The sequence below is a fragment of the Pongo pygmaeus genome, chromosome 9 (assembly GCF_028885625.2).
Source record: "Pongo pygmaeus isolate AG05252 chromosome 9, NHGRI_mPonPyg2-v2.0_pri, whole genome shotgun sequence".
NCBI lineage: Eukaryota > Metazoa > Chordata > Mammalia > Primates > Hominidae > Pongo > Pongo pygmaeus.
In genome coordinates this window covers 58,077,960-58,312,625 of record NC_072382.2, presented here as the reverse complement: position 1 = coordinate 58,312,625, position 234,666 = coordinate 58,077,960, and the positions used below count along the sequence as shown (strand labels likewise).

Sequence of the window (234,666 nt, the reverse complement as noted above, 5' to 3'; positions counted from 1 at the left end):
TGAATGATGTTGTCATAAATTGACTGTCAAATGGTTATGATATTTGTAAAAGGGCTAAAAGTAAAGGATGAATAGTGACGAGGGGATCAGAGAGCCCACTCATTTAACCTCCCCCCTACGGTGGGGGGGGTGTACTGATGAATTAATTCATGGGCATTTATTGGGCACTTCCTCCATTCCAGGACCCCTCCTTGGCAAAGGGCTTCCAAAATTGACCAAGACCTGGTCTCTTGCTCTCAAAGAGCTCACAGGCTATTAGGAATGAGGGGCTTGGACATCTACAAAGTCTGAGAATAACCAACAGCAATCAAAGGGTGCAGAAAAAAAATCTGGGAGACATTGTCAACATCTCCTCACTCTATCTGATGAATGCTTTCAGACACTCATCAGATTCAGCCAGTGAAAGAGCATGGAGAGCGCCCATCTGCCCAACACTGCTGTCGGGAAAGGCAAAAATGGAGGAACTCAAGGTGACGGGATGGTCTGTGATGTCTTCTAGTGCCAACAGCCATTCATTCTTCCACATGTGGATTATCTGCACCTGTCTGCTTCTAAGAAGGGTTTGACTCAGTTCTGAGAGTCCGAGATTCTGCATCAAAGGGCTCAGGGGCTAATGCACCACCTGATCCTGTTTCAGGCTGGGAAGGAACTCTGAGACACTTCTTTTTGGTGCTCACAAGGAGGTCGTGGGAGAGGCATTAGGACTCAGCAGCAAAGGCCTTGGGATTTTGGTTTCTTCCAGCAGGTGCTGAAAGAGGTAGGAGGGAGCTCTGAACTGGAACCTTGTGAGAGAGAGTGCATTGGTTCTTTGTGAGTGGTAACTGTCTAGGCAGTATGGGCCTGAGTGCTATCTGGTGTGGGATTGCTTTCTGGCCTGTGTGTCTGATACAGGCCTTTAGGACAGTGGGTGGTGGGCCAGTGTCCTTGGGCTTGCTCCAATATGGGTCAGCTCTGGGCCATCTGACTGCTCTATCTCTGTGGTTTGTTTGGTCACCTTGGCAAGTCAAGCTCCGAGTGCATGCAGATATCCTTCTTCCCATTCCTCAAGTTCTTGGAGACTGTACTGGCCTCTATTGGTCCTGAGAGGTGGGGAACCAAGAGATTTGCTGGCCAGGGCAGCCATGTTTCTAGGGTGCAATATTGAGAGGACTCCATGCACGATGTTCAAGGTCAGCCTATGGCTGTCAGTGGTCTCTATGTTCAGGCCTGGGAAGCTCAAGATTCTCCTCATCCTCCTCTCCTGAGCTGAACTCACTCCTGGTCCCAGGGCTACTCTCCATCGCACCCTTGTCTCACTCAAGGACTTAGCTGGGTCACTTCCCAATCAGGACCCTGGCCTGGTAGTGAGGTTTATGACCTGGAGATGGTCCCTTCCCCTCTTTTGGCCTCCATTTTCCCACATGAACAAACGAAAATGTTGAATAAAATCAGTGGTTTTTAAACTTTCTCGAGGACCTCTTGTCAAACGAAATGTTATGCGAAGCCCAATATAGAGAAACACTAAAGCTGCTTGGAATAAGATGTGTGTGGGGGCGGGGGGGGCGGGGGAACCTGGACCTCTATCTACCTGGCCTCCTTGACCCACAAGGTGGCCACTGAGTTCTCAGGAGACTCCCAGGGCTCTAAAGGATGCAGCGTGATGGCCACTAGGCTGGATGGTCTTTCAAGGGCCTCTAACTTTGGGATCCTGGGATTTTGTAACTTGAAGCCACTGCAGCCCAGCCCTCACAGACTCATTCTGAGTCACAAGGAGGCAGCGTGGGATGGGTCACAGACCTGGGCTGCCTAGCTGGTGACACTGCCACATGGCTCTCCAGAGAAAGTCCATTCTCTGAGGTCCTCTGGCAAAAGGCTTGTTGCCAGTCACAGCAGAGAGAAAGGTCCTATGTCCCCCAGAGCCACAGGGAAGTCAGAGAATGGGGATCTGGCCTGGTCTCCATTTTACCTGAGGGCCCTCTTCCTGCACAGGCTAAGGCTTGCGGGGCAGAAGGTCAGGGGTCAGAGTCTTTGACATTGCTATCCCTACAGACTCCCCTTCACATGCTGTGGCCTGTCCCTCATCTGAAACAATATACTTTAGCAATTATAGTCACACAAACAAGCTCCAGCGCCTTGGCTGACTCAGATGAAGACAAATCTTCTGAGAGTTTCGTCGGTTCTAGCCTCTCTTGCTGTCCTAGGGTTTTCCTCTACTGGGTCTTCCCAGAAATCTTGACTCTTCCTCCACATACTCCTCTCTATTCCCCTCCACCCCTACTCCAGAACCTTCTCCCTCACCCCCAGTCACCAAGATAAGAGCTCTTTCCTGTTTAAGTATCCAGTCATCTTATCAGGGTACCTCAATATCCTTGAACTAGAAAACCATGTGCTCTGGGCCTTAAAAATAAAACCCCAGGAGGGGCTGCTCTAGGCATGGCCCAGGAACCCTTTGTTTTGCTGAATTGAAGGCTGCTGGGCCAAAATAATGAAGGACATAGAACTGGGTTTTCTATCTCCACCAGGCAGGGACAGGCTGGAGCCTTCCTACTGGTGTGTTAGTTTTCCATATCTTTAGTGAAGACCTAACCCCTCATTCTCCTCTGCTGAGTAGGAACCATGTCTGTCTCCTTGAGCCCCAGGCACTAGGCAAGCAGCCTGCCATCATTCTGGTTTGTGGTCAGCCCAGCCGTCACTGCCTCCTGAGCCCTTCTTCGGCCAACCCCACAGCCCAACAAAGCAATTCTCTGGGAAGGCTTTTGGTGAGAAAAGCCACTTTATTAAAGATTCTCTATCACAGTCCCCCATTTCTGGACCAGTCAGATTGGCTTTGGGTTGAAGTTTCTGATTGTCTTTCCTTCCAGTTTCTCTCTTTGTCCATGGCTTCCTGAGATTCAGTGTCCTTGGTGGCATCTGGGGAAAGGTAGGTGACCTTGGGGTCCTGGACCAATGCAGGGTGAGCTGGCAGCTGGCAGAGGGCCAAGGAGTGGCCAGCCCCACAGCCCACAAGGAGTCCTGACAATGACAGCAGAGCCTGCACTGGCTTCGGGGCCCAGACGTTGGCTTCAGTGCCATCTCCGCACATGCCATGCTCATTCCAGCCCCAAGAGTAACACACTCCACCTGTGAAGGAGAGGGAAGACTGCTGTAGAACAGGTTTTGGATAATAGGGCTGAAACATTCACCCTGAGGGTACAGGTATCATCATAAACCCCAGTTCACACAGGAAGATGCCAAAGCTTAAGGACGCATGGCGGAATCCTCCCCATCCCTACTTCCTTCCCTTCCCCGGAGGGCAGCTGCCCTCCTGCCCCTGAGGCATGCTTCCCATTCCCACAAAACTCATGACTGCTCATGTTCCAAGCGTGGCTTTCCTCCTCGGCCCTTCCCTACTGTTACCACCACATATAATCCATCACCAGACCTACTGACTCTGCCTCCAAAAACATCTCAAATCTTTCCCCACATTTTTCCATCTCCTCAGCCAGCTCCAGCCTGATCCAGGCCACCATTTCTCTTACCTGGGCCATGCCAATAGCTAACTAACTAACCCAGTTGCTCACTCCATCCACCCGGATCTTCAAAGAGCATCAAGGCAATCTTCGACAACTGCAAATCTAATCACGTGTCACTCTGCTGCTTAAAACCCTTCAGTGACTTTCCACGGTCCTTGAGGAGGCCGTCCTTGGCCTGTGAGGCCTGAGTGATCTGGCTCCTGACTATCTTGGTGTCCTCACCCTGCACAACTCTTCCCCTCCCTCTTTGCATTCAGAACCCTGGCTTTCTTTCTGTTTCTTAAATATGTCCAGTAGGGCCTTTCTATCTCTCAAAGCCCCAGTTTACTGGGCTTCCAGACCTCTTCATGTTTTCCATTCCAGTTGTCGCTCAGAGGCCAGGGTCCCTGGCCACCCAACCCAAATCAGATTCTCGTGACTGCCCTTGTATTCTTCCCTCATGAGGACCTGGCACTCTGTAGTGAGGGATGATTTGTGTGGTGATGTGTTTACTGTCCCCTCTTCACTAGACTGCACTCTGTGGTGAGGGAAGAAGTGTGTATACTTTCTTCACTGCTGTATCTCTAGGACAGTGCTTAGTACACAGTTGGTCCTCAACAGATGTTTACTGAATAGATACAAAAATGAACAAATTCATACAGCCAGAAAGTGGCCAAGCCAACATTCATGCCAGGTAACTCCAACAGCCCACCCATCATAACACGTCTTCCTAGGTTTTAGACACTGTCCTAGGTCTAAACTCACTCATGTTTTTCTGTGGTTGTTTAAAAAAAATCTTCTGGACATAAAAATAATACATCTTCATGACAAAAGAAAAGAAAAGAAAAGAAACAATGGACAATATGGATGTGTAAGGAAAAGCAAACTTGCAGAATCTTGCCCTTGCCACTACTAGGAATATTTTGGGTATCTCTTTCAACCCTTTAATTCGTGAAATTTATAAATATTTGTATATATGTTTGTCCTGCTTTTTAACATTGTAGCACAACTATTTCTCCATGGATTGCAAACTATTCAAAAAGTAAATTAAAATTAGCCAGACATGGTGGTGCATGCCTGTAACCCCAGCTACTCAGGAGGCTGAGATAGGAGAATCACTTGAACCTAGGAGGCAGAGGTTGCAGTGAGCTGAGATTGTGCCATTTGCACTCTACCTGGGGTGACAGAGCGAGACTTTGTCTCAAAAACAAACAAACAAAAAAGTAAATTAAAAATAATTTTCTTCTCAATATGCATTAAAGAACAGAAAATAATTTAATAGAAAGACGCAGATCTCCACCCAGATTAAGAACATTAGCTAACATTTTGCCATATTTGCTTCAACCCGTCTCTTAAAAAAAATCATAGATACAGTTTATACCCCACCTCCCATTCTTGTCCCTCTATCCAACCCTCCTTCCCAGAAGTAACCACTATTTTGAAGTTAGTATACATCATTTGCATGGTTTTATATTTTTCTACATAGATGTGTCCTTAAATATTGTGATCTTTTTAGTTTGTTTTAAAGACTTACACAAATAGAATCATTCACATTTTTTTTTTTTTTTTTTTGCAAGTTGCTCTTTACACTCATCATTGTTTTTGAAATTTATCTGAGCTGGTAGTTATAGATCTAGTTCAGTTATTTTAACTGTGCATAGTATCCCATTATGTATAAATCATATTTCACTTACCCATGTCCCTTCTGATGGATAGTTATTTAATAATATCATTGTTGCTGTTTTATAATATAACAATTGAAAATATATAGTATTATGCAACGACAATACTAATATGGTTGCTATTATAGACAGTATTGCAATGAAAGTCTCTGAACATGTCTCCTTGTACAAGCTGGTATTGGGTGATCCCTGGGAATATATGAGTCATGCATGTATATGCAAGCATGTTTATGTTTAGTAAGTATGGCCAAATATCTCTCCAATGACTAGACATTTATATTCTTATCAACAATAGATACGAATTTGTTTCCTTATATCTTACCTTTAGACTCTTGCCATTCCCATGAGTACATTCAATTAGTTTGCATTTCCCTGACTACTAGTGAGATGGAGCAGTAGCGCTTTCTGTTGATTACCCGTTTAAGTTGCCTCTTCTGTGAATTGTCTATATACATTCTTTGTTTTGTTCTTTGGTTGTTTGCCTTTTCCTTATTGATTTGCAAGTATTCTTTGTGTATTATTTTGTTTCTATGATTCTTTGTTGTTATGTGCATTTGGAAGTATCTTCTTCCAGAAGTCTGTGGTGTGTCTCTTCACTTGGTTTATGGTGTCTTTTATTATACACATTTATTTATAATGGCTGCCTAATTACCTATTATGAAGATTAAACAATTTACTTAACCTGCATTCTATTATCAGATCCATAGGTTGTTTCCAATTTGTCATTATTTTATATAGCATTGCTATGAACATCTTTATGCATGAGTGTTTGTCTCTCTAATTATTTTCTCAAATTAGATTCTTAGAATGGGAATTCCTGGTCAAAGAGTATAGGCATTTTTGAGATGCCTGAGTACTGTTTTGAGTACTGCCAGAATACTTTTCAGAAAGGCTACTTGCATATACTTCAGCAATCTGTGAGAATCTCTGTCTTACTCTAGGACTGCAAGTATTTAATAGTATTATAATGTTGAAAGATCTTCCTAATTTGAAGACAAAAATGGTATCTCTTGTTTTAATATGTACTTTTTGGACTACCATTGAAACAGAAAAATAATTCTAATGTTTATCAGATATTTATATTTCCTCCTTTGTGTACTATCTGCTTCATATCTTTTTCCTGGTTAGTACAGAAGAGTTTAAGTATTCAGGCCCAAGAGCCAGATGAACTGGGTTCAAATCCCAGCTTCGCCACTTATTAGTTGTGCTTCTTCAAGCAAGTTACTTAGCTTTTCTATATCTCAGTTCTCTCATCTGTTAAATGGGGACAGTAATACCTTATTAGAGTTGTTTACAAGGGTTAAATGAGTAAGTATAGTATATGCAAAAGACTCAGAATGGTGCCTGGCACATAGTACTACATAAATGTTTGTTATTGTTGTTGTTACCTATTAAGAGCTTTGTTGTTTGAAAGACTTTGATTTTAAGAATATTCGTTATTTCTCTGCTATATTTAGCATTACTATTTTTTTCTCAGTTTGACTTAAAATTTTGTTTTCAGTCTTTTGATAAGTGTATGGTTCTACGCAGTAAAAACTTCTTTTTGATAGTTCCATGATTTGAATTTTTAAATCTTCTTTACATTTAACTCATTATCCACTGAAAACTTGTTTTGCAGACCACTCTATCAAGAGGGTGGCTGGCTGGGCCCTGGGATTACCCTTCCCTTCCCTTTCCCTTAGTAGGAAGGCAATCACTGGCCAAAAGCTTGGGTTTAGGGAAACACAGATGTCTGCCTGTTTGGCCCACAAATGCGGAAGCGCGTACAGAGAGGATGAACCCCAGGCCACATCTCCTACAGTTAAGCAGGAGTTCCAGCCAGGTTGAGCTGAGGCAAGAGGTAGGGAGAGTGGAAGAGGCTTGGTACCTTTGCGCCTAGTTCGGCACCTGGTATGGGCTTTGTGCCCGGCCCTGGTGAGTGGCACCAGCTGACCGTCAGCAGGGATGGGGGTGGGAGGAAGGCAGAGCTGACCTACCAGCAGGACACAGCACAGTGGGAAGCTGGCAGGTCCTTCTCCTCCAGCCAAAGGGAACACACTCTGAGGAAGCTACGCCTGGGACCAGGGTAGCCAAAGGCCTAGAGCCAGGATTTTCATGCCCACTGGGTCGAGAAGCCTGGTAAAGGCCCAGTAGTATCCCCCCGCAGTACTTCCAAAGAAAGCTGGACTTTGGGTTAGGTGCTCTGTGTACTTTATCTCATTTAATTCTAAGAACCATGTGAGGCAGCCACAATTTACAGATTATTCTCATTTTAGAGAGAATAAAACAGAGGCTCTAGAATCCAGGCAGGATGGCTCCAGAATCTGTGCTAAAGTCTGCATGTTATATCTCAGGGCTTGCCAAGCTTATTCTATAAAGGGCAGATAGGAAATATTTTAGGTTTGAGGGCCATGTTAGGTCTCTGTCATGTATTCTTTTTGATAACCCTTTAAAAACCATTCTTAGCTTGCAGCATCACACAAAAAGAGGCTACAAATCAAATTTGGTCACAGTTTCCCATCCCCTGCTCCACACATATTATAGACTATGGCCTATGGACTACGCTATGCTGTCCTGGGTCCCACCTTACCACACAACTGTGTGATAATGGTACGTAGGTTCCCACCGACTTCATAGGGTTGCCAGGAGGAGGAGCAATGCCCCAGCACCATGCCTGACACAGTGACAGCTCAAACCCATGTGGAAAGCAGATCATGGGAAGAGGAGGAAAAGGCAAGGAAAGCCACACCAGTGGCAGACAGCAAAGAGGAGATGGGGGGGGGGGCAGCAGCAGATGAGAAGGTCTAGAGTATAATGATAGGAAGTTTGGGGCTTCCAAACACTTTAAACAAGCCTATAGAAAAAAAAAAGCCAGGATGCTGAACTCAGAAAGCAAAGGATTGGTTATCCCCTTAACAGAAGGACTTGCAGCAGGACATCTTTCAGTAATAAGCTCCTCCAGCATTTTAGAATAGGTTTCATTCACCCCCTAACCTCACTTAGGGCCACCTTTTCAGGGGCACAATGAAGCTGGCAAGGCCCTCCAGACTCAGCAAGATGGTACTATGCAGGCTGTTCTCACACAGAAGTAAGAGGAAGGAGAGTGGCCTACAGAAAGCCTCTCCCTAAGCGACATGGAACATGGAACATCCAGTTTTCAAAACAGGTAAGTTAGAGGATGATCCCTGGCTTTACAGAGGGCTCTCTGCAGTGTGCTTGGCACTTGTCAGGTCCTCGAAGACACCAGAATCCCACCTGGTTGATGGAGATCTGCTTTACTGGTCCCGGGGCACATGGCTGAGCCTTGGGTGGAGAGCCCCATATTTACAGAGGGATTCCCTAGGCCCTTGGAGTTCAGGCCTCCTGCTCACAGGGCTCAATCTAGGCTGTGACGAGTGATGGAGCTCACAGCCCACCACACTTGCGTCAGCCTAAGAGCCCTGCAGGCAACGGAACCTCAGGACTGGCAGGGTCCCTGGCACAAGCTGGACACAATACCCAAATCTGTTCAGGTCTGTGACACCTGCCCGAGCTTCTTGGCAACTAAGTCCTCATAGGGCCTTATGGTGCTGGGACTGCAGCCCAGTGCTAGGGAGGGGGCAGCATTTCTGCTGGAGGACGTTGCCAAGGAGGAATAAACACCTGAGCATGTGTGCAGAGCCTCCTGGTTGTCTCTTGAACCACAGAATAAAGACATTTCCCAACCTTTCTTGCAGCTAGGTGTGATCAGTGAGGGTCAAGCTGAAATGTTCTGTAATTGCTTATGGGACTTTTCCTTAAAAGACAGATGGCATACACTCTTTGCTCCTTCTTCTTTGTCCCTCCTCCATCCTGTCACTGGGAATGTGGATGCAATAGCTGGAGTTGTAGCCACTACCTCTGACCATGAGCAAGAGGGCTGCGACCTAGAGATGGTGCTTCTCAGTTTCATAAAAATGTCACCTTAATTTCCACAGCAATCCTCGGAGGTATTACTACTTCCATTTTACAGATGAAGAACCAGGCTCAGAGAGGTAAAGTCATTTGTCTATAGCCACACAGCTATTCTAGTCAGGACTAGAATCCAGGACTCCCAAATCTCAGGCACCTTCACTAGTTCCAAACCATGTGAAAATGGTAACAGAATCATTGAATACTTGGTATATGCCAGGCCCTGTGATAAGCACTTTGCAAATATTCATTCACTGAATCCTCACAACAAACTTGTGAAGTGCAATCTAATATTATCCCCATTTTGCAGAGAGATGACGTGAACTGTGCAAGGAAACAAGAGGCAGAGCTGGATTCGAACCCAGACAGTCTGGCTCCAGGCCCTCTTCTATTTAATATTATACTGTTCTCTCTAGCAAAAACACTGCTTCCCAGGTAATTAAGAAAAGGTACAGAGTAACAGGCCACCTATGGGAACACAGGAAGTAATGGAAGGCAAGAACTCCAGCTGGCGAGAGAAAGACACTATGCAGAGGAGCAGAAATCTCCCTGAGGCCTGTGAGCGCTGGGGCTGAGGCCCTGCCCCCTTCTGCATCTGCTGGGCAGTGGGAAGAGGAGGGAGAGATAGGCACAAGAAATTAGGTAGCAAATGGTCCATGTTGTCTCCTCCTGTCCAAGAGCATGCATAGCCCTAGACCAACAGTCAGGACTGCTCTTCTGCACTACCAGGCTGACGGAGAGGAGGGGTGAGGTTTGAGCGCCCTCATAGAGAGGAGGGCTCTGGATTCTGGTACATGTCAGGAAGGATGGGGCGGGCTGTGGAGCAGGGTAAGTTTGGGAGACACTTCTGAGTGTTTAGCCACCCAAGCTCATACGGATCCCATCCTTTTGGCAGCAACTGGTAGAATCGTCCCTAGGGTCCTGCTGCAAGCAAGGAATGGGGAGTGAGGAATCCCAGAAGTGGGCGTCCTAAAGTGCTTTGGGTCTAGATGGCAACATCAGGATGGAAAAAGGGGATCAGGTCCTCACGTCCCTTGCCCTATCCTTTATGCTGAGGCTGCTGGCCTGGGTGGGAGAAATCAGGCAGAAACACAGCCTGGTCTAGGTCCTCCCATGGAAAATTTCCTGTCTCCACAGCACCTATGAGACCAAGTCCAGGCCCCTTAGCTGGCTCCCAAGGCCCTCAGTAGTCTGTCTCTCATCACCCTTGTTCCCCAACTCAGTGTTCCAGCCCCAGAGGCTTGCTGTCGGCTCCCTGAATTCACCCAGGCTGTTCACATTGCCATGCTCTTGCCCAACCTGAGTCCATTTATTTCATCATGTGGGTGCCTTTTCTGGTTTAGGACTTGTGCTGCACACAAGACCCAGAGAAGAGGAAAATTCAGTTTGTGCCCTCAGGGTCCCCATCCACTGAGGAAGACAGCCATGGGAAAAGACAATTATGGGAAATGATGGCATGTGTACACAAGGGGCATGGACAGTGGTGTTTATTGTAGCACTGTTTGCAACTGCAAAAGACTGGGGGGCCTCAAGAACATTCATCAATAGAAGATGATTTCAAAAAGCCAGGGCCCCCTTCAGACTAGGATCCTTACATAGTAAAACTTTTTTTAACATAAAGTTATGCAAAGCCCCTATATATTTTTATATGTACAAATTGAAAAGAATACATCCCAAATTGAGAACAGTCTCTGACAAAGAGAGGGAGAAATGAGGGAAGGGTGACCCTCATTTTCGTTTTGTTCAAATATTTTAAAAAGCAGTAACACAGAGATGATTTTAAAAATAATAGTATTTCTAAGGGATGGAGGTAGCATAGAGGAGAGGATGACCTAGGAGACACTGATCCAGGAGGCCATGCAGAGAATGGCCATGAGAATGGCTATGAGGTTGATGGTCCTATTGGTCCTGGCAAAGGACACAGGCACTGTCAGTGTTGGGCCCTGCTATGGTTTGAATGTGTTCCCAAAAGAACAGGTGTTGGAAACTTAATCCCCAATGCAACAGTGTTGAGAAGTGGGACCTTTAAGAGGCAATTAGGTCATGAGGGCTCTGCCCTCATGAATGGATGAATGCTGTCACTGTGGGAATGGGTTAATTATCGTGGGGGTTTGGTCTCTTTTTCTGTCTCCTGAATGTTTGCTTGCCCTTTTGCCATGTTATGATGCAGCAAGAAGGTCTTCCCCAGGTGCGGCCCTGTGATCTTGGACTTCCCAGTCTCCAGAACCATTTATTGAGCTAAATAAATCTCTTTTCTTTATAAATTACCCAGTCTGTGGTATTCTGTTATAGCAGCAAAACACGGACTAAAATAGGCCCTTTCAGGAATTAGTCCATCCGTCACTCTCCAGGGCCAAGGATACCCTCAAGGCAGGAGCTGAGGCAGCAGGAAGAAGCTATTCCAGAATCACGAAGTGGGGCTGTTCACCCACAGGATTACTCTGGGGATGTTTTGGGTTTGTGGCCCACATTGCTTCAGAGAAGGCTGTATGTGGGAAAACAGACAGGCCTAGGGTCCCCTTCACACCAAGATCCATAGCAGCTCTGAGAATGAGGTGAGAGGAGTAGATGGGGGGTGAGGGTTGGAGGTAAGGAGGCCAGCAAGGAGGCTATGGCTGTCCACCAGGTAAGAAAAGGGGAGGGCCTGTGGAAAAAGGGTTTTGGGAAGGTAATGTGCAAAATACAGCCAGGATCTGGCCACTTCTCACCAGCCCCATCACCCCTCAAGGGCTGCCCAACTGGTCTCTCTGCTGCCTCTGTTTCCCTGTATGTTCTATTCTCCACACAGCAACTTGAGCGATTGTGTTAAAACCTATGTCAGACAAGGCACTGCACTGTTTAGAATCCTTCAGTGGCTTCTCCTGTTACTTAGAATAAACAACAGCGGGTCTCCAGCTCCTTCTCTGACATCATGTTCTATCATGATCCACTCTGCTAACATCACCATAGTGACACTGACTTTCTTACTGTTCCTCAAACAATACTTGCCTCGGGACCTTTGCACTTCTTGTTCCTGATATCTGGAATGCTCTTGGCCCTGACAGCCACAGGTTCATTCCTTCATGTTGTTCAGGTATTTGTGAGAGTCCCACCTTATTTGAGAGGCCTTCCCTGACAACTCTATATGAAATAGCGGTCTACCCCCACTCCCGTCTTATCTCTTCACCTGCTTTATTTTTCTTCGTTTTTTTTTTTTTTACAGTTTATTTATTTTATGATCTCTCTCTCCTAACCAAACACAAGTTCTTTGGGAGTTAGGTACTCTGTTTTGTTTGCTGCTATATCCCAGTGCTTGGCATAGGTTAGCGCTCAATGCTGTTGTGTGAATGAAAGGACAAATGAATGAATGGCTAGTGAGAGAATGGAGCTGCTTGTTCTCTCTTAGAGGGCCGAAAGGGAACCCATGGATGTGGAAAGCAGCAGCCATGGGCATGGCAATTGTAGCTCGCTATCAGGAAGAATGCTGCAATGACTGGAAGACTGCTCTGGAACATAGCTGGTGCTCTGCCACAGGTCCTGAGCCCCCAGGGCAGTCCCACAGTGGGCAGAGGCTGGGCTGAGACAAACCAAAAGTCATTCCAATCCTGGAGAACTTGTGTGGTGGTGTGAGTGGATATGGAAGTGTTTAAGAAAGAGAAGGAAGGTGGACACAGAAGAGCAGAGTGGGCAGATACACGCTCTTCAGGCTGGCTCCTTCAAACCAGACAAAGAAAGGCCTTGGCTCAAGTGATAAATAAGTGTGTTGAATTGATGGGTTCTAAGCTGCAAGGCTAGGACTGCTCTGGAACCTCTTCTAGAACTCCATTGCTCAAAAGGTTGCCCAGTTCTCTCTGTCAATCACTTTCCCTTTACATAGGAGGAAACTGAGGCCCACAGTGGGGCAATGCTATGCCAAAGGTCCCCACTGGCCTACCTCCCCACTCCTCTCAACCACCCCCTGGCATCACTGCAGGCACCTCATCTGACAGCAGCCCAGTGAGGCACGTATTGGATCAACACTGCATGGAAGAGAAAACTGCATTTGGGTGCAGTTCAGAAACAGCCAAGCTGGGACAGGCAGAGGCCAGCCCTCCCCACCCCCAGCCCCAGGAGTAGGAGGCTGCTGTGGACACATTTCCTCAGTCACCTGCAGTGAGAGCGTGCTGTGGCACGTTGGCTCCAGTGGGTGACTATTCTTAGATCTAGGGAGCTATGATGACGGATTTAGAACTTACAAGGTGGAAACATGTTGGCCTGTTTTATAAACAACTGAAATCCTCCCTACAGACTGTCTTTCTGAATTTTGTGTTCTCTCAGAACTGCTAGCTTTCTGGGCTTATTGGCTGCCTTGAGAGAGGGGGCAGAAAGAGAAACTAACCCTCTTGAGGGCCTACTATGATCACATATGGTGTTATGGGCTTTTGTATCACCCATCTCATTTAACAGCTCTGGGAAGAAGATATTTTGGTCACACTCTGTGGATGAGGAAACAGGCTGGGAGAGGTCCAGAAGCAAGCACACCCTGTGATGTGGTACAAGACTGAGGCTGTGGACCAGCAGGTCTGCTGTGGAGCCTGGTGCTGCCAAAAGAAAGGTGGCCCTGGCAGATGGAGCAGTAAGGGCATGCACACAGCACCTTCGGATCTGAATCCCTTCAGGTGTTGCTCTCCTGTCCTCCAAGATTTCTTCACTCTTGGTGATACCTCCTTCCTCTGTATGACCTGGTAGCTTGTCCCCATTGCCTACCAGGGCCCCCTCAGCAGATTCTCAGTCGTCATCATCCCTCTAGAAGTATGGTACGCAGAGCTGGCTGAGGTCCAGAGATGAAGAGCCCACCAAGATGCACACATAGTCCCCAAGGCTCCACCTCTGTTAGCTTAGCCTGAGGCCACATTCGCTGCTTTGGAGCCCAAGTCACTTCCCCTTGCTGAACCTGCGGCCCGCATAAACTCCTAAACAGTTTCTGGAGGACCTGTTCTCCTATCTCTTACCTGGCCTGGCCCGTACGCTGGTGTTTTAGACCTGGCTGGAACTTTCAGGTTGTTTCCATTAAAAGTCATCTTATTAAATGAACATGCCAATCTCCGAGGGGCACTAGCAGAGGGGTGGAGGAATGGATGCCATTCTGGGCCCAGGAGCAGCTGCACTGTTGCCATTCCTGAAGCCTGGTCACTACCAGAGCCTCCTTACATTGCTCTCCTCAAGCCTGTTTGGGAATCACCAGTGTGCAGAAGAGGAAGCTAGGGAATTAGGGCAATAGTGGAGGTGGTAGTAAGAAGGTCTGCTCTGGAATCCAGTGGCAGGTCCAGAAGAATCCACATGCAGGAAGATTACGGTACTAGAGTTCACATGGGGACGGATGACACAAATCTGAGATATAATTCTCCCTAGAAGTTCCAATCACTTAATAAATATTATACCTACTTAGTATCTGGTCCGTGTCTGGTGCTATGCCCAATTCAGTTCAATTCATTTTGTACACATCAACTAGGCTCCCACAAAGCCCAAGTGCTGGGTTAGAGAGCTGAGCGTCCATCCCACAGTGACAGCACAGGGAGATGAGGTCCTGGAAAGATTTGCTCAGGAAGACCAGGCAGTGGCTAATTCCTGAGATGGATCAAACCCCCAAGGGAAGAGAGTCTTTCTCTTATTTATCTTTTTTTTTCTAAACAGTAAAATTTTATTAAACTTCATGTCAATAAAAATTATTACAGTACAAAATAGGAAAAAACTAATGGGTTAATACTTTTAATATATATTAATGCATTTTTTTCCTTTTAAATAGACTATTTTTTAGGATAAAATGTAGGTTCATAGTAAAATTAAGCAGAAAGTATGGACAGTTCCCATAATACTTCCTGCCTCTACTTACTTCATAGCCTTCCCCACCAACATCCCGCACCATTGACACACCATTAGCACTCAAAGTGGGTGGTTTACATTATGGATGATCTTGGTGTTGTACATTATACAGGTTTTGACGAATGTATAATGACATGGATCCACCTAATTATAATGTCATACTGAATAGTTTTGCTGCCCTAAAAATCCTCTGTGTTTTGCGTACTTATTTATCTTTTCATCTGCCAGAGTTGCAGAATAAATGAGTAGATGAATAGTTATAGAGTGTCGATAATATTCAAGCAGTTGCAGAGAATATAGCACCAAACAACACACAAGGTCCCTGTCCTCAAGGGGCTTATACTCTAATGGGAGAAACAACAAGCAAGTAGGCATACAATTCAACAGAATGCAGCTAGTAATATGTGTTATAAAAAAAACAGTATATGATTTAGAAGGGCAGGTAGTCGGGAAGTCCTCCCCAATAAGGTGGCCCCTGAGTTGTGACCTGAAGGACAAGAAGGAGCCAGCCATACCTGTGGGAAGAACTTGGCAGGCAGAAGAAATGACAATACAAAGGCTGGAAGGAGGAAGGCGTTTTGCCAGTTCCAGATAACAGCAAAGAGGGTGACCATGTGTGTCTGGGGCCTTAAAATTGAAGGGGAAGGCCAGGTGCGGTGGCTCACACCTGTAATCCCAGCACTTTGGGAGGCCGAGGCGGGCAGATCACGAGGTCAGGAGATCAAGACCATCCTGGCTAACATGGTGAAACCCTGTCTCTACTAAAAATACAAAAAATTAGCCAGGCGCGGTGGTGGGCGCCTGTAGTCCCAGCTACTCGGGAGGCTGAGGCAGGAGAATGGCGTGAACCTGGGAGGTGGAGCTTGCAGTAAGCCGAGATAGCACCACTGCACTCCGGCCTGGGTGAAAGAGCGAGACTCCGTCTCAAAAAAAAAAAAAAAAAGAAAAAAAATTGAAGGGGAAGCAGGGCCTTGGGATGCCAGGTGAGCAGTTAGAAGTTTGAGAATGCTGAGAAGCTAGAGAGGGTTTTAAGCAGGGAATGACAAATTCTGATTTACATTTGAAAAGGCTGCTCTCTGAAGGCTGGATTACAAAGGCAAAATGCAGGGAGCAGATTTAGGAGGCTACTGCATTGCAGAGAACCAGGCAGTGCATGAAGGTGGCTCAAAGTAGGCTGGTAGCAGTGGGGACGGAGATAAATGGATTTATAAACTGTTTTGGAGATAGGATTTCTAGGACCTGCTGATATATTATATATACAGAGAGACAGGAATTAAAACTGATTCCTTTAGCAATGAGTGGATGGTAGTGCTATTTATGAAGTTGAGGAGGCCTGGAGGAGAGATAGGCTTGGGGGAGAAAATCAAGAGTTCTGTTTTGGACATTTTAAGATGTAAGTGCCTATTAGACATGAATGAATGAATGTGTTCCCCAAATACAGACCTCTGGTGAGCCTAAGAGATGATCAACCTGAGACCCGGGAAACCGTGTGAATGACAAATGGTAGGAGCTACCAGGTGAGCAGAGGGCAGCTCAAGAGATAACACTGTGCTTATGGTTCGATAGGGCCTCATTTGGTGCCTTTATCACTCTAAATTATAGCTCCTGTTTTTGTTTTTTCTTGAATGAAGTGCTTGACTGGGATGCATACATACTACATGGGCTAATAAATATAAATTGCCTTTGTGAATGTCCCTACTTCATAAAAAACACATAATATTTGAAAAGAAAATTACCATTTCAGATCATTATAACCACCGGCCCAAGTTCTCCTACTGGTCCCACTGGAAGTAGCTAGCATTCTTCTCTAACCCTGGTGAGCTGCCTGGACTGCTGCGCTGGGAAACCCAGGCACAGAGCTCCTCTCCTGAAGCAGGGTGTCAGCAGGAGCAGTGGCATTCCCAGAGGATGCAGTGTTTGCATGAGACCCTGCAGCCAGACTCTCTTTGGGACATCTAATTCCCGGGTAGTATGAGGCCACCCAAAAATGAGGCAGCCCTGAAAGACCCTTAAACATTGGTTCTAAGAATAAATACACAAATGAAGATAAGGAAGCCCAGTGAGTTCCACTGGCTCCCTCCCTACATGGCTACACATGTCTCCACCTGGGACTACTCAGCCTCCTGTGGGCTCAGCCCCAAGTGGCAGATTCCCCTCCCAGACAAGGGGGCTAGAGACTTTGAGGCTGAGGCGAGGCACATTTGTCTCAGAGTGTGAATCTTTCAAATGGCATTCTAGCTCAGGAGAAAATACCAAGTCTGGACCTTAGCCTATAAGGTCCTATACCATCTGGTCCTAGCTACCTCTCTGATACCCATTGCTGCCACTCTCATCCTCACCTCTTCTAATCCACTCCTCTTCAGCCACACTGGTCTCCTTGCTCTTCCTCCAACTGGCCAGTCATGCTTCCAGCTTTAGCCTTTGTACCAGCTGTTCCCTCTGCCTGGAACCTTCCTCCCCAGATAACCATATGGCTCCCTCCCTCCCTCCCTTCAATCAGGGCATCATTCAAATGGCACTTTCTTAGAGGGCCTTCCCTGATCACCCAATTTCATCCTTTCATTCTCTTTATACTGCTTAATTTTCCTTCCCAGCACATAATACCCTATCATATACTTTTGTTTGTCTGTTTCCCCACCAGAATGAATAGCTCTATGAGAGCAAACATTTCATTTTATTCAACTGCTGTATCTCCAGCACTTAGAAAAGGTATGGGTACATAAAAGGTGCTCAATAAATATTTGTTTTAGCAATGAAGAGTTGTCACTTGCCCCAGGAGGGGCTCATTCCCTTGAGGGGAACCCAAATCAAAGTGCTGGGCAGACCATCCACTGGGATCACCAATCTGAAGCAACTGCTATATTGTGTGTGCACACCGACACATGTGGCAGGGCAGTCAGGGTAGCCCATGCTGAAGGCATTTTGTAGGGTGGCTGCAGCCTCAGTTATGGAGGAAGGGAGTTATTAGAGCTAGGTGTTGAACAGACCACCTCCAACTCTAGGATCAACCCTCTCCTGGCAGGCCTAGCCTAGCCTAGTCCATGCCAGCCCTTCAAATGAGCACCCATCCATCTGCATGTAGGCTGACCCTCTGCTTCCTCAGATGAAGGAAAGCCAGGTGGGCAGTATATATCTCAAGTCCTCACCCAGTGGCTCAGAGAACTGGGAGAGAGTTGTTGCTGCTCAGTAGTTTTGGAGCCAGACAGGCTTGGATGTGATCTTGCCTCTGTCACCTACTGTATATACCTAATTCTTGGTTTCTTCATCTGTAAATAAGGACAATCGTCTTTTCCTTGCCTTTTTCTAAACGAATATGTAAAGTGCCCAGCACAGACTCCATCACGTGACACATGCTCACTGGACACTTGCTCCCTTCCCCATCTTCCCCTCTGCTGTTGGGATTGCCCACATCTCCTGCCCAGGATCTACTTCTCAGCCTTCCTCGATCTGGTCTATCTTGAGGCCAGCTATTAGTAAATCTGGGAAAATCGTCCAATACAGGGGCACATGGCAAAATTGTGTCATCCCTTCTCCTTCTTCCCATCTCCATGGACCCCTTGCATGGAACAAGTAGGTAACATTTGACATAAGTTCTAGCCGAGGGTTCAGATTAGTGTTTGTCTGAGGCATCCTGACAGGCACAAGCCACTAAGCATTGCTATGGAAACCACTTTGTTCTTCTCTGCTGTGTCATTTGTTTTCTGGCACGGTTGCAGTTGTGGTACCGGGGGAAGGGCAGTGGAAGAGGTACCCAAGGATCAGACACCTAGTGGGGCCTATGTTCCTACAGGATTGTATGACCAAGGCTAATTCCTGCTTCTCCCTGGGTCTTGGAATCTCCAACTCTCAGAAGTAGGACACTATTTTTCAAACAGTGGCCCGATGACCATCTGTGCTGGTAAACAATCAGAGTCCTGATGCCCATCCTATACCAACTGTCAGAATCTCCCTCAGAGCTGTGACGCACAACAGAGTTTGAGAACCACTGCTGTAGGAGTTAGACTCGCGAAATTGTTTTCAATCTCCCAGTGCACAAAACAGGCAGCACTGAAGTTATTCTGAGTGGAGCAGGGATGAAAGGCTCAGAGCCGCATCCACTCAGCCTCCCGCTACTCCCAACTGGTTCCATGGAATCCTACAGCTTCCCAGAGCATAGTTTGGGAATCACTGGATAAAAGGATTTCTGGAGGCTTCCCTAGAAGAGAAGTCAGCATTCGTTCCATCATTCGTTTATTCACAGATATTTGTTAGGTGCCTTCCTTCTTTACGCCAAGTATTTGTTTGAAGTCAGTAGCTCCACTATTACTTAATCTCTCTTGGGCTCAGATTTCTCCTTTGTAAAATGGAAACATAGTATTTGTTTTCCCTACTTTACTGGATTCTTCTAACAATCAAATAATCATGAGACCACCTATGGAAAAGTTGTTTGTTACCTGGAAGAGACTCTGCAAATAAATGCCAACAACTATTATTATTACTACCATTAGTGGTATATCTAACTATCTCAAGTCTATAGAACTAAGTTAAGTCCTCAGAGGCCTCAATGGACTGTTACTTTCCTACTCTCTGTAACTAAACGTCCAGAAGGTGTTGCAGGGTTTGGAGAACCATTGGTCTAAAAGCCTCCATCTAAAAAATATCTTTTCTGAGGGCTAAGAATATCCCTCAATTTGATGTCTTCTAAATAGAACATTTCTCTATTATCCCAATTTACTTCCATGATCATATATTACTTTCATAACAAAAAAAGTTCAGAAAACAAAGTCTGTTGAAAATACTGTCTGATGCACACAGTTATCTGAGAAACTCTTTATCTAGTGGTTTAAAATGAATTCAAATGAGATACTCAGGCAAGAGAAAACGCAAAATTTTCCCTTCCTAACAGCCACATGGCTCCATGGCAGTGCGGGGCTGAGTGTCAGACCTGGGCTCTAAGTCTCGGCTCTGCCATTAACTCAACACGTGGTCTTGGGTGAGTCACTACCTCCCACAGGGTCTCAAGTTTCTGCACCTATAAACTGAAAGCACCAGCTATGGTGATCTGCAAGGGCCCTCCTGGATCTGATGGTTGATGTTCCAGACAATGAAGTGTAACTTTCCCAATATACCCAGGCTGTAATTCTACAGCCTATATGGCTGCGCTGGGCGTACAGCCTTGCTGAGCTCACGGTGGCTCATGGATACAGTGCTCTTCTCCTCAGTCACTCATGCGGAGTTTTAGACCTTCCAAAGCTCCATCAGCCCCACTATAACCCTGAAGCAAGAAGGTCAGGGAATAAGCAGCTTGGGAAGAGAGGTGGCTCATTTCAGAGCTGCAAACTTGCAAGTGACAGGGTCATGACCAAAATCAAGGTATTTTAACTCCAAGCCTAGTATTCTTTACCTCATTGGGATCATATCCTAAAATACCCTAAAAGCTTCATGCAGTGGAAAGACCACCAGTGTTAGAGTCAGAAGATGGGTGCGATCCCCTCTTCCTGCTCTCCTGTGTGTGCTTCTGGACGAGCCACTCCCTATTACTGAGCCTCAGTGTCTTTATCCATAACATGGGGCTATTGTTCTGACAATTCCAGTGCTGTGGTGAGGCTCATGGAAGAGTGAATGGAAACCTTTTGTATGTTATAAAGTTAGATGTCAGTTACCATGAATACCATTTATTGGGCCCAAACGTAGGGAGGAATCCATCCCATTTGTCCTTCAAGAAACCCAAAGCCCTGGGAAGTTTAAGTCCTGGGCCACAGGGCAGCTGGGTATGAAACCTGAATGAGCAAGTCACTTGACTTGCAAGCTGAGCTACACAGGACAGACTTTAAGCTTGGCCTTGCTCCCACCCTATGGAGACTAAACTGCACCAAAGCTGAAAACACTGGACAGAGTGTAGAGCCTAGCAATATGGATGGTTCCTTGTTCCCATCATTCGCACATTCAACTAGTCAACAAACATTCCTCTAATATCAATTCTAGATAAAGTGATATTTGGGTACCTTATGTATGCAAGGAAAGAGAAGAAGGAAGGAGCAAAGATGAATACGATGGTCCATTTATATGGAAAATAACTAACATTTAATAATGAACATTTCCTGAGCTCTTACCATATATCAAGAACTATGCTGTACTATTTCTGTTATCTCATTTCACACCCACAATAAGCCAAGAGGGCAGGAATGTTCTGGATCACTATTTTACCCTTGAAGAAGCTGAGGCTTAGCTGAGGCTCTGGCTCAGCTGAAAACTAAGTGGTGGAGCCAGGACTCAAACCAATGTCAGCCTGTCCAGATCCTAAATTCATAACTCCTAGTTCCACAGCCTCTGTATTGCTGGGTGACCTTAGGCAAGCATCTTCCCATCTGAAATGTAGAGATTCAATTATTCTAATGGGCACGAGAAATATCACAAACAACTGTGACCCAAAAGAGAAAGGGAGAAGCGCCCACTTGAAGTGAGGTGAGGCCGTCACTTCCCATTCCTCAGGAGAGGAAAGCATCAGGTAGAATCTGGGTGGCGTGATGACAGAGTCAGGCTTTTGCCAGACAGGGCTCAAACCAGCAGGGTTCAGAGAGGTATGGCTAACATCTGCCTACCTCCAACAAGGTCTGTCTCCCACCAAACTCAATTGTGCACCCCATCTACACACTCCATTTACCACCCCACCCCTGAGCCAGGACTTTGTTCACGCTGCCCCCACCTCCCCTTACTTCTCTCCTCCAGGAGGTCTCTTCTGATGCCGCATCTCTCCCCCAACAGAAAAGCTTTAACAACCACTCAAATACTATTTCATCAGGAAGCCCCCAACTCAATGGAATAGCATTTTCTTTAAGACCCTGGTCCTTGGTGAATGGCTCCCCTGTCTCTACAACTTGCTCTGTTTATAATGGAGAAGAGCAGTGTTCCTTCTCCATCTGAATCTGTCACAGTAGCAGATGCCAGTAAGGGTTGCCTGGAATGTCCAGACATGTGATGCTGCCATGGTAACAGCAGACCAAAGTTCGGAATGCTTTAACCCTGATGAGCTGCCCAGGCAGTGCCATGCCAGGCTGCTCATGGAATCTTCCTCAAAGAACCAAAAAAAAAAAACAACTTCACCAAAACTCATGCAACAACAACACAACCCATTAATGGACAAGAAACTGCTGAGCACTGGTGCCAAGGTTCAGCTCCTATAAACATACTTTGGGCCACTCACCTGGTCCCTTTACTGATAAGGAAGCCAGGCCCTGGCTGTCTGCACTGTGGCTCACCCAGGGGGTAATGCGGTTTTTAGCTGGCTCAGCCAACGAAGCAGGCTGCCCCCAACTCCAGCCCCCAAATTACCACTTCTCTTGTTTGATGCTGCCAACCAGGGATCTGCGGCGTGGACCCTGGCAATTAGCACAGCACTTGCATTTGTTGGGGAATTAGGAGCCACTGATTACCCTAATTCCACGTCATTTACAGGCAATGAGTGTCAGCCTGGGATTGGCCTTTCCAAATGGTGGCCTACAGGGTGGCATGATCATGACTTGACTTTGAAATGGAAGCAAGGGCCTGGTAAGTCAGGCTGTGAACCAGGAGGGGAGGCAGGACTCACATCTGAGCCTAGCTATATGGCAGCCATTGCCTCCCCCAGTCCTGCCCACTTAAGGGAAATGAAGACCAGAAGAAGGTGTTTCCAAATTGAGAACATGCCAATTTCTAAGTCAATCCTGACCTAGGAAGAGAGCCCATTTCCCTTTGATAGCCCTGCTGACCCCCTAGAATGTGCAGCCACAAGATTAGTGCCCACTAATCTGAGAGTTTCTGGGGGCTAAAGGCCTGAGTCAAACTCTTACTGGCTGAGCAGGACCCTCACACTCTGCCTAAGCTCTCCTGACATCCCACTACCAAGGGCCTGAACTTCTTATCTGTCCTCCAAGTTGCTGCCTGGCTTCGGCCCCTTGGAATGTGAATGTGCAATGTATTAGTCCGTGCTTGTGTCACTACAAAGAAATGCCTGAGGCTGGATAATTTATAAAGAAAAGAGGTCTAATTGGCTCACAGTTCTGCAGGCTCTACAGGAAGCGTGGTGCCAGCATCTGTTTCTGGTGAGGGCCTCAGAAAGCTTCCAGTCATGGTGGAAGGCAAACGGGGAGCAGGCACATTGCATGGTGAAAGCAGGAGCAAAAGAGGAAGTGGGGGGAAGTGCCATGCTCTTTTAAACAACCAAATCACACATGAACTCAGAAAGAGAACTCACTTATAACCAAGGAGATGATACAAAACCACTCAAGAGGGATCTGCCCTCATGATCCAATCACTTGCCAACAGGCCCCACCTCCAACACTGGAAATCACATTTCAACATGAGATTTGGAGGGGACAAACATCCAAGCCATCTCACCCAATGATAATTACCTTAAGACTCTTGCTGTCAGACCCCTACTCACAAATGGGCCCTCCAGGATAGTGACATTTCCAGGATAATATAGGCCCCTACACCTTGTATGACTGATCCCTATCCCTATCTCAACCCAGCAGGGGCCAACTTCGTAGCTAGTATTCCCCGCATTTCTACCCTTTCCTGCCAGTTTGCTCTAAGAGGAGCCAGTTGGCTTGTATACACTTTATAGGGTCATGACCATGTGGAGCCAGCTAACTGAATACTTGTCCATTAGAGAACTTCCGGATCTCTCCAAAGGAATATATAGGTATTGGGGTTTGGCTGGACAAGTCCTGACAATTCCCTAATTCAAACTCTAGCTTGCTTGAAAATAGGGGGCTAAACCAGGTCTTTCCAGTCATTCATAAAGTGTTTATTTTGTCTTACTTGGTAGATACCATAAGGGATGTAAAATGAACCATTCATGGAACCTGCTAGCAAGGAATAAATAACTGAGGGATCAGAAGAGACTTCCTGGAGGAAGAAGAAAAGTTAGGGGAGAGGGAAGAAAGAGCATTCTAAGTAGATAGAACAGTGGGAACAAAGACCTAGCTAGGGGAAGGAGGGGATTGCAAAGATAATGGTGGTAGTTCCACTTGGTATAAGAAGAAGTGGTGCAAAACATAGCAGAAGGAAATAAATTTGGGATGATACGTACGGGGCATATGGCAGATAGCTCAAGAAATATAATCCTCAAAAAGCCTGACTAAAGATTTTGGACTTTACTTCATAGCCAATTGGAAGCCACTAAGGCTTTTGGACAACAGAGTAGCAGAATCAGATCTGTGCCTCAGAAGCAAAATCTGGCATAATAACAATCATCATTATTGTTCTTGTCATCATGACAGATCACATTTAGGATGCACTCACACGATGCCAGGCACTTTTCTAAACACGTAGACTGAGTGGGAAGGAGGGTCTAAGGGAGATCATTTGGAGGTGGAGGCAAAGTCTAAGAGGAGGAAGATGAACAAAGCCTGAGCTGTCTCAGCGGCAGTGGGACGCAGAAGAGGGCAGGATGGAGAGAAAGCAAGGAGGTGGGACCAAGAGGACTTGGCATCTGTGAAGCTGTGGGTACAGAGCGGTGAGAGGAGTCAGATAGCCTTAGCCAGGAGACTAGGAGGATGGAAGTCACAACCAGGTCTAGGATATGTGATTCCTTGATTCATAGTCCTGGTAGATGAATCTAGAATCCAACCCCAAGGATATAGCCAAAATATCTCTTGTCACCCTGAGTTCAGGAAAACATTTGGGGAGGAACAGACCATGAAACAAGGGCAGCTGTCCCAGGAAGATTTATTCTCCCACACTGTGCCCTGCTCCTACCAACCTAGCACGTGCTGGTTGGAGTGAGAAGGAAAGGACCTGGAGAGAAGTGGCCTCTCTTTGCTTTGACCCTAGTGTATTCTTGGTGGAGATCTTCTGTCATGATATGCATCAGACTAGGGTCCCCATTTAGGGAGAATGCCCTGGTTCTAACCTGCCTTATTTCTCTGTCCTTAGGTATCACTGGGGTGGCCCCGAGCCCCTGAGGATTAGGGCCCTCAGATGGAAGGCAAGAGCTGCCTGCTGTGATATTTCTCTCACTTCTTGTATCCCACACAAACCCTGTGCTCTGGTCAGAAGGGCTTCCCACACTCTGCCCTCAGCCTGGGATCTGTCTATGCTCACACCTCCCCGTCCCACAATCAGGAATGCCCTTATCCTGGGCTAATCCAAATCCTAGCCTAGCGTTCAAGGCTCAGCTCAAGTCCTCCTTCCTCTAAAATGTCTACAACAATCATGCCTACACGGAGCTATAGTTAAATTTCAGAGCAGCAAGGGAATCTACAGATCATTGGCCCAACCCTCAAAATTCTACCAAAGAGAAAACTGGGGCCTGGAGAAGACAGACTAAGGGCTATGCCTAGAACCCAAGTCCATAGCATTCCCTTGATGAGCTTCCCATGAACTTTGTAGTTCTTTATTTCACCTGTCCATGTCACAGATTGTGAGACTGTCTGTGAGGACAATGACTTCTGTATCTCTTTATCCTTCACCGTGCTTAGCACAGAGCCCTGGGTCACAGATGGCTCAGGAAATAGAATCCTTAATAGCCAAAGACTCAGGAAGGTAACAGGTCCTGAGGAAAAGCAGGATACAGGTGAAGAAAAAAAAAAAAAAAACAACCACCAAAAACCTCCTTCCAGCAATTCTCCTCTGTTCTGGGATGCAAGCCAAGCCTAGCCATCGGACTGGGGGTGAGAACAGAGATGATGCATTCAAAGGAGACTTTTACATCCGAAAGAGATTTCTGCATCCAATATCAGTGTTCTAGCCCAGAGCCTCTTGGGAGAGCAGCTTCCAGAGGCTGGCAGAACGGGTCATGCTGAGGTCAGCCTCCAGCCTAGGGACACTGGTAATGGTGGTGGAAGCAGCTGAGAGAAGATTTTTCTTTTAAAGCTGAATCTTCAGATTTGGAGAACTAAAAGAACCCTCCAAGATCACCTAACCCAATTCCTAAATGTTTCAGATAGGGAACCTGAGGTCTTGGTAAGGAAAGAGACTTGATCAAAGTCACACAATACATTAGGGTTACAGCCAGGACACAGTTCCATGTCTCTTGATCCCAACCCAGGGTTCTCTGCAGGACAACTTTTCTCATCTGGGTCCCACATGGACGTAGCCAGGAGAGCAGCTGGTAGGATTAAATGGCCACCAATAATTTCTACACTGCTTTTTAAATTGTCAAAACTCAATTGCTGATAGACTTGTGATGCAGGTTTAGAGAAAATAATGGGTTTGACTAAGGCTCCAAGCTAAGAAGCCACTTGCTTCAGATCATATCAGGCACAGATTTATCTAGTTCAAAAACCCGTCGTTTCCCATTAGCTCATGCTGCCAGACATGCTGTGTCTAGGCTCAGCATGGAGGAAGAAAGACAGGACAGAGAGACATTCTGAGAGGTTTGACAAAGAATTCCATCAGATATACACTTCCTGGTCAAGTCCCTCCTTTGCCCCAGGCACTGTGCTGGGCACTCTGGACGCAAAGAAGAAATGCGATCCAGGAGTGGAGAGACTAAGTAGGTAACTTCCAGGGAGCTCCTAAATGAGCAGTTATAAAGATTGGAAGAGAAACAAATTCAGTCCTTCAAATTCTGAAAAGAATGAGGTTGAGGAACAGTAACAGACAGGGATGTTGTAACAAAACAGGCTGGTAGAGTCCACCACAGATGTATGTGCCACCAGCCAAAGTCATTTCTGTACTTGCAGAGCACAGCACAATGCCTGGCACATAAAAGACACTCGATGTAGAGTTGCTGAGTCAATGCATGGATAAATGAAACTAGCATCCCAAAGGGAACTGAGGTGCAGTTCCAGTGCTTGCAGAGAAAGGGTCTGCCCACCAAATGTGGTCCTGCCCCCCCTCCATCTGTAGAAGGGGCAGGAGGCAGCTGGTGGGTCCAGAAATGCTGACAGAGAAGGACAGAGCTTCCAGCCCCAACCCACTTCTCCATGGCAACGAGCTGACAGAAAACTGCACAGGAGACTGAGAAACCAGTTTTAAAATAAAGACACAAAACACTCTCAGTCTAAAATCACACATGCAAAGCAACAGCTCCTGCCTCTCAGCCCCTTAGGAGGGGTAGGCACAATCACTAAGAAAAGTACCTCCTTCCAACCTGCCCATTTCTCTGCCAAGGGCCCATGGGCCTCCCCTCCTGCTGTATACTCTTCTAAGAGCTGCCAGCCAGAATTCCTCTTGCTTTGCAGTATATGCTTCAGGGCATTGCATCAAATCTGACAAGCAATGGTAAAGCTCCACCAGGGTTAGATCTGGCAGGTTCTGCAGCAAACAGGCTGTCTGCTGCTGGCTTCATGTAGAATGGCAGTTCATAGCAGGGGTGGCTGTGGCACAGGGGCCAAGCAGGAAGAGTAGGGCAGAGATCACTTTTCTCCATTCTCCTCATGTTCAATCCTGCTTCATCCTTCAGGGCTCAGCTGTATTTGCCTTCATCTCTCCAGGATGACTTAATTGTACCTTTGACTGTAAACCCAAAGCCCTCTGTTTACATTTCAAATACAAAACTTACCAGTCTACTTTTCATTATACTGCTTACTTATTCTGCCCCCAGTAGAGAGCCTGGCATATGACAAAGCCTCAATAAATGTTTTCTGAATTGAATCAACAGCATGAGAAAACATGTTAATCTGAGTAGCTGGAGACCAACCTCCTTCTGGTTTATGGGAGTCCACTCAGACTATCATTTCCCTCCAAAGCCTTGAGTGCTTGGAGAGCGTGAAGGCAATGTCACCTCCTCTCCAACATTGGAACTGCTCACTACTTTTCTGCCAACACCACTTTGTGCTCTTCCCTACAGTTCCATGGACATCACCGTATTCAGAAGGGTACCCTAAAACAAGCTAGACTAAGGATCCTGGATTCAGTCCCAGCCTTATCACTTCCCATCTGTGTGAATTTAGGCAAGTCATTTAATCTCTTTGAACCTTAGTGGCCTTGCTTGAAAAACAGAAGTACCAATTTCCATACCAGTATCCTCTCTACCTCACGAAGTTGGTGTGAGGAGCAGAGATGATGAATGGTGAAAGGGCTCTGAAAGCAGTCAAGTGGTGTCTGTGCAAAGATGAGGTGGAATTTTGTTTCCAGAATCTTATAAAAAGGTAGCTGAGGCCTAAGCTCATGAGGTGACTTGCTCATGATCATATGGGGAGACAGTGGCAAAGCAGGGTTCCAGTCTTCTAATTCTTGGTCCAGAGCTCTTTTCACAACCTTTTGCTGCCTTAGAGATCCCATCTAAACATTCTTCAACTTTGGCAAAAGCAATTCTACATTCCATTAAAATGAGAAGCATTTTGGATCACCTGCAGAGTATAAATCTCTGCCATGGAATGGAGTCCAGCTCTCTACTTCCAGGCAGAATGCCACCTGAAACATTCTAGGCAGGGAGTTAACTCTTTCTCCCCCACAAAAATCTTTCCTTACAGTCTGTCAGTCACTGCTAACTAATCTGTGCCAGAAAGGTCATCCTAGTAGCTAAAATATTCTCGCTGTGGCAGAGCCCACATCTTCTGATCAAACCTCAGAAACAAAAATAATGCAACACTGCAAATATTAGAGAAGCAGATTGAAAACAATTTGTACAGGATATAGAGGAAAACTCTTTATCTGTGTATCTGTGCCTGGAGCACGGGCTTCAATGGAAAACCACTAAAGCTATCCTAGGGCTTGACTCAGGAAGTAGGGACACTGCTTCCCTGAGATGTAAAGTCAGCAGAAACAGATCTGAGAGAGATAGAAGGGACACACAGACCCCACTGCTTAGGTTCTAACAGCTTGCAGGCCTACATGTCAGAGAGAGCATTAAGTGAAACCTCTTCAAACCTCAGCAATGACTTTAAAAAGGAGGGAGGAAGGGAAGTTGGAGGGAAATGTCTTTGTTGAGAACTCGAACCCTTACATGGTATGATGGTTAATTTTGTGTCAATTATGGAAACCAGTTGTTTGATCAAACACTAGTGTTAGATGTTTCTGTAAAGGTATTTTTTAGATGTGACTAACATATTACAGTGAATTGATTTTAAGTAAAGCAGATTACCTTCCATAATGTGGGTGGGCCTCATCCAGTTAAAGGCTCTAAAAGCAAAGACTGAGGTTTATTGGAGAAGTAATTCTATCTCCAGACTGCAACAGACAAATTTTGCCTGAGTTTCCAGCCTTTGGACTCAATTCTTACCTGAATCTCTATTCTGCAGCTTGCTCTATGGATTTTAGACTTGCTAGCCCCCACTACTGTGTGAGCCAGTTCCTTGAAATCAATGGCATTCTCTCTTTTTCTTTCTCCCTCTCTTTCTCTGAGATGGAGGTAGAGGTAGAGATTTAACTTATTGGGTCTGCTTCTCTGGGGAACCCTGATGAATACACATGGGATGGGATGCTTTCATCTAATTTAACTAATTTCATCCTCCAAATGACCCTTGGAGGTAGGTTTTGCTATTTTGATGCTTGTTTGCACATGAGGAAACCGAAGCTTGCTAACTATGATTCCAAAGCCCATGTATCACCGTAGGTCTGTGAGGAAGTGGAATTTCTCTGAAGAACTCTGGGACAGAATTCCTGGCTAAAGCAAATCATGTTGCTGATTCCTCTGAGTTCCCTTTTTCCTTGGGGATGCAGTTAACACCAAAGGGAATTAGGAGTATGAATAATTTTGCTCATTCAAGCAGGATGACCTGCTTTTACAAAGCATAGTCTTCAGGATGGCTAGGTGCGCTCAGGCCTATAATCCCAGTGCTTTGGGAGGCTGAGGTGTGAGGATTGCTTGAGCCCAGGAGTTTGAGACCAGCCTGGACTACACAGCGAGACCTTGTCTCTACAAAAATAAAAAATAAAAAATAAAAAAATTAGCCAAGTGTGGTGGCATGAGCCTGTAGTTGTAGCTACTTAGGAAGCTGAGGAGTAGGATCCCTTGAGCCCAAGAGTGCAAGGCTGCAGTGAGCTACCATCGGGCCACCACAGTCCAGCCTGGGTGACAGAATGAGATCCATCTCTTAAGAAAACAAAAAACAAAAATTACAGTCTTTAGGTTATGATCTACATTCTTACCTGGGATCTGTTTCTGGATTTAGGGTTTTGATCTATATAAATACTTCGGGGTTTCATCACTTTTAAAAACTGACCCAGCTGGGCATGGTGGCTCACGCCTGTAATCCTAGCGCTTTGGGAGGCTGAGGCAGGCGGATCAGCTGAGGTCAGGAGTTCCAGACCAGCCTGGTAAACATGGTGAAACCCCGTCTCTACTAAAAAAAAAAAAAAAAAAAAAAAAAGTACAAAAATTAGCTGGGCATGGTGGCACACACCTGTAGTCCCAGCTATTCCAGAAGCTGAGGCAGAAGAATCGCTTGAACTCAGGAGGCGGAGGTTGTAGTGAGCCAAGATTGCGCCACTGCACTCCAGCCTGGGTGACAGAGCCAGACTCCATCTCAAAACAAAACAAAACAAAACAAAAACCGGCCGGGCTTGGCAGCTCACACTTGTAATCCCAGCACTTTGGGAGGCCGAGGTGGGCAGATCATGAGGTTAACGAGATCAAGACCATCCTGGTCAACATGGTGAAACCCTGTCTCTACTAAAAATACAAAAATTAGCTGGGCGTGGTGGCAGGTGCCTGTAGTCCCAGCTACTCGGGAGGCTGAGGCAGGAGAATCGCTTGAACCCAGGAGGTGGAGGTTGCAGTGATCCGAGATCGCGCCACTGCACTCCAGCCTGGTGACAGAATGAGACTCCATCTCAGACAACAACAAACAAACAAACAAACAAAAAACACGGACCCTAAAATACTAAGGGGAAGATAATGTTTTTGCTAGTTAATGAGTGGTCTTCCTCCTGAAGGCAAATCCAGGCTACAGATTGTTTCCATTGGGCTACTGTTGGAAAGTGGGAAGACCGCACTCTGCTCAAATAATGAGCCCTAAAAGGGGCTGCGCTCAGGTAGGGCAAATGAGCAAGCAGCCCTCATTCTGCCTCTTCCAGCTCCCCTTTCCTGATCCGGAAGTCTCTCAGCACCATGGTGTCTCCTGAGAAAGGGGGAGTATTGTTTTCCTGAATAATAACTCTAGTCTAAGGATGGATGAAACCCTCTTTCCTCAGTTCCCATTAGTGCAGCTGAGACAGGGCGGTATTTGCAGGAAGAAGTTTACTAAATGCTAGGGGGAATGAAAAGGAAATAATCACAGGAATCCAAACATATCTATAAGCAAGCAGGGCTGCCAAGATGAGGTTTGTGACTCTTTAATAACTCTTCTCTCTCCAAAGGGCTGGAACATAACATCTGCAGCAGCTTTTGCTAAGCTTCCTGCCATTTGAACTTTCAGCAGTTTCCGCTTGGTCACTATCTTGCTTATTGCCTCAAAGGCATGGCCTCCCAGAACAGTACTCCCCAACGTGTTAAAGCTCACATAAAAAATACTGAAGTTTGGCACATAGGTAAATGGAAAGGTAAGCGTGCAGCCTGACACCACTCGCTCCTACTAGCTCCTACTAGCTCAGTCCTGGCCAGCCACCCCAAAGTGCTGAGGGGATCCTTGTCTTGGTATCCTGGTTGGGAAATCTGTCCTGCAGAGTCTTGTCTCTTGTGGCCTGAGACAAGATCCAGAATCAGCTCTGGCTCTGGCCTGAGCCAACCCCCTTCATTTCTGGGTTCTGGTCTGAGAGTGCTGCTTCCTCTTCAGGTAATGGGCTGGAATGTGGTGACAGACAAATGACTTCACCTTCAGATGAGATCTCAACCCTCTCCATAGGGAAGCAGCCGTACATGTGATATACCAAAGGGTCCCTCAAGGACATGGAAGAGTGCTACTTGCCCTAGAAGCCTGTCCAGACAGGCACGTTGTCTCTGTATCTGCCTAAAGACCAGGGATCTCTCCTCTCCTCTGCTGCTGGTGTTGCTCTGTCAAAAAGAGTTGCCTGCATGTTTACACAGCTGCTAGGGTCTATGAGAGGAAAAAGCTCATGATAATAATAACAATAACTAACATTTACTGAGAACTTACAATGTATTAGATACTATTACTCTAAGCACTTTCCATGTATTTTTTTTTTTTTTTTTTTTGAGATGGAGTCTCGCTCTGTCGCCCAGGCTGGAGAGTGCAGTGGCGTGATCTTGGCTCACTGCAAGTTCCGCCTCCTGGGTTCATGCCATTCTCCTGCCTCAGCCTCCCAAATAGCTGAGATTACAGGTGCCCGCCACCATGCCTGGCTAATTTTTTTTGTATTTTTAGTAGAGACGGGGTTTCACCATGTTAGCCAGGATGGTATCGATCTCCTGACCTCGTGATCCGCCTGCCTCGGCCTCCGAAAGTGCTGGGATTACAGGCATAAGCCACTGCGCCGGGCCTCCATGTATTAACTCATTAATATTCACCACAACTCTTTGAATTAGGATCTATCATTACACCCATTTTACAGACAAGAATGCCAAGACACACAAAGATTAAATTATTTGATCAACATAACAAAGCTAGTAAGTGGTAGAGCTGGGATTCAAACCCAGACAGTTTGGCTCTGTATCATTTAATCCAAATAACAACTCTGCAAGGTTAGTATTATTAATGCTGGTTTGGTTGAGGAGACTGAGGTTTGAGCACTCTGCTAAGATCACACAGCTAATAAGGGGCAATTTAAGTATTCAACCCAAAGGCTGCACCCTTTCTCAAGCTCTCCTTGGTAAGGATGATGTTATAACCACTCCAACCTAAACTCAGGGAGGCCAGTTGACTTCATTTGTCCTCTGAGTTGAAAGGCCACAGAACCAGAAATGGATGCCCTCAGCCATCAGGAAGGCTCTTCCAGCAGGTGACTTTGGATGAGCGAGGTTTCCAAACCACTCTATGTATATCCCATCTTTCCCTAAGATGGACAGACTCGAGGATTGGGAGAGCCAGCCTGCTGTGACCATGTGTACACTTCTTTGTTAGAGTGCATGGACACTATACATTTATGGTTTTCTGGGTGTCCGCTCTGCCCCAGGAATAAGTGAACTTACTTGTAATCAGGATTGAGTTAGACACAGGAAACAGCATCTCCCAGTGGAAAGGGCAAAGGCTCAGAGGAACTCAGACCTCTGAGCCACACTACCTGGGGGGATTTAGGCAAGTTTCTTAATCTCTAAGAGTTTCAATTTGCTTGTCTGTAAAACAAGAAAACAAGCAAATATATCTTCCTTTTTAGGGTGGTTATAAGAAAAAAATGAAGTATGAAATTTTACAGAAAATATCTACTAAGTACCTATAGTGTGCCAGGCTCCATACATATGCATCTTATTTATATTCCACAAAAATCCCATGAGATAGATACATTATTATATCCATTATACAGATAAGAAAATTGAGGAACTGAGAGACTGAGTAATTGGATCACTCAGCTGGTAAGGAGTAGAGCTAGGATTTAGGCCCAGGGTATATACTGCCTGAGACTTTGTGCTTTAGTGCTCTGCTGTGAGTCCCACTCTGCTCCTCCACAACTGCCTCATTTTCACAGGTCTCTCCAGCTCTACTCTCCACGCTACAAAGGCAATGATCTTTCTAAAAGGTCAAACACTACTACTCCTCTATCTAAACTCTGCCCCTAATTTCCCCTGCCTAAGGTGATCTTAAACTCTATAGCATGGCATTCAAGGCCTGGTCCTGACCCTGCTCCTAGCTCCTTTTCTGGCCTGTCTCCCACTCCAACTCCCACCAAAACTGAAGTCCTTGCCACCTAGACTTTGAACATGCTGTTCCCTATACTTGCAAGGCCCTCTCTCCAAAGGAGGGAAACTCCTACTCATCTTTGAAAGCCTAGCCTAAGTATCACCTCCTCCTTCCCAGATTTCTTCAGGCAGCTGTCTAGCTTTCCTCTATGCTTCTGCAATAGCTCTGTAATAACACTATTCATCCATAATCTTATTTGTCAGTTTATATCTCTATCTTCCATGCTACGCCAGTGGTTGCCAACATATTTGAGTCTGAGGACTCCTTTTTAATATCAGAGAATTTCAGGATCTTCATATACACCAATCAAAGCAATACTTAATGACCAAGAGTCACCATTAATTCAGTAAAGCTTATAAATGCAACTGTATTTTAGTCAACATCATGCCATCTACAATATTTGAAAACAATGGTGAATGTAGGTGTATGTGTTATAGACTCTGAGGACTCCAAGGCTGCAAAGCCTCCAGTTTGGAAACAATTGCTCTGCTCAGCAAGTGAGTTTTTTGATTAAATGAAAGTAACATTCATTGACCCTATTATATTCCAGGGGTGTGCCACTCACTTTTCATTTTTATCTCCTTCAAAGCTCAAAAAAATCTGTATTCTTCAGATAACAAAACAGAGGCTTGGAAAGCTAAAGTGCCTTGTCTGAGGTCACACAGTGAATGAGAGGCAGAGCAGGGATTTGGTTCTTGATCTTTTTCTACTCTGCCACTCTGCCTCCGGTGCAGGACCAAAACATGTTCATCTCTGAATTTCCAGTGCTCACTCATGGCAATGCTCAGGAGGAATGAATAATACAAACCCAGAGAGCCCTTCTCTACACAGTCTCAGGCCCTCCAGCTTATATCCACCCCAGCCAGAGACCTTCCCAGTTGTAGGCAAGCATAGGAGCCCCTCACACATCAAAGAACCAGAGGTGCTGGGCAAAACTCTACGATGGCAAAGCATGGCCCACTTTTGCTTTGTTGTTGTTGTTGTTGTTGTTGTTGTTGTTGAGATAGGGTCTCACTCTATTGCCCAGGCTGGAGTGCAGTGGCACTATCAAAGCTCACTGCAGCCTCAACCTCCCAGGCTCAAGCGATCCTCCCCGACAGCCTCCAGGGGAGCTGGGTCTAAAAGTGCACACCACCACACCTGGCTAATTAAAAAAAAAATTTTTTTGTAGTGGCGGGGTTTCACTATGTTGTCCTGGCTGCTCTCGAGCTCCTGGGCCCAAGTGATCCTCCTGCTTCAGCCTCCCAAAGTGCTGGGATTATAGGCGTGAGCCACTGCACCTGGCCCTACTTTTCCTTTAAGTGCTATTTCCCTCATTTGGTGGGTATTCCTGCCCTTGTCCTGAACTCCAAGCCCCTTCTCTTCATTGTCACCCCCATCCCCACTGCCCTCCCTCCCCCAAACTTCCTGCCCATATCCACTGCAGCCTGCTCTTTATCCTCTAACAGTTCTCTCAAACTAGCTCCCACTAAGGTCATACTGCCTGGTAATAGCTAGGTGTGGCTCCCTGCAACCCCCTCAACCGGACACTTGTGTATTAAGCCAAAGGACAGACTTCTAAACAATTCTGGTCAGTATGCCATGGGAGGAAGAGAATGGGCTTCAAAGTCGGACAAAGCCAGGTTTCAATCACTGGTTCTGCTACTTCCTTTTTGAATTACCTTGGGCAAATCACTTAATTTCTCTGAGCCTCAGTGTCTTCATCTGAAAAATGAGGAAAATAAAACCTACCTCATAAGGTGAATATACAAAGACCTTACAAACTTGGACTGTATAGTGGGTTGAACAGTGGCCCTCCAAAAGATGTCAGTCAATGCCTTAACCTCCAGAACTTGTGAATGTGACCTTTTGTGGAAAAAGGGTCTTTGCACATATAATTAAGTTAAGGATTTTGAGATAAGAAGCTTATCTGAAATAATCCTAGATTATCTGAGTGAGCCTAAATGCCATCACAAGAGAAAAACAGAGGGAAATCTGACACACAGACAAAAGAGGAGGCGGCAATGTGACCATGGAGGCAGGGACTGGAGTGATGTGGCCACAAGTCAAGGAATGGCAGCAGCCGCCAGAAGCTGGAAGAGGCAAAGAACAGATTCTCCCCTAGAGCCCACAGAGTCTCTGCAGATGTAACCAAGTTAAAGACCTTGGAATGAGTGCAATCTCTCTTCTTTATAAGAGAAAGAAGAAAAGATGCAGTCACACAGAGAAGGCCACACGCAGACAGAGGCAGGGTTAGGGTTTTTGCAGCCACAAGCCAAGGAATGCCTGGAAACACCAGAAGATGGAAGAGGCAAGACAACAGTCTCTCCTAGAGCCTCCAGAGGGAGCATGGCCCTGCTGACACCTTGATTTTGGACATCTGGCCTCCAGAAGTGAGAGCATAAATATGAGAGAATAAATTCCTATCATAAACCACACAGATTGTGGTACTTTATTATGGGAGACTAATAATTTTTAGGTTACTAATACTAATAATTATTCATATTATGATACTAATACACACTGCCTATCTCCTTAACTTATCATGTATCACCCCTCATCTCTCTCATACAAACTACGTTACAAGAATGCAAGCTTTGGGAGAATGGAACCTTATCTGACTTGGTCATTATCAAAACCCTAATGATTAGCATGGCACCAGGTGCTCCATACATTTTTTTAAATAAATGAATTAATTGCAGTTCCTCAAACATAATATGCTATGTCATGCCTCCATGTCTTTGCATATGCTGTTCCCTCTGCCTAGAATGCCCTCCTCATTCCCTTACAAACACCTATAAAATTATCCTTCAAAACTCTACCGAGATATCACCTCTTCTCTGTATGCCTTTCCTTACCACATAGATTAATCTCTCTACATTAATTCCGTGCCAAGTACATTGCTCTAATACAGCAGTTCTTACATTGCACTCTAATCATGTGTATATGTGTCCATCTCACTCAAAAGAGAAGAGCTTCTCAGAGGGCAAGAGAGTAATGTGGTTTACTGCTTCTAAGTCCTCAGCATTCACAACATAGGGCACAGCTACATATACGTAGAGCTTCCCCCTCCTTCCATATATTCCAGCACTGAAGGGGCAATTCTCCCCAAAAAAGGGGTAACTCTTACCAGCCTGAGGCCCAGAAATAAGCCTACAGGATCCAAAGAGTCCATGAGCCCCTTCTAGACCTATTTCCAAACTCCCTCTAAACAGAAGCCATAGAGAGAACCTTATGACTGCAGAATCCTGGGAATGGTATTGTTTAATTAAACAGAGACTCAAGTCACCAGCATCTGGCTCAGGCTGGGCCTCTGGGACTTGAGCAAGCAACATTTCATCATTAGGAGGAAAGGAGATGACAAACTCTTTCCTGAAAGAACCCAGCAGGCAGGCAGCAGAATTACTGGATGTGGATAAATAAAACCATTATTTCCAAATACATATCCCAGGCAGCACTAAATGCATTCTCCGTATCACAGGCGATACTAAATTTAGAACTGGCAGTTTGAGTCATATGCTGATTCCTAAAGAGAAAAACTAAATTCAAGGGGGAAAAATGAAGTGAAATATGAAAATAAAAATGCAATCTTAGTCTATAAGAGCAAGCTATCAAGAGAGGTGAAGGGGAAGTTACCCACACAGAAATTCTGGCTGAAAAAGAACTCCAAATGGGGACAGGGCAGGGTTTTGCTAGGTACCAGCAACAGCAGCCTTTGGGGAAACCTCTGGAGCGGCTCCCTGTGTAGAGTTTCAGAGAGGCAGGAGTGGAATCTGCATTCGAACAATAACGTGTGACGCACCCAAAGCCATCCCAAGGGCCGAGGCTTGCTGATTCCGAAGTGCCATCATGCACACTGTCTCACTGAAGTGTTTTCCTATCGTGCAGTGAAGGTGCGTCACCCCCGTTTTACATCGAAGAACCAAGCCTAGAGGGGTCAAGTGACTTGCCCAAGTCATACCATCAGTGAGGAGGAGCACAGAGATTTCATTTAATAAACTCTTAATTTTAGAATAGCTTTAGATTTACAGAAAAGTTTTAAAGATAGTACTAAGTTCCCAAATATCCCTCTCCCAGTTTCCCCCATTGTCAACATCTTATATTACTGTGGTACATCTGTTACAACTAAGGGACCAGCAATGGTACATTACTATTAGCCAAACGTCATACTGTATTTAGATTTTGCTAGTTTCTCCCTAATGTCCTTTCTCTGCTCTAGGATACCATATTACATTTAGCCACCATGTCTCCTTAGTCTCCTCTGGTCTGCTACAGTTTCTCCAACTTTGTTTTTGATGACCTTGACAGTTTTGAGTACTAGCAGGTATTTTGTAGGATGTCCCTCAATTGAGTTTTTCTGATGTTTTACTCATTTAGATTGGGATTATGGGCTTGGAGGAGGAAGACCACAGAGGTGAAGTGTCCTTATCATCACACTATATAAAAGTTATATACTATCAACATGATTTATCACTGATGATGTTAACCTTGGTCACCTGGGCAAGGTAGTGTTTGCCAGGTTTCTCCACTGTAAGGCTATTCCTCACTCATCCCCCTCCCTCAGCCCCTTTCCATGCTCTACTCTTTGAAAGCAAGTTAGGTGCTCCCAGGAGGAACAGTTTGGATGGAGCCTGAAAGAATGGATAAGACATTAAAGTGTCAAAGGACATCCCAAGTAGAGGGAACTGCAATGCAGGTAAGTGCAGGCATATCTGGGGAACAGGGCTGGGGGCAAGGTATTGGCAAACAGGGGAAGAGAAGGCGGGGAGGGTGGCTAGGCCCAAACTGAGTAGTGCCCTACAGCCAAGCACGGGGCTTGGACTAATCTGTAGGCGAGAGCCATCTCCTCTCATCACCTTGCTTAGGGAACTCAGGTGCTGAGAAGTGGGACTATTTTGTGAGTGAGATGCTGACTGCCAGCTTCCTTTTTTCCCCAAAATTCTCCTGCTCTTTGAGGCATAGATTGCTGGTTACCTACTTATGACCCATTCTCCTCTTCTTTCCTGGTAAGAGACTTCAAATTTTATTCAGGATAGATATATGCCCAGCTAAAAGTCTTCACTTCCCAGCCTTGGCTATGTAACTAGGCTCTGGCCAGTTTTTAGTTGACACTGCTGGGTACCACTTCAGGGAAAGTGCCTTAAAAGGGCCTCTTTTTGGCCGGGCGCGGTGGCTCATGCCTGTAATCCCAGCACTTTGGGAGGCTGGGGTGGGCGGATCACAACATCAGGAGATCGAGACTATCCTGGCTAACACGGTGAAACGCTGTCTCTACTAAAAATACAAAAAAATTAGCTGGGCGTGGTGGCAGGCGCCTGTAGTCCCAGCTACTCAGGAGGCTGAGGCAGGAGAATGGCGTGAACCCAGGAGGCGGAGCTTGCAGTGAGCCAAGACCGCACCACTGCACACCAGCCTGGATGACTGAGCAAGACTCTGTCTCAAAAAACAAAAAAAGCCTCTTTTTATCCTTTCTCCCTTCTATCTGGCTGAATATTATTGCTAGCAGCCATCTTGGACCCTGAGAAAATCTTGAAGACAAAGGCCTATGTTAAGGATAGTGAAACAGAGAAATAGAAATAATTAGGGCCCTTGATATCTGTAGAACTATTATACCAATCTTGGGGGGGATATCATCAGACCTGTCATGCGTGAATGTATTAGTCTGCTTGGGCTGCCATAACAAAAAATACCACAGACTGGGTAGCTGAAACAACAGAAATTAATTTTCTCACAGTTCTAGAAGCTAGATGTCTACAATCAAGGTGCCATCAGAGTTGGTTTCTAGCGAGTCTCTCTCTGGCCTGCAGATGGCTGCCTTCTTGCTGTGTCCTCACATGGCCTTTCCTCTGTACGTAAAAGGAGAGCAATTCCTAGTGTCTCTTCTGCTTCTCATAATGATATGTCATATCAGATTAGGGCTCCATCCTTAAGACCTCACTTAACCTTCATTACCTCCTTAAATACCTTATCTCCAAATACAGTCACATTGGGGGCTAGGGATTTAATCTACGATTTTGGGGAGAAACGATTCAGTCCATAACAGTGAGAGAAAACACTTCTGTCTTGTTTAAGCCATTATTATTTCCGATGGTTAGCATGTGCATGCACTTTCTTAGTGATAGACCTCCAAAATCCAAGGAACACCTTCTAAAGCTTCCACCTTGATGGACTTCTTATCTGAAAGTCCAAAGGAAGGTACCAGAGATGGCACTCTTAAGTCATTTTGAATGCTGATTCATTAATTGCTTTCATCCATTCAATTGACAAACATTTACTGAGCATCTACTATATGCCAGATACTGAGTTATGTGCTGGGGACACTGAAGTAAATGAAAGTGGTCCTTGACCTCTAGGGGCTTATAGTCTTTATTGATTTACTTACTCTAAGCTCATCTCCTTTGAAAGGGTATTCCTATAATATAGTAAATAAAATAGAAGCGGAAATTCAAAACCATGGAAAGGAGGCGTATCCAAATGCCAGCCCTGGGAGCTTATATACATGCCGAAATTGAGCATCCAGGTTGGCTTTAGCTTCCTAGAAACCATGAAAGAGCAAGAGAGCGTGACTTGGTTCTTGTTTTCTGAAAGGAAAATGAATCCCAATCACTCACAGAAGTCAAATGTAAGCATTTTCTTCTGTGAACAAACTCTACCTAGTGTTTGTGGGTGCCTTGAATGTCCTGGAAAGTACCATTTTCTGATCAAATCCCAGTCAACGTTCCTCTAAATTCTATGTGCAGTTCATTAGCTCTTAGATACTCATCGAATAAAGCCAGAAAGTTCCATGGTTTGCACACGTGCTTTTGGTTTCCTACTTTAGAGCTTATGGAAGACTGTGAGTGATCACTTCACTCACAGAGAGAATGAGGACTGGTAAATACAGAAAGCTCTGAAGCTTGGACATTAGGTGTATGATTTTAAGAAGAAGAAACAGCAAGATGATATGACCCTAGAAAAGGGCCAGGTTATACAGAAAGATGAAACACCAAGATGAAGTCATTACACCTCACCCACAGGGTTCCTTTCTTGGTGTATCACAACAGGCAGCATCTTATAAGAGAAAGAGTATGGGTTTGAATCCCAGCTCTGCTACTCTATAACTTACTAGCTCTGTAATTTTGGGGGTTTTAGCAGCCCAGAGACTCAGTTTCCTCAGATAAGATGAAAATGGTATCTGCCTATCATGGGAATTAACTACCAAAACATATATGTTATCTCTGCCATAGTGCAATTATGGTAACAAAAGCCTACATATAAGGGCCTGATCTGTGCCAAGCACTGTATTATACACTTGACATGAATTATATCATTTAATCTTCACCATAAGGTAGATGCTATTCAAGAATTCGAAAACTGTTGGTTTCTCCCCAAAGCTATGCCAAGCCGTATCCTTTGATATTTCTGAAAGGAATGTATCAGTGCTTAGAAGCCTCTTTGCCAGATCCACTCCATGCAAAGCAGCTATATTGACACTAATTTTGTAACCATCTGCAATCCCAAAAGTTTGCTGCAACTGGTATAGACTTTTAATTCTCGGGCTCCCCAGTGGGAGTTTGAAGAACTCAAACCCTTCCAAAAGGCTCTTTTTAACCTCCATTTGCAATGGGAAGAAAGACACTGAGGATTTTGGAGCATGCTATTCTTAAAATAGAGTGCCCAGGCTGCAAGGATGGGGAGTGGGAGTTACTGTTTAATAGGTACAACATTTCAGTATGGGAAAATAAAAATGTTCTGGAGATGGATGGTAATAATGGTTTCACAACAATGTGAATGTATTTAATGCCACTGGACTGCATGCTTAAAATGGTTAAAATAGTAAATTTATGTCATATATATTTTACCACAATAAAAATAACAATAGTAATAATAATAACAAATAAAGTAACCAGGGCTGCGAGGAATCTAAACATCATATATGATAGAGAATATGTGAAAGAATTCAAGTGTTCTGAAGGAAAAAATTTGAAAGCTCTGGTTTACAGGATAATGGTACTTACTACTTATGAAGCATATCATATATGTCAGGAATTTACCTAGATTATCTTTATTCTCCAGCATGGCCCTGCAAGGCATTCCTTGCTTATAAGGATCAGGTGACCAGCCCAGGATCACACAGCTAGAAAGTGGTGAAGATGGGATTTGAATTCAGCCAGTGTTCTTTCTTCTATACCATGCCGCCTCTCATTCAAATATTAAATAGATGCCTGGATTTTAAAATGCCAAAAATTTATCTCAAGCCTGAGATTTTATTATTCTGAATTGGGATGTAGGGGGTAGAAAGGTTAGATATCCATCTTCTTGAAGGCTCCCTGTACTGCTAGGGCATGTAGGTAAACCTCTCAGCCTATTGAATCCTGCCCTCTAGGGGCAACCATTATGATAAGAGGAAACTGGAGGGGCCTTGAGATCAGAACCAGAGGCAAAACCAGGTTGATGCTGCCAGGGGACTGCATCAGGGCCGCTGGATCACAACCAGCTCCTATGGCTGGGGAGGAAGTCATCAGCCAAGAGAGAACACAAAGTAAGCTCCAAATACAGAAAGAGCTACTAAAAGCATTTCTCCCCACAGTGTAGTCACCATATCCCAGAAGAGAAATTTTGAAGAGGAAGAGAAAGACAATGAAACAGGAAGAATTAGAGTTCGGTGAGAAGGCTCTGAAATCTGCAGTGTGTGTTCAAATCCTAGCCTATTGTTATGTTGGTAAGACTTGTAACAGTTCTGGAGCTGGAGTGCAATCTCCTACTTGCCTTGGGTGCCCTCAGAAATCCCTCGGCATCACCTCCTACTCTTCAGTTACCTCTCACTGCATCACTGAATCTTGCCCTCCAGAAAAACAGATTTGGGAAATGATCCTCAGGTCTAACTCAGTATCACAAACTTCCAGATAACAAAGGTATTAGGCCAGAGTCAAAGGATGAGTGGCAAGGAAATGGGTTTTCTGTAATGCTGGCTATTGATCAGAGACTCCTAGACACCGAATCTGTATTTTTCCCCACTGGATAAAGATGTAGACTTGCTGACCATTAGTTTGCTTCAAAAAGTGGAAGAGCTTTTTGTATAAGAAATGTTTGTGAACATTCTCTTAAGGGAAAACATAGCAGCACTAAGTTCTTCAAGAATGATGAGACAAGCCTTGAGTGAAAAAGGCCTGTGATGCAGCAAGAAGGGGCTGATTGCTGGATGCAACAGAACTCTATTCTGCATGGATGGTGTTACCTGCAGCTGCAAGTTCCGCTAGGGAGCTAGGGGCTAGTGAAGGCGGAGTTGAGATACCCCGTTATCTACTGTGTGCTGCCTGGACTCTCAAAACGTGTCTGTATCCTTGAGTGAGTAAGTCGGGAAGTTGACGTAATCTTGTGTGTGTGTGTTATAGGTATGAGTGTGTGTTTGTGGCCTCTTTCTACCAATCCACAGATTCTCACTGCATTTCCTCCAGCTTCCTTCAAGAATTTTCTCTTTAAGCTTGTAAGCTGGGACGCATTCATATGAGCTCCACAGATGGCCTGCACCGGCAGCAGGAGTCTTTCTGAGAAGAGCCTTGGAATAGTGAGCAGAGCCGTGGCTGACCAGCCCTGCCGTGTGGATCCAGCTGGAGTCAGCTGGGCTCTACTCCACACAGCGCACGGCTGTCGCCTGCTCACTTCAAGTGGAGGATCTGGCACTTATTTTAGGTCCTTATAAATAATACATTTTGTCATCTTGATTCTTCAAGGCCTTCTTTTAAGCTATTTTTTCCTCTTTGGGAAAACCGCTTTTACTCTACAAGACAGAGTTGTTCATAAATCAAGAGGAGTTCCTAGTGGCCAAAGCCTAAGTTCCTGACTCCAGAAGAAGTGGGCAGCCACCCAACCTGATTAGTCAAAGCCTCATACCAGAAGAGAATCTTATTTTAAGGATGAAAAGAAATGTCCAACATCTGATTCCTTCACCTCCGACCCAGAAAGTCCTAGTGCCTGAGCTTTAAACACCACATTCAACCCCTGCTTCCCTGAGAGTCCCTACAGGCTCCTCAAGGTCAGTAAAATACTGAGGGTTCTTACCATCTGTAAAATGGGAACAAGGCTTCCTGTGTATAATTGTCCAAGTGTCTGGCATAAAGTCAGGGTTCAGCCTGTGAGCTCCCCGTTAACTCTTCTAGTCCCTTGCAACTCCCAAGAATATACATTTATACTTTGAAAAATTGTTACTTTCTTCCTTCTTCACAACCATGAATCAATCACAGAGGAAGTGTTTTCCAGTTAATATGGCACAAAGAAACCTAGCAGGACAGTGATAAAGTGCTGAACTGGAATCAGATAGACCAGGGCTTGAAGCCTGGCTCTGCTACTTGTTACGTGACCTTGGGTAAATTCCCTAATATCTCCAGACTTCAATGTCCTAATCAATAAATGGGACAAACCACTAACTTTATAGTCTCTTGCAAACTTTATTGTGCATAAAAATTACCAGGGAATACTGCTAAAGTGCAGATGCTGATTCAGCAGGTCTTAGGTAGTACCTGAGGTTCTCCATTTCTAATTAGCGCCTCCCTCCCTTCCTCTGGTTTGTGGACCACCTTTTGACCAGAAAAGAAGAACATCAACAGTTAAGACATGTTGTAAAGTTGTAAAGGGCTATGCCACTTTAAAGTCTGATTCATTAACCATTATCGTTTTACCTTAAAACACAAAGACCATGAATTAACCCTTGATTCTTTATGGGTAAGCAAAATAGTGATTATTTATCTAGTAAAATAACAGGAGCTGGGGTAAACCAGTTGTCACCAATCCTCTCCCCACACCACCCAAAAAAAAATCCAACAACTACTAACCAACAAACTGCAACACTCCTGCTATCAGCTGTGAAAAAGTAAACCTACAAACAAAATCCCTAATAGAGCTTAAAACTATTTCAGATGAAAACTTTTGGGGTAACAATGTAAACTACCCTGATCCTCAAAAAAGCATTGTTTTAAGACCAAGTGTTTATGACTAAACCTAAGTGTTGGTTTTGAGTGTAAAAGCAGATTTGGGTAGGTTGAAAAAGAAAAAAACAAAAACAAAAAAAAAAAACACATAGAGTTCCTGAGATTAGTTTGATGGAGGAGGAGAGGAAATTGATGACAGAATTTAATGGAATGGAAGAAGGAAGCCAGTGACAAGGACTGTGAAAAGGGCTTTCCTCTTTCTTGGAACAATCCTATACTCCAAGGCCAACTCCTTGGTGACACCTTTCCTGACAGGCCCAGATAGAGGTGATTTCTGCTCTGGTTGCCAAAGCACTAATACCCACCTCTCTACCCATCCTGGGGCGAGTGCTTATCACACTGTACTGAACACTCACATTGATCTCCAATCCTTTAAGGTCAAGGACCACATCCTATTTATATTCTCAGCCTGGCATAGTGCCCCGGCACATATTAGGCACTCAGTGAATAATGCTGATTGAATGGATGAAGTAGGGGATGTTGAAGAAAAAGTTAATGACCTTTCTTCAGGGTTTGCCTTTCCTGGAGCTATTCATTCATATATTCACTCACTTGGTGTCTTAGTACATTTTGTGCTGCTATAACAGAATAGCACAGACTGGATAATTTATAAATAATAGACATTTATTGGTTTATAGTTCTGGAGGCTGAGATGTCTAATATCAAAGTGCCAGCATCTGGTGAGGGCCTTCCTGATGCATCGTAACATGGTAGATGGCAAGAGAGTGAGAGAGAGGAAGAGAAAGGAAGAGAGAGGGAGAGAGAGGGGGAGAGAGGGAGAGAGATGGGGGGGAGAGAGAGAGAGAGAGAGAGAGAGCACATGTACATGCGAGAGTAAGTCAGGGTGAACCCACTCCCTCCATAACAGCATTAGTCCATTCATAAGGGCAGACCTAAACACCTCTTACAGGTCCCACCTCTTAATGCTGTTATAATGACTAAGTTTTAACATGAATTTTGGAGGGGACAAACATTCAAACCATATCACTTAGTAAGCATACATTTTCTAAGTGTGAGTACTCAGACCATTTACCGGTTTTCAGTGTATTTCAGTCTAAGAAATATTTCAAATTTTCTTTATCTCAAGACTGTAAACTTAACAATATGTGATAAGTAAATATGTATAAACTTTTAGCATCTTCCCAAAGTACTTTTCTATTTTCACGGTAAATTGAATACATAATTTTCCTATTTTAAAACAAGGAAACCGAGGTCCAGGAAAAAAAACTAAGGCAGAATCTTAAACTTTAGGTAAATAAAAATCACTTGGTGCACTTGTCGAAAATACAAGTTCCTCTCACCTACCTCCAGAGATTCTGATTCAGCAGGATGAGATGGATCCCAGAAATCCATATTTTAATATTCCCCAGGTGATTCTGACGCAAGTGGTCTACAGACCTGGGGCAAGACCCCTACACGATTAAAGTCCAGTCCAGCGCTCTCCTTCAGGCTGGGTGCCTGGCCTATTCTGGAGGTCAGCATGGGTTGCAGGTTGTCTCAGGGCTTTGGTTTCAAACCTAGCGTCACAGGATGGGAGGCAAGTCACATGTATGGCACTTTCATGGGGCCCAGTGGCAAAGCCAAAACCAGGGACACACTCAGACAATGATGGCAGTTCCAAGAGCCCATGAGTAAAATCATGAAGCCAGAATAGTAGCTGGCAAATGAATCCCATTTCTGAGGACTTAAGAGCTGGAAGGCCAGGTTCTGGAAAAGAATTAGGCCTTCTAGGGAAGAGGAACAACAACAACAATTGCAAAGAGGCTCATTTGGGGAAATACTGGAGGTGTCTGATGTATTTATCTTGGCTCTATACCCTTTCTTTTCCACTTTGAGATAGCCTACCAAATGGACAATTCAGTAAAGAACAGTAACTGAAGACAGGATAAGTTTCCCTCTTGTCTGTCTTCCATATCCAAGTCCTGCTGACTGGACCTCTATGTTCTCTCCCATCAGCCCCTTCTTCATCAGCCCACTTCCAAAGCCCTAATTAAAGACCTTGTGCATTACCTTTCATCTGAACTGTAAAAACATCTCAAGGCTCTCCCTGACTCTTGCCTCTCCTTCAAACTACCTCCCCTAGAAAGCCTCATTAATCTTCCCAGAGCATAGATTTCATCATAGAGTGTAAAAAGTCCACTATATTTGAAGCTAGAAGATCTGGTTCTGACCCCAGCTCCAGCACCGTTAACTAGTTGTCTGACCTTGGGTTAGTAACTTCCCCTTTTGGGATTCTGTCATTATGTGTGAGATGGTGATATGGTTTGGCTGTGTCCCCAGCCAACTCTCATCTTGAATTCCCATATGTTGTGGGAGGGACCCGGTGGGAGGTAACTGAATCATGGGGGCAAATCATTCTCGTGCTGTTGTCATGATAGTGAATAAGTCTCATGAGATCTGATGGTTTTAAAAAGAGGCATTCCCCTGCACAAGCTCTCTCATTTTTTGCCTGCTACCATGCACATGACATGTGAGTTGCTCATCCTTGCCTTCCGCCATGATTGTGAGGCCTCCCCAGCCACATGGAACTGTAAGTCCAATTTAACCTCTTTCTTTGGTAAATTGCTCAGTTTCAGGTATGTGTTTATTAGCAGTGTGAAAACGGACTAATACAGTAAATTGGTACCAGTAGAGTGGGGTGCTGCTGAAGATACCCGAAAAAGTGGAAGTGACTTTGGAACTGGGTATCAGGCAGAGGTTGGAACAGTTTGGAGGGCTCAGAAGAAGACAGGAAAATGTGGGGAAAGTTTGGAACTCCCTAGAGACTTCTTGGAGACTTGTTGGATGGCTATGATCAAAATGCTGATAATGATATGGACATGAAATCCAGGCTGAGGTGGTCTCAGATGGAGATGAAGAATTTATTGGGAACTGGAGCAAAAGTGACTCTTGTTATGTTTTAACAAAGAGATTGGCGGCATTTTGCCCCTGCCCTAGAGATTTGTGAAACTTTGGAAAGAGATGATTTAGAGTATCTGGCGGAAGAAATTTCTAAGCAGCAAACATTCAAGAGGTGACTTGGGTGTTGTTAAAAGCATTCAGCTTTATAAGGGAAGCAGAGGATAAAAGTTTGGAAAATACCTGACATTTTCCAGGCTGACAATGCACTACAAAAGAAAATCCCATTTTCTGAGGAGAAATTCAAGCCAGCTGCAGAAATTTGCATAAGTAACGAGGAGCCAAATGTTAATCCCCAAGACAAGGGGGAAAAATGTCTCCAGGGCATGTCAGAGCAGCCCCTTCCATCATAGGCCAGGAGGTCTAGGAGGAAAATATTATTTTGTGGGCTGGGAGCAGGGTGCCTGTGCTGTGTGCAGCCTAGGGACTTGGTGCTCCATGTCAGCACTGGCTGGAAGGGGCCAACGTAGAGCTTGGGCCGTGGCTTCAGAGGGTGCGAATCTCAAACCTTGGCAGCTTCCACATGGTGTTGAGCCTGCGAGTGCACAGAAGTCAAGAACTGGGGTTTGGGAACCTTCGTCTAGATTTCAGAAGTGTATAGAAAAGCCTGGATGCCCAGGCAGAAGTTTGCTGTAGGGGTGGGGTCCTCATAGAGAACCTCTGCTAGGGCAGTGCAGAAGGAAAATATGCGGTGGGATTCCCCCACACAGAGTCCCTACTGGGGCACTGCCTAGTGGAGCTGTGAGAAGGTGGCCACCATCCTCCAGACCCCAGAATGATGGATCCAATGACAGCTTGCACTGTGTGCTTGGAAAAGCTGCAGACACTCAACCCCAGCCCGTGAAAATAACCAAGAGGGAGGTGGTACCCTGCAAAGCCACAGGGGTGGAGCTGCTTAGGACTATGGGAACCTACCTCTTGCATCAAGTAACCTGGATGTGAGACACAGAGTCAAAGGAGATCATTTTGGAGCTTTAAGATTTGACTGCCCCGCTGGATTTTGGACTTGCATGGGGCCTGTAGCCCTTTGTTTTGGCCAATTTCTCCCATTTGGAATGACTGTATTTACCCAATGCCTGTAACCCCATGGTATCCAGGAAGTAACTAATTTGCTTTAGATTTTACAGACTCATAGGCAGAAGGGACTTGCCTGGTCTTGGATGAGACTTTGGACTGTGGACTTCTGAGTTAATGCTAAAATGAGTTAAGACTTTGGGGGACTGTTGGGAAGGCATGATTGGTTTTGAAATGTGAGGACACATGAGATTTGGGAGGGGCCGGGGTGAAATGATATGGTTTAGCTCCGTGTCCCCATCCAAACCTCATCTTGAATTCCCACATGTTGTGACAAGGACCTGGTGGGAGGTAACTGAATCATGGGGGCAAGTCTTTCCCATGCTGTTCTCATGATAGTGAATAAGTCCCATAAGATCTGATGGTTTTAAAAAGAGGTGTTCCCCTGCACAAGCTCTCTCATTTTTTTTGCCTATCTACCACCCACGTAAGATATGAGGTGTTCCTCCTTGCCTTCCGTCATGATTGTGAGGCTTCCTCAGTCACAAGAAACTGTTAAGTCCAACTAAACCTTCTTGTGTAAGTCCAACTAAACCTCCTTCTTGTGTAAACTGCTCAGTCTTGAGTATATCTTTATCAGCAGCATGAAAACAAACTAATACAGATGGAGGCTGAACTAGGTTATATCCAAAATCCTTTCCAACTCTAGGATTTTTCCAACTCACACCTGCTTAAAAACTTATTAAACTTAGTAAGTTTTTAAGCAGGCATCTTATTGCCCATACAATTAAATATATAAATGCTTTACCCCAGAACATCTGAGGAGGAGGCCCTCTGTGATGATCTGATCCTAACCTTTTCTAAGCCTGTTCCCCTTAGCCAAACTGAAGTATTCCTACTTTCCTAAACAAGCCTGAAGTTTTTTGCTTCCTCAATACTTTGGTCATTATTTTATTTTAGAAATCCTACTACACCTATTTCAATGTGTATGATTCCTACCTTTTTGAGGTCCAAATCACATGGATCTCCTTTACGTTTTTCTCTTTGTGCCCATAGGCTAAAATCAAACTTTTTCTGCTCTGATCCCTCTAGTAGTTCTCTCAGCTGGTATTTCAGTTCCCCTCGGCCTGGTTCACACATCTTTTGTCAGCTCCTTGAGAGCACAGCCTGTGTGTGTCTCCTACCCACTTAGCACAGGGCCTTGCACAGAGAATCACTTGACAAATAATTGTTGGATAAATGTTGGAAAGTGGATGATCCCATTTTAGTTAGGTCCTGAATTTCAGTGGCAGCCAAGGCAGAGAAGAGCACACATTGGACAAATATTATTAACAGTTTCCAGTCTTATAAAACAAGAAATACAAATTCCTGTTACAGCGAACAACTTTTTCTGGAAATCAACCCCAAGCATACAAGCCATAAAAAGATGCTACCAAGCTTGGCAGTGCAGTATGTGCACACTGTTCATTAAGGCCCTAGATGATTTTCGTTGCCAATACCAGTTTGGGCTGAGGTGCTCAACTTGATGGCTGAGGATGACTATAAGCTCCAGGCAGTTGCATGGCAGAGAGCACAATCCACAGAGCACATCCTCATAGCCACAATAGCTCAGTCTAAATTCTGAGCCCTAGGGTTGTGGTAAGAGGCAGACTTCCTACATATATGGTGTACTTGGAAGGGATTTCCTCCTCTGACACTCCTACTCCTGGATCTGGACTGTCTCTGCTTATTCTCTGTCCATCTGGGTCAGAGTCAAGCATGTACAAGTTTTATCTCCCTAACTACACCATCAATTCCTGTCTGGAAGGACCTGTATCTTATTCATTTTCCTATCTCCCTCATGCCTAGCACAAAACCTTGCTCATAGCAGATGTCAATAAATGTTCTCTGGATGGATGCTCAAATTTGGATCAAATTGACTCAAATCCCAATTAAAATCCCCAGTCAGGAAGACAAGATTTAATTTATTTTTTTCCTACAAAAAGGACAATCTTGCTGTTTAATATAACCTAATACATTTTCTTCACAACTCTGAGACAGACGCAGGTTCTGTTTTTAGACGGCATATCTGAAATGTTGTAAAGTAGTGCTGGTTTTGATATTTTATTCTGATTAAATTTGAGGCATATTAGAATTATAAATGATAACTGGGCTTGCTCTGAACTATTTATCATCCTACAATCCTAGGGTGTGAAAGGCCTTAGAGAACAACCAGGTGGTTGTATAGCTGAGAGAATGAAAATTCAAGAGCTGGAATTAGAACCCAGGTTGGATGGTTGACTGGTTAGGTAGAGAGTTGATTAGTTTCTTTTCCTTGTTCATTTATTCAGCAAACATCACTGAGCACATACCATGTGCCAAGTTTTGTGCTGGATTCTAGGGATACGGAGCTGGCAAAGACAATCACAGCCACCAGTGAGGTTACAGACTAATGGCTACTTCCTGATTCCTTAGCCCAGCACATTTTATCCTCTTCAAAAGAGCTAGACTTTCTGTTCAGAAGAGCTTCCTGGAGAAAAGGACCAATGTCCACTGGGCAAGAAGGCCTTGCATTTACTGGATCACTACAGGTATATGGGCCAAGGGCATCCACTCAAGGTCTACTGGACTGGGCTTACTTGAAAGCCTCATACTTTCATGCCTCTTTCATGAGAATATTTCTGAGGCTGCATCCAGACTCAGTAGAAAATGGGGATTTGATTGATTAGTATTCAATAGAACAGCTATTTTCTTTCCATCAACTAGACTATAGTTTTAAGACCTCTATTGGTTCCTGATGCCTAAAGGATTAAGTCCAGTACCCTCAACATGCCACACAAAGACCTTCATGGTACAATCAATAATGTAACACATCAGTGCATATCTCCTAAACACACTGTCTTTTCTATTTCTTGAATATACTCCTTTCCTTAAGGATTCTGGGCCTTTTCAAGTGTTATTCCCTTTTCTGGAATGCTCTCTTGCCTAATCCCCTTCTGAGGTGCAGTTTCTCTACGAAACTTTCCCTTACTTCCCCTGTGAAAAGTTAAGTCCCCTCCTTTGAAGTTCCCACCTTCCCTGGACTCTCCTTTGCCATTATACCACTCACTGAGATTCACCTATCTACAGGTTTACCTCCCCAGAGAGAAGGGGAGTCCAAAAGAACAGAGCCCTATCTTATTCACCACCAGCAGAACACCAGCCACAGATAAGGTACTTGCTAAAAGACTGCTGAATGAATGAATCATTTAGAAATAGCTCCCCTTTTCACTTCTCCAAGCTATCTTTTAGAGGTATAAGAACTAACCTCTATCTATAGTCCCTCAAATTTATGGAGGTACATCCTGGCAGTCAGGTCTGTTACTTCTGAAGTCTACCCACTGCCAGGTAATACCCTTCTTTTCTTCCTTACCATACCCCATGCCCCAATCCCCAAGTTCAGGAGCTGAAACTAGGTATTAATTTGATCTATACTAATTGAGTACTACAGCACTTACTATTTTGTCTAATACAGGGTCTGGCTGAGTAAGTGATAAATAAATGAATATTTATTGAAAGCCAAATGAATGAGTTCCCCCAAACCTCATGTTGAAATTTGATCCCAATATTGGAGGTACAGGCCTGAAGCGCAATGTTTGGATAAAGGGGGGCAGATCCCTAACGAATAGTTGGATGCCCTCTGTGGGGAGTGAGTTGTCACTCTATTAGTTCCTGGGAGAGCTGCTTGTTAAAAAGAGCCTGGCACCTCCCCTCTCTCTTGCTTCCTGTCTCACCATGTGATCTCTGCACATATTGGCTCCCCTTTGTCTTCTGTCATGAGTGGAAGCAGCCTGAGGCCCTCACCATAAACCAAGCAGAGGCCGGCGCCATGCTTCTTATACAGCCTGCAGAACCATAAGCCAAGTAAACCTCTTTCTGTTTTTTTTTGAGACGGAGTCTTGCTCTGTCGCCCAAGCTGGAGTACAGTGGCACTGTCTTGGCTCACAGCAACCTCTGCTTCCCGGCTTCAAGTGGTTCTCCTGCCTCAGCTTCCTGAGTAGCTGGGATCACAGGTGTGTGCTGCCACCACGCCCGGCTAATTTTTGTATTTTTAATAGAGACGGGGGGGGGGGTTTCACTATGTTGGTCAGGCTGGTCTTGAACTCGTGACCTTGTGATTCACCCGCCTCAGCCTCCCAAAGTGCTGGGATTACAGGCGTGAGCCACCACGCCTGGCCAATAAACCTCTTTTCTTTATAAATTACCCAGTCTTAGGTATTCCTTCATAGAAACACCAAATAGACGAAGATAGTAAACTTCAGGGCATGCACAACACTAGAAGTCAGAAGACCTGGGTGCCATATGTGGCCTCTCATGAAGCACAACATAACAACACGAAAGAGTCCAGGTAAAATGTCAAAGTAAGGGAAGCAACCTGTATTTGCCTTAGAGAAAGCTAGGAAAGAAGAAAGCCCTGTGGCTAGAGAGGCCAGGGTAGGCTTTAGCAGTCCAGAACACAGCCCTGGGGCAAATGTCAGGGATGTGGTGCAGCATGCCAGGGAAGGAAGATGTTTCCTGAACTGGCATAAAACTAAACAGGCGGTATCTGACAGAGAGACTTGAAGTGGCCTCTGGGCAGTAGGGAAGAGTGTGATAGAGAGAGCTATGGAGAGGACTTAAGCATGACCTTAGCTTCCAAATGTATTTAGTGGGCTGCAGTAGAAAGACCACTAGATTAGAAGTCAGAGGAGGAACTAGGGAAAGGAAACAAGTATTGACTGAGCACCTCCTCTATTCCAGGCTCTGTGCTGGGCAGTTTACACACATTATCTCATTCAGCCCTTATCATCACCCTCCCAGGGAGATATTAATATTCGTATTTTATAGAGAAACCGGGGCTCAGACAGGGAAAGCTACTTTAGCACTCTGAATTTCAGGATGCTTATCTGTAAAACGGATAATAATAAAACCCCTCTCACAGGTCTAGTGTGAGAATGAAAATGAGATACAGTGTAGAGCACCTACTACCATGCCAGGTGCTTTGTAAATTCTACTCTAATTATTAATATCAATAACTACTTACAATAACTAGCTTGCACAAGGTCATACAGCTCATGAGTGCCATTGGTGGGATGTAAATGCTGGATGGTGTTTACATTATGTCAGGCTGCCCCTTAGAAGACCAGGATTTGAAAAACAGCTCTGCCAATAATTAGTTGGGTGACCTCAGACAAACTATTGCACCTTGCAGAGCCATGTTCTCTTAATCTGAATAAAAGGGCCAAGAACCCTGCCCTACAGAGCCCACAGGGAGGCTAGGCAGATAAAATAACTGGTAAATACAGAGCTTCACTGTGTACACAGATGGAACTGTGACGACTATGATGGATACCCTGAACAGGGACAAATGTCTTCAAGTTGGAGTGATTCAGGTATGCTAGATGGTGACATATGAAGCCAGAATTTTGCCTGGGGTGTCAAGGATTTTGCAGGCAGCAAGCAGCCTCTAGTTTACAATGACTACGCTTGCCCCAACGAAAGCCTAGTCTGTATCCTCTTAATGCTCCCCATGAAAATAAAAACATTGTGAACCTCCTAAGACACCATCAGAGACACGCTTTAGGATTTTATCCAACACATTAGAAAAATAATTCCTCATTAAATCGGCTTTAGTAAAGAGTTGGCATGGGAAAGGGACACAGTCAGAATTCTTCCAGGGGTCAGATTGCAAGAAACATGCCACTCTCGGCACCTGAAAGGATTTCTCTGTAACGAAGACTGAGTTCTTTGGGGAAACTTAAGCTGGGTGGGCTGTTTGCTGAGTCGGTGTCAGTCCTCAGGCAGAAACAGGACAGCGTGTCCCAGCCTACCCCAGGCTGCCAGTGAGCTGACACATGCCCTGAATTTGTGTTCTATGGAGCAATGAATGTTCTCCCTGTGCAGAGCATGCAAACTCAAGCCATGTGCACACCATCCACGCGCACATGCCACAGGGCTGCCAGCTGATCAGAGGCTCCAAAGCCTTCTCCCCACCTCACATCCTGAGGTGTTGGCTCCAAGACTTAATTCATTTGACCCTCACACACAAAACTCTGCAAGGTATTATAAACCTAATTTTATAGACTGGAAGAAGGAGGTTCAGAGAGCCACCTTCCTAATTTACAAAGCTAGAAGAGGTGGAGCTGAGATTTAGTCTAGGTCCTTCTGACTTCAAGGACACATCTGTCCTTGGCAGATTTGCCTAAGGCAGACTTACTTTTCAAGACAGAAAGCAAAGCCAAGAATCAGAGAATCTTAGAGCTGTGATTCTCAGTCCACCATGGGAAGCAGTCCCTCTGTCCCACCTGACATGTGGTCGTCTGGCCTCTGCAGGAACACCTGCCCTGACAGGGGGTCACCATCTGCTCCAGTTATAAGAAGTTCTTTGTTCCACTGACATAGAGACTGCCAGCTTCCCCTGAGTGCCTAAACTGGCATAAATATTTCATCTCTCACTGCATTGTGTCTTAGATACACTACAGGATATTTTAAAGGATATCAGCTCCCTTTTGTGATGGTAATCGCGGTTCCAAATTCATGTGGCTTGTGAGTTTAGATTTTCACAAGGCAAATGTTCTTAAAGCATGTATCTATTTCACATGGGTATTCACAGATCCTATCACATGGTGCCAGGGCTGGATGAGTCACACCTCTGCCCACCACCCCCCTTCCTGCCCGCCAGTCCAGCTCTCCTCTGCTGTTCTACAGAAGGACATGAAACCTCCTCCGACACTTCTATCACCCTCACCTGCTAACCTGGACACAAAGAGTTGCTTTCAGGCAACAAACCAGAACACGTAGCAGTGGTAAGGTGGGGTGGCTCAGAGTGCCCAGCTGAGCTCTGTTCAAAGCGGAGAACTGATGTAGTTACTGTCTAGGGAGACTGCAGAAGAGAGGCCCCCAAAGACAGACTGAAGAGTTTCAGCTGCAGAAGAAGCCCCTGACAAGCCAATCCCCTGAACTCAAGGACAGGTTCCCTTGATGAAAAGTCAGCAGCTCAGCATCCTAGAGATTTAGTATTCTCTAAAATCATAAGAACAGCAAAGCCAGATGGGTTCTGGGGCTGTCGCTTCTGAAGTACCACGGGTCCTTTCTGACTTGACATTGTGTCTACCATATAGTAGATATATATTAATAGCAAATATTTTAATAAATAAAAGCACACATGTCAAACACAAATATCTCAATCAAAGATTTGGAAAAACATCTCAAACAACATGCATCAATATCTAAATTGTTTCCCCTAAAGCAGCAGAGTCTCTCCCCAGACTGTTCCTATTCCTTCTTAGGCTGAATTCTCCCTTTTCAGGATACTCTGGTAAGGAAATAGAACCGCAAGGGTGGGAAGCAAACCATGAGTCCTCAGGCCAGCTGCCAAACAAGGCTGACCCCCAGAGAGGCTGGATCTGGGTCAGATTTCTCGGGGCATCCTAAGGCCATTGTGGCCTACCCTTGGTGGCCATGGGCATAGAATATCCATACCCAGATGTCTAAAAGGCACCTCTAGTGCAGTGTGTTCAAATTCAGATCAGATCTTCCTATCCAAACCTGTTCACCTTCTACTTTTTATTTTTAGCTTAGCGAATGGCAGGGCCATTCCCACTTATGCACCCAGAAACCTGGGGCTTGTGCTTCATATCTTTCTTTTCCTCACAGCTACATTCAATCCATTATCAAGTCCTGCTAATTTTACCTGCTAAATATCTCAAACCATGTTGTCCTTCTTATCTCCACTGTTACTTCTCTCACTCTATCCAGCATGATTTCTTACTGGGACCATTGCAAAAGCTCCTTAACTGGTTTTGCCACATCCACTTTTGCACCCTCCATCCATTCTCAAGGTCATTGTTGGAAAGATCTCTTATAAATGTCAAATTGAGCATAGTGCCCTCCCCATGAGTAACACACACATAACCACCTCTGCTTCAAATCCTTCTATGATTACTATTAGCTTAGAATAAAAAGAAAAGAAACTCTTCACATGGCCTGCAAGGCCCTAATCTCCCCCTCCAGCCTTTTCTCTGTACTCAAATCATATTGACCTTCTCACTTCTTTGAAAGCGCTAAGCTGCCTCTCACCATGGGGGCCATATTTGTCCATATGCCTAGAAAGCTTTCTCTCCACCCTACCCACTCCTTTCATCTAATTATAACTCCTAGTGATCCTTCAGATCTCAGCTCAGATGTCAATTCCTCAGCAAAGCTATCCTTGATCATGTGAAGTAGGTGAGGACCCCTATCATACATTCTTATAGTACCTTGTCCCTTTCTTTCATAGCATTTATCCTAGTCTGTAATTTTACACGACTGGTGCAATTTTTTTTTAACAGTGTCTGAGTCCTTCCATAAGACTTAAGCTCCTTGAGGGCAAGGGATCATGTCTGTTTTATCATCATAGTATCTCCAGCTTTTAGCACAAGGCCTGAAACATAGTAGATAGTCAATAAAAATCTGCTGAATGAATAATACACTGCAGCTATTCACTGAGTTTATTCCAAGCAATCATATCAGGTCCCTTTCTAATAGTATTTCTGAGGTTCTCTTGAGTCTGGCTTAGACTAACAGAAACTGTTGATATTTTTGCCACCTCTCCTCATCTCTCTGGTATCCACTACAGTGAACCACCTTCTATAGATGAAGACACCACAGCATTGCCATCATTACCACAGTTACATTTATTGAGGATTTACTTACCATGCATTAGGCGTGGTACCAAGACCATGCATGTGGTATTCAGTTAATCCTTTCAGTACTATGAGGTATACATTACTAGCCCTTTTTTGCTAATAAGAAACAGAAACTCACAGAGGATTTGCTAAAATATGGTGGGGCCAGGATTTGAACCTTGGTCAAACTTGAAAGTCTACAGTCTTAATCATAACCTACTGCCCTATAAAATGAGCTAATAATAACCACTCATAGTGATGTCAAAGGACTCAAGCACAGTAGGCACTCAGTAAAGGGTGGCTGTTATTTCTGTGGTGCTGGAGGCATTGTGGGGAGTGATAAGCATTTACCATTTTGCCCAGAAGAGAACTAATCTGGCTGCCTTCTAGGACTGAAACAGCTGGACTTGGTTTGAAAGAGAGACTTTTATGAAAAGCAGCATGCTGTGGCAGTTCCAACACAGAGTGTGTGAAGAGAGGAGTTGATATGCTAACGAAACCAATGCACAGATTTTTAGCCCTGAGAACCAACCATTTGAAATGAACTTGAGTTTCTCACAGCAAGCCCAGACATCAAGCCTGCATAAGGATCCCCAACCTATAATAGTTCCTTGAATTTCTTTTGTTACTTCTCTGTCTCCTGTAGCTCACAGAAACAGAGAGAACATGCCACACTTAAAGTCAGGAGATTCTAAGTCTGAATTCTGATATGCCCAGGGTTGAGCAAGTGGGGATCCACCAAGATGCCTGGGCCTCAGTGAGAACCTCAGTGTCGCAGGAAGCCAGGAGATGACAATGAACCATATTGTCACCCTCTGCGGCCTGGCTTGGGGTTGATCTATTCTTCTGAGTCTTCCTCCCTCCTTTTACTGTTACTCACCACAGGGCATGTAAAGGAAGAAAAGAAGCTGAGATACTTGAGTTCCTACTATATGTCAAGCACTCTGCATCCATATTTTCATGTAGTAAGTCAATCCTAACAACAATCTCAAGCAACAGGTGCCATTCTCCTTATTTTACAATCAAGGAAACTGTAGTTTAAAGAGATTAAATGACTTGGGAGAAATCACTACACAGTAAGAGAAAGAGTTGAGATTCAAATCCAGTTTTCTTAGATTCCAAAGTCTGTGGTCTTTCCACTTACCATTCTGAAGAAATCTATAATGACTGAGGATGCAGGAAAAATTAAGGACATTACTTGGATGTGTATAGGTGGTATAAAGCCATGAGAGCCCATTCATTCCCTCCTTCCCTTCATTGCACCCACTGTTCACTGAGCATTACCAGTGTGCCAGACATTGCGCTGGAGGACGGGGAAAAAGAGGTGGGTAAGATACAGCCCCTCCTCCTCAGAGGTTCACAGTCTAGTGAGAGGAGCACTCTAGGGAAAAAAGGAAAAGAGAACAATGGGAAACTGAGCAAGAGTGAAAGAAGGCAAAGGATCCGAAAACATCAGAACCAGAGGGGTTCAAGGAAGACAACCACTCAAAATCTGGCTACATCACCTGGAATTAATTACCTGGAGGACTATCAGAACTAAAAATTTCTAAGCACCCAATTCCCAAATCTATTGATCTGGAAGTGGGCCCAGGAATGTATATGTTTAACAATTATCCCAAGTGATTTGATAGAATAGGCCAGGTGACTAAAACCACTGATCCAGACCTTTCACTTCATAGGTATGAGAACAGAGGGGCAGAAAGGGGAAGTGACTAGCTCAAGGACACACAGGAATCAATACTTCAGACTCAGGCATCCAATTCACAGTCAAATGACCTTTAGTCATTTTTTAAAAATTAGAATAATTTTATTTTTATACATTATATATATATTTATACATTCACATGACATTTTATGTACATGGATTAGGTAGTTCTTGACAATGTTATATGTTTACTGAAAAATGACTTTTTATAAAAATAAAGCATGGAAAATAACAGATCAATTTAGAAGACTAAAATTATCCATGGATACACAGAACAGATATAGGTTTTCATAATCAAGAACGGTATTTTCACCCTCTCATACCTCTGACCACCTCTTTCCTAGGCAGTCAGTATAGGGCAGAAAATTATAAATTAATCAAGGATAGTGCTTCAAGGTACTGGTTCCCAGATGTGATGGACATAAAGAAAGAGCAATAGACAAACAAGCATTTTAGCATTTGCCAAAGCCTTGCGTCTTCCTCCACCCAGAATGGAGATGTCCTGGCCACTGAAAAAATGATGGGCCTCCTGTTGCCAACTTCTCTGCAGTGATCTCAATCCCTTTGCCTCACAAGAGCATCAGAAAGGTCCCCTGCCCTTCCAGCTTTAGATTCTTTTCATTGGCTACATGTAGAAGACAGACATGGGCCAGAGGTATAGAGAGGCTCTAAGCCAGAGGTGTCCAATCTTTTGGCATTCCTGGGCCACACTGGAAGAAGAATTGGGCCACGCAAAAAGTACCACTTACAACGGCTAATGAGCTAAAAAAAAACCCAAAAAAACAAAAAAAACCCTGTTTTAAGAAAGTTTACAAATTTGTGTTGGGCTGCATTTAAAGCTGTCCTGGGCCACATGCAGCTCGCTGCCCGTGGGTTAGCAAGGCTGCTCTAAGACAATGAGTGTAGGCAGGCCCTTCTACAGGTCCTCTGAGTTCATGGAGCAACTTCTCAGCAGCCATCTCCACCAGGTTCCCTTCTTCTGTTGTTTCACTGTGGTTTGCCTCTGTGACTGCTTGTTCGAGAACTCTGTCAGCAAACTCTACATGCTCTGCTTCAACTTCTTCATGTCCATTTTTTTTTATAGCCTTAGCATAACAAAGGTAAATTTGATTTACCTTTGGGGGGCTCAGCTATCAAAGCCTACTCCTTCTTCTACTCTCAGGCCATTGGCCCTGGGGCTGATAAGGAAACACAGAAGCAGTGGTTAGAGGTATAAGTAGAAGACTCAGTAGAGCTCACTGTTACAAAAGCCAAGTGCAGAAAGGGTTCCAAAGAGGGGCACAGCAGCAGTGCTGAGTGAAGAGGCAGCCTCAGTAGGAATGGGGTATCTCAAGACTTGGGCTCAGCTGACAGGCCTCTCCATCCTGGCTCTGTTCACTGATATACTAGGCAAGACACACCCTTCTTTTAGCCTCATTTTTCCCATTTGTAAGTGAAGAAATTGAATTAGCTTGTGTCCATGTTTCCCATCCAGATTCTGAAATTTGAGATTTTCATTTTTTTTCCTTTGGCATTGGATACAAATGACTAAGATTGATACTGTGACTCATGTTTATAATCCATAACCACAGAGTCTGAAATCTTAGAGCTAAAAGAGATTGACCAATACAATTCTCTCTTTTTTACTCATTTGATGATAAAGAAACTAAGGTCCAGAGAGGGCCCACTTCCAGGTCTATAGAACTGGGAATTGGGTGCTTTTGTAGTTCTGGGAAATTTGTAGTTCTGATAGTCACCAGGTGATTAAGTTCTGGAAGGGGAGGAACTATCTGTCTTGTTCTCCACTGCATGCCTGGCCAGATTTTTTTAAATGCTTGTTGAGTGAATGAATGAACAAATAATCTCCCTCCAACGTCATGCAGCCTGGGACCAGGGAAGTATCCTTACTCCTTGCCTGGAGGTAGGGGCAGATAAGACTGAAGCCACAGACTGCTTCTGGACCCTAAAAGGATGGCGCTCTCCAGCTGGAGAGCCAGAACAGAGCCAGAAACAAATTCTCAAGGTTGGTGGTGCCAGCAGCGCTTGGCCACAAAGTGGGCTTCTACTAGAGTCCTTCGTGCTGTGCATAATGAATCACGATATGTCAATTACTGCATTCTGTTAACAAGCTCATGTCCACCTGTGTATCGCCAATGAGTGCCCTGCAATTTGCCACAGCTCTGCAGTTAATACACGGCAGAACAAGTGGGGCAGAGGATTCTGAAACACTCCAGGCCCAGGGAAATCAGGTGGTTGGTTTGTTTTTGGCAACTACTGGGCTTGATGATTGGGCAGCAGTATGTAGAAATGTATTCTCTCCTCTCTGGGGAAAGGGTCTGTGTCCTGGGTATTCTTTCCTGTCCTGATTCAGATAAGTTCAGATGGAGAAAGCCATCTTTGTATTTTTTTTCTCTGAAGTATTGAAAATGGGGTAGAGGCAGAATGGTAATTAAAAAATCACCTCCAGCATGGTTTGATGGTCTGGTCATCTGATCATCAGCACTGAAGTCTCTCACAGGATTCAAAATATGGCTCCACAACACATGAACAGTGTGATCTTGGGTATATCTCTTAATTTCTCTGCAACTCCATTTCCACAGCAGCAAAACTGGGATAATAATACTTACCTTGCAGAGATACCACAAAGATTAAATGAGAGAATGCATATCAAACCCAGAATGGTGGCTGACATGTAGCAGGTATACAATAGATGAGCCTCCTACCATGTTAGAGGTGTTTCCTGAAGGGATTCTAATCTCCTGAGGAAGATTAGGGCCAAGACCTTAAGCAAACCCAGACAAGAGCCTCTGTATCTTAGATGTGTGTGTGTGTATTACCCCCTAGTGGCTCCACAGTAATGATTACAACTGCAGTCATGTGAGGATGTCAGATCTGTGCCTCACCTCCACACTGGCTGTGTGAGAAGTGAGCAAGCCTCCCGGTGACAGGGGAGGCTGTTCCTTTCTCAGGCAGCACCGCTGCAGCCCCTGACCTACTTTCTTACTAAAAATAGCTCTTCTTAGGTCACTGCTGCAAATTGAATTCCACTGCTTCACTGCACCCTGTAAGCAGGTGGGTGGGCGCCAGAGCACATTTGGTGAGCTGCAAGCCTCTGCTTATGTGGTGCACTGCTGCCCAAGGATGCTAATTCCACATGCCTGAGCAGACGGCAGAGCGTGTCTGCACTCAGCAGGGCTGTATGTGACCCTGCTGGGGTTCCTTTATTTGGGGGGAAGGGGGACAGGGAGGGGCAGTGAGGGAAATTCTAGATCCAGTTTTGAAGTCTGACAGAACTGAATTGAAACACAGGATCCAATGCTTTCTTATTTGACCTTGGGAAAGTCACAACTTCTCTTTGCCTCAGTTTTCTCATCTGTAAAATGGAGAAAATAAAACTGACCTTAAAGTATGATTGTATAGATATTTTAAAATGCTATTTACAAAGCAGTCTTTGGCACAGAAGAGGAGCCCAATAATGAAGCTAGTACAGGTATTCTCCATTGTATGGCCTGTTGCTCCACATGCCCTCCAGCTAAAGCCTCTCATAGCAGGGGTAGCAAGGGACAGGAGGTCAATCCAAGAACTAGGAAGATTTTAAGCTGAAAGGGCTTTAGCAGTACTGAGGTCAAAGGTTCTCAGGTATGGCTGAGCATCCCAATAACTGGTAGCCTGTTAATAATACTGATTCCAGGTCCTTACCCGGGAGACTGGGACTCAAGAAGTCTGTCTAGGGGCCAGGGTATCTGCAATTTAATAAGCTCTCCAGGTGATTCTGATGAACTTCCAAGTTTGAGAACCTCTGAACTAGGCCAGTCACCTTGTTAAAGTAAATGAGTAAATGAATTACTATTATTTTTCTTCCATTATAAGCACAATGCATAGTCATTATAAAATATGCAGAAAACATGGAAAAGCAAAAAATCAAAATAAAAAAAGTAAAAATTCAATCATATATTGAGTGATTATTAAATGCCAGGCCCTTTGCTGAGTCCTAGGGATTTGTACAATTCTGACCCTAAGGAAGGCCCAGTCTATGTGCAGAGACAGAAACAGACAAGAAGACTGTAACACAGGACATATGTGTTAGAGCCAAGTTACAAATTTTATAGAAAGAAGGATGAAGGAGCAACTGATTCCACTTAGGAAGTCAAGGAAATCTGCAGAGCTGGACTGGAAGAAGAGCAGATATTCATGGCTAGACAAGGGAGTGAAGGGCATTTCAGGAGGAATGAACCAGACATACAAAAGCATACAGGGATGAAAGGTATTTGTTAGGAAAATGTCCTAAGATCACCATAGTGAGGTCACCATATACAGCAAATAGTGGTGGCACAAAGACAGCTGGTGTGAACATCTGGGTCTGGATCATGAAGGGTGTGGATAACATCAACAATGCTTCCTACACTGGGAAGTATATTTCCCAGTATATTCTTCATATGTGCCTTTTTGTTTTCATTTTTCCATGACCAATGCTGCAATTCTTACTTACTAAACACTACAAATTAGTGAAGCAGATAGGTCATCTTTTATCCAGTCCCAAATGTTAGTAAAATTAGGTAGCTCATAATTTTACTAAATTATAAAAAGACTATGATGAACATCTTTAACCATAAAGTTTTTTTCCATATTTAAGATCTTTCCTTAGAGGAGAATGCTAGGATATGAATTAATAAATGAAAGTGAATGGACATCTTCAAGGCTCTTGATAATAGCTCCAAAGGATTTTCCAAAAGTGGCCCAGATGTTTTTATAAATGAGGAGATAAGGCCCAAAGAGGTTCCATGTCTTGTCCAGATTATACAGTCGAATGGGGTGGTACCAAGAGCAACATCTGGGTCTCCCATCTCCCACTCTATTTCTCTTTCTTCTGACCACATTGCTTTTCTACAAATCATAGAGAGATAAAATAATATCTATTCACCCAATGCTTCTAATCAATTCTAAGTATTTTAGGTAAGCAATGTACATGCATAGGAGATGTGAGTAATGTGTGTGTTTATATGCACACGTGAAGCTCTATATACGAGTTTATTTTTCCATCCTTATCATGTATGCTCCCCTACCAATGACAATTTTTGTTCTAGCCAAGCTGATCAAATCTTACATTGTCTTACCTCCACACTTTGATCCTGCATGAAGTATCTCTTGTTCTCCTAGTCAAATTCTATGCATATTTTTAAAATCCAAAAAGCATTTCCTGACTCTGGGCACTTATTATCAACAACAGTCATATGTGATACTTACTTTATTGCTTTGCAGCAACTCTGGTATTGATATAAAATTATTTAAGTTTTACCTACAGAATGAAAGCTGCCTCCAGCTTCTGTTATTAGAAAGGGATAAAACAACCCCCCCCAACCCCACCCTTGAGGCTAATGAAAAGACTTCTAGCGTTTGATGGGCTGAAGATAGGTCAGGCCAATCCCTTGTACCTTCTATATCTACAGTAGCAGACATCTTGGTAGACTGGAAAGAGCACAGGATCAGGAGACAGAATAATAATAGCTTCCATGTGCTGAGGACCTACTCCGACCAGGCACAATGCTGGTTGCTTTATATACATTATTTAGAATCCTTAAAATTACCCCCAGCAAGGGAAATACTATTTGACCCATTTTACAGATGAGGAATCTTAGGACCTGAGAGATTAATTTATTCACGGTCAATACCATCAGTAAGTGGCAAAATCAGGATTTAAACTCAAGTATGTCTGACTCAAAAATCTATGTTTTTTTCTGCTTTACTATATTATGTCTCAGCAAATGTCATTTCAGTTCTAGCTCTGTTACTTTCAAGATATATGATCTTCTCCTGGTCTTTTTTTCTGTTGCTATAACCGAATACCACAGGCTGGATAATTTATAAAGAAGTTGATTTGGCTCACAGTTCTGGAGGCTGGAAAGTCCAAGAGCATGGTGCTGGTATCTAGTGAGGGTCATGCTAGGGTGGACAGGTGGAAGGAGAAGAGAACACATGCGAGAGAGAGCTTATATTTTTAACAAAGCCGCTCCAGCAATAACTAACCTACTCCCACAATAATGACATAAATCCATTCATAAGGGTGGATCCCCCATGACCCAATCACCTTCCAAAGGCCCTACCTCCCAGCACTGTTACACTGGGGACCAAGTTTCTAACACAGGAACTTTTGAGGAGCATATTCAAACCATAGCAGATGCCCAACAGGACATTCATGCTCTCCAAATCCTAGCCTCCTCACTAACAACATGGGGATAATCATCTTCCCATCCTGCCCTTTACTCCCAACACACACATACACATACAGGGCTGTTGCAATGACTCAATGTTATAATGGTTGTAAAAGACCCAGACAGACATATGGGTTGTTATTAGAGTCCTGAACAGCACAACTGATCATTCTGGTGATAAATGGACATCCTGCCAAGATCCTCTGTCACTTAAAGAGAATTTAATTATGCTCACTAGACAGCTCCTTCTAGCATCAGAGAGTGAATGTTTGCAATGCATTTCATAATGACTTTCAGCAAGGCCTGAAACCAAGAGGTTAATACTCTGAGAAAAATCCATTAACCAAAATACTGCATTCTTGGAGTACTCTGGTAATCATGGCTCCCTGGGATATTTTCCCACTCTATCACACATATGTATGCATTTCTATATACACTTGCACACATCTTTCACTGGCAGCCTATTTCTTTTTTTTTTTTCCTTTATTATTATTATTATTATACTTTAGACTCTATGGTACATGTGCGCAACGTGCAGGTAAGTTACATATGTATACATGTGCCATGCTGGTGCGCTGCACCCACCAACTCGTCATCTAGCATTAGGTATATCTCCCAATGCTATTCCTCCCCCCTCCCCCCACCCCACAACAGTCCCTGAAGTGTGATGTTCCCCTTCCTGTGTCCATGTGTTCTCATTGTTCAATTCCCACCTATGAGTGAGAATATGCGGTGTTTGGTTTTCTGTTCTTGCGATAGTTTACTGAGAATGATGATTTCCAATTTCATCCATGTCCCTACAAAGGACATGAACTCATCATTTTTTAGGGCTGCATAGTATTCCATGGTGTATATGTGCCACATTTTCTTAATCCAGTCTATCATTGTTGGACATTTGGGTTGGTTCCAAGTCTTTGCTATTGTGAATAATGCTGCAATAAACATACGTGTGCATGTGTCTTTATAGCAGCATGATTTATAGTCCTTTGGGTATATACCCAGTAATGGGATGGCTGGGTCAAATGGAATTTCTAGTTCTAGATCCCTGAGGAATCGCCACACTGACTTCCACAAGGGTTGAACTAGTTTACAGCCCCACCAACAGTGTAAAAGTGTTCCTATTTCTCCACATCCTCTCCAGCACCTGTTGTTTCCTGACTTTTTAATGACTGCCATTCTAACTGGTGTGAGATGGTATCTCATTGTGGTTTTGATTTGCATTTCTCTGATGGCCAGTGATGGTGAGCATTTTTTCATGTGTTTTTTGGCTGCATAAATGTCTTCTTTTGAGAAGTGTCTGTTCATAGAGACACAAAAAACCCTTCAAAAAATAAATGAATCCAGGAGCTGGTTTTTTGAAAGTATCAACAAAATTGATAGACTGCTAGCAAGATTAATAAAGAAAAAAAGAGAGAAGAATCAAATAGATGCAATAAAAAATGATAAAGGGGATATCACCACCGATCCCACAGAAATACAAACTACCATCAGAGAATATTACAAACACCTCTAGGCAAATAAACTAGAAAATCTAGAAGAAATGGATAAATTCCTCAACACATACACCCTCCCAAGACTAAACCAGGAAGAAGTTGAATCTCTGAATAGACCAATAACAGGAGCTGAAATTGTGGCAATAATCAATAGCTTACCAACCAAAAAAAGTCCAGGACCAGATGGGTTCACAGCCGAATTCTACCAGAGGTACAAGGAAGAGCTGGTACCATTCCTTCTGAAACTATTCCAATCAATAGAAAAAGAGGGAATCCTCCCTAACTCATTTTATGAGGCCAGCATCATCCTGATACCAAAGCCTGGCAGAGACACAACAAAAAAAGAGAATTTTAGACCAATATCCTTGATGAACATTGATGCAAAAATCCTCAATAAAATACTGGCAAACAGAATCCAGCAGCACATCAAAAAGCTTATCCACCATGATCAAGTGGGCTTCATCCCTGGGATGCAAGGCTGGTTCAATATACGCAAATCAATAAATGTAATCCAGCATATAAACAGAACCAAAGACAAAAACCACATGATTATCTCAATAGATGCAGAAAAGGCCTTTGACAAAATTCAACAACCCTTCATGCTAAAAACTCTCAATAAATTAGGTATTGATGGGACGTATCTCAAAATAATAAGAGCTATTTATGACAAACCCACAGCCAATATCATACTGAATGGGCAAAAACTGGAAGCATTCCCTTTGAAAACTGGCACAAGACAGGGATGCCCTCTCTCACCACTTCTATTCAACATAGTGTTGGAAGTTCTGGCCAGGGCAATTAGGCAGGAGAAGGAAATCAAGGGTATTCAATTAGGAAAAGAGGAAGTCAAATTGTCCCTGTTTGCCGATGACATGATAGTATATCTAGAAAACCCCATTGTCTCAGCCCAAAATCTCCTTAAGCTGATAAGCGACTTCAGCAAAGTCTCAGGATACAAAATCAATGTACAAAAATCACAAGCATTCTTATACATCAATAACACTGGCAGCCTATTTCTAGAAAGCAGGATTCAGCAAAAGGGAAGCTGGGCTTGGATTCCACCACCAGGGGGGCAATTGTAAATGGGCTGGGGGGCATTTATTCCAGTTTTCCAGAGGCTTCTGGTGAAATGTTAGGAGACCTGGCTGAGGTGTCAGGAGACCTGGGTTGTAGTTCACATTCTGCTGCTTACTCACTGTATAACATTGGACAACATGCTTGACTCAGCCTCGATGTCCTTTTACATAAAATAGGGATGATACCTACCTTAGATAAATTAGCTAACCTCCCTGGGGCAGTATTTCCTCTGCTGTGAAACTGTCACAATTACTATGTATATATCTGTACTGTGTGCTGGCCCTGTGCTGACGGCTTTGCATGCATTCTTTCACTCCTCCTTACAGTCCTGTGAGAGGGGTACTATTATCTCCAGTTGACAGAAGAGGAAACCTACGCTCAGAGGAGTTCAATAATTTGTGCCAGGTCATATAACTGTTAAGTTACAGAGTTAGGATTCAAACCTTGGTCTCCTTGATTTGAAATGCAGTGCCCTTAACCATGAAACCATATTCATACTTACCAGAGAGCTGTTGCAAGGAAGAAATGAACAAACATTAATTATTATGTGTCTCCTGTGTATCTAGTAGTTTGCATCCCTCTTCTGTAAGACACATGAGTACAAGGATGCTCTATAGAGCCCCGGCACATGAGGCTGCTCTGTGACTGTGGGGCCCTGTGTGGGAGATATATGCATTTTGAGAAGGGAAGGGAGAGACAGGACCTGGTAGAAAAGTATTTACTGCTGCGCTCCCCAAAGTCAGGAAGTCAGCCATACTAGAAACATGGATGAGGGTTATGGATGAAATTTCCCCAAAGTTTTAAAAGTTGGAGAGTTGAAGGCTGGTGTAGCAGTGACAGAATCTTGCTGAAGACTAGAGTAAAACACTTACATTCATGCATTATTGCAGATTTTTAAGCTTATGGTATCCAAGGTGACTGGGCTGGACACTAATGAGGAAAAAGATATGACTGAAATGGCAGGAGTACGTGCCTTCAGAGAAGCTGGACAACCCCGTCCCCACTGCTTACACAGACAGGATGAAGGGACACAAGGAAAAACCCACATTTTGAAACCTTAGGCTGGATTGAACTAAAAATAGACCTGTGATTCAAATGTCTATTACTGAGTTCTCTGCTTTTGCACTCTGGAAACCAAGTTGTTTCACTCCCCATCAAATCTACCTCCCTAAGGTGTTCATTCCCACAGCTTGGAGACACAGCAAAGTAAAAACTGCTGAGAGTCTAATGAGTGTGTGGTACCATCCTGGGCCCTTTATACCCATGATCTCATCTGTGCTGCACAATAACCTTGGGATGCATGTACAGAGGAGGAAACTGAGGCCTAATTAGGTAAGATGACTTGCCCAAGGTCATTCAGCTACTAAATGGCAATACTGGGAATTGAATGAACTCAGGTCAGTCTGACTCCAGAACCCATGCTCTTTCAAACAGAAATCCTTGCTACATTTCAAAGAGGCAGAGCTTCATTTTAAGCTTAGTGAGTGATGAAAGCAACATTGCTCCCTAATTTACCTTCTGGCTCTGGGAAGGACCCAGCAAGGCAGCCATTTGAATGATTCATTCCTGTGACTGACAAGGAGACTTCTCTTGGTTATAGCTTCAGCAGCTGCTAAATCTGCTACACACCACCCCACCTCACCCCCTCCATTTGGCTCAGGTAGGTGGAATTATTTATGTAAGAATTTCAGTGGCCTCCTGCCTTAAGCATGATTATCACAGACTTTTAAGTGATAAAAATGTCATAAATCATAATAAAGGACAAAAGGAGTCAGGGTCAGGGAAGGTAACAGGAAAGAAGGTATTCTGAAAAGCAAAGAAGTAGGTACAGATGCAACAAGGTAACTCTCAGCATTTACATAAACACTTTGCTAGCAATTTATTCATCTGATCCTCATAATACCCTGGTAGATGTTAGTATCTCCATTTTACAGATGAAGAATGTGAGGGTTAGACCTGAGGTCCAAGGTCAGACCGAGGGTAGGATAAGAACCTAGGTCTCCTAATTCTCGCTCAGTGCTTCCCATAACCCATTCACCCAATAAAGTGAAGACAGAAATCTATGAGAACTGTCAGAGAAAGAACTCTGTAGTCTTGCTCCTCTGCATGACAGGACCAGGGAGGGGAAAGTGGCTGTGACAGTATCAGAGAGTAGTAGCACGGAGTCTGGAACTGTGGGCTTAGGAACACTTTTCAAGTCCCACCTTAGATATATACTACTACATAATTGTGTGACCCTAGGCAAATCATTTAATCTCTCTGCCCTGATTTCCTCACTTGTAAAACATAGCAAACAATAGTACCCACTTCATATGGTTGTTGTGATGATTAAATAGAAAAAAATTTATCATAAATGAACAGTGCTTGGCACCAAGGGAAACAATCAGTAAGTGTTAGCTGTCACTGTTTTCATTATTATCATCATGAACGTGCCCAACACACTGCTTGGCACATGAGAAATGTTAAGTGAATGTTCATTTCTTCTCCTTCCCCTTGCTCCTGTATTTCCCAAGGCACCACACCCCCATCTGTTATCTGTAGACCTGTTAAGAGGAGGTCTAGGGTTGAGGAAGAGCACACAGTGCTTCTTCCCAGGCAATGTGACTGGGCTGGCCTTGTTTACTGGGGCAGTGAGCTGCTACACAAAGTCATTAATCATACGTGGTGCTATGTGCCTTCAGGTCACTCCGCAGAAATGAACAACTCCATCTGGTTTTTCCTCAGGAGATAGAGCCTTCCCATGTATCCACGTATGGCGTTCCTATTGAGGACTCAATCTTCGCAATAGCTTCTTGGAATCTGGAAAGTCTACTAAGATGAGTTTGTCCCTATTAAAAAAGGGACCAGGAGGCTGGGCACGGTGGCTCACGCCTGTAATTCCAGCACTTTGTGAGGCCGAGGCAGGTGGATCACCTGAGGTCAGGAGTTTGAGAAGCCTGGCCAACATGGCAAAACATGTCCCTACTAAAACAAACAAACAACAACAACAACAACAACAAAATACACACACACACACACAAAATTTAGCCGGGCACAGTGGCGCACACCTGTAGTCACAGCTACTCGGGAGGCTGAAGCTGAGGCAGGAGAATCGCTTGAAACCGGGAGGCAGAGGTTGCAGTGAGCCAAGATCACACCGCTGCACTCCAGCCTGGAGGACAGCCCAAGATACGTCTCAAAAAAAAAAAAAAAAAAAAAAAAAGGGACCAGGAAAGCAGTCTTTGCCCTGGGCCAAATTATTGCAGCAGCAAAAATAATCACAGAACAGTGACACTTACATAACATTATTAAAGCTATCACAACACCATACCCTATAGCAGGGCCACTTAGCAGAAACGCTATGTACATATACATAAAGAAAAAACTGTAATTAAGTAGCTCTGCTTCATTAAGCTTTCTCTACAGAACCAACTCCCTGACTTCTCTACAGAGCTGAAAGTTTTCATTCCAACCTTCCATCAGATAGTCCTATTTGGGTAAGATGGCTATTGTTCCACAGGCATCTTACACTCAGCTATGCTAAAAAATAAATTCATTACCTTGCCCAAAGCCTATTCTTTCCCCTCTCCAGGCATTTCTCTTCTCAATGATGACATATCTACCCAGTCTACCAAGGAGAAAAGGGTACCACAACCTCGATCCTGCCCATTCTTCCCCTTCCCTTCTCAATCCTTTTCATATTAGGCCATTTAATTACTGACAAGCACTGGCTTTCAAATCTCTTCCCTACTTCCTATTTCGCTGCCACTGCCTGTCCTTCCTGACAGTTTGCCCTGTGGATTTCAAGCTTGCTAGCCAGTCTCCATAGTTGTACAAGCCAATTCCTCACCTAAAATATCTTAATTTGCATCTCCTTCTGGGTCTGTTTCTCTAGTTGAACCTGGACTGACACACTCTGTCTTTGAAACTAAATTCTTATTTTGGTAGAGTAACATTTTGTTTCTCACCTTTGACAGGTAAAATTTGATAACTGGATCATGCTAAGTTCTGGCAAGGATGTGGAGCTATAGAAATCTGCATTTACTGCTTCTGTCAAGCATCAGGCACTAAGCTCAGTCCTTTACATATATTATCCCGTCTAACTGTCATAGTTGCTCTGAGCATTTTCATTCTTTATCTACATAGGGAAACTGAGGCTCAAGGAGGTTATCATTCACTCAAAGTTGCATGGCTAGGAAGGAGCAGAGCTGAGTTTCTTTCATGGACTTACTGTCCCTCTCAAAATCACATCAACTTCATTTGAAAATTATAATGAAACGATTTATTAAAACTATAATATTCTTACTTTTTATACAAAATTATTATCTTTCTTTTCCAACCATACTTATACTTGTTCCAACCTCAGAAAGTCTATATAAAGTAAAGCGGGGGAGTAGGAGAGCCAGAGTATTATCTTTATTTTATAGATGTGCAATTGGAGCCCTTGGAGGGCAAGTAAATTACTTAAGGTAATTTAAATTTCATTTTAAAAGTGAAGATTAACAAAGGTACCTGGACAGTTTAAGGAGCCAGATTAAAAAGACATCTTCACTAGGGGATAGTCACTACTGGATTTGGAAACTGTCACAGTTTTAAATACAGTAGTGCCCCCTTATCTTCAGGGGACATGTTCCAAGACCCCCAAGGGATGCCTGAAATCTCAGATAGTATCAAACTATATACGTTTGCTGTTTTTTCCTATACAGTAACGGGCGGATAGTATATACATCATGGACACACTGGACAAAGAGATGATTCATGTTCTGGGTGGGATGGAGTGACATGGCATGAGATTTCATCACGCTACTCAGAATGTGAAACTTTTGCATTGTTTATTTCTGGAATTTTCCATTGAGTATTTTCGGACTGTGGCTGACTGCAGGTAACAGAAACTGTAGAAAGTGAAACTGCAGATAAGGGGAACTACTGTTCTCCCTCTGCGACATGATTTGAAGCAAAGGGGCCTGGGCTGAGTGGTGGGAGATCTGCTTTCTTAGTCTGCCTGGGCATGTCCTCTGGCTGGCTCACAACTGAAACATATCACTGCCCCTTCTAAGACTTGAATATTTCACTTATAGGTGAAGACTGGGAACAGTTGGCTTCTGAGATCCTTTTCAGCACCAACCCACTTTAATTCTATAAACCCAACATTCCCAAGTATACCATGGCCATCTATACTTTGCAGGCTCTCTCTAGAATGGACAAAGGTTATTCTGCAATGTGGGCACAGATGTGGTCCTGTAATGCAAGATACTGAAAACCACATCCCCAACCCTAACCCACAAATTTCCTCTCTAGGCCTCTTTTATAGGAATGTCTTCAGACTACCCCACTGCCTATCCCACTGACAATTTAAAGGCAATATAACTAACAAGCTCATCCTTTACCCTCTGTCAATATCTCTGCTGCCATGGCTGGCTCCCCTGTGCTCTGGCCTCCCTAGTGCAAGCTGACTCAGTCAATACCCAAGACTTACCATTTCTACCACTAGGCCCTCTCTTATATTGATTCCCAATTACACATTACTTTGTTGACTTCTGTTCATATTTCCACGCTTTAGATCCTGAATTCATCATCCTTTGTGTATATAAATTCCCAGTTTTCAGAAAAAGTGAAATGTTCCCCTTTTATGCCTTCATGGAGACAGACTGCAGCTGGAGCCTTCTGGGAGCCAAAAGTGACCCCTTTGCAGCTCTTAACAATCTGTTACTGAATAATTTGAGAGAATATTGCTAATTATGAACCTGTGTCTTTAGATACCCAACTCCTTAAGCTGCAGAGTACCCAGGACAAGGTTCTCCTCCTTGAGCAAGTTACTTACCCTCTCTGCCTTAGTTTCCCCATCTGTGAAACAGGTATAATAATAGTACCTACCTTACTGTTGATGTAAAGAATCAATTAACAATGTATGTAAAATGTGTAAAACCACACATAGATCAATAATGTCAACTATTACTGTTATTATGGTTCAATAAATATTTGAGAGTTGATCATACAGTGTGTTGGCTTCCTGGACTCTTCTCCCCCCTTAACTTTCCTAAAAAGCCAAGCTATTGAAGTCATTATCTTTTTTTGTTTCTTAAACCACATTTGAGTTCATATGGTGAGCCTTGGCAGAGCCCCCAAAAATAATGAAACGAAAGGAAACATGTCTAAACAGGTCTACAATTTGGCATAGTACTGGTTTGGTACAAATCTATGCAGCATAGGGAAATGGAGAATGTAACATCTCCAGTGTGGGTGAGTGGCAGAAACTACCCAGAAACAAGCCAAGTCAAGGGCTCCTAAGGCCATGGACTGTGAGGTCACAGCGACAAGGGTGGGGTCTTTGGAGCTCACCTCTAAAGTTGCTGACATTCTATCTCCAGAGGGGTGTAATGTGCCAGCTGAAGTTAGGACTTGTAGGTGACAATTCTGAGCATAGCCTGTAACTTGCTGTGTGACTTAGGGCAAATCATTTCCAAACTTAGGCCTTAATTTCCTCTTCTGTAAAGATTAGGCTGTTTTTGAAGTCCCCTCCACCATGAAAGTCTGTGGTTCTATGACCCCAGGGCTCTTCTTACATTAGATCAGCTAAGATTTTGCTTCTCCCTGCTCCGAAAAGCAGTCCCTCCCACAGTAGAAGCATATAAATCTTCTTTGGCTACCCTCTCCGTTTGGCAAAATTAAAATTTTAAAAAGGATCTGTCCAAGAGCTCCCCATATTTTCCCCCTTCTTGCTATGTAATGCCATTTGGTGAAAACTTCTTCAAGTAGGTTCCCAACTGATCTTAGTAAATTCCCTTCACAAGAAGTATTCATCTCAGAGGTGCTGCCCGAATAAAATGAACAGACTCACAAAACTCGCAAATACAAAGGCCATGGTGCCAAGGCTTCAGCTTTGAGTGGCTTCCCTTCTGTCATACTGTGCAGTCACACAACTTCCAGCCTGCCTCGCATTCTCTGGGCCACTGTGGGACCACTTCCTCTATCCTTTTCAGCTGTGGCCTACAAAGAGTAGTAGGAACTTCCATTAATTGGGGTAGATTGAGCCCATACCTTTATCTCTATTTCCTTCCAAAACCCTCTTAAACCAACTGTAAAGGAACAAAGAAAGTATGAATCCACCAAGAAAAGACGAAGAGAAGGAGAAACAAGATAGTTCAACACATTTCAGATGAATACCACAGATGAAGGAGGTAACTGACTATGCAGAGTGGAGGAGGCTGAAACCTTGTGCCTGCTGAAGGGAACAGTGAGAAGGAAACAAATTTTGTCTTGCAAGACACTGAAAAGCCTCAGGACTGAGAAGCACCAAGTGTCTTTGAAAGTCGGGTAAGGATAGGGCTGAAATCAGAGGGGTTGCCTGAAAGTATATTTATGGGGGGTAGTTAGATGCCCAGATTCTCCCCAAAAACACATAACTAGGCAACTTATCTGTTGCTATACCTAACGAACACCACACATTATCTGGCGAAACTGACCCAGGACAGCCCTGGATCCGGAAAAAGAGTCGTCGGAGGGTGGCAGTGAGGATCAGAATGAAACAAAAGGGTTAAGTGAGTAAGTGACAGTCTATGTAAAGGATGATGGGACTCCCCCCAGCCCCCTTCCAGCATCCTGCTCCAGAAAGTCAACAACTAAGCATATACACCCCAAGACAGAAGATTAGGGGAAAAGTTCATAAATATTGATCTCTGGAAGTTTACCAATGGGGAAAAGCTTCCCCAACTCCTCAGTCCAAACATCTTACAAGGAAGTCAGCAGCCAATGCACCCTCCCCATGCACACAGAGTCTCATGTAGTATCTCTTTTCAATATAAACAGCCAGCTAAAGATCATCAGATCTTTAGAGAGGAAAACCTCTGTATCAGTTAGAATCTCAGCAGAGGACCACATCAAACTGGATAGCAGGAGTTTAATAAAGGAACCATTTACAGAAGTATGGACAATGTTTATATTCCAGGACTACTAGATAAAACTAGAGCTCTACCACCTCTAAGCCTGAAGAAGTAAGGGAAAGGAGTGGTTACCCTTGGAGAGGGTGAATTGGAGAGGGTGAAGTTAAGGAGAGGGACACCAGACTGGAATCCCTGATAGAGGGATGCAGCTACAGCAGGTAAGCAGGGAGAAGCTCTCATTGTTTTTCAGTCCTGAGATCTGCCATTCGTCTCATTAGCTGAACCCAACCAGAAGCCAGAGGGCCAGTTGATGCAGGCCATAGAGAGGCCATCCTCCCTAGGGGTATATGGAGTGTGAAAAAAGGTGGATAGTGCATCTACAGGGCAAACAAAAAACATCCAGCACAGTCTCCAGTGTGAAAGACAGAACCCAAAACAAAGAAATAGAAAATTAAAAATTGGAAAAAAACAGAGTCAAGGCAGAGAACAAAAGAAAACATTTTTTTAAACTCTATAATTAATATCCATAGAAAAATGATAGATGATATGGCAATATAAACAAGAACAGAAAACTATTTTAAAGGATTAAAAATAAGAAAGAGCCTTAGAAATTAAAAATAATAGCTAAATAAAAGTTTCATTAGAAAAGTTGGAAGATCAAGTCAAAAAATTTTCTCACAAAGTGGTAAGAAAAGTAAAAACATGCCCAAGAGGAAAGAAAAGATAAGAAAATTAGGAGTCAGGAAATTCAATATACATTCAATAGAAGTCCCTGAAAGATAGAACAAAGAAAAATAAGGAAAAATATTATAAAACAATTTCAAGAAAGATTTCCCAGAACTGGCAAGCCTAAGCCTCTGGACTGAGAAGGCTCAATAAACACCAGAGCAATGAATAAAGAAGATACATACCAAGGCATGTCATCACAAAATTTCGAAACACTGAAGTAAAGAGAAGTTCCTAGGAATTTCAAGGAAAAAAAATGGCAATGTACAAAGAAACAGGAATTAGAAAAAGCAGCAGACTTCTCAATAGTAACACTAGATGCTAGAGGACAATGGGAAATGCATGCAAAAGTCAGAATGAAAAAAATTGCCAACCTAGATTTCTACAAACAGCAAAAGTGTCAATCAAGTGCGAAAATAGAGTAAGCATATTTTCAGAATTTCAAAGAATCAAAAAATTTATCTTCAACTCCTCTTTTCCAGGAAAGGTAGGAGTCCTGTGCCCCACCAAAATGAGACTAATCTAAAGAAGAAGGAAGATAGGCAACAGGGATTTAACACAGGAAAATGGTATACAGAAGTCATCAGGTAACCACTGTGCAGGCCTAGAGTAACCATTTCAGAGTGGAACAGAAAGGCAGAACCCCAGAGTGGCATGTGGTGAAAGTGGGGGTGGGGAGACTGCTGAAAGAGTTGACGTCTTTGACCATGTTGCAAAGCGTGTAAGAGGTGTTTTATAGATGTTTTGGAGGCATTTGGGAACAATTAGTGATTGGTATATAGAAAGTCAGTTAAAGGAAGGGGAAAATAAACAGGCAAGTTTAACTCCAGGAAAAGAAAAGTATAAAATAGCAACCATATCATGATATATTACTTGGCTTAGCAGTGAGAACAGTATCTACACTACTCATAATAATAGACTAATGACTTAATTACAGGTGAGGATGGAGGGAAGGGAAATGAAGGTGGTGGTATAAGATAATTAAATTTTTATTTATAAGAATGCAACAGATAAAATTTATTTTAAAATTGATACCTTAAATAGACATTTAATTTAGAAATATAGAGATAGACACCCCAAAATAATTCAAAATGGTTGGCTCCGGAAATCGGACAACAGAGTGGGAAAAGATGAGGCAGAAATTGCCATTATTAAGCCTTTTAGTATTTAAAAAATTTTAAACTATGTACATACACTATTTTGTAATAAACAAAAGGTAATCTAATTTAAGAGTGCATGCTCCAGAATCAGATAACGTGGCTCAAATCCTGGTTTCATCAAATATGAGTTTGAGATCTTAATATGTTTAGCTTTTCTGAGCCTCATTTTCCTCATCTGTAGAACAGGGTTACATGTTAAGAGAACATGTAAACAGGGTTACATGTTAAGTGAACATGTAAACAGGGTTACATGTTAAGTGAACATGTAAACAGGGTTACATGTTAAGTGAACATGTAAACAGGGTTACATGTTAAGTGAACATGTAAACAGGGTTACATGTTAAGTGAACATGTAAACAGGGTTACATGTTAAGTGAACATGTAAACAGGGTTACATGTTAAGTGTATGTAAGATACACACACAGTGGATGTTAACAGTGTGAGTAAGAGCTTAGTGAGACAGTGTAAGAGTTGAGCCTGGCACTTGGCATACAGTAAGTTCCCTGAGGAGGAAGAAGGGATCATCATGAGATGGTCAGATCACCTCAGCTTTGTTTCAAGAGTGAAGGCTAAACTCTCTCCACCCTAACACCCACAACAATCAGGTAGCAAGCAGTGAGGGAAAGGGCCATTTCCTATGTCCTCTCACTTCATCCACAAGGCTTAGCTTCATATTGTGTACCCAGGAAGAACATTTCCAGTAATGCATGTCTGTGGCATTGACTTAAGAATAGAGGAGCAAGAGAGATGACAAAGAGGGCCATATGGGAAGCAAGGCGAAACACCAGAAAGAGCACTGAAGTGAGTCAGAGGAAACAGAAACAGACATTCTGAGCACCTACTCTGTGCCAAGAGCTTTTCCATAAACCACATAATTCGCTCCAGCGATACACACATACAGAAGCTATTATTATCTCAGTCTTTAAGGATGAGAAACCCACAGTTTAGAGAGGGTGGCAATCTTGCCCGTGGTCAGATATTAAGATATTAAGCAGCAGAGCTGGAAATGGAACCCATGACTTAACAACTCCAAGGCCTCTTGCCCCTTACACTACATTACGCTGCTTGGGGCAAATCATGCAACCCTTCTGACATTCCATTTCCCCACTGTACAGTAGGGATTGTACTTTCTCTGAGAACTTCAGAGTTACTGTAAGAATGAAAGGAGTTGGTGAGTCAAAGAGCCTGATACAGTATGAAACAGTAAGCACACATGAGGACCTAATGACACATGCATGGGTGCCACAAGGGCTACACTGTGGAGCTTCCTAAGTCAGCTGTTTGGCTTGGTTGTCATGGGAAGAGAAAAGGGCTGGCTTTGGCCTAGGCCTGGAGTTGCAACTAGAATGGGGCAGAATCTGGGCCAAGGAGTCTGATGGGGATTCTAGAGCCACAGTCAGACTGTAAATCATGACATCCCCCATCCAACAGGTCGGTAGCATCTTGTATCGGCTAAACAGCAAAAACTTACCAAATTAATATCTTATAAAGCCACAAGATTAAAACCACTGCCATTCCTCCCAGGTTTCTCTGTTGAACAGTACTAGCTTCTAAAAATAGATCAAATCAAGTCATTTCTCTGCTTTAAAATCTTTCCTGCACCTTTACCCCACAGGATGAAGTTCTAGTTCCTTAGCCTGACATTAAAGCTTTTATGACCTGGCCGTAGCCATCACTGTAGCCTTGTCTTCCACTGCTCTGCTCCCCTCCAGATGCCCTCATTTCCCCCAGTTTGCCATGCCTTCTCCATACTTTTGTTCATGTTGATCATATTCCCTGGAATACCTTTCTCTTCTTCATACTCATCCTTTAAGACCCACTTCAAGGATCATCTCTTCTAAGAAGCATTACCTAACCCCATGTTAGGATGAAGGTGTGAATTTACAGCTAAACAAAACAGCCTCAAAGTGAGAGAGCTAGCAGAGACCTCAAAGATTATCTTACTCAATTCTCCTATTTTATCCATAAAGAAAAGGAGGCCTGTAGAAGGAAAGTGGCCTGCCCAAGGTGTCAGCAGCTTGTCTAGTACTCAGGTATTCTGTCCCAGTACTCTTCCTATTGCATGGTACAGCTTCTGAATGAATGAATTCATGAATGGACAAATAGGCAAACCAAATGTTGCTAAAGCACTGCCCAGGGACAGCACGGTGAATGAATAGTCATAGTTGTTCTACATTTAAGGGCTTTAGGTGCACCCAGGAGGAACAGAGGATTCCAGAGGCAAGAGGCAGCAGGGACAGCAGTCAAAGGACAGGTGATACAGAGGTGCACCAGCATAAGCTGAGGCCTGTGGATGCCGAGAGGCAATACTGTGAGTCTGGGTTTTGCAGATACAATGGTGCTGCCCAGGCTCAGGAAGCTAGTGCCTGTCTAAGGAAGGACAGAGCAGGCTCATGGGCTGGACTGCTTGGCCACTGTCAAAGCTGCCCAATGTCACATGTGGTTGTCCCCTAGTTGCTATGCTCTGGTAGATAGACAAAAGGATGGGGGCTGGCCTCTGCCCCTACAAACAAGTACCATCAGTAATGCTAGCTCTGCTGTTGCTTTTTCCTGTCTTCCAAAGCCACATGCATATTAAAAGTTCAGTTTATGCTGCTTGATATGCTAATTAACCTAAGTCAAACCTCTGCAGGGAGCAGCAGAAGAAGCAGCAAGCGCAGACCTTGCAGTCAGCAGACCTTGGTTTGAATTCTGGGCTCTACTTCTTGGAGTTCTCATCTGAAAAACGGGGACAATTTCTATCTACTTTCTACCCTGCATGGTGATAACTAAATGAGATGATATATGCAAAATGCTCAGAATAGTGTCAGCACTTTGTACTTAACTACGTCACTTCAGTTTTACTCTGTAAAAAGGTATTATCCTTTAAAGAAAAAAAGTTTTATCTGCTATAATTGTCAACTTCTGAAGAATCTTCCTAAATAACCTATGATAGTTCTACACCGTCTAAACAATAAAGTCAATGCCCTTCAGCATGCTGTTGGAGACCTGGTCCTAAGCTGTTTTGCTGGCTGACCACTTGTCCCTCAACCATTCACACTTTAGAGCCTTCTTTCCCTTTGCTCATGCTTATCCCTCAGCACAGAATGCTGCTCTTTACCCTTCCTCCACTCAGGAGCCACTTCTTCCACAAGGATTTCCAAAAGTAATCATTCTTACCTCTTCATTCTTTCTCCTAGTTCTTATCATGGTCTGCTTTGTATTCATTCATTCAATCATTCATTCATTCAGTATTTAAGTGCAAAGTATGTGCCAAATTTAATTCCCATAGCTCTCTTTCCCACTAAATGTGAGTTCCATGAATGTGAATTCCATGAATGTTGTATTCCTCCACAGCATCCATAACACTACATGGCACATCATCAGCCACTAGTAAGCTGAAGGGAGAGAATGAGAAAATATTGCATATAATGTTCATTCAGTATTGAACAAACATGTGAAGCACCTATTGCATGCAAGGCAAGTATAGATGGTCTGAGTCTATGAAGATGTTCAACACAGTTTGTGGACATGAAGACAGACTTTGAGAGTTGCAGAAGACTTTAGAAATTGTCTAGTCCAGCTCCCACATTTCCCAGATGGGGATTCTAAAGGTCCAGAGAAGGAGAGTAACTGCCTAGGATAACACAGTTATCACCATAACTCTAGTTATGGTGCACAGTGGAAGGCTGTCTCTAACTTGCTCTAATTCTTTGTATTTTCCTCTTTGAGTTCACATTAGATTTACTTTTGCAAGGCCTCAAGCCTCTTGAGTAACTGTAAACAAGTGCAGTGGGTCACAAATGCAGTTTCTACTACTGTAAGCAACCCTAAAAAGGACCAGAGCATTGTGCTAAACAGGTGGTCAACCTTGTGCCTGAGATGACCAGCATGAAAGAGTAATTTAGCAACTATGGGAGCCTCCTCAACAGCCTGGCACCCTCACCTGTGGTGTCATATAGAATGACTCCTGTGGAGTGATATAAATGTTGCTTCTCTAGGAACAGTGAAAAATCCACCTTGATTGAGAGGTAAAAAGTTACATCTTGGGATTTGAAGCTATGCTTTGAAAACATATGACTTAACAGAAATGTGACTTGAGCAATAAGCAAGATTCTGTAAAAAATCTCTGTATTTATTGTGAAACATCTTTCTTAAATGTAAAAGGTTTATCACGTTTCTGGCCTGTTGGAGAGGAAAATATGGTGCCCCAAGTGGCCAGGTGTGGTAGTGGCAACGAATATATCAGTTCCAGAGCTGAGAAAGGCAAGACCTGGGACAGAGCACTGGTAACCAAGAGAACTAAAAAACTGTTGCTTTGCCTTTAGCTGCTGTCTCCCTGTCTGGCAAACAGCTCAGGCAACCACTTCAGAAAGCCCCTTGAGAACCAGGCACCATCTCCTTCTGAATAGCACAAGCTAGACTTGAGTGCTAGTCCCAGCTCTGCTATTGACCAGCTGTGCAATTTTGGGTAATGCCTTAGGGCTGCTCTGGTAGCAACAGGACCCAGGAAGGCAGCCAAAGAATTCAATAAATAGTTTTGAGATAACTGATCAGCCATTGTGTTACAATTGCCTACAGTATTCAGTACAGTAACATGCTGTCCAGGTTTATAGCCTAGGAGCAACAGGCTAAACCACATAGCCTAGGTGTGTACTAGGCTATACCATCTAGGTTTGTTAAGTACACTTTATAATGCTTGTGACAAAATCATCTAATGACACATTTCTCAGAACATATCCCCCCTTTTTGAGAGAGAGAGAGTCTTGCTCTGCCACCCAGGCTGGAGTCCAGTGGCAGGATCTTGGCTCACTACAACCTCCGCCTCCCTGGTTCAAACAATTCTTATGCCTCAGCCTCCTGAGTAACTGGGATTACAGGCATGTGCCCCTAAGCCCAGCTAATTTTTTTGTATTTTTAGTAGAGACAGGGTTTCACCATTGTATTAGTCTGTTTTAACACTGTTAATAAAGACAACCCAAGACTGGGTAATTTATAAAAGAAAGAGATGTAATGGACTTACAGTTCCATGTGGTTGGGGAGGCCTCACAATCGTGGCAGAAGACAAGGAGAAGCAAGTCACATCTTACACTGATGGTGGCAGGCAAAGAGAGAGCTTGTGCAGAGAAACTCCCCTTTTTAAAACCATCAGATTTCGTAAGACTTATTCACTATCACAAGAGCAGCACAGGAAAGACCTGCCCCCATGATTCCATTACCTCCCACTGTGTCTCTCCTACAACACGTGGGAATTCAAGATGAGATTTGGGACACAGCCAAACCATATCATTCCGTCCCTGGCCCCTCCTAAATCTCATGTCCTCACATTTCAAAACCAATCATGTTTTCTTAACAGTGTCCTAAAGTCTTAACTCATTTCAGCATTAACTCAAAAGTCCACAGTCCAAAGTCTCAGACAAGGCAAGTCCCTTCTGCCTATGAGCCTGTAAAATCAAAAGTAAGTTAGTTGCTTCTTAGATACAATGGGGGTACAGGCTTTGGGTAAATATAGTCCATTCGAAATGGGAGAAATTGGCCAAAACAAAGGGGCCACAGGCCCCATGCAAGTCCAAAATCTAGTAGAGTAGTCAAATCTTAAAGTTCCAAAATGATCTCCTTTGCCTCCATGTCTCACAGCCAGGTCATGCTGATATAAGAGGTGGGTTCCCATGGTCTTGGGCAGCTCTGCCCCTGTGGTTTTGCAGGGTACAGCCTCCTTCCCAGCTGCTTTCATGGGTTGGCACTGAGTGTCTGTGGCTTTTCCAGGTGCACAGCTGTCAGTGGATCTACCATTCTGGGGCCTGGAGGATAGTGGCCCTCTTCTCACTTCTCCACTAGGCAGTGCCCCAGTAGGGAGTCTGTGTCGGGGCTCTGACCCCACATTTCCCTTCCACACTGCTCTAGCAGAAGTTCTCCATGAGGGCCCCACCACTGTAGCAAAATTTTGTCTGGGCATCCAGGAACTTCCATACATCTTCTGAAATCTAGGCAGAGGTTCTCAAACCCCAATTCTTGACTTCTGTGCACTCGCAGGCTCGACACCATGTGGAAGCTGCCAAGGCTTGAGGCTTGTACCCACTGAAGCCACGGCCAGGGCTCTACACTGGCCCCTTTCAGCCACAACTGGAGTGGCTGGGACACAGGGCACCAAGTCCCTAGGCTGCACACAGTAGGGGCACCCTGGACCCAGCCCAGAAAACCATCTTTTTCTTCTAGGCCTCTGGGTCTGTGATAAGAGGGGCTGCCATCAAGACCCCTGACATGCCCTGGAGACATTTTCCCTATTGTCTTGGGGATTAACATTTGGCTCCTCGTTACTTATGCAAATTTCTGCAGCTGGCTTGAATTTCTCTTTAGAAAAATGGGATTTTCTTTTCTATCACATCATCAGGCTGTAAATTTTCTGAAACTTTATGCTCTGTTTCCCTTTTAAAACTGAATGCCTTTAACAGTGCCCAAGTCACCTCTTGAATGCTTTGCTGCTTAGAAATTTCTTCTACCAGATACCCTAAATCATTTCTCTCAAGTTCAAAGTTCCACAAATCTCTAGGGCAGAGGCAAAATGCCACCAGTCTCTTTATTAAAACACAACAAGGATCACCTTTACTCCAGTTCCCAACAAGTTCCTCATCTCCATCTTAGACCACCTCAGTCTGGATTTCATTGTCCATATCATTATCAGTATTTTGGTCAAAGTCACTCAACAAGTCTCTAGGGGGTTCCAAACTTTCCCACATTTTCCTGTCTTCTTCTGATCCCTTCAGACTGTTCCAACCTCTGTCTGTTACCCAGTTCCAAAGTCACATCCACATTTTCGGGTATCTTTTCAGCAGCACCCCACTCCTGGTATCAATTTACCATATTAGTCCATTTTCATGCTGCTAATAAAGACATACCTGAGACTGCGCAATTTACAAAATAAAGAGATTTAATGGACTTACAGTTCCACATGGCTGGGGAGGCCTCACAATCACGGCAGAAAGCAAGGAGGAGAAAGTCACATCTTACATGGATAGTGGCAGGCAAAGAGAGAGCTTGTGCAGGGAAACTCCCCTTTTTAAAACCATCAGATCTCATGAAACTTATTCACTATCATGAGAACAGCATGGGAAAGACCTGCTCCCATGATTCAATTACCTCCCACAAGGTCACTCCCCACAACACATAGGAATTCACTATGAGATTTGGGTAGGGACACAGCCAAACCATATCAGCCATGTTGACCAGGCTGGTCTCAAACTCCTGGCCTTAAGTGATCAGCCTGCCTTGGCTTCCCAAAGTGCTGGGATTACAGGTGTGAGCCACTGACCCTGGCCACGTATCCCGATTTTTAGGCAATGCATGACCATACTAGAATAAAATATAAAGAAAGACCATTATACTCTGGAGTAGAGAAGGATTCCCTGACTCAAAATCCAAAAGCCATACAGGAAAAGACTGATACATTTAATCTATAGTAAAAGAAAAGGTTGTATGACAAGATATTACAGACAAAATAAACAAAAACATCAAAAACAAAAGATAAAAAGCTGGGAAAATACATTTGCAATTCAAATCACAGAACAATGCCTAATCTCCCTAATATGTAAAGAACACCTAGACATTTATTAGGAAAAGACTGACAATCCAATTGTTTTAAAAAAATAAAATAAAAGGCTGTCTTAGTCCTTCTGGGCTGCTATAACAAAATACCTTAGACTGGAAAATGAATAAACAATACAAGTTCTGGAGGCTGGGAAGTCCAAGATCAAGGTACCAGCTGATCTGATGGTATATAGTGAGGGCCTGTTCCTTTTAGATGGCACCTTTTAAATGTCCTCACATGACAAAAGGGGTAAACAAGTTCCCTTGGACCTCTTTTATAAGGGTACTAACCCCATTCTTGAGGGTAGAGCCCTCATGACATAATCACCTCCCAAACACCCCACCTCTTAATGCTATCACATTAGGGAATAAATCTCAACATAAAATTTTTTGAAAGACACAAACATTCAGACTCTATAGCAAGGCAAAGGATACTGAGGCAGAAAAAATAATGGCCTCCTAAAGATGTCCATGTCCTAATTCCTAGAACCTACGAATATGTTTTGTTACATGGCAAAGGGGAACTGAGTTATCAGATGAAATTAAGGTTGCTAATTAGCTGATATTAAGACAGGGAGTGATACGGTTTGGCTGTGTCCCCACCTAAAATCTCATCTTGAATTGTAATCCCCATAATCCCCACGTGTCAAGGGAGAGACCAGGTGGAGGTAATTGAATCAGGGGGGCAGTTTCCCCCATGCTGTTCTTGTGATAGTGGGTAGATTCTCAAGAGATCTGGTGGTTTTATAAGGGGCTCTTCCCCACTTCATTTGGCACTTCTCCTTCCTGCCACCTTGTGAAGAAGGTGCCTTGCTTCCCCTTCACCTTCCATCATGGTTGTAAGTTTCCTGAGGCCTCCCCAGCCACGCTGAACTGTGAGTCACTTAAACCTCTTTCCTTTATAAATTATCCAGTCTTGGGCAGTTATTTACAGCAGTATGAAAATGTACTAATATAGGGAGATTATACTGGATTATCCAGGCAGGGATGATGTAATCAGAAGGGTCCTTAAATGTAGAAAAGGGAGGCAGAAGAGTCAGTGTCAGAGTGATGCAGTAGGAGAAAGATTTGAAAAGCTATGGCTGGCTCTGAAGATGGAAGAGGTCATAAGTCAAGGAATACAGGTAGCCTTTAGTAGCTAGAAAGGGCAAGAAAATGAATTCTCTCTGGAAGGTATGAAGGCTGCCAACAGCTTGATTTTAGCCAAGTGAGACCCATCTTAGATCTCTGACCTCAAACTTGAAGATAATACATTTGTCTTGTTTTAAGCCATTAATTTTATGGTAATTTGTTATAGCAACAATGAACAAAACTAATATGGGTGTGAAAAACTCCTCATAAAAGAGAAAACACAAATAGTTCTGGAACATATAAAAAGATGCTCAACCTTCATTTATAATAACTAAAATTAGATAGATTAAAAAGGCCACAATAATCTTAAAAAAGAACAAAGTAGGAGGGCTTATAATGCTAGATATCAAGATTTATTATAAAGCTACAATAATCAAGCTGGTGTGGTACTAGCATACAAATTGAAAAACAAACTAATAAAAAAGAACGTAAAAGCACATTCACACATACCTGCAGTCTCTTGATTTATAACAAAGGTACCTCCACAATTCAATGGTAAAAAATGAACTTTTCAATAAATGGTTCTAAATGTTTAAAAAAAACTAATTTGAGATGGATTTTAGGCCTAAATATAAAAGGCAAAATAATAAAGCTTCACAAAGAAAATATAAGAATACTTTCATGATCTTGGAACGGGTAAAAATGTCTTAAGTAGGGCACAAATACCTCAAACCATTAAAGGAATGGTCAATAAACTGGACTTCATTAAAATAAATAACTATTCATCAAAAGACACGATTAAGAGAGTAAAAGAGTAAGCCACACGAGGTCAGGAGATAGAGACCATCCTGGCTAACATGGTGAAATCCCATCTCTACTAAAAAATACAAAAAATTAGCCAGGCGTGGTGGCAGGCGCCTGTAGTCCCAGCTACTCGGGAGGCTGAGGCAGGAGAATGGCGTGAACCCAGGAGGCAGAGCTTGCAGTGAGCCAAGATTGCGCCACTGCATTCCAGCCTGGGTGACGGAGCAAGACTCCATCTCAAAAAAAAAAAAAAAAAAAAAAAGAGTAAGCCACTGGCTGGGAGAAGATGGTTGCAATATACATATTCAACAAAGGACTGGAATCTACCAGATATAAAGGATGCCTTCAAATCACTAAGAAAAACATAGACAAAACCCATCTTAAAACAATGGGCAAAGACTTAAAGTCTTAGGACTTAAGTCTTTGGATTTGACAAAAGAAGCCACCCAAATGGCCTATAAGCATGTAAAAAGGTACTCCACATCATTAGTTATGAGAGAAATGCAAATTAAAATCAGTGAGATTCCATACTGCACACTCAACAGAATTGCCTAAATCTGTAAGATTGAAAATATCTGGCGAGAGTATAGCACAAATGGAACTCTCATATTGCTGGTGGGGGTGTAAATTGGTGCAACTACTTTAAACACTGTTGTGCAATATTTACTAATATTAAACATGAACTAGAATTCCTAGTCTTAATCATGCACCCAAGAGAAATAAATGCACATCTATCAAAAGGCATGTATAAGGATGTACATAGCATCCTCAAACTGGAAACAACCCAAATGTTCAACAGTTAAATGGTTAAATAAGTTGTGGCATATTTATACAGTAGAATATTACCGAACATTACAAAATTACTGCTACACACAACATGAATGACTCTTATAGACACAATGTGTTGAACAAAAGAAGCCAAACACCTTTCACATGAAGTTCAAACAAAGGCATCTTTGGAGACAGAAGTCAGAAAAACGGTTACCTCTGGGGGTGGGTTATAGACAGAGACGGAGCATGAACTAGTCTTCCAGGGTGCAGGAAATGTTCTATATCTTGCTCTGGATGGTGTTTTCTTAAGTATACACAGATGTAAAAATTCATCAATCTGAACCCTTAAGATTTGTGCACTTTACTATACTATATATGCTATACTTCAACTTAAAGATAAACAAAAACTACCCTGAGTAGTTGCTTACCTATCGGACTGGCAAAAATCCAAGACATATCCTATTAGGGAGGCTGCAATAAACAAGCACCCTTATACCTTGCTAGTGGGAGTGAAAAATGGCATAGGCCCTATGGAGGCCAATTTTGAAGTACATTGCAAAATTACAAATACATCTATACTTTGACACAGTAATTTCACTTCTAGGAACTTATAACTATACTCTCCTACACATGAAATAACATATATAGAAGGTCATTCACTATAGCGTTGCTTATAATAACAAAAGACTAGAAATTACATAAATGTCCATGAACAGGTCACTAGTTAAATAAATCAAGATATATAGGAACTTTGGAATATTATGTAACTGTAAAAAAAGAACTAGGACAACTTTTATACTGACATGGAAAGATCTCCCAGAAAAATTGTTGAGAAAAATCAGGCACTGAGAAATGAGTATAGTATGCTACCATTTATGTAAAAGGAAGGATAAAAACATATCTTAGTATTCACTTACATATGTAAAAGGACACTAGACGGATACAGAAGAAACTAGTAACAGGCATCACCTGGACGTGTGGTAGAAGGGTTTTGGGGAGCTAGAGAGAGGGGGATAGCATGGAAGGGAGTTTTTCATTTTAAATACTGAAACAAAAAGATGAAATACTCCTATGTGGTGGCTTTAAAAACAGGCCAGACTGTCACCAGTCTGCAGGAAGGCAGCATCGGGTACTAGTCCACAGGCTCTGAAATTAGAGGTGTGGGTAAAAGACCTAACACACAAATTCTTCCTACTTGTGTGACCTGGGCAGGGTAAACTGCTCACCTTCAGCTTCATTTTCCCTTACTTAGAAGATGGGATTAACCAGAGTACCAGCTCATCAATTTGCTGTGAGGATTAAATGGGATGAGAGAGGTAAAGCATTTACATTCTGCCTATCTCATTGTGCATAGAAACATACAAGTTTGTAAATTTTACAATAGTATTTTTAAAATTTATTATTTTAAAATTTATAAAATAGCTAATGCACAATAGCTTTACAGATGAATTTACAGATTCTACCAACATTTGCCCGAACAACTTTTCCACCAAAATGTGAAACCTCAAATTATACCCTTGCATAATACTCTATATTTGCCTATACATTATTTTACTAAGCAGAGATTATTCACTGGCAGATACTGTTATAACTATGCAAAATGAAAAGTTACTTATGAAGAGTAACTAATAGGTTATGTTACTTCATTAACTATCCTTGTGCTGTAAAGTTGTAAATATATGTCATTTGATTTAAATATTCAGAAGAAAATCTTTTAGCTTTAATGATTTTCTTTCCTGATTGTTAAAATAATATGTGCTCATTTTAGAAAATATACAAAGGTAAAAATGACCATAAAAAAAAAAAAAAAAAAAAAAAGAAACATACAAGTTTGTATCTGCCTCTAAGCTCTCTACAAGGCCCTAGGGTTTGGAGATATCACTGCTCAGAGTAATATCCAGTGCCAAAAAAAGAGTTATTTCTCTATTTTCCTATTAAATTCTTACATGAAATTGCTTGATGGTTTCATGCCAAGGTTAGATGCTCCTCCATACATATTATAAAGGTACAATGGTTCAACAGTTGAAAATCATCTGTGAAATGAAAAAAAAATCCATGCATATATTATAGCTCCAATTTAGTAAAAGAACTGGCTCTGCTTGGAGGAGGAGGAGGAGGCATCACACTTTCCTGCCAATAACCAACCCTTTAACAATGCCTGTCTGGCAAGCCTGAGTGCTCCAGGAAAGGGCCACCAATAAAATCCTTCCAAGGGTCTGTGTGGAACAGGGAGAGACGAAACGCAGTCAGCTCTTTTTTCTCCACAGGAAGGGAAGACAAAACAACTGCACATCAGGGAGAAGGCAAACAAATTGCCAATTCAAGCCAAAATAAGCTGCTCCTGGTGGAAGCACAACAGCTGGAGCCAATTCATCCAGACACAGAGGTGAGGGGCCTGAAAACAGAGCTGGATCTGGGGACCCTGCCTCTGAAAGGCAGGGGTCTTCTCAGCAAGTGATGGCCACATGCCCTCAGTTCACCTCAGTCTATGCCCACAAATGGGAGTTAGCCAGTGAGCTTTGTCAGATGTGGAAAGAAATCCTACGTGGAAAAGAAGAAAGCGAATTACTGAAGCAGACAAGTGGACAACACCTGCGGAGCACCTATGATGTGGCAGTTACTGAGCATGCACTTGACATACCTATGCCATGGGAAGAACAACTTCTGGGAGTGGGTATCACGATGTCGATTTTACAAATGAGGAATCAGGCTCAGTGAGGCAGAGTGATTGTACAAGGCATATAGGTAGAGAATGCCCAAGCCAGCCATGGTCAATGGCCTCAGCTCTCTCTTTTCTGATTGTCACCTGAGTCTCTCTATGCTCAGCTCCAACAGTTCTTCCTTAGTCTAAAGCGGGAACTCATACCACTTCACCATTCTGTCTAGTCATGGGGGCACCTGGTGGCAAAGACAAAACATGTCAAGAGAAACTTTATTGGAAAACTAAGGAAGTAACTAAACCAAGTTTCAAAAGAAGGGGAACAAAGAAACCCAGAAGCACATAAAGCAGCAGAGTAAAATTACCATCTTCGCAAGAAACTGAAATGTGGCTTCCATGGGGCTTGCTTCAGGCTGGAACATGCAGGGCCTGAGTCCCTGTCTGGGACAATGAATAGCAGAATCCTGTCCTTGAACAAATCTGGGCTAGCACTGTTTCCAGGGCTGCTTGGATGTGCAGATTTCCCAGTGGGAACCCCAGGCTCCAGTTTACAAATCCATCCTGCGGCTATGCTGAGATCTTGCCGCGGACCCTGATATCCAGGCTGGGAAAGACACTTCCTTCTCTAGATCCTGAGATTCCTACCCTGGCCTCAGGCTTATAATTACTTCCTTCCTTGAGGTCTTAATATAGAATAATAATAATAATAATAGCAGCTAACATTTATTGAGTCTTTACTTTTGTGTTAGGCATTGTTCTTAGCACTTTACCTAACAACCCTATGAAGTCAATAATATTATATCCCAGATGAGGTGAACAAGACACAGAGAAGGTAAGCCACTTATACAGGTTACACAGCTTGTAAGTGGAGAAGACAGAATCTGGATCCAGGCAATCTGTCCCCAATGCCTGAGCTCTTCTTAACTACTACCCATACTACTTCAGGCCACTGGAAATGATGGAGTAGAGGAGCAGTTTTGGAAGTCAGGCAGACAGCTCTACTATTTACTGCTGTAACTGTGGGACCAATTCAAACCAAGTAATCACTGCTTAAGCTACAGGTAATGCAAAGCCAAAGTTACCTGGCATGCTCAGGAGAAAAGCTTTAGCAGCCTAATTGTTACCATCACCAGCCTGGCTGACCAGCTGCACTGGCATCACCTGGGATTAGTTTAAAATGCCATGAAAGCTTGACCTACTCCCAGATCAGGGAGATGGATTTGAGCGTTGTCTCCCTGTCTCCTTGTCAATTGACTCACAATAAAGCTTTTTCTTTTCTCAAAGCCAGTGTCACAGTACTCACTTCTATGTGCGCTGGGCAGTGAGCCCATTGCTCAGGTAACACTGCTACTTATCTCTACAACCTGTTTAACCCATTTAACCTCTGAGTCTGTTTTGTCTCTACAAAGCAGATACAACAAATATACCTTGAGGAGTTGTATCCATTAACCTAAGACAGACTAGGTTCTCAATCATGTCCTTTCACCACTCTCTGTTTCACCTCCCTTTCCAAGTTGATTCATCTGTCACACATTCATTAGACATTAAGGTTGCTTCTACCCTTGGGCAAAGTTTGGCTGCTTTATGTTCTCTTCTAGTCTATTCTATAACTATTTTGTGCCTTTTACATGTGGGACACAGACCAGGCACTGAAGGGCTAGAGTTCAGGGAATGAAACTGAAGGCAGGGAAATCCCTCTAAAGCAGGCAAAGGCAGTAGGGTTGAGGGGAGGAGCTCAACCCCATGAGAAACATGGCTTTAAGCTGGCAGGAACTCTTCTTTACCTGCAACTTGTCTCCCTCTTGCTAGCCTCCTGCTAGGACTAACAGGCAGCTTCTTGTAGCTTCCTGTTTCAAAGCCTGCACCCTGCAGGGCACCCACTGAGGGCCTCATTCCTCCAGTGATGGAGAGCCTCTTGCTCCTGGCCGCCAGGCAGGTACATATGTGCAGAGCCCTGTGCCTGCCACTCACTTTTCCTGACTCTGAAACCATTCATTCAGCAGTCTGTGAGCCAGGTCCCAGGCACTGATGATAAAATGGAAAATAACAGGTCTGTCCTCAAGTGCTCGCCAGCATGCCCTATTCTCCCACTGCCTCTGATGGCCTCCACACAGGTAACACTGGACACATCTTTCCAGAATGTCATTGTTTCTCTCCCAACAAAGAAATATTTCACTAGAACAGTTACACTAACAAGTATTTCTCCCCTCCCGCTACCCAACCAAGAGAAAAGAGAAGCAAAGGAATTTATATCTGCCAGGTGTTTCACATAAATTATCTCACCTAATCACAATAATCCTGAAAGGTGGAATGATTACCCCCGTTATAAAGATGAGAAGAATATGGACGCTCACACAGAGATGGAGCCGGTTTGAACCAAGGCCATCTGCCTGCAGAGTCTTTGCTCCTACAGCCCCAGGCTGCCTACGTCAGCTCAGCCTGCTGCTTTGCTAGCTCTGACCCATTCCTTCATCTGGATTTTGTGCTTTCACAAATTTAGATTCCCTGCAATCTTCTTGTTTGTGTTGGTCCCAGGGGAAGCCAACCTCTCCCAGTCCAGTGATAGCGGTAGCAGCAATGTCCTAGGCACCGCCTTTGACTCTTTTGATTAGCTTGTCTTAATTACACCCAGGCTGAAGCAGTTCCGGTATAAAGTATCTGGTCCTGCTGCAAAGCATGCAGGTTTGCTGTTACATTTTCTAGCTCCTTCTCTAACTCCAGCCCCTGTTACTCCCTATATCCTCTGCTGTCCTTGGTTCTGCCTCTTTGTACATCATGTTTGGGCCTGCAAAGTAGTGCTTCAAATGACTGCCACCCCAGGCAGCTGAGCCAGTCTAGCTCAATTCAGAAAAGAATGTGTGAGTCTCTGCTAAGAGCCACACACTGCTTTAGGTGCTGTGAACAGGCAAGAAACGAGGAAAACACAAGGGCCTGGCCTGGTAGAAGTTCAAAGTTAGAAGCTAGGAGACAGGAGTGGCCAGGAACAGAAATTATTGACACAAATCAGTCAGTGGTGGGGTTGTAACAAGAGTCCTAAAATATCAGAGCTGGAGGGAAACTTGGTTTTCTGTTTTAACTTCTCCATTTTACAGATGAGGAAACTAAAGCCCAGTGGAGGGCAATTACTTTAACATATAATATCAGGTAATAACAACGAACATTCCCAAAGCCCCTACTAGGAGTTAAGCGTCATTCTATGTGCTTTACATATCTCAACTTATCCTTCCAACAACACTATGAGGTAGGCACTATTGCCCTCCCCATTTTAAAGATGAGCATAGAGAAGTCAATACCTTGTCCAAGTTCACATGGCTAGTAAGTAGAAGTCTGTACTGAACTCAGGCAGTCTGGCCCTACATGGAAGTCTCTTTAATGTACTGTGAGATGGAAACTGAGTCTACCTGTGGAAGTAATGAGAAGGCTTCTTGAATAAATTACTCATAGATCTAATTATGAAAACACTAAACTGTGATTATCCAGGGCCAACTAAGAGGAAGCCTCTATTAACCAGAGGTTTGAGTCCAACTGGGAGTTCCTGAGTGCCACTAAATACAAGGCAGCAAGGGCAGTGAGCAGAGCTGCATATTTCCAAAGAAAGAGCCAAACCAATAGGAAAGAACTTAGAATGGGGATTTATTCAAAAAACCAGAAGCAGTCCAATCATTCTTCCTTTTTATGTCTGGCTTTCTACACATGATGCCCCTCAGCCTGTGAGTTCTTTAATATGCTCAAATGCCACTTCCTGGGCAGGGAGGCCAGCTCAGGTACCTTAAAAAGATGCTCAATGATATGGATTGAAATATTCAGAAAAGGAGCTTCTAGTAAACCCTTGGCCAACCAAAGACTTCCATTTCCCCCAATCTCCCCTAACATACATGTATGACCGCACGCACCACGGCTTTTGGTTAACCAAAAGTCTTCTCCAATTCTGCCACATGATTTTCAGAAGAAGCAGTTATCAGTATAAAAATTACTTACCAATTACTGCCAAATTATGCTCTGAGCCACAAGAGACCTGTAAAAAAAAAAAAAAAAAGACAAAGAAAATGGATAGATATTTCAGCCAGTATATTTTATAATCATAGTTCTTTTCTAATGACACTGACATCCATTTTTGGCAAAATTTAGAAAGGAAATAGAAAGGAGCATCACATACAAAAGTTAAGATTATAATAACAACACATTCACAGCTATGTAAAAAGAGAAAATAAAAAAAATTGAATGGAAATTCATCAGATATTAAAGTTGTCTTTAGCTAGTGAGACCATGAGTAATTTTTAAAATCCTTTCTTCCTTTTACTTTTTGTATTTTTCAAACTTTCTATAATGAGCATATGTTACTGTAAAAATGGAAAGATAAGGCAATAAAGATAACAGTTTTTGAAAACTGAACTAAAAAGACCATCCCTCTCATATGGACTGATAAAATGAGCAAAGAATTCAGTGGAAACAGACTGGTCTGTGGAGAAATGTTTGACTTTTTCTCATCTGTCCACTTTCCCTTTCACCTACCAGCCACACAAACTATATGCAGTTCTTCCAACATGTCATGTTCTCTCACACCTCTAGCCCCTTGCACATGTTTGTTCCTCTACCCAGAATGTCCTCTCCTCTACTGCATACCTAAAAAATTTCTACTTATCCTTTAAAATCTCAAAGTATCTACTAAGACTTCTTTGCTGTTGCTTCTAGGCAGACCCAGGTGCACCTGTCCTTATGCCCTTAAATGTACCCCCACCGTAGCAACCATCTTGTTGCCTTTTATCATTGTTTCCTGTCCTCTTATGAGACTACATCTATTTTGAGAACATGGTTGAGTCTCATTCACCTCTGTATTGCACAGATGGATTGGACAAGTCCTGGGATTCAGTTAACATCTGCTAAATGAGGGAATGAATGAAAGAACAAAGTACATAAAAGAACAAATACCTAATATATAAAGGACAATTTTTGGCTTTCTGAATCCAGGGTTTCCAACCAGTGAGAGATACTTCTTGCCCTTCAGTCTCCATATGTCCCAACTGCTAGCAGGAGGAAGTGACTGGGAATACAAAGGCATAAATGGTTCCCCAGGACGAATTAAGAGGAGCTCTAGACTTTAGAGAATTATCCTGTGACCTTTATCAGGATACTCACTTTAGCTCCTGGCAAGAGGAATGTTTCAAGTACTCTGGAATGTTAATGCTGGAAGGGCCCTGGAGATCACCTACGTTATGAGGAGAAGATGGAGGCTTGGGAGGGAGAAATAACTTACCTCAGGTCCCAGGGAAAGTCTGTGACAAAACTAAGACCAGAGCCACCATTCTATCCTCTACTTCTATGAAATCAACCTTTTAAATTCACGTATGAGTGATTCCTTATTGAATGAGATCATGTGGTATTTGTCTGTCTGTGCTTGACTTATTTTACTTAAAATAATGTCTTCCAGGTTCATCCATGTTATTATATACGACTACAGTTAATCTATTATATTCTTGAAAAATTCTGAAAGTAGATTTTGTTTTCTCACCACAAAAATGACAACTATGTGAAGTAATATATGTTAATTAGCCAGTTTAGCCATTCCACAATGCGTATATATTTCAAAACATCATATTGTATACAGTAAACATATACAATTTTATCTCTCAATTAAAAAAAAATGAAATAAAAAACTAAGACTAGAGCCACTCTGATTCTCTTAATTCTCCCACAAGTTCCTTTGGTAGTGTTTCTCATTCTTTCCCAGTGAAAACCACTTGGAAGTAATATTCAATGGTTCTTAGCTCAGGCCCCTGACAGTGTAGCTCAAAAGGCATTTGAGCCTTAGAAGCCAATCCGCATATTCATAGGTGAGAAGGTGCAGGAAGGCTTCCTAGGCTTTTTCCTGTGTAGAAGCTGTGCTTCCCAGATCCCAGCTTCCACAGGGAAAAGGGTTACCTACACTTAAGTGGACTCCCTGACAGTGCTTAATTGCTAGTAAGTATTTCCAGGTTGTTTAGTCTCTGAGCTCCTTTAAGGCTGGCTCTGTGTCTGATTGACCTGAGGGCTCCCACTATGCCTCACTCAGGACCATATACGCAGCACAAGTTCATTATATGCTTCCTGGCTGTAATGAGGCTGCTTCCCTAGGTCTGTTACAGGAAGCATTTAGATTGAAGAACTGGAGAAAACTCAGATGTCGAACAATTGGGAAATGCTTATGTAAATTATGGTAGAGCCATCTGATGGACTAATATGCAGCCTTGGAAAATGATTCTTATAATAATAGGAAAATATTCATGATATGAAAAATTACATAAAAATTGTATATGTAATATGATCTGAACTCTATAATAAAGCATGAATAAGAATGGAAGGAGAGACATCAAAATGTTAACAATGAGTATGATTTTTCTTTTTCTTTTTTTCTATACTCTGAATTTTATACACAATTTTTATAATTAGGAAAAAATCTATTAAAAACTAGAAAAAATAAGTGTAATGCAGTTACCACCACAGAGAAAAAAACCCACCTGGGTGTAAAATATACATGCTATAAAATCAGGAATGTTTAGAAGTAGTGGGGGAAAAGGATTTGAAGGAAATTTAAATTATAAGGGTAGCTGCATCATGGTGGTAAGATTGTAAGATATTTTTTCTACTATTCTCTATGTTCCAAATATTATTTAACTGTGGTGGCAGTAGTAGTGGTGGCTAGGGCAACAGTAACTGTAGGAACTAAGCCAGCATATATTGAGGATTCATACGTGCCAGGTGTCATGCCAAGGTACTTTATAAACATTATCACATTTTAGTCATCATAACAATCTTTTCAGGTAAGTTCCACTTTGCTTATTTGAGACATAAGGAGACTGAGGCTCATACATATTAAACAACCTTCACAGCTAGACAAGTGGCAGCAGCAGAACTAAAACCCAGGTCTGCCTGATCTCCAAGCTAGTGTTCTTTACTGCTACATCGTTACCTTTGTTATTGTTTTAAAGTTATTTTCTTTTACAAAATGCAGAGAGAGAAAAGCCCTGCTTCTGACTGCTGGGGTTCACCCTGGGGCTGTGACTGTAGAGCTGACCAGCCTTGAGGACCAGGGGCTTCCAGAAACAAGCCATTGACAAATGTCAGTATCAGACAGCACATTAATGAATAAGACAGTGATGAATGGATTTTGTCAAACCAATGTAGAGCTTGAAGCTCAAAGTTCCCCACTGCTTCTTGCTGTCTGTGTGCTGGCATAGAGGTCAGGAGACTGAACACCACAGGCTGCAAAATCCCAGTGTTATACTCCCTCAGTGAAACTGTATCAATGACCATTTGCTTCATAATGCTCCTGTCAGCATCTACCCACTCCTCAGCTGCAGGCAGCTTTCTAGAAGACACTGTTAACAATGGCAATGCGCCCAAGAGAAAGAGATTCAGGACCAGGAAGCTAGATGAGTCCCAGGTCCTCCTCTTTCTGGCTCTGAGACCTAAAGGGCAAGGTATTTGATTTGACCTCTTGGGCCTCAGTGTTCTGAGGTGTAAAAAGTAGATAACAGTGTCTTCCCTGCCTGCCTTACAGAATTGCTAGAGGACAAATGAGACAATTTATCCCCTTACAGTCATGCATCCCACATTCCTCATGCACAAATCTGACCATGTCATGCCCATGTATAAAACCTTCACAGGATCCCAGTGTTGGTAGGGTAAAGCCTAAAACATCTTACAAGGCCCTCATGAGTAGGTCCCTGTTTACCTCTCTGGCCTCATTTCCTCCCTCTGCTACTCATGAACCCTCAAACCAAACGATATAATCCTTTTGTTCTATTCACATCACATTACTTTTCTCTAAGAACATCATGCAATTTCAGGCCTTTATGCATGCTATGCTCCTTGCCTGAAATTTGCTTTCTCCCACTGTCTACCAAGGTAAATCTTTTAAGACTGCTCAGCTGGGTGTGGTGGCTCACGCGTGTAATCCCAGCACTTTGGGAGGCCGAGGTGGGGGGATCGCTTGAGGCCAGGAGTTTGAGACCAGCCTAGCCAACATGGTGAAACCCCGTCTCTACTAAAAATACAAAAATAATTGGTGGGGCGTGGTGGCGGGTACCTATGATCCCATCTGCTCAGGAGGCTGAGGCAGAAGAATCGCTTGAACCTGGGACGTGGAAGTTGCAGTGAGCTGAGATCACGCCACTGCACTTGAGCCTGGGCAACAGAGCAAGAGTCAGTCTCAAAAAACAAAACAAAACAAAAAAAAAACAAAACATCACTTCCTGGTAAAGCCTTCCCTGACTTCTTCAGGCAGAGCCAGCTGCCCCATCCTGGCTATTCCCACAGCACTGTGTATCATGGCCCTTATCACACTATGATGTCTGATCAGACTGTGCATGTGTTAGGTCCTCTGTCTCTCAGACATCTAGAAGACTGCCTGCTCAGTAGTCTTTCTGCCACACGATCTAAGTGCATGGCATGGGGGTGAGGAGATGGCAGTACAAAGAGAAGGGACTCAGGGAAGGTATATGATCCCAAAGCAAGTATAAGCAGCAGTGTGGCCAATCCAGTCCAATTGGAGACAGACCCTGACATGCACAATGCGGGCAAGGAGACAGCATTAGAAGGATACAGCATGAAGATGCTGGGGACACTGAAAGCAGAGTAGGGTTCTTCTGGCAACTCCAGCACAGCAAAGCACAGAAGACTATAACAGAAGTCAGTTATAGGAAAAGGACCCTACTATAGAAAAAGCAGGTTCCAGCTTGCTGATTGGGACCTTCTGGAGGAGGGGGACACAACTCCCCAAGGGTAAGGGGTGAGAAGCAAAGGTGGCTGTGGAAAGCTGCTCTGTTTCAGTGCTTCCCAGACATGAGAGAGGTCTGCTCTGTTCAGGGACCTCAGCCTGCGAAGTCAGAGCTGCAAAAAACAAATTCCGAAACCCCAGTGCCAGAGGGATAAGATCTCCCTCCCACCCACCAGGCTAGACTTCATCAGTTCTTGCAAGGCCAGTTAAAACTCTCCTAGGGGTGGGGTCTTAGAAAATACAGCTGGACCAGGGCAAGAGCTGACTGATAATATGCTCAGTAAATACATGCTGAATGCATTAATGAGTTAAACAAACCAATAATTTAAGCAAAAATTGGATGAATGTGAAAATGTTTGCCAACTGTTGGATGTGAGTACTTTGGTTCTCAGCAGTATAGTTTTACCGGTTTGTAAAAACAGCTGACTGGCTCTTATAGAATACTTATAGGTCAGGCACTTGGCTAACTGCTTTACCTATATTATCTCATATAGACTTACACAAAACCTAAGAGATTCCTTCGTTACAACCATTTTACAAATGAAGCTGCTGGGGTTCAGAGAAGCAAGGTAACTTGCCCAGTGTTTCACAGCTAGCGGAGGTGCAGGATTCTGTGATCCTTCAGTTTCAAGTTTTCTTCCTCAAAACAGTATGTACCCTTCCTTTTCTCATATAAGATGGAAATAAACCACCCATCCAGTTCCCTTACATCTGGCAAGCCCAGTGCCAGGGACGTAAGGCTGGGAGAGCCCTAGATTTATAGGACCCAAACAACATCCTGCCTGGGGCTAGGAGTGCCCACCTCTGGAATGATCAAGGAGTTGTTTCCAGGGATATTTCTTAGGGGAACGGCTGCAAAGTGGCAACAAAGTTCTGTCGCCTGCCCTCCTCATGGACACCCTTGGCGAGAGAGCGCCGCCAGATTGTTCAAATCTGAACATTCTAAACCGGGAAATCTGGGCGCGGAAGAGTGGGGTGGGAAACGAACACCGGGTTGAGGACCAGAACTCAGGGTCAGGTACGCCAAGGAGAGGAAGTGGGGCGAGGCCAGCCCCACGCCACCAGCCAGGGGCCGCTTTCCTCTACCAGAGAGGGGTAGCCAGCCGCAGCCCAAAGGCCACCCAGGGTGCCAGATGGACAGCGAGGCCTGCTGATTGGTTCTCGCCCGGCGCCAATGAGCCCGGGCGCCTTCAGGTGCTATGGCAACGGGGCGTACGTGCGGAGACACGTGACGGCCAGGGTGGAAGGGGAGTAACGGCGTTTAGGTTGGTACGGTACTGGGTTATGCTCTGTGCCGCACTGCGAGCCCTTGGCAGGCACAGCCGCCAGGGTGGGAGAAGCGTGCCAGAAGCAGCTCCAGAATGGCAGCCCCAGCTGGCTGGGCAGCCTGCGCCGCCTGGGTTAACAGGGCGAGGGAATGGGCGTCTCGGTGACGCCTTTGCTAGAGCTCTGCCCAAACCCGGTTTCCATCTGTGTATCTCTGGGGTGACAACCAGAATTTCCAAACTATTAGAAACGCAGTGCTTGGAAGCTTGGCATGTTTTACAGGCACACTGCAATCCAGTCAGCCACCAGAGTTCCACCCCTAAGCTCAGAAATGGTCCCAACTGGGGAAGGCCATGGTGACACCAGAGAGGCAGCACGGTTGTTTGCTTCTGGAAGCACCTAGCCTTACTAAGATATCTTTAACTCTCTCTGTGGGCTTGAATTTGTATTTTATTTCGTATATATGTGTATGTATTATATATACATTAAAAAAAAAAAGCACATTGTATGTATGCCTGTGGAAAAAAATGAGGCTTGAACTAGGTTCTGCTATCTTCCAGAGAAGTTGGGGTGAGAAGAAGAGAGCTAAAGTTTGGTTAAGTGCCTGAATGTCAAGCATGTGACATAGAATTTCACTTTACCTGCAATACCTCTCATCTTCACAGCCACTCTGAGAAGTGGGAATCTGTCTCCCTACATAGCAGGCCAGCAAACCCGCTCAGAGCAGTTAAGTCACTGGTCCCAGGTCTGCTTTGGCCCAAAGCCTGTAAGCTAACTCACTACACATACTGCCTCCTCCTCCTCTGATACTCTCCTCTTTTGATACAGAGTGTCCCTGTCACAAAGGCGCAAACTCTCAAGTGACAGTTCTAACTGTTTTCCTTATCTCTCTCCTACCCTTATATTTAGGCTGTCTCCAGATCCTGTTAATCCTGCCTTCTCAATGGTTCTCAAATCTGACTTATTTCCAGCTGCTATCATCTTAGTTTAGTCCTTTTCGCCTCAGCCTAGAGTGTTAACAACCAATGACTTTTAGCTCTCGTCTCACCATAATATCATGATCTGATCTGTTTTTGTTTTTAGAGACAAGGTCTTGCTCTATCGCCCAGGCTGGAGTGCAGTGGTGTGAACCTAGCTCACTATAACCTCGAATTCCTGGGCTCAAGCGACCCTTCTGCCTTAGCTTCCTGAGTAGCTAGGATACAGGTACACACTATTATGCCTGGCCAATTTTTTTTACTTCTTGTAGAAACAGGATCTCATCATGTTGTCCAGACTGCTTGAACTCCTGGCTTCAAGCGACCCTCCTCCCTTGGCCTCTCAAAGTTCTGGGATAACAGGCATGACCCACCATACGTGCATGGGCATGATCTGATTTTTTTTTTAATTAAAGTTGTCACAGTTATCAAAGTCTCATTACTGTTTAACACACATTTTACCACTCCTTTCCTAAATAAACCCTCTAACCCAGCAACATGAGTCTCTTTTCCGTCTCTGGAAAAATCTCATTTCCCCCACTTTTGTATCTTCATTTGTACCATTCTCCCTTCTCCATACCATTCTAAATCCAACCAACTCTACAAGGCCTAGTTCAAAACCTTGAGGCAGTCCCCCAGATCACCTCAGCCTTTAGGAGATCTGCCTCCTCTCAATTCTCACCACTTGCCTTGGCTATAGTTTGCTTTTATCAAATCTCCTTTGTGCTTTTAATAGGTTGGACATGAGTATGGGGCATGTCAGTGTGAGGTAATGGAGAGAGTTCTGGATATGGAACCAGAAAACCTGGATTTAAGTCCTGACGCCCCCCGCCCCCACTTCCTAGCCATGTGACTTTGGGTAAATCTCTTTGCCTCCCTCTGGCCCTCAGTTCCCTCATCTGTAAAATGGAATTCAAACAACCAGGTATACCTCACGCACCCTAACCTCTGCTATCTACAGAATAAAATTCACTTTGGGCTTGACCCTGTTCTACAGATACATTTTAGGACTTATATATTATTTGAGAACATATAAAAGCAGACTATAAGCATTAGGAACTGGCATAGGTTCACTATGAAGAGTTCTTCAAGCTGGGCACGGTGGCACACACCTGTAATCCCAGCACTTTAGGAGGCTGAGGCAAGCGGATAGCTTGAGCTCATGAGTTCAAGACCAGCCTGGGCAACATGGCGAAACCCTGTCTCTACAGAAAATACAAAAAAATTAGCCTGGCGTGGTGAAGTGTGCCTGTAGTCCCAGCTAGTTGGGAGACTGAGGTGGTGTGGTAGGATCACTTAACCTGGGAGGCGGAGGTTGCAGTGAACCGAGATCATACCACTGTACTCCAGCCTGGGCGACAAAGCGAGACTAAAAACAAAACAAAACAAACAAACAAACACCACCTTCAGTATAAACAGTTCATTTCCTTTTCCAGTAGTTTATTGACAGATAAGGAGAGGGCTTGAGAAATGTCTACTGAATTAGAATATAATATACACAGTAATTAGGCTATAATATATACAATTAAACTAACCAGGCAGTCAGAATGCTTGCTTTTCCCATAGTGCCCTTCTAAGGGAATGTCTTCATCATAAATGGCCATGTTGATACCATGCGGTCCTGCTTCCTGGGGCCAAACCTAATTGGACTATGGATGGACACCTGTCTCAATGTGGATTAATGCATAGATTGACCACAGCCTGTGAAATGGCTTAGTGAAAATTCTGCCTTGAAACAGTTCTAGGGAGTGAGTCCTCCAGTTGGTAGCTGGAGCAGTAGCTGGAAGAAATAGACACAAGGAAGGTTAAGATGAGGAGGAGGTACAAGCAGAGGAGTCAGAAGCAGCAGGAACAGTAAAGTGAAGCTAAGTCACCAGGATGTGAGTTCTAAAGGAAGAATCAATAGATCCTACTGCTGAGTGCTCAAGAAGGTTTAGGCTTTTGAGTTGCCTTGGGTTCTAAATGACTTTCCCATTGTTCTTTTATAAGGCATTTGCTTCACCTGTTTTCCTTACTTATGCTAAAGTACAATACAGTCTTCACAATAATAATCTGCTAATATCTCTGGTCCTTGCCAACTAAAAAAGCCTAACACAACAATACATCTGGATTTCAGTAAAGGCATGCCACCAAGTTACTTAAGTTACTCAGTACTTGTACTGAGAACAAAATGGAACCATGTGAGTTGGACAATCAAACTAAAAGACAGGCAATCAATAGATTCAGGCCAGGTAAACATCCTATGGCAGACTTCGCAAAAACAATTTAACTCTTTCCCTAGTAGCCATGATAGGTTAAAATTAAAAGACTGCCAACACCAAGTACTAACGAGGATGTGAAATAACTGGAACTCTTACACTGCTGACAGGAGTGTAAACTCAACAACTGCTTGGAAAAACTGTCTGGCAGTATCTACTAAAGCTAAACACATATATGGACACTCAAGTACCCAAAATAAATTATTGCTTACTTCTACCAAAAGGCATGTACAAGAATGTTCATAGCAGTTTTATTCATAATAAAAATATGAAATAACACAAATATTCATCATCAGTATAATGGATACAGTGTAGTTCATTCAGAATACTTTATAGCAGGGGTCCCCAACCCCTAGGCTGCAGACTGGTAACATTCCATGGCCTGTTAGGAACCAGGCCACACAGCAGGAGGTAAGCAGCAGGCAAGGGAGCGAAGCTTCATCTGTATTTACAGCTGCTTCCCATCGCTCACATTACCATCTGAGCTCCGCCTCCTGTCAGATCAGCGGTGGCATTAGATTCTCATATGAGCGTGAACCCTACTGTGAACTCCGCGTGGGAGGGATCTAGGCTGTGCTATACTTATGAGACTCTAACTAATACATGATGATCTGAGGTGGAACAGTTTCATCCCGAAACCATCCTATCCCCACCTCTTCCAGGAAACTGGCCCCTGGTGCCAAAAAGGTTGGGGACTGCTACTTTACAGCAATGGGGGAAAATATTGATATTCACAACATAAATAAATCTTTAAGAATAATAATATGAAACTCACAAGTAGGCAAAACTGATTTCAAATAAATAATATAACTGCTCTGAAGGGGGTCAGACTAACTCTTGAACACAGTACTTTGACTAAATAACTTCTGTTTACAAACAAACAGAATGCAAAAAAAAATTTAACTACTTTGTAGGTTATTTTCTTTCATTGCATGCGTGTATCAATTCTGAAAGTATTTTGTATATATTGTGGGACCATGCAAATGAGGAAATATATGAATGTTGCTGGGAGCCAGAATGCTCACTGTAGTTGAAGGAAACACAAATATAGAATGAGAGAAGGCAAAGAGAAAACCCTGTGGATATCAAGTTAGAATTAGAGTTATCAGTATGAACTCCCAGTTTTATACACACACACACACACACACGCGCGCGCGCGCGCGTTGAGTTAAACCAACATGAAATTGCCTAGCAGCACTGACACCCCAGCAGCAATGAGTTTACTTGGTGCACAGACCCTGGCTTTTAAATACCATTCAACTAAGAAGGATCAGAGCTCCTTGGAGAAAAGGCTGATTCTAGGGTTGGGATGAGGAAAGAACAGTTTGAGCCTGGAACATGTATTTGTACCACGAAGTAAAAAAGTGATAAAAGAGTAATGGAGACATGTCAAAAGGAAACTAGCCAGCCTGAAACAGCTCCCACTAGCTAAATCAGGGAGAACTTGAGCTCCAAAATGAATAATGACAGTAGATTATAGCCCATTGAATAAAATAAAAATCCACTGTATATACTGAGCAATAAATAGATAGGCAAGCAGAGAAAGCTCTTTCTTATAGTAGGATGCCAAAAATAATAAATGTAAAAGAATAATTGGGCTAGAAAATAATTCTGCAATCATTAGTTAATTCAGACAAGAATCATCAATGCATGTTAAAACTACTGGGCAAAAAAAAGTCTGAAGAGGAAAAGGATATTCACATAGTCCTAAAGTATCTCTTCACAGATTACTTCTTAATTACAAAGGATAAATGGTAGCCTTATAGCAGAGAAAGGAGGCAAGCACCACCTTACACAAGAAATGTAGGTTAGCATCACTAATAATGTGCCAAACTGACATCAGGTGCTTCCTCATATGATGCATTAAAGACAGACACAACATCACTTATTTAGTATTCCGGCCAAAAGTGCATAAGTGAAATCCAATCATGAGGAAAAATCAGATAAAACCAATTGAGGGACATTATATACAAAACAACTGTCCTGTACTCTTAAAAAATGTCAATGTCATAAGAGATAAAGAAAAGCTATTCCAGAATAAAGGAGGCAAGGAGACATGACAACTAAATGCAATATATGATTCTGAACTGGATCCTAGATCAAAGTGAAAAATTGTCATAAAAGACATCATTGAGACAACTGGAAAAATATACAGAAGCTCTGTAGATTAGAGTATTCTATCAACGTTAAATTATTTTAAAAAGAGACAGGACACAAATGTGGCAAAATGTTAATACATTCTGTGTCTGGGTGAAGGGATTTGTGGAATTCTTTATATTATTCTTGCAACTCTTCCGTGAGTTTGAAATCATTTCAAAATAAAAAGTTAAGCAAAATGAATCTGTGGTGAAAGTTTAGAATAATGGTTATTTTGGGATGGGTATATCCAGGAAGCTTACTGAAGTGCCTAATTTGGGTGATTACATGGGTGCATACAAATATAAAAGGTCACTGAGTTGAATATTTAAGATCTGTGCATTTTACTGTAGGTAAGTTATACTTCAACCAAAAAAAAAAAAAAAAAATACCAGGATAGCTTCCTTTCCTACATGAGAAAAGTAGCTAAGAAGGGGCAGCAGGGTCCCAGTGGAGGTTCAGAGCCTGGCTGGACAGCTGTGTGGCCTGGTGGGGAATCAACCTGTGCAAGGAAGGTAGTCAGCAGGGCTGTGATGCAATGGATCAGTTTCATACAGGAGAACTGAGCAAGTAAGTAAATGTATTGAAGATAATGGGAGCCAGGTTTCTCATAGTCAGGGAAGTGAATTACAACTGAAAGAGTGAGATATAGAAGGAACTCTATAGTGTTGCATTATAACTAAAGACACTGGTGTGAACTCATTGTTTTCAAGGCAGACAGAGAAACAGAAATAAATATATATAGAAAAGTAGGGCTGTGTGTGTGTGTCTGTGTATGCACAAACTCATGTTTTTCTCACGTTTTCTCTCACATGTTTTCTCAGCTTTGTCCACTGAGGGAGCCTGTGAGCAGCAATCTCCAATGATAAAAGCACACCCAGACCTGAGATTGATGGACTGATTGATTTTTTGTAGAGACGGGATCTTATGATGTGGCCCAGACTGGTCTCAAACCCCTGGGCTCAAGCGATACTCCCACCTCCCAGGCTCCCAAAGTGTTGGGATTACAGGCATGAGCCACTGCGCCTAGCTGCTTTTTATTTCTAAAAATCATTCTCCACTAAAAAATTATTGTTGGAGAAATGGCTGATTCTAGGACTGAGGCAGGGAAAGTATAAGATGAACCTGTAACATCTTGTGTCAGAGAGCAAAAAAAAAGTGCTCAAAAAAATGATGGGGGCATGTCAAATGACACAGAAGCAAATTTGAAGGGGTTCCCACTGGCTAAATATAAGACAATTTGAGCATCAAAATAAATAATGATACTCATTGGAATATAAGCCAGAGACTAAAACAGAAATCTTCCTATGTGAAGCTCTTACCTAGAGGCATCTTGTGGTTTACCAAGGAATATGGCCCTCAATTTGGCCTATCTAAACTTCAGATCAACAAACTGGATAAAGACTGAAGGTTTGCTTACTAAACACACAGAATTTATAATGCTGGGAGAGACAGCCAGTACCTTGGATGAGATGCTCTGGACTGAACGAGATGAACAAGTAGAAACACATAGGTTATAATTTAAAATGTGAATTCCTACACTCAGTTTCAAAAAAAAAGTTGTAGAGATGCAGAATCGGCAAGACATGACTAAAAAGCATTTCTTGTGAAAAAAGATCCATACTTGCAATTTGAGTCAGCAATGTGACATAGCCTCTCAAAAAATAGGATCCTGGGCTGCATTACATTTTTGCCCACAAAAATGAACTGGTCCTAGTGTCCTCTGTGCTGGTCACATCATATTTCGAGAACTGTGGTCAGTTCGGGACTCTCTCTCACATTTTAAGATACTGAATTTAAGGAATAATAAGATCAAAGTAACCAGAATATTAAAACATGTAGAAATTGTCATATAATGAGCTGCTGAAGAAACAATACGTGTTAAGCCTAGAAAAAAAGATTTGTAGGGACATGGTAGGTGGAGGTGCATATGACTCTTCAAATAACTGAAAGACAGTCACATAGAAAACTTGTTCTGCAGGGTTCCAGATGGCAAAACAGTGTTATTAACAGAGTGTGGTCTAATATGCAGAAGAACCTTTTTAACACAGAGCTATTCTAAAACAGAGTGGTATATCTTGTAAGGTAGTGAGCTACTACCCACTATGGGAAGCATTTAAGTACAGACGGGGTGACTGCCTCTCAAAGCTAATTACTAAAATCCTTTCAAGTTCTGAGTTTCTGTATCTGGCCTACTACTGGCTAGACATTTTTCCTAAGCCACCATCTTCTTTGGTCTCCTTGTCTATCTTTTAGGATCTTTTTTCCAAGTGGGCAAAAATTCTGAAAGTAAGTATTTGCATATAGATAAATTCTGGAGTAGGACTATGCCTAAAATGGGGGTGAAAAAGGGGAGGGGAAGCTTCCAGCTTTTTCCAGAAAAACACTACAGAGTTAGGAAAAATGTGAGGAGCACTTGGGGATATAAAGGAAGCATGCCTAGAAGATAGTAAAACATAAAAACACTATCATAGACTGATTGGATGAATGTCCCCAATTCTTACTCCTCCTCATATCCACATCCTTTGCCATGAATTGCCTTCCCATTCAGAGACAGTTTACCAGCCCGTCATCCTTTGACTTTGGACTCAGCCATGTGACTTGCTTGGGTAACCAGATGTTAGCAAATGTGACACAAGCAGAGATTTGAAAAATCATTTGTATATTTATGCTCATTTTTGCCTTCTGCCCTCTGCCACTGCCATGAGAACTCGCCCAGGCTACCATGTTCAATGATGAGATATGTAGAACAGTACTGAGCCACTCCCAGTTGTCCTAATCAAAGATCAGCCAAGACCTAGGCATGTAAGCAAGCCCCGCCAAGACCAGAAGAACCACTCAGCTGAGCCACAGACACATGAACAAATAACTGTTTCTCGTAGTAGAACCTAGAAGTTTTTAAACTACTAGGTTATGAGTGATTTATTACGTAACATTACTGTGGCGATAGATAACTGATTTAAAACATCCACTAACATTTGTCTAGCACTGAACAGTTTCCAAGTGTATTCACTGTTAATGCCCTGCAGCCCAAGACTACCAGGAACATGTGTGTAGTTGAACAGACGGGTTTACTACTTATTGCTGTGAAGGAGAACATACACAACAGGAAACCATGGAACATCTCTGGGAGGCGGAGGTTGCCATGAGTCGAGATCATACCACTGCCCTCCAGCCTGGAACATATTAGAAAGGACTCTATTAGACAGAAGAGTGGGATGTTTGGTGTTTTATGGCTTGGACAATGTTCATGTTTTGTCTGTGTTCAGACATGATTACAAAGTGGTCTTATTTTTGTCTTGATCCATCATGGTCACAGAGTGGCCTTGTCTGATGTTGATGTTTTGTGAAGTATTATATGTTCAACAGGAGAACATCAACACCTACCTGAGTGCCAGGCCAGCTCACAGCAACACCAAGGCCCAGTGACTGATAGTACCAGGCCAGTTCCTGGATGCCAGGGAATGGTTTTCTCTTTATTACCTATGCAGAACCTTATTTAATCCACAAAATAGCCCTAAAAGTAGGTTTTATTATGACTTTTTTAAATAGATGAGAAAATTGAGGCTCATGGACATTAAGAGCCTGGTCCAAGGTCTGACATATGTAAGCTGTCTGACCTTGGGCGTGAAGCCTGTACTTTTTGAACCTTTGCTTCTTCATTGTAAAATGGGTGTGCTAATATTTGCCTCACATGATAGTGAAGATTAAATGAGATCAAATATGCTAAAGAACCCAACCCACCTCCTAGTATCTAGAAGTGGTTCAACCAATATTACTACTTCCATCTCCCTTGATATCCCCACTCTTTTCATATCATGGGGCCTCTGGAAAACATCTTTATATGGAATCTATATCAAGGTAATTTTCATTGTTGTGAATAAATACTGGGCCTCTCTTCAGAGAGGCTCCCCTACATGAGGCTATTTCATAGTTCAGCTGGTTCCACAGTGGCTCAGCTCTATACAAGCCACTAGTGTCCACGTGCAGAAAGATCTTGTGTATATGCTCAACTCTCATATGATGTGATGAGTACAGCCAAATGGGCAGGGATGCATGGGTAGATCAGCCTTGAGATCAGAAGGCTGAACATAACTTCAGAATATTAAAAGTTATGGGCTACATGGAATAAACTATCACTCAAACCAGTGTTCCTCCAGCAAGAAAACCACAGGCACATAGAAAGGGTGGAATTAAATATCTTGCTCAGCCTCCATGACACTGAGGGTGTCAGAGAAATGGTCTGAGTCTTAATTCTGGCCTTAGCTCTTGCCTGGGATTCTGCAGCAGCTTCCTTGTGCTCCTCTCCCCTCTGACCTCTCCCCCACTCTGTCAAAATGGTCTTCCTAAAGTACAAGTGAATTATTTTGCTCCACATTGCCAAAGTCCAAATTCCTTTGTCTAGTATTTAAGATCTTCCATGGTCTAGACCCAATGCAGTTCTCTAGCCTCTTTCCCCAGTAAAATTACCCACAAGTACTTGCACTCATACCTCATCAAACCCCTCCACACAGCATCCCACCACCCCACTCCTCATCATGCCCAACTTATGCTGTGCTCTCACTTCAGTGTACCTTTACCACTCATCCTTGAGAAGGAAGGAGAGAGGAGAAGAAGAAAAGGAAAAGAATTACATTTATTGATTACTAAACCTATTCTAGGTACTTTTTGTGGATTAACACATTATATCTACATTTTATAGATTAACTGAGAAATAGGATGATTAAATACCTTGACTAAAAGCACATAGCTAGTAAGTGGATGGGCCACTTCATAAGTAATTGCTTCCTCCTCTGGGTCCTGCTATAGAAATAGTACTTTTTCTACTTATTATTAAGTGGTTTTCAAATCTGTCTCTTCCCAAATTATATTGATTATAACTTTCTTAATCATGAGGGCTATATTTCATTCATTTCTATCCCCAGTGGCTTGCACAGTGCTGTGTACATAGTAGGTCTTAGTGAGATGTTTGTTGAATTGAATCCACTTATCTGGGTACCCCTCACTGCTCCTGGCTCAGAGGCTGACACATTAGTACTCAGGAAATGCTAAATGAATGACACTGAATTTATCTCTGAACTTCCTCAGCTCCTCATCAGGGTCTTGTAAATGCATTGAACTCTGTAAGTAATGGCTGAATTCAGAGACTGATGATCCTTCAGACATTAAGAATTTGAGTCAGTGGCTAAACAGAATGGCCTCCCAAAACATCACAGGCAGATCCCACAAGGCCTAGGGAAAAGTTCCCTGGGTGATACCACAGGGCAGAGACAGTTAAAAAGTGGGCCTGTAGTGTATGGGGAAAGGCAGCACAGCCCCTTCCCGTCTCCATTCTATCCCCAACAACAACAACTAGATGACAGGCTGACTCTGAGCCATTTGTGCACAGAGCCCAAGAATCTTTGCCTTTGCTACAGCTGCACAGCAGAGCTTGGCTGGGCCATTGCCAGGCATGAGGCACAAACACGTGAACATGGCCCCTGATCAAGAGGCCCTGTGGTACCCCAGAGCCCCTCACTGTAAGGATCACTTTTGATTTTTTGATTAAAACAAAACAAAACGTATTGAGGCCAGGTCCTAAAGCTTTACTCTTTCTGGGATTAAAAAGTCAATAATGAAGATAAGATGTGACAGAGAGATCAAAGCTTATCATAGCAAGTGTATACAATATAACATTGAACACAAAGCAAGAATGATGAATATATCTTTTGCAGCTAACTGGTGCCACGTAACCCAGCCTGACAGACTCTCTTCCTAGGCACAGCCTGACAAGTCAGCAGACTTAGGAGTGCTGCTGTCCTGTTCCCAGGGGCAGCTTGCTAGAATCCCACTGCCAGAAGTCCAGTTCCTAGCTGAGTGATCATCACAGTGACCTTCTTGATCTACTGACATGATTGCAACTTTTCTGGTACAAAACAAAGTTGTAGATTATCACGTTCTATTCTGGGTGACATACATATACATATACATAATAATTTTTAAATAAAGTTTATTTATTTTTTTAGGTTATAAAAGTAACATACACTTATTGCAAAGAATATAATAAGGAAAACAAAAACACCCATAATCCCACTGTCCACTTAACACGTGGTATATTCCATTTAGTCCTTTCCTATCAATATTTGTCTGCATGTGAATAAAATATATATAATTTCAGAAACACAGCTTATAGTCATACTATATATTCAGTTTTATATCATGACCTTTGCCTTTAACATGTTACCCATATCATTGTTTCATTGAAAATGTGATTTTCCAGACTTTATAGCATCATAGGAATACATCTTATTTCACTATTTCTCTTCTATGGGGTACCTACATTACTTTCAATATCTTGTCATTATAAAGTGTGTGGTGAACAAAAAATCTTAACTTATATCTCTGATTATTTCCTTGGGATAAGTTTTCTAAAATAGAATTATTGAAAAGAGGGCTATGAATCCCTTTAAGACAACTATACAATTTGGGGAGTATATTTTATTAGGATAATTGACAAAATGAACCACATTCAGAAGAAAAAGAACAAAATGGGGAAAAGGTAGCAATATTGAAATAATAATATTGGCTAACATATATGGGGTGTATATAATGTCACAGGAAAAGTGCTTAGGAATTTTGTTTGCATGCATTAGCTCATTTAATCTGTGATTTAATTTTATAAAGTATACATACATAAAGAAACTATAGTTCAGAGAAGTTAACTTTTTCAATATTACAGTTCATAGGTGGCATAGCTGCAATTTAAATCAAATTATGGTATAATTCCAGAGAGTACACTTAATGCTATGCTACAACATATCACATAAAAAACAAAGGGAAAAAAATGAGTGTTTTCAGTCTGGAAAACAGAAGACTTGGATAGTACAGGTACTGGGATAGCATAGAATAGGACAAGGGGAATCAGACAGCAGAATGAGATGGTAGAGTGATACAGTGAGGATCAATGGACAGAAATAGTGGGCGGATCACTTGAGGTCAGGAGTTTGAGACAAGCCTGGTCAACATGGTGAAACCCTGTCTCTACTGAAAATACCAAAAAAATCAGCTGGGCATGGTGGCGTGTGCCTGTAGTCTCAGCTACTAGAGAGGCTGAGGCACAAGAATCATCTGAACCCACGAGGAAGAGGTTGCAGTGAGCCAAGATCACACCACTGCACTCCAGCCTGGGCGACAGAGGAAGATTCTGTTTAAAAAAAAAAAAAAAAAAAAAAGGAAAGAAAGAAAGAGAGAGAGACAAGGGAGGGGAAGGGGAAGGGGAAGGGGAAGGGGAAGGGAAGGGAAGGGAAGGCTTAAAAAGTCAAAGTACACCTTAATATTAGAAAGGCCATTCTAAAAATAAAGCTCTACCAAAAATCAAAGGACTGTCTCCAGGTGGGCCTAATCTAATCACACATGCCCTTTAAAAGCTGAGAGTTTTCTCTGACTGATGGCAGAAGGAGAAATCAGAAAGACTAGGAGCACAAGAAGGATGTAAGGGACCATTGCTGGGTTTGAAGATGCGGTGCTACATAAAAGAACTGGAGAGCAGCATCTATTGCTGACAACTCAAGGCTGACAACCAGCAAGGATACAGGGACCTCAGTCCTATAATCTCAAAGAACTGACATCTCCCAACAATCTGAACAAGCTTAGAAGCCGATTCTTCCCTAGAGTCTCCAGATAAGAATCCAGTCCAGCTGACACCTTGATTTAGGCTCTGTGAAATCTTAAACAGAAAGACCAGCCAATCCCACCCAGACTTTTGGCTTACAGTACTATGAACTATTAATTACGTGCTGTTTTAAGCCACTAAGTTTGTGGTAATTTGTTATGCAGCAAGACAGAACTAATACAATGGATAAGTGAATAAACAAAGCATAGTACAACCATATAATGGAATACCACTAATCAATACAAAAGCAACAATCTACTGAAACACATAACTACATGGATGAATCTCAAAAACCACTGTGCCGAGTGAAAGAAGCCTGGCACAAAAAAGTAAATAGTGCATGATTTCATTAATATGAAACTCTAGGAAAGTCAAATCTGATTTATAGTGATAGAAAGCAGGCAGAAAAACAAATCTAATGTATAGCAATAGAAAGGCTGTGGTTGGGGTGGATTGGTTGACTGATCCTAACCCCTTCCTGTCTGACTTTTCTGCCTCCACTTGCACCTTCAGCCTAGCATGGAGAATGGGGAGGCCCACTCACAACTATATATTCAAAACACACCACTATATATTCATTTCTTTATCTGCCACTCTAAGAAGACTAAGGACCCCATTAACCCCTAATGTGGGTAAACAGTCTATCAAAAGCACAATTTGAAACCTTAAAATACATTCCAGAAGGGAATAACCAAGTTTTCAAAAAGCTATGCTACATAGATTTCTCTTGTCAAGTTCCTTTTAACAATATGTCCCGTTTATAGAGGGGCCACACTGGCAGGGCTGAGCATTCATGATAATTTAACACTATTAAAAAATATATTTTAAACAAGTAGGCAGCAATGGTGACTGAGAAACTCAGGAATCTGGCCCTGTCTTGCCTTCAAGCAATATACAGGTCAAATATTTTTGAATGAATTCCTTGTTCTAGCAGCTCTAAAGTGAAGCTGTGAACATAAGCTGTCACCCTCTGCCACACACAGCAGGAAGGGTGCACGGCAGGGAGAAAGGAACATGAGCTCTGCAATCACAGACTGTCAGGAAGCTACTGCAGTAGTCCAGGTGAGAGTAGGTTGAACTTCAGGTTCTATCACAATCTTCTGTGAACTTGGCCAAGTTACTAAGACTTTCTGGGCCTCAGTTTTCTCACCTGCACAATAGGAATTATAGTACTAACCTCACAGGACTATCATAAGGGTTGAATTCAGTTAGCTATTATTTAGCATCTTGGACAAAGTAGATGCTTACATGATGGTTCACTTGCCCCTTTGTCCACTGAATATCTAATGGCCCAGAGAAACAAAAGGGGAAGTGTGAAATTGTTTGAGGGGTAGGAAAACATTTTTCCCCCAGACCTCCTTTATATTTCATTAAGAAACATTAGATGGAAAAGAAAACTGGTCTGAAAGCCTCAGAGGATTCCTCCAACCAAGTTTCTGTGAGTCTACTTAAGAGAAATAAAGATTTGCCCACTCTCTTAAAAAAAAAAAAAAAAAAAAAAAAAAAAAAAAAAAAAAGAAAAACAACTCTTCCAAAACTTTGAGTTTAATTCTCTCTAAATGTGTCAGCTATAATTTTATGAGCAAACAAAACATTTTTGTACCCATCAACAATTATTTTAGATCTCTAAAGGCCTGATATGGTTTGGTTCTGTGTCCCCACCAAATCTCATGTCAAATTGTAATCCCCAGTGTTGGAGGTGGGGCCTGGTAGGAGGTGACTGGATCATGGGCGTGGCCCTTCATGAATGATTTAACACCACCCTCTCGGTGCTATTCTCATGATAGTGAGTGAGTGATCGTGAGAGCTGGTTGTTTAAAAGTATGTAGCACCTCCTCCTTCTCTCTCCTGCTCCTGCTCCAGCTATGTAAGACATGTCTGCTTCTTCTTTCCCTTCCACTATGATTGTAAGTTTCCTCAGGCCTTCCCAGAAGCAGAAACCACTATGCTCCCTGTACAGCCTGCAGAACCGAGAGCCAGTGAAACCTCTTTTCTTTATAAATTACCAAGTCTCAGATATTTCTTTATAGCAGTGTGAGAACAGACGAATACCAGGGCACTTTAAAATCACTGTATATTTCCATTTTAATTAATAATTTGGTCCTACTCTAAAAAATGACTTTTTTTCCCTTCTACGGTTTCAAAATTTCCATCAGTAATAATAAAATCCAAAATTTACTGAGTTCTATGTGCCAAGTACAATGCTAAGGGTTTTACAAGAATTATTTCATTTAATCCTTACTAAAGCCCTACATTGCAGGTTCTATCATTGTTTCTGTTTTACAGATAATAAAACTAAGGCTTAGAGAGTCTCAGTGATTTGTCCAAATCTACACCAAAGGTGTACGTGTTAATATATCACCATACCATACCTCTTCTGTGAAACACAGCATCTCTAGCAGCAACAACAGGAATATGTAAGAAACTTCTTTGACCACCTTCACTTCATATCAAATTAGGAAAGTAACTTAGAAAGATATTCATTCATCAAACATTTAATGAGGCCAGGTATGGTGGCTCACACCTGTAATCCCAGCACTTTGGGAGGCTGAGGCAGGAGGATCACTTGAAGCCAGCAGTTCAAGACCAGCCAGGACAACATACTGAGACCTCCCATCTCTAAAAAAAAATCAAAAAATTAGCCAGGCATGGTAGCGCACACCCGTAGTCCTACCTACTCAGGAGACTGAGGTGGGAGGATGGCTTGAGTCCAGGAGTTCAAGGCTGCAGTGAGCTCTGATGGCACGACTACACTCCAGCCTGAATTTTGAGACTCTTGTCTCCAAAAAAAAAAAAAAAAAAAAATTAATGAACATGTACTATATGCCAGGCAATGTGCTGGCACTAGGGATACAGAGAATGAAGACAATATCCCTACCTTATAGGAGTTAAGAGTAGTGGGCTAGAGTTTGCTTTAAACAATATTTCAAAGCTGACTGAAATATCACCAAGGGGCAGTACACATAGTGGCTAATAGTGCAGGGTCTAGAAACAGACAGCCTGAGTTTGAATCCTGGCTCTGCCTTATTTGAGCTATGTGACCTTGGGCAAATTGCTTAACTCTAAGCGTCTCAGTTTCCCCACCTAAAAAACAGGAATAACATAGTTGCCATTTTGCTAGGTTACCATGAGATTTGAATTATGATATGCAAAATGCTTAGAGCAGTATCTGTACAAAGTACCCTATACATGACAGCTATTCTTAATACCCACAAAACATCAATCTCGGCATTGTTATCATCCTGAATATATTTTAAAATTTGATCATCTCTTCCAACAAAATCTATGTACTTATAGCAGCTAAAAGTCATCTAACTTTCCTATTTGATATATGCTAATGGCTCCAACTGCATTTATTATTAAACTAAAATCTACTGTTTATTCTCCAATAACCTTTTTAGCTTATAGAGTCAATGGTTCAGTGACCCTACCTAGGAGATTAGCGGAGAAGTACAACATACTTCTGACAATTCTAAGTGCTTTGTCAACCATAAACGTTCATATAAACATGAACCACTGGTGTTACTATGCCAGTTATAACCACCAGGTGCTCATACCTGTAGGTATATTTATGTGTGTGGAAGCATACAATGGGGAGACTGGCCTTAGGAAATACCAAGTGACATGGATGGTACATCAGAAATTCAAAGATAAACAAAGTCCACTTGAGAGTTTCACTCAGCTACATTGTAAAAGGAGCCAAAAGTTTGCTTAATAAAGAGGGAGGAGAGAAGGGGACCAGGAATGGTGGCAGTCGTGGTGAAGAACACTGAGCACAGATGTAAAATAGGCAATTCACCTGCACCTAAAATTCAAGCTGCACAAAACAGAACACACCGTCTACCACCACCTCATCCCTTCCCACCCCCAAATCTGTTTCCCTTACTGATCCTCCTATTTCTGTTAGGTGCTGCCATCACCATCCTTGTAGTCACCTCAGAATCACCTCCTCCTCCCACTCCCCAAGTGTGGCCAACCACCAAATCCTGTAATTCTGCCTTCCCAGTTCTGCTCTCATGTTGCCCCTCTTTTCCATCTCTACTGCCACTGTACTAGTTCAGGCCCTCAAAACACCTGTACTGGACAATGGCAATAGTTTCTTAAGTGTTTCCTCTCTCTGCTGTTTCTCCTTCTCTCCAATTCATTGGGTGCCCAAAGTAACCTTTCTAAACCTCAGCTCAGACTAGCAACTCCTCTGCTCAAAACCTGCTAATGGCTCCCCTGAGCCTATAGAAAAAACCATGAATCCTTTAGCTAGACGTTTAAGAGATCATCAATGAACAGGTTACAGCTCACTTTTACAGCCTACATCCCACCACATCTTCCACCACAAGAAGTCTATGCTCCAACCAAAGTGGACTGTAAACTAATGATTTCTAATGGCACTACCAGCATTTCCTCTCTGTACCTCTGCCTATGCTAGTCCCTCCCTTCCTGATCTCTGCCTCTCAGCTCCTTCTGTCAAAACACTGCCCATCCTTCACACTCAGTGGAATCCAACTTCTCCATGAAGTCTTTCCTAATCTTCCAGCTAGAAGAAATTTCATTATCCTCAGAATTTTGACAGCATCATAACTACAGTTCTCATGACAATGAGCATTTTCTTCCATGACAGATGTTTTATGTGTGTGCTTTATCCCTCCTGCCTTCTTAAAGACTTTAGTTCCCACCCACCACTCTGCATCTAGCACCAGGATGGCAGCAGAGCAGGAGAACATGTTACTTTTTTCTTAGAGCTTCAGTTTCCATATCTGTAATGTAAACATAACTCAATCTAACTCACAGGAATAACAAGAAAATTAAATAAGATACTAAATAAAAATTATCAGCACACAGTAGGTAGTTACCAAATCCAAAACTCCATTCTTCCCTTTCACATAGCAGAGTACTTTGTTGGACAGATAAAAGGTTGCATGCTTTATAGTTTGCAAAGAAACATTACTGTATAGTTTGCAAAGAAACATTACTGTATTTTTTCACTGAAGAAGGCAGAGAGGGATGGAGGGAATAAATGAGTAAACATGCAGCAGACAGGAGTAGTCCACTTTGACTGGTATGAAAAACCTATATGGGAATTGAAGGTTTGATTGATGAAAGGGCTATAACATTTGGCCTGATTGCTTTACCAAGTTTTAAATTCAAAAGCTGGTAGTCTATCAGTCTGCATGATGGATGAAAGGACAAAGGACCAGAAGATCACTAAGAGGCTGCTACAGTGGTCCAGGAAAGAGAGCACAGACACCCGGCTATGGCTAGTGGAAGCCACAAGGGAGCAAACAGGAATGGATGAATTTGCAAAGCATGTTCAAGAGAAAAAATGGCAGAGTTGGTGAGTGCAGATGAACTAACTGACTGGAGCACTCTTATCAAGCTGAATCACAGAGAACCCCAAGCCTGGGTAACTAGAAGAACAGAAGAACACCCAGAAGAATAGAGGGATTTGGGGAAGGTAGGAGGTGTCAGGGGAGCGGCACATGTAGAAAGAACATAAGTTTACTTTTTTAGTTAGGTGGAACATGGGCAGAAACGAGGAATTAGTGCCTGGTGGCCCTCAAGGACTGAGAAGCCACTTCAGAGACAAACAAACAAAAAATCATTTTGTACATGAGTGCCTACAAGGATTTGCTGAACAAGAAGCACGCAGGACTAGAGTTTCCAACATGCTGAGCTCATGAGCTTTCTAGAAGACAAGGGACAAGGGATATCTGCCTATCTACCAGACATCACCTGCCCAAAGGAAATGACTTCTTCTAAGCTGTCTTTCCTTCCTTACACTAACAAGGCATGGTATTACAAAAGGAGGTCCTAAATTGTTTTATCTGCAAAGAGAATCCAGAGAGTTGATGCCTTTTCCAAATTGTTTCCTCAGAAGGATAAAATCTGGCATTAGGACTCATAATTTATTAGCTGGGCAGCTTTAGGTTGGTCATTTAAACTCTCTAGGTCTCAGGTATTTCACTTGTTAAGTACAATAACAGTATCTCATGTGCCAGAAAGGACCAGAAGATTTCAGGAGGTCTCTCAGCTCTAAGATAGACAATTCAAAATTTATTCTAAACCCTGCAGGTCACACTCTAGTCTCTCTGAACCCCTGGACTGTGACTCACTGCGGAAGCCTACATGATATGACGATGAAGAAAAACCTGGCAAAAACACAGAGTTGAGAGTGGGGGCAGAAACTCCAACTGGCAGGTCTCAGTCACAAGAAGATACACCTAGAATATTAAAGCTGGCCTGGGACAGAAGATAATTCATCTTCAAGGCAATAAAAATATTTAATTCATTCATCTGAGAGAAATGACAAGAAAGAAGATAGATATTTCCTTTTTCCCTCCCTGTTCTGACAAGGTTACCCTGGATAGATCGTAGAATGTTTAATGAACATTTAGTATAAAAGCCTGAGATGTAAACAAGTAAATGAGGAGAGGCCTGGGCAGCAAGCAATGGAAGCTGACATTGTAGAGGCTGCAACTAGGACAGACATTTCCAGAGCAGAGCTTTGGGAAGAGAAGCTTATTTGCAATTGTTCAGGTGGCAGCAAAAGTTAAAACATGGGGAGAGATATAAAAGAAATTCCAAAGGTAAAAATCACAGGATTTGATCATTGAACAGATAAATATGGAAGGAAGGAAGAGGCACACTGAAGCTGCCTGAGCTTTCTAACCATGATCAGAACTGAGGAGTCATTAATGTAGGGAAGAGGACAGCCGTGGAGAAAAAGGGAAAGGGGAGTCTCCACTTCCGTAGGTCATCTTAAGTGACAAGGTAACAGCCATCAACTGTGAACACTATAATCCCTCCTTCACCTCGGCCGTGTAGGCCTTGCAGGCATCACCACAAGTGCCAGATCAGTTAGCCCACATCTGCTCTGTGTGCCTAGAACAGGAGTAGGTATCTAGGGCCAGGAGAGTATATGCAGGGAAGTGTTCAGGGATTGGGATAGTAGCAAAGCCAAGGGAAGAGGAGAAAATGCAGCCCACGGCTTTAGACCCTGTGTTGATTTTGTATCAGAGGGCTAATGAGGGCTCCAAGAAAGAGAAAAGCATTTCCAAGGCTGGATGTAGGAACACTGGCCACAGCCTGAACCAGTGAAGCAGAAGTGAAGTCCTCAAGGAAAAGAGTGGGGGTTCTCCAAGGTATCCTTGGCAGCAGCTAAAAGTGAATGGTTGAGGACTAAAGTCGACTCTTAAGATAAATGTCCATGACCAAAGACGCTGGGATCCTGGAAACACTACCCAGCCAGCTTCCACCATGCCAGACTGAGCCCCACTGGGGCATTCGACTATAACCACAGGCCCTGCCTTTCAATTCCTTTAATGTAACCATTCTAGGAAGAGAGGTGACTCTTGATAAACTTCAAATTACAATCTCTCTCCAGCTTTACTCTGTCTATTCAAACCATTTCTATGAACTATTAGGTGACTCTAGTGACAAGTCCTAGTTTAAGAATAAATGGAAATTTATATGACTATGTCAGTCTCTGAGCAGAAACCTCCCTAGGTATCAAGAAGCATTTCTTCTTTCCTTCTCCCTCTTTATTTTAGTAAATACCAACTAGATGCAAGGCCTACCAGTCTGCAAACAGATATAACCTTCCAAGACCAAGGAAATTATTTAGAGGCATTTAAAACCACCTTCTCTGACCCAAAACACAATGCAATGCAGTGCAAGACAGAAACTTCTGCTTGAGAACTGGATCAGTTCTGGATGCCTGATTCCCTGGGTCATCAAAGCCTAATTCTCACAGTCAGAAAGTTTCACCTATCCTAATGGGTTCGTCTGTTTTTTCAACTTCGCTCAACCCAGAGACTACTTGACATCTGAATTATCAACTGTCTTCCAAAACATGTTGGCCTTGAAATTGGCCCTGAAAGATCCTACACAAATAGTTCATTTGATTAGCAAACTTTAGTACATCTATAAGAATATGGGTACACATTTCTGCATTTCAGTTGTAACATCAATACTTGGTCCAAAGACAACATTCCTCATATTGGAGACTATCCAAAATATCCAGGAAAAATTATTAGGGAGATTGCTTTTATTCCACCCTCTGTTTCTCTTCAAAAGCAAAAGAAATGCTGTACAGAATTTAAATGTTCTAACAAACATTGTCTTTAAAGCAAATTTCAATAAATTGAAGTGTAATTTATTGAAAACAATTTTTAGTCACAGTGAGCCCAGTTTTCTCACAGAATAGCATAAAAGTGCAATGGCCTGGGTTCTTGCCACACTCAGCTTTTCTGACTGTGAGAATCTGAGCCCTTGCTCTGAGGCAAGACCCATTCCTACCAAGCATTCTTGGGGAGGCACCAGCCTTGCTGAACAACCAGCACTGGCTGAACCAGGCTTAGTCTGAGGAGGAAGGATGCAGTTATCTGGCAGAGACTCGAGTGACCTTGGAATCCAAAGTCAGCAGGACCCCGGGCTCCTTCTCTAATGGGTGGGTAATTTATAAGTGGAGACCACTGGGTCTCTCAGAGCTCACATGACAGGAGTCAGAGGTGACAGGAGTGAAACCCAGAAAGAAGAAGTGAATGTTTTCAGAGACCCATTAGAAATGAGGACAAGTGCACAAATGGGAACTGTGTGGTTGTAACAGCACTAGACTGGCCTATGCTCTGGTCCTTTCCTCTCTATCCCTTAGTCTGCCCATCTCTAAAATAAGGAGCTTGAAAAAAAAAATAAAATAATAATAATAAAATAAAATAAGGAGCTTGGATGAGCAGATCCTTAGGGTCTCAGTCAGCCTCGAAATTCTGAAATAGATTCCAACCCCAGATTGCTGAGGAGGTCTCCAGCCTTAACAAGGCAGTCCTGAGACCAGCATGGGAGGCCACCAGCATCTTCCCTTCATTTCTTCCTGTCTTGACCCAATTCATCACTCAAAACCTAGTTTGAATGCCACTGCCTTCAAGAAGCTTCCCCTGACCCTTCTGGCATAACCACTCATTCCTTCTCTAGGGGCTCCTAATTTGTGTTGGTGCTCAGCACTGACACTGTCAGAGGTGGATGCTACATAGTTGGAGTAGGGCAGGGGGAGGGGTGGGCTGATAAGGAAGGGAAAACAGGAGACAGGCAAACTGAAACATTACCAACCCTTTCCTCATTACTGTGGAGAACTCTCAAACCCAGTTTCAGCCTCCTGACAAAACCAGCTCTGCAAAGCCAAAAGACTTGATCCATGGTTTAGAATACCAGTGGCTAACAAAGTTTCGGTCTAAACCAGTCTCTGTCTTTTTTATTGAGAAAAAGCCATTGTTGAGCTGAGAGATATAAAAGCTTTGTGGTCTTTAGAGAAACAGAAGGCAAAATGGCCACAGGAACATTCACCTGCAAAGGGGGTTGTGGGGGTGGGGGTTGCAGCACACAGCTAAGTGGGGGTGGGGCGCTTGGTGGCTCAGGCTCTAGGAGACAGTGCCATGCTGTGGCCACCTGCCGCCTCTGCGCCGCCTTCTGCAGCCTCTGCAGGTACAGGAGGCCTGTTTCCTGACCCAGTTTTCTCCCCAATCTCTATTTAGCTGTTCGCTAGTGATGCTCCTGGCATGCCAATCAGATACTGCAGCCGGCAGTGCAGTTTGTTACAACAAATTCACAGTTCCTAGTAAATTCAGTGGAAAAGTACTGTGTCAAGCAGCCTAATTAAACTGACGTAATTTCCACAGCCATACACTTCTATCAAATAAGAAAAGAAAAAAAAAAAAAACTTCAGGGTAAAAAGAAAGAAATCATGTCTTTCGATCTTATGAAACTGACTGTGGTTGTAATATATTTAAAGAATGATTCTGCTCAGTGTCCTTGGAGCCACAGTTGTCCAAGCCTTGGGCCCTAGATGAGACTTTGGACCGGCTGGGAAGAGCACTAGGCTATAAGTCTGCAGGCCCTTCTTCTCCTCGCCCAGTCCGTGACCCTGGGAAAGCTATTTCCAGTGTCTTGGGGAAAGAGGAAAATATCAAACTGGATTGTCATTAAAACATCCTGTGAGTCTCTTATTCTCTAGTCTGTCAAACTGTCAAACTTATGACCAAAAAAAAAGTACTTTCATCAGACTAGTGAAACAAGAACTGAACTAGAGGTCCCCATTCTGGTCCCAGTTCTACTACTAAATAATTAAGACCTTGAGCAAACCACAGGATCCCTAGAGACTTCAGAGTCTTCATCTGCAAAATGAGGGTGATGAACTGGATAAACTCTATAGTTCCTTCTGACGCTAATGCTCTATTCTATTCCACAAAAGATTAAATTGGTCAGCACTACCATGGAGGGGTCAGTTCTGAATGTCACCAATTGCATTTCAATCTGCCTACAATGGGCTTTCTCTTCTCACAATAAGAATTAGTTATATGTTCTTTTCCTGTGTTTAAAGATCTTCTATTCTAAAAATGTAAGACAGATACTTGCCTCCTCTTTCTTTTGAGATAGCTCCGCAAATAAGGTTGCCCTTTTCCTCACTCCTCCCCAGGTACCACTCTCGGAGGAGGATAGCACTATCCAGGCAGAGGGGGAATGAGGGTTACCTAAAGAAATTTCAAAGTGTCACTCAGGTTTCCAAGTACAAATTGAAAAAATGACCTGGACATTAGTCAGACAGATGATAAAGGTAGAGTCAGCTAAAAGGAGAAGGATCTCAGAGGGAAGATGGGGTAGAGAAAGGGAAATTGATAGTTAACCAGGAAACAAACATCAGGTTTCTCTTCAGACAGCAAAAAGGAACTGCATGTAGAAGACAGCAAGGCAGACAAATCTAAGGGTAAGACAAAATAGCATGCATCCTCAACTCCATGGGCAGCTAATCAGCTACTAGTCCTAGAAATTCCACCTCCCTGATATTCTGAACCTATTTACTTCTCTCCATTATTACTGCCATAACCTTAGTTCAAGTTCTCCTCAACTTAGCCCTCAATCACTGTCACAGTTTTCTGACTTGCCTCTTATCTCTCCCTTTCTCCAATCCATCTTTCACCCTGTCATCACAGTGATCTTTCTAAAACACTATTTTAAACAAGCCACTCTTCTGCTTCAGATCTTTCAATGGCCCCTCATCACCTTCAGAACAAAATAGGAGTCCTACACAATCTGGTTCCAGATGACCTCTCCTGTCTCATCCCTCACCATCCCTACAGGCTCTGCTCCAGTCATGCTGAAGTGCTTGCAGTTTCCTGAATGTGCAGCTTTGGATCTTCATATAAGCAGCTCTTTTTACCTGAAACTCTGCCCTCTCCACAACTCCCCCAACCACCATCATCATCACTCACTCACTCTAAGGCAATTTCCACTCATCCCTTAGGAGTCAGTTCAGACAGGATCCCCTCTGAGAAGACTGTTCTGACCAGCTCCCTCAAATCTGGATGACATATCCCTCCTCTTATGCTCCCAAAAACATCTTATGTCTTTGCCATCACAATCATTTCCATATTGAATTGTAAAGGGCTCCTGATTCCTTGATCTCCTCAACAATATTTTAACATCTTGGAACTCTAAATACAGTGCTTGATGTCAGTATTCAGAAAACAGTTGATGAATGAGTGAATGAGTAAATAAATAAATGCACATGGGAAACCAAGCCTACCTGATAGAGGGGGGAGCCTTAATGAATCAAAGCAATACTGACAGGACAAATGGTGAGAAATATGGGACAGATTAGGGAGAAAGCAGGGTCTAAGGTTCAGACTAACAACAAATCTGACAGTAGAAAAAATAAAAGCAGAAACTAGTAAGAGCTCTAGCTAAGGGAAATGGATAGGGTTCCATCATCAGCATGAAAAGCCACAGAAGAATCTCAAGGCCTGAGAGGTAAAACTTCTTGCTGGAATCCATGGAACTCTCCCAAGAATAAAAAGGTATAGAAGCAGCAGATAAATTAATAAATAGTTTAGCCTGGAATCACAGAAAAAACCTGGGGCTAAAGCCAGAATAAGCCTAGGCAGATCAAAGGGAAGATGCTGGTAGAAGGAGGCAGGAGTTACGATGGAAAGAGGACCAGGTTTGGAGTTAGGTAGCTCCACCACTTACTACCTCTGTGACCTTGGGCAAGTCAAGCCATTGTTTTCCTAGGAATCTTAGATTCTTCATTGGCAAAATGGGAATATAATACCTATTTCACAGAACTATTTAAAGAAACATATGAGACATACAACACTTTGTAAATGAAAGGAGCAATGTGATTGACAATTATTATTGAGTATTGGCCAGAAGCTGTCTCTTCTGTTTGAAGGAATCCAGAGCTTATAAATTGTTCCAGATTCCTTGTGACGAGAAAGAACACATGTTGATAAAGGAATATACTCCAAGGTATGAAGAACCTGATATGTTACCATTCCCAGTGGGATATTCTGCTGGAAAGGGCAATGCTTAATCCAAAGGAATGGTATTAATAATGATGAACTTGTAAGCAGGATCAGGGCCCAGCTGGGATGGCACAGAATAATGTGTTATTTTGTGTAACTATCAGAATATAGATGTCTTCTTGATGATATGGCTAAGGTATCATCATGCTATTAGAGTCAAATAAAGGACAGACCAGAACTACATTTGTGCAGAGTGGAGTGGCAGAAGTGTCACCTGAATAGTGATCATCCTGGATATATCTCTCAAACTGAATACAGGAAATGTGTATTCAGAGAAGTAGAAACCAGGTCCTCCAATCTTAGACATTAAAATGTCATATATCCAAGAAGGAGCTCCTGGGGGAAAGTTTTCAGATTAGACCTCCCACAGAGGCAAGGGGCTGCAGCTGGAAAGCAGAGGACCTGGCTAGAGTTAGGGGAGTTGCATCCGCCCCTTAGGGCCAGAGACCGAGTATCCTAGACTAAGTGAGCCAGATGCTTCACATTTCTTCTCTCTTTGTCTAGTTCCCTATCTCTCATGCACTATCATTCAGACAAGCCAGAACACTGCCAGCCTGCCTCAGCTGCACTCAGGGGACTCACAGTAAGGTTAGGGTCCAAACTTGGGTCAAGAGGTTAAAGGAGGCCTACAGTTCCCCTAAGATCCAAAAGGGAAGGTGAATTCAGAGGAACAGACTTGGAACCATTTGCCACCTACACACACACACACACACACACACACACACACACAAACACACACACAGAAAATTTCCCTCCAAGGCTAAATCTTGTAAGTTCAGGGTTGGTTAGTTGGTTTGCTTAGAGATAGGGTCTCACTGTGCTACCCAGGTTAGAATGCAGTGGTGAACTCATAGCTCACTGTAACCTCAAACTCTTGGGCTCAAGCAATCCTCCTGCCTCAACCTCCTGAGTAGTTAGGACTACAGGCATGTGCCACCATGCCCAGCTAATTTAAAAAAAAAAAATTTTGTAGAGATGGAGTCTTCTTATGTTGTTGAGGCTGGTCTTAAACTCCTGGCTTCAAGCAATTCTCTCGCTTTAGTCTCCTAAAGAGCTGGGATTATAGCCATGAGCCACCATGTCTGGCCTGTTGTGGGTTTGTTTTAATAAGCTAAATCATGGGAATTTGTCGTCTGAAGTCTCCCTAATATTTTGCAAATCATACACCATTCATTCATTCATTCTACTTTTACTGAAAACCAACTATATGCCCAGCATAGGCAAAGAGGACATAGAGAAAAAAAATCAGAAATCACATGTGCCCTCAGAAGATGTCCAATGTAGATGAAGAAGAAAGATATCTATACTGAAAACCACTTTAAAAAAAAGGCAAAACCAAAAATCTGGCTGTGAATCAGTAACAAATACACTAATACAAAGCATCAGTGCTGGGGAGAGAGGAGGGTGGCCAGGAGGGCCTCGTGGCTCAGGTGGGTGGACAAGACCTCACAGATCAAGTAGAACCTAAGCTGGACCTTACAGAAGAAGCAATATTTAAATAAAAGTCAGGGAGGGAAAATAGTACTTCAAGACTGTGGCAACATTCATTCAACAAACACTTATTGAACACCTATTCTGTGCCAGACATGGGGCACATGAGATGAATAAGATAGGAACATCAACAAATACTTTTGAAGAGCTTAATACGTGTCAGGTAATGTTTTAAGCACTTTACCTACTCAATCTTCCCCGCAATCCAATATGGTAAATTACTGTTATAACCCTCATTTCACAAATTAGAAAAATGAGGCAGAGGAAAGGTGAGTAACTTGTATGAGTGATGGGGCCAGGATTCATGTTTGGCTCTGAGAAGTTTTTTTTTTAAGTTTTATTGAGGTATTTTTTATATACATATATTATATATAATATATATATAAATATATATATTATATATATATTTATATATTATATATATATTTATATATTTATATATATATTTATATATTATATATTATATATAATATATAAGATATATTATATATTATATTATATATTATATATATTATATATAATATATAATATATAAGATATATAATATATTATATATGATATATTATATATAATACATAATATATCTTATATATTATATATATCATATATCATATATATTATATATAATATATAATATATCTTATATATTATATATTATATATAATATATCTTATATATTATATATTATATATAATATATCTTATATATTATATATTATATATAATATATCTTATATATTATATATAAAATATATAATATATAATATATATTTTATATATAATGTTATATAATATATATTATATATAAAAATATATATAAAATATATATAATATATATAAATATATATAATATAAAATATATATAATATATATAAATATATATAATATATAATATATATAAATATATATAATATATAATATATAAATATATATAATATATAATATATATAAATATATAATATATAAATATATAATATATAAATATATAATATATAAATATATAATATATAAATATATAATATATAAATATATAATATATAAATATATATAATATATATACACACACATATATAGTTAATGTGTGTAATTTGATAAGTTTTGACATATGTACACACTAGTAAAAATCTTTTTTTGAGACAGTCTCTCTTTTCACCTAGGTTTTTTTGAGACAGGATCTCTCTGTTGCCCAGACTGGAGTGCAGCAGCACGATGGCTCACTGTAATCTCCACCTCCCAGGCTCAAGTGATCCTCCCCCCTCAGCCTCCCAAGTAGTTGGGACTACAGGTGCGCACCACCACACCCAGCTAATTTTTGTATTTTTTGTAGAGATGGGATTTCATCATGTTGCCCAGGCTGTTCTCAACCTCCCGGGCTCAAGCAATTCTGCTCATCTCAGCCTCCCAAAGTGCTGGGAGTATAGGCATTATCCACCATGCCTATCCTACACTAGTAAAATCTTTACCACAATCAAGATAATGAGCATATCTATCACCAAAAAGTCCCCTCGTACAGCCCTGAGCAGTTTTTGAATGACAACTCATTAATGGAAACAGGGAAGTCAAGTGGAGGTAGCTGGGTAGTAGTTTGGAGTTTAAAAAAATGACAAATTTAGCTTTGGATATGATGAGTTTGAGCTTATATTCAGCAAATAGTCAAAAACAGGGAACTAGAGAGGGGCTTGGTAAGTGGAGGTGGGAATACTGATTCCAGAACAAAGATAAAAGTAAGACCCTATCCAAGAGGGAAAAATAAAACAAAACAAACAGAGAGAAGAGCAGGGGCTAAGAACTGAATCTGGGAGACATACAGTATAGAAGAGAAGAGAAGATGGTGAAGGAGACAGGGGGATGACAATGAGAAATACACAGTGTTATGAAAACTAACAGAGAACAAAGCTTCTAAAAAGTTAGATGCCAGAGAAAAGTCAAGGATAATGATAACACTGTATAAAAACATTTCAGAACCAGAAAAAAACTCAGAAATGATATAATTTTTCTTTAAAAACACACAGGGAATCTGAATACCATTTGTGGCCTAGTTAACAAGAGGTATTGTACCAATGCCCATTTCCTGATTTTGATATGATACAACAGTTACATAAGATTCTATCATTGAGGGAAGCTGGGTGAAGTGTATATAGGATCATCTGTATCAATTTCCCTCTGAATCTATATTTCAAAATTAAAAAGTTTAAAAACCAAGGAATGAACTGAACATCATCTAATGTATGCCAGGCATTGTACTAAACACTTTCAAAATGAATGATCATTTTAATCTTCAAATAATCCTATTAAATAGATGCTATATTCCCATTTTATAGCCGACAAAAGTGAGAGGCATAATAAAGGACTTGCGCAGAATCACCCAGCTAGATTATGAGGGAGCCAAAGCATTCACTACTTCTTCTACCGCAATGTGTATACATTCCACCTAAGGCAGCCCTGACAAGTGGCCTCTCGGCTCCTGCTTGAACAAGTCACAGCCTTCATATTTTACATCCACACAACTGTAGAATAAGCTACTTTACCCTATCCTAGCCCCAGTTTTCTCATTAGTAAAATGGAGCAATACCTCTTATCTTACTTAATTCATAGGACTGCTGTGAGATTCCAATGAGATAACGGGTGCAAAGGGTCCTTACAAACTGTAAAGTCTGTGCCCATCTCAGGGACTGACATTCTGAAACAAATGACTGTGAGTTGGGTCAGCCTTGGCTAAACAGACAGAGGGAAAGAAAAAATATCTGCACTAGCAACTCTTGCTTGCCTGTCCTTTTGGGTAGTATATGACCCTGGGGATGCACTGGCTACCGGCAGCATCTGGCCAAGGGCAGGCAGTCCTCTCTGCATAAGCCTGTATCAGCAATACTAGACCCAATCACCATCCTGCCTCCACTAGCCCCACTTTCTTCTAGCCCCACACACATATGGCATGCTTGCCTGTGCAGATGTCCTGTGCCTCCAAAAACTTCAGCTGTTTATAAATGAGCATCCTGCTATGAAGCTACTAGAAATACACCCTTGGGCCCCTGACCCCAGCCCTAGCTCAAAGCTGTGTTTTTGGAGGCAGGATGTTGTTAGTACACCCAGAGCTTAAGAAATTAACAGCTCCAGACACTGGTAGAGCTGACTTCATTCATGGTGCTGGAATTAGCTAGAGAAGACACATACTGCTATTGTAAGATAATAGAAACCTATCTCAGAGGTAGCTTTGGAGGGTACTGAGTTCTGCCTGTAGAAATGCTTCTCTGAATAAAATGGCCTATCATTTCAGGAAAGAGGCTTAGCTGCACTATCTACTCCTCAGTCATGCACAGGAAAAAGCTAGGCTAGGGAATGCCAGTGCAGACTGACTCCCCTGGCTTGATTAAAAGGCACTGGCACTGCAATGCCAGTGACTCCACCAAGAGAAAAAGAGACCTGTGGCTGCAGTGTAGGCAGCTCTCACACGGCCTGGTTGTACAGGCTCTACTGCAGCCCTTCTCTCCAACACCAGTGATGCAGCCCTCAGTAGAGCCCACCTTACTTAGACTTTGGCAACTGCCTCCTTACTGGTCTCCCTGCCTACTTCCAAGCCATCCTCCAAGGGCAGCCAGGGAAGGCTTTGATCACATCATTTGATTAATAACCATTCACAATTTTCACTGACTACATGACTGAATGAAGTCCAAATCCTATAGCCTGGCATTAAAGGCCTTCTCAAATTGGCCCCAGTTGACCTTTACAACATTGTTTCAATTATTTCCCTTTGTGTTCTTTAGGCTACAGCCAAAATGAACTACTTGCTGATCCCTGAACTCAGCCTGTGATTCCTGCCTCTGTACTTTGTTCATGCTGTGCACTCCGTCTGGAATGCTTCCTTCTTGTCCAAATCTTACCTGATTTTCAAGCCAGCTCAAATCCCACCTCCTCCATGAAGTTTTCCTGACTATTCTACTAGTTCACATTATTTTAGCTACATATTATCAGTACCTGAGGAGCTCTTACAAAATACTGATGCCTAAGCATTATCCTCAGAGATGACGATTTAATGAATTTGGGGTAGGGCTTGGCAAGTAACATTTTTAATGTTTTTATTTTTTTAATTTATTTTATTTTATTTTATTTTAGAGTTGGGGTCTTGCTCTGAACCCAGGCTGGAATGCAGTGGCACAATCCAAGGCTGACTGCAGCCTCCAAATCCTGGGCTCAAGTGATCCTCCAGCCTCAGCCTTCTGAGTAGCTGAGACTACAGGCATGTACTACTGCCCTCAGCTAAGTATTTTATTTTATTTTATTTTTATTTATGGAGAAAGAGTGAGAGAAACTCAAGGTATTTCTAATATGCAACCAGAGTTAAAAACCATTGTCCTCGTTAAAAGATCTCTCCTCTCACTGAGCTCCCATAACATTTTATCTAAATATCTTTTATGACACATAGTTTCTAGCTTCTTTCATACATATTTTATTTTTAAAGTATTTTATTGAGGGTTATTTTTTGTCAGGCACTATTCTAGGCACTGTAATATAATAGTGATGAACACAAAGGGCCTTGCTCTCATGGAGTTTAAATTCTGATGGGGAAACAGATACTAAACAGATAAAATAAGGTCAGATGATAAGTGCCATTAAAAGCAGGAAAGGAATGGAGAATAAAAGAAGAGGTCCTCTCTTAGAGAACATGGTTAGGAACAGCTTTCCTTATTGCATTCTTACTTCCCTTTTAGACGGCATATTGACTGACAACAAAACCTGTGTCTAATTCATTTTTGTACCTCTCATAGCTTTTTGTATAGTGCTTGCATAAATAGGTGCTCAATAAGTAGATGCTCGTTGTATGAATGAATGAATGAATGAGTAAATGGATCAATGTGCCTTATTAATAGCTGTATCCCCCATAATGCCCAGGGCAGTACCTGAAATATACCAGATGCTGAATACATATTGGCTGAGTGGGTGAACTTGACTGAATTTTGGGACAAGTTATTTTGATGGCATATTTCCTGCGACTAGGTCATCACAAGATCACAGAACATCAAGCTGATCCTGAGGTCACTGAGCTCAACCTCCTCATTTTAAAGATAAAACTATTCTTCAGAGATGATCACCTAACTGGCCCAAGGTCACAGAAGAAATCAAAGGGAGAGGTGTTCTGAGTCCCTAGTTCTTCTGACTCTTGGTCCAGTGCTCATTCCATCAAACTGAAACACTTTTTCCATTAGCAAGAGAAAACTATTCTGAGGACCATTAACTCAACTGGCCCAAGAAACAACTCAGATTAGCATCAGTAAAACTAAAGAAAACCTCCATTTTCTTTGATCTCATAACAGTCTTTGCTGATGACTCAAGCATGGTACATTTAACAGACAATCTCACCCTCACAACACCTCACTGCCCAACTCCACCACCCACAGCAAGGCATGCAGACAGGATCTCCTAGAGCAGGCAGGGGATTGTAGTTGGTGAATTTCCAACTACAAATAAAACTATGAACCTTTCCCCTTTTCCATCCTTAGCCAAGTTCCAATGAGATATGGTAAGGCAATGCCAGGCTACATGGGAAAGGCTAGGCAAAGAAGCCAGTGGCTGGAAAACCAGGAAGGAGCTAAAGAGTCTGGCCAGGTGAGGGACAGCAGCAGGTGCAGGGACTGTTGACGTAATGATGGGTTGTAGTGCAAACCAGTGGTTGGCCACACTGGCCTTGCTGTGGGCAAACAAACTGGCCTGAAGACAAGCAAGTAAAACCTTTTTTTCCCTGTTTTTCTTAAAAGTCTGTGGAATCACCGCATCCATCTGGATGCAATGAAGACCAATTTCCTAGAATAACTTTCCAAACAAAATGCTCAAGAGAGCCAAAAGTTATACAGTTGGCATGGGCTTCCCTGGCTTTGTAGTAAATACATCGCTCTATCACCTGGCCCTTCTGTACCTCTACAGTCCAAGAGTGTTCAAAATGAGGATTCTAAGGCATTTGGAGATCCTAAAGGGCTTTCTGAATCATCAAAGGAAAATTTGGCTGAGTGCAACTTTCAGTGTCAAATTTATTATTATTATTTCTTAAAAATTGGCATTTTGTGTTGGGCATAGATGAAAGAGAAGCAGAGTAGCTGATTAACTGCAGCAGAGATCTCTAGCTTTATCTGAGCTTATAAATTACCTGGAGGCATTGAGCCCCACCAGATTAGAATCAAAGTAGAGACCTGGAAATCTGTATTTTTAGCAAGCACACCACGTGATTCTTATGAATTGCTTAGCATAGGAAACACCAAGCTAGAAAACTATGGTATCCATTTCACAGGATTATTATCAGAATTAAGTGAAACTATATAAAGGTGTTAGCACAATACCTGGCACATAATAAGTACTCAGTAAGTGTTGGTTTTTGTTGCTATGCAATAATTAATAAGACATTCCAAGCCTGGTCAGATAATAGTTTCTCTATGGACACATACAAGTTAAAAGGCAGAGAGTACAAATATCCCGGAGTGGAACAATCACTATCATTTATCTGTTTTTTCTTATTAACTTCATCCCTATTATCCCCCTAGCACAACAGTTCTCAGTGTGGTCCCTAAATCAGTAGCATCAGCATCATCTGGGAATATTATTAGAATACGGATGCAGTGAGCAGGGGACACTTGTACACTGTTGGTGGGAATGTAAACTAGTACAGCCACTATAGGAAACAGTGTGGAGATTCCTTAAAGAACTAAAAGTAGAACTACCATTTGATCCAGCAATCCCGCTACTGAGTATCTACCCAGAGAAAAAGAAGTCATTATACAAAAAAGATACTTGCACATGCATGTTTATAGCAGTACTATTTGCAATTGCAAAAATATGGAACCAACCCAAATGCCCATCAATCAACTAGAGGATAAAGAAACTGTGGTACATATATATGATGAAATACTACTCAGCCATAAAAAGGAATGAATTAATGACATTCGCAGCAACCTGAATGGGATTGGAGACTATTATTCTAACTGAAGTAACTCAGGAAAGGAAAACCAAACATTGTATGTTCTCACTCATAAGTGGGAGCTAAACTATGAGGATACAAAGGCATAAGAATGACACAATAGACTTCAAGGACTCAGGGGGAAAGGGTGGGAAGTGGGTGATGGATAAAAGACTACAAATTGGGTTTAATGTATACTGTTTGGGTAATGGGTCTCAAAAATCTCACAATCACCACTAAAGAACTTACTCATGTAACCAAATATCACCTGTTCCCCAAAAACCTATGGAAATATAAATAAATAAATGAATAAGAAAGAAATGCAAATTCTCAAGCTCCACTCCAGACCTACTGAATGAGTATATCATCAGCGGTGGAGCCCAGAAATTCATTTCAGCAAGCTTTCCAGGTGATTCAGAAACAGGCTATAGTTTGAGAACCATCACCCAAACATCTTGCAATTCAAAGTATGGTCTCTATATCAGCAGCATAGGAATGTTGGAAATGCAGAATCTCAGGTCCCAACTCGGACTGACTAAATCAGATTCTGCATTTTAATGAAATCCCCAGGTGATTCATATGCACTATATCATTTGAGAAGCACTATCCTAGTCCACAGGAACTTCAGAGATGCAAAAGAAACTAAATTTACTGTTATTTTGATTATTTAAATGGGGTTTATAAGTACTTACTAGGCACTGCCCTTTACACAGATTACCTTGTTCATCTTCATTATGCCTATGGTAGGTATTTTTATTCCTGTTTTACAGATTAGAAAATTGAGTCTCAAATCAGTGAAGTAACTTGCTGAAGGTCACAAGCTAAGAAGTGGTACAGCTGATCATCTCTGTATGACCCAAAGTCTGTGTTCCTTTCTCCACTCCATGGTGCCTGTGGGTATAGCTAAGCAGATACAACCTGCCTGCTGGTATAAGTGGAGCACTTCAAAACAGAGGCAGTCCCCAACTTATGAATGAGCAAGACTCCAAAAGTGTTTTTCTAAGTCAGATGTTTGGAACTAGTGAGAGAACTACTTGTAGAAACTATTTACATCATGGCTTCTACAAGAACATGCATTCTGAATTACAGCACCAGAAGGTAGCAGCTCCCTGCAGGGTCAATACATCTGGGCTCCAGGAACTTGTCAGCACTCCATTTATATCAACATAAGAAAAAGCACCTCCAAGGCAAATCTCTCCCCAGATGTCATGGCCTGGGAAACATCCATTCATTCCCTCATTCAAAGATTTACTGCCTCCTATGGAAAAGGTGCTGTGCCAGGTGCTGTAGGTGAAAATGTCCCCATGACTTAAGGAATTCATAATCAGTAAGAGAAATAAAGCAGGAACAGACACACACACACACACACACACACACACACACTCTCTCTCTCTCTCTCTCTCTCTCCCCCCACCCCCCCACCGCCCCCCACCTACCTACCTAAAATCCAAAGCAGGAAATGGTAACTGACAAAAAATTACTACGGAAGTTCAGAGAATGAAGTGATCAATTAGGACCTGGACATCAGGGAAGATTTTCCAAGGAGATGCCGTCTAAAGCTAGTCTGGAAAAATAAGCAGAATATGGATTAGGCAAAAAGCACTCCTGGCAAAGGGAAGAGTGTGAGCAAAGGTATAAATGTGTGAAAGAGAAGTCAAGTTACAGAATTGCGAGTTATCCCCTTAGGTGAAGCAAAAGATTCACTTAACGTGACTTTGGGAGATGAAACTAGAAATGCAGGACTGTGCCTCAGTAGGGAAGACTCTAAATGCTAGGTTGAGAGAGCAGAACTTTGTACATATATAGAGAGCTGCTGCATATTACTCATCATATTACATAACAAATCATTGAACCCCAAATCCTTTTTGCAACAAACTAGGGTAAAAACAAACATTTCTGAATTGGTATTATAATTACTTCAAGTCTGCTTCCTCCATTAGACTGAATTCAAATGACTTTGAGCATTAGTAAATTCTCAAAAGATGCTAAATGTATAAACAAAGGAATGAATAAATGAGTACACTAATGAGCAGCTGAGAGGTTATAAGCAGGAGGGAGAAGGCTCAATACTGCATCACAGCCTGAAAAGGAAAGGGTAAGGGGAGGGATGGAGATGGAGAGACCAGAAGCCGCAGATCTAATAGCTAGGAGGCCACTGTGATTAGACAGGCAAGAGTTTGGAAACAACTAGGTTAAGGGTAATGGGAATGAGGAAAAAGGGACAGAAGAGAGAGAGACGGTTACAGAACACAGTAAGTGACCGGCAATGTGAGCAGAAAAGGAAGACATCAAAGTCTCCCTGAAGTTTGGAGTCTGGGTAACAGTACCATTTGAAAAATGGGTAGTGAAATGGAAGAGCAAGGTGCATTATAGATATCACTTATTAAATCCTTACAACCCTTCAGGGTATTATCTCCCTGAACTCATGCTCTCTTATTCTCCCCCATACTCACTCCACTTGAGTCATGCCAGCTTCCTTTCTATTTCCTGAATATGCCAAGCCTGCTCCCACTTTAGGGCCTTTGTACTGGGACATGCTTCCCCAGATATCTGCATGGCTAAGTCCCTCACCAACTCCATGTCATTATTTCAATGAGGCCTATTAAAAATTGCAACACGGGAGGCTGAGGCAGAGAATCGCTTGAACCTGGGGAGTAGAGGTTGCAGTGAGCTGAGATCGTGCCATTGCACTCCAGCCTGGGCAACAAGAGCAAAACTCCATCTAAAAAAAAAAAAAAACTACGGCCGGGCGCGGTGGCTCACGCCTGTAATCCCAACACTTTGGGAGGCCAAGGCGAGTAGATCACAAGGTCAGGAAATCGAGACTATCCTAGCTAAAATGGTGAACGCCTGTCTCTACTAAAAATATAAAAAATTAGCTGGGTGTGGTGGCACATGCCTATAGTCCTAGCTACTTGGGAGGCTGAGGCAGGAGAATTGCTTGAACCCACGAAGCAGAGATTGCAGTGAGCTGAGATCGCGCCACTGCACTCCAGCCTGGGCAACAGAGTGAGACTCTGTCTCAAAAACAAACAAACAAACAAACAAAACAACAACTCACACTTTCCCCAGAATTCCTAAAATCCCTTACCCTGCTCTCACTCTTTTTTCTTCTTTTGATTATATTTATTATCTTCTAACATGGTATTTGAATTTCTTATTTATTATGTCTAGGTTTAATGTCTGTCTCTCCTCACTAAAATGTAAACTCCATAAAGACAAGGATTTCTGTCTATTCCCCAAATGCCTTGGAAGTGGCTGGCACATAACTGTGCTCAATAAATTCAATGAACTATCTCCATTTTATAGATCAGAAAACTGAGGCTGAGAGGAGGAATGCAACTTTCCCTAAATAACACAGTTGTCAATCAGTGATAGTAATCTGAATTCAAACACAGATCTGGCCAACTTCAACTGTCACTCTAGCAGGCAAAGTCTCCCTTTAGACAGACCAAGTTTAAGGCTACAGTGGCCTATATGGGAGGCCAATGATGTGAGATTAGAGCAACCATTCCCACAAGACAGTAGACTTGGCCTGGAAGGGAGCAGGTCTACGTATGCATAGAGATCCTGAACTGCCTATAGACTGAGAAACAATCAATCTGACCAGAGAATCACCAAGAGAACGAATGGTTTCATTTTCCAAGTGCAAGTTTGAAGAATCAGGCCAGCTTCTCCAGTGAAGCAGTTTCTAATTTTTCCAGCTGCCTAGATTGTCAAATTACAAACTTATCTTCAGGGGAATGTATTTAACAAAGGGACATGTTCTATTTCCCTTTTTACCACCCATCCAGTGGATCTGCACTTGGTTTAATTGCCACTCTGATCCCCCCACATAATCCATACATCACAAGACTCACATTTACAGTTCAGTACATTATCACACTGGAGCTGCTCAAAATAAACGGGTTTGGCAAAGTGTAATTATTTCCAGCAAAAGAGTTGGTTCTGCATTTTGACAGTCATCTGATACATTATTGTACTCAATGCTAAACTGTGAAACTGCAAAATTAAAAGAAAGTAGTTTTTTAAGTTTTAAAAGTACTCATTATTAAATTATAAAGCAGGTCATTTATGATGAGTCAGTCCAAAAACAGAAGAATGATAATGAAAGACTGAAGGAAGATTGGCTTCTTTGTATAACCTCTAATATTCACAATCCAAGGCCATTGTGAAAATTAAATGAGACTGCACATGTAAAATATCTAGTCCAGTGCCTAAGACATAATAGGTCCTCAGTAAATGCTGATTTTCTTCCGTAAAAATTGTTATTTTCTCAGCAGCAGAATTTACAACTACCTCAATTTGTTCATTTGTTCATACACTCCATGATTCCCTCATTCCCAAAGAGCTCTCAGTCTGCTGGGGAAAGGCAAGTAAGCATATAACTCCCACAAAAGGGAATGAGTGCTAAGAGAAACATAGACAAAAAGGGCTATGAGGGTGCAGACAAAGAGTCCTCATCCCAAGGGAGAACAAGACCTGAAATGAAGTAGACAGGGAAAGATGAGTTCAGTAAAGCATGGGGGAAGGTGAAAAAGAGACAGAGACCAAGAGACAGAGAGAACACATGCAAAGGCCTGGAAGCACGGAAGAACACATGATTTAGGGATACTGTAATTAGAACCAGCCTAGAATGACCAACACAGGGTGAACAGATGGTAATGAGACCTGCAATGGCCCCTCTTTTTTTGTTAAAGTGACTAAATGCACTGACTCCTCAGCACAATGGGAAGTGGCTGAGCTTGCCTTGTAGCCCACTTTCCCTAGTGCAAACTCCCAGTAAGGTGATCTCAAGCCCCAGCCACCAACCAAGCCTCATAGACTTGTCTCAAAGACGAGATGGGAGAGATTTCTCTTTAAAAGAGAACTTGATGAAATCTAAGTTACCCAATGGCAACGTCTGAACATGCTGAGTCAGCTGCACTTCAGGAAACAGAGTGTCCTTGGAGAACAGAGCATATCACTTTACACACAGAAAACCACTCCTGTCTACGAAGGACAAACTGCAAAATGCTTAACACTGGCCTTCAATTATTAAACGAGCCCAAATGAGCTCTGGCAGTGAGACAGATCACACACACTCACAGAGAGGGCTCTAGCAGGCCAGCCTATATTGTCTTAGGATTATTCATCAAGGTACCAACAGACAAGGGTCTTTCAGAGACTTAGGGTCATGAGGTTACCCATAGCTCTTGGAAAAGATGATCATGCTCAGAACAAGGAAGAGAAAGTAAAGAGAACCTGACCCTTTGCAGAAAACACTGGGTTTTTTTTTCTAAGTATTATAACACAGCCCATGCTGGCAAATATTTCATTAACAGCTTTTTGCTCCTTGGGTGGCAGTTTCATACTGGTCAGTTTTTGGCATACTGTGTGGTACTCAGGAGTTTACTCAATTGTCTCCACTGGGGGTATTTTTTAGTCCCCTGAGAACAAGCAGAACACTGAGGAGAAGCTCTGGAATCATACCTGGCTTCAATAATGAGCTTCATACCTGCTAATTTTCTTGTGTACTCACTGTATGACTTGCAGTCTCAGTTTCCCCATTCATAAATGTAGATTCATGGGGTTTCTGTGGAAACTAAATAACATACCATGCACCTGGGACAATGCACATAAGGGAGCTATTTACATTTTGTTCTCTATTCCCTTTACTCCTTTTGTGTCCTGGAAAAATTAGAATGGTTTCCTATCTGGATACTGGGTTCACCTCTTTTGATTTCAGATTAAAACTGCCATCCTAGTCTCTGCTGGTTTGAAACTAACTTCCACCTGGAGGTTACCCTAACAGAAAGAAATCTGGGTAATGACCACGGGGCCAGCCCTTTCACATCTCTCCTTCCTCTGACCTCTGACAGTCCCATCCCACCTAGATATACATTAGTTTGCATTCCTCTCTAGCTGACCCATCTATAAGGTCTGCCCGTTTCCCTGTCCCTGCAACCTTCTTCTCCTGTCATCAACTGATTCCCGTCTATTGGTCCAGCCCTGCCATAGGCCCAGGTCTAGCCAGGCTTCTGCCCTCATCCAGTTTAGCCTACTGGATCCTTAGTCCTTGGAGAGCAGGGGCCACTCTCAGTGTGCTCAGCTCTGTAAGCAGCTCAGGATCCAGTACACAGCAGAGGCTGGCCAGAAGTGGTGGGGTGAGAGGGACTCGGTGCCAGAGGGCCCAATCCTGGGACATGTTCTTAGAAGTTCTGTCCTGAGGCCAAGAAAAAATTTCCTAGGATGGAAATGCTCCAGGAAACCTAGGCAATGACAAATGAGCTGAGCACAGGCAATCTCCAGAGACTCCTGGTACTCCAGAAACCTTCACACTCTCATGCACATTCCTCACACGCTTGCTGCAGATTATGTGAACGGGGCCTGGACCAGGATGGAGGCAGTACAGATTCCAGACTCACTGGGAAGGGAGGTGTTGCAGATGGACTAATGAGAATACAGAGAGTGAAGCAAAAGGTGACTGATATTTTGAGTCCTGGTCACAGGGGAAAACAATTTAACACAGTGCTAAGTGCTAGGGATGCAGAGGTGGGTGTACACACAGCTCCAGCCCTCCCCCAGGATAAGTTAGTTCCCAGCCCTCTGCTGCCATAGCACCCTGGACACCCTCATCATTGCACTCAGCATCCTGGACTGACACTATGACTTACCTGTCTCACCTACTACATCACAAGCTCCTTGATGGAAGAGACTATGTCATATTGAACTTTATATCTACAGCATCTAGCATAGTGCGTGGTACAATTCCCAGGCCTACCAATTACTAGCTTTGCCAAGTCATTTAAACTCTCTAAGCCTCAATTTCCTAGTCTGTAGAGTGAAGATGATAATAATCTCTGCACCCAAGGAGGAAGAAATGAGTGAACTTATCTAAAGCCCTTACTTATCCCAATCCCTGACTGAGAGTCAATACTCAAAAAGGGTTAGCTAGTGAATGAATTTGGGGCAATGAATATGAGGTAAGAGAGAGAGAAAAACATTCAAACAAATGGTTCTGGAATTATGTAATAAATAATATAGTAGGAATACATTTGAATTACTCTGAGAGCAGAAAGGAAAGCACCAAATTTTGCCTTGGCATATATAGAAAACTTCACAGAGGAGGTAACACTTGAACTAAAATCTAAAGATCTAAAATCAGGCCAAAGGAAGGCCATGTGTGAAGGCAGAGAGGCAGGAAAGAGAACCTGGTATGTTCAGGAACTGCAAGTCTGGCTATAAGAAGGGTCTGTGCAAAGGAGTGGTGGTAACACACAGGGTGAAGAGATGACTTAGAGCCAAAAATTCCCTGCGAGCTCTGCCACAGAGAATGGATTTCTCCTGGAAGATACTGAAAAGCCACTGCAGGGTTTTGAGTAAGAGAGTGAAACATAGAAGCATTGTGGTGGCAGTGTGGAGGGTAGAAAAAAGGGGCAAGACTGGGGACAAACACAGAACAGTGGGGGTGCGGGGGGTGATTTGGGTTGAGAAGAAAAGAATGGAGATGGGGTGGAGAGAGGGGGAAAATGAAGCTGGCCAGCTCAAGAAGTTAGGTAGAAACTGAGTCTCAGAAAAATTGCAACTGGCCCTTGGCATTCCCCAAGACTTCTTCATATAAAGTGTAGGTCTATGAGTTGTAATAAATCACCTTCCCTCCATGTTTGCTGTCTTACAATTTGTGCAATAGAGGAGCATGAATATGGAAAATTCCAGCTGAAAACTTTGACCACATGAACAGGCCAAGAGGTCACAGTCACCACTGATGGTTAGATGAAACCATCTACAAACAGGCCTGGGATCCCAGCCAGCAATTTTTTATTCACATGCAAACTTGGGGATGGAGTTCCAGTGACAAAATCTTTCAGGTGTACTCTTTTTGTTTGTTTGTTTTTTAAGCCATTTACAGGAACCCAAGGTCCTCCTTGTACTTCAGAGTAATGCTTTCTATTTAATTTGTTCTTAAAGAAAAAACAATAGCCTCTTTGCTCTACACGACTAGGCCACTGGGCACCACGAAAGAGATACAGTAACCCACCAAGTCTCTAAGGTCCCAGAAGTCCATCTGTCTGTCACACACATCACAAACACACCACTCATGGCAGAAGAAATACACTACTGCAGGGTGAAAGGGACTGCATTCTAGAAGCCTTCTGGAGGGCAAAGGAGGGAAGAGAAGAAGAAAAGAAGGGTGAAAGGGGGAGGGAGTGTTCAAGACCATACACGACCACTTCTGCTAAACACAAAATAGTTGCCTTTTCTGCTTCTTTCCTTGCTTTCAATCTAATTAGACAGAAAGAGCTAATGACTAGGCAGCAATGGTGCTTGGTTCAGCTGTTCCAGACCCCAGTGTTTTCTCTTTATTAAAAACAAAGAGACCCAAGGGCTCAATTTGGTTAAAATGCACACAGGGAGGCACATTTCCTTCTTACAAAAATGTTTTGCATTAAAAAACCATATCTGTTTAATAGATACCAAAAATTAAATGTACAATAGCAAGATCCCTGACAGTATCTGTCTGCATTTTTGGAAGTGTCTTCAAAGACAGAACATTAGAATAAGACTCAAAAGACCTGAGTTCCAGTGTCAGCTGTACCATTTACCAGCTGTGTGATCTTGGGCAAAATATGTAACATCTTGAGCCTCAGCTGCCTTACTATCAAATGAGTATAATGCTCTGCCTGTCTCACAGAGTCTGGGGGAAAGAATATATTTTGAAAACTATAAACACTTTGCTAATACCTACTCAGTTAATAAATATTCGCTGAGAGCCTATTAGGTATTAGGCATTGTTTCCCTTCAACTGTTAATGTTATTACCAATACTGCACCCCTTCCAGCTCAGTCATTAGATGTCAGTTTCAAATGCAGACAGATCTATGGTCTCAAGCCAACCTCTCATTCACCCAGTTTTTTTTCCCAATTGGGGCATTAGTCACTTGCCTCCATCAGACATCTAATGACATCTCAGCCCTAAGAGGCCCTGAGACATGTTAGTACAAATGATGATGGGGAGAGGAGCCTCTGCCACTTCTGCTACCCTAGAGGGCCTGATCCTAAGAAGCTTCCAGAATCTTACCCTCCACAACCACAGAACAAGACAGTTCTCACAAGCAGGGCCAGAGGTAGGGAGAGACAGGTAAACAGATGGAAAATCTGCATGGCTAAGTCTTTCCAGTATCAGAGTGCCTGGCTCCATGTCCATACCAGGTGACCTTTACACCAGCATACCCCTGTCTTCTATCAGGAAAGATTTCAAGTTTCAGAGGTTAGCAGCTCAGAAGCAGGCTCAGTGTGCTACCATTCCTGCCCTGATCTTGTTCCTTGGTTTCCGTCACTGGGTATCTGCCTTATTCTAGAAACCATGCCCTCCTTTGTGCCAGAAGTTCAGCAAGTGTGACCCTGAATTGATTGTTTCCTCTATCTGAATCCCCACCTAATAAACCGTTTCACCAAGACCAGAGTCCTACCTTGCTATTACTCCAAAAGACTGTCTTGATGCAGAATCAACCTGGAGGGCCTCCTGAGACCAGAGCTCTAGGAATTCATCTCCACATCTCCCATTGTGCAGTTCGGTATCTGGCATGTAATGGGCATACAACAAATATTTATAGAATGAAAAGGTTACCCACTGGTCTAGATCACTGCAGACTGTCTGCTCCTATGCCCCTACCCAACTCACAGGACCTCTTTGATGGATAAACCAACCATCGCCTGTCACCATGTTCTCTGGCTGCTTTGTTGTACCAACTCCAGGCCCCTGACAGGGTCTCTGGGTCAAACATACCTACTCTATTCCCAGTATGCCCTCTTTGCCACTTAGCACATCCGAAAAGCCAAAGTGCTAAGCAAATTCTGAAGTCTGATGGCTGCTTCAGTGTCCCAGACCCACGTTTTGCTCCTGGATTCTGAGGGTTAACCCACACTAGAGACTCATTTGGGGCCATCTGGCAATTTTTGGCACCACCCACTTCCCCTTGTCCAGTGTGGAAGGGACTCAAGTCCTGTTCAACAAGCACTACTGAACACAAAGCCTGGTGTCATAGAGAAGCTCTGCTTAAGATCCTGTGGTAAATGCCTCACTAAAACCTAAGAAAGAAGGGCTTCAGGCAAGGCTAAACTACCAACATACCCGATTTTGGTTCTGTGAGGCTGCTATAAACATAAAAATGCAAGTAGGAAACCTTATTTCTGCTTCTTTACATTGCTAGATCAGCAGAGGAAAAGCACACATACAACACAGAAGGAAAATGATGACCTGAGTGTTGGTCCTGGTCTCTTCCACTAATTTGCTGTGTGACCTCAGGCAAGTCACTCTCCTTCTTTGGATTTCTATGTCTTCCTTTGTAAAGTCACAGTCTCAGATACGATGATCCATTTATAAAGCCCCTTCTATGCCTGACATTTAGCAATTTCCTTGCTACTCAGACCACAGAATTGACATCATCTGGGAACCTGTTAGAAGTGGAGAGTAGCCCTACTGACTCAGACCTACAGAGCTAGAATCTTCTACATTTTAACAAGATCCCCAAGTGATTGCACACACATTGAAATTTGAGAAACACTGTTGTGCAGCTTCTCAGGAAGATCCAGGCCGACCTAGGGCATGACATCTTCTGCAAGAAGCTGGAAGAAGAAAGAGTCTGTCACAGGACTTTACTGAATGTGATTAGAAGCAGCTGGCTAGTAGTAAGGGCTGAGGAGAAAATGCTGCAAGATCCTTTTAAACTCAGCTGCAATCCATAAAATGTCTCTCAAGTACTTAGAGTCTCTAAATTTGAAGTCTTTAGACAAAATGACTTTAAAAATACTAATTATGCACGGAAGTCTAACCATGAACCAAGCATTAGTGAATCCAAAGCTCCTTCTGTACTGGCATGCTGCCAGCAGGCATGAACAGAGAGCTCTAAAATCAGCAAGGAGGTCACCTCTGAAACCACAGCATTTCTCCCAGCCTCACCTGTCTCCTGACTGGTCCTCACCTACAGAACTTCAGTCTCAGTTGGAATCTCACAGACAAGACCACATTGAAAGGAACACCGTCTGAGCCCAGACAGTAGGGCAAAGGTGAGAGAGGGCTACAAACTCTGGGGTCACAGACCCACAGAGTCAGTCCATGGAGGAGAAAGGGAAGGGAGAAGCAGAGTGGAACCAGCATAGACTGAATATTTAGTGGTGAAGACTCCCGCTTCCAAATCCAGGGAGAAGCCAGTTTCTGACTTCTTTTCTGTCTCTCCCACGGACTGCAAGCTTACAGGACTGTAAAACTTGTCTCTAGCTATGGTGGCCTGCACATAGAAGTCATTCAACAAATGTTTTATGAGTGAATGAATGAACGAACCAACCAATTAAAAAAACCAATAAAGAAACAAGGACCAAAGATCATTCGCTTGGTTTTATCAGTCAGTCGAGACTACCCTTCAAACTTGTGAACTAAGCTTACTCCTCAGTCCAAAAGCCAGAACAGAAGACCCCAAGGGGTCTGGGAGATTTAAACCTGAAAAAAGAAAAATGGGATTCAAACTAGCTTGGCATTTTTTTCTGGACCAAGGTATACTAACAAACAGGCTATTCTAACCTTTTCCAGGTTTTGTAATGTTTTATGCTACTCTTACCAGAATTTCCAGGCAAGAAATTTTTTTCTAGAAACTAGATGCTATTTATATTTTAGTTATTAAATGCAATGTGAACCTAACACATAATCATCATCTACATTAACATTTGTTGAAACTCAATCTATAGAATTCTATTTCTCTATGTCATAAACTAGGAATTTTGCAAATAGCAGAATTACAGAACACTTTGGACCACTCACTTTTGTGAATACAAAATCACTTAAGTAAGGCAAGCTGACTTTGGTGGAATAGCCTTTATTTTTCATCCACTTACATAACTCGGCATTGTCAAAGTGCACCAATAACTGGTGCTGTCATCTCTCATGCCCCCAAGAAAAAACTCCTTTGGGGCTCTTTCTACATTTATTTTCAATTGCCAGATCCCAGAGGAAAAAATCAAATCACTGACGCTATTTCAAACTTCATGCTCAAGGCAGCCACTAAGAGGATAATAGGGCAGCTCAGTTTTTGCTCTCTTTGAGACAGGAAGACACCCCATGGCTGTGAAGGAAAGGCAGGACACGTGTGTGGACATTCAAAATATAGCAAGGAAACCCAAAACAACAGAAAGACAAGAGGAGCTGGAGGAAAAAGCTGTTTGGAACTATGAATCATCCCAAGGTAACTTATTATGTTTTTATATAACAAGCAAAATGAGCTTTCAGCATTGCCATTCATTCATTGTTTTAGCCATTCATGCATTTGTTCAGCAAACATTCGTGGGTTCCCATTATATGCCAGGTGCTGTGCTAGGCAGGCAGGCAGCAGAACATCAGCCTACTACTGCTTACTATGTTCCTGCCACTCTAGCCTTCCTTCAGGTCTTTTGCAAGGTTGTTTCATGCTTCAACACAGTTCTCTGTGTAAATGTTTCCTCTTCCAAGAGGTCTTGCCTGATTTATTCCCCCATCCCACCCTGGACTGGATTAGGCTTGTCTGCTCTATATTCCTACAGCATTTCCTTTTTAACATTCTACACATCCACCATTACTTTATAGTCTCAGATACATGGTAGGCTCCATGTGAGCAGGGACTGCCTCTCCAGTTACGAGCACAGAGGCTAGAATATAGTAGGATTCAATACATATTCACTGAACAAATGAACAAACTAGGATTTATAGGCAAGCTACAGGCTCCGAGAGGTATAGCAGAATAAGTGCAGGATTTGGAGCTCAACAGACTCAAATCTGAACCCCAGCTGTACCACTCATTAGCTAGGTCACCTTAAGCAAGTCCCATAATCTCTCTGAGCCTTAGCTCCTCATGTGTGAAACAGAGACAAAACTTCATAGAGATGTAGTGAAGATTAAATAACATGACGTGGGTAAAGTAACTGGCACAAAATAGATGCTCAACAAATGTTATCCTCCTACCCACTTCCCAACTTGCCTATAGTTACGAAAGAGTTGACAACACCTAGGCAGGGCCCCAATTCTATCAGAACTTATCAAGACAGGATTCAGGCACAGGAATAAGGGAAGGTCAAAGATAGCATCCCAGATGACATCTTACTGACTCCCAAGCTTTGAATTTGAGCTCCTTCAATGTGTCTGACCAAGGTACAATACTAGGCCCAGGACTGAGCCTACAGATGGAGGATCCAATGGCTGTAGCCATGGGGAGAAGATGGCAGAGACTGAGCCCATTCCTTTTGGCTTTTGAAGCATTTAGACAAAAGCATACAAAAATCCCTTCCCCATCTATGCTGTCCATAGGTAACTTAATGGAATCCAAAGGTCTACAAGTAAGCTTAGTTAAACCAGTGAGGTTAAAGGCAGCACAGCACAACAGGAGGACTACACCTAGAATCAGATGACAGGGTTCAAGTCCAAACTCTGCCACCTACTGGATGTGTGATTTGGGACAAGAGTTTCCCTTATTCAGGTCTCATTTCACCATCTGTAAATCGAAGAGATTAGACTAGGATAGTGTCTAAGGGCCCTTACAGTGAGAAAGATCTGAGATGCTAGATGCATGTCAGTCAGCTGTAATCAGCAGGCAAAAGAACTCTTCAATCACGCACACCACTGCGCTGACGTCTACTACACTGCTCTCAATTACACTGCAGAAAAAATGGTCATAAGGAAGAGCTAATATGGTATTTCCTGAGCCTATTTAGTCTCCCAATTCAGCACTGCACCTGTTCCCTCTGCATTTGCAATTTACTAAATAATATCATCACAGGCACTCCCTGAAACAGCCACCATTTATTTGTCACTTGCTTCTGTATTTCAGGTATTCTTTCTTATTTTAAATAAGATTAGGTAGAGTATTAGAAAGACTAATCAATACAACTGCCAAATGAAATTTACCCAGAACACAATTTTCTCCTTTGTTTCCATTGTAATAACAGCAATATCTATAATGAATTGCTGACCTGCAATAAAAATCATACTACTATCAGAAAGAACATGGGGGCAAAAATATAATGCCTACTTCACAAACATGTAATGCCACACACAGTAAGGTAACCCATTCATAACCCAGAACCTTTTCCTTACAGAAAGACTGCAAATAATACTCAATGTCCTGGGCCTGCTGCCTTGCAATACTAACCACCTCCATCCAAACACATACCCAACATTCACTAAATGCCATTTAATATGTCCTACCCATTCTTCTTAGGGCTGGAGAAACACAGTAATAAGACACAATTACCGTCCTTAGACAAAGTCTCAGCCTAAAGGTCAAGTGGTCCCAGCTGTGAAAGAAAAAGTGGCAAACTAGAACCCAGTCCACATGCCACAAGGTGACTTCTGTGAGCACTTAGGCCAAAGAATGGACTGCAAAACATCACCCAATATCTGCATTATAAAAGTCCACTTAATACTGGGGCTGTGGCTCTCAAAGCATAGTCCGAGACCTTAAGCATCAACACCACCTGGGAACTTGTTAGAAACCAAATTCTCAGGCTCCTTCCCAGACCTACTGAATCAGAAACTCTGGGAGTGACGCCCAGCAATCTGTGTTTTAACAAGTCCTCCAAGTGATTCTGATGCATGCTGAGGTTTAAGAGTCACTGCCCTGAAGCCTCCAAACTGCTGCATGTTTGCAGTAAAAATAGTAGAAAACTAAGCTTTCAATTATACCTAAGAGAAAAGCAATAAAACTGGGTAAGAATAGGTTTTTCAATGTATCTTAAATAATGGTGTTTTGGAAAAAAAACTTTGTCAGAGAAGGAGGAGAAAGAAATGCTGTGCTACATGTATACATATGTAACAAACCTGCACGTTGTGCACATGTACCCTAAAACTTAAAGTATAAAAAAAAAGAAAAAGAAAGAAATGCTGTGCTAATGCAACAGGGAATGTCTGCGTGTGTTGAAAAACCTCTGCGGCCTAAGGCCCTAGGCCTTTTGCTGTGTGGTGCTTCATTTCCAAATATAGGCCTTTTTTTCAACTGAGAGCCCATCACTTCAAAGGGTGTTCCCACACATTCGCTGGCAGATCTCTCAGACTCAGCAATCATAATTAAGGTCACTTTTAAAAAAAACTCATAAATAAGAGGACAGAAAGTAAGAAGGAAAGGAGCAATAAATGTTCCTGGAGTCAGTAATTTTAAAATGAAGGTAGAATTTTTGAAAGGATGGAAAAATAAATGTGTGCACATACGAGAAAGAGACTGCTTAAAGTTGAATTTGTTGAGCTCTGAATAAAAAAAGAAAGATGGGAGGATCAGCCCTAAGAGGAGAAAGGAGCCATAGAAGGAGAAAGGAGGTAATGAAGGAATATTGAAACATTTCTTGGCCTCTGCCACCAGGTGGTGAAATCAACCCAGTGCAGCTTAGTTGCTGTCCAGAGCTACTGTTTTGATTTATCTTTTCTTGTTTGTCATTGCATTGGGGTGGGAATAGAGATGCGGAACAAATGGAGAGGCAGAGCAACTTCAAGCTGGGTGGCTGGGAGCAGGGAGAGTATAATGAGAAATGGATTGTTTTTATGCATACTAATTCAGTGGCCCTAATTAAAGAGCATCATTATATTTTAAAACGCATGGACAACCATGTAATAAAAAGTGCTCATGATGATAAAGGCTATACTGAATTATACATTAATGTTTAACTCCAACTAAGTTTTAAAATAACACATTTGATTTTAAAATATCTGTTTTCCTGGAATGAAACTCAATGTCAAGTTAGGTCTAATGTTATCATCCAAATGCAGTTTTCCTCCAGTATACCACAAAATGTTGAATACTGAGGAAGACAATAATAATGAAAAGTCAGCTGTACTATAATAGCAAATTTCCTGTAGAGATGATTTGAGGTTCTACAGGTCACAAAGGAAAAGATACACATAGTTAATCATAAATCCATCTAAAGATAGTTCATTTCTATCATCTTTCATTTTAAATTGAGGCTTATACAACTCTTGGCTTGGAGGGTTGTAAATTTAATAATGTTGTTCTAATTCGCTACTAGTCCTCATTGATTTTCTCTTATTTTAATCTGTATTGATTGATTAATGTCATCTTGCGACATCCAAATGGCAAATTGAGGAAGAAAAATGATATGCATTGAGTTTGACTTCCATTGGAAAGAGCACTAAACCAGGTATCAAGAGACCTGGCTTCTAACATGCTCAGTTACTACTAGCTACTGTCCCTGGGAAAGTCACTCCATCTATCTGGGCTTCATGTTCCTCACATATAAAATTAAACAATAATTTCTGCCATAATTCACCAAATTGTTGTGATAAGCAGATCAGAAAACAAAAAGTTGTTACTATGAGACAGCATCTATATTCCCTTAAGTTCAAAACAAATAAACCCTCTATTGAAGAACAAACTACTTGTAAAATACTTTTAAATTAGGCAAAAAAAAAAAAATGCTATTTTAAGTATTACAAACATATAGGTGGGCAAGTAGGAAAACTGGAAAATAGTTCTCAGTGTTGTTGGATCCCTAAATTTTGGATCATAAAATAAGTGTCTTTGGAAAATTTGAGTTTGCATATTTCCAAATGTTGCTGCAGTTACCATAGCAACAGACAGGCCCAGTCAGTTGGGTCAATCAATAATGGCCATGAACAAGTGGCTCTGCTTTTCCTATGATGACAGCCACAAGAAAGTTTCTACTAAAGCTGGTACCTCTATGTTCATACTTCTCTGCAACATTCAGTGTCAAAATGTTCATGGAATTAACAAGGCTCAAGTGGTTCTCAGAATAAATTGAATAATTTAAAAAACTAGAATTTTTTTTTAATATTGAGATCCTTAAATGAAAGCTATTGTCTGGGTATACATATCACTGCCATTATCCAGGAAGGGATACCAGTCAAATGGGTCTAGGGACTATTTACTCTGAATGTTTGTTTAACTGCTATATTAATAAAATGTAATATAATACATGGTAAATATGCACTCAGCAAAACAAGAGCTTGCAATCGCTCTCAATTATTAATGGATATGAAAATTAAAACAAGCCAAACCATCCCTCAAACAATTCAGATCACAGAGCTAGACAAATATTAGCTTGCTTCCCAGCTGGTAACCCAAACAGAGTTCAATCTAGTTATTCATTCAGGAAAAAAGAAACTGCCTATGTCATTTATCTTTAATTTATTGTCCTGTTGAATACATATATCTGACAACTCTCCTCTAGGTCAGACCACTGCTTAGACATTACTTCCACTATTAACTTCAACAATAGTCCACTTAAATAAAATGGGGCAATGACTGTGAGAACTTAATGTAAAAACTTTATAAAGACCCCCTAATCCTCTGGCAATTCCAAAACAGATCTCTAGGCTTCAGGCTGTATGACATTTGTACCTATGGAAGAAAGAGGAACTACAGACCAAGTGTATTGACTAACCTCAACCAAATGAATTTCTAATAAAACTATAAAATCAGAAATTTTATCCTGATTTTCTTTTTGCATAAGTAAATGAAATTATTTGAAGAAAGAAAACTTCATCTACAATTCCACCACCTAATACCATGTCACATCTTTTTTTCATTATTCAACATTCCCTTCAAATCCATATCTAAGCATAAACAGAATTTTCACTCAAAGACATGACCCAGCTCCTATGTCTCACTTAATTTAGACAAAGATTTTCTCAAACTAAGTCCTATAGGGCCCTAGTGCTCCTGGATGTGCCTCAGGAGCCACCACAAAGGGAACCTGCCAGTAGGCAGCCAAGTGATAAGGCTTCCTTCTCCCATCCTCGACTTTCCTATTCCTATTCCCAATTCAACCAGAACAGTTATATTTTTATCTGTTTTAGATTTTGAGGCTCTGCATACAATTTTAAAATAAAATAAAATAAAATAAAAATGGTGTATTACTAGTAAGCATTTAATAATAAAAGAATGTTCCCAGCACCTTAGGCGGCCAAGGCAGGAGGATTGCTTGAGGCCAGTAGTTTGAGACTAACCTCAGACACAGTGGACCATGTCTCCACAAAAAAAATTTTTTTATAACTAGCCAGGCATATGCCACCAGATACTCAAGAAGCTGAGACGGGAGGATCTGCTTGAGCTCAGGAGTTTGAGGCTGCAGTGAGCTGTGATAGCACCACTGTATTCCAGCCTGGGAAACAGAGGGAGACAAAACAAAAACAAAACAAAACAAAAACACCAAAAACTAAGAATGTATAGAATCATGTAATTTTAGAGCTGGACAGAACCTTAGAGAACCAATGATTTTATTTTACAGATGCTAAAAGAAGGCACAATGAGAAGAAAGACTTATCCAAGTTTATACAGGCAATTAGGAACGAGAATTGGATCTTAGGTCTCTATGCCCAACACAAAAGCCTTATTCCTAATTCAGGAACCATTCATTCACTCATTCAGTAAATATTTATCAAATGTACTGTATGACAGGCAGTGACTGAAGAACTGAGAAGTCAAGAAACAACTACAACAACGAAAACCCTGCCCCCATGGTACTTACAGTTTAGTAAAGGAAGATAAATAATAAACACAACAAATGAGTAAAGAATACAGTATATTAGCAAGTGATAAAGCAAAGTGGGGAGATGGGGCAGCAGAGTGGAGAGAGCAGGATTAGAGGTTACAATTGATGAATTTCCTCAAAGATCACTGCCCATTCAGTCTTTATGTGCATATGTGCGTTTGTACTATAATTCATTAATTCAGGCTCACCAATTCAGAAAAGGAAATAATCTAATGGTAAACCTGCCTGAAATTTCCCAGGACTCTATCTATTCTTTTAATAGCATCCAAAGTAAATCAGTATAACAAGCAGAATGTTAAAACTATTTGGTAAAAATGTTAAACAGCACCTTAGAAGCACATACAAGCACGATATTAATTGCTGCACTTGGCTCCACAACGTGGCCAAGAATGTGGCCAAAAAGAATTAGAAGTGAGGACCTAGCTGCCCTATTCTTCTGGGTAATACTCGATAAGATGATTAAGTTCTCTGAGCCTGAGTTTCCTTATCTATAAAATAAGAGAGCATGGTAAGATATTCTCTGAGGTTCTATATTATCATTTGAATATCAAAGCCCCCTAATGTGCTGAAAGCATTATGTAATATCTCAGTAGTTATATCAGCATTACGATTTGAATCCAAAGTAGCCCTAATAATAACACATTACATTTATAGAGTTCTCCAGTTTTCAATGTGTTTTCACATTCATTATTCTCATCTGACAAGTAACAGAACAGGATTTTTTTTTCAGGTTCTAATAAAGAAGGCTGGCCCTTCAGTCAATCCAAGGTAATACGAACCTTCCTCCTCTCTAGGGCATACACTCTGGTCCAAATGTGGCTCCAGCCAAGGAAACCAACAAGCATTTCACAGAGAGACTTACAGAGTTAGGGGTTCCATTCATTAGGGTTAAGGATGCCAAGAGTACATGAGATACCATTTCGTGGGTACAGGGAGTTTTCAAATGAAGTACTTCAGACACTCAGGTATCTGCCACTATACTAGTGATGAGCGTAGGGATCAAGGATGAGAATGTGAACTTTAATAATTCTTGCCATCCTAAATATGTGTCAAGAGCCTTTTAAAAGTCTGTATCTTTTTATCCAGGAATCCTAATCCTAGAAATCCTTCCTGAGAAAATAATCAGAGATTTGACCAAAGATTTAAGTACAAAGATGCTGATCATAGCATAATTTTTGGTAGCAAAAACTTGGGAACAACCTAAATTTCCAAAAATAATCACATAAATTATGGCATATTCAAATAACAAAATATTATTTTTAAATGTTAAACAGTTATTTTAAATAATATTTAATATAGGTAAATGTTCCTAATATAATTGTAGGTGGAAATATGAATATAAAGCAAACATACTATCTATAACGTCTCATATTTTTAAAAAATACGTGTAGAAAAAAATATTTAAAATGTACTACGATGGGCCGGGCATGGTGGCTCACGCCTATAATCCCAACACTTTGGGAAGCTGAGGTGGGTGGATCATTAGAAGCCAGGAGTTCAAGATTAGCCTGGCCAACATAACCAAATTCCATCTCTACTAAAAAAGAAATACAAAAAATAGCCAGGCGTGGTGGTGCGTGCCTATAGTCCCAGCTACTTGGGAGGCTGAGGCATGAGAATTGCTTCAACCCAGGAGGCAGAGGTTGCAGTGAGCTGAGATCGTGCCACTGGACTCCAGCCTGGGTGACAGAGAAAGACCTTCCCTCAAAAATAATAATAATAAATAAAATAAAATGTATTACAATGGTATAAGTGGTTTTCCCCAAGTTGTGAAATTACAGATGATTTTGGTGTTCCACAATTCTATAATGAGCATGCACACTTTCTATAACATGAAATTTAATATTATTTTTAAAAATTCCTGTCCTACCTACCTCACAGAGGTAGATAAAAAACAATATAAGAATGAACTTTAGGATAGTTCAGTAAGAACTATCCTAAAATGGAATCTCTGGGGAGAGAGTTCAAGCTAGCAGTATGTGACCACATGGCCCCTGATTAGGTTAGAGACCTGGGATTCTACAGCCCCCTGTGAAATCTCTCTACCCACAGGATGTGTTACCCCATCCTTCCTGCCTAGTACCCTGATGCTCAGTGGCACATACTATTGGGGATAAAGCAAGTAGTCAGTGGCCAAGAAATAGAGATCCTCCAGGGGAACAACCCTAACAGTCAATGGCCACTATGCCATCACCAGCTTGGCCACTAGGCCATTACCAGCTTCTAACACCACAAGTGGTAAAAGCCCCTCTGTCCAGCAAACATATTGCTAGGACCTCTGCTACTGGTTCTAGGACACTGTGCTCATGGTAACTTCTCTGAGGACCTAAAGTGGTCCAAAGGCTTCACTTTGCAGCTGTGGTCCCATATATGCCATGGGAAAGGAAAGGAGGAGTAAGATTGTCAAATACAACCATCAGACATTTTATGCTTGACCCACCATGGGTTTGGCCCACCAAGTGTTTTAAAAGACAATATAGTAGGGATTTGGCTTGGTCACAATATAATATAAGCATCTTAACTTATACCTATACCCCTGCAAGCACCTAAGGTTGAGACAGGAAAATTGAGAGGCAAAGTGACTTGTTGAAAGCCATACAGCAAGTTATCCACAAGCTAGGTTTAGAACCCAAGTGTCCTAGCTTCCAATTCCATGTGTTACATTACAGAATCCCTAGCTCCTCAGGGACCCTAGACCCCTGATATTAGGAGGACCCCAGACCCCTGATATTAGGAAGGACCCCAGACTCTTCTACCTCCTATGGTTCTCTTTGCCCAAGACTGCAGGACACTTTAGTTATTAAGTTGTCAGTGACTGAGAGATTAGGAAATATGAAGTTCATACTTGTAGTTAGGAGTAACTGACAGCAAGCAAACAGAAAAAGACAGAACATCCTAGGAACATATGGGTATATTGGGTGCTCTAGACCCAAAGTTTTATACAGGAAGTGAAATAGCATCTAATGCTAAGTAGATCAATGATACAAGTGAACATCCATATTCCTCACCAGAGGAGAGAGGCAGAGATACTTCATGGGTATCAGAAGAGGCTGGAGCAATGGACGAATGGGTGTTAGAAAAAAATCATCAATTTCTACCTTGGTTTCTTGGTCCTCCTTAGCCTGGCTACAGATTTCCTCTCATCAGAGAACTATTATAGGATAGAGCATAATAAATGTAATAAATTCTGAATGAAAGAATGTTTATTCTGGACTCTTTATTTAAGACGGTGACTCTATCACCTAGGGAAGGGGTGAAGGAGTCTGGTGTGTTATATTTTTCCTACCATTCCACATTTTCATATTATCAGAAAAGAAATGTTAAAAGAGTAGAAGGTGGAGCAGGAATAGGAAGACAAGAGTGGCAGAACAAGGAGAACAAGAAGGGAAGGTTGGGGTAGAGAAAAGACATAAGAATAGAAAAGCATTAATAGTAAACAAGTTAGATGACAATCCTGGAAATATGTTATTTTCTTTCTAATTTAAAAAGGAAAGTAGACTTCATTATTCAGACTTCTATTCACCCACCAAGCTGTCTTCAGCTCCCTCCCCAGTCTGATGGCTTCCAAGATAATGAAATATCAAGGTAAATCAGGCAAGAGTATTTGAGTGTGGACAGAAAAATCTACCTCCCCTCAGCCCCACCTGTTGCACTGGAACATTCTGAAATGCCATGAGTCTTCTCAGCTGGGAAGACTGCTAAGAATGGTGAATTAATTTGGGCATTTCAGCGCAGAGAAGCTGAGGTGCCACCTCACTGCATGAATACAGTATCCCTAGGCATCACAGGCAGCATGACTCCTGAGGGATGGGGCAGCCCTTGGGGGAAAGGGAGAGCCAATGAGCCAGAAGGGAGCAATGACACAAGGGATATCCCAAAAGTGCAAACACAAAGCAAAGGCCAGCCTTTGGGTCAAATCCATAGCTCTGTGGAACCCTGTCCAACTGGCAGCAGATGGCTGTTCTATTCTAGACTTGGCCATTCCTCTTAGAAAACCTCTTTGGTAATGGGGCTGTCAGTCCCTTTCTCAGTCTAATGCTCAGACATCAAAAGGACATGCAACCAAGAATGTCACCAATATTTTCAGCAATATTTGAAAATCAGAAGGAACAGTTAGTTACTTGTTTTATTTGGAACTAAACATGTTTATTACAGAGGAAAGAGCCCCAGAAAAACCTTTCTAATAAAACAGGCAGTATACTCTCCAGCCTGGTTCCTCCTTTCCACCTCCAGTCTAACAAAGAAGAAGAAAGCTGAATGGGAAGAGGTCTAGCAAATGAACTGAGTCCAGTACGGTGGGTTCAATAGGGAAGTTAGAATAGCACGTTTCAGACCAAAAAAGAGGGGTCAAAGAAAACCCAAGCCACCCTGCACTCTAAACATTCCTCTCCTTGTGGGCAAGACATCAATATCCCAGGATGCTAACAAGGCCATCTGGGATAGAGGAAAAGACGGTGCATGGTGAGTCAAGATTATCTGGGTGACAGGCCCTGCTCAGCTATGCAGCATACTTAGCCTCTTTGAGTTCCAGTGACCGCACCCCACCACCACCGCCCACCCAACTGTAAAACAGACAATAACATGTACATAACTTATTATTACTAATGGCAGAAATAAACAAGACAGTGTACATGTAGAATGCTAGGTAAGGAAGCCCTCAATGTCAGTTTCTCATGCTCTGCCCAAACCCACACACAACCATTTCTTTGAAAAATGGTGATCAGTCTTTTTTTCTCTCTCTCTCTCACTCTGTTGTCCAGGCTGGAGTGCAGTGGTATGATCATAGCTCACTGCAGCCTTTAACTCCCAGGCTCAAGAGATCCTCCTGCCTCAGCTTCCCGAGTAGCTGAGACCACGGGAACACGCCACCATGACCAGCTTGATGATCAGTCTTCGGCCCCTTTCTAGTGTTCCTTCAGTCTTACACTGGAGAAAGTAAGTGCAAAGGCTGAGATATGAACCACTGCCCAAGGTCAGACCACCCACTGCTCAAGGCAGGCTCCAAGTCACTGTACTTCTGCTGAATTGTGGCCAAAAGCATTACAAACAAGTTTTCTGTTTCCTCACAATTTGGTTTCTCCACCAATATTTATTATAAACATTTTTAAACACACAGAAAAGCTTAAACATACAGAAAAGCTTAAACATACAGAAAAGCTTAAATAATTGTACAATGAACACTCATATTCCTACTACCTAGATTCTACAGTTAATATTTTTCTGTATTTGCTTTAATCACATATCTAGCCATCCCTCTCTCTATTCACCAATCTTTTTAAATGCATTTTAAAATAAGTTGTAGATACAAGTGTCCTTCACATATGCTGATGAGTTTTTCCTCCAATTTTTAAAATTGTGGCAAATATACATAACATAAAATTTACCATCTTAACCATTTTTAAGTGTACAGTTCAGTGGTATGAAGTATATTCGCATTGTTCTACAACCATCACCACCATCCATCTCCAGAACTCTTTTCATCTTGCAAAACTAAAACTCTGTACCCATCCCGGGATCATACAGTATCTGTCTTTTTGTGACTAGCTTATTTTGCTTATCTTAAGGTCCTCAAGGTTCATCTATGTTGTAGTATATGTCAGGATTTCCTTCCTTTTTAAGACTGAATGATATTCCATTGCATGTATATATCATATTTTGTTTATCGTCTATCCTTTGATGGACACTTGGGTTGCTTCCACTTTCTGGGTATTGTGAATAGTGGTGCTATGTACATGGGTATGCATATATATCTTCGAGATTCTGCTTTCAACTCTTTTGGATATATATCCAGAAGTGGAATTGCTGGATCATATGGTAATTCTATTTTTAATGCTCTGAGGAACTGTCATGCTGTTTTCCACAGCAGCTGCACTATTTTACATTCCCACCAGCAGTGCACAAGAGTTCCAATTTCTCTACATTCTGGCCATCACTTCTTATTTTCTGTTTAGTATAGTAGCCCTTCTAATAGGTGTTGGGTGGTATCTCATTGTGGTTTTGATTTGTACTTCTCTAATGATTAGGGATGTTGAGCATCTTTTCACATACTTTTGGTCATTTGTATATTATCTTTAGAGAAATGTCCATTCAAGTCCTTTGCCCTTTTTTAAAATTGGGCTGTTTGGTTTTTGTTGTTGCTGAGACCCTGTAGATTTACAGCAAATCTTGAAGTCAGGTTAGGTGGATCTTGCAACTTCATTCTTCTTTTCCAAGATTGCTTTGGATAGTCACAGCCTTTTATGTTTCCATATAAATGTCAGAATCATCTTATCAAATTCTACACCCAAAAAAGTCTCTTGAGAGTTTGATTGGGGTTGCTTTAAATCTACAAATCAACTTGGGAAGACCTGACAAGTTAACAACATTGAGTTTTCCAATCTGTGAGTGAGATATCTCTCTCCAATTAATTGGGTCTTTAACTTCTCCCAGCAGTGTTTTATAGTTTTTATGTACAAGTCTTGCACATTTTTGTTAAGTTTATACCTAAATATTTTGTGCTTTTTGATATAACTGCAAAATTATAATTGTAAAAAAACTGCTTTTTAAAAATTTTCCAATTATTTGATGCTGCTAGATAAAAAAAGTTGATTTTTGAACCTTGCTAAATTGCCATTTTGGTTCTAATAGTTATTTTATAGATTTGTTAGATTTTATAATTCAACAATCATATCATCTATGAATAGAAACAGATTTACCTCTTCTTTTCTGATTTTAAGCCTTTTATTGCTTTTTCTTGCTTTATGGCACTGGCTAGAACCTCCATCCAGTATAACAGTGAATAAAAATGGTGAGAGGACATACTTGCCTCATTCTGATCTAAGAAGGAATACATGAAATTTTTCACCATCAATTATCATGTTAGTGCTTTATAAGTGCCCTTTATTAAACTGCAGAAATTCCCTTCCATTTCTAATTTGCTAAGTTTTTATCACAAATAAATGTTAAATTTTGTCAATGATTTTTCCACATCTGTTGAAGTTATTATTATGGTTTTTCTCCTTTATTTTGGTAATACATGATGAATTAAATTGATTTTCAAGTGAAAAAGCAAGCTTTCATTCCTGAGATAACATAGCTTGGTCATGATATATTATCCTTTTTAAATATTAATGGATTTGATTTGCTAATATTTTGTTGCAGATTTTTGTGTTTATGTTCATAAGGGATACTAATCTATAATTTTCTTCTTTGTAATGTCTTTGGTATCAGAATTATGCTGACTTCATAAAACAAATTTGGAAGTGTCCCCTCCTTTATTTTCTGAGTTTGTGTAAAAATAGTACTATTTCCTTACTTAAATGTCTGATAAAGTTTATTAGAGAAACCACCTAGGCCTAAAGAGTTCTTTGTGGAAAAGTTTTTGATAATAAATTGATTTCTTTACTAGACATACAGATATTCTGATTTTCTATTTCAATTTCCTCGTGTTTTTGTACACTGTAGTTTTTCAAAAATTAAGTCATTTTATCTAAGTTGCTGAATTTATAGGCATAAAGTTATTTGTAATATTTCCTTAGTCTCCTTTAATGTCTATATAATCTGTAGTGACATACCTACTTTCATTTCTAATATTTGCATTTTGTGACCTCGTTTTTCTTGATAGTCCAGGTAGGGCTTTATCAATATTGTTGATATTTTCAAAGAATTGCTTTTGAATTTTTATTTTTCTCTCCTTTCTATTTCATTAACTTCTGTTCTTTCCTTTATTATTTTCTTCTTTCTATTTACTTCAGGTTTATTTTTCCTCTTTTTCCAACTTCTAAAGGTAGAACCTTAAGCAGTTGAATATAGTCCTTTTTCTTTTCTAATATATTCATTTAAAGATATAAATTTCCCTCAAAGTACTGCTTTAGCTGCATCCCACAAACACTGATGTGCTCTACTTTCATTATTGTTCAAAGTTTTTCAAATCTTTTTAAGTAAATTCAAACCTAGAGAAAAGTTGAAAGAACCACACAAAGAACTCCTGTTTACAATTAACTCATATTCCCAAATCTTAACGTTTCACTAGCTTTGCTTGCTATATCCCCTTCCCTCTATTTGTTTTTTGGTTTGTTTGTTTGTTTTTTGAGACAGAGTCTGGCTCTGTCGCCCAGGCTAGAGTGCAGTGGCGTGATCTCAGCTCACTGCAACCTCCACCTCCCAGGTTCAAGCGATTCTCCTGCCTCAGCCTTCCAAGTAGCTGAGACTACAGGCACGTGCCACCGTGCCCAGCTAATTTTTTATATTTTTAGTAGAGACGGGGTTTCATCGTGTTAGACAGGATGGTCTCCATCTCCTGACCTCATGATCCGCCCGCCTCAGCCTCCCAAAGTGCTGGGATTACAGGCATGAGCCACCGTGCCCAGCCTTTATTTTTTTCTAAACTGTCTCTGAGCAAGTTGCTAAACTTGATGCCCCATTATTCTAATATGTCAGCATGTTTGCCACCAAAATTGACATCACTGTCTACATAACAATTCAACCATCAAAACTAAAAAATAAACACTGATATGTAACTTTCAAGAAGCTTCAGACTCCAATTTAGGTTCTACCAATTGCCCCAGTAATGTCCTTTACGACAAAAGGATCCAGTTCACAACTATACATTTCATTTAGTTGCTATGTCTCTTTAGAATCTTTCAACCTGGAACAGTTCCTCAGTCTTAACTTCCAGGACCTTGACACTTGTGAAGAATGCGTCTGCTTTTGGTCACTCTCCATTTCCTTCAGGTAGTTTTTTTCACATTTTGTCTGAGTTATTTCTGTAGGAGGACTGGTCTGATAGAAACTACTGCACCACTACCAGAAATGGAATTGAGATGAGATTCAATCCTCTTCTGAGCACAGATCCCGCATGAAAAACCTGCTTCTGTTTGATTAGCATGACAGATCTCACATTTACAAAACAGGAACAGCTATATTATCCAGCCTCATAACATTTCATAAAACTTTTCCAAATATCTACTTCATTATTATAATTAAGATGATACCAACATAGAATTAAAAGATCAAATAGTATGGAAAAGTATAAAATGAAAAGAAAAGGCCTTCCTGCCTCCTGCCTAACATTAAAAGAATGATCTCATGAACACAGTCTCTCTATTCTATGCTTGCCATATCAGTGATAAGAAAACTAGAGGAAACTTAGGCTGGAAATCAGAAGATATAAGTTTCCAGTCCTAATTCTACTGCTCCAAAAATGGCCTTAAATAAGCCACTTATTCATATTTGATACACAATTAGCACTTTTCTCAGCTGCCAGGAGTATATTAAATTGTTCTGTGCCTAAGTTTCCTTATCTGAAAAACATACATAGGACAAACCATCTTTTCTATATGCCTCCTAGGTAGGAAACAAAATGATTTAATAATGTATGTTGAGTGCTGAAAGCTGAAAGCACAATACAAATGTAATAATACATCAGGTATTACACCTCTGGAAAAAATCAAATGGAAATTAGAAGCCTTGGTTGGAACATAGAAGAATCTATGCTCTATTTAGTTTTATATTATTACACTATCTATACCTGCACTGTCCAGTATGGTGGCTACTAGCCACATGTGGCTACTGAAACTTGAATTAAAATTAAATAAAATTAAAAATTCAGTCACTCGGTTACGTTAACCATATTTCAAGTGCTAAGTAGCCACATTTGGTTATTAGCTATTGTATTAGACTGATACAGACCATTTCCATCATCCTAGAAAGTTCCACTGGACAGCACTGATCCATACAATTTTATACTATGCATTCTCTTACTTGCCTGATTCTAATGTTATTGTTGTGGAACTAATACACAGCAGCTAGCCTGCCACTATAAAACAAAACAAACAAACCCAGCACTTTGGGAGGCTAAGGCAGGCGGATTACCTGGGGTCAGGAGTTCAACACCAGACTGACCAACATGGAGAAACCCCGTCTCTACTAAAAAAACAAAAACAAAAACAAACACAAACAAACAAACGAAAAAATTAGCTGGGCACGGTGGCATGCACCTGTAATCCCAGCTACTCAGGAGGCTGAGGCAGGAGAATCGCTTGAACCCAGGAGGCAGAGGTTGCGGTGAGCCGAGATCGCGCCACTGCACTCCAGCCTGGGCAACAAGAGTGAAACTCCACCTCAAAAAAACAGAAACTCAAAGGTGAAAAGAAACTGGTCTCCAGGTGATTAAGAGCTCTAGCCAAACTAGAATGGTATGAGCCTTAGAACTTTGGAAGAACCCTTGGAACTGCTTCTCATTATACAGATTAGGAAACTGAGGCTCAGAGAAAGCAAAGTCTCTGGTCCTAGGTCCCACAGGGAGTCAATATCAGAGATGAAAAAATGGAATCCTGGTATGTAGTAGCATAGGCTTTGCAGTAGGATCAGGGTTTTACTAGCAACTTTGTCATTTACTAATCATGTGACCTTGGACTAGTGACCACCTCTGAGTCTCACTCTCTTCAACTGCAAACGGAGGAATAATAATCCCTACTCTGCAAAACTGTCATGAGGATTAAAGAGATGGTGCCTAGAAAGTGCTTAGGAGAGAACCTGGCATCTACTGAGACTTGGTGAATGCTACCTGCTGTCATTATTAGCAAATACATTGCTCTTTCCACTGCATCACAGACCCTGATGAGGGAGGCTGCGGCTACCAGATAGATCATCACCATGGAGCTAGTGAGTGTTGTAAGACACGGGGAAATTATGCAGCTTGACAAAATGTGCCAGGGGAGCAGAATGATAAATGCGTTATACAGCAGTAACTACAGAACTGCTCCCAAAAGTCTCCATGCAGCAGCAGAAATTTCACCTTGAGGGGTGCAAAGGGAAATGCACCATTTGCATGCCTCTGTGCTCTCACCCTAAAATAGGTGTCTGAGGAATGGAGCAATGCAGATTGAAAAAGATGCCCATATTTCTATGCCCCTCATGCTGAGACTACTGGAGGAGTCAGCATTCTGTTTTTGTTTCTCTCCCTCCAGAACTAATACATTATAACTCTGTTAGCAACCAATACAGCTATCTCATGACAGATCTCTCCAAGTCTGCTTCAGAGTAGACAGAGATGGAGCCCCCAAGGCTTCTCCAAGTGCCTGCTATGTGACTTAGCCCCTCACTCCCTGCCTAACAGGGTATGACACACGAAAAATCTTAAGATACAGTGCCCACTCAGTAGCAACATATACTTTCCTCTAGAAGACCACCACACGTGGGATAATCAGAAGTTACAATACAATCAAATACTAATAGGTGATTCAAACTCTGAGTTAAGATTTCCATTCAATTCAATAACAAATCCCAACCATTTGCTTTCTGATAGGCACTGTGTCATGCACTAAAGTTACAGCCACAATCAAGATATGGTGCCTATCCTCAAGTAGCTCATATTTGAAATGGCAACTGAAGTTGTCCAGAAAAGATTCCACTGGGCAAGCTCTAATCTGAGCCTTGTAAAGTAGTACACTTTGGATGTGCAAGTAAGGGGGCTAGGTCTGAGATACCCAAAACTCATACTTCTCTCCACTGTAAACAGAAACAGAACACAAGCCCAAGAAAGAATCATGAGGAATTAAAATATCTTTTCTCAAGTCTTCAAAGGCATGCTTTACTGTACCAGCTTTAAAGTGGTGATTTCTGGGGAAGGAAAGCCTCTTGGGTGGCTCTGTTTACCTCCACTAGTTTGTGCCCAGACACCAAGGAAGGGAAGAATGAGCTGTTACAGGCTCTGCCAGAAGACTGGCACATCTGGACTTCTAGGAGTTGGGGTGAGCACCAAGCCGCAGTCACCTCTTTGCCCTTCAACCTGGAAAACCACCATCCAGTCACTTGTATGTCCTCTAATCCACACTGCTGCCACTATGTTAGCTCTGCTATTTCCCAGCTTTGTCCTTAAACAAGTTACCTCCCCAGGTTTTGGTTCCCTCATCTACAAAATAAGGATAAATTATTATACTGCTTCATGGGAATGTGTTAAGAATTAAAAGTGATGCTTATAAAGTGCTTAGCATAATACATGGCATGTAGTCAATGTTTGACAAACAGGAACTAACATTATTATTACCTCCTTTAAAAAATCCAATTGTTCCTAATCCATTCTTTTTTTTTTTTTTTTTCTGAGACAGAGTCTTGTTCTATCACCCAGGCTGCAGTACAGTAGCACAATCTCAGCTAACTGCAACCTCCATTTCCCAGCTCAGCCTCCCAAGAGGCTAGGACTACAGGTACATATTACCATGCCTAATGTTTGTGTTTTTTGTAGAGACAGGGTTTTGCTATGTTGCCCAGGCTGGTTTCAAGTGATCCACCTGCCTCAGCCTCCCAAAGTGCTATAAGAAATTAGTTTCCTAAAAACCCATGTAAGAAATCTACAAACAAAACGTACATTTGTTTAGTGCTTCATAGTTGATAAAATGCTTTCACATCCCTGACATCATTCTGACAACTTACAAAGCTAAATCCAATAAGAATTATTATATCTATTTGACAGATGCAAAATCTGAGACTCAGAGAAGTAAAAGCAGCTGTCCAAAGATCAAGCCGCAGTGTTGTCTCTTGATTCTTCCAAGTCCTTCCCCTATTTGTTGCTCCCTCGTGCAGACCCTATCTTCAAATGATATGCATGCTCCACGCAGTTAATAAGAAATCTTATCAGTGAGGACCACAGTGAAATAAAACCACAGAGAAGAAACTAAAAAATTACTGAATAACCTTTTTGAAGCGAGGGACTTTCCTCACCCAGTCTTGGGAGTGCTGCTTAAAATGACATAAACATTTTGTTCAGCAGCCATGAGCAACCTTCCCTAGCCAGCTGGGTCTCCTGAAGTGGCACATGGGGAGGCCCCTGTGGGAGCCACAGTAGCCTCCCAGCACCTGTGAGTGGGACCCCACTCTACCTCTTACTTTGCTTTCCACTTATACTTCTGGTTCCTCTGAAAAGCCAGAGGCTTCACAATTAATTATTGTAGCAGTTGCTCCTTTTGCAAAGATATCTCTGATTCCTTCCATTTCTGCTACCCATAGCCAGTCTCCCCGAGTCTTGGATGACACCAGACATCCAGTAAAAAGAGCTCTCTTCCAAACAGTAATCTTCAGATGCAGCAGGTGGCGGCCACCACGGGCAGTGTCCCCACAGACAGAACCACTACATCACAAAGGGAATTATGTAACCATACAAAGACTAGCCTCCCCATTCTAGTCACAATTCACCAGTCCCTCTAACAACTGGCCGGGGATCTTGGGGGTCTAAAGACTGCATCCCAAGGGAATGGTGTGGTTTTGCTTCCTTGGAAGTGACAAGAGGAATGTTTTCTCTTTATCTACCTCAAGAGGTGCCTACCAGGCAAGGCCTCAGTGGTTCAGGACATTTCAGGCAAAGAAGAGGCTGGAGCCAGATGGCAGTCATCTTTGGGGAAGATGGGGAACTACAGGGCTCGCTCCTAAGGCAGCTGTCCAATATAAAGTACCCAATGGAACCTGGCAGAGGCTTAATTCAGGTCAGTGTAAACAACAAGGAGGTCCCATTGGTCAGAAGGCTTCCAAGCAAGAAGCTCCAAGGAATAGCAACCCTTGGAATCAAGCAGATGGCCTTATATAGGGGAATGAGCCACTCAGAACAAAGTCCCAAACAGTGACTAAGGATCCACGACACTGAGTCCAATCCCTGCGCAATGGGACTGGCAAACCCATACCCTGCTCAGGGTAGGGTTTTTGTGCAAGTAGAACTGGGAGAGAGATCTAGCTGTCTGGATGTGGCCAAAGCAGGAGGGAGAAAGTGTTTAGGAAAGGCGAAAGGGAGGTCAGGGCTCATCACATTCCACAGCCAGGCCACCAACAGCCCAACAAATTCCAGGCCTAAAAACAAGGGCAGGGGAGGTAAAGGCAGGGTGGAAAAGTGCTTCAGGGACAGCTGCTCAACAGAGCCAAGGAAGGTGGATAATAACACCACGCAAAGAAAAACTCAATAGAGAAAGTAAGAAGAGGCATGTTTGTAAGACTGAGTGGTAGGAATACCAACATGATTATAAGACATCATCCTTGTCAGCTACTGAGAAATAGGTAGTAGTTGTCCAAGGAGCCAAAGGCAAAGGGAAGCAGAACTAGCACACAAAGACCCAGAAGTATCAAAAAACCTGATGCATTATTGGCTAGACATAGATATACTGCAGAATACAGGGAGAGACTGGTAGAAGGTGCGGCTGGGTATTTTGACAGAAGCTGGATCAGGAAGAGCTTCTTATGAAAATCCAGAGATTTTAGACTTCATTCAGGATAGGAAGCCATCAGAAAGTAAGGGCACACATTCATCCCTATAACAATCATTTGCTCAGCACCTACTGTGTGCTGGGTGCTATTCAAGGTGATGAGGAGACAGTGGTGAACAAGGCCAACAACAGTCCTGGAGCTTACACTCTAATGACTCCATTCTTTGCATACTGGCTGTGCAGTTTATGGGTTGTGTGTTTCTCCTACCCATTGAGAATAGAGGCTGGGTCTTAATCTCCACCATATCTTAAATGCTTGGCTAAGTTTCTTTCATATAGAAAGTCGCTATCTAATAAGTGTTTATTATGGGAATAAACGTTTTCTGTATTTTCTAAGAGTCTAAAGAAAAAGAGCATAGTGCAATCAGATTTCTATTTCAGTACATCACTTTGGCAACTGGTTGTGAGCAACTGGGGTGAAACCAAACTAGAGGCAAGGGGTTACCAACTAAGAAGCTGTCACTGTATTAGGCACTAGATAATGAGGGTCCAAACTAGAAGAATAGTGGTAGAAACGGAGGTAGTTTTAGTCCCCTGACAAGCCAATTCATGTGCAGCTCATTCAGCCTTCACAGACCTAGAATTGCTCTCAGCAGACCACTGCAGTCTCCTTTAAATCCTCATTGCCTCTGTTTTCACTCTAAACCTCTGCATGATTTACTTTCACCCTGGGACAGCCCAGTTTTCAAGGTCAAATGCAACAAAAGACAGTTGGTCAGCTCCAGGGTGACCCTGGGCAAAGCCTGGGGCAGTTGTACTTCTGCAGAGCATGGTAGTGACATATGAGGTCACTAGAACCTTAAATCAGTGCTGATGAATTTCCTCTGCTGCTGAAAAAAAAGCAAGCCAGAGATATCCTTGCTGTCAATGCTGATGGCTGCCTCAACAGGAATTCATACTCTGATGCTGCATGGAGATTGGGTGGATTATCAAGCATCTAGGCTCCACTATCTTCACTGGTTCTAGTTCTAAGAAGTGTTTACAAGATCCACGGTGGTTCTATGTAGCTCCTAAGATCTCAAGTGATTAAGACAAAACAGCAGCTCTGACCCATACTTTTAACAAAACCTGTACCTGAAGCAGCTCATATGTCATGAACCTAAAAAACAACTTTTTTTGTACATGTACAGCACTTTACAGTCTACAAACACCCCTATATATACTATTTGCATTTTTCTATAACTCTATGGGCAAGATAAAGCAGATATTATTATGTGCACTTTGTGAATGAGAAAGCTAAGGCTTGGAAAGGTTTTGAATGACCCAAAATCATACAGATTGTACAAACAAAGCAGAAAGTCCAACCCAAGTCACGCTCTACGTTCAAGACTCTCCATCAGACCTCCAACTCCAGCCAGCACGAGTTTACTATAAGCATGAATTAACTTACTGTCCCAATACTTACTGAGGCTATTCCTTTCCTTGTTGCTTTTCCTGATATGACACTGAGGCAGAGCCTGTAAAGGGCCACTAAGTCTCCATTAGACCTGACTACCATCCAGTGATACCCAAAGCCGGAGCCCAGGGTCACACCCTGATCAGAACTGTCCAGAGAAGAAGCTGTTGGTGTACAGGGCTAGCAATGAGAAAAATGAGGGGTCTGAGAGCTGGGTTCAAGTCCCTGTTCTGCCATGTACTGTGACTTTGAGCAAGTGACAGCTTTCTTTCTCAACTTCAGTTTCCTCACCCCCAGATGAGGACAGCAGCATCTGCCCTTCCCACCACTCAGGAGTCAGAGCCAATAATGGTGTCTTCCTTCTCCTGTTTCCAGGCAGTCACCTGACAGTGCTGGAAGAACCCATTACAGAGTTAAGTGAACTAGTCCCTCCCAGGTAGCCTCCCTGCTCTAACCTCATCACTCCAGCAGATAATTTGCCTTCCAATCTAACCACAAAGATTTAAGCCAACCAACATGAGCTCTCACACTTTTTTCAGCACAATTCTATTATTACTTACTTTGTACCAAACCTTGCCCTAATTATACAAAGATAAATAATGCCTGTCCTCAAAGAACTTCAAGTTTGATTTAGAAATGGGCATGTTAATAATTACCACATTACTCATAAATACCACATTGCAGTATTGGGCAGCAAGTTTGACTTTTATTTGTGAATTCTTGGTGCCTGTGCATGGCCCACAGTAGGACACAGTAAACATCTGTTGAATAAATAAATAAAACTAACATAAAACCTGATGACAAAAGAGGTACACAGTTCAATGAAAGCATTCTCTTCTCCACCTCAAAACTTCTCTCTTCACATATCCCCTTGTTTCTTTACTCCAGCACTGAAAGAAAGAAAAAGTCTCCTTTCTTCTTGTCAGAACTGGCCCCTTCACAGTGACCTCAATCCTCTCTCTCATCTTCTTGGGGGCCTTGCTCCAATTCTTCTCCCTTCCTCTTGCAACTTTACTCATTCAGTTTTCTTCCTCTCTCTAAATCTCTCTTTCAGCCTTGTGACGCACTCTGGTTTCTCCATGCTTGCAAAACAAACTGTAACCAATCTCTCTCTTCAAGGTACTGGGCTTGTTTTCATGCTCTTTGACCAGAATCTCCTGGAAGGGCTACTCACACCTACAGCCTCTATTTCTCATCACCCGCTCACTCATTTGCTGTGCTCCCACTTTAGCTTCTACCTTCCCACTGAAGCTGCTCTCTCAAGTGCCACAGCCTCCCAGTCACCAAATCCAATAGTCTTTACTCCATCTCCAACCTCCATGACCTCCCTGTTGGCATTTCCTTGGCTTCTGTGACTCGGCAGGACCTGGCTTCCCTTCTCCCTCTCCTGTCAATACTCAGTCTCTATCTGGCTGCTATTCCTCTGCTTTCCTCCTCAAGTTCTTGCCAAGAGTCCCCTGTTACTTTACTTTTGCTCCCTTGAGCACTAATTTAACATCAAGCCTTCCAATTCAGGAAGGCTTTCCAGTCACAACCTCCCACCCCAGCCCCCACCCGCACCCAGCAGAACCCAGCAAAACCACAGGGACTGAAAATGCAAGAAAGAAAAGGTCACCAAGACATGGGAAGGGACAGGATCAACATATTTTCATTGCCAGACTCTCTTAAAGCCTTTGTCGCATTCTGTTTGTCCTACAGTGAACTTAGCCCTGCTACTAACTCACAAGCTCCTAAGGCAGAAACTGTTCCACTCTTCTCTGCTTCCCCTACCCTAATGCTGTGTTCAGACAGACAGGCATACTCAAGCATCTATTGGATTAAAGAAGAAAATCCAAAGGTGAATAGGCGCGAAAGTACTTGGTAAACTGTGAAGTGCTAAAGGACTATGAGGCTCATCATCGATAGCCTTTGCAAGAAACTTCAGGGCTGTTCTGAGCACAATACAGGCTCACAGCCTATCTGTACTGGCTCTGCAGGGCATCTGATGACCAAATGCCTGAAAACATGGAAATGCCTATTCCCGAACTGGCCTGGGATTGAGAAGCACAGACTATGGGGAAGAAGAGAAGAAGAAGTGAAAATGGGTACATACCTCCAAAACCATTGCTTTCATTCATTTTTCACTTATTGAGTCAGTAAACATTCACTAAGTACCCACAAGGTGCCAGGGACTATTCTAGACACTGGGATCACATCTTTGAACAAGACAGACAAGGCCCTTGCTCTCTTGGATTTTCTATTTTAGTGAGAAAAGACAGATGATAAATATAAATAAGAAAATAGTGGGTGGTAGTAAGTGCTTGTTTCACCATCTCTCTCAAACATGACAGCTCTTCCTCTCTTCTGAGTGTTCACAGGGACAAATCCGGTCCACCACTTTGAGGTTTGTTTTGTGTTATTTCTTCCCCTGCTATGTCAGCAGCTACAGCACAGATGTGCTAGATTTTTAAATCTTCAGTGAAACCATCTTTGGGTGAACACTACTACCCATTTTAAGCACTGCCCATTTCCAGAGGGCTTTAAAACACTGGACCCTGCTACAACTGAAAGGTTTGGGCTGCCTAGGCCCATGGTCTCAGAGACCTCATGCTTCTTCAGGAACAGCAATGATGCTGTGGGTACTTACCAGAGAGCCACTTGGGAATGCTTTTTCAGGTTGTGTTCAATTCTGTCAGAGCCCTCTGGACTCAGCTGATTGCTGGTGGTAGATTTCTGTGTTATTTAGGGCACCAAAGTCCCACAGTCTTGACACAAACTTAAAATTAGAAATGCATTAAATATAGGAAAGGAGGAAGGTCATTCAGGAAAGGCAGTCTTCCGAGGGAGCTGTAGGACAAAGACACCCTGGAAACTTCCAGGTTCATTAATGGGTTTTACACAAGCATTCAAGTGGTATTTCTCCTTCAGAAATAACACTGTGGAAAGTGTAGGGGCCTGGCTCAAACCTCAGCTAACACAGCTCAGTGAGTGACTCTGCAAACTAAAAATAGCTTCTTTCCCACTCATTCCGACAGATTGCACTTAGACCCTGTGCACAGGTTGATCATCTAGCAGTTTTAGTCCTGCTGCAAATGAGAGCTGATGGCATTTGGGCTTGACAATTACCCAATCTCTGGTTTAACTTTTATTTCCATGTTTCCTGCTCCTGCTCCAATGGCAGTGTATGTGCACACACATGCACGTGTATACTGAGTTCCCTGGCTGGGATTTGGTGCTCCTGAACCAAACGTGGGCAGAATTTAAACCAGGAACATGACTCAGGACTGTGGCTGCAGACTGAGCCCAGAGAAAGTCCTTAGAAACACTGGGAATCAAGCTGTTTGCCTTGGATCTTCTCCTAATTCCTAGCTAGCCTCTCTGGCCTCAGTTTCCTGAATAACAAAATGGGAATAACCATGCCTATTCTGGCCTATTTCACAGCATCATGCTGGGATCGAATGAGACAATGTATGTGAAGGTCATTTTCCTTCAGACAGTGATGGGACAGGCTAGACAGGCAGCCAGATTACAAAACTAGGTTCAGCCACTAGAATGGGTAGGCATCCTGATTGCATCAGAAGTTAAACGTGATCTAGACTCAATTTCAGTTTATGTTGTCCCTCGGCCTGATATCCTTCTATCTTTGCTAAACTCCTTGCATTTTTAAGAACCCAATTCAAATAACATTTCTTTTTTGTTAGTGTCTTCAGAATTAACCATTCCATCTTTAGTGCTCCTTTGGCCTTTTGTACATACTTCTAATAGCACTTTTCACTCTATACAGTAGATATTAACTTACATACCTGAAAGTTCTTTGAGGGCAAAGACTGTGTACTTTTCATCCTTGTATCCACCTCCCCATCCACTTCCACTGTATGGCCAACACTGGTGCACGACAGGTGTCAACCAATGTTTATGGAATGGGCAAGAACTCAAAAGTCAAGAAGGAGGTAAATGTCAGAGAGACCCAGGAGAGCATAAAAGGTGGGACAGCACACAAACAGCCAGTGGTGGGGATGGTCGGCAAGAAATCCAAGAAGGCAGTGTCACTGAGGTCAGTTCTAGGCAATAACGGCACAGCCATAGGGATGACAGTCAAAGCTGAACTGCAAGTTCTGGGAAGACCAGACAGGGATTTTGTCTTGGAAACACAAAGAATTGGACAGGGAGCAGGAGCACTCTATCGAGGTCCAGGGAATAAGGAACAGCAGCATCATACCAAGTCCCACAACCTAAACTGGAATAGGAGGGCTTGGGGACAAGAAACAAGGGCAGAGAATAGAGGCAGGGCAAACAATCAGAGCAAAGCTGAAGTGGTCCTGAAGAAGCCTGGAACTTATAGGTTAGTTAACATTCTCAGGTCTGCCAAAGTTGAGTTAGCAGCTAGGGATTAGAGACCTTAGCTATGAAACTGGCTTGGAAAGTAGAGAGCTGCTGGGGTATACATGTGCAGTCAAGGAGCAAACAAACCTGTTCACACACATCCTGCCCTGACATGTGCTTGGTGGGATTAATCCAGATCACTGCACTACCCACCCTGGAATTTTCCAGGAGTTCCTAGAGAGGCCCAGTATCTAAGGTAAAACTGACAGCGAATGAAACACAGAAGTTTTTACTACTGTAAGAACATTAAAGGAAGGCCTGCAAGGTCTAAAATCTCAAATAAACTGTTTCTCAGGCTAGAGAGGAGACATGGCTCAGAAGAAAAGAATTGAAACACTTAGGGATTAGAGACCCTTATTCCCAGATTTCAAGAACTCAGCAAAGGGTTCCACCCAGGAAAGGGCACATAGAAAGAAGGACCTCAATTTTACTTTATCTAAAGAGTATGTGACCTTCTTTAAGCACTTCAAGTTCAAGACCCAGGCTCACTGTTTACCTATTGTGTGATCAGTAGAGGTCAGTTGAGTTTACCCATTCTTAGCCTTAGTCTCCTTATTCATAAAGCAGCAATTGTAACACCTGCACACAGGTTTATCATGAAGACAAAATAATATCTGCAAAGCATTTAGCATATTGGCCTATAATAAGCACTAAATAACTTTGCATTTCTTTGCTTTCCTTGGTTCCCAGGAAGGGATGGTTATACCACAGTCTAGCTCTGTCTACCTGTGTTTTCCTCTCCTGCTTGGCTATCCTTCTGGACCCTTCTGTGCAGACATCCTATCTGAGACACCAGACAATTCACTCCTCCTCCTGCTTATCCCTTGGACATTAAAGGCAATTAAGAAGCATTAAAGGCAATTGGTCAGCTATGTGCCACACTCAGGTCCTCGAGGGTCAGGAAACATCAGCCTAGTCCAACACTGTCCTGCGCCTCCAAGTATCTCTGCACCTCTCTGGCCAAGCCCATGACCAGGGTAGCACCTAGTTTAGTGTGGCTCTTGTCTTCTCCAAAGTGAACCCACTCCTAGTAGCATATAGCTGCCTCCTGGCCTGGCTCTCTCTTGGCCTCAAGCAAATATATGCCTAGCAGGCCAGACCTGGATATCCACAGCTGGAGATAATTCCCAGACCCAATTTACCAGAGAGTAATAGCCTGGAGTCTGAACCTGAAATGAGACCAGAGCATCTACACTCCAGCACCCCAGAGACTGAAGCTAGGAAGGAAGGAGCTCTAAAATGAAGCTGCCAGGGGGCTCAGGGCTCAAGCCCACTCCTGATAAGCTACATAAAATTCACATCAATGTCAGGCTCTTAGACTAAATTTTGCACTGGTCATGTCTGTCACAGTGCTGCATACTGTGGCTACCACATGGCATTAAAAAATTTCAAAGGGTAAGAAGAGAATGGAATCAACAGTTTCTGAGTGCCTACTAAGTCAAGAACTTTGCATGTTATCCTTACCAATACCAATACCTTAGGTATTATTACACAGGGTATACTCATCTTGCCAATAGAACTAGAGACTCGGAAAAATCTAAGAATCCTCTGTTCCTCCACTACTATACTACCTGACCGCAAAGTCTTAAATGATCTTGGAAAGACAAAGAAAAACTAGAGTCTAAAGCACTATTTAAAGGCTCTCAGCACCTTAACTCACTAAGCAGACAATACTAGTTTAAATACTGCATTCCCTTATTCACTACTGGTAGAGCCAGCTTCTGCCAAACACAATCTAAAGAAATATATCAAAAGTCATAAAGATGCTCCTGACCTTTGCCCTTGTCACTGCATCCCCAAGATCATATCTTAAGGAAACAGTTCAACAGAGATTCACTAGTGGTGGAAAAAGAAAAAAAAAAAAGGATGATCTAAATGTCTAATATCCAAAGAATGGTCTGAGAAATCCTAGAACCTTCTAATCATGTAATGTTTACCATATAGCCATTTTAAATGATCATTTTAAAGACCAAGAGGGAAAAAAGCAAAGCATCTGTGATAAAATAAAGATTGAAAACAAAACATCATAAATGCTATTGGTACAACTTGTAGAAGTATGGACATGTGTATACACAAAAAGGAATGTAGCTGTTTTAGGGTGGTAAAATTATGGAAATCTTCCATAATACTAAGTAGTTTCATTATTATTACATGTAAATTGTCTTTGTGGTATTGTTTAGTTCCTTTTCAACCCAAGAGAAAGAGAGAGAAAAAGAGATAGACACACTTAACCCAGCACTAAGAAAAGGCCCAGGAAGACCACGGCTGGGATGTGAAAGCAGAAATTGAGAAGCGTCCTACATACCCGGAAGGAGGAGGCCAGGCAGAGCCCTGGGGAAGGGAAGCCCTCTAGGTATGAAGAGGGTTGTCATTAGTCTGATGCTAATTACAGAAGTCTCACTAGCTTATTAATTTTTTTTGACAGACTCTGAATGAAGACTGAATTCCTTCATTAAGCCAACTTGGGTTCAGAGGCACATTTCCTGTGTGGCCATCCTCATTCTTCTAAAAAATCTAGCCTTTTCTTTTTTTTTTAAGGGTAACAGTAAAGTAAAATTTAGTAACAGAAACACACATCCTGGAGAAATTAAGATTCCTGCCTTAAATGTAGAAATACAAGCTATTTCAGAAAATCAAAGGGGTTTGAATAAGCAACTGAACTATAGCGTTTTCTGGACTGGAAAAAATAAACACGAGTATAAAATATTTAGCTCAGTATTAAAGGCCCCCTCGATCAGGTTCCAGCCCATCTTTCTGATATTACCTCATAATTGTCCCTCCAGATACCCAATGCTCCAGCCAAACTGAACCACCAAGTGGTCCCCAAAATAGTTTCTTCACTTTCCTAACCCCATGACTCTTTTCAAGCTGTTATTTCTGTCTCACAACTGCTTGCTCAAGTCCGACCCATCCTCCATAGTACAGACCAAAGCCTTGTCATTTTCTTTTTTTGTTGTTGTTTTTGTTTTTGAGACAGAGTCTTGCTCTGCCCCCACCCCCCTCCAGGCTGGAGTGCAGTGGCGCGATCTCGACTCACTGCAACCTCCGCCTCCTGGGTTCAAGCAATTCTCCTGCCTCAGCCTCCCAAGTAGCTGGGACTACCGGCGTGTGCCACCACGCCCCGCTAATTTTTGTATTTTTAGTAGAGACAGGGTTTCACCATATTAGCCAGGCTGGTATCGAACTCCTGACCTCAGGCAGTTCGCCCACCTTGGCCTCCCAAAGTGCTGGGATTACAGGCATGAGCCACCGTGCCTGGCCTGCCTTGTCATTTTCAAAGCCTAGGCCAATCTCTGTACCCTGAATTCATTTCTTGCTCTTCACAGTAGATCCAAAGTACTTTGAACCTCCAAGGAACTACACAAAGTCTGCCTTGCAGTACAGTTATCTGGGTAACTGATTTTTGACCACATTAAAGCATGAGCTCCTTAGGGCAAGGACCTCTTCAGGTTCCTACATGGTACCTCTCCATAATGCCTGGCACACAGTAGGCCCTCTGTAAATGATTCACTGAAAGACAAGAAAAAGGGACACATTATATCTGTGAGAAGTCACTTCCTACCTCAGTTGCTCCAGTTAAGCAATGCAGAGATGAAGGCATGCTGTTCGGTGGTCTTGAACAGGGGAGAAATGAATCTTGCTTTTCTAGTTTCCAGCCTTCGTAAGACTCCAACTTCCTCCCTAGTTGACCATAGTCTGCTCGGCCCCAGGTAAACATCTTGCCAGTTTCTAAAAACAAATATTATTTGAATTAAGACTACATTCCACAGCTGTGCTCTCATGGGTAGGCAATGAATTACAAAAGAAAGCGTGACATTTATTTTAGTACCACCTACCAGGAGCCTTCCTATCTTCCTGTAAAGAAGGCATATGCACTCATATTTTTACAGATGTGGAAACTAAGGTTCAGAGAGGTTAAATGACTTGCCCAAGATCAAACAAGCTGTGAGTACCAGAGCTGGATTCAAGCAGAGATTCATTCTAAAGTTTCTGCTCTTGCATGTTATATAGATATGGATATGACTATGGATATACTTCAACCATGCTTTACGGCCTTCCATTCCCTCCCTTCCCCACACACTCCTTGTGCTTTGCCCAGATGCCTGTTCGCAGGCTCTCCTCTCCCCCACCCAACCCAGGGCCCCATTTAGCCACCTTGAAGTTCTCCACTCCACAATCTCTTAGGGCCTAGCTCAACGCATGGCCAGTTTCATTTGCTCTCCCCTCCTTGTAAAATAAAGGGACCTTTCAGAATCTATGCTCTTACCCAAAGGAGCAATTCTAACAATCCTAAGGCAAGTGTTTATGTGTGCTAGAGCGAAGGGAGTGAGACAAGAAAAAAAAAAATGGCAAAACCATTTGGAGCCAGAAAAGCATTTAGTCCCCCAGATGCACCACATGGGAAGCTGGCCAGTGCTAAAAATGACAAAAGAAAATGAGATTTGCAAAAGGAGAAATGGACTTTCTTCTCCCAGATAAGAGAAAACTCACCAAATTCATTCAGTTGTACCAAGTGCCACATTTGTTATTCCAACAGAAATGCAAAATCTGATGAGGCATAGATTATTAACAGATTCTCTGCAATAAATATGCATAACCATGTGCACTGTATAAATTCTTTATACATGTTTATTTTAACAAAGAAAAACTTTGCTTTAGAGACAAAACACAGAGCAGTACATATTAAATTCTAGACAAATCTACTACTGCACACTTTGTGTTTGGTATCAAAGCTTCATCTGGCCCCACATTCAACATATGGTTTATAGTGTCAGCTAAAAAAATAACCATAGATTCATGGGGAAATGTCAGAATATTGCAGTGATTCAAGGCTCTGCAGGGAAACAGTTCTCAGCATCAGCCTGCTAGCAGACACTAACGTAGATACCAAGCAGTTTACAGGATTCTGACTTTTGGGCTTCTTCAAAGAGGGAACAAAGTCTGCGTAGCTCACAGGGTATTTGGGGTACCTCGTATATTATGAGAGCTGGGAGTAGGTCCATTCACATGTACTCCTTCATGGCTCTTTGTGTGCTGTTCCTTTTGCTAAGAATGCCCTCTCCTTAGCTGGTAAACTATGGCTCCACCTTTGGAGTCCAGCTCATGTACCACTAGTTCTATGAAACCTTTCTTGACTCCCCAGCTCTCCCCAGAAAGGGTGAAAGTCACCCTCCTGTGAGCCACCTTTATCATTGTATTCATCAACTACTATGCTGCCATTTGACAGGTGAAAAAAATTAAGGTTCAGAGAAGTGACTCGCCCAGGGTCACACAGCAAAGCCACATCTCTTTCTACTAGCCCATGGTATCACTCTGCATTGGTTATTAAGCACTAGTCACTGCATAATCACTCAACACTCTTCCTTCACTTCTGCAAGATTAGCCTCTTAAAAACCCATGTGCCCAGGAGCCATAGGGCATCCAAAACTGGCAAATTGTCCCTCTACCTGAGCAGGCTAGGATTTCTAACCAGACTGCTCAGCAGGAGATTCCCAAGAAGCCAGGTGATGAGACTGTTGCTGCTTAAATGACCGTTCCTCTGCTGGGAAAAACTAGGAAGTTGTTATCACTAAGACTACAGAAATAATTTTACCAGAAATCACACATTGAATCCTTTCTTTCACATGAAGTAAAACATCTTAGAGCTTTCCTGTTATTAATTATTGATGTCAAAGACAGTCAAGACTGGCAGAATATAGTGCCACCATTATTATATCCCCGATAGCAATTCAGCCATTCCACTTACAGAGCACTTTTTACCTTCAAAGCACTTTACAAAGATTAACTAATTAATCCTCATACTCTCTGGGGAGGCCATAGACATTCTGGTTAAGACGAGTCCAGAAACCAGGCTGACTTAATGTTCAGTCTTCAGTCTCAAGCCTAAATTTAATGCACTCTGAACTTGTCTGTTTCTCCTCAAAATAAACTCTGCATCAGAAGGCTCACCCAGGACAGAAGAGACCCTTTTATTTCTCCTTTTCTTTTAAACAGACATTTACTGACCTCTTCCCAGGTACCCAGTACATTCATTGACGCTGTCTCAATCCTCACAATAATGCTGTGGCATATAGAGTATTAAGCTTATTTTACAGATGAGGTTAAATGATGAGAGTTAAATAATTTGGTTGAGTTCAAACAACAACCAAATAGTCAAATCAAGATTTAAACCTGTGTCTTCTGACTCCAGGACCAATGGTATCTCCAATGATTGCACAGCTGCTGTCCCAAACTGACAAAACTTGGCTGATGAAACAGCCATTTTTACAATGTTTGAGGAAGAGGAAAATCCAGATTAAATGGATATGCTCTGTGTACCATCCAGCTTTCCTCACTAGAATAATCTTCTTCCCAGGAGCCCATGTAGAACTCAGGACTGTAAGTGCTGAAATAAAGGCATAAACACATGGATGATGATTTTATGTCATCTGAAGTAAAAGAAAACAATGAATCCACATATAAAAAATGCTCATTAATACACTGTAGATGAATGTCTGCATCAAGCTGATGCATGCTGTCAAATCCAGGGAGATTCAGATCACAAATTTAACAAACGTATCTTCTCCTTAAAGGATTATATATTACTATGATAAAAAAAACAGATACACTAATGTCATCCAAAAAGTATAGGTATGTGTCTCCAGGTAAATGATAAATGACAGAGATGACAAAATAGCTCAAAACAAAGTCAGCAAGTGAAACACAATTTATAAGGCATGTCCATGTAAGAATTAGCACAGAATAACTACAGAGCCAAGAAGTATAGATGGCAAAAGATATCAACGTACCACAGAAAACGACAGACGCCAAATGAGAAGTATGGAGAAAGAACACCTAAGGGGTCTGGAACTAGAATTCTCCTGGGAGGCTTGAGGGAACAAGAGGCATTTAAGGTGAACTTCTGGATAAGAAAAGAAAATGGGAGACCAAGGAAGGATATTGCAGGAGCAGCGTGAGGGGATGAGCAATGATATGAAAATCAAAAGGCAGCCAGGCGCAGTGGCTCACACCTGTAATCCCAGCACTTTGGGAGACCAAGGCGGGAGGATCACCTGAGGTCAAGAGTTCGAGACCAGCCTGGCCAACATGGTGAAACCCCGTCTCTACTAAAAATACAAAAATTAGCTGAGTGTGGTGGCCCATGACTATAGTCCCAGCTACTGGGGAGGCTGAGGTGGGAGAATCACTTGAACCTGGGAGGCAGAGGTTGCAGTGAGCCGAGATGGCACCATTGCACTCCAGCCTGAACAACAGAGGGAGACTCTGTCTCAAAAAAAAAAAAAAAAAATCGAAAGGCAGGAGAGTGAATAAGGGTCACAAGAGAAGGAGACTAGAAGGGGAGTCAAGACTGCCAGGCTGGGGCCAGCCACAGGGAAGTGCCGTGGTTGGATCTGGATATCACCCTCCAGACCAGGGGTCCCTAAACTTCGTTGCTTACTATTAGTAAAAAAAAAAAAAAAAAAAAAATTTTTTTTTTGACACAGAGTCTAGCTACATCATCCAGGCTGGAGTGCAGTGGCATGATCTTGGCTCACTGTAACCTCCACCTCCTGGGTTCAAGCAATTCTCCCACCTCAGCCTCCTGAGTAGCTGGGAGTACAGTCATGCACCACCATCTGGCCAATTTTTGTATTTTTAGTAGAGACAGGGTTTTGCCATGTTGGCCAGGCTGGACTTGAACTCCTGACCTCAAAGTGATCTGCCTGCCTCAGCCTCCCAAAGTGCTGGGATGACAGGTGTGAGCCAACACGCCTGACGTCTATTAGTAAAATATTTTTTAACACATCACCAATATATGTACATTAATTTATTAAAGTATGTACATTAAATTACATTTATTAAAGTATGTACATTCTCTGTACAGTATCCTGCTTATTCTTGCAACAACCCTGTGAGTTAGGCACTTTTACCATCCCCATGTTACTGAAAGGGAACAAGGTACTTACCCAAAGTCACAGAGGTAGCAAGTGAAAAGAGAAGAAAAGAAAGAAACAACAACAATAACACAAGCCTAGGATGCATCAAGGCCTAAACTAGAATTGAAGTCATAGGAAAACAAAAAAGAAAGAATTTACAGGGCTTGGCACCCCATTAGATGTGATTTTAAAAGGAAAGGAGAGGAAATAAACACCATTCTGAGATTTCAGGATTTCAAGGTGAGTAGGAAGATGATGAACGTGTAGAGATGCTACATCAAGGGTCCCGCTAATAGAAATCATAAAATGTTATTTCATTACCAAATTATTTAACTCTCCTGGGGCATTTTGCAAACATGTTATCAAATAGTCAAATATAAATGAAAGGGGAGAGAATAAGGAGAAAGACTACTAGATGCAAACCACAGAGAACAGGGGATATTCTGCGGGTAGGGTGGGTGGATGATGAATATTCAAGAGGCCAACTTCCTTTACCATCCATCAAGGTATGCAGGTGCTGCAGCCATAGCTATAGGTACAATGAGAAGTAGCTCCAGGGATGTCTGAGCTCTTCAGGGAAGAGAAACTTCTACCCTGTTCTAAGGAAGGGAGTCCTATAGGTGATAGAAAGGTAGATTAGAGGATCATCCATATTTTCTTGACAGTATCTGTCCAAAAAGGGAATATAATGTCACTGAAGATAGCAAAATGGAGTCAGCAAACTGAGGTGGATGTTATAAAAAGAAAATCCATGGGTAAGACAGAGAAAAGGCCACATGACCTCTTCAGTCCCTGTCAACTCTAATATTCCAGGATGTTACAAGGTCTTCTAGAATATACTCATGAAAAGGAGGAAGCTCTCTACCTATAGGTTTGTTATATTTATGATTCACCTGTTTACAAATACAAGCACCAGTTACTCTCTGGGTTACTCATTCTGTGTCCTTAGAAGGTAAGAACTTGACTTCTGTAACTCATCCTTCATTCTGCCATGTGGACAGAGACTTTATAAAAAGGGCATTTGATGATATACCCAGGGACTAGTCAAACACAGAACTAACTGCCCAAGAATCACCTAGCATCATCTTCCTGTACAAGGAGCAGGAAACAGGCAAGGAGAGAGCTCAGAGCACAGGTGCTGGAAGCAGTCACACCACACTCCTTTCCGTATAGCATGTGCCATGCTGTTCCTCCACAAGGCCTCTGATATGGTTTGGCTGTGTCCCCACCCAAATCTCATCTTGAACTGTAATCCCCATAATCCCCACATGTTGTGGGAGGGACCTGGTGGGAGGTAATTGAATCATGGGGTCAGTTTCCCCCATGCTGTTCTCATGATAGTAAATGAGTTCTCATGAGATCTGATAGTTTTGTAAGTATCTGGCATTTCCCCTGCTGGCTCTCATTCTCTCTCCTGCCGCCCTATGAAGGGGTGCCTTCTGTCATGATTGTAAGTTTCCTGAGGCCTCTCCAGCCATGCAGGAACTGTGAGTCAATTAAACCTCTTTTCTTTATAAATTACCCAGTTTCAGGCATTTCTTCACAGCAGCGTGAGAACAGACTAATACAGCCTCCATACTGGTTCCCTCTGTCCCCAGCTATCTCTACTACCCTGACCCCATTCACCTAGTCAACTCCTACTCATCTTCAACTCTGCCCACTACTCAACTCAGATCAGGTTCCTCTGTGCAACAATCTCAGAGGACCATGTTCCTCATCCTGGGAGCATTTACCTCAGTTTATAAATGCACACTCATTAGGACTGTTTAATTAATGTGTGTCTCCTCTTCCAGAGAGCCAGCTCCATGACACTGGGGACTGGCTATTTCACTCATTCTTGTGTCCTAGAATAATGCCCAACACAAAGTAGGCACTCAATAAATATCTGCTGCCTGAATGAACAATAGAATAAATGAATCCAACCACCTCCCTACCTATCAACCTACCTACCTCTCACTCACCACTACTGAAAACTACCATTCATAGCTCCATAATCTTGAGTAAACTACTCAACAACTCTAAGTCTTATCTGCAGAATGAAAACAAAAGCATCTCCCTTGTAGCACTGCTGCAAGGATACTTTTCCATAAAGCGTATGGCACATACTAACTAGTGAATGGCCATTACTACTACTATTCTCCCAAACTGAACAACACAGCCTTATTAAGGATTTCCATGGTTTCACACAGCATTTCTACCACTTTGTCAAATCTTCTCAGCCAATTCCCACCTACCAAAGTGTTAGGGTCAATGCCTCTAATGATAATCAAAAAAGAGAAAGAACATTGAAAGCTCTATCATGGAATTTCAATTTTTTTTTTTAAGATTCAAGCATAGTGGCTTGCACATCAGAAGCCTCTAATGTACCAAACAAAACAAATTAATTAAAGGTAGGAAAAAGAAAAGAGTGAAAGGGAACAATGGAAAAGAAAGATGAAGCAAGATTAAGTTGGAAAAGAGAAGAGAGGAAGCTTCAACTCAAGACTCATAAGACTTGAATTAAGATTCAGGCCTAATCCTGGCTTCTCTTCTAGGCTGCATGGCCTTGAACAGGTCCCTTCTCCTTTAGGGGCCCAGTTTTCCCATCTATAAAACGAGAGGACTGGAATAGATGACCTCTTGGATACCTCCCTGATCTACATTTTAATTATGATGCCTAAAAATCTTCAGTGTTAAAATGACTGGTATACAATTAAATTTTATTGTCACCTTTGGAATATTTAGTCTGACCACTGTTCAAAAATAAAGCATGCACTCTAATATCAAAGACTACTCATATAGTTCCTAGTGTAAATAAACATTAAAACTTGACTGTACAGTTTGTTATTTTTTAGTAAAATGTCACAAGTTTCCAAAGTCGTATCATAAACAATATCACATAATAAAAGGTTTGGAATTTTTTGAAGTTAATACAGAAATAAAATTCCCAAATATAGGCTGCCTCACTAAAAAAGGGAGAAAAAGCCTGCAAAGAGAATGAACAAAAGTTGAAGGGTTGGGGAGAATTTATTTATTGAGAGCTAACTCTGTATAAAACTGCTTTATGCACTATCATTAAGTTACATAATTTGATCAACCATGAATGATTATTGTGAATCCCATTTTACAGATTAAGAAACAGACCACAGAGGTTAAATGACTTGCCCAAGATCACATAGCTAGTAAGTGGCACAGCTGCAATAATAACGATAATAATAATTGCTAATATTTTGAGGGCTATTTCATGCTAAACTCCTCATATGGATTATCCCTTTTAATCCACAGAAATACCCTGAGTAGGCATTATAATCCTCAAATTATAGATGAAAATATTAACGCATAGAGAGAGGTTATGTCTCTGGCTCAGAGCCAGCAGCTCTCAATGGCAAAGCTAGGATGGGACCCAGCGGCCTAACAACCAGAGTCAGTGCCCTCAGTCATTGTCCTGCAGGGGATGCACAGGTCTGTCTGACCTCAGCTCCACTTTTCACTTGGTCACACTGGCTCTTCAAAAGCGAACATTTGCAAGGACTTCCTGAGGTTGTTCAGAGTCACAGGGACACACACGTGAGATGGAGGCACAGAGAGAGCCCAGCTGATGAGTGAGTGAGCTTCATCCATCCTTGACCTATATGGCAAAGGTCAGATTCCCAAAACATAGAAGTATTCCACACAGCTGCTCCATTTTCACCACTGACTTTATTAGCTACCAAATCGGGGGCAGCAGTGGTAGAAGTGAAGACAGACTGCACCCTGAGGAACACCAAGACTGACTGCAGAAATATCTACAACATGGGGTTAGGGTTTCCCAGAGAAAAGCAAGAAGGAGTCAGGCTGATTTCTGCCTCCATGCTAGGCAAGAGCAAGGCAGGAAGCCCCAGTCCTAGTTTGTTCAGTAGCTCCCTTGCCTCTCTCAAAGCACCTACGTTCTCTCAATGTTGGATGACTGCTCCTTTGTCAAAAGCATATTCATATTCCTCCTTCCTGGGCCTTAGGGCCATGCTCTGCCCCCAGCTCACAATGCTGGTCAGCCTGCAACACCTGTCACCCTGCAATGCTGGTCAGCCTGCTTGTCCCACTTATGGAATCCTACTCCCCCTTCAGGGCCTAGCTCAAATGCTGCCGCCTCCCTAAAGCACCCTATCATCCCCTGGTCAGAATAAGCCACCTCTTCCTTTAGGAACCACTGGCATGGTGCTTGTACCTCTCTTTCAACAACTTTCTATCCCTCCAAACATAGGGTTATTTGACTGCATATCTTAGTTTGCCCACTGAAGGGTGAAGAACAGTAATCTTTTCTTATTCTCTCAGTATTCCCCACAGCACCTAACACAGGGCCTGACCCAGAGCAGGTGTTCAATGTTTGTTGAACACTAGGAATTGTAGGTATTGCTGTTACCACCAAGGATATCAGAGACCATCTAAACCTACTCTCCAAAGAGAAAACAAAACTAAGGAAAACAAATAATTTTCCAAGTCACACAGCCTATATAGATAGAAACAGATCCAGGCATTCACAATATTGAACAAATAGTTATTGAGCACTTCCTATATACCAGGTGCTGTCCTAGGTGCTAGGGGCTACTGCACTGAACAGAACACATAAAACTTAATCCTAGCACTTTTGTAGGCCAAATGGGAGGATCACTTGAGCCATGAGTTTGATCGCTTGAGTTTGAGACCAACCTGGGCAACACAGCAAGATTCTGTCTCTACAAACAATTAAAAAAAAAAAAAAAACTAGGTGAACAGGTAGTGCACACCTGTAGTCCTAGCTATTCCAGAGGCTGAGGTGGAAAGATTGCTTAAGCCTAGGAATTCAAGGTTGCAGTGAGCTATGACCATGCTACTGCACTCCAGCCTGAGTGACAGAGCAAGAACCTGTCTCTAATTAAAAAAAAAAAAAAAGACAAAACTCCCTTCCATCATGGAGCTTAAATCTAATGAAGGGAAAGACAGACAACAACAACAACAAAACATTACCTATGGCAAATGACTTTAATTGCTATAGAGAAATATAAAGTAGGGAAAGGAGACAGGTAGCGCTGGGGAGGGAGATGGAGGCCCAGGACCAGTGTCCAGCTCCCATCTTCCTTTCTGAGCTTCTCCTCTACCTTTCCTAATGGAAGAACCTTAAACTTACAAGTCCCAGCCAACTCAAGTAGAGGCAATGAAACTTGCTCAAGCTACCTCTCAAGCCTATGATGAAAAGGCAGGCAATAAACATAAACGCACTTTGTAAACTCTTAAATGCAGGTGTTAATAACATTATGACTATCACTCTCTAAAGCCAGTTTACAAAGAACCAACATGAGAGGCTGGACCATGAGTCCCTGCTCTGAGATGTGCCGGCTGAGGTCTTGGTTTTCCTGTTCCTCCAGGGGTCCAGCAGCACATCACACTGCTAGTTACACCTAGAAGCTGCTTGGCAACCTGAGAAAAATCCCTGATTGAGGCCAGTGACTCTACAGATGTTTCCCAACTCATTTCACATTCAAACTCTAAAGCTTCATCACACAGTTTTAGATTCTTATTAATAACATTTTAAAATGCAGATTGCTGCCTAATATTAGCTGCGTAATTAAAAAATAATCTTGCTTTTCTCCCTCCCGGTAAGAAAGGAAACTATACCCCAGGCCTTCTGCAGCTAAGAATCACACCCTACAGAAAAGCTAGTAGGAGGCTGGGGGGCGAGGAGTGTGTGTGGAGGGGTGAGGGAGGGTAGTTGAAGCCAAGCAGCAAGTCTAATCCCTTGATTTTAAAGAAAATGAAAATAAGGCTAAAAGAGGGGAATGATCTGCCCAAGGACACAGTATGTTTTGGTAGAGCCAGAACTAGGATCCCAATTTCCTGCTTCCCAGTAGACTCTGTCTGCTGCCTGATGGGGACAGGAAAGAAGGACAACAAGCTGTAAGTCCTTGGAGGGTGAATACCATGTCTATGTGATTCTCCTTATACAGTCAGCAGAACACTGTTCATCTGGAGAAAGAACTATAGGTTTTGGATTCTCAAGAGGATTATGGGAATAAGGTTCAAAGTTCTTCACATTCAATTCAGCCTCATAAACCATCTGAGCCAGAAGAAACCTTAGAGAACTTCTTACCCAATCATTTGCTTCTAGCTGGGTAAAACAAGGCCCAAAACAAAAGTAACTTAACTACCCAAGGTCAAATAGTGAGTTAGAAGTAAGACTAGACTAGAACCCAGGCCGCCCTGACTTCTAGTACATCTTGTCCACAGCTTCTTAGAAAAGTATAGGCATACTTCACTTTATTGCACTTCACAGATAACTGTGGTTTTTGTTTTGTTTTGTTTTTTACAAATTGAAGGTTTGTGGCAACCCTGAGTCCAGCAAGTCTATTGGCGCCATTTTTCGAACAGCATGTGTTCTGTGTGACATTTTGGTAATTTTTGCAATATTTCAAACTTTTCATTGTTATTATTATTATATCTGTTATGGTGATCTGCAATCAATGATCATTGATGTTACTACTGCAATTATTTTGGGGCATCATGAACCATGCCCATATAAGATGGCAAACTTAATCGATTGTGTTCTGACTGCTCCACCGACCAGCCCTTCTTCCCTCTCTCTCCCTCTCCTCAGGCCTCCCTATTTCCGGAGACATAACAATATTGAAATTAGGCCAATTAATAACCCTACCATGGCTTCTAAGTATTCAAGTGAAAGGAAGAGTCACATATCTCTCACTTTAAATCAAAAGCTATAAACGATTAATCTTAGGGAGAAAGGCATGTCAAAAGCCAAGATAGGCTAAAAAGCTAGGCCTCTTGCACCTGTTAAGCAAGTTGTGAATGCAAAGGAAAAGTTCTTGAATGAAATTAAAAGTGCTTCGCTAGTGGACACCCTAATGATAAGAAAGCAAAATGGCCTTTTTTGCTGATATAGAGAAAGTTCTAGTGGTCTGGATAAAGGGTGAAACCAGCCACAACATTCTCTTAAGCCAAAGCTAAGCCAGAGCAAGGCCCTAACTCTCTTCCATTGTAGGAAGGCTAAGAGAGGTGAGGACACTGAGGAAAAAAAGATGGAAGCTAGCAGAGGTTGGTTCATGAAGTTTAAAAAAAGAAGCTGTAGGACCGGGCATGGTGGCTCACACCTGTAATCCCAGCACTTTGGGAGGCTGAGGCGGGCGGATCACGAAGTCAGGAGATCAAGACCATCCTGGCTAACATGGTGAAACCCTGTCTCTACAAAAAATACAAAAACTTAGCCAGGCATGGTGGTGCATGCTTGTAATCCCAGCTACTCGAGAAGCTGAGGCAGGAGAATCGCTTGAACCCAGGAGGCGGAGGTTGCAGTGAGCCAAGATCGCACCACTGCACTCCAGCCTGGGCGTCACAGCGAGACTCCAACTAAAACAAAGAAAAAAAAAAGAAAAGAAAGAAAAGAAAAGAAGCTGTCTCCAAAAAAGTGCAAGGTGAAGCAGCAAGTGCTGATGCAGAAGCTGTAGCAAGTTATCCAGAAGATCTAGCTAAGAAAATTGATAAAGGTGGCTACACTACACAAGAGCTTTTCAACGTAGACCAAACAGCCTTCTATGGGAAGAAGATACTATCTAGGGCTAATGCAGCTGGTGACTTTTAAGTTGAAGCCAATTCTCATTCACCATTCCAAAAATCCTAGGGCACTTAAGAATTATGCTCAGTGTACTCTGCCTCTGCTCCAGAAATGGAACAACAGAGCCTGGATGATAGCACGTCTGTTTATAGCATGGTTTACTGAATATTTTAAGCCCACTGTTGAGACCTACTGCTCAGAAAGGAGTCCTTTCAAAATGTTACTGCTCATTGACCAAGACCCTGGTCACTCAAGAGCACTGATAGAGGTGTACGCGGAGAGTAATGTTGTTCTCATGCCTGCTAATACAACATCCATCCTGCAGTCCAAGGATCAAGGAGTCATTTTGTCTTCTAAATCTTATTATTTCAGAAATACATTTTGTAAAGCTATAGCTTCCATAGATAGTGATTTCTCTGATGGATATGGGCAAAGTTATTAAAAATATTCTGGAAAGGATTAATCATTCTAGATGCCATTAAGAACATTCATGATTCATGGGAAGAGGTCAAATATCATTAACAGGAGTTTGGAAGAAGTTGATTCCAACCCACATGGATGACTTTGAGGGATTCAAGGCTTCAGTGGAAGAAGTAACTGCAGATGTGGTAGAAACAGCAATACAACTAGAATTATATGTAGAGCCTAAAGAGGTGACTGAGTTGCTGCAATCTCATGATCAAACTTGTAGGGTTGAGGAGTTGCTTCTTATGGATGGCAAAGAAAGTGATTTATTGAGATGGAATCTACTCCTGGTGAAGATTCTGAGAACACTGTTGAAATGCTAACAAAAGACAAGCTATTATATAAACTTAATTGACAAAGCAGCAGCAGGGTTTGAGAGGACTCACTCCAAATTTGAAAGAAGTTCTACTATGAGTAAATGCTATCAAACAGCATTGCATGCTACAGAGAAATCTTGTGAAAGGAAGAGTTCAATTGATGTGGCAAATTTCACTATTGTCTCATTTCATGTAATTGCCACAGCCACTCCAGTCTTCAGCAACCACATCCCTGATCAGTCAGCAGCCATCAACATCAAGGCAAGACATTCCTCTAAAAGGCCACCAGCAGAAAGATCACAACTCACTGAAGGCTCAGATGATTTGCATTTTTTAGCCATAAAATATGTTTTAATTAAGATATGTACACTGTTTTATAGACATAAGGCTATTGTGCATTTAATAAGTATAGTATATAGTATAGTATAACACAACTTTTATATGCACTGGAAAAGCAAAAAAATTGTGTGACTCGCTTTATTGGATATTTGCTTTATTGCTGTAGTCTGGGACCAAACCTGCAATAACTCCAGGGTATGCCTGTACCAGTCAACTTCTCCAAGCTTCCATTGAGACCTGCCTCACCTAATTATCATGGGCTTCCTGAGCTCCTTGGCAGGGAAGAGCAGACAAGTGAGGTCCCCACGATTCCTCACTGCCTCCATCCCAGGGATGGCTTTTGGGAGGCCCAAGAGCTGGGTAATGAAAGAAACATCCCTTTCTCCATCTCCTCCAGATCCTCCTCTCCCTATCTGGAACTGCCATCTCTAATTCTGTACATCACCTTCAGTTTTTGTCCGCTGCAAAATCATCAGCAGTTTCCATCTCTGTGAAGTTACAAAAAAAAAAAGAAAAAAAAAAAGGAAAGAGAAAAGGCCAAGCACTGCACCCAGCTGTTGATGAGACCGTGTTTTCCACTGATGACGATGACTCACAGTACCCAAGCTGAAGGCTAAAGCTGGGAATGCGACTTGGGAGAGTCAGCACAGCCAAAGGAAAGCCGCAGTTCCCAAGCATGCCTAAACCTGCAGAGAGGAGATGCTTGAGTTCCCTTGGTAAAAATCCCAGCACTTGGCCGTGGGAACACAGCTCCCCCTGCAGACCACCCTAAGGTCCCACAGGAGCAGGACCAGGGACAGACAGACCATACACTGGAGCCAGTGAATTCTGCAAAGCCCATCCACTGCCATGTATCCACTGCCACTGTTATGTTAGAAAGCCAAGACCCCACCTCTGAAACCCCAAGACATCCCACAACCCCCTAGAAATACTATTTGCATCCTTGGTTTCCAAAGAGAAACTGGCTTTGGGGAAATGGGAAGCTCAGATTAAGATCTCCAATAGAGGAGACAAAGGTTGGCCCCAATCTTTGGGTAAGCAATTCACCCAGAGGCAGCAGTAGGGAAGGGAAGGAGCCTATCATAGGATGCCAATTTGTGGTCAACCAGCGAGAACATCTTGGTACATGACTTTAGACAGTGCCTCTCAAATTTACTCTAACCCCATCCCTGGGAAACTGTCCCAGGTTCTTCAAGAGAGATTAGTATAAAAGATCTATTGGGGTCCTAATAGAGCTATACTCAAAGATGGGAAAACATTCTCCCACCCCATATTTGAGAACTCTACAAGGGTGAAACTGAGCAGTGGACATGGTCAGGAAGATGCCAATGGAGATAATGACCACTCCACTGTCAGTGGTTTGGGGACCTGGCACTTGCATCGAGCAGTGGCAATAATGAGCATCACCGAAGGAGGCCACTGAGGAGAACGTATAATGTTCAAGGACCCACCAGGAAAGGGAAGATAATCAGGAGATTTAGAGTCCCAGTAATTCCAAAGTAGGGGGTTGGGAGAGGTTTGAGGTTAAAGTCCACTGTCAAGGCTAGTAGATGGTGTGACAAACGCTTGTCACATTCAAATGGCTTGTCTAGAGGTCCATGGCCTCATGGTATGGAAAAGGAGGGGTTGCCAGGGCAGACCCAGGGTGGGATGGCCACCTTTTCCTTCCACATCTACTAATCTCTCCCCTGCTCTGCTCCCTGCTCCCATCTGTCTCTCAGGCCCCAGAATACAAACACCCTCTACTAGCAGCTCAACTACCAAGAACCTCCAAGTCACCAATGTGACCTTTTGTAAAAGCTTGACAGTTTAAGATTATCTTTCAGGGTGCTCACACTTAGTCCCACCAGAGACAGTTACCACCCAAGCTAAAGTACTTTCCTTGGAGAGGAGGACTTTTCCATGGCCAGGGCCTGGGAGAGGCATCTGCTACTGAGGATTTTTCATTTCATAGGCTCAGCTCCAACCAAATCAGCAAAGCACTGTTACTATGGACCATCTGCCAGGACCCGGAAACAGCCCTGTTACATAAAGGGGCTGGTATAATGAAATTTATTAAACTGGATTCTTCCTCCACAAAGAAGCCAAAGTCTCTCATAAAAGGGCTGATGTGGGGCAGTGGAGGGGTCCTAGACAAGGGACCCATTGGGTTCTAATCCTGGCTGGCTCTGCTACCTGTTAGCTGTGGGACCATGGGGACAAATCATCTCTCACTGGGCTTCTGTTTTCTCAAATTTCAAATAAGGATAAAATGGTCCCTTCTGGGATTAAAATTCCACAATTTACTATTGTTTTCACCAAAATGGCAAAAAGAAAAGAAAGTTTACCTTGATATTGATTGGTACTGTAACATTTTAAAGTGTTAACATTTTAAAGTGTTAAAAAGGACATTGCTCTTATTTGTGGGCTTAATGGAGAGAAGTGGTGAATAGGGCCACTGACTCTGGGGCTGGCTGGGGGAGAAAGTGCACAGAAGAGAAACTAATGGCTAGAAGCTTCTATCAGCTCAGGAATGAGTGGCCCAAGCAAAATTCAATGTAGGAATGTGGCTGAGAAGCAGTAGTACTATTGATGGCTCCCTGCCTATGCACACAGTAACTTTCCAGTTTACAAAGTGCTTTCCATGATCTTATTTGAGCCTCACAACACCCCCAAACTTGACAAGGTGATGTTGACCTGCATTTCACATTGAGCAAAGCAAGGCTAAGTACCCAGGTAGAGTGAGCCCATGTCTCTTTGTCTCTTCGGTTTCCTCATGTGTAAAATGGGAGTGAGCCTCACTTGGCAAAATTTGTATATGGATTAAATAAATGTTTGTAAAGCCCTGGTAAAATGCCTGGCATATATGTGCCCTTGATAAATGTGAGTGACCCCTTCCTCACACACCTCCATCTCCTCAGGGAGGTATAAGGAGAAGCCCCAGAGCTGCTCATTTTTAGGCCTTTAAGAAATGCTTCAAGATGAAAGGTAACATGATGGTTTCCTGAATAACCTTCCACATGGCTCATGATAGCTTCCCAGAGGAAAGGCCAATGAACCAGATGACTCCAGTCCCACCCATCTCCGCATCTCATAGATTCTCAAAATCACCTGAGCCCCTGAAAGGGACTCCCCTAAGAATTCAGAGGACTTCTAATTCAGTCACAGCGATGAGCAGAAAGCAAGCATAAGGCCTCAACAGAGGAGCCTGCAAGAGCCACCCCAAGTCAAGGTCTCTCCTTTCAATGTTTATGTTTCTCACACACCCCTACTCCTCACAGAAACCTCCAGCTGCTCCTCCACTGCTCACAGAGTAATGCCTCAACAAGGACCCCTTCTCATTATACCCAAAAGTTCCCGGTCTCTTATCATCTGGCCCAGGTCAAACTACACCACAGAGCACTTCCCACTTCTATAGATTTTTTTGCAGTATTCCTTCTGTTTGGAATGCCCTCCCCTCACTTCTGCCTATGCAACAAATATTTGTTGAACAAATGAGTGAAGGAATAAAGGGAGGAATTGTGAATGAGTAAAGGATATAAGACACCCCTGTGAAGCAGACAAATTAGGAATTAAGGCTCTCATTTTACAGGTGAGGAAGTTCAGGCCCAATGATTTGCCCAAGATCACACAGCCAACAAATAGCCAAATTAGAACTTAAACCTAGCTCTTCAGTGTTCTTTTGGCTACATTAAGCTTCCTCCTGAGATAGAAAGTCACTCTCTGATTGGGCAAGAGTTGATTCCTCCAATATTCCTCAGAATGGGCTGCTTTCCCCTTGGCTCACATTGAGAGCATTTTAAGGTACTGGTCTATGATTATTCACTTATTTATTTTTGAGACAGAGTCTCACTCTGTCGCCCAGGCTAGAGTGCAGTGGTGTGATCCTGGCTCTCTGCAACCTCTGTCTCCAGGGTTCAAACGATTCTTCTGCCTCAGCCTCCCGAGTAGCTGGGACTACAGGCACGCACCACCACCCTGCCTAATTTTCGTTTTTTTTGTTTGTTTGTTTTTTTTTTTTTTTTTTAGCAGAGATGGGGTTTTACCATATTGGCCAGGCTGGTCTCAAACTCCTGACCTCATGATCTGCCCGCCTCGGCCTCCCAAAATGCTGGGATTACATGAGTGAGCCACCATGCCCGGCTGTCACTATGATTATTGAGAGCACCCATGGGACAGGCAAGGTCCCCTGAGAAAGGGCAAGCAGGGTGCCATCTGCCAAGAACCTAAAAATGATGGCAAAATTATAGGCCAGTAACTCAATGCTCACTTTTAGAGAGCTCTTGGAACAAATCAATCTCCATCAGGAAAGAGGAAGATTCTTTGAATGGAAACTGAGTTCTCTGCCAGAGACCTCTACACCCTTCCCAGAACCATCTGGTGAGCTTGCAGCATGGCTGGTCACCCCACTCACTATGGGCAGATGGGGAAGCCAAGGTCCCAATGCAAAGCCTTGCAGATAGGCAGGAGCAAAGCTGGTCTTAAAACGCTGGGACATCAGGCATTGCTGTCAGCCTCAGGGAGCTGAGGCTCTCTGGCCTGGGCTTCTCCAAGAAGGTAGGAAGAAGGCAGGGTCAGCTACAGGCTGTTATCTCCTGAACACAGCCATTGGAAATAGCATCACTTCCACATCCAAAAGTTCTACCCATTCCATGCCACCAGCACTCGAGCCTCTCCTCTATATTTGGAGAACTCTAGGGGTGAATAAAGCAGACCAAGTCCCTAACCTTGTGGGGCTCACATTCGGTTAGGAGAGAATGACAACAAATAAGTAAACAAATAATGACACTATGATTTCAGGCAATGAAAACTGCTATAATGAAAACTAACACAGTGAAGGGAATAGAGTGTAAGAGGTGACATTTGGACAAGAACCAATGGAAATGAGGCAGTAGCTATGCAGGAATCACAAAGACGAGCATTCCTGGAAGAAGGAACTGCTAGAACACAGGCACAGAGGGGAAAGGTATTCAACCATTTCTCAGTGGGCTTTATACCACCAGCCACCACTCCCTAACCTGCTCCAATAAATATCTGCCCTTTCCTGCTTCAAAGGCCTCCTCCCTCTGGCAGTTCACCATCATAACTCCCCCAGAAGCTTTCTCCAGGAAGGAGAGACAAAATATCTGTTGCCCCCTCCCTAAACTCTAAAGGGCTGCTACAGACTGAATGTTTGTGTCCCCATCAAATTCATACATTGAAATCCTAACCCTTAATATTATGGAGACAAGGCCTGTGGGAGGTGATGCGGTCATGAAGGTAGGGCCCTCATGAATGGGATCAGTGGCCTTATAAAAGAAACCCCAGAGAGCTCCTTTACTTCTTCTGCCATGTGAGGCACAGCAAAAAGGTGACAGTCTATGAACCAGGAGGCAGGCCATCACCAGACACCAAATCTTCCGGCACTTTGATTAGGACTTCCCAGCCTCCAGAACTGTAAGACATAGGTTTCTATTGTTTAAAAGCCACCCAGTCTATATTACTTGGTATAGCAGCCTGAATGGAATAAGATAGTCACTTGCTACATTTCCCGTAAGGTCACCTTGAGAGGAAGTGGCATGATGAAATAAAATAAGCTTTGATATCAAACACAGCAGGATTCAAGTGTCTACTTTGCTTTCTAACTAGCTATGGTGCTTTATACAAGCCACTTAGCCTCTCTGAGACTCAATCCTCACCTAGAATGAAGGGAAATGAACCCTACCTTAAGGGCTACAGGAGTATTACCCTCAGGCTGTAGAGCAGTACCTGGCAGAGAACCTAGTACATAGTAAGTACTTGGCAAACACTGGCTCCCTGCCCTATCCTGATCCCCTTGGAAATTAAAAAAAAAAAAAAAATTGTTCTTATTCAACCAATTGTGCTAACTCATGTCTTCAGCATGCCTCTGGCAAGGCCCTGGGCCTGCCCATCTGTGGGGTATAGGGCTTAAGAGATGACCCCTAATTCTATCTATTGCACAGCGTGATGGGAAACCTTGGCCCAGAGAACCGAGGAGGATAACTGGACAGGACAGAGGCGAGCAGAAAAGACGTGCACATTGCTTTTGCTGTGAGTGAGAAGGTGAAAAATCATTAAGACCAGGCCCTTGAAGAAATCAGGGAAAAGGCAGACAGTTAACTGCCACTGCCAGGTCCTCTCCCACAGCTGGCTCACTGGCCTTTGTCCAGGCCATGGGGCAGCCAGCTAGAGGTCAGATCAATCTCAGTTCCTCTTAAGAGCAAGGACTATCAGCTATTAACTCAGGGTGTGTCCTTATGCAAGCCCCTTTCCCTTTCTGGGCCTAGGTTCTCCCATCCATACAAAAACGGGGAAGGCCTGGGTGACCTCTAGGGGCTCTTTCAGCTCTGACCTTACGAATTCCGGATAATGACTCTACCGGCCTCATCCCAAGGCTATCTGGCTGCCTACTGCTGCCATCTGGTGGCCCTGCAGGCCCAGTCCCTTGTCGAATATACCCACTTCAGAGGGTGACTTGCTTCTGCTTCAGGTGCACACATGCTACACTTCTCTAGACCACAGATCAATGGGTATTCACTGCCAAACACAAAATCCAAATATAATGACAAAACTTCATCTCTCTAGCAGAGATGACACAGCTGCAGCTGAGAGCATGACCTCCCTTCTCAAAGACAGAAGGTAACCTGCACAAGGTCACAGAGCTGCCTGGTTCCCAGGCCAGTACACAATTTCACTTTACCACAATGCTTAGGGCTGGTGGGTACCTCCAAACCAAAAATAAAGTCAGCCTACAGCCAAGGAACAAAGCTGTTTGAAGGTGGAGAAAAAACTGCCAGGATTCCTCGCAAACCTCAAGAAATGGTAAGGCATGGCACATGAACAGGCTAAGCATTGCTTGCAGAAATTAACTGGAAATACAAACTTGGGGTACCCAATGTATCTCCCTAATCTTGGAGGAGGTGATCATTCATAAGAACACCTGCAGGGTCTTCCATAAACCAGGCTCCAAGCCACCACCACAGCCTGGATCCTAGACTAGGCAGACCAGCAAATAGTGGGGAAGACACCTGGGGTAGCATTGTGTGTTTGTGTGTGCGTCCCCCTGCCAGACAGCAGCTCCTCAGGGCAGGGTTATATCTTTTCTTCTCTATCTCCAGGACTCTTAACACCTGGCCAGAGGAGCTCAGTGAATGCAAGTATACAAGTAGATCCTTTAGGTTTCTGCACAACATGGGACCTGTCTATTCTTTGTGGACTCAACTGATCATACCCTTGGCTCTGTCTGCAGCCTTCCTTTATAGTGTAGACCCTGAAAAAGGACATTGTGTGACTTTAGGTCGCTTGCTTTTTCAGGTCTCTATCATCTCACATCTGCAGCATACTGGGGTTTTACTGGATGATCTTCAAAGTCCTTTTAATTCTAAAATGCTAAAATTTGAAACCCCCAGGCAAATCAAGGCTAATCTTCACCTGCAGACACAACAGCTTAAAAAAAAAAAAAAAAAAAAAAAAAAGGGAAAGGGGAAAGCAATCAAACAATGCTTCCCTCTAGTGGTTCAGTGCTGTCATTACACCCTACCTGAGCAGAGCCCCTATCACTCAACTTCTACTCCAATTCACCCTGAACTCTGAATGAAAGAAATCAGCCTGCAGCCAGCAGAGCCCAAGTGCAGGGGAGCGGGAGAGAAAAGAAAGAGACCAGGCTCAAGAAGCCAAAGAGGCCTCTTAGCCAGTTCCACAATTGTGGAGAAATTATCCATCTTTAGGAACAAATATATTTTGCAACTTAAAGGACCTTTTGTGACCTCAAACTCCCCTCTTCAGATGAAGAAATTGAGGCTGAGGGATATTCAGGAGGGACTTACCCAAAGTCACAAAGCTGACTCATGACCGAGCCAAAAATAGATGGCCACTCTCCTGCCTCCTGCTAAAGTATCTTGCCTCTCTTCCATGCAACCTCCGAATTGAGGCCCATGCAAGTGATTTGTCAAGGACATATACATGGGAATAGATGGCAAAGGAGCCAGTCTCTTGCACTGAGTGCTAAGTGATCTTATTCATTAACTTTAAAATAGTATTTATAGGAGATATAATCAAATTGAAAATATTCAAAATTCAGCATACAAAACAAAATTCACTCATAATCCCACCTGGCCCATTTCCTTCTAGTCTTTTCTACAGAAACATTCTTTTTTTCTTTCAACAAATTAGAAGTTACAGTATGGTTAATCATTCTTTTCACTTACTATACCATGAGCGTATTCCTGTCATTAAATATCCTTCTAAAACATTCTATTTAATGACAATATAATATTCCAACATATGGCTCTGCCATAATTTGTTTAACCAATCTCTCTTCAATTTCATTTGTTTCCATACCTTTGTTTTTGTCATTATAAATTAGGCTGCAGTAAATTGCATTATACTTAATCTTTGAATACATCCATGACTATTTCTTTAGGCCAGTTTTATTTTTTATAGGATAGAATTTCAGAGCTGGAATGACCCTTAAAGATCATTATGTAAACGTATTGGCCAGATGGAAGAAAGGGACCAAAGAGTTTAGTGTCTTGCCAGAGGACAAACAGAAAGCAAGAGAAGCAAGTCAAACTCTCCATCTATTAAAATGTGACCTTCCCAAAGCCCAATCACAATTTCACACCCTTCCCTGACCAAGTTCACCCACACTGACCTCTCCTTCCCCTGAAATCCTAGAGCCTGCAGTGTCTGGGCCACTCCTTTGGCCCTTGGCCACATTCTTTTTATTCTTCTACTAAATATTTAGTTGTTCATCCAACCACAAGCTTCCTAAAGGTGGTTCTGGATTTTATATTCCCCTGTATTCTGTAGCATAGTACTATATACATATAGATAAGCATTTCACAAATATCTGCTAAAGGATTAAAGATACCTATGAATTTCCTTCCAATTGCTTGCTGAATGTAGTATCACTGTCAAAAGTTGGAGAAAGATGTTTTTTGAAGGGTAAAAGAAGTTTAGCTGATGAGTTAGAGCTCTCTGAGAAACACAAGATCTGGAATTAGAATAGCAGGCTTGGGGACAAAAGATCGGATTCAAGTTTTAGCTCTGTCCATCTATGTGAAACAGGGCAATGCCATTAACGAATTAGGGACTCTTCTGTGAAGTAAGGATAATAATACTCATCTTGCCAACTTCATATGAGAACACAGATGTGAAAGTACTTTATAGTGATAAAGGTGGTCCGTGAGAGTTATGATTGCTGTTGTATTCTCATGTAGCTGCTTCTGTGAATCCCAGAATGGCCTCCTGACCCTCGCTTCTCAGGCACCATTTCCCAGTTTCTACTTCAGACACATATCCTTAAAGAAATCTATGGCTGCACTCTTCAGGTAAGAATAAGTGTTTTCTTGAAGAAGAACTTCTTTTTTTTCTCTTTGAGACAGGGTCTCACTCTGTCACCCAGGCTGGACTGCAGTGGTGTAACCTTAGCTTACTGCAACCTCCACCTCCTGAGCTCAAGCCATCCTCCTGCCCCAGCCTCCCAAGTAGCTGGGACCACAGGCACGCACCACCACACCCAGCTAATTTTTTTATAGTTTGTTGTAGAGACAGAGTTTTGCCATATTGCCCAGGCTGATCTCAAACGCCTGGGCTCAAGAGATCCACCTGCCTCAGCCTCCCAAAGTGTTGGAATTACAGACGTGAGCCACCATGCTTGGCCAAAGCAGAACTTCTTATACAGAAGGAACTGTCATTCCTGGTCCAGGTCCCTGGATTTGACTAGTTAAGTCGTCCACACTTCCTTATCATCTCTGGAAAGAATGTAACAAGGCAGAAAGAACACTGTACTGAGAGTCATGAGACTTGATTGAGTTCTGGTCCTAGCTCCTTCACTCACTCACTGTGCCTCCCCTATTTAGTCCTCAGTTTTTGCATCTCTAAACTGAGGAATTAAGGCCAGACGATCTCTAAGTTTCCATCCATTACTGACATTCTAAGGATTCTAGGACAAAAACTCATGACTTTAATAAGAATCAAAAAGTATCCATTTCAAAACAAGCCTTTAGGCTCAGTTTGACTTTCACCCATTGGGTTTTCAAAGTTCTAAAGCACAGGCATCATTAATTCCAAAGCACCTGCTTTAAATAGAGCCCATGAGGTCAGAATCTCCCCAAGCTTGGTTGAAGTTTCATGATATATGGTCCCAAAGAAGATGGAGTAATGTATACTGTCACCCTATTCTGAAAAGGATCTTGGCCCCAAAACAGAAAAATCAGCATTAGGTATATTTATAAACTCAGTTTAGTGTGAATCAATGGCTGGGCTTGAATTTCACTAATGCTTAGACATCAAATGCAATAAAATATTTCTTGGGCTGTGACACTTGAAAGAGTAGCTAACAGCCAGTCCCTTTCATATGTACCATACAATTCCCCTCTTTAGGAAAACAAAAGAATAAAAAAACTCAATCAAAAGGATATAATCACGAATCAAGAAGACACTGACGGAAAGGAGAAAATTTCACTGGAAAGTAGAACTAGATTTCTAGCTTAAAGTTGCCATAAAGTCACTTTCTCTCCACTTGGTTTCAGTTTTTTCACTTGCAAAGTGAGAAAGTTGCTTCTTCCATCATTGATTCTCTAAAACTTCTAAGACTCCCGGGCTTTTTAAGGTAACACTGAAGAAAGTAAAGAATGTCAAAGAACTCTCTGTATTTGTTCTCACTTTTTCAATCCATATTCCTTGTAAGACCACAAGGCTACTTTGGGATACTGCATTATTCAGGGAAAGCTTCCAGCATCCCAAAAGCAACTGGATTCTAGACATTCTGACCAACTCCACATTAAGGTTTAGATCTTGTGTAAATCATTCCCTTTGAAATTCTAATACACCGTCAGCAACCAGCACTTGTAACCAGCATTTGTAAGCACTGATCTTTCGGCACTCTTCAGGAGAGTACTGAATCAACTTGTTACCTATCCAGAGACATTCACATCCAGCCCCGCAGAGACATAAAGAGAAGAAATGGAGCATGTGATCTCCAGAGAGCTCAAGAGTTTCCAAAAGAGTAGTGGGAGCTAATGTGTCTTAAAAAGACATATGAGCCAGTCCTTTGCTGGATGCTTTAATATATCATCTCTCTCAATCCTCATATCAGGTCAGCAGTTATTTCCCCACTTTCCTAATAAGGAAATAAGTTCAAAGAAGTTGGGTTTTTTCATTTGTCCAACATGTCTTAAGTAGGCAAAAGCAAGCATGGCTCCTGCCCTCATGGAGCTTACAGTCTAGTGGGAAAGGAAATTAGTCAAACAATGCTACCAAAAAATAGCACAAAAGAGAGGTTTATGGTGCTATGAGAACAGAAAAAAAAAAGGAGAAGTGACTAGTCAGCAATGTCAAGAGAAGTTCTCCCAGATACCTAAGTTAAGGGTTAAGACTTTAAAAAAAAAAAAAAAAAGGATTTAGCTAAGTCAAACTGAAGAAGAGGTGCATGGATAAGTGGCCAAATAGAGGGAATATCAGGTGCAAAGGCACTATGGTGGGAAATGAATGATGCTTTCAAGGAACCAAGCAAAGGCCAGAGTGCAGATTGGATAGAAATCAAGAGCTATCATGGTGAGAAATGGGACTGGAAAGGTCAGCAGACAGCAGATCACATAGGACCTGTAGGACCACTAGGGATTATATTTTTATCATAAGAGCAATGGGAAGCCATATGAATGTAACACAATGGGTTTGAAGAGATCTTTCAACTAAGGTATGAAGAATGGGTTGGAGGGGAGAAGGAGGGTATTAGTCCATTCTCGCATTCCTATAAAGAATACTTAAGACTGGGTAATTGATAAAGAGAAGAGGTTTAATTGGCTTATGGTTCTGTAGGCTGTACAGGGAGCATAGCTCGAGCATTAGCTTCTGGAGAGGCCTCTAGAAGCGTACAACCATGGTAGAAGAGGAAGCGGGAGCGTGGACGTCATCTGACAAGAGCAGGCGCAAGACAGCAAGGGGGAAATGGTACACACTTTTAAACAGCCAGATCTCATGAGAACTCACTCACAATGGCAAGGACAGTACCAAGAAGAATGGTACTAAACCATTCATGAGAAATGTACCCCAATGATCCAATCACCTCCCACCAGGCCCCACCTCCAACACTGGGGATTACATTTCAACATGAGATTTGGGTGGGGACACACATCCAAACTACATCAAGGAGTAAATATGGGAAGACCAGGACACCAGTTAAAGGCTACTGCAGGATTCAGTTAAGAAGTGACAGTGGGCTGAACTAGGGTGGTGACAATGGAGACAGAGAGAGGTGGAGCTGCCCACAGTCACACAATCAGTAGGTTAAGAGAGCTAAGATTCAAGCCTTGGTCTATTTGACTTCAAAGCCCAGGTTTTTCTCTACCTTGCCATTTATTTATTCATTCAGCACTTAGTTACTGACCATCTGTTATGTATCAGGCCTGTGCCAGATGCTGGGGATATGGCCATGAACAAAACAGACACTGCTCTCGTGTAATTTACAGTCTAGACATTAAACAAATAAGAATACAAAGAGATGTATACAATTACAAAGTGGGATGAGTATCCTGAATTTTAATAGGTAATATTACAAATTAGGCCACAAAAATCTTCCAAGTTGTTGATAATATAAAAGAGCCACTTGCCTACTGCATGCAAGTAAAAGACTTTAAGAAAACTTTGCTGTCAGAGTTTGATATTGAGTATGGCATCCCTGGCCAGCTCATGAGCTTTCAGGCTAGTAGTCTCAAGGTGGCATTACCCCTGTGGAAACAGAAGTCTTTCTAAAAGCAACTACTAAGTCTTTAATTTACTTACATACCCCAGGCAGCCATCACTTATGTATGCATTTTACAATAGTTGGGATCTTTCACAGATTTGTTCATGTGAACATCATAGCAGCCCTATGTAGAATGCAGGCAGGTTTTAATACCAGACTTCAGAGTTGAGGAAACTGAGGCCTAACCAGGTAAAGTGACTTAATCAAGGCCAACAAACTAGGAAGGCACCCAGATCTGCCATCCAACTCTCACTAGAAGCACCTCCAGCCAGGAAACCATGAATCTCAGATGAGACACCTGCCGGTCACTGAGCCTGGATAAAGTCACCCAGGAGTCCCATGAAGTTCCTGAGAACAATGATCAGGAACATTAAGCAGCTTGGGAAAGGTTTCTAGAATGCAGCACCATGAGCCTGAGACACAGGTACCCTTGCCAACTCTCCCAGATTAGAACAGGTTCTCTTGGACTCTTTCCAAGTGCCTCTGACTAACAGAGAAAAGTATTTTTCCATCACAAACACTGTAGGCAGGCATCAGACAGACTCCTGAGATGGGAGGGCAGAGAACACATCCCAGATTCCCATACAGACAATCTATAAAGTTATTCTGATACCATGTGAACTGCCCTAGCTAAGCACCTACCACTGGGGATGTCCAGTATTGAGCAGTGTTTGGAGCTATTAACATTTGGAGCTAGATAATTCTTTATTATAGGAGACTGCCCTTGCATTGTAGGATGTTTAGCAGCAACCCTGGCCTCTACCCATTAGACGCCAATAGTGTCTGTGCATAAACTCTTTTTTAATCAATATCACACAACTAATGCCTCCCAGAATGAGACCGAGAGCAGCCTCTGTGCTGATGTGGCCTGCAAGTTCGTTCCAGGAACAATCCACCACTGGAGCTTGTGAAAACAACTATAGTCAAATAACTCCTTGTTCCACTAATGAGCTGCTCCTGACCCCGTGAGGAAATCTTATTCCCATTAATGTGAGCGCTGAGTCTGATTAAATAGAAGCCCTGGGTGCTTCTTCTCAGTGACACTGGGCCAGAGCACAGGCCTCCACTGCTGCTAGAAGGAACACAAAATTGGTGAATCATATAACAGGAAACTCCCATTTACCCAAAATTCAGTACAAAAACCAGGACATTCAAACATCCCAGGTTTAACCATTCTGGACTTAGGATAAAGGAGAAAGTAGCAATGTATAAAAACAAGCAATCTGAATTAACAAGCTAAGTAAATAGCTGAAACATTACCAAAAAACCATGCTCTCAAAAGGAGGCAGAAACCTGAAGCTGGGCTCCAGAGCAGCTGGGGTGACTCAGACAGTGTCAGAGACATGGGTTCCAACCTCCCACCCCAAGGGCGGGGCTGCTGGCCCAGATGTGGGAATCGCATCAGCTATAATGCTTCAAAGCTAAAATCAAAGAAGCAACATCTTTATGTCTTTCATTAGTCAACTACCTGACTAGTTAAAGGGTTTAATGACAGACAACCAAATTCACCACCATTTGGTAGTAAGCGTATTTTAATGTACTGCAATTCTTGGAAGACTGACTAACCATGAAACGCCTACCTGTGAACACCCAATCACTCAAGACTACTGCTAATTTCTATGTGACTTTTGCACTTTGTACTTAGCTGTATTGTTGCACATCTCATACTGGAATGTAGTAAAATTTTATCACAGGTCTATCACCCCTAGTGGACAGTGGACTCCTTAAGGGCAAGATTTACATCTAGTACAAGGCATGGTACATAAAAAGACCCTCACTATTTGTACGATGGATGGATGATAAAGTTTTCCATCTCTATATTCTTAGGCTTACGCCTATCTACATATTCTAGTGGGAAGATATGGCCTATGTCTTTTCTCCTCCATTTCCCCAAGGCTTAACACATTGCTCAATAGGTGCCTAATAAAATTAACCTATTTGGTTGGACACCAGAATCCAAAGAGACAAACAAGCTTTCTGTTCATGAACATCTAAGTCCCAGGAAAGAGGTCAGAAATCCTAGCTATCTACCCTGCCTTGTACGCATTTGTGTATGTGTAGTCTCTTTTAACTATAAAGAGTTTGATGCAGGAAAATGAGTACATTCTTTGATAGGCATTGGAGATACAGAAGTGAGCAAGACTAATCTGGTGGCTTCCTTCACAGAGCTTATTATCTGAAACAAAAGAGAGATATCAACAATTACAAACATACAAAACCCAGCTACTATGCTCAGTGAGTCTCTTTAGGAAAAGGTTCTGTAGACAAGCCCAATCTTCAAGCAATCTGAATCTCTTTGAGGAAAGTGACGACCTTCCTCCTAATGAATGACACATTTTCCTTAGAGCATCCTCTAAAGCGGTAATATGGAAAGTTTATTATACATCTTTGTTATACAGGCCTCTATTTCAAAATGATCATGAAATGTTTTAAAAGACCAATTAAAAGCATCATAGATATGACTGCTCATAAGTCTACATTTGTGTATAGAAATGTGTAGTATGTGTGACTTACCAAGGATAGCTGAAGCTGACCTGAAAACCCGCAAAAGCCAGAAACTCCTGAAATAAGAGTCACTAGATATTTGGGAGTCTAGGGATGTGTGTGTAGCTAGCAAGCAGGACAGGAGTAGGCAAGGGGACTCCTGAGAACCCCTGAAGCTCAGAATACTTTGACATGATAACAGATCTTGGGAATTTCAAATTGGCTGGGGAACTCTGTGAAAATCAACAGGCAGGAAGGCAGGGATGAATAGAGGCCATGAAAAAACAAAATCTGAGGACAAAGTCAACAATATGAAGGCCAGGAAAGCAGAACTGCCCTAAAGGAAAGATGAGAAACAAATGAAGATTCAAGAAAAGATGAAGATGCCAAAAGCTGTATGGCATGATGTGGTAACATCTGAGGGAATACATGAGATGTCTGAACCAATACACAGTTTATTAGGGTCAACAAAAGTTTAAATCAGAATTCCATGCCAGCTATGAATCAAAATAATGTTCCTACCTCAATCTTTAGATATTTATCTTTCACTTAACATTTTCTGATGCTTTTAATTTAGATTTAGATATGCAAATAGCTATGACAAAGTGAGAACTTCCCAACAAGCTGGACAAATTTCTGGGTGATGCTTGCCGCAATGGATCCCTTCTCAAAACCTCATGGGCTCTTAGGACCAGAAGGAGTTAACTTAACCCAGGCCTTGCCTTTTTGGGTACAAACCTGTGACTCTGAGAGGAAAAGCCACATATCTGGCTGACGGCAGAACTAGACCCCAGTATCCCCATCTCTGATCCTTAAGCTTTCATCAATAAAAAGCCTTAACCCCAAGCACTCATGGCTGCTTAGACAGCTGTCCCCCAGCTGCTCTTACCAACCATAAGTTCTCTGCTACTGTCTCACCTGTCTGAGCAACCAGGTGTGTCCACCCACTCCAGATGGCAGTGACCTTTTCATTCTGGAAACAATGTGCTTCTATTTTCTGGGGCACAGGAAGGAAAGCAGCCTCAGCAGCCAGTTGCCCATGCTTGTTGCTTCCCCAAACATACACCTCTCCTGCATCTTAAACAAACAGAAGGGGAACAAAAGAGGTGAGGGAACATTAGTCCAAAATGATGGAAAATAACAGAAGTCTAAAAAATAAGTGGTTAAAAGAAGTTGTTTTATACTTACACTACAAGATTGAGTGGAGCCAAGCAGGACACAAAATTTGTGTACACCATAATAACTTATTACAAGATTTTCAAAAATTCTATATATAAAAAACAAGGCCAAATGTTCTTAGTAGCTTAAGAAATAAAAATGTGTGGTTTTCTCTTCATTTTTTCATTCAACAAATATTTATTCAACATCTACCACGTGTATGAGACACGTTTCTCTATTTTCTACGTTTTTAAAATACATGCCTATACTACCTTCTGTATGAAAAAAATGCTTTAACTTTTCAAAATAACAGGTTAAAGGATACATTATTTAAGCTTAAATTTTTTAAACATAAGATTATTTCACTGCATGCCCTGTCCAGCAGAAAATATAATGCTATAGAATTGCATCTGGATAGCACTTCAGTTTGTTTTAACCTCACAATAATCCTGTGATATAAGCAGGAAAGTGACTGACTGACATTGTGATTTAACAGAAAGAGAACAAATTCAGAGTCAAGTGACTCTGGCTTCTATTCCTGGATCTGCTAACTAGCTATTGACCTTGGACAAATCACTTCCTCTCTAAGACTTAGTTTCACCAGCTGAAAATTGGAAGGGACGGCTGTTGGTCTAGAAGGGCAGACAATATGACTGATGACACTGGTAACAAGAATGACTGGCGGGTGACTGTGGCAAGCCAGAGAGTACGTGCCTATCTAAAAGGCATTCACATTCAAAAATATTTTGTAAATGAAAGCCATACAAAATGAGGCCATGGGCTATAATTTAGCCTATGGCTTGTCAATTTGTGACTCCTCAGCTTTTCCAACCCTTATAATCTAAGGATCTACAACTGTACTACCCAATACAGTAGTTCACCACCTACATGTGGCTATTAAACACTTGAAATGTGGCTAGTCCAAACTGAGATACATTGTAAGTGAAATGCTACTCTCTCACACAATGGACTGCAAAGACTTAGTGCAAAAAAGAGTGTGGCTCATTATAATTTCATATGGGTTACATGTTGAAATAATATTTTGGATATACTGGGTTAAGTAGATATATTATTAAAATTAATCCCACCTGTTTCTTTTTACTTTTTGAAATGTGGCTCATATTATATTTCTATTAGCACTGTTCTAGAAGATAAATTAATCAAGGCTGGAAGATGTTAAATTACTTTTCAGGATCACATGGCTAATAAGGAGTCAAATAGGGACTAGAAGCCAGGTCTTCTGCTTTCACTGCATTTTGTAGCTTCCCAATAAAACTTGATAGTATTGCTTGCCCTAGGGCAGTCTAGTATATTCCAAAAAACTGATGGAAAGTCAAACAGTATCATTAAGGGGCTTTAGACTAAGGTTCAGAAGTCTCCAGTTCAAGTTCCATCTGTTACCCGATCACTGTTTGACACTGGGCACATCACTTCACATTCTAGGTCTGTTTCCTTAACTCTAAAATGAGGGAGTATAAATCAGTGAAACCTTTTTGTCACTGGGGTGACCCTGCAACATTGACATTCTGCAGTTCTATGAAGTGAATTTGGTGTATTCCATTCCCAGAGAGAGATCAACCTCCTGGACTTCACCAGGGTGTGCAAAGTATGAAGATCTCTTACAAGATAGCAAAGAAGCCCCCTCAGCAAAGTATCAATCCATTAAGTGGACTGGTGAGCTGCAAAGATGCCACTTAACGATGAAGCCTGTGTAAACAACTTCATTTATCTTAGTAGCTCTAAACCATCTTTTTGAAAGTCAAACTGTCTTCCAGATGAGGATCATTATGCTATTGCCTCAGCAGGTAAAATTAAATTCTGCTGCAATGCCAAATAGTTATATAATCTACAACCACTCCAGAGAAAATGTCTAAAGAGCATTGAACAAAATCCACTGTGTAACAGCTTGAACTAGATGAAGAAAGAGAGGGCAATTAATCTTTTTTTTTTTTTTTTTTTTTTGAGACGGAGTCTTGCTCTGTTACCCAGGCTGGAGTACAGTGGTGTGATCTCGGCTTACTGTAACCTCCATCACCCGGGTTCACGCGATTCTCCTGCCTCAGCCTCCCAAGTAGCTGGGATTACAGGCACATGCCACCATACCCAGCTAATTCTGAATTTTTTAGTAGAAATGGGGTTTCTACAAAAAAACTCCATTTTTTAGTAGACCAGTGGCCAGGCTGGTCTTGAACTCCTGACCTCAAGTATTCCATCTGCCTCAGCCTCCAAAGCGCTGGGATTACAGATGTGAGCCACAGTGCCCAGCAGGGCTATTAATCTCCACAATCTTTAGCTCATTTTCAAAATATCAAAAACCATTTCACTTTGTGAATATACTAAAAATTACTAAATTGTATACTTTAAATGAAATTTAAATTCTTTGTATACTTTAAAAGATATCTAATTTCTTATATATAAATTACATCTTAATTAAAATATTCAACATTTATATATAAATAACACCATAATAAAAGTGCCCTACATATGAAATAATAAATTTACTACCAACAAGAATTTTCAAGAAGTTGATGTTGGCAAACAATTAGACAAGCTCTAGGTTTACATACCATCAGTCATTTCAAATTAATTAGAACAAAACAGAAACACCTCGTAGTCTACTTTTATTCTCAGAAAAGAATGCCTTCTCCATCCCTCATTGACTGTGGGGCACGAACACATCACTTCTCACCCTAAGGTCTTCAGTCCTTCCTCTGTAAAAGGAAGGGAGGAACTGGATACCCAGTGGAGTCCCTTATAGTTGGCACTCATTTCAACTTAACACTTTTAACAAATATTAATATATAAATCTACCTAATGTGAGACACAAGTTAAAAGTAGGTGCTTTTTTTATTAGATGTTTGTTTTAAATTCATTAAATAACAAATTATCTGCAGCTCAGAATTTGCAAAGCATTTAAACTTTCATATTATGGCTCCTGTGCTCTTGAAATAACAACTTCTCAGCTGGGCTGCATTGCAACTTTGATGTCGAAGAATGCATACCACCATTAATTTACATATGTTATGGGCACACCTGAATTTCCACATAAAACACTAAGTATGGAAGTCCCTCCTCTTTGCTTAAAAAATAGAATACATTCAACTCTGTGAGAGGTCTTACCAAACAAAATATTATAAATCTCTCAGATGTATAGTCTCCAGTCTACCAGCAGGGGTCAGGGCAATGTGGGCCAAAGAGAAGGGATCACTGTCACTTTCAAGAAAATGCTGCATTGCCTTGGAAAGAAAAGTCACTAGACAGTTTACACAGTATTGGCTTGGTGTTTCAAATGGAAGGATGACTGCGCAGCCAAAGAGAGAGATATAGTGTAGGATAAAAAAACAGTTAAGATAGAAAAACAGATAGATCAAAGAGATGAAGTAGATAAATTAGAGATATAACAATATAAAATATTCACAAAACTATATACCTAGAGTTAGATATATAGATACATAGATTAGATATTACAAAGATTAAAGATAAATAAAACAGATATATAGGTAAACAGAGTAGATAGACAAATGGAGATTGATAAATGGATTAGAAAGATATAGATGGATAAAACAGGTTACTTTTGAGATTAGACAACTAGAGAGTATACACAGGTAGAGAGCTTAGACAGTTATAATACACACCAAAATAGATTAGATGGATAAGACAGCAGCCTCTGCCCTCATAATCGTAGGTATATGAGAAAACTACAAAGAATTCATAATTATATAATACACTGTGTTATCCATATATGTTATATATAAATTTACTGTTGATTACATGATTTGACAACCACTATTACCCTGAGAGGAAGACATTATTATTCTTATTGTATAGTTAAGAAAGCAAACTCAGACGAAATGGAAGTGAGCCTATGTCTGCTATTCATGATTTATATGTATTATATTTAATTCTCATAACTACCCACAAAGTCTTTTACAGACAAGAAGATGGTCTCAGAAAAGAAAAGTAATTTGCCTAAGAGCACACCAGTGGTAGCATCAGAATTCTAGCTCCAAAGTCTATGACAGTCCCTTTGTATTTCAATATCACCACTTCAGGCAGTCATGTACAGAATCCTGAATGGCATGTTAAACCGTGAAAGAGCTGGTACCTACCTGTTAATGAAGCTGAGTGGTCTGAGCCAGCAAGAACACACATTGCTTTAGAATTCTCTAGACCTACAAAAGAAAAAATTTTCTTCTGAATTACATTTATAACAGAACAAACTGGGCAAAGAGGGGGCACTCAGCCAGTACCACCTGGGCGTGGGAGAGACTCAGCCAGTGCAGGCAGGCCTGAGTCAGCAGCACTGGCCAAGAAGATGGCTGGCATTGTAGGGAGCCTGGTAACACGCCAGGAGATTGAACAATCAAGTAAATATATTCAGGATAAAGGAGCCAGATTCATCACTATCAAAGAGGGGAGGAAAGGTATAGATATGAAAAGGGGAAAGGCTATAATCAACCATGTTATATTGGATAGTAATTGGAAAAATCAGTGTAAATTCATGATTTCTAGTAGAGACAGATGGACATAGGTGTGTGTATGTAAAAATGTGTGTGCATGTGTGTGTGTCTGTGTGTCTATTTCCTAACTCCAGCAGTTGAGTGGGTCTAGAGCAACGACATCTCATACATTCAGCTGCTATCACATGCAGGCACTTAAATAACCCCAAGCCTCCTAAGAACACACAGTCAGAACCAGATTCTGAACTGGGCTTCCTTCTCCAAATTCAGCACTTTTCCTTCCTTAATTACACTGCTAAAAGTGGAGCTAGCCTGTGATGACATGCAGTCTAGCATGCAGATAGATGCAGACTTATTCTGTAACTTTTTTTTTCTGACACTTCTTTTTAATTAATAACTGTTGCAATAAAATGGCCCTCACACCTTCAAGTGTCCTCTGGAATGATAACAGGACAAAGCAGATGTTTTCACCCATGTTCACCAGAGGGGAAGTACTGGACCCCTAATGGCCAGGTGAGGAGGGGACAGCCAGGGTTCCAGCTCCAGAACCTTTGGCAATAAGGTGAGTACGGGAGGACGAAAAGTGAAAGACTTTGAGGACTGGAAGTTGATGATCCATTCTAATGTCTCATCAGAGAATTCCCCCAAAACCAACTCTGAATCTAAGCTGTGCCCCACCCAAACAGATGCCAAACAGGTTGTTTAAATGAAATAAAATAAAAAACATTTTTTCCCTCTAATAACAGGTCCTGTGCTAAAATATAGAGCAAAATCACACACCATTTCCACCCTTTAAAAGTTCATAATCTTTAGCATATGAGAAAACATACAGACAATTCGTAATAATACAGTATATTGTGCTATCCATGCATGTGAAGTTAATGCAGTGAACACTAGAAAAGAAAAGGTCTTTACTGAGAAAGGTGTATCTGAGCTAGGCCTAGCACTTTGGGAGGCTGAGACAGGTGGATCACGAGGTCAGGAGATCGAGACCATCCTGGTTAACACGGTGAAACCCCATCTCTACTAAAAATACAAAAAAATTAGCCGGGCGTGGTGGCAGGCGCCAGTAGTCCCAGCTACTTGGGAGGCTGAGGCAGGAGAATGGTGTGAACCCGGGAAGCGGACCTAGCAGTGAGCTGAGATCGCGCCACTGCACTCCAGCCTGGGCGACGGAGTCAGACTCCGTTTCAAAAAAAAAAAAAAAAAAAAATTCTTAGAATTTTTCCCAGAGGGAACACAAAGGAAAAGGCATTTCAGGCAGAGGTAACAGTTTGCCCATAAGCACACAGAAATGAGAAGGCAGGATATGCCTGGGGAGAAGTGAATACCTTGATGAAGAACACAAAAATGTTTGAGAAGTCCAGGTTTACATTATATATGTTTCTAATGTCATGTGAAGTGGACTACCTGTCCCACATCCAATGCTCCTTCTCCTTTCTAAGAGTACCTTCCCCAGCTCAACCCATGGGTTTCAGGGAAGCTAAGCCCACCCCTAGCTGAAAGAGAACACCTCCAGGACTTAGAAAAATCAGAATGATCTCAACACCCAATTACATCACTCCCACTGCAACCCACCCTTTCCTATTCTTCCCCCACCCCTTCCCACCACCCTCAAAAATCCCTTATTTGTTCCAGGCAACAGAAGAAGTAGTTACAAGTCTCCTACACAAGTTTTTCCTACAGCCAAGCCTGGGTAAACTCGGTCACAAAGTAGAAGAGTGAGAAAGCAGAAAAGAGAGAAGAGGAGGAAATGGAGACATGGTGCTGTATACAGAGGAAGAAAGGCCCAAAAGGAGACCAGAAAGAGAGAAAGAAAGAGAGAGAGAGACAGGGGAAGAAGGGTGGAGAGAAGAAAAGGAAGGAGAAAATACAGACCAAATGACCAACAGACCTATGGGCAGAACACATATTACCTACTCGTATTTTCGCGTAGAGAGATTTCCCTGTGGGAACACTCCTGTCCCCTCTGTCTACATCCTCACTTACTCCTGCTTCCTTTTTGGGAGAAGGAACTGGCCATGCAAGGCACGGTCCTCCCAGGTTCCCTCTTTGGGGTGTGCCTGCCTGAAGAGAGGGTACATCCTCATGTCCTCTTAGTCAGGCGTTAAGTTTAGCAGGGCCAACTCTATACAGCTACCCCAGTGCTTGGTGGGTAAATTCAATCTGAGATTCAGAATTAGGGGTTTGAAGACAATATATAGTCATAGTGAGCCTCTAATCATGTCTTCCAACCTAGCTTTTAACAGTTCTAGAGTTACCATTTCAATCTCTACCTACCTGACTTGCATCTATGCCTCAATCAGTTCCAAACTCTGGCAGCAAAGAGAGTTGCTTCTACTGGGCCAACAAACAATGCCAGCAAGACTAACAGACCAACTAGTAGAGAAAGTTAGAGAGACCAAGAAATAGCAAAATCAAAAATCCATTTAATCCTCTTCTGCATGTTTATGTCTCTACTTCCTGACAAAGAACAAATATAGGACTAAAGAAAGAAGCATCTTACCTGTCACTCTGCTTGGTTCCTTTGCTGTGAAAAACAATGGAAGAGTCTGCCCAGGGCACAACCGTCGTCCACATGATGCCAAACCAGTCCCCCACTGGAACACGATGCCACTTGCTTCCCAACAGAATGGAAGAGAAAGCAGAGAAGATGCACATCAGGATAAGACTAGATTGCTCTTTGAATCTCACTGCTATGAGAAATTCCCAATTCTTTCTCAATTAATGAGTGTTATGGAGAAGCTCAATTGCTTCAAGAGGTCCTATAACTGGTCCAGGGATTACCACCAAGCCAATCACAAATCCAGTCTTCAGGACAGACTAAGACCATCAAAGCAAATTCCAATATCACATAACTTCCTAGAAAAAGTTCCAGGACACTCCTCCAGAGTCAAATCAGTGAAATGACACCTTATTTATGATTAACCTGAAAAGACAACTCAGACCCCAGACAAAGCAGAAAAGAACCCTGAAGATCATCAAATCCATTCCTCACATTCAGTAGATGAGAAAACTGAGGCCCTGAAGAGAGGATGCGATTTGTCTCCTCACGCAGGAAGGTAACAGCAGAGAAAATGCCAGGACTCAGCTCTCCTAACACCTAATGTAGTGCCCTTTCCATGACACCAAGATGAATTCAAAGATTCCTAATTGCCAAGTAAATACATATTTATGACTGCAAGATAGCTTCTTAATAGCCATGATTTCAGTGGAATGGCCTTTTACTTTCATGCCCACTGAATCTAATTCATGTACCTATGTTCTGAACCTCATACAAATGCAAAGATGAAATTCTAGATATTTGATCTATAGTCAGGTGTGTGAAACTAGGATCCATCACCCAACAGCAACATTAAGGTTCTGCTCCTTTGGGAGTATCCTATAAACAGCAGTCCTTTTTTAGGCTATAAACAGACAAGCCTGTTTTTTGAAAAATAAGCTATGACTACTGAGCACAATGTGAGCAAAGCACAGTGTTGAAATAAAAACTTACAATCTCTATAACAAATTGACTTCAAGAGGAAAAAAAAAAGAGGAAAAACTTTATAAGAGACTTCAGATAGCTGACAGGAGATTAATATCCAGAATATATAAAGAACTCCGAAAACTCAACAACCAAAAGAAACAACTCAATTAAAAAATGGGCAAAGATGTAATCCCAGCATTTTGGGAGGCTGACATGGGAGGATTGCTTGAGCCCAGGAGTTTGAGAACAGCCTGGGCAATATAGTGAGATCTCATTTCTACAAAAAATTTAAAAATTAGCCTAGCATGGTGGCGTACACCTGCAGTCCCAGCTGCCTGAGGTGGGAAGATCACTTGCTCCTGGGAGGTGGAGGCTGCAGTGAGCCAAGATCACGCCACTGCACTCTAGCATGGGCAACAGAATGAGACGCTGTCTCAACAAAAAAAGAGAGGGAGGAGGGCGCAGTGCAAAGGATTTGAATAGACATTTCCCCAAGAAGATATACAAATGTCCAGTAAAAACATGAAAAGATGCTCAACATTGCTAACCATCAGGGAAATGAAAACAGATATCACCTCATACACATTTTGATGCTACTATTTTTAAAAACCAGAAAGTAACAAGTGTTGGTGAGTTTTTGGAAAAATTGGAACCTTGTGCACTCCTGGTAGAAACAAAATGGTACAACCTGTGTGGAAAATAGTATGGTAGTTCAGAAAATTAAAAATAGAATTACAATATGAACTAATAATTTTACTTCTGAGTATACATCCAAAAGAATTGAAAGCAGGATCTTGAAGAGATATTTGTACACCCATGTTCATACCCGCATTATTCACAATAGCTAAAACATGGAAGTAACTCAAATGTCCATTGACAGATGAATGGTAAGCAAAACGTGATATATCCATACAATGGAATATTATCCACTTTAAAAAGTACCTAAACGCTGACATATCCTACTCCATGGATGAACCTTGAGGACATCATGCTAAGTGAAATACGCCAGTCACAAAAAAGACAAATACTGTATGATTCCACTTAGATGAGGGACTTACAGTAGTCAAAAGTATAGAGACAAAAGTAGAATAGTGATTGCCATGGGCCAGTGGAATGGGGAATGGGGAGTTATTGTTTAATGGGTATAGAGTTTCAATTTTGCAAGACGAAAAGTTCTGGAGATGGATGGTGGTGGTGATTGCATAATGATATGAATGTACTTAATACACTTAAAAATGGTTAAGATAATAAACTATATACTACGTATATTTTACCATGATAAAATTAAGAAAAAAATAATTGTTTAAAAAAAGAAAGACTTCTGATACATATCAACTAATTACAATATGTAGACCTCATTCAGGCTGGGCACAGAGGCTCACACCTGTAATCCCAACACTTTGGGAAGAGAAGGCAGGAAGACTGTCAGAGGCTGAGAGTTCAAGACAAGCCTGGGCAACATACCAAGACCCCATCTCTACAAGAATAAAAATTTAAAAATTAGCTGAGTGTGGTGGCACATATCTGTAGTCCCAGCTACTTGGAAGGCTGAACCTAGAGGATCGTTTGAGCCCAGAAGTTTGAGGTTGCAGTGAACCATGAACACACCACTGCACCCCAGCCTGGACAACAGTGGGGGACCCTATCTTAAAAATACATACATACATATATATACACGAGTGTGTGTGTAAATTTATAGATATATGTTTATGTGTGTGTGTGTATATATGTGTATGTGTGTATATATACATAGGCATGGGAAGAACTGTATCCCCCTAAAATTCAGATGTTGAAATTGTTGAAACCCTAATGCCCACTGTAACCAGATTTGCAGATAGGGGCTATGGAATGCAATAAAAGTTAAAGGGGGTCATATGTGTAGGGCCTTAATCTAATAGGACTAGTGTCCTTATAAAAAGAGGAAGAGACATCAGAGATCTCTCCCTCTCCATAGGCACACCCAAAAAAGGCCATGCAAGAACCAAGCAAGAAGGTGGTCACCTACAGGCCAGGAAAAAAAAAAACTCATGAGAAACCAATGCTGACAACACAATAATCCTAAGACTTTTAGCCTCCAGAATGGTGAGAAAATAAATGTCTGTTCTTTAAGCCTCCCAGTTTGTGGTATTTTGTTATGGCAGCCCTAACAGATTAGTACTGTGGTACATCCATACCAACAAATACTACTCAGCAATGAAAAGGAATGAATTACTGATATACACAACTTGGATGAATGTCTAGGGAATTAAGTTGAGTGAAAAAAGCCAACCTCAAAAGGTTATACACTGTATGATACCATTTATATAACATTTTTGAAATGACAACATCATAGAGATGGAGAACAGAAGAGTGCTTAGCCTAGGGCTAAGAAGTGGTTATAGGCAGGTAGAAATGGGTGTGGCTATAAAAAGGCAACAGGAAGGATCCCTGTGGTAATGGAACTGTTCTATATCTTGATTGTATCAATGTTAATGTCCTCATTATGTTATTGTACTATAGTTTTGCAAGATACCATTAGGGGAAACTGGGAAAGAACACACAGGGTCTGTTTCATTTTTGCAGCTGCATGTGCATCTGCAATTATCTCAAAATAAAAAGTTGAATTTTTTTTGAAGTATAATCAATGCTAAGCCCAGGACTATCAGCACAGTCCTTCACTGAGCTCTTCCTCACCTCCTCTCTCCTTCCTCCACTCCACAACTGGACTCACAAAGCACCTGAGCCTCAGCTGCCACAGCCAATTAGTGCTGTCCTTCAGTTCAAAAGGAGTAAGAGCAGAAAAAATGAAAAGGGGAGAGATAAAAGGGTCACTGTTCTCCCACACGCCACCTCCCTGTCCCCCTCACACACAGACTGTCAGTCCAATCACCCACTCACAGTACAGGAGACAAGCTCACTTAAAGCTTTTAAATTAATAAACATTAAAATCCATTAGGAAGGCAGTGCAGTTCCCTGCAAAGAATATGAGCCTTAGGATCCAAACCATCCCAGGCTTTGATCCCAGCTCTACGTTACTCCCTGTGTAAGCTTACACAAGCACTTTAACTCTGTGCCTCAGTTTCTTCACATGTAAAATGTAACTCGCATCACTTCCTGGTTGTGAGGATTAAATAAAGTAATCAAATAAATAGCACCTAGCATCATACCTAGAACACAAAGAGCTAGAAAACTTCATTTCCTTCCTCTCTACCTGCTAATGTCTTTCCCACATGACTTCTGCCTGATGTTCTCTCCTTTTCATCAGAACCACAATGCAGCAGGACCCCTTGAAATATTCCGTAAATGGTTTTTCTCCTAAAGTTAAGTTTCCTCTTATTACAGACGTATTTTAAAAGGCGGAGGGCAGGCTGGGCACAGTGGCTCACACTTGTAATCCCAGTACTTTGGAAGGCCAAGGTGGGAGGATTGCTTGAGGCCAGAAATTCAAGACCAGCCTGGGCAACATAGTGAGACCCTGTCTCTACAAAAAAATCTTAAAAATTAGCAGGGCATGGTGGCATGCACCTATAGTTCTAGCTACTCAGGAGGCTGAGGCAGTTAGACAGCTTGGGCTCAGGAGCTCAAGGCTACAGCAAGCTATGATCGAGCCACTGAACTCTAGCCTAGGCAACAGAGTGAGACCCCATCTCTAAAAAATATTAAAATTAAAAATAAAAAAATAAAGATAAAATGATCACCTGTAGCAGCTAATGCATGCCTCAGTCCAGCAGCAATACAAACAACCTTCTCTTTATGGAGCTGTCAAAATAAAGAAAAGGATTTAGATCTCAGAACCATCCATCTACAAAATTTTATGTAATTTATACCAAATACAATGCAGTATGGTCCTCATTATGGGTCTGACTGGTTTAAAGCAACCACTCCCCCCAATATTTCCACCCATAAATACCTCTATATTTATCCCTAAAAGAAAAAAATATATCCTTTAAAATACTATTATCACAATACCATATGACAACAACTCTCAGGGCTGGGAGGCACTTCTAACGTCATCTAGTCCAAGAGTTAGTAAATGTTTTCTATAAAGGGACAGTTAGTAAAAGTTTTACAGGCCACAGTTTCTGTCACACTACTCAGCTCTGCCGCTGTAACATAAAAAGCAGCTCTAGACTATACAGAAATGAATGAGCATGACTGTGTGCCAGTAAGACTCTATTTACCAAGGGCTCAAAGTTTCCCAACATGATCTAGTCCAATCCCCATCCAACAACACCCCACCAAGTGGTCATCCAACTCCTGCCAAACACCTACCCCCAGTGACATAGGGATCGCCATTTCCCCAGGTGCCTGTTCCATCTTTGCACAGTTCCATTTATCTCTTTAGGTGGAACCAAACCTATCTGCCTGCAGCTTCTGACAATGCTTTCCAAATATTTGAAGACAGTTGTCATGTCCTCTCTAAGACATCTTGTAGTGGTTTTAAAAATAGGTCCTCAAATTCTTTGCTACTCCTCCCTTCAAGACGTGGAGCTTAATACCCCTCCCCTTGTGTGGGCTGGACTTAGTGACATGCTTTTAATAAAGAGAATAAAGCAGCAATGAGTGACTCAGAATCTAGGCGAAAAAAGGCACTAAGGCTTCCTGCTTAGCATCTCCCCCTCTCTCTCTCACCAATCCTGGAGGAAACCAGATGCTATGTCTGAAAAGTCCAATAGAAAGGTCCACATGGCAAGGAACATGAAACCATTAGGGCTTTACCACATTTGTTTATTTACAGGTCCACAGAGATTGCAAGCAGACCCAGCTAACATCTCAACTGCAACTTCATGAGAGACCAGCTAAGCTGTTCCTAAATTCCTGACTCTCCGAAACTGTGACATAATAAATGTTTGCTGTTTTAAGCTGCTAAGGTTTGCAGTAATTTGTTACACAGCAATAGATAACTAATGAAGATCTTTTCTTCAAAGCAAATATCCCCCATTCATCAGCCGTCACTGGGTTTCAAATTCCCTTCCCCTCCTGGTCTTCACTTCTCTAAACATGCTCTAGTTGTTCAATCTTTCTCTTTTAAAGGAACTCTATAGCATAATCATAACCCCATTAAGGCTTATCACATTTGTTTATTTACAGGTCCACAGTGTCTTTCTAAACTTTAGGACCTTCAAGGGCAGGACCTGAGTCTTATATACCTTTATGCCCAGGGCCTAAGCACCAAACCCACAACAAAACACAACATCCCAGATGCAGGCTGAACAGCAGAAAGGGCTGAGCTCTGGCCTTCCTTCTTCTGGAAACTATACTTCTGTCAATGGAGTCCACAATAACATTAGCTTACGAGAAGATCAAATCTTAGTGTTAATACAATTTGAACATATTGTCCTTTATATTTTTCTTTTGTTTTTTCCCAAAAAACTAACTGAAGGGCTTTACATGTGACTTCAGTCTCTTTAACACCACTCACCTCCACCTCTTACTCTCCATCCCAACTGTTGCTGCTTTAGTTTGAGCCACAATCATTTCATTTGGATTGTTAGCAAGAGTTTCCTAAGTAATCTTCCTTCAATCCATCTTCCTACCTGACCTCCCTACCATGCTGTTCTTACCATGTGTCACATACAACCACCCTGATTGCCCCATTCCCACCCACTCTACCCTGGAACTCCCACCTCTTCCTTATATTCCAACCATACTAAACTACTTATGATATCCCAAACTCTCCTGTTTTATGCCTTTGCACCTTTGCTTACATGGTTCCTTCTGCCTAGAATGTTCTTCTTTTGCACCCACTCTGAGCATCCTCCTATCCCAAGACAGGTAAACCTCTATTTAACTTTTGAGACTTAGCTTAAGCCTCTTCTCACCCCACCTTCCCCTAGATGCTCAAAACTCCCTCCTTTGGGGATATATATGCATCTGTCATAGTTCTGACATGGTATTACATTTCAGTATTTATGTGCCTATCATGTCCTACCAAACTATAAAGCTCTCAACTGCTAGGATAGGTCTTATTCAACTTTGCTCCCACTGCCTAAACATAGTACCTACACATAATGGTTGTCATTAATTAAATGAATTAATTTCTATTAAATTTCTCTTTGGCACATTGCTCCTATTGTTGCATAGAATATCACCTGTCAAAATGTTTTTACTTTCTGATTCTGTCATCCAACATATTTTAACCATTGTTCCTCTATTCCTTAATTATATAAAGTATAATTAAGCTAAATTAATTATAACTTATATGTAGGTGCTTACAAGGCCATCTATTTGCAATTGGGAGCTATAATACTTCCTTCAGGGACTACAGAGCCTAGACTTTGTGCATACCACGGGAACCATGACCCCAAATAACAGTCCACAGACCAACAACTGAGTTCAGCAAGCTGGCAGGGGCAGACCCAAGCTTTCTCTAGGGAAAGAACATCTCCCATTATTAATCAGAGTTTAGGGAAATTAGATCGGAGTGGGGCAGCTTAGGTGGTAAAACTCATTTTTGATTCAAGCATATTTCTTTAAAAATTCTATATTCCTATTATGATCACTTACAATATAAACTTCACAAAAATGGGTAATTTTAAGTATGATGCACTGAAGTAAAGAGCTCTGAACTAGAGCCAAGAGTCCTGTTTAACACTTGTTTTATCCAATATGGTAGCCACTACCTACACATAGCTCTTGAAAACTTGAAATGTGATTACACTAAACCGAGACATATTGTAAGTAAAAAATGCATACCAGAGTTCAAAGACTTAGTACAAAATCAGTATAAAATATCTTGTTAATAATTTTTATACTGAATTAGCCGGGCATGGCGCCAGGCACCTGTAATCCCAGCTACTCGGGAGGCCAAGGCAGGGAACTGCTTGAACCTGGGAGGCGGAGGTTGCCGTGAGCCAAGATCGCACCACTGCACTCCAGCCTGGGCGACAGAGTGAGACTCCGCCTCAAAAACAAAAATAAAAACAAAAAATAACTTTATACTGATGACATGCTGAAATAACAGGCAAATCTATAAAGACAAAAAGTAGATTAGTACTCACCAGGGGCTGAGGGGAAGGGAGAATAGGAATTGACTGCTATTAAGTACATAGTTTCTTTTGGTGGTAATGAAAATGTTCTAAAATAAGATAATGATATTGGTTGCTCATCTCTGTGGATATACATTTTAGAAGGGTTAATTTTATGGTATGTGAATTACAGCTCAATAATGCTGTTATTTTAAAAATTAATTTCACCTGTTTCTTTTTTAAATGGGGCTACTAGAAAATTTTAAATTACATATGGCTCACATTTTATTTCTACTGGCTAGCACTGGCCTATATCATTTGCCTAGCTTAGTGTCTTTCAACAAATCACTTCTATCTGGACCTATTTCTAACATAATTTCCATTATTACTAATTTTAGAACTGTAAAACGTCATTAATGTCCTTATGAGATGTATTACTTTTACTGTTTTATTTCACAAAACTTCATATGAAGTGTATGAAAACTAACAGAGGTTTTCATTCACAGCGTCTACCTCCCAACTTAATTTTTCCCAGAAGGACCTATTTTTCAACTCAAATTCTCCTACTCCATGGGTTTTCAGGGATCCTGACAGCCTTTTATTCTGGGGAGAGATAGGTTAATACCTTGGAAACACTTTAACAGGTCATGGGCAAGCTAAATATTAACTGTCCTCACCTCAATGGCCTGGGGAACCACACATCTTCGAGGTCCATGAGGAACTCCTAACTGGCCAAAGGAGTTGGATCCACATGATAGAACTTGACCATTTTCTGCAAAATACAAATACTTACACTGCAAATCTATGAAGTAAGATGTCTGTGACCAATGGGTAAATGCTGCAGGGTGAGAGATGCAAAGGGGATGAGGGGAAGTGCTTCAGTGCATTCAGAGCAGTCTCTGCTTTTATTCCTCTGGGAATGAAAACACTGGGCACCAGGTTAAGTGCTCTACACAGATTGTCTATTCTATTCTCTCATTAATAACAGATTATCTGTGTAGAACACTTAACTCAGTGCCTAGTATTGGGATGGGAGGATAGTAATTTCTCACTTTTCATGTTTCCATGTGACAAAATTTCCATTAGTAAACCACTCCAGCTTTTCTCCCTGCCCTTCCCCATCCTCACTGCTTTCTAGGGGACAGTGGTCATGTAACCAACTGGTGAGTTTAGGAGACGGGACAGGACATGTATGGCTTGGCACCTCCCTCTCAGTCATTCTAGGCTGACACAGAGGAAGCATTTCCCGTGGGGAAAGCCTAGAGATTTGGGGGTAAGTTTGGACCAGAAGAATATTAGGACCACTGGCCTCATAATTAATCCTGTCCTCCAATTTAGCCTTTACCAGTGAAAAGCCAATGGTTTTTAATCTCCAATACTGACTTCCCTGTGCTTTTCTCACAACTGGCTCCAAATGTGAGCAGGAAAGAGCATTATCTACTGACTCCTTATAATCCAAAACATAGGCTCACAATAAACACTTCATAAATGATAGTTACTATTTAGATTCTAATAATTACCATCAAATTCAACACATATTACAGAACCCCTTCACAGAGGAGGATGGTGACACTTGAGCAGGGTTTTAAAGCTGGGATTCGAGTCCATCAGATAGACAAGAGGGGCTGGTCCAGACAGACAGAAGAGCATATATTGCTTGGTATGACTAGAAAGAAAAGTATGAGGAGTGTGGAGAATAAGAGACAAGGCACAAACATAGCTAGGGAACAGTTACAGAAGGCCAACGCTAAAAAGCTAGGAATCTGAGCTATGTCTGGGAGAATCCACAAGGGTTTATGACAGGAGAGTGACAGAAGATGCCCTTGCCAGAGGACCGTGGCAAAGAGGGAGCCTAGTCAGAAACCATAGATGGTCCTTTAAATCCAGAATGGCCAGCTAGACAGAGCAAAGCTGAACAGAGAAGTCAAAACTGCTTCAAGGGAACAGACATCAGCTGACTAAGTAACTACTGCTGGCTGTTCCCAAGTGCATTATTCTAATAACCCTCTGGCCATATCCTATCCTGCTACCTGGCTTCACAAAGACCAAACAGATCTGCCCAACACCATTTATTTAAAAAAAAAAAAAAAATCCCACAGTGTGAAAAAGCTGCCATCACTGCTTTGGCAACCACTGTTGCCTCATATTCTCCTACCACATTCCCTGTAAGTAACCCTTTGCTGCCACTGCTGGCCACTGGCCAGCTACCCCAGGGACACAGCTATCATGAACTTTTGGGACAGGAAGTAGCCACCAAAGGTGATCTAGTCTATTCCCTACTCCCTGACAAAAGTTTTCCACCCCAATCCCAGTCTCCTTTACCATTAAACTCTCCTTAGAAACGGTAGTCCACAACTTTCCTTGACAACCAGAGGGAAAATTTGTGTGTGCTTTTTATTTATTTTTATTTATTTTGAGATGGATTATTGCTCTGTTGCTCAGGCTGGGGTGCAGTGGCGCAAACTCAGCTCACTGCAACCTCCACCTCCCAGGTTCAAGTGATTCGCCTGCCTCAGCCTCCCAAATAGCTGGGACTACAGAGTAGCTGGGACTACAGGTGTGGGGTACCAAGCCTGGCTAATTTTTGTATTTTTAGTAGAGACGATGTTTTACCATGTTGACCAGGGTGGTCTCGAACTCCTGACCTCAAGTGATACACCTGCCTTGGCCTCCCAAAGTGCTGGAATTACAATTGTGAGCCACCACACCAGGCCTTGTGTGTGCTTTTTAAACACAAAGAGGCTTTCATTTAATCGGCAGTCACCACCATCATACCGTTCTCACCCAAAGCCTTTGTGGTGATAAAAATCTACCTAGGAGTGAACTCACCTGTGAGCATAATGGTAAAATCCCAGCCACAGGCCACCTGTTGGATGGGACAGCCAAAGAGGGATTTGCAGGGGGTAAAATATGGGATCTCCTCTGTGTGACCAAGCCCCAGTTGCCCATCTTTGTTCAGGCCACAAACAAAGAGGTCTCCTCCATCTGCAAAATGTAAAGGCATCAGTGATAGTGTGCACAGGAAAAAACACAACTGCAAAATGAACAAAAAGATTTCACTAATTATTTGGAATCTCAGACCAATAACTTTTTTTGCCATCCAAGTTAATAAGCCGTGTATGTTCATGTATTCTGGAGCCAAACAACACAAGGCCAAGGGCCTCAAACTAATACCTACATAGAAACTTCAAGTCTTGGAGCAGTGGTCAATCAATCACCAAACTGAGCATCTACTGGAACAAAAAGCCGACAACATTTATTCAACATTGAGAACGTGCCAGGTACTGTTTTAAAAGCTTTTTGTGCAGAGCGGACTTATCCTTTAGGCACAGTGTCTAGGGCCCACAATGCTTTCAGAGGCCCACAGAGTGGCTTAATTTTTAGTTATTTTTAAATGAGAAAAAGATAATATAGTAACAATGCATATATAACACTAAATCTGGAGTGGACTATATTAATATCCATCTTTATACCAACACAGTTGTAAAATATAATTTTATTTCTTTACAAAGGAAGGGGTCCATAAAGGGAAAAGCACCAAGGACCCATGACAGTAGGAATGGAGCCCTGCTAACTCACTGGTTCTCTTCACCCACCATTATTATCCTCACGTAACAGATTTAGAAACTGTGGCTATTTGCCCAAGGCCACATAGATAATAAGTCACAGAACCAGGATCTGAACCCAGAGATTTGATTCCAGAGCTCATGTTTTCAACCAGATGCAGTATGCCCCCCTTTACAACATTGTAGCACTTGTACTACTTGTTAAGTGCTATCCTAGATACAGTAAGGGAAGATTAAGGGAAATACACAGTTTTTGCTCTCAAGGAATATCCAATCTAATTACAAAGACTTCTAACTCCTATGGTGTAAAATATACACTGTAACTCTGCCACTAATTTGCCTTGTGATGTTAAGCAATATACATTGTAACTGCCACTACTTTGCCTTGTGATGTTAAGCAATCAGTGTTCCTTTCTGAGTTTCATTCGTATAATGGAGGGGGTGGGGGAAAGGGGTGGCCTAGAAGATCTCTGAAGTCCTTCTAGCCCTGAAAATCTAGGATCTTCTGAGGGTAATTTGGCTCTTTCACAAAAATGTTTCACAAAAATACATTATTTTCCTCTGCAAAATACAAAAGGCTGAAAGATGGCAATATCATATCCAGGGGAAAACGTCTAAATAAGAAAATGAGTGACTATCTACTTTTGAAGGAAATTACCTGTGACAACTGCAGAGTGGCCCCCTCCTCCTGTGATCCTCCTGATACTCCTGGGTTTACAGAAGTCATTCAGTTGCTGGGGCAACAGCACATCTTCCTTATGGCCGAGGCCAAGTTGCCCATAGCTATTTGCACCCTAGGGATGAATAAGCCAAGGATGAAAAAGTGTGGGAACCACAACTGTCAATGTCTATTTACCTGTCTCTGTCTTTCTCACCCTGACGTATCTCTCAGACCCTATAACAGATGAGATTTATTAGGCTCATTCTTTTTTTAAAAAAATTTTTTAGCTCCTTCATGGCAAATACTCACAGCACTGTTTATTCAAATATATAACAAGCACCAGAAAACAACATGTAACACTGTCTCCTCACCCCTGATCTGTAATCCCATTAGAAAGAGCCTCATGAACATAACAGTGGAGGAAATTCATGTCCAGGAAAGTTCCTAGGTAGGCACCCTGGCAGGCTTAATTTACTGGGGCAATGGACAAATGCCCTGCTTGGCCCCCTGCAGCAGCTGAAGAAACCACACTTTTTTCTACCTTAGGCCCCAGAAGGCAAAGCGGCAATGCTAGCCATGGCTGGAGGGGACATGAGTCCTATAAGGTCACTGGCCTAGCCCAACCCTCTGGAGGTAATGAGGTAAAATGGCCTTTCCTCTTAGAATGGCCAGGAAAAGAGAGGCCATATCCTAAATCAAGGTTCTTCTGACTGAGAACAAGACAGCCTCTTGAGGAGGAGGGGCTTCTCTTCTCTAGAGAGAGTTCTGGGCTACGAGTCCTTGGCAGGAGTATCTCGTATCTCTCCTTACCCCCTCCTCCTGCACCCATACCACCTCACTGCTTTCCCTAGCTGAACTTCAGCCCCCAAATGAGAACATTATCCAGCATGTTTCAAATAAATTATAAATATGGACACAGAATCCAAACAAAGTTCCAGTAGAAGCTGCTCACAGACCCCTATAGGGTCCAGCCTGAAGAAAAAGGAAGGTCATTCCTTTGTTATCTGTGTCTCTAGAGCTGTAGGCAAAACTGTCTCCCCTTGTCCTTGAGTAATCATGAGAACAGCTCAGGACAGACAGCGTTTCAGACTTAGAAACACTCTCACCCCATCTCCTTTCTTCCCTCCCCAAATCTCTTCCCCAAAATCTGAAAAGAAAAATAATAATAATTCGCTCACCAGAAGGACTCTGGAGCATTTGGGAATGTAAATCTTACCCTTCCTTTGTCAAGTGGGAAACTGACCAAAGAGGAAATGACCTGTTAGGCTCATTCTTAATGGCTGTTATATGCTTCCATATTTAGATGGAGGCCCCATCCTCAGAACACCATGATTTCCATATGAGAAGAGTCCTAGGCATCCACAACTCAGCCAGTAATATTCCTCATCTTTCCCTTCTTATGCTCCAGCACCCATGTATTGCCTTTTGGAGTCAGCACAGGGGTTCCTTCTGATAAAGGTTAACTACCTAGGGAAGCTAAGGAAAGAAAAAAATGAGGGAGAAATGGCATCAAAATGGGAGGGCAACATCCTGAAATTAGTTCTTGTTTCTCCTCCCCACACCCAGGATGGGAAAACCGACAATGACTCTGGAATCAAAGCTGGCTAAGGATTTTGTGCCTTAAAGCAAGGCACGTCATTATTTCATTTGTACAGATGAAAGAGGCTGGCAATGATCTCTAAAGCCCTTTCCAAGTACAGTGCTATGTGACTCCAAGATTCACAAGATGAGATTCCAGGGAGGGGACAGATTTCCCCTTAACAGGCAACATGTCTATTATTATTATTATTATTATTATTATTATTATTATGCAAAAAAGGTCCATAATCCCTAATCTGAAATGCTTACAGTCAGATGTATTTCAGATTCAGAATTTTACAGCTTTTAGAAAAGTAATACACTATATATGTCATATATACTGATGCAAGGTCCAGGGACAGCAGCCCATAAGCAAAACAATAATATTTCTGCATTAAAAAGTACAAATATTCATAAGAAGTGGCCAAAGACTATAAATGGCCTTATGTCCAGTAAGTTTTGGGTTTTCAGAGCTTTTCGTATTCAGAATTGAAGATAAGGGATTGTGGACCTGCAAAGAGAATCTTACTAAGATTTCAGAAATCTTTATAATTTATTCAAGTACCTACTCCTAGCTGGTTCTTCCTGGAGATGAGAAGTAAAATCTTTTAAATATGTTTGTTTTTGAAGACACCTGAATGAGGAAAGGTGATGTAAAATAATCACAACAAATACATACATACGTACTTACATACATACATACATACATATACAATCCTTCCCCTTGTAGTCTATTTCACAGCCATCCTGGGCTGCAAGGACTCAAAGATGGAAGAGTAAGCCACAGCAGGGGCATAAGTCCCAGAAGCCCACAGGGGCAATATTAGCTACCAATTACTGAGTGCTTCTCTCCATACTGTGCATTCACCTTTAATCCTCACAACAACTAAGAAGGACATTATTACTCCCATTTTCTTATCAAAGAAACTAAGGCTCAGAGAGGTTAAGTAACTTTCCATAGTTACCTCTGGGTGGGCAAAAAGTCTGATGCCCTGCACCTTTTACTATACCTTATTGTGTCTCTAAGAAAAAAAATTAAAAAAGGACATACAGTGAACCAGCCCAGAGCTTACCTGGCAGGTGGTTAACTGTATGACCTTATCTAAAATAGCATCCCCATATCACTCATTTTCTGCCTTATTTTTCTTCATGCCACTTCTTGATGTTACATTACATATGTCTACTTGTTTACTGTACACCACCCCTGCCAGAAACTAAACCCCAGGAGGGCAGGAACTCTGCTTTGCTCACTGCTGTTTCCCCTGCATTTGAAACTGTGCTGGCCCAAAGAAGATGCACATATATTTACATGGCGAATGAATGTAAGACCCTATGAAAGACTTGCTCAGCATGGAGGGGAATATAGAGCATATATGCACAGGATTTCTTGGTCAGCCCTGAGATCTCCGTAGCTGTCCCATTACCAGGGGTGCAAGGCTGCTGAACACCTGGGAGAAAAGTAACATCATGCATGGGCACCCTGAGGTTCAAATTATGGTACCAATTTTTGTAATGCTGCGAGAGGCCGTAAATCCAGGATAAAGCAAGACGAAGGGAAATTTAACACAACCTATTACAACTGTTGTTTGCCTTTCTTCCTTACAAACACTCCAGACATATCACACATGCACATGCACACACACACACACACACACACACCCTAAACAAGGTAAATCCCTTTCCTGTGAACTAAACTTTATTCCCCCAAAATTCACGTGTTGAAGCCCTAACCTTTAGTACCTTACTGTTCTTGGAGAGAGGGCCTTTAAAGGGGCAATTAAGGTTAAATGAGGTCATAAGGGTGGGGCCCTAATCCAATATGACTGGTGTCCTTAAAAGAAGAGACACCAGGGATGCTCACGCACACAGAAAAGGCCATGTGAGGACACAGTGAAAAAAGCCATGTGAGGACACAGTGAGAAGGCGGCCATCTGCAAGCCAGAGAGGCCTCTGGAGAAACCAAACCTACTCACACCTTGATCTTGGCCTTCCAGCCTCTGGAACTGTGAGAAAATAAATTTTTGTTGTTTAAGCCTCTGTTGTGTGGTATTTTGTTATGGTAGCCCTAGCCGACCAACACACCCCCCCCAGTTTCAGATTATACAGCAGGAAAAACACACCACAGTCCTCCAAACACAGCAGAAGGGTGTCAACAACCTATTAAACATATTTTACATATTTATTCGGCTTTGTCTGTACTGAAACAATATTTCTGTTTCCTCTGTCCACACAGACACCAGTCTCCTGCCGGGAAAAAGCCAAAGACAGCACACATTCAGTCCCCAACTCCACCCCCAGCTCCCGGGCCACCTCAAAGATGCCCAGCCAGCCAGACTACCGCAGGCCACGCCATGCTCTCCCTCCTGCCAAATTGCAGCCCCACATTCAACAAGTGCCGCCTTGTACTGATCATTACTTCTTTAAAAATTGGACAATTAATACTGATTTTAACAGCAATACAGGTTATAATTTTGCTCTCCCCCAGCACAAGAGCTGGAAGTCCTTCACTCGCGTATTTCACTCACGTGTATTTCCCCAACACCAGCACATGAGGTAGGCACACAGATGCTCGTTCATTCATTCGTCAACAAGTATTTACTGGGGACCTACAATGTGCCAGGCACCAAGAGAGGCACCGTGAACAAGACAGGCACAGCACCCACTCTTACCACACTTACTTTCTAGCCAGAGAGACTGACGTTAATAATAAATTATACACATCATTACAATTGTGATACGTGCTATGAAGAAGCACAAGACGCAGCGACTGCTCGTTCCCGTGCATGCTGGCCGGCCACCCGCCACGCTCCTGTGCATGAACCCTCCTCTCTCCCAGACACACATCAAGATGACCCTGTCTCTCCCAATGCTCCCGTCAAACCAACAGCAGCCCAACTCCCCCAAGACATGCAAGAACCGGTCACAGCAGAGTGTCAGCAAATAGGCAGGGTCTGTGCCTTGTGCGCGGCCAAACACCGCAGGCCTCACATCCAAAGGATGCTTTCGCCAGGCTGGGACAGGGCCTCCCTCCTCCAGGCATCAGGAGGGTGGGGGGCACAGGTGGTCCCACGAGGCTCTGCGACCGGGCGATCCTCTCCACCGAGCCCTCCGCGCTGTCTTCCAGGCACTATTCGGGCGGGAGGGCTCCCGCGGAACCAGACGCTCTGCCCCGAGGCAGGTTCTTCCCGCGGCGCCACAGCCCCTCCGGCCCTGACCCCGCCAGCCGGCAGGCCCCTAAGTCGACCGCGAAGACCCTTCCTTCCCCGCCCGCTCCTCCTCCGCTCCCAGGCCAGGATCCTTCAACCCAGAGCCCGGCTCGGACCTCGGCCGCCCAGCCCCTGAACTGCCCACGCCGCGGCCAGCAGCTCCCACGTCTCGGCGCCCCTCAGGGCCGGCACTGGCCCGGGGGCGGAGTCACGTACCCAGGCGAAGAGCGCGGCCGCCGCGGGGGCGGCCTCCGAGGCGCTGGGCTCGCGCTCCATGCGAGGACGCTCCGCCGGCGCTTCCGGGAGGGACCGCACGGGGGCGGGGCCTGCCGGGGACGAGTGGGCGCCGGAGCCCTGGGCGCCGGTGCTGGACCAGGGACGCGTGATGGGTAGGGCGCGGGGCGGGGTCTGTGGTGGGAAGGGGCCGGCGGGCCGGGAGAGAGGGTGCGGCCGCGCCCTCGGGCCACTAGGGATCAGTGGTGGGCGGGGCCGGACGACAGTCCTGGAGCCGCCTCCCAGTCAGCCCGCCCCGGCGGCGCTCGTAGCGTCTCCGCCCGCAGCCTCCTGTCTCGCTGGGCCTCTCAGCCTTTCGCTCCTCCCCCGTCGTAGTCTTTATTTTTAGTCATAATTTCATGTTTCATGCAGGTGCACTGCGCGCCACAGTTCACAACGCTCCTTCGCGTTTTTGTCTCCTTGGAGGCCCACGACAGCCCAGAGGGGCTGACAGGGCAGGGATGGCATCACCATTTACGGGAACAGGAAATGGAGCCTGAGGGGTAGGGCAGGGTCCTGCCCGGCGTCTCAGGCGCAATTGTCTTGAGCCCGCTTTTGTGTGCGTTCGCAAACATCTGAGGGGACGCCTTGGGAGGCGAGTGGAGTGGCACGTCGCCGGTGTCGCCCTCTGCACCTGGCACGGAGCGGGAACCCGCCCCTCACGACGCTGAGTGGGGGAGGCTAGTTAGCGTCGACTCCTGCCGGGGCAGCCTCGGCGCTCCGGGCACGGCCCTGAGCTCATTCTATTAATAATACTGGATAATCGTCACCCAACGAACATTTCCGTATAAAATGGCTCTTCTCAGACAGCGTCGTGTTGCTGATGGGAGTTAATTAAGTTCAATTTATCTGAAGGAAAATATGGCACTGCGTATCGGGAATACAGAACACATGGGGTCACATTAAAGATGATCATCCACATTCACATTCGGTAGCACTTGGCCCTTCTGCTGACACGGGCCTCCAGCACTCACTGCCCTTAACCCCTGGGCTTCTGGGAAGTGTCTCCAATGAGCTCTTACACTGTCCTTTCCTGTTCTTTCACTCCATCCACTTCTAGGAGTTTCTGCCTGGAAGACCACTTGAGGGCAGCCCCTCACCTTTATCTCTCCAACCTGTGGCATCTGGAGAACGTCGATGACCATATCAAGAAAAAAGCAAACTTTGGAGAGATAAAACAGCTCTTCATTCTCTAGGGATCTGAATGTGCAGGAGCTATACCATGCTTGCTGACTGTCTTATGAGTGGGCTTTTTTGTGCTGACCATTTCTTCGAAGCATGTGTAACAGGATGTAAAAATGGGACCCTTCCCCGCTCAGTTTTGGCTGAGCAACAACTGTCAGTTACTCCTATATCATAAAGTAAGGTTCAAGACCACCAAAGCAGGACTTGCAAAGCAGCTGTCTAGAAACCGGTGTATGACTTTCAGTCTACGAAAAAGGTTGAGAGGCCAGAGAGAATTCTAGTAGGATATGTGGCCACAATTATCAATGTGGTGTGGGTCTCACCCATCTCAGGTCTAAGGAAAGTTACTTTAGCTGGGTCCCTGAGAGAGCTTGTTATGCATCCCTCCAGATTGGGACCCAGACAGGCTTCTGTCCAATCCGTTCTGAGAAATACAAGGGCTTGTGGCTGGATATCTGCTCTAATAGCTGAGCAAAGACAAACTGACGCTTTGGGGAGGTCTTTCACACCCAGAGTTTTTCAAAATAAAAACTGTCCATTTCTCATGTGAGTATTTCCCATACCTGAGCAAACTGGCTGGGGGATGGTCTTAGACCTTGTCCAAGAGAATTTCTGGAAGGGTGAAGTGACACCCACAGGAGAGTCGATCACTAGATTCCTTGAGGGTGAGGGAAATGAATTTAACAGCCCAGAGAGATACATTTACCCACATCAAGAAATCCCAAGAAATAAGGTGGGAAGGTCTTCCAAAACGCCCACAAGAAAATGTCAGCATGTAATACTTACCAAGTACAGAAAGCACTGATGACAACTCACAACAGTATCAGACCAAAAAGAACTTTTCTCCTTACCTCTCCTCCCCTCTACATCTCCCCAACCCTGAAGGAGTCCCAGGCATCCACTGAGTAACAAGAAACAAGGAAATGAAGAAACTAAGCACACCCACTCCTTTCTCAGTTCTAGAAGAGGAAAAAAGCTTCAGCCTTAAAGTTTGTTTTATCAAAGTTTTTCCACAGGACTAGCCTTTTTAAATATTAAAATGAGAAAGAGAGAGAGAGTGTGTGTGTGTGTGTGTGTGAGAGAGAGAGAGAGAGAGAAATGGAAATTAGGAGCTAAGGACTTTTTATTACCTGTGAGCAAGCAGAAAGTCAGGCAGCAACCTGAGATTTCATCCAGAGGGGCAAGGAAGAACTACCTACAGAGCCAGTTTTAATAGAGAGGAGGTCTGGGAGAATATAGTTGTTTTCTGACTCCACCCTTTGAATGTACAAGCATCAATATTTTAACTAACCTACAGTTATATTATTATGTCATATCCCTTAATATAATTTATTGGAAGTGTTGAGATGTTGCAACTATTTCAACTATGTACTCGCCACTGCCTAGTTCTTCCCATGAGCAGCCTGGCTGAATTGCAGTTCTTGAATGGGACTACATTTAAACCATTTAATGGCTTCACTTTCAGATGGCTTGTCTCCCCAAAAGAGGAAAGTATAAAGTATTTGGGAACATACAGATTGCATCTCTGTACCATAAAGGTTAGGAAATTTTTTCCCGTTGGATTATTTTATTTGATCATCCCAATAATACTAGTATGATAAGTGCTGTTAGGATTATTATTTTGTTTTATCTTATTATTATTTTTTTTGAGGCAGGGTCTCCCTCTGTTGCCCAGGCTGGGGTGCAGGTGGCACGATAATGGCTCACTGCAGCCTCTACCTCCTGGGCTGAAGTGATCCTCCTGCCTCAGCCTCCCAAGTAGCTAGGGCTACAGGTGTGAGCCACCTTGCCTGGCCAGGATCATTGTTTTATAGATGAGAAAACTGAGGCTCAAAGTAGTTATTTACTTCAAGGTCAGTTTTCTACTTTTGATAAAGGAAGATTAGCTAGCTGCATACCAATTCTCTCATAAAAAAACAACTAGAAAGTTTGACAGAGAATATTTTTAAAATCTATTTCAAGTTATTGGAGAGCTATCAAAGCAGGAAGAACTTGAAGGGCCAAGATCTGGAAGCTGAGAGATTATATTTGGCACTACTTTTCTCCTTGAAGCACTTGCTAATTACTAAGCAATGTCTTGGAGGCTAAGAAACTGCTCTGAAATCAACAACTAAGAAGCTGAGCAGTACCTTTAGAAATCTCATAGGGTAGGGATGGGAGGAGGGAATGGTGGACATGAAGGAGGGGACAAAAGTAGTAGTCCAGAGCCCCCAAGGAGAAGCCCTGGTACACACTCATAGTTTTCTCTTGAGATCCCTAAAGGGCTACACCCTAAAAGTCAAGGTGAACTGGAAATAGACCAGCCCTCACAAAGACCGAAGCTCAACTTCTCTTTGGCTCAATCCCTAATTGGACTAAGACTTTACCATGCCATTATATACTGCCTACTAGAAGCAAAAATTAATACCCTCTTGTGGAAGATAAAATCATCCAGAAGCTAAGGAGGAATATCTGTTAAGAGAGTGATTGTATTAGTAATTCTTTACATGTGGAAAATGAGGAGTTGTTTTTTTTTACAAAGTCCTCTTGCAGCATAACTTCTCCAATAATCTAGTGTAGTAGACTTATCTCATTTTACAGATGAGGAGTGTAAACCAAAAATAAAATTCTAAGGCCCCCCCAACCATCTGAATGGACTTTCTTCTAGGCCAGGGCACTCTAAAATGTAACCTGAAAGACTGATTCAGGACATGACTGGAAGTGGGGGTCACACACATGCCTCCTTATACCTCTCCAGCATTAACATCAACACAGACCTTAAGTCTGATAAGAAAAATTGACAGTCTATTCTCTTGGAAGCCTGCCAATTGGAGGCTTCATCTGCATGATAAAACTCTGGTCTCCGCAAACTCATACAGCAACCCAGACATTCCTTTCAATGAATTGCCAATTAGAAAAATTTTAAAACTACCTATAAACTGGAAGCCTCCCACCCAACACTTTGAATTATCCCAGCTTTCTGGACTGAGACAATGTATCTTATAAATGTATTTGACTGGAGTCTCATGTCTCCCTAAAATGTATAAAACCAAGCTGCACCCTGACCACCTTGGGCACATGTTCTCGGGGTCTCCTAAGGGCTGTGTCATGGGCCGTGGTCACTCATATTTAGCTCTTCAAATACTTTACTGTGTTTGACTCTTTTCGTTGACAGGAACATAACACAGACTTTACCAAGAACTCTGAAAAGTGGTTACCAGGTTCCAGATGTGTTTGGCTTCTATCTCATATCCATAGGCTTTTTAAGAAGTATAAAGATATAATGGATTTCCTAAACTAATAAAATTGCTAATATAAGTTTAAATCAATTTTTAACGTATGTTTGAAAAAGAAAATACTGGTTGAGAACATAAATTTTGTGTTCATTTATTATCCCACTGAATAACAAACTTGTAAATCATAAATATATATTACATAGTAAAGCAAAGATTAGACCAAAATAGACCATAGTACCTTAAACACTTCCTATGAATTAACATATGGACTCTATCATATATTCCTTTAGAGAATTCAGGATTTTTTTCTTTTTTGAATTTGGAAGCCAACTTAAAAGCTAACAATAATTATGTACATTTTGGTGTGTCATTACTACTTGTATAACTCCAAATGACAAAATATGTAGATAAAGAAATGTAGGTATTCTGAAGACCAGCTTTTGAGCATCCTTAAAAAGTCATGAGGATATTAACTATGTCTTTGAATAATGATTCACTGATTAAGAATTATTAACCGGCTGGGCATCGTGGCTCATGCTTGTAATCCCAGCACTTTGGGAGGCTGAGGCGGATGGATCACCTGAGGTCAGAAGTTCGAGACCAGCCTGGCCAACATGGCGAAACCCCATCTCTACTAAAAAAACAAAAATTAGCCGGGCATGGTGAAGCACA

At 42.5% G+C, this 234,666-nt stretch overlaps 1 protein-coding gene across 10 annotated transcripts; it reads right to left on the bottom strand.

Moving 5' to 3' along the window:
• Nucleotides 1-2,733: 2,733 nt before the first annotated feature.
• Nucleotides 2,734-229,796, bottom strand: SERGEF (secretion regulating guanine nucleotide exchange factor). Of its 10 annotated transcripts, XR_010127578.1 has the most exons (13): nt 229,538-229,714; nt 224,535-224,670; nt 223,140-223,295; nt 220,988-221,082; nt 217,041-217,101; nt 212,401-212,514; nt 209,544-209,606; nt 205,195-205,353; nt 176,033-176,199; nt 94,122-94,158; nt 93,437-93,544; nt 90,126-90,382; nt 89,431-89,517 (listed from the first exon to the last, which is right to left on the bottom strand). XR_010127578.1 is itself a non-coding variant. In XM_054438109.2 (12 exons), the coding sequence occupies exons 1-11, from the start codon at nt 229,595-229,597 to the stop codon at nt 89,450-89,452; spliced, it is 1,116 nt and encodes a 371-aa protein (XP_054294084.2). In that variant the 5' UTR covers nt 229,598-229,714; the 3' UTR covers nt 88,716-88,773; nt 89,431-89,449. The 10 variants fall into 10 exon arrangements, 7 of the variants coding, with proteins under 7 accessions (XP_054294082.2, XP_054294083.2, XP_054294089.2 ...); XM_054438109.2 differs by lacking the exons at nt 90,126-90,382; nt 93,437-93,544 and adding an exon at nt 88,716-88,773; XR_008492300.2 differs by lacking the exon at nt 93,437-93,544 and having other exon boundaries at nt 89,431-90,025.
• Nucleotides 229,797-234,666: the final 4,870 nt, after the last annotated feature.

Bases quoted from the DNA above. Each gene is read 5' to 3' on its own strand.
- SERGEF (XM_054438107.2), bottom strand. From the start codon at position 229,597: ATGGAGCGCGAGCCCAGCGCCTCGGAGGCCGCCCCCGCGGCGGCCGCG. The intron at 205,354-209,543 runs GTAGGTACCAGC...TGTTTGTTTAAG, and splicing joins CCACTCAGCTTCATTAACAG to ATGCAGGAGAGGTGTATGTT. The intron at 176,200-205,194 runs GTGAGACAGTAG...ATTTGTTTTTAG, and splicing joins ACACCTGGTTGCTCAGACAG to AAACTGGCAAGATGTTTACC.